At 34.5% G+C, this 245,032-nt stretch overlaps 2 protein-coding genes and 1 non-coding gene across 5 annotated transcripts; 1 reads left to right on the forward strand and 2 right to left on the reverse strand.

Annotated features, from left to right (window-relative positions):
* The first annotated feature begins 21,863 nt into the window (after positions 1-21,863).
* Positions 21,864-178,361, forward strand: LOC145297680 (uncharacterized). 3 transcript variants are annotated; one of them, XM_080143871.1, is made up of 15 exons: positions 21,864-23,840; positions 126,385-126,532; positions 134,184-134,308; positions 135,305-135,381; positions 151,591-151,713; positions 155,760-155,844; positions 159,763-159,857; positions 162,402-162,439; positions 163,123-163,266; positions 164,115-164,186; positions 164,595-164,714; positions 167,498-167,620; positions 168,541-168,658; positions 170,900-171,075; positions 174,135-178,361. In XM_080143871.1, exons 1-15 carry the CDS (start codon positions 23,744-23,746, stop codon positions 176,731-176,733), a joined length of 4,140 nt encoding a protein of 1,379 aa, XP_079999997.1. In that variant the 5' UTR covers positions 21,864-23,743; the 3' UTR covers positions 176,734-178,361. The 3 variants fall into 3 exon arrangements, with proteins under 3 accessions (XP_079999997.1, XP_079999998.1, XP_080000000.1); XM_080143872.1 differs by lacking the exon at positions 21,864-23,840 and adding an exon at positions 98,966-99,095; XM_080143874.1 differs by lacking the exon at positions 21,864-23,840 and adding an exon at positions 98,986-99,083.
* Positions 40,779-40,860, reverse strand: Trnas-gcu (transfer RNA serine (anticodon GCU)). Its single transcript has one exon. It is a non-coding gene; the product is annotated as a tRNA-Ser (tRNA).
* A 15,420-nt stretch (positions 178,362-193,781) lies between the features above and the next one.
* LOC145297681 (F-box/SPRY domain-containing protein 1-like) lies at positions 193,782-205,898 on the reverse strand. Its single transcript, XM_080143875.1, has 3 exons — positions 204,911-205,898; positions 196,478-196,553; positions 193,782-194,879 (listed from the first exon to the last, which is right to left on the reverse strand). The coding sequence occupies exons 1-3, from the start codon at positions 205,538-205,540 to the stop codon at positions 194,770-194,772; spliced, it is 816 nt and encodes a 271-aa protein (XP_080000001.1). The 5' UTR covers positions 205,541-205,898; the 3' UTR covers positions 193,782-194,769.
* Positions 205,899-245,032: the final 39,134 nt, after the last annotated feature.

Raw genomic sequence — 245,032 nt, forward strand, 5'->3', positions numbered from 1 at the left:
CTTTTGACGCTAATGCTTTGAGTAAATCCCTAAAATCAACCTCAACGTCTGAGCTGAAGGCATATGGCACATGTAACAAGAAACATAAGGCATATGGCACATGTAACAAGAAACATAAGGCATATGGCACATGTAACAAGAAACATAAGGCATATGGCACATGTAACAAGAAACATAAGGCATATGGCACATGTAACAAGAAACATAAGGCATATGGCACATGTAACAAGAAACATAAGGCATATGGCACATGTAACAAGAAACATAAACACTGCAACACACAGTAACAATATACTTACCAAACTCACTCATACACAAGTTTACACATATACTCTCACACTGGTTAAACAATGACAATCATACACACACTACCGATATAGTCTATGGAACTTACACATTGTCACATTCATATTTATACTGTCATAGATAAAAAATATCTGCACTACATAGACTAAACAAATTTATTCTTTTAATAACTCTTTAGTTTTGGTTGTTCTAACAAAATTTGATATTGTTTTCTGTGGATGACTTTGTTATATTATTGTGATAATTGTCTACAAACTGATTTCTAAAAATATTGGAACAACTCTAATCGAAAAAAAAAAACCTGGACTGGATTCTCAGCGACGCTCTCCGCTCTAACCAGGTTCCATCCGGTTCTCGAGAACTCAACGGCTCGACTCTCCCCAAACATCTTAACTCCCGGCCTTATATTATCTCATTTATGCAAATTAATGCGTAATCGAACCTGCTGATTCGTCGTCTTCTCGTTTCCCATCGCTCGGGTTTCGAGTTCGCACATGCAGCCCACCTCCGTGACTACATTCACACTACAATTTTCACTACAACAATTGTATCCATAATAATTGTACATACATGTATATGCAATGGTGGCGCCACATAATAACTTCATGAGGAGCAGATTTGTAATAGATTTGTGCACAGTGACGAATAGAACAGATGAAAACGCCAAAACAGAAATGTCATGTGACGCCTTTTAGTCTCGAAATGTTACAAACACACACATGGTGTACATTATCTCAAAAATCCCTCTTTATTATTATTTTTTTATTTTATTTATTGTCTTTTTTAAATTTTTATTTTTTTATTTTATTTATTGTCTTTTTTAAATTTTTATTTTTTTATTTTTTATTGTCTTTTTTAAATTTTTATTTTTTTATTTTATTTATTGTCTTTTTTAAATTTTTATTATTTTTTTTTTTATTGTCTTTTTTAAATTTTTATTTGTTTATTGATGATTGTTGACCCAAACGTGTTTGGAATTTGAATAAACTGTGAATTTTCAGTTACTACAACACATAAAGGGAAACCTGATACAATCTTGACTTGTGAGATTTTGAACCAACAACCTACGCATAGTATTTGAAATTTATTATGGGAAAAGAAAGGAAAACAGCCGATATCGCTTAAAACTATGGGAACCATCTTGAAGTTAACACTTCCAAGGCTAAATGCTATTTGATGAAAGTTTGTCTCCGTGCATTATTTCTGGTTTTGCCATCATTAAATTCCATTTAATATCTGTTTTATATGCTAGCATACGTTCAGCAGCTTTTAGAAATTCACTTCCAAACCTATCTCTGGCCAGGTTTTTATTTATCTCTCTTTCTTTCAAGGCCATCCTTATTACTTTATTTTATGTTTTCTTTGGTCTTGTCCTCTGAATTTACCCTGCTACCTCAACTTTTTTACATTGACTTTCATTCATTCTTTCAATGTGAAAATAACATTGAAGTCTTCTATTCTGCACACATCTCTCTATGTTGTCCAAAGTAATCATCCTATGAGATCTCACATTACACATTCAACGTCATATTGTGACGCAACCCAATCGCTGTTGTTTTTACACTTGTACACTTCTCTTACATTCCAGATTGTTGGATTTTGTGTCTGATTCTATTCTTGCTCTTTAGCTTTCTGTTGTTGTTGGTGTTGTAACTGTGATTAAAAGTAAAGAACCTTACCTCATACATCGTGCGGCTCATGTTAGGAAAGAAAAAAAAGAGAAAATAAAAATGGCCGCACCCTGGTATTTATGGACTGGAAATCACGTGATGTGACGAGAGGGGGGAGGGGGTATGCAAATGAGATGTGGTTGGGTCTCTCTATAAAAGAGCCGTCTTCTTTATTTTGGGCATCAGTGTGGAAAGTGTAGAGAGAAGAGAACAGTTGGATTTGAGTTTGAGACTTTTGATCTGAGGTTGAGTTCAAATTTAACGTCAAGCTATTTCGGCACAGTGACAAAAATGGGTGATCGAGTAAGATTGAGTAGCGATATCCTGAAGCCATTTACTGGAGAAGGTGACGTGGTTGCGTGGTTTAACAAGCTGAAGTTGGTGGCAAGGCTGCAGAAGATCGAGGATGTAGCCACGTTAATACCAATGTATTTGGAAGGAAGTGCTCTAGCGGTCTATCTAGAAATGGGAGAGACGGATCAGGCCATTGCTGAGAGCATCGAAAACCAGTTAAAGACCGCATTTTCCGAGAGCGCATTTGAGGCTTACAACAAGCTCAAAAGAGTCACCTGGACTGGGGAGTGTGGATGTGTATGTGGCAGAGATAAGGCGACTAGCAGGATTGGCTGGATATTGGGGACACAGCCTTGAGAAGACTGTAAAGCTGGCGCTTGTAATTGGTTTCCCTGATCGCATCTCCATGGAACTGCAATGACATTGATATTGAAACCATGGAGGTGGAGGAGATTCTAAGGCATGCTAGAGTTTTGGCGAAACAGCCCGGTGAGCTGGGGGCGGTCGCGGCTGCTGTGGCAAGCGGAAAGGAGTGACCAGTGATGAAGCAAGGCTGTGGATTTACCGGTAAATGCTTTCGATGTCAAGGACCACACCTGATGAGAGACTGTAGGGAGCCAAGGCCAGACATTATCTGTTTTCCGTGTGGCCAAGTAGGGCACATTAGCAGGAATTGCCCTTCGCTTCCGGGAAACGAGTAAAGGGGTGCTATTGCGCCAGTAGTCACCCCTTTTATACTAAACAGGCATATAAGAGTTTGTTGCCACAGTTAGTGATCACAATCAATGGAAAGAGGGCTAGAGCTCTTGTTGATACTGGATGTACAACGACACTTATTACTATGAGCGTCGCCAACTCTTGGAATGGAACCAGCAACGTTAGAGTGGTGGATAGCAGAGGTGAAATGCTGTGGAGAGGCCGATGCGGAGATTGTGGTAAGGAATATGCCATTGCGGTTAAGAGTGATTGTGCTGGATAGACTGGTTGCAGGAATTGATGTGGTGCTGGGCCTGGAAGCGATAGACCGACTGGAAGGAGCTACTATTGCTAAAGGCCAGGTGAAGTTTGGCAATCAGAGTGCACCGGGAATAACAAGAAGTGTAACCAGGGGTGATACCAACCAACCGTCGAAACCCCGACCATGTCTGATTGAGGATGCTGACTTTCGCCTGCTTCGATGGCGAAAAATGGATGGTAGAATGGCGATGGACCACGGAGTCACCTGTATTGACGATTCAGGTCAGCTGCTACAAAAGCACACTGAAAGGAGCTGCGGAGCCGCAGTTTGAAAAAGAAGTTGAGAGATGGATAGATGAAGGAATATTAATGCCATGGTCAGGGAAAGTTGAAGGAATTTTGCCACTCATGGCTGTGGTCCAACCTATTAAGAAGAAAGTTAGGCCAGTGTTGGATTTCTGTCGCTTGTCACACAAAGGACGGAATCGACGTGTGTGAAGAAGTCGCAAGGAAATGGAGGAGGATGAAGCAGGCAACTAAAATTGTGGACCTGAAGTCAGCCTACCTCCAACATCATGTGGATGAGAAATTGTGGAAATATCAATTGGTAGAGTACAAAGGTCAAGTTTATTGTCTGACCAGATTAGGATTTGGTCTGAACTCCGCACCAAAGATAATGACGGCAGTTCTTAAGACAGTGTTGGCCAAAGACGATGCAGTGAAGAGAGGCACCTGCTCTTACATCGATGATGTACTAGTGGACGAAACAGAGGTGACTGCGGAAAGGGTGAGAGAGCATATCAAAGCATATGGACTGATGACAAAACCGCTTGATTCACTGGAAAACGGAATGGCTTTGGGATTTCAATTACAGAACAATAAGGCAGGAAAATTGATGTTTGGGCAAGGAAATGAGATTCCTGAAGCCAAGGTTGACCTAGCCAAGAGAGAGCTTTTCTCTATATGTGGAAAGCTGGTTGGCCACTACCCAATAGCTGGATGGCTGCTAACTGCGTGCAGTTTTATTAAAAGGCAGACTGGGACAGACAGTTGGGAAGATGCAGTTGATCAAGAAGTGCTTCTCATGATACAAGAAGTCATTGCAGAAGTGAAAAAAATGGACCCTGTGAGAGGAGAATGGCATGTAAAGGAGGGCCATGAAGGGTTGATATGGACTGATGCTAGCAGTGTAGCATTAGGGGTATTATTGGAAATAAGAGAAGTGGCTGTTGAAGATGCTGCTTGGCTACGCAAAAAGGATGATAGCGCCCATATCAATGTTGCAGAACTCGATGCTGTGATGAAAGGCATCAATCTGGCTCTAAAATGGGGGCTACAGATAGTGAACATTAAAACAGACTCTGCAACAGTGGTGTCATGGATTAAATCGGAGTTGTCTGGTGATAAGCGGATCAAAACAAAAGGAGCAGCGGAGATGCTTATCAAGCGTAGACTTGGAGCGCTGGGAGACTTGGTTTGAGAATTTGAACTAAAGGTAACTATTACCTAAGTTCCATCACAAAAAAATAAAGCAGATGGGCTGGCTACACAAGGAAAGAGACAGGGCTCCAGCATGTTGTGCAGTAGAGAATTTAAAAGACCTGCATAACCTGCATCATTTTGGAAAGGAACGGACCCTTTACCTGGCAAGAAAAGTAAACCCGCACGTCACAATGCAAGACGTCTAAAAGGTGGTGGAACAATGTAGAAAATGCCAATCAATCGACCCTGCACCGGCTAGACATAAAAAAGGGGAACTACATGTTGAAGAGAATTGACAGAGATTGGCCATTGGCATCACACATTATCAACTTGAACCGCTTGTAACTATGATTGATTGTGGGCCTGGGAGAGTAGCGATATGGCGGAACATCAAGAATGAAGCAGCAGAAGGGGTAAAGAGAGTTGTCGAGGAGCTTTTTATAGAATGGGGGCCAGTAGAAGAGGTGTTGTTGGATAATTGTACGTCTTTCTGCTCGGAAGTTTTTAGAAACTTATGTGCAAAGTGGAATGTGGGGCTATATTTTAGAGCTGCATACCGTCCAAGTGGAAATGGAATCATAGAGAGGCACCATCGCACTATAAAAGCTGTGGCATCAAGAAGCCAGATTTCGCCCCAAGAAGCAGTTTTTTGGTACAATATGACGCCGAAGGCTGGTCAAGACGAAAATTCAGTGCTGCACCGGTCTATTTTCTCTTATGAATGGCGACATCCATTGGCTGTAACACAAAGAGAAGAACAGGCCTGCATGGACATCGCAGTTGGTGAAGAGGTGTGGGTGAAACCACCCAATTCTCGTTGCACGACTCACTGGGGAAAAGGTACAGTGACTGAAGTACTCTCCAAAAACAAGGTAGCGATTGACGGAATGCTTCGTCACATTTTAGATATACAGAGAGTCTCCTTGCCATCAGAGAAGGGGAGGTTGATGCTGATGTTGAAGTGTCTGAAGAAGAGCCTCTTCGACGATCGCACCGTGAATGAAGACGCCCAGCGTGGATGGCGGACTATGATACTAATTATTGATCTTAGAGATCAAGGGGGCATGTGGTTAAAAGTAAAGAACCTTACCTCATGCATCGTGCGGCTCGTGTTAAGAAAGAAAAAAAAGAGAAAATAAAAATGGCCGCCCCCTGGTATTTATGGACTGAAAATCACGTGATGTGACGAGAGGGGGGAGGGGGTATGCAAATGAGATGCGGTTGGGTCTCTCTATAAAAGAGCCGTCTTCTTTATTTTGGGCGTCAGTGTGGAAAGTGCAGAGAGAAGAGAACAGTTGGATTTGAGTTTGAGACTTTTGATCTGAGGTTGAGTTCTAATTTAACGTGAGTAACATCTGAAGAATAATTTCTTTGAAGTCGTCCATGTAGATTTTCTTTTCAAGTACGAAATTTACTTTCTCAAGAAGAAAAAGGCTGTAATATTACTAATTACAGTTCAATACTGTGCGTTCAACACAGTTTATTTTGTTTAATTAAAGAAAAACTTGCTTATCAATTTATTCTCTTTAGAAATATCTTCAAGTACAGTTTGGAGAACTTTTTTTTTCCTTTAGTAGCTAACAAAACGATTTTTCCCCTTTAGTTAAAATACTTCTGTAAGTATTTTCATAGTTCCAGTTGAAAGAGTATTTTGTTCATTGAGAATTCCACTAAACTGTTCGATAGATTTGGTGCGTAATTATTAGTATAAATTTATTCTTTGAATTTTTTCAAAATGGATTTTGTTGCTAGTGGTCCTTTTTGAAAAGAGTTCTTCTTCACCAAGTTGTTATGAGTTTCCCTTTTGTGAATTTGGGTTCTTCATTGCCAACTGGTTGTGGCCCAGCTGGGTCGCTAAGGAAGACATGGATATGGGTTATAAAAAAGGTACTCGTGTTGAGAACAAGATAGAATATACATAGCACATGATTCGTCGTGCTTAATACCAAAATGGCATATTATGAAGTATACACACTACACCACAAGAATTGGTACCTCTCAGTCTATTTATGAAGTTTGTGTACTGTATGCAGTCTATTTATACAGTATCTTGTGGATGGATGAGCCCTCACAACAGAACACAAACTGGTTTAACCAATAAAGGATCTGTAGTAATAACTTTAAAACAATCCTAGTCAATAATAAATAAATAACTTATGCATAGGTATCTCAACACGAAGATACATACAAGATTGAATAATCTTTATTTAGCTCTGAACGTGTGATGTCAGTAATCTGACTTTATCTTTCACCTTCTTTTCTAAAAACTCTCATAGAAATGTGATGCTTTTTTATATTTATTTTCAGATTACTAACAATTATGCACCAACTACTTAGACGCATATTTTATTGTTGTAGTAGTTATAATTTTGTTCTTGCCATTTTGTATCAAACATAAACTTAACAGCTAAACTATTGCAAAACATTGTAATGCTAAATAGTGTGACTATCTTTTGAGTGCCCCAATTATGACACAAGCCTTCTTTTTTACAGAAGAATTTTTTGTTCTGTTGTCGTTAGTATTAGTGAAAAGAATGCTTTTAGAGGGTTTGCTTGATTCAGATTGGTGCAATGGCAACAAAATAAGCATCAGTTTCTCCAGTCAACTATCTGAAAAGGTTATGAGAAAGTAAGAAAAGGGGATCATTTTTGCTTTGTGAGAAGATATGTTCACAGTTGTGAAAATTTTTTGTAAACTTTTTTCTTGTATTCTCATTCATTCTTTGTAAAGATTTTCCACAAAAAATGTAGTTGGTTTTGTTAAAAATTGTCTTAGCTATATTTATGATGCTCCAAAGATAATTTCGAATGTTGTGAATCTTTAATTTTATTTGATTACATTACTAATAGATTACATTATAAGTGATTAGTTTTCTAACTATGGGATCGTAATAGTGATACTGTCGCGGTTTGTCAGCTAACCACTCCTATGTTTGTAAATAAAAATACACTGTCGACTGAAGCTTGACACTCCTAGAAATATCATATATGCTAAAAAAAAAAAAAAGCAACGACTGTTTTCAAGCAACAAAGAGAAAACAAAAAAAAACTTCCTTGCACAAACTAAAAAAATACAAAGGTGTGGGGAAAGTAGAAACGGACATACACACGATCTACCTGTGAAGCGCCCATGTGTCTGCCTGTCATGCACGTTGGGCAGGAAAAAGAAAAAACAAGATGGCGTCTGTGATATTTAACAGAAACGATCTCGCGAGATTCACGTGGGTGAATGTAATATAAAGCAGGTCGCTTGGAGGTGTGGGAAGAGAGCTTTGGCTGTTCAGATGCTAAACAGGTGATGTTACAAGACAGATGGTTACTCAGTGCATTGGGACTAGTGAAGGAGGTTCCAATTCTATTATTTCAAATCTAAATTAAAATAATAAACATCGAAGACACTTTTAATTGTAAGTAATATAGTGTGAAATTAATTGTAGCCATTGTGGTTTGAGTTGTCCGCCTTTGCAAATTGGCTGTTTGGAGAAATGGAAAACTAGATGGCTCTGTGTGGTTTGAGTTGTCCCCCTTTGCAAATTGGCTGTTTGGAGAAATGGAAAACTAGATGGCTCTGTGTGGTTTGAGTTGTCCCCCTTTGCAAATTGGCTGTTTGGAGAAATGGAAAACTAGATGGCTCTGGTTGATAGTCAATTTGCATAAGTGGAGAAATGGGTAGCATATAAACAGTACTTTTTTTTAAGCAGGTGTGAAGAGCGCAGAGAGTGAAACGATGGTTGGAAGAAGTGACGGCGAATTCTTTTTGTGACGGTTAATTATTTTTGGACGTTGAAGATCTCGACCTGTTGGAAGGAAGAGCTGTGTCTCATATATATTTTTTTCTTTTTTTTTTTCTACTTCACTACAAGCTATTTCGGCGGGAACTATGGAAGCAAAGAGGATCAGCAGTGAAATGCTTAAGACGTTCTCTGGAGAGGGAGATGTTATAACCTGGCTGACCAAGGTTAAACTTGTCGCTAAGTTGCGGGACATCGCGGATGTAGCCAGCTTGATACCGCTGTATCTTGATCGTGATGCTCTGGCCCTATATCTGGAGATGCGGGAGGAGGATCGACTGTCTGTTGACGCCATTGAGGAAAAGTTGAAGGAAGCATTTACCGAAGGACCGTTTGTGGCATATGGCAAACTAAGCCATATGGTGTGGACCGGAGAGCTTGTCGATGTTTATGCCAACAATATCAGGAGGTTGACGGGACTAGCAGGATTCAATGGAGGAGGCCGTCGGCAGATGGTTAAGATGGCCTTTATCAATGGCTTCCCAGACCATATTTCTATAGCTCTGCAGCAACTGCCCGGTGTAAATACTATGGAGGTGGCGGAGTTGATTACACAGGCTAGGGTGCTGGCCAGGAAAAAAGAGAGTGAGCAAGGAATCGTAGCTGTCGCTCAACGAAGCAAACTGCAGCAGGAAATTGTGAAGGACAAAAAGCAGAGAGGACTGTGGCAGAGACCCAGGTTCTCTGGCAGATGCTACCGATGCCAAGGCCCCCATATGGCGAGGGAGTGCAGGGAGCCAAAGCCAGAAGTCACGTGTTACCGCTGTGGGGAAGTCGGCCACATCAGCAGATTCTGCCCCCCAGGGAAAGAATAGGGGGGAAGCCACTGCGCCGGTGGCTACTCCACTTATTCGATGAAGGCGCTTCAGGGTATGTCACCACAAGTAGAGGTGACCCTAAATGGACGAAGTGCAACAGCCCTTGTCGACACGGGCTGTATGTCAACAATTGTCACCAAAGACATGGTTGACACATGCAATGGAACCAGCAGCATTACGGCAGTTGACGGCAGAGAGGTGAAGTGCAATGGCACAAGTATCGTTCGGTTGATGGTACGTGGGATGTCACTAACAATCCAGGTGATTGTTATTAACAAAATTGTCACGGGTGTCGATGTGGTGCTAGGGATGGATGCAATTGCTCGACTAGGGGGCGTTACGGTATATAGGAACTCCATGAGATTTGGAGGACATCAAGGGGCTGCAGGTGTGCAATTCGGAAAAGGTGTCACAGGAACGGCCGGGTTAGACAAAAGTTGCACGATAGAGGACCAAGATTTCTCTGCTCACTTTGATGGTGAGAAATGGACAGTCAAGTGGGCATGGAAGGGAGAACCTCCCATACTGAACAACAGAGTGGAATGCTACGAGCATACATTGCGAGGAGGCACAAGAGTTGAATTTAAGAAGGAGGTGGACCGATGGATCTCAGAGGGGATTTTAAGACCATGGATGGAGAAGGTGGAAGGTGTGCTGCCGTTAATGGCGGTTGTTCAGCCCAAAAAACAAAAAGTTCGGCCAGTACTGGACTTCAGGGAGCTGAACGTACACGTTGCGTGTCACACGGGAGGCGATGTGATGGACGTGTGCGGGGAGACCATGCGAGAGTGGAGGCAGATTCAGAAGGCTGCGACGATTGTGGATTTAAAATCTGCATACCTACAGATCCATATTTCACAGGAATTCTGGAAATACCAGCTGGTCAGATACAAGAGCCGAACGTACTGCCTGACTAGGTTGGGTTTTGGCTTGAATTCTGCACCAAAAATCATGGCAGCGATCCTCAAAACGGTGCTAAGCAAGGAGGACACAGTCAGAAGAGCCACCAGTTCCTACATTGATGATATTTTGGTGGATGAGATGGTAATAACTGCGGAGGACGTAGTAAAACACCTCAACAGCTTTGGGCTAATTGCAAAACGCCCAGAATCGTTGGAGGGAGGAGCTGTGTTAGGGCTCCAACTAAGAAAGGACCAGATAGGACGGTTAGTGTTCCAGAGGGGAAATGAGATCCCGGAGGTGTCGGAAAAATTGAGCAGGCGAGAACTCTTCTCAATATGCGGAAGACTGGTGGGCCATTACCCTATTGCAGGATGGCTATGGACTGCATGTAGCTATATCAAAAGGCGAGCTAGTGGAGCGAAGTGGGAGAATGGAGTTGATAAAGAGACTGTGGACATTATGAGAGAGATTATTGAAGAGGTGAAGAGGGAGGATCCAGTGAGAGGTGTTTGGCATGTACCCAACAGTGCAGAAGGTATTGTGTGGTGTGATGCAAGCTGTATAGCAGTGGGGGTCACCTTGGAGATAGGTGGTGTTACTGCAGAAGATGCTGCTTGGTTGCGGAAGAAGGATGACGTGGCTCACATAAATGTGGCGGAACTGGATGCGGCTATGAAGGGCATCAACTTAGCCTTGAAATGGGGGCTACAGAATGTTGAGGTGAGGACCGACTCAGCCACTGTGTTCTCTTGAATCCAGTCCGAAGCTACAGGAGAAAGGAGGGTAAAGACGAAAAGCGCTGCCGAGATGCTAGTAAAGCGTCGATTGATGATGTTAAGGGAGCTGATTAGGGAATTTGATCTTCAACTTAGGGTCACTATCGTTCCTTCAGCGAAGAACAGAGCAGATGTGATGACGAGGGTGCGGAAGACCTGGCTAAAGCGCTGAATGAGGCGGCTGTTGCAATATGTTGTTTGAATGAAGACACTCTGAAGGATTTGCATGACATGCACCATTTTGGAGTGGATAGAACCTTGTTCTTGGCCAGGAAGGTGGACCCCAGAATCACAAAGGAGGCCGTTAGGACAGTGGTTGAGAGATGCAGCCGGTGTCAATCAATCGATCCTGTGCCGAGTAGACACGAAGCTGGTGAGGTTCAGGTGGCAGAGAACTGGAGCAGGTTGGCGATAGACGTAACGCACTATCGACAGAGGCCGTATCTGTCAATGGTCGACTGTGGACCAGGAAGGGTAGCCATTTGGAGGGAAATCAAGGCGGAAAATGCAGGTGAAATTGCAAAGGTCTTGGAAGAGGTGTTTTGTGAGAGGGGTCCAGTGACGGAAGTGCTAATGGACAATAGAACTGCCTTTCGCTCAGCTGCCATGTAGAATGTGTTGGATAAGTGGGGAGTACAGCGCTATTTCAGGGCTGCATATAGACCAGGCGGAAATGGAATTGTGGAGCGGCATTACAGGACCATTAAGGCTATAGCTGAAAGGGGCCAGATTTCGCAGCCAGAAGCTGTCTTCTGGTATAATATGGCTCCAAAGTCAGGGAAAAAAGTGGAGTCAGTGCCGCAGAGGGCAGTCTTCAAGTACGAGTGGTGGCATCCCCGAACTGCACAGGTACTCGCGGAGGAAGGCGAGAAGCGAGCGACTGTGCGAGTGGGAGAGGAAGTGTGGATCAAACCGCCTGATGCTCGCTGTACCACATGCTGAGGGAGGGGCATTGTGACAAGTGTCCAGTCCCCAAACAATGTATCTATCTACGGCATCCCTCGACACATCCTTGATGTGCGGCCGGTAGTAGTGTCATCAGAGGAAGACAGCGACGTCGAGCCAAGTAGTGACGTTCACGAAGAGGCTCCGCGGAGATCGCAGCAAGAGAGACGGCCGCCATGTTGGTCGAGCGACTACGTGATGGGTTGACATGTGATGATCGTGTAGATCAAGGGGGCATGTGGTTTGAGTTGCAAATTGGCTGTTTGGAGAAATGGAAAACTAGATGGCTCTGGTTGATAATCAATTTGCATAAGTGGAGAAATGGGCAGCATATAAACGGTACTTTTTTTAAGCAGCATGAAGAGCGCAGAGAGTGAAACGATGGTTGGAAGAAGTGACGGCGAATTCTTTTTGTGACGGTGAATTATTTTTGGACGTTGAAGATCTGGATCTGTTGGAAGGAACAGCTGTGTCTCATATATTTTTTTTTAATTTATTTTTTTTCTACTTCACTACAGTCATTCATTATTTAGCAACACCATCACTGGTCATGGAGCCCATAGCACGAATGATCTTGCATAAAGTCAACGGATTTCACAGCAAAGCCTCAGTTCAGCTCTGGAGCTTGGACCACTGCCATCTCAACTTGAAAAGAGTCAAGTTAGTGTTGTCACTGTGAAACTATGGCTGGCAGAATGCGATGCACACTCCACTCTCTACTGCTGCTTACCTTTTGGGTCTTCCCCTCACAGCCTGCCACTTCAGTTCCTGAATTCCTAAACCTGCTTGAACTCCAGTTCACTTTAGCAACTCTAGCTCACTTCTGCAGCTTCCAACGTCTCCAGCTCACTCCTGCAGCTTCCAACATCTCCAGCTCACTCCTGCAACTCCAGCACTTCCAGCCACCAGTTTCTGCAACCTACTGACGTCCAGCTACCTGATCTAGCGCCAAATGACGTCCGGCTACCTGTTTCAGTGCCCACTGACGTCAAACTACCCGTTGCAGTGCCCTCTGATATCCAACTACCTATTCCAGTGTCCACTGACATCCAGCCATCCACATCAGTACCCACTGACATCCAGCCACCTTTTCCAGTTCCCAATGAATTCTAGCTTCATGTTTCAGTGTCCACCAATGTCCAACTACCAATTCCTATGTCAATAATCTAAGAATCTCAATCCTACCAGACGTTTGTTCTCGTTCTGGCTGATCCTGAATCCATTGCCGTACATTTTACCATTTATTTCTTGGTAAAAATAAAACACGATACATATTGTCTTTAACCGATCCTCTGTGTTTGTTATACTTCTTTGCTATTGTCATTACCTATTTGTCTTGTTTTAGTTGTACAGTCAATTGGCACCTTCACACTGCTTTTCGCCTGCCTGCAACAATACCATAAGTTATCTTTTCAAACAAACCTTTTGCACAAGGGAAGTAAGCTGTCGTTTTTATCTGCTTGACTTGCAGTAATTTGGTGAACCTGTTGAAAAGTGTAGATTGAAAAGCAGTTATCCATTCTTACAAAATGCTTTTAAAAAATTGCTCGGTAGCAACCACAGGTCATCTTATAAATTTATTGATGATATTAAGTAGATAATGGTAGTCATTTGTAGTAATGGTTGTACTATATGTGAAACTACCTGGAGAAATTTTGTATGTCTGTTTATTTTTTTATAGTTTAAATACATTTGAATCTAGTTTTTGAATATCTTTGTTCAGCCAAACAAAATGATTACTAATCAACCTAGCATCCAGATTATAAGAGTTTGTGAAAAATCTTTAAATAATTTGTTTAATGCTGAAATTTACAGTTTTGAAGAAGTTGTATACATATCACAAAACAGTGTTTTCTCGGTTCCTCCATGTGTCCCTCTTTATGAAATCAAAGATGAAACTTTCAGAATATAAAGACTGTATTAGGGAGCCTGAAAATATTTCTGCTATGATATTGCCTTTTTTGTTTTTATTACATTTTCACCCAAAACAAGGCACATTGCCACTTTGATGTAGGGGGCTACTATCAGGAACCTAAGTTGCAAGGGTATTATGTAGCGAGTGTAGCAGCAAGATGTCTGTTCACATTACACTTGAACTTCTGCATGTCAGTACAGCTGGGGAAGCAAGAAACCAGAAGAGAATTCCAAAGTCTAGCAGTTCTGGGGAAGGAGCTATTGGAGTAGAAGGCTTTCTTACATCTAGGGATCTCGACTTGTTGGGTTTGTTGGAGGTATTTTCGTTTAGGGGGTACAAGAGCTTCTAGTTCGTCAGAATATCCACCATTAAAATACTTGTAAAACAGGCAGAGGGATGCAACATTTCGTCAATAGGACAGAGGCTGCAGCTTAGATGACAGTTCACGGTCTATCAGGTTGGCGACTCTTTCTGAACCCTGTCCAAGAGCAAGAAACTAGTAGCAGATGCACCAGCCCAAATATGACAACAATACTCCATACATGGGCGAATTGGTGGCGTTGTAGAGGTACAGGATACTTTTCGGCGTAACTTTCTAGCACAATAGAGAGAGCCCACCTTCTTTGCAGCAGCCTTGGCAATGATCTCGATGTATCTATTCCAACTCATGTTTCCTGTGAATGTTAAGCCAAGGAGCTTGAATGTATATATTATATATCGTATATCTGAAGTGAATAAAGATCTATAATTCAGTTATTGTATAAGCTCTTGGTATATATTTAACTGTATTTTCGTGCAAAGTGTGAGAGGTTTATGATGCATAAAGCCATAAAATTTCACCTCTCAAACAGAAGTTGTAAATACCTTGCATAAGGAATAGAAATATCAAAATAAAAAAGTCAATAAAAATATATCGATTTTCATTGACTTTTTTTTTATGCAATTTTATTGACAACTTGTATGAACAACCAAAAATAGTTTGTAGTGAACGAAAGTTCAGTGTATCTTAGTATGTTTCTAGTAAAGGAGAAATTGTTTAGCCTATGTAGTGTAGTGAGTTTAGGGAACATGCGTGAAATAATAAAATAAAATAGTTGAGGATTGGTTGAAATTCTAGATGATAAAAAAATGTGCTTGTGTGGGATTTATTAGCACAACCGGTGAATTCCAATCATTATTAGCTGAGTTAAAAACTTGATAAACAAAGAAAGGAATGTAAACGCAAACTAATTTAGAAATTGGGGAATATTTGCTAACTTTTAACAAATGAACATATGAGATTATTAGTGACGTTTAGGTTAGTTAAAACAGCCATTAGTTAACATTTAATATATGTATTGCTAATGGAGATTTTGTATTTGTCTTTTTTTTTTTCAAAGTAAGGAGTTGTGTAATAAAATATGTGTTCACATTACATTTGAATCTTTACAGGTGGTTACAGTTGGAGAAGCAAGGACAGGAAGGAAATTCCAAAGGTCCAAGGAAAAACACTATTAGAGTAGAAAGTCTTCCAATATCTTCTAGAGTGAAGGGATAGGATTTTACTCTGGTATATCTTAGATCGAACTATTACATTAATCAGGGTATATCTTAAATCGAACTATTACTAGCTTTCAATGCTTAATTCAGTTTACAATTTCCAACTAATGTACAATCATCAACGATGAATGTAGTGTAGTATCTGTTTTATTTTCATGGTACCATCCTCACAGATATTATTTTCACCTTGGACGTGTACTGTAGTATACGTTTAATCGTCATTATATCATTCTCCAAGGCATTATCTCCACCTTCATAGTTTAGTGCAGTATAGTCATCATATTCACTAGCAAAAGCATATGTAAGAAGAAGAAGCATGCCATTGCTAATATTTCCAATTCGAAATTGTTTAGATAAACATTGATGAGTTGCATTATTTGGATAACTCGGACTACTATTCTCATCTTGGTTATTATTTTCACAATGTTTACGTTGATATAAGTTGCAGGTTTCTGTGGCACACAAATAATCACATTAAGTATCAATCATTTCTAAGGGATAGGCTAAAAATAAAGTAAAAAGTTATTTAACACTTCCTCCTGATCCTGACTGATGTAACAAGAAAAATCTACTTCCTTGGATGAAATAAAAGTTCGCTTAGAAATTTCGTGTAAGTTCTCAATTTCTGCATAAAGATTCACAAGTTTGAATAGATGAATCTGAAGAAATGTTGTGAAAATAACAATCAAAATGAGGATAGTAGTCCGAATAATAATATGAATTGTTCATTTGCTAACAATTCTTGATTGCATCTGAATATGTTGGAATCGATGTGTATCAATATAAGACAACTGTTTTTATGGCAGTTTCTCTGGTCTAAAATGGAATTTTAAAAATTGGTTACATAGTGAAAGGAATAAAGTAATTTACACAAACAGGTGCGCCTCTCTTTTTCCTGTCGGATGGCAGAATGAGGAAGAGAAAGAGAAAGAAAAATTCTTCATTTGTAGAAGGCTCGGTAATATACATGTGGCATTGATTTGCATAAGAGGACAGAAACTGTTATGAAAAGGACAAGTTAGAAGCACAACAGCATTTTTTTTTTCGACAACAGAAAGAAAGAACCGACAGGGGAAAATTACAGTTGAATGGCCGTAGGAAAGCAGGAGTTTGAACAAATAGTTTTTCTTTATTTAATTTTCCTCCCCCCCCCCATTCATGTGGATACATTTTGTTGAATGTTGGTTTCTTTCTGGACATATTTATTTGGTAGAAGAAAACTTGCAGAGTGGCGACGTTTTACCTTACCAAATATTCAGAATATCAACGTATTTAACAACAGTTTCTTATTTTGTTTAAAGACTTTTAAGGGTTCATCATTATTTACATTGTCATCCTTCAATCTTCAATCTTCCAAAACATGTAAATAATATAACAATAGTTCATCTGAACAATATCACCAAAAAAAAATTTTCTTATATAACAGAAAATACAAATTTACACAACAATAATTTGATTGGGAAACGTGTAAACATGCAGTAGGTGGTTGCATATTTAGTAGTTTGCATGTTTGCGATGCATACCAATAGCAGACTTACTATATGTGAAAGATGTTCGTCCAGGAGAATCAAAAAATAACTTTGGACTGGCACAGCAAGTGTGACGATCATAAGCTGTGCAATGGACGTACTTATGCATATCCATAAAAGTATTTCGGATGAAATAACAATGTGTGTTCAATTAATTGTATACAATAGGTCGTTGAAATGAATATTATGTTTCGCTATTAAATAACTTAGAAAAAACAGACCAAACTAAATCAGATCAATTACCAGAGAATTAGTTCCAATCCTAATTACAACCTCTGTGTTTTGTCAAAGAAATCATAATATGTCATTGATCTTTATGTGATATGAGGACTAGAACAACGACAGCACATAGTAAAAACTGTTCATTCTGACGCCATTTTATAGCCAGTTTTAAGTTTATAAATTGAAATAAAATAAAAAGGCAGAATTTTGCTTATCGGTGCTCTTTGGATTAACAGTAATTAATATTTGGCATCTCCCTTAACCGAAATCTTGTTCCACATTTATCAAGTTCCCATGACTCCCGACCCAAGCAACAACTGACAACACGATGATCTCTTATCACTGAAGGTCAACTCTAAATTATCGACAGCAGGAATGAACTTTTCATATTGTTTACATAAAGCTGATGCGACATCCTTAAAATATTTCCTAATCCTCAAACTTACATGAGTTGTCACAATTTTTACCATGATATGGTTGGGAAGAGAAAGATAAAATAATTACCTCAAAGGTCAAAGGTTATGAGTTCAGTCTTAAGTGACCATCTTCTCTATATTGAACTAGGAACAAATTAATTGACTGTCGCTGAAGGAACTTTTCAATTTTTAAAGGAAAGCTATTTGATCATGAACAATAAAAATCTATGTGGTGGTTTGACTCAGATTTGCCCGGCAAACAGAAAAGATGTTTCTTGATGGAACACAAAAAATTATGTGCGGGAATTCTAAAAGATCCAATATTTTTATGGAGCAATTCTAGTTTCTGAATAGTTGCTAGTAGAACGTGGTTCCATTTGATTGGTCAGTTCCTATCGCTAGTGGCTATAAGTAGAACTTTCCAATTTTCTTTAGCATATCCTCTATTCATATAAAACAAATATTGCAACATGTTGATTCGTTCGCAATCGAAATTAGACAAAATTTATGGATTTACATTAAACTAAAAGATGTTGAATATGAGGAAGTTTGAATAAAAGAGAAACAAAATAACATATATTGAGATTTATATATTTTTCATTCTTATTATGGCGAAAAATAGGATACACATGTAAGCCACGAGTGACTGTTGTATTTTATGTGTAACAATAGAGGACAGGTGGATTGATAACCACTGTGGTTTAGGGAGGTCTTAGAAGAATATTTTGCATATATAGTTTTATAGGAAGAGTGTTATTTCTTGATTAAAGTTCATGTAAAAACGACTAATAAGGATCTGAAACGCCTCTAGTGTATGTTTTCATGTGTGTATGGAAAGGGGCGTTATTTTGAAATAGGTTAGAAGTTCTGAGTCTCAGTTTCATTATTAGTTGGCCTATAATATAAAATATAGAACGCCATGTCTGAGCTACTTTTATACTTAACTCAAGAAAGGTGGTTACCTTGAAAAAACAAAACAAAGGTAGAATGACACTTTAATAATAAGGAATGAATGGTATCTGTTCTCCATTGTAATTAAAATAGAAAATAATAAAAACGTCTGACTCCAAAGATAAATCAAAAGAAGACAGCAAAAAACATTGAAGTTTATATAGAAATATCTTTTATTTGGACGATGCTGAAAAGGAATTAAAATAACTTAAAAATGGGGGAGGGGCACTATGTAACTTGATAGATTTATCACGTCGTTGCAAGTTGAAGGAACCAACGAAATACGTCTTGTATAGATGATGTCTCTGCTCTAGCTGATGCAGGTGGGAGACCGAAATCGTGTGGGCATTGTGAGAAGTAGTCCAACGATTTTTGTGTTCTTACGTCAGAGCCTCTGATTGGCTGTAGGGACAATCACTCAATGGTGAACCCATCTATTTACAACAAAAGAAAATAGTACATAAAATAGGTGACTGCTACAAATATCTAATGACATTCAAATAATACGCCTTTTGAGACGTAAATAAAACATTTTTTCAAATTGTTTTTTTTTTTTTGTCTCAAAACAGTTCTTTTTCCATTAATAGAATCTCAAATCATTTATTTGTACTTTTTTATGTAGGTTAAGTGCAATAAACGTTCATTTACCATTGTTGTGGCGAATGCAATGTTGGATAATCATTGATTACCCCCAAGGGTGCCGCATTAACACAATAGATTGTCCAATAGCAGAATTCTAATTAATAAAGAACAAACACGTCTGTTTTACTAACAAAAAGAATTATTGCAATAATTAATATTGTTTAGATGACTTCTATTTTTTAATGAGCAACCAGTTATCAAGACTAAAGGCCATTTGAGGATAAAGTTTAATAAAATGAATAGATTGTCAGTTAAATGATCAAGAATATTATGAGAGGCTTATGGTTTCAGAATTGTTTTGTGTTGTTGCAATATTGTTCAGAAGATCTCATTTCAATTTCATATAGAAAAACACTTTTTAAGCTGATTGGTGGAAGTAGGTCACATGTCTGTTCTTTACATTGTCCCCTTAAATGAACTGACAATTCATTAGGTAGAGTTTTTGCCTAAGGTGGGCTAACTACTCTGGGGGCTGACCGGTAGCTATATAAACAGATGGAATGAGCAACTTACAATATCGGACAAGAGAACAACATGAAGTAAGTATTTGAGGACTACTTTAAAGATAAAAAAGAAGAAAATGGCTATTGGCCTTGTGTGTGTGTGTGTGTGTGTGTGTGTGTGTGTGTGTGTGTGTGTGTGTGTGTGTGTTTGAGATTTTCATTTTCTATTTTTCATTTTAAAAGTTTTTATTTAATGTATTTTTACAGAATATTAATCCTCATATTGATAATACCGCCTTGAATCAATGCCTGGTTTTAATTCAGCTTGTTACTTGCTGGACTAATAACAATAAATCAATAATTCATGCTAATAATTGACCATGTTCCAAATAATATGCATTCAGCTGCCGTTGAGTCATGTCAAGCCACAGCTGGCAAATTTGGAATGTATTGAGAGTCACATCAGACGACATGGATGAAAGATAAAACAAAAAGATAGGAAATTCTCTGCAGTCAAGGGAACAAAAGAGATGGAATTTGCCAACAGAAAGAGTCAAACACAATTGCCAACAAAAATGAACACACAGCAAATGCTTTGAGTATCAATTCATTGATATAAATTTGTGTATCATATACAGTTATAGTGATTATAAAAATTTGTGTATCATATACAGTTATAGTGATTATAAAAATTTGTGTATCATATACAGTTATAGTGATTATAAAAATTTGTGTATCATATACAGTTATAGTGATTATAAAAATTTGTGTATCATATACAGTTATAGTGATTATGAAAAGAACTTTGCCTTTAGTAGATCTTAAACAGTGCAGTTATGTCATTGTTAAGAAGGAATTCTGGCTGCTGCTGCTGATGATAGTCATGCTGATTCGCGTTTGGTGAAAATGTCTTTGTCGAGCTGTTACTGATTGATAAAGTATCTTGATGAGGTTGCTGCTGCTGCTGCTGCTGTTGTTGTTGTTGTTGTTGTTGCTGCTGCTGCTGCTGCTGCTGCTGCTGCTGCTGCTGCTGCTGCTGCTGCTGCTGCACAAATCAAATTTTTTCACAGAGCCTATGAAACACGTGCTTGAAGAGTGTCTGGTCTGCATGAAATTCTCCTGTTTGTTATATCTGCAAGATTTCAGATTTTCTCCAGACACCCAGAAAAGCAAGTCTTAGCACATGCATACAAAGTCAAGGAAGGTTTGACCAAGAACATGCTAAAGATAAGACTATATCAAAAGAAAGAATCACAAAACTTATCCATACAAAAATATATACATTTTATTTGACAATTTTAATATCCAAAATTAGAGAGTTGGGAAGGAATAAAAGATCAGAGTGTCCAGAAACGTTCCAAGTAATAAAGAAGTTGTTTAGTTTGTAAGAAAAAATCCAAGAAACGTTTATTTCCGTTGTCACCATATAAACGTTTATTTCGGTTGTCACCATATAAACGTTTATTTCCGTTGTCACCATATAAACGTTTATTTCGGTTGTCACCATATAAACGTTTATTTCGGTTGTCACCATATAAACGTTTATTTCCGTTATCACCATATAAACGTTTATTTCCGTTGTCACCATATAAACGTTTATTTCCGTTGTCACCATATAAACGTTTATTTCCGTTGTCACCATATAAACGTTTATTTCCGTTGTCACCATATAAGTTTGCATGTGATAGTTTGTATGTTTGATATATTTAACAGATAATGTGCTTTCCCTGTGTTTAGTCAGCGTGTGTGTGTGAACTTGTATGCAAGTGAGTAGTTTGTGAATGAGAAAAGTAGAATTTAACCTGTATGAGATTGTAAACTTGTCTTTGATTGAATTTGTGAATGTTTTTTTATTGTGTGTAGCACAGTTTGTGGTCCAGCAACCAAGTTTGTTTTTTCAATGGACGTTATCATGTGTGCCATGTCAGAAAAAAAAAATGAAAACGGAAAAGAATACACTGTATGTGCGTTTTTATATTATGTGTAAAAAATATGTGTTGAAACGACAATGATGTGGGGTAACATACATAACACGTCGTTGCTTCTTTGCTTGCTACGTGCAGAGGCAGAGAAGGCCAGAGTACGGTGGATCCTGGTGTTGGTTCCTTATGATTCCTTTAAGGAAAAAAGAAAAAGATAAAATCACGTTTCCAAAGTCAATCTGTACATTTTATGGATGGAAGAAGAGAAGAAATGTTATATTTAATGTTATACATTATATAAGTTTGTGAGATCCGGGTTGTTGAGTAAATAGAGTCACAACAAGGATGATTCTCTGAAAGGTCAAGACATGATTGCTGGGTTGAATAGATTGCTGAGTTGAGTCAGCACAACTGGGAGTGCCAGGTTAAACAAAGAGACAAACCTCTTAATTGCCTAATCCTACAGCTGGAGGCAAAACACAAGTGAACTTCCTACTTTAACAATGCCACATACTGAAAAAAACAGTCATCGCAACCATGCTTTTCTATACAGAGGGGCACAAGTATGTTTGAGTGGGGCTGAAATTCAGAAACTACTTGGATACCCAGGGGAGTACCTCATGTCACCCACCCATCAGATATGGGGCATAATGGGCAGTAGTTTACACATCAGATGTGTCTTGTTTCTATTGCAGAATAGCTTCTTGAAAAAATATAAAGAAATTGGCCCTGTATGGATGCCCAGGCAGAACGTCTGTCCCGAGGAAACCAGAAATAATCCTATTCAAGCCAACAGAAGCCAACAGATATGAACTGAAACAATGGCTAATGGAGCATTTTAAATGAAGTGCATTCAACACATATCCACATCAACCAACAATGGAGAAATGAAATTCATCCCAGGGGTAACACAGACAGCTATTCACACACTGATACCTGTTCCTCATGGCTAGAAGAAAAAGGTGAAGCAGGACATAGACAGAGACATCGCACTGGGGATAATAGAACAAGTACTAGTAGGCACACATACTATTTTATCTGTCTTCAAGGTGAATTTACATAAGTTGAATGATGCGACTATGAGACAAACACATCACATTTCATCCCTATTCAATCAGGTTTCGATAATATCAGCACACACAAGAAAAAGGGTACTGGGCACACGAAAATGATATCACCGTTGACCACTATTCTTAGTCACATATAATTCTACTACGTTCATTACAAAGTGGGGATGTTATAGGTACTGTCGAGTCTCTCAAATATTCCATGGATCAGGGGATGGATACACCCGTCAGTTTGATGATATTATCATGGATATGACTTGTTAAACCCAATTTATAGACGTAAGCCTCCTATGAGACAATTCAATAGAGTTTTTGTTCTGGCACATGATTAACTACTGTTATGTAACCACGTTATTGGATTACATAATATTTTATTTCACATTTTAATTTTAAAATTTATTTTTACATCTGAGCCAAACTCGTCTATCTTTAGTTTTATTTATTTTCTTTACTTGAAATTATCATCAGTGAAGATTTGTATGTGAAGAGAGAGAGAGAGAGAGAGAGAGAGAGAGAGAGAGAGAGAGAGAGAGGGAGAGAGATTTGTTTATTTTTTTTATTATCATCTGCATGAAAACAGAAATGAAGAGATGGAAAGGGAGAGACTCTATAAAAAGGGACAGAAAAAGCGAGCAGCCGTTTAAAAGAGAGAGAGAGAGAGAGAGAGAGAGAGAGAGAGAGAGAGAGAGAGAGAGAGAGAGAGAAGATGTGAAAAAAAGAAAGAAAGAAAGAAAGGCAAAACGTCGTTTAGATGAGAAAAAAAAAAGGGAGAAAAACAGAAAGCCTCGAGACCGCAAGGGAAACACAATCAATTTCCATTGTGTCTCTAAATGAGGCAAACGAGAAAATGTGAAGATAGAGGAGAGAAAGAGGAGAGATGGCAAGAGACAGTGAAATTCTACTGCACATTTAAAGAGTATGAAACACAAAATCCGAAATAAGAAGAAGAAGAAGAAGAAGAAGAAGAAGAAGAAGAAGAAAAGAGAACAATAAGAAATAAATGGAAACATATTTCTCAACTCGCGTCAATAATATAGAGAGACCAACAGTAAACGTTTACTACGTATCAACATCTTAGCAGACGATAAATGAACAAATGACGAAATCAAGGTCGCAATTCCGCTATATCTCCACGAATGAAAGAATAAGAAATAAATGAAAGATATTTTTCAACCCCAAAAATGTGAATTAATATTGTCCCAGATAAAGAAAAAAAATGGAAAAACAAACTACCATATAAAAGAAAAGAACTGTAAGTAATCTTTCTTTTCTTTCTCTCACTGACAAATTTAACTATTGATATCACGATTTTTCGCTCAGTGGATTTGATTTAAAAATAAGTCTCTTGCCTAATAACTTGATTATCTTCTCTTGTTTTATTTTTCTTCCTTTTAGTTAGGTCTATAATCAATTTTAATTAATAAAATTTATATTCATTGTTTAACGGTGTCATCTTTGATATTTTTTACATCTGTTCATTGTTCAACCTTTCTTTTACCTGTGTCTTGAGAATAGGATGCCCCATCCCTGTTTCAGTGTCATTTTTCCATGAATCCCGGGGAACTTTACATTATCTTTTTTTATCAATTTGTTTTGTAACAAATTTGGGGACTCATTATTTACTATTTTTATTAATTTCTTATGTTCATTTTTCCGCCATATTCAATGGAATCAATATGTATTGTAATACTACATCAATCACTACCCAAACAAAGGGATTTTATTTAATCTAGACAAGTTTCACTTTACCCAAATGAAGGTGGGGCTTGCAGGTTTTCTATTTACCACAAATGGTGTTAAATCCACAAAAAAAGACTGAAACCATCCTTTGCTTCCCTACCCCCAATGAGGTGGTGCCCTGATTTGGGCTTGTAAAGCAGGTGGCATATGTCTTTTCACAAGTAAAAGTTATAGCCTCATTTGAAGAACTATTAAGGACAAAGAACAAAAAGCTCTATTGGGATGAAACATTTGAGTGCCTACTCCAAGAATCAAAGAGAGTAACAGTGAAGAAGATTGGGATTGGGACTCAAACATTCAAAACAAACAGAGTGACAGGACTGGCGACAGATTACAGCAAAACAGGAATATGGTACTTCCTATTTCAGAAACACTGCAGATGTGAGGGTGAATTGAAGATTAGTTAGGGGGATGGTCACTGGAAGCTCATTCTGGCTGGATCCTATTTTACAAATGATGCAAAATCGTGATATGCATCAGTGGAAGGAGAAGCTTTAATCCTAGTCTATGGACTGGAATCTTGACAGATATTCATACTCGGATACGCGGATTTTCTGGTAACAGTGGATCACCTACCACTAATAAAAATATTTTCAAACCAAGACCTGGAAAATATTTAAAAAAAAAACACCTGCCTGTAAAATTTCTGATGTACAGATAAAACATCGTCCTAGAATAAAATTTAGTCACTGATTGTGCATCTGGATACGCAGCAAAAAAAAAAAAAAATGAATAAATGATAGACACTGCAGTCAAAACCGCCTTCACATCAATGTTCAAAATTGATCCTAACTTGAAGACTATTACATGGGAAAGGATCGTGACCATGGCAGTCATAGATGAAGAATACAGAATATTCTTAAGCGATCTAATTAAAAATGGCTTCTCCCAGTCATGTAACAACCCATAGCTCGAGTTTTCTGGCCTATGCCTGAAGAATTATATTGCCTGGAAGGAGTTATTATGAAAGGCAACAAACTCTTGATCCGTCAACAACTTTCACTTCCCACATCAAGGCTTAAATAATATGCTGGTGAATGGCCGGGTTTTGACACTAACATCAGGCAAACCCAGTGCTGTACACTTGCAACATGATTACCCATGGAGCGCTTGATGTCACCAGCAGACCTGGAACTTCCATTCCAAGTGGTAGTTGACTTTGTCATTATACAAGGTAGGAACTTTATGGATCTAATGACATCAGAAAGATCCAAAACTGTGTGCAAAACTGCACTTACAGTGTACCTGAGGAAATCTCTTCAGATGGAGGTTTACCGTTTGAGTTTCAGGAGTACAACCTTTCTTTTGAGAAACTGGGGTATACAGAAACGTACCTCATTAGCTATTATGCTCATAGAGTTAGCCATTAAGACTGCAAAACATATACTAGCCAACAACATGAACAGCTATGGACGCCTCTGGCCTATGTCATGATCAGGCAGCTCAAGCATTACTAATCGATTACAATACCCTCGTCAAAGACCTTGACATGTCTCTGGCTATAATGCTATATAGTTTGGTCATTAAAACCACCTTCTTGAATAAATAGTAAACATGGAAACAATGGAATGAAATAAGCAAAGGGAACTGGCAACAATTCTATAACCAAGATTGTCGTCCACTCTTTGAACTAAGAATTGGCAACTTTGTCCAGATTCAGAACCAGGATGATAACTACCACTTCGATAGACAAAGACAGAGAATCATGGAGATACATGGGAACCAACAATATCAAGTGTGAGAAGATGAGATCAATCACATAACCTTATGCAACAGTTGATTTCTCTGTAAAATATACCTAGTTGGGGATAGTCCACATTACGCCACACCAGGAACCTCAAATCCATTCACACGTAGCGTTGTAATTACTTTTTGAACTGTGGACCTAAACGTTGTATGTAGAGACATTTGCAAAGGAAATGAGAACTTTGACACAAACTCTCCAGAAAAAAAGTTATTTATTTTCTTTATTTGCCTCACTAGTTGCTCACACGTATTTAACACCAGTATGTTCTCTCTTTCTGACCGCCATGTCAACCGACTGTCATTACATAGCACCAGACAAACTTATGTCATAAATCTCTCTGGCATGATGATAATTTTCACAAAGTTCAACTTTCAAAAGGGTAGTAGAAGAAAGAAGATTTGCACACTCACTAAGCGTAACTTGCCAATCGCCACACATTTTTCCATTTTCTTCTCTTTCTTCTCCTCGCTTCCTTCTGATCTTAATTCCTATGTATGCATTTGAATCAATGACGTCACGCTCGTGCTATTCCCCAAAATGCTGACATTACATGCAAACCCTGAGCCCCCACAGGTTCAACCCTCTGAGGAAGTAATGGATGTCGAACAGACTTAGCCCATGTTTTGAGCATATATCGACTGACTCAACATGTTTTTGTACTTTTGTCTCTTTCAAGACCATACCTGATTGTTGGAAACTGCAATAAATTGATCCAAATTGCAATAGTGAAGTTTGTCCTTATAACCAAGCTAACATTAACTCACTAACAGGATGGATATCTATTAAAAAACACTTTTCTCTTATAAGACGCAACAATTTTTCTTCTCTACAGTCCTTCTGATCAAAATTAAAAAATAAAACCCTAATTCTTTACATATTCAATGTAATAAATTATTAAACAAAGATTTGATTCTTTTATAAGTATAAAAATTGAGTTATTTCCCTTAGTTTGTCAGCATTATATAACACTAGCAGGGAGACCCAGGATTGAATAAAGATTAACAACTGCCCCACCCTCCTATACTTTTATTCCCATTGAAATCGGTAAAATCAATCATTTTTTAATCAAATTGATTGATTACATGCTCTAGTTAAGGGCATCCTGCCCTCTGCAGTGTATCGGGAAGAAGTTTCACATGCCTTTCCACAGTGACTTAGCCCACAATACATTATAGAGAATCTACTGTTGACTTATAAAATTATCTGTAAATAATGGCTTCACTTAAAGTTTAAAATGCAAAAGTCAAGTATCATGGTTCAAGCGTTCTCTAAAAAGAAACATTTATTTTAAACATGCTCCTGTCTTATAAAAGAATCTACAGTTGATTTTATTGGCTGAGCCTTTCTGCTTGTGCAGTGATAAAACTTCTCATTGTTATGTTAGGTTGTATAAAAGTGTTAACTTTAGTCAAGGTCAGACTTGCTTCTTTGATCATATTTTTTCGATTATCGATGCTTATCAGATGCATTCTGATACAAAACTTATGTAAGAACATCCCCAAACACATCAAGTACCTTCATGTGAAAATGCATGGAAAATCACATAAATTTTCTGGTGCACACAAATCGACTAGTGGATATTGTGATTGTTTCTTCAAACTCTCCATGTGCATCTTCCCCATTCAATTATATACACAAGTCTTATATATAGTTTGTATACATTTATACAGTCGGGTATGTATACATACAGTCGAGCTCCTTTTAAGGACCCTTAAGTTGTGTATAGTTCTTAACTGTTCATGTGTGTGTGTGTGTGTGTGTGCGCGCGCGTGTGTGTGTGCATATATATGTGATAAAGTTTTTTTTTTTTTCTATTATCTTGGTCTTCTGGTATCGATTCTTCTACGTTACTGATTAATGAGCTGTAAAGAGCATCTAAGATGAAAACACAACGCCAATTTTCTGGCAAGGATTACTTTATTTTGTCTAAAGGTGAACCAGAGGACTCCTCGCATTGTTGACTCAAACTGTTTTGCGTTTCTTTATCTGATACATCTTTATACCAATCTTGATGCATCTGTTCCACCAAAAATCGGAAACTAGACTCTCTACCAAATTCTGACTCCAATTGATTGTCTCTCTTCTCTAACTCTGACTCTAACTAAAACATCCCCATGTGCGTTTCTATTTATATGGGTGAATATGGGGGGGGGGTAATTCCTGTTAACTGCTCGTACCCAAAATACACTCAATGACCTATCTCACAGCACAGGTGCACGCTCTATCAATGGAAGTTTCCGAATTTGATGTGTCACCCCTTGACCTTTCTACCCCTACCCGACACAAGTAAGATGGCATCAACTCAGCACTACTTTAATCATGCTACCCTAACCATGCTACTCATATCATGGACTCCATAACACCCCTCCCTCTATCATTTTATCAAAAATGTATCACACATTTTTTCTTACTACCTATCCAATAACATCTATGGAGAAGGTCCCCAAGTTTTCACACTCCACCAAGCAAAGAAAAGGTCAGAAAACAACCCATGTTATGTATATAGTTTCAGCTATAATCAGCATTTTTGCCCATAGATCCATGGATAAAACGAACCTAAAATCTCCAAAAGTTTCCCAAATTGATCACTCAGCCAATTTGTATCTTGGCCTTAAACGACATCTGCCTTATTCACTATGTAAGGTACTCAACTGCTCCCATGCCATTAACCGCGGCTTACCATTTTGGCTCATAGCTTCACAGAACACAGATTTCTAATGTGAGAAGCATCCCAAACCTTCCTGTCGACTTCATACGCAGCCAAAGAAATCTCAAAACATTCAACGCAACAACAACAACAAACAAAATTTTTTTTTCATATTTATGAAAAGATTGTAACATTCACCATATCATTCAACCCATGCTGACCTCTGCATCTCAATTAGCCATCCCGTAATTCCGTTTTTTTTTTTCTTAATAATTAATTATATTTTTCTTTGTATTTACTTAACTGATTTAGGGTGCGACGAACCTCCCAAGGCAAATTTTACAACAATATTGCAATCACATCAACATTTTTCAATAAACAACAAAATCGATTTTACACAAAGTTCAACAAATCCTTGTAATGTCCTCACATATAACAAAAATCAACAATAACTTGCATAACATCGCAATACAGTAAAAAATACAACAGTTCAATTCACAAACACGAAAACATTTTTTTCACATTTCTTTCCAGCCAAAAACAACAAATTTTTAGCGCACTCACATTAAAACAAAATTTAATTCCCAGATAATACCGGTTTATAACAATTCATTCTTTTTCTAAAAACGAAGCAACATTTCACTTAAAGTCAGGTTTAACTTAAAACTTTAAAAAATTATTACAATTTTATTTCGGAGCAAACTATTAAATGGCATCAAAAAGTGTCTAGAAAAAACGTTAAGATTTTCATTACAATAAAATTGTAACTGTTAAGATTATCAATAAATATATTATTTAAATTAATAAATGATGTTTTTTTTTCATCTATCCTGACTATATTAACATTAAAACTCAGTAAACTTATTTCATTCTAATGATAAATGTGTATTTTCAAATACTGTATATATAGTAATCTCCAAATTTCTTCAATTAAATCTCGATATTGCTCATTTGCGCATTCATTGCTTTTAAGCTTCTAATGACTTTGCATTACTAAATTTCCTTCTATTTATACAAGAGTCCCTATCTTGCGTGATGCTGAGCACATGAAGCACAACGATTTGAAAATTTTTATAGTAATATCGATCAATGACCGGCCTGCCCCCACGTCAAGCAAAAGACACTTTTCCCTGATGTCAAAGTCTCTGACAATCCGAAGATGAAACAAAGCTAGATCCATTTCTATGGGCAAAAGATATCTCTGGATGTGAGCCACCTAGTTTGACAACTTCCAACCGCTTGAATTCAAACTAACCAAGCATAGTCATAGATTTGAGTTAAGCTGTGTTGTACCTGATCCTAAATCTGTCGGCAAAAGAACATTGGCATTCTGCATGCTCAATCTTGCCATTTCTTTGTTATCTTGGTCGCTGGGTGCAATGCCGACAAAGAAGAAAAGTTAGTTTTAATGGGTGCATAAAAATTGGGAGCCTTCCCTTTCATTCTGGTAAAAACCATATCCAAGAAAGGGATTTTGTTTTTGCTAAGTTTTGTTCTGAATATGGCCCTCCCAGTTGTCCCCAGCCGGACAGAGTTCTTGCTGGAAGCATTATGAATATTTTCATAAGGGGGTATCCAGGAAATTAATGGGGTCTTCAACGCTTTTTTCTTCTATCTGATGGAATTCTGAGAGGAGTTTCAAATTCCTCCTCTGAGGAAAAGTCATGTTTGTGGTGACAGACAGGATGTCAATTCTACAAAAATCCTTTTTCAGTTAGATAAAAGAAATTGATTGGCTTTATTTCACCCCCCCCCCCAGCTCAACATGTTCTTGTTTAGTGGATTTGGAACAGGGTGTTAAATGAATGTCCGTTTTGGTAAATGCAGGGTGGAGGTAGGTGTTGTAGCCAGTATTGGTATGGGGGCCAGTGTTTTCAGAGTTGGGGCAGGTATTTTTTCCATTGTTGTTGTTCTGGGAGTGGGAGTTGTTTCTCTGGGTGTAGGTTTTAGTGGTTGGGGATGGTGTGTGCTCCATGAAAAAACCAACAATGAGGAGGATAGTCTTCTATCATTTTATGTACTAACCTTTTATATTTCAGCACTGTTGAAATTGCCTGGAACCCTTTTATGGTAATTATGTAGCCAGCCATGTAAAGTCCATTTCTGGACCTTCTCAGGTCCACTTGTTCCACATTCTCAAACTTGCTGAGGTATGCAGCCAAGCAAAATGCGCACAGCTCGGTTGGGTATTATAAATGTGTACGTGGGTTTTCCTCCTGTCCTAGTATTCGAGCTGTATCTTCACTCTCCTGTACTTCATCTCTGAAGAGTAGTAAGATATCCCACATGGCAAAGCCTCCCTCTGGTACTTGATAGTGGAACAAGAGGCATATTAGCTCTATGAAGTGGAGCCTCTCTTCTGAGGGTATTGGAAGTGGAGGAAATTACCGTATTGGGTGAGACTGTTTCTTTTTTCTTTTGCAGTTCTTGCATTTGGGCATCTCCAACTCCTGGTAGTAGAACTCAAATTGAAGGAGCGTTTAAAAAGGCAGAACTCTTCAATGATCATGACAATAGAGATGATGGGTACAATTAAACAAATTTAAACATAAATAAAAACAAATCCAACACAAAACACTGCAACTCAAGACTCCTTGCTCTACGTATCATATGTGTTGGATTTGTTTTTATTTATTTATGTTTTAAAGAGAAGTAAAACTCCTATTCCAAACCTGGGTAGCTTGAGCTCGTCAGCTCTGAAAGGCAGACTTATTTAAGGAAAACAACCCTAAAAGAAAATTTGTAGTGGATCCACATAGGTCGTTACTTTGACCAAATTCTGGCAAGTTCCTAGCAACTTCTGCACTTGCAACAATCTCCAGTCGTCCTGACTATGTCTTTACCATTGGATCCATTTTTTCTCTCTTCGCTTTCCCTTACCCTAAACAAATGACGCAATTGGCTAACGCGAACTAACATATGAACAATATTAGAGTTCAGAGAATACATTCACTTTCCCTTTCCTTTTATCATCGACTTTGCTATGCACATCGGAATTCAAATATGTCAAACAAAACAGACAAAATTAATTTAAATGGAATCATCAAACTCACAAGCTACTTTTGATTACATAAATTTCGTTCTGGAAGTAAATAAAGTCGTTTGTTTGTCTTATTGGGAGCGATGCTTCTAACATTACATTGGCTAAATGAATGTAGCCAGCCTCGACCCAACCAGGGGTTTCGGTCAGGCACCAGATCCACCCGGGGAGTAGAAGGAGGCTCCCAAAATGACGACTGACGTTGCCAGTCACATCAACTGAATCCACCAGCCCAAGGATTCCAGCAGCAGCAGCGACAGCACCTCCAGCTTCTTCCTACAGCTTTTCTTGCAACCTCGCCTGCAACCTCGCTTGCACCTCACACCTCTGATCTGCTACCTTACTCGTACCTTGTTCCTCTGGTCTGCAACCTTGCTTGCACCTGGATCCCTACCAACCGTCCGTTCCTTAACACTGATCCTCTGTTCTCAGTATCGTCCGTTCCTTAACACTGATCCTCCGTTCTCAGTGTTGTCCTTTCCTTAACACTGACGCCTATTTCTCAGTGTCATCCGTTCCTTAACACTGATCCCCGAGTTCTCAGTGTCCACTGTCCATTCTGGATCGCCCTGATGTCCAGCCGATCGTTCCAGACCCAGCGAGCAACCAGATCATACGATTTTTCGCTTCCTTTGCAAATAAAAGGTGAATCCTCGTCTTTAACCAAACAACCTGTGTCTGTCATTCTTCTTTGCCTTTTTTGCTGTTTATTTTTTGCCCGTGCCTACCTTGTTAGTTGTTAGGTCGATTGTCACTGGACAACCGGACCCACAACAAGTGGTGACCCCGATGTAATACTTGACACAGGCAAACAGCTGGCAGAGAAGATGGCTGAAAATACAGATGAACCCGAGATCAACTTATCAGCTCCTTTCATACAGCTTCCACTGTACAATGCAAGGAGTTGGTTCATCCATTTTGCAGCCAGGAAAGTCACACGTCAAGACACCAAATTTGCTTCAGTGGTACAAGCCCTTCCTGCGAAGTGGAAGCAGTGGAAGACATCCTCCCCAACACACCAGCCCAGCTCCCATACACCCAGCTTAAAGAAGCCATTCTCAAGCGTACAGGACCTTCGGATGAGGACCTTATTAGAGATCTATTCTCTAATGAGTCTCTGGGCAACAGAACACCATCCTATCTCCTACTTCTCATGAAAAGTCGCCTCAGAAACCACACCATGGCCGAACCCATCTTCCAAGGCCTATGAATGGATCGGTTACCATTGAACATTACTCAAGTTCTGGCTCTGGTGCCAGTAGACACACCTCTGGATATTGTGGCCGATTCTGCCGACAAAATTTATTCCCAGGGCCACCAGAGGGTCTACCAAGTCGAAACTCTCCCTCAAACCCCCATTTAATGCTTTAGCAAGGCGATAGCTCAGTTAAGAGCCGAGTTCCAAGACCTGAAATTCCCCCTACTCCAGAGGCGATGAAGTCTAGCACCACATACCCAGAATTGCAGCTGTACCTGCAGCTCAAGTTAGAGACGAAATAACAACTCAGACGAATGCTGGTACCATCAAAACTTTGGTAACCAAGCCCGCAAGTGCCGACCTCCCTCCATATACCAGAAAACCCAGGGAAATGAATGAACCAGCAGGCAGTGGCGATGACCCCTGTTGGTACAGAATCACATAGTCGTTTTTATGTGTGGAACCGAAACAATGGCCTAAAATTCCTAGTCGACACTGGTGCAGCCATCAGCGTAATACCACCCACCAACAAATCCACCTTGAAACCCACCCCATTTCAACTTCAGCCAGCAAATGGCTCTGTCATAGAAACCTACAGGAACAAGGAATTAACGCTCAATATCAACCTCAGGCATGACCTCAAGTGGTCATTCACCGTAGCTTGCTTGGTACTGATTTCTTAGCTTATTACAATTTGGCTGTTCACATGAAGATGAGGACCCTGTCCGACAACACAACATCTCTCAAGATTACAGGGACTCCATCACGTCTGAACTCAACTAGGATTAGCGTGGCAACACAGCATGACTCACACTATGCAGGAATTCTGAGTCGGTACAAGGACATTACCCAGCCTATTAAGCCTACCGACGCTGGCGAACATCAGACACAACACCATATCAAGACTGTTGGACAACCTGCATACTCACAGCTGTTGATATATGCTAAGAAGGTATTTGAGGAGATGTGGGTGGACAACATCATCCGTCCCTCAGACAATCCATGTGCCTCACCACTCCACCTGGTACCAAAATCCAATGGGGAATTCAGAGTCTGCGTGGACTATTGGAAACTCAACACATCCACTGTTCCTGACCAGTATCCCCTCCCACATATTCACGATTTTGCCTCGAGCTTGCAGAGGGCCCATATCTTCTCAAAAATAGACTTGACGAAGGCGTACTACCAAGTCCCAATCGCTCCAGAGGACATTCCAAAGACAGCAGTCACAACCCTTTTTGGACTGTTTGAATTTTTAAAAATGTCCTTCGGACTGTGTAATGCGGCCTAAACATTCCAGAGATTGATGGATGAAGTTCTCTGTGGTTTGCCATATGCCTTTGCATACATAGACATCTTAGTGCCCAGCAAAGATGCAGATGCCCACGAGAGACACCTAGAGGAAGTGTTTCACTGCCTGAAACATTATGGTCTTCAAATCAACCCCGACAAATGTGAATTTGGGGCCCCAACACATAGATTTTCTCGGACACCACACAGATACCCAGGGAATCACCCCACTTCTCGCTAAGATAGAAGCCATCCAGGATTTTCCAACACCTACATCCGTGAAGCAGCTGTGTCGTTTCTTGGGGATGGTAAATTTTTACCAACGATTCATCCCCGGATGCTCAGACCTCCTCACCTCCCTGATGAATCTCCTCCAGAGAAAAAACAAAGCCATCACCTTGGAGGGTAACCAAGTGAAGGCATTTCAAGCTGCAAAAGCTGCCCTAGCTAACTTTACCAAGTTGGTGCTTCTAAACGAGAACACACAGATGCAAATATACCTCACAAGATGCTTCAGATACTGGAGTGGAGCGGTGGTAGAACAAGAGTGTGGCAGCCAATGCAAACCCATCGCATTCTTTTCCACAAAGCTATCACTAGCTCAGTCAAGATACAGTACATTCTCAAAATAACTTCTGGCAATATATCTCGCCATCAGGCACTTTCAACACCTACTGGAAGGGCAGAACTTCACTGTCTTGACTGATCATAAACCACTGACAAGCTCTCTGTCAAACAACTCTGACAGGTATTCGGCTCATGAAATCAGACATCTGGACTACATCTCACAGTTCACCTCTGATATCCAATATGTCAAAGGAAATAACAACCCTGTTGCAGATGCTTTGTCCAGATCCAACATCAACACCTTAGAAGACAGCCCACTCAGCCAAGACCTAATAGCAGAGGCCCGGGGATACGATTCAACCCTCTCGGGAGTGTTAGCTAACACATCCCTGCAACAGAAAGAGTTTCCAGCCCCTTTCAACAGAACTGTATACTGCGATACAAAACTGGACCATCCCAGACCATACATACCTCCAGCACTTAGAAGGTAAATCTTTGACCACCTTCATGGATTGTCACATCCCAGCAAACGTGCTGCAGTCAAATTAATCGCTGATCATTTTGTGTAGCCCAACATGAATACTGACATTTGTGATTGGGTATCAACAGGCTTTGTGTGCCAGAAATGCAAGGTACACAGACACACGAAATCTCCACCAGGCACATTCAGCAACCCAGATGTATGCTTCAGCCACAGACTCTTCCTATGTGCCAGGATTATCAATACCTCCTTACCATGGTCAACCATTTTCCAGGTGGCCAGTAGCAGTGCCCATCAAAGATACCTCGGCTAAAACAGTAGCAAAAACTATCCTTCAAGAGTGAATTGCCATAATTGGTGTGCTCAGCATCATCACCACTGACCGAGGTGCACAGTTCCAATCTCTACTCTTCCAGGAATTCACTCAGCTACTCGGTGTAAAACACATCAAGACAACGGCTTATCATCCTTATGCCAATGGCCTCGTAGAAAGATTCCACCGGAAAATAAAGATCCCTGACCACGAAACACCCCACCGGCAACTGGGTAGATGAGCTTCCTCTGATACTTTTGTCAATCCGCAACTCACTTCAGGAAGACCTAGGTTATACTGCAGCGGAAATAGTCTTCAGCATGGCACTCTTACTATCCAGCCAATATTTTGAGGAAACTATTCCCGATCTCACATTCACGAATCTTTCACTCAGGAACTATGCCATAAAATGGCCCAAGTAAAGGACACACCACCCAGGCAACCGTCATCAACAGTCCACGTCCCACATCAGCTACAGGACTGTAAGTTCATCTTCATCCGAAATGATGCACTAAAGAGACCTCTGACACCAACATACCAGTCTTTAAGGTCTTGAAGAACTCAGAGAAGCATCTCACCATCGACTGAGGAAATCGAATAGACACCATTTCCATCGACAGAGCGAAGCCAGTCTTTCTGGAAAAAACACCACCATGGACAGAACTCGTCTCGACCCACCCAGACGTCACATCTGTCCTATCAACCATGCCGTCACAGTCAGCACATCAAGAAGTACATCCAACTCCAGAATCCCAAGCAAATACAAAACCTATCAATCAATTATCTAGGGAGAGGGTCTTGTCGCGGTTTCAAAATCACCGCCTCCAATTTTTCTCTTTCTCTCCACTCTCGCTGTTCTCTTCGCCTTCCCTTACCCTAAACAAAGGAAGTGATTGGCTAACACAAGCTAACATATGAACAATATGAGAGTTCAGAGAATACATTCACCTTCCCTTTCTTTTTATCATCGACTTTGCTATGCACATCGGAATTCAAATATGTCAAACTAAACAGGCAATTTACTTTTTACTTTTTAGACAAAATTAATTTAAATGGAATCATCAGACTCACAAGCTACTTTTGATAGCATAAATTTAATTCTGGAAGTAATTAAAGTCGTTTGTTTGTCTTATTGGGAGCGATGTCTCTAACATCACACTGGCCAAATGAACATAGCCAGCCTCGGCCCAACCAGGAGTTTCGGCCGGGCGCCAGACCCGACTGGGGAGTAGGCGGAGGCTCCCGAAATGATGACAGACACTGCCAGTCACGTCGACCGAATTCACCAGCCCAAGGATTCCAGCAGCAGCAGTGACAGCAGCCATCTCAGCAGCTGTTCAAACAGCCCTTATCAGGGCTAAACAACCAGCCCTTATCAGGGCTAATAAGTTTTTTCACTAATGCGATTCACTATTGCTTGCCTCCTGAGACCCACCAGCAGCAAACTTCACTCCCAGACTTCAACGCTTCAAGCTCACTCCAGCAGTTTCCTGCTCATTCCCGCATCCTTTCCAGCCCTTGGTGCCTCCAGCTCGCTCCAGCACCTCCAGCTTCCTCCTGCAGTTTTCCTGCAACCTCGCCTGCACCTCACTCCTCCAGCCTGCAACTTCGCTTGCACCTTGCTCCTCCAGACTGCAAACTCACACCTCTGGTCTGCTATCTCACTTGCACTGTGTTCCTCTGGTCTTCAACCTTGCTTGCACCTGGCTCCCTACCGACCTTAACACTGTTTCTCCGTTCTCAGTGTCGTCCATTCCTTAACACTGATACTGCATTCTCAGTGTCGTCCGTTCCTTAACACTGATACTGCATTCTCAGTGTCGTCCATTCCTTAACACTGATTCTCCGTTCTTAATGTTGTCCATTCCTTAACATTGACCCCTACGTTCTCAGTGTCGTCCATTCCTTAACACTGACCCACGTGTTGTCAGTGTCCACCGTCCGTTCCGGATCGCCCTGACGTCCAGCCGATCATTTCAGACCGAGTGAACAATCTTGAACCACGCTACATCTAGAGTACCTGTTCCAGACCTCCAGACCTTAGCCTCCAGTGACGTGCGACCTTCCAGATGACCAGCATCCAGATCATACGATCAGACAAACCCTCATCTTTAACCAAATAACCCGTGTCTGTCATTCTTCTTTGCCTTTTTTGCTGTTTTTTTTTGCCCATGTCTACCTTGTTAGTTGTTAGGTCGATTGTCACCGGACGACCGGCCCCACAACAACTGTGCAAGTTCTCTTCACTTTAAACTAATTCAATTCTTGATATTTTAGAAGTTGTAGGTCAACTACAGAACAAGTCCTGTGGTGGCGGGAGAGTGGCGCGTAGCAGGTCTGGATACACTGGCAGCCTCACTATGCAAACCTGTACACAGGCAGGCTATATGGTTGTCTTCCTTCTGATTGAAGCAGCAGAGGAACCCAGCAGACCCGTGAGTAACTTTAGGAATGCAATGCTCGCCGTCATAGCATGAGGAAGGGACTAGAAATGGTGTTCTGAAAATTGCCTGCATTATCACACCCGGGCAAGTTTATTGCAACTGACACGGATCCTGAATTCGAAAAACAAAATGACAAGCGATTACTTCACTTATCATAAGTACATGGAACACTGAAAACTGAATTCCCTACTTAATGGGACCAATGATTGTCTAATGACAATGCACTTACCGGTTTGGATGAGGAGTCACATCAGCATATATTCTCCCCTCATTCCAGAGCTGCTTGGACAGGCAGCGCCAGAGTATGAGAGGAAAGACGTACGTGACGCATGCCTCCACTCTCCCTTTTTAAGGAAAGTTTCCTTTGCTGCCAAGAGGCAACTGCGGCAATGACCTTTGACCGTACCTCCAACAAATTCTTTTCTAGCTGGAGACATAGTCCAAACCACACGCCAAGGATCTGCACTGGGCCATCCGTTCAGCTGAAAGGCGCTGGAAGGGTGGTGATCCTTCTCTATGCACCCAAAAGCAGACCGACTGATTTTCTGTGGTTGATTTTGGCCCCTTTAACCATTTTGTAGTGAGTGAATGCCTGTGTCACCTTTTCAATATCATGAAAGCATGAAACAAAAACGGTGACATCATCAGTGAATGTGGAGACTCTGGCTGGTGTTCCTCAAGGCAAAGCTATTCCATGGACTGAACTTGCCTTTCCACTACTATACTTGTGAATTAACGGCTCCAATGCAAAGACGTAGAGCAGGGAGGACAGCAGACAGCCCTGATGAACACACCATGATATTACAAAGGTTTCAAGCACTTTCCATTCACTTGTACCATGGATGTTGGCGAGCAGTACAGAACAGGGATCCATTTGCAGAAGTTCAGTTTAAAACCAGCGATCTCTCGAACCAATGCCAGAATGCGATGGTCGACTCTACTGAAAGCTTTTGACTGATCCAAATTGATCAGCATAGTCTCCTTGTCTTTTTCTATCCCTCCTTCTAGGATCATGTGGATCAGTTGCAGATTGCTCTGCATCGATCTTCCCATCACAGTGTAGTTCTGATCAGGTTCGACCAGATAGCCTGTAACAGTGTGCAGCCAATTGGCTAGGATCCTGGCCAAAATCTTAAACTCTGTGTTTAGCCTGTAGTCATTTCAGTCCATGTGGCTATTTTTGAGGGAAACAGTCCATAAATCATATTAGCAAATATGGGTGTGTTTGTATCATAAGAACGGTAGTTTAAAATAAGAATATTCAAAATGAGATTTGAGTCCTCGCCAGATGTGCTAAATTTCCCCACTAGGTATTGATGTTTATCTGCATCGCGCATAGAATCATGATGGGTTTTTTTACATCTTCCACAGATGGAGTTCCTTCCAACACGTGTTGAACTTGAGAAATTGAAGAGAAAAGTTCTGTGGCATTCTTGCCGATGCTGTTTTATGTCTAAATAAAATGTGCTTGTGTCTATATGTCCTGCAAGCTAAGAAGGAAAAACGAAAAGATACAAGATGGCGACTGTGGTCTTTTAATGCTCATGGTCTTGCACAGTTCTCAAAAAATCATGTCTCACATGTGATTTTTAGGTGCACCCAGTCACCATAAAAGTAAGTTGCCGGGGGGAGTAGGTGGAAGCATTCAGACCTGTGTACAGTGAACGTCATTGTGCGACTCATCAGATTTCTTGATACAACCTGTGCATAGTGAACTTTGTTGTGCGATTCATCAGACTTTTCCAATTTAAGCTATTTCAGCATTTTGTTACGTTATGGAGAGGTTCGACCTAAAACTGATTCCAGAGTGCGACGGCTCCTCCGCCAGTCTTTCTATAGTTGAGTGCTGGGAAAAGGCCGAGCATGGCTGCAGGCTATGCAAAATAAAGGGTCCAGCACTAGTCATCCCACTGAGGCTCACCAAAGGAGCACACGAGGGAGCATACATAGTTCCTTTTTTAAGTGTGCAGTGGTCGCATCACAATGTCATGTTCCTATGCGTTTTTCATATGCATGGGCGTTTCAAAATGGTGATCGCTGTGAAATGTTCCTGCCAATCGTTTAGTCTGGCTGGACATAGCGGGTTGCTACATCAAAATAAAAATGATATGCAAAAAATTGTTTTCTTTTTAGTTATCTTAATTATATTCATCTTAAAACGGTTAGAAAATTTGCGCTTACAAAAATGGCCACTACTTATAACATCAGGACTTACATTGCTTACTATCCAGAAAACTACCAGTTTGCGGTAAATTTAAATGCGATATTTGTTTTCAGCATACCTGGAAACTTGTTTATGTCATCATTTTAAAGGTGATTGTTAAGGTGGAAAGTAAGTAAAAATTTACGAAACGGTTTATTAATATTTAATTTTGTGTAGGATACTTTCATTAGTCATGATACATTCTTCGCAGGTATCAATTTTTCTTTTTTAATGGAGTGGGTGGGAAGGTCAGCACGGTATGTATTCGTTTTTCGCAATGTTATATCCTTTTGTTCTTCATCTTTCGTGTGTGTAACGGGACGGAGCACAGCAGCAGCAGCAGCGTACTATCCGTTCTGTTGTCATATAATGAATACTTGACAAGGGGGGGGTACGTTCGTCACGATATAATATTCTTGTTAATTGACTCCTTTTTTAGGAGCTAGTACTCGTCCATCAGACATGTAAAATTACATTAACGGGGAAACACATATTTTCTGGTAATTGGTAAAAATATAGTCGACGAGGATGAGATTCGAACTCACGCGGGGAGACCCCAATGGATTAGCAGTCCATCGCCTTAACCACTCGGCCACCTCGTCAATCGAGCTCTAGTTGTCATTCTCATACTAATATAATATACTTAGATTGCTGACGATTATATTAGAAATAATATTTATAATGATAATAATGTTATTATATTTGAAAATTTAAGAATAAGTATTATTTTGTTAACTCATATTTTTAATAAAGAAAATTCGATGATTTTTAAACTACGATATAAATTGAAAACAAAAAGCAGACTAGCAAGGGAGGTAATTCAACCTAAAAAGTTTGCATCGTAAATAATTAAAAAGTTTTAAAATACATTGTTGAGTTTAGAGTTTTCCAAATGGCACAGTTAAAAAATATAGGACCAGAAAGTGGCATCGTTAAAATGACACAAGTGAAAAGATGGGGAAAATGTCAGAAAGAAAAATCTTACAAGTTTATCAAAATCTTGCATGTAAAGGGAAAATATTAAGAATTTTCGTTAATAAACAAACGGTACCGTAAAACTTGGATTTAATTTGAAAACACCATAAAAAAATAGCACGACACCTTCTAGGCATGAGTACAGAGATTACATCGACATTAAAAAGTATCTCCCTAAAATAAATTCTAAAAAGAACACTATTTTGCGCGATAGAATTTTATGCTCGACACTGCCCGCCATCAATCACAATCAAGGATTCGTCTCACGTGAATAAAAGGCAACTATTTGAAATTTAAGAAAAAGTCTGCTTTTAATATTTTTAACATGTAAAAACACTTATTTTTGTTTATTTGAATATTTTGCCGATTTTATGTTTTTTAGTTTGTTTCAATTTTTTTTTTTTTTACACTTTTGAAAATTTGGGTTTGTCTGTACACATAGAATAGATTCAATAAAGTTGTCAAAAAACAAATATATAACAAATAAATATTGTCAAAGGCAAGATAAGTTACTTTTCTACCAAACTGGATATAATTTTCGTGTTTTTATTCAATTTAACATGTTTATTCAGCTTGAAAAACATACTGTGTTTACCGATGTATTGGAAAATTCAAAAATGGCGGCCGACTCTCTCTTTAACACGGTAAGTTTGGAAAAAGGTGTTATAAATAATAAACTAGACAAAATACTGTTAGATATTCGCTCAATATATGTTACCGTGACATAACTGGACATATATTCGGTGGTTTTTTAATAGCATTTTGTCTAGTTTATTATTTATAACACCTTTTCCCAAATTTACCGTGTTAAAGAGAGAGTCGGCCGCCATTTTGAATTTTCCAATACATCGGTAAACACTGCATGTTTTTCGAGCTGAATAAACATGTTACATTGAATAAAAAACACAAAAATATATCCAGTTTGGTAGAAAAGTAACTTATCTTGCCTTTGATAACATTTATTTGTTATATATTTGTTTTTGACAACTTTTTTGAATCTATGTGTACAGTAATACAAACCCCAAAATATATGTAGATTTCTGTGGCTAAAAACGAATCTGCAAACCGTTTCCGTCGCAAAAAAATAGTTTTCATGATATGAAGAAATTACTTTTTTGAAAAGTGGGTGATCACTTTTCCATATAAATTTAACTTAAAATGAGCACCCCCTTTCTGGCCACCTGAAAGAGAGAGGGGCAGTTTTTGCTAAAAAGATTTTTGTTTGATTTCTTTTGCATGGTGTTAACCCCTGAACTCTGAGACTATTTTCCATTTCACGCATGGCCATTTTGTATGCACAAGTGCGCGCATATGGTCGACCATATGCGCGCTTGCACATACAAAATGGCCACCTGTGATAACATATAGAATTACATGGTTTAATAGTTAGAAAACTACTTGTTTTTCGTCTAATTTTAATTTTTCGCCAATATTACACTGTGACAAGGCAGTTTGGTATGCGAGTGCAGATTTAACAGCCTTCGTTTATGCTCGCACGTAGCGTAAACAAAGGCTAGGCTGTGAAATGGAAAATAGTCCCAGAGTTAAGGGGTTAATACCATACAAACGGTAAATTTGAGACAGAAATGGTTACCATATTATTTTAAAGCACACGAAAACTATAAAAAACTATTTTTTTTTCTATACGAATGTGAGACGATAGCAGTGTCCGAAATCGCCATTAAAAATGTGTGATAAAAACTTGAATAATTAGACTTACTATCTTTCGAAGCTAAAACTAATTGAAAAATGTAATTTAAACCCTAATTTTTTTCAATAAAAGGAGCAAAGACCAAATTTAAAAATAATAACAGGTTTATTAGCAGAATATGTAATATTTGTTTTTTTTAATCGGTTTTCTTTAAAAAAGATTTCAAGAAAATCAACAATTTAATTTACTTTGAATATAATAAATATATATAAATTCCAAAAAATCACTTACCTATAAAAAATACTAATCAATGGGTACTTCCATTCTTCATTGTTAAAAATTTATCCATATTTATATTTTATATTCCATGTCCTTTTTAAATATAATACTTTTTTAAGCAAGGATTAAAAAAATACCACAATATCAGATGTTTACAACTGGAATAAAGGGGAGACAAACGTTTCCCTTTCTTCAAGTTGAAAACTTTGGTAGCCTGTAAGCGACAGAATTAATCTCCCTTTCTATTTCTGGCTGTAAACAAAAGTCAGTCAATATGGGCCATCGTAACTTGAAAAATGATCACATTTCACTTATCAGTTTTTGCTGTTTAAAAAAATTCCACTCGACCAATTTTACATTTTTTTTATTCTCTTAAAGAAATACATGATTTAATATATTTTAAATTCTTCTTTATGGGGTGACTTTTTTTTTTAAATCTAAAAAAAAAAACATTGAATGAAGCAGAAAAAATGTTGTAGGTATTCAATCTTTCAAGACAAAATTTTAAAAATGTGAGGTTTCACTTTAAAAAAAAATCAACATGGTTTTTGAACAAAAAAGGTTTTAAACTTTGATTTTACAGGTAAATTTGCACAAAACTATTCTTTTTTTTTTGTTTTAAATTAGATTATTTTATTTATTGATCTTTTATCTTCAATTTGTGATATATAAATCTGAGGTGAGAAAATTAATTATTTTCATTTTAATAGACATTTCAAAATGGGGCGAGGGTAAATTAAAAAAAAAACGTCTAGAATATTATATTCGGTTTATCGAAAAGAGCATAAAATTTCATGGTAAACCCGCAAATATTGTAAAAATTGGACCAATAGAAAAATTCGGATAGATTTTTAAATTGAAAAAAAATTAACTCGTAAAATTCAATTCATTTTATTATGTAGAAAAAATGGCTTCATGAGCACGCGCAGGCACTTTGTAAACACTGTTTTATTTAAAATAAAAAATAATATTTCTATTATTTTTCAAAAGACTTTAATAGTTTATTTTTGGAAGTATATTCCATAAAGAAATTAAACAAACCATTTTAAAAAGAGAAATTACGAGTTTTGTATATTTTATTTGCAGTTTTGTGTTAAGGGTGTCAAAAATTCTGACACACCTAGTGAGACGAGCCTTAAAGTAAAATAATACCGATTTTTTTTTGATTTTTTAATTTCGTCGTGTCTTTATTGAAAGATGAAAACAAAAAAAGAAATCGAAAAACCTTTTAGCTGATAAACACTAAAAAAAATGCCCCCTCTCCCAGGTGGCCAGAAAGTGGGTGCTCATCTTAAGTTAAATTTACATGGAAAAGTGATCACCCACTTTTCGAAAAAGTAATTTCTTCATATCATAAAAACTATACTTTTGTGATGGAAACGGTTTGCAGATTCGTTTTTAGACCACCGAAATCTACAAAAAAATATTTTGTTATATACAAACGTGAGACGGACCTTAATGTAAAATTTTACCCAGGTTTAACCCCCCCCTCCTCATATGTAACTGTAATTTAATTTAATATTATCATTATAACTTTTCTACCATTTAAAAGAAGAACCTTCAAATAAACTAGTTATATTTTTTTAATTTTTTTACGATGTATGAAAATAATGAAAATGCGAGACCAAAATTATGTGCACTTCTATACGATCAGAACGAATTTTTGTTGTTGATAAATGGAGTTTTCAGATAAAAACAATGGTTGCTATTGATATTTTTTTGTCAATTCTAATAAATTAAAATGTTAGCCTCCAAATTATGCAGTCGAAATTACTTGAATATTACTGAATTACAAGGCACTTCTGCATGACAGTGCCATGAGGCGACAGACAAGTTATCAACCCCTGTTCTTTAAATGAGAAATGACCGTTACCGGCCGTTTTGTGAACTTCAAATATTGTCTCCAAGAACGCAAAAGTATATAATAACGAAATAAATAACAGAAAAATATAGGAAAAGCGAAACATTTATTGCATAAAAAATATATAATTTTAATGTTTTAATATTATTTCTTTTAAATGAATGGTTTGTAAGTGAAAATAAAAACAAATGTTAAAAACATAGATTGTTTTTAGAATTATGTTTTTTTCTGTACGATTGAATAAAATGTAGCAACAATTATACTTTTTTGTTGTTTTTCACAATAAGATTGTATAAAAATATAGCAAAATATAATTTTAGCAAAATGTAGTAAAATATAATTTTAAAAACATGAAACATTTATAGAGAGAGGTTTAAGAATATATTTTTTTACACAAAGATTTGTTTGTTTGTTTTTTTTTTTCACAATAAGATTGTATAAACATATACCAAAATATACATTTTGGTTTGTCAATAGAGAAAAATATACTTTTAATATAGACGTTTTGGTATTATTTTAGAAAAAGCGTGAACTCGAAGTAATAGAAAAGAATATATTGTTTTTGTAGATTTCGGTGAAAAAGAATCTGAAAATCGTATCCGTCGCAAATTAATAGTTTCGGAGATTATTTTCTTTGTATAATCAGCTATAATGGCGTAAGTCAGTTGATTGCACGTGCGCACAGACGCCATTATGCTGCGCATTAGCTGTAGTCACGTGACATTTCACAAGCCGTATAAATACATGGCGGACATTTGGAATCATAAGAAATATTCTCATAAAATAAAAAAAAAGTTTTCACCTCATTTAATAGTAAAAATAATGCTATCAGTCACAACCGGTTTACAAAAAACATATTTTTACGGTTTTCGTTCTTTTTTTTGGGGGGGGGGGATATTCAATTATAGAAATTGTACAGCTTAACAGATGCTTCTGCAGTTTAATTACCCGTTTTTCCGTAAGTAACGTGCTGACATTCATCGAGCAGAGTACTGATTAATATTTCACAAACATTCTGTGTTTATATTGTCGGAATTTATCTTGCTTCCAGATAAATTTGACGCTAAAGTAACTAAGCTGAAAAAAAAATCATGAAACAAAATAGGGGGAGGGGGTAAAGAATAAAATATAAATGTCTTGCTTTGAAACGAAGAAGAAATTTTATTTACAATAAGTTGCAAATTTTTCCCTTTGCGGGCATTAAACTTAAGAAACGCCAAGGTAACATATTATGAAAAAAGTAACATGTAATGAAAAATTAACTACACTGGTTCTTATAAAGAAGTTGTGTGTATCCATGAACGAATACAACAATAATGTACAAAATAGTATCACACTCGCATATGAAATTAACAATTGAAAGCCAGTCAGGCACGTGCCTTTTTCTTTTTTTTGTTTAAAGTTCTTTTAGAATTTTCCTTCCCTCCATGTTGCATGCAAACCGTAGAGACACACATGCATTACAGGAGCAAGACCTCGTTGCTTGTCCGGATAGGAAATTCCATGATTCCTTGTCATGTAAAAAGGTATTTTCTTTAAATTCCACTCCTTGTAAAATAAATACGTGCAAAACCGCAGCCACGTAGTTAATTTTCAGAAGTCTGTCTTGTCACAGCTGGGTATTAATTTCTTGTCAGGTTTACTTCTTTGAAGGAGGCTCTTCTAAATTCATTTTTCAGCGCCGGGCAATGAACACGTTCACTCTCCACATCAGCAGAATTTCAAAAGAGGACGAAATACGTGCTGGGCTCGTGACGTCACCACAGAGCTAGCATTTCCCTTTTCTCCAAATTAAAGGGAGTTTCGTACAAACCGAAAATATACGAAACTAAAAATCGTAATGGATACAAAATACAAAAAATCATATATAAGAACCAGATAAACAATAATAGATGTAAACAGGGGGGATGCACCATTATTGGTACAAAAAAAAATTCCAACAATATCGACGGGGCAGAGGGGGGGGCCGGTGGGGGCAGTGCTTCAGCATGTTACTCACGGAAAAACGTGTAATTGTTTTTGTAAACCGCTCATGAAAACTTAATTTTTTAGATCAATTAAAAAGCATTAAAAACTACGCAAAAAATAAACCACATTTAAAAACTTTCTTATTTAAAAAAAATTACTAAAAATTTCTTCGCAATGTGAGAAGTCACTTTACGCTCGTGCACACACGAACACAAGAACCAAAATTCCGTAAACAAATACAATGATGCATTGTTGTATTTACTTTTTACTTACGGAAACTAATAAAATGATAATTTTAAAAATAAATGTGAGTTCTCTTTGGTTTGTGGGTATGCATAATCAGACGATTTACGCCATTATAGCTGATTATACAAAGAAAATAATCCCTTAGAAAAATATCAATATCTCCAAAACTATTAATTTGCGATGGATACGGTTTTCAGATTCTTTTTCAACACACCGAAATCTGCAAGAAAAATATTTTGTTTTCTACTAATTTCTAAAATTTTACCAAAGTTTTTATTTATTTATTTAGAAAAATTTATAGAAATTTATTAATAATATTGTTTTTTTTTTTTTTTTTCAATGAGTGATACAATTTATCGACCCCCTGTTCGACTGATGCACACCCTCTATCGGCTGTTCTAGAAACTAAAATACACACATTCGCCTGATGGCACTGTCATGCAGAAGTGCCAAAAACAACTTTAATCATTTTAGCAGGTGAAAAATTGCGGTCATCTTATTTTTATAAATAACTCAAAACGAAGAGTTACCTCCCTTTTGAACTCTCCTGTATTTTATCATGTTACATAATTTTATCATGTTACATAATTTTATCATGTTGTTTTTTTTTAATTCTATTACATTATCTTATCATGTTACATAATTATTATCTTACTGTTTTTATCTTATCATGTTACATAATTATTATCTTACTGTTTTTATCTTATCATGTTACATAATTATTATCTTACTGTTTTTATCTTATCATGTTACATAATTATTATCTTACTGTTTTTATCTTATCATGTTACATAATTTTATCATGTTACATGTTATATAATATATGGTTGTTTTTTTCAAATTCTATTACATAAGCAAATATGGTTGTTTTTTTTCAAATTTTATTACATAAGCAAATATGGTTGTTTTTTTCAAATTCTATTACATAAGCAAATATGGTTGTTTTTTTCAAATTCTATTACATAAGCAAATATGGTTGTTTTTTTCAAATTCTATTACATAAGCAAATATGGTTGTTTTTTTCAAATTCTATTTTCGTTAATAAATAATTTTCGGTTAATTTTTATGACATGCCTCAGCGTATTATAAACACGCCAACCACGCCATCTTAAGAACGACTTTTGAAATAAACACCCCTGTGACATTTACGTCACCCGCGTGTCGTCTAGTGGTGGAACGCTCCCCGATTGTTGGTCTCCGTGTCTCCTTGATGAGAATATCAGCGGCCAGTACCTGAAAGAGACTCGTCGAGCGCTTCTGCAATCATGCAAAACAAATTAAAAAGACAAGTCGATATTTGTTTTTTTTTCTTATGCAAAATTCCTTGTTATTCATAAAGGTTACAATCGTCATTTCGTAATTCACTATTAAGTTAGGGACTGGCCGTTTGTTAACTGCAAAGTTCTTTCTTTTTCGATAAAAACTAAATAGCTACGTGACAGGGTCAATCGATGAAGCAGTCGGCTTTTTCGCTCGTTCGAGGCCAGGGGAGCAGATCTCTCTCTCTGTCTGTATACTTGCGCTCAAAACTCGCTGCTTAGATTGTGGGGGCGGGAACTATATCTTCTTCCTGATCATCTTTTTTTTCTCTCATTCGGCCCTTTAGCCAATCAGGATGCCGGAACCGCTGTCACTCAAATCTTCACCAGGCGGCCTATGCCTAAAAAAGGGGCTGTTTTTCTTCTGTTGGCAATCGAGTAGAATAGGCGGACCCCCAATCTCGGCCGGCGTGTGCCTAATGGAATTTGACGGGCCATTAAAACCAGAATGGTCTCGTTCAGTTAACTTTGAGGGATCATAAAAATGAACCAAATCCAATTCCACAAAGGCCACGTGTCTTTTCAATAGAGGCCACTTACCCACCAGGGAGCAGCCAACAATGGTCGCTTTGTAAATTGTAATTTCATTGGTACCCTTCCGCCACTCACATATTTGGCGATCGGCGCCGGGCTGTCATGGTCAATTAGCGCCTACCGTTCTCTTGGCAAAAAGAAGTATCCTTTACAAATACCATTCTGGTCCTATCTACCTTTTTCCTTTTTATTTTTTTTTGTTTACAACTGGGTTTTTTTTTCTACGCCTGTTGTCCGCCCCACCATCACCTCTTTTCTCGGTGGCATGTTACCTCTGTCAGTGTCTATCCCGTTGGGCACATTTAGCTTGCAGTTTACTGCACCTTCGAGCCTGTCTCACCCCTCCAACCTCCCCATATATATAATATCCTATATATAATAATTTGATTGCAGAAATTCCCCTCTGGATTAAAATACCGTAGGTTTGCAACAACAGATGGCACATGCAAATTTATTAAGTCTACACTAATACTACTATCTTATGTAACTTTAGAACCACATTATATATACATTTAAGCATTATAATAAAATCTTACATTTCTTCTGAGGAGTGACACGATCACAATCTCACCATCTTTAGAGGAAGTAGTTCCTATTTTTTTATCTAACTATTTTGTACTCGCACCGCTCCCACTGGACATTTCTACATATTCCTACTCTGTTGGGTTTTACCTGCTCTTAACTGGCTATTCGACACATACACATACCATAACCTGTGCAAATCCTATTTACAGGTAATAATTTATCCCTTTCCGAAATCCAGCACAGCTGATTGTCTGCTCTGAAGACATTCTCATATTCTAATATTTTCATCTACCATTAAACGAACGGTTCAATATTTATAAACACGCCACCATTTCTTTACATATCCATTCGTTTCTTTTAAAACCTTTTGCTCTAGATTTATTATTTTTTATTAGCTACATTAAGTTTGTATTTATGGTCTTTTCTGATATTAAACTATTAAATATGCTATGATATTTATTCATCCATTTAACGACACTAAATATATACACAGCTACGTGAAACCCTCTCTCTCTCACTCTCTCCCAATTTGTTTATCGCTTGCCCTCTGCGACACTGTGTCTGCCAGCCCATTCGCCTAGCAGTTTGCTTGATTCACATTTCCCTTTCCTTTTGAATATGTTAATCTACTTACATATCGCTGCAGCTTGTAGTTTGTTTGTATCACATGACAGGAATAATGAGGATAATGGTCCGCAATTATATAAATTACTAAACTGTTTTCTTTGTTTATTCACTTATACCTAAGAGTTTTCCTGTGAATTTCCGCTATTTGCATTAACGAAACACAAAATTGGCCAATTCCTTCTTATGAAAAACATATATTTTTTCTTCTTTTTTGTTTTTGTTTTTTGTTTGGTGTTTGTTTTCCAGTTAAACATTACAAGCCACAGTAAATCAATATTTTGTTTAAAAAACTGTTACATTATTTTGGGGGTGAGGGGGGGACGCTTCTTTTTATAATATATGTTGATAGATCATTATTTTGTGAATTTCCTTGAGACAACAATTTTTTGCACTTTCACCGATTTACACTTTTCATAAGAATCATCTTCTCTTATATATAAAAAAAGTTCTGTTTACAATAGACAAACATTCATTTTTAAATAAACAGAAAAACACTGTACATTCAACTCAACATTTTGGGATAAATTATTTAAAAAAGTGTTTATGTACTTATGTTACAGCGCTATTTTGTAACATTGTCTTCTTAACTTAAATTCAATTTTACACTATCTTTTTCATTAATTTGTTAGGTGAAAGTACGGTATAATTACAAAACACAATGTTTTTATTGGCTTTCTAAATAATTACATTGTTATTTCATCACACTAACATAAGTGCATAAGTACCAAAAATTATTCATCTTTTATTGAAAAAAAAAAATTTTGCTTATTAAAAAACTGGGTATTTTTTTACAACAGTACCCACCGTACTATAGACACCCCCGACATCCACATGCTAAAAACCTCTTTTGGAATAAACACTCCCAACCTCCCTATGTTTTGGCTTTCAGGAGTGTTTACTTCGAAAACCCTGCATAACATGAGGAGGTTGGGGTGTTTATACTAAGCTGGGTACTAAAAAATTCATAAAAAATTCCCAATATTTTCTGACCGTACAAAGCGTTGTGTAAACACTCTTAACATCCTCATGTTTGAAACGGCTTGAAACCCATTATTAAGAATGGCTTTGAGGTTGAGGTGTTTTTTTTCAAAAACTCTTCTTAACATGGAATACTGTCATAAAAAATTCCAAAAACTTGCAAAAAGTTTACTTAAAAACAAGAAAATAAATAAACAACATTTATTTTAAAACTAGTGGTACCCGCTAACCAGAAGCGTGCCCCCTCCTCGAAAATAATTAAAGTATGGTTGTTGTTGCTGCTGTTGCCCAACCCCCAACTTCCTCATGTTACGAACAACTTCCAGAATAGGAACCCTCAACTCCTCATGGTAAGAATGACTATCGAACACAGTAGGCAGCCCAGATGCAGAGAGGTGTAAAAAAAAAAAGAAAAAACATCCATTTAGCCGTAGAAGCTGTGGTAATATTGACTGGTTACTTACCAGTCTCTGCAACTAAAAATAGTTTGTCTCTGAGTTTTATTAAGAAACTGAAATTTATATAATAATGAAAAGATAGAATCCTATTCTAAGGAAATGAAACGAAACTTCTTTCATGTATTTATCATTTATTATTTTTTTTATCAATTACTTCAGTACTTGGTTTCAATTATTTCACTTATCACCATAACAAAAAAAAAAATCAAACCAAAATAAAAAAAATATAAATAAACCCGAAAGACAAATTAAAGAAAACACACAAAAAATGAATGTAGGTTTATTGTTTCATTTCAATATTTAAAAAAAATCAAATAAAAAAAGCGAAAAAAACTCAATAAAACTGCTTGAATTTGATAATAAAAATAACTGAGAAAATGGAGAAAAAACACGAAATGTTATACATATTTATCGCAAGTGTTTAAATATTTAAACTTAAAAAAAAATCAATCTGTCACATGCGAAAAACGTGAAACCTGTAGGTTACAACACAGCTCCAATATCCACTACTCCACTATGGTATCAAAATAACGGTATGTTTTTTTCTATTTAAACCAAAATACGGGACATGGTAATAAAATGAGATGATAATGATTTAATCTCTCTCTCTCTCTCTCTCTCTCTCTCTCTCTTTGCTGTTATGATGATTTTATTGCTCGCTCTCTTTCTGTCTCTCTCTCACTGTCTCCCTCTGTCTCTTTCTCTCTCTGTTTCGTTTGTGTACAGTTTGAATGTAAACAAAACAGATATAACTCTCGCTCTGTCTCTGTCTATCTCTCTTTCACTCTCTCTGTCCCTCCAAATACATTTAGAGAGAGAGAGAGAAGGATAGAGAGATAGAGAGAGAGGGGGGTGAGAAGCAAATACCTCCATAGAGGGATATATAGAGAGAAAGTGAGAAGCAAATACCTCCATGCTGTTCAGTAATCACTTTATCTAATGTAAAACGTTGACCTCCTGTACTGATAGATGCCATGTTGGATAATGGCTTCTATGTTCGTTTTAGTTTACAGAATTGTTATCTGGAATAAGGGATTGGTCTAATCTAAGCCAATCAGAATAGCACGAATGTTGAAAGGGAGAATTTATCACTTTTTGAATTGACAGATGGGAATTTAACTTTTGGTTTATGAATCAGTTACAAAGGGTGTAACCACAATATCCATGCCATGTGTATAAATCCCTGCAGTGTTTATGACTTCAGCAATAGGTGGAAAAATCAGAACTACTTCCTCTGTAGGTTAACGCAATAGTGCTGGTGTAGCTCCTCCAAAGGAATCTAGGATTTTATTTGAACACCTGGACGTGTCAGAAAAGTCTTTATAAAGTTACATAAGATAGTGGTTAAGAGGCTAGGCATAAAAAATTTTATGTGGCATCTGTTGTTGTAAACCTATAGTATTTTGGTCAGAGGGGAAAAACTGGGACGATTTTATTATATATAGGGATATTGTCATAGTGACAGCTTAGTTCCTATTTAAGACTAGAGGTGAGAGAAAATTTCGAAAAATCGATTTAATTTGCTTGAAAACGTTAATAGTTCTTTAAAAGTGTTGATTGAATAATACTGGGGGGGGGGGTGATGGTTTAGTATTCTATTTAAAACTATAGCAGAAAATAATCTGCTCCCCCCCACTCAGAACTATCCTAATTTTCCATTACTGAATTGTGCCATTTTTTCTTATTTATTTTGTAGTGCCATTTTTATCAGTAATATTTTTACATGTGACATTTTTATGGAACACCAAAATTTCCATCTGATTATTTTAAAAGTTAAAAAAAGATGTTTTTATTTTATAAAATTAAGTCAAACTCTGTAACCATCCATGCATGTACAGTTTCCTTATTGTTTCTGAATAAAAACAGATGTTTTTTCTAAAAGTAGTATATATAGATGGGATTAACAAGTAGTACAAAACTTGTACAACATACCGTCCATTTCAGGAAAGGGATAAAGAAAAAAAATGGCCACTCTTGCTATTTGTGAACTGGTGGTCACGTGAGGTAATGAGAGTTTGGGGGAAATATGCAGATGAGATGCAGTCGGTTTTTCAAATAAAAAGCCTGTGTGTCTCTTTGGTAGAAGTAAATATAAATCCATGAAATTATTCTGTCCGTACCTCATCAAAAGAAATGCACCTACCAATTCATTAAAAGAAAATAATTGCATATGGGCATGATTACAAAATCCGAAAATTAGGAGAGAAGTTGCAATTATCTTTCATTTTTTTCTTTTATTACACCTACTATTTTCTTATTGATTTTCAATGCAAAACACTATGCTGTGTTAAGTGGTTTACAGGATAATCGGTCAGAAGGGAAAACGTTTGATGAGTTAGTTGAGCTGATGTAGAAACATGTTAAACCGGTTTATAATAAGGGTGACCCGAAAAAAACGGGCCCCAACTCTAATTAATAATGTGTACATGAGGCCAGTTTTTTTTTTTTGGTCACCCTGTATAATTCATGAAAGATATTTGTCCACCATGAGAGACAAAAGAGAGGAAGAATCTATAAGTGACTATGTGGTCGAATTAATAAAAATGTTTGAATACTGCAAATTTGAAGAGTTGGTGAATACATATGGGACCACTTAGTCTCTAGAATTAAGAACATGAAAATTCAGAAACATCTATTAAGTGAGAGGAATCTTACTTTGGAGTAAGCTATTAAAATGCTAATTGGATCAGCTCGAAATATGGCAGATAAATGTGCACTTATGAATGTTGCGGGCACAACCAAAAAAGTCAACAATATGGTAGATTGTCAAAAACTAAAACTAAAAGGAACGTGATAAACGTAGAGGATGAAGATCAAACAAATGAAAAGCAAAGTCTGGATGAAAGGGAAGTGAAGGAAAATGAATTTATACAATTTTTCCAACCTTTAAACACCATCTGTAATCATGAAATTGTTGGTAGACAAAAAAAGGTTGTCATGGATACAGAAGCATCATATTTGGTCATCAGTCTCAAAAATTCAAAAAGCTGAGTTGGAAACAGGATTTAGAGAAAATCTCAGTACACCTGACCACCTAAACTGGTAATGAAGCCTCAGAGGACAGTAGTTGTAGAGGTGTTACATGAAACCAAGGTAAACTCTACTATTATTGGTTGTGAAGAGAGAGGAACCAACACTACGAGGTAGAAATTAGGTGAAGAAGTTCTTTTTAATAATTCAGATTTCATTGAGACTAAAACATTTAACACCGAATACAGGGTGGAATGATAAAATTGTTGCCCTACAAAAAACCACAGTATTCCATTTCCGTTTCATCTACTAGTTGGCCAGTTGTGTACAAATCCCAAAAGTGATAGGAGCCTCTTTCACATCTGAAAGTGACGCAATGTTCAACGAGCAAGATTGGAGATGTGCTGATGTACAACTTATGCTCTCTACTGATTCAAGTTATGGCTATAGGACCATTGGCAGCACCCGCAAAATGCAAATTCAGATGGTCCAATACTTGAGGGCACAGCTCAATGAAGTTTCCAGCCCCGGTTATGATCTTTGGTGTGGTTTCAGGTGAGGATCACATCATGCCACCTCAAAATAAAATGTAACGTAACATGCGGCCACAGCCGAGATTGAACTCACTACACAAGTTTGTAGTGTTATTCAAATCTTGTTCATAGTTGAATGCGTGATGTTTCACCAGGGTTATCAAGGTATCAAGGGTATTTGTTATCGTGATGCCATCACTAGATGGGTTGCCTACCACAGCTTAAGAGAGGCTTATCTAGCCTCGAGAGAAGGATAGACCAAGTGGTATTTTCCCAACGTGGTATTTTACTTTGTGGTACATACAGCACCTCATCTTCCCAAATAGTCACCCATCTTGTACTGGCCAGGCTCAACATTGCTTAACTTTAGTGATCTGGCGAGAACTGGTGTGTCAACGTGATTATGCCACCACTCATCTTTGAAGTCAGCTTGAAAGTCAACATCAGCTGAAGAGTGTGGTGATCCCCTGGTGCAATCAGGTGGCTGCTGGCAGAAACTGGGTGTGGCAGCAGGACTTGGCACCAACCCACAAATCCAAAGAGACCCAGGTTTGGCTTCAGAAGGAGTGCTACGACTTTGTACGATTCTCTCACTGCCCCCCCTCCTCCTCTGACCTAAACACGCTGGATTACTTCGTTTGGTCATACATTGAGAACATCACCAACATGACCTCCCACAAGACCAAAACCAGCCTGATTGCTGCCATCTGCCAAGTATTTACTGAGCTCCCGCTGACACTTGTGAAAAAAGGCATATTCTCAGTTTTTAACCCATATCGAGGCAGTGATTGAGACTGAAGGCAGCTACATTGAATAGATATCAGCTCTATTACATAATCAAATTATATGAATTGATTTTTTCAATAAAAGTTTTAAAATAAAGCTGTTATATTGTTTTCTTTAGGGCGACAAATTTATAATTCCACCCTGCATGGTGACTTAAAATAAATTTATCATTCTACCCTGCATGATGACTTATTTAATGGATAACTTGGAAACCTGAAGGACTTTAAGGTTGATATACCCATTGATAAGGAAAACAAGCCCAAATTTTATCAAGCTAAGCCTAATTATTTAACTAATTTGAGAGAAGAAGTGAAGAAGAAGTTGAATCATCTGGAAAATCAAGGCATTTACAAAATAGTAAAATATGTCTGTTGTTAAAAGCAACAATGAGAGGACGATAAGCAAACAATCAATACATCAGGTATTCCTTGAACTGAAAATATATTTGTAACATTGATGGTGATACAAAAATTAAGCAAATTGGATTTAATCCGTACCTATCAGTACCTGAAATTAGATGAGGGTAACCAGGAATTATTGACTGTTTATATAAATATGAGTTTGTATCAACCCACAAGAGTTCAGCTTAGGTACATGTGCTACAGGTATTTTTAACATATGGATAAATGGTTGAAAGATGTTCTTTTCTGCAAGGTATGTATGGACTATAAAGAACTTCGAGAGAGTATTTCCTATGTTAACAAAGATAGTCTCAAATTGAAAAGAAGCAAGTGTGAATTTTTCCTTGAAGAAATAACTTATCTACAGTCTGATTCCTGTACAGCAGAAAAATGACATCAAATGAATAATAATAATAATAATAATAATAATAATAATAATAATAATAATAAAAAAAAATAAAAAAATGAAAAAAAATAAAGAATCACTGGAAGATAATCAAAAGTACAAGGAAATAATTGAAGCAGAAAAGTTGACTGAGTTGGTAAGGATGAAACTTCAGTCAGTTTGAGTGATATATTAAGGCACTAAAATGTCAGAACACATAGAATTTTCTGTCTAAAGAGGACTTGCAAATAGAGATAGAAAATCTTATATTTGCTGCTCAGAAACAGACACTAAATACTAATGCAATCAATAGAAACATCTTTGGTAAGGTTGTGTGGATTAACTCTTGAAACAGTGTCACACATTGTTAGTGTGTGATCTACACTTGCTAAAAGAAAATACAAACGTTGCCATGACAAAGTATGTGCAAATCTGCATTGGAGTTTCTGCCAAAAGTTTGGAATCCAAGTGACGGACAAATGGCACCAACATCAAATGAAAATGAAGATGTTAAGATTCTCTGAGATTTCAAGGTTCAATGTAACCAATTTAACTCACAAGAAACTGGATATTATGGTTGGAAACAAAAATACCAATAAATGTCAAATTATTGATATGGCTTGCTCAAACAACATTAACTTAGCAGGAAAAAAGAATAAGAAACTACAGAGCTATCAGAAACTGAGGGTGAAGATTGCTAGGTTGTAATAAGAAAATTTCCAACGTGCCAATCATCATAGGTGCACTTGGCTCAATTCCAGATGATCTTGAGAAACAGTTGAACTCTTTGGGAATCAAGTACAACATCACCATACTCCAGAAGTCATTTCTGCTTGACACAGCAAACATCCTATGCCAGCTGCTTTCCATCTAATTGACTTTTTGACTATGTTCACTAGTTTTGGTGTAAAAGCCTGCTCTTGAGTGAAAAAAAATAAAAACATCGCAGCACTGTGAAGTTCACGAAAATAATAATAATATTAATAATAATAAACGGATAAACCCATCCAAGCAAGAAGACTGGATGTCATAATAGTTAAAAAAAAAAAAAAAAGGAAAAGTCCTGCCAGATTGTGAAGATCAAGGAGACAGAGAAGCAAAACAAATACATGGAACTGGCAAGAGAGCTGAAAAGGGATATTGAAGATGAAGAAAGTCAAGATAACACCACTACAGTAGAAGCACTAGGAACAATACTAAAAAATATGAAAAAAGAATGGAAGAGATTGGACATGCAAAAAATATATATAGATCGCAGGGATAAGATCAGTCTCACACACCGTGGAGGTATCTACGATTTTTATGATATGATGGACATAAGAGGGGGTTGATTTTCAGATCTATGAATGTGGCTTCTGTCCACAAAGGGAAATTTGGGAGGGGTTAAGGCGGTTGGTGTCTTAGCTTGGCACATCTTGGGCAGTTTTCCACTGTCCTTTTGATTTGGTCAGACAGTCCTGGCCACCATATGAATTGGCGAGCTCTTTGTCTGCACATGGTAATTCCCTGATGACCAGAGTGGATTTTGGCAAGGATGGTCAGTCTCAGTATTGATGGAATTATGATCCGTGTGCCATACATCAGTAATCTATTCTCGCATGTGATGCTGCCGCGGTAGGCCCAATAGGGTTTAATTGATGCTGGGACATTATCCTTTGATGGGCAGCCGCTTCTTACATATTGTAATATGTAGTTGCTGATTTCATCAGTTTTAGTGGCTTCCTCCAACTTTTTCAGATGTTTTTCTGTGGCAGGTAAAGATTCCATCATGGTGTGGACGAACGCTGTTGCTAACTCTTCTAGGTCCTTATCTTGTTTGGTGGGTTCATTGTCGGATACGGTTCTTGACAGAGCATCAGCTGTATATAGTTTCTTACCAGGGACATAGCGAATTGGGTATGCATACCTCATTAAACGTATTCAAAACCTCTGTATCCTTGCTGGAAGTTCACTGAGGTCCTTGGTACCTAGTAGTGGCACCAGTGGTTTGTGATCTGTCTCAACTGTGAAGTGTAGACCAACAAGATAGTCTGAAAACGTTCAGAAGCCCATGTTATTGCTAGGACCTCCTTTTCTATTTGAGCATAACGAATTTCAGTTTCTGCCTTGGCTTGTGAAGCGTAGGTGATATCGTGTAATTTTGTGTCATTCTGTCGTTGTAATAATACTGCTCCCAGCCCGTTAGATGAAGCATCACTAGAAACCACAGTCTCATTTGATGGGTTGTACAGGCATAGCACAGGTGCTAAACACAATGCTCTCCTGTTGTGCATTGTCCCAAACAAACGCATATTTCTGACTCAATAAATCCCTTAATTATTGCAGACCAGGATATATAATAATCCTAACTCGCTACAAAAGAAAATAATGAAATGAATGGAAGAAAGAAAAAACTCAATTGCGGAATAAAATAAACATGTTGTTTATTTTCTGTTGAAAATAAATGGTTAAGGCCACGTGGAAGTGTCTTCAGGCAACAAGCTGTGGACGCGAACTTGTCTGGTTGATGAACCAAGGCAAAAGGGAAGAAAGAGGAAGTTGAACGTTGTTGTTGACTTTTATACCGGGGTCAGTGTTCTGAAAGCACATGTCTGGATTTCCCTTAAAAGGAAGTGACGTCAGCAATGTGTGCATGTTTGCGCGCACGAGCGTGCATGTGTGTGTACATGGATGTGTATATATGTGCATGTGTGTGCGTATGTGCGTGTGTACATGTGGGTGTGTGTATGTGAGGAAAAAACATGTTCGAACAAGACTCCTCCTCCTGAGGAGAAAAATATATATATATATACAAGAGAAACGTATTTCGTTTTTTTAATGTACATTTTATATATATATATATATATATATATATATATATATATATATATATTTTTTTTTTTTTTAAGTTATGCATTGTTTGAAATGTTTTGGCCAATGAACTTTTCGACCTATTTTTGTTGTTGTTTGTGGTGTGTTGCTTTTTATAATTTCTTTGTCAGTTTGTGAGTGTGTATGTTCTTGTATTGGACTAGGAGAAATGTGTAATTGTTAGTCTATGAATGCAGATTTAAGTCTGTCTATTACAATAGTTTCTTTTTTATCTCTTTTTAAAATGGTAAAGTACTTTTCACTTCTGTTGAGAACTAGATAAGGTCCGGAATAATTTGGACAGAGTGGTTTTTTGACTGCGTCGTTCCTAATAAAAACGTATTTACAGGTGTGAATATCGCTTGGAACGAAAATATTCATGTCTGGAATTTTGGTTGGAGTGAATTTTAATCGTGACATTTTATGTTTTAAATCTGTTACAAAAGTTGTTGTTGGGGAAATGTCTGTATTGTTTTCACAGAATTGTCCCGGCAAAATCAGTGCTGAACCGAAAACTAATTCTGCAGGTGTGCTCTTCAAATCTGCCTTCACAGTGTTGCAAATTACTAGGAGAATGAGTGGCAAATTGTCTGACCAGTCCGCTTTGTTTTCGTTCATAACCAAAGATGCTTTTAATTGTCTATGAAACCGTTCCACCATACCATTTGCATAAGGGTGATAGGCAGTAGTTTTAATGTGCTTTGTTCCCAACAAATGGTTGAATTCAGTGAAAAGAGTTGATTGAAACTGTGAGCCCCTGTCCGTTGTGATTACGGAGGACACTCCGAAAATCGCTATCCAATCTTGTAAAATCGTTCTGGCTATTGTTGTGACTGATATGTCTTTCACTGGTATTGCTGTCGGCCATCTGCTGAATCTATCGACTATAGTAAGGACGTGGGTGTGTCCTTTTGAAGTGGGCAAGGGTCCAACCAAGTCGATATGAACATGAGTAAACCTAGCATCTGGTACACTGAAAGTTCCTGAATGTGATTTTGCGTGCCTGTGAACTTTGTTTTTTGGTAAGGAATACAAGTTTTAGTCCAACTACGGATGTCTGTATTCATATTTGGCCAAACAAAACGTTCCCCTATTAATTTCACGATGGCGCATTTTCCTGGGTGGGACAAACTGCGGAAGTGCTGGAAAACTTGTCATCTGAGGCTGGGTGAAATATAAGGGCGAGAGTGTTTTTGTGAAAGGTCGCAATAGAAATTTGTTGTTCCGAATGGTATCGGCATTTCTTTCAGCTTCAGTGAAGTTTTATCCATTATAGCTGGGAGGGTGGTATCCGCTAATTGCTCTTGTGCTATTAATTTTATACTTAGTGGAGTGGAATTTAAAGAATTGCGCGAGATAAAGCGTCAGCTACAACGTTTTCTTACCCTTTTACGTACCGTATAACGGTAGAATACTGAGCTATATGGTCAAGATGTCAAATTTCTCGTGGACCGTATTTGTCGACATGTGTGTTTAGAGCAAATGTTAGGGGTTTATGATCCATATAAATGGAAAATTTTCTGCCTTCGAGGAGATGTTTAAAATGCTTAATTGCAAGGTAAATTGCAAGTAACTCTCTCGAGAAAGTGCTATATTTAGTCTGCGCTTTGTTTAACTTGGCAGAGAAGAATGAAATAGGGGCCATTTTGTTGTCAGAAATTTGGTGAATGACAGCTCCTACTGCTATTTCCGATGCATCCGTTGTAAGTGTAAGTTCTGTTGTATCGCTATCTTGGATATATGTAAGTTTGGTGAAGTTTGCCAGTTTTCGATTATTCAAAGGCCTTTAGTGCAGGTCCTTCCAAAATTAACTGTTGGTTTTTGGTTCATTTATTTTAACAAGTCTGTTACAGGTGCAAGTAATGTGGAACAGTTAGGCAAAAAGCGTTGGTAATAGTTAATTATGCCAACAAAATGGCGTACTTGTCTGACAGATATCGGTAGAGGGAAATTTGAAATGGCACTTACTTTTTCAGTAATCCTTGTCGATTAAATGTCCGAGAAATTGAACTTCCTGGTGGACAAAAACACATTCATCAGTGTTTAGTTTCAGACTGAAATGTGACAGTCTTTCGAAAGTTTGTTCCAGGTGTAGTCGGTGTTCTTCGAGGTTTCTGCTGGCGATTAAAATGTCGTCCACATATGTGAATATGAACGACAGACCTCTGAAAACTTTGTCAATCAAACGTTGGAAAGTTTGCCAGGCGTTTCTAAGCCCAAAAGGCATCCTTCGGAACTCATAAAGGCCAAATAGTGTGGTCAGTGCACTTTTATGAATGTCTTTTTCTGCGACTGGAATTTGAAAATATGCCTTTACGAGGTCCAGCTTGGAGAAAATTGTAGCGCCTTGGAGTCCATTGGCGAAGTCATGGATATGGGGGATAGGATATCTATCCGGAACTGTTTTCGCGTTTAAGCATCTAAAATCTCTGCACGGGCGCCATGTGGTCTTGTCAGCTTTCTGCACCATGTAGAGTGGTAATGACCAAGCGCTTTTCGAGGGCCGTATTATCCCCACGTGGAATAGGTTTTGAAACTTGGATTTTGCCAATTTGTATTTATCCGGTTTCAAGCGTCTGGGGGTTGAATAGACGGGCAGTCCTGTGGTCTTAATATAATGCTTAGCGCTATGCTTGATGGGGTCCATGTTTTAAATGGCTGAGAAAGTTGAGGAAATTTTTGGAGTAACCGGCGGACGTGTAAATCTTCAGGTAGGGCAACGCTGATTCTGGTGGTTAAAAATTTTGAGGTAGTTCTTCTCACCGAAATCTTTGTTTCGTTGTCTGTCAATGTGTAATAAGTCATGTCGACAGACAGGTTGAAATGGGCTAAAAAGTCTGCCCCCAAAATTGGAGTGGTCACGCTGGCTATGGTGAAATTCCATAAAAAATTCCTTCGCATTCCCAGGTTTAAGTTTAAAGTTTTCTTGCCAAAAGTGGGTATTTTTGTACTGTTGGCGGCTTGTAGGCTGAAAAATTGGGTCTCTGTTGGGTAGCCATGCGGTGTCAGTATGACGCTGATTTCTGCTCCAGTGTCTATTAAAAAGTTATATTCGTGAATTTTGTCATGGATATAAAACAGACAACCTTTTTTTTGTGCTCCAGCTACAGTCGTCGTTGTTACTGGCTGGAAGGTTTGTTTCCCTGAGCTGTTTTTTTGAACGCGCAAGGTGTAGTGCATTTTCTCGCATCGACGCCGAATCTCCTATGGTAGAAGCAAACATCTTGTCTATCTTGTGACGTGGACCGGTTCCTGCTTAAATTTCTTCGCCTGTAACTTCGCCGCGTGTCGTTGTAGTTTCTGGGATAATGTGAATGTGTTTGAAGTACGTCGGCTAGCTGCTTTGAAATCTTTTCAAACGTAGACTTTAATTCAGCAAATTCCTCGTCTCGGTTTTGGCCAGGTTGCCATTGGTGGGCGTATATTTGTTGGCTCCGGGAACTTTCATGAATTCTGTCGGCTATGTCAGCAAGCTTTTCTGTTGCCGTCTCCTCCGTCATTGGAGCGAGGATTTGCTTGGTAGTTGAGGGTAATTTACCCAACCAGAGACTCCCCAAATCCCAAAACCTCAACATGAAACATCTCCAGAAAAAAAACTCGAATAAACATAGAACCCCATCTTCTAACGTAGACCCCTACTACCATGTCTCCTTCTCCAACATCAGGGGTCTACATTCCAACCTTCCAGAGGTTGAAACCCAATTACAGGAGACAAAACCGGACATATTCTTTCTAAGCAAAACTGGAATAGGGCCGACCACTTCCCTAGATGAGTTCATAATTAACAGATACTCTAACTTAACATCTAAATCTGACCCCCAACATCGCCACGGGCATGGAATATGTGCCTACATTAAAGATGGCTTCCCATGTGGCAGGGATATCTCTAGAGAAGATCCTAATTTACCTTATATGTGCTTCCAGGTTCCACTGCATTTATATTTGCCCTCTATCGGCCCCATAACAGCGGAGTTACTATCTTTAAGAATATATCTGAAAAAATAGACCACATCCTGTCTGCACATCCCTCAGCTAACATGTGGTGACTTCAACGTCCATAACATGGAATGACTGACCCACTCAAATAAGACAGACGATGAGGGGAGGTTCTGTCATGATTTTGCCATTGCTTATGACCTCACTAAGATTGTTCGCAAGCCCATCCGTGTGCCTGATACTACAGGTCAATATGCAAGCCTCTTAGACCTTTTTCTTTCAACTTCCCTTGAGCTATGTTCATGTTCCGTTCTTTCTCCTCTAGGATCCTTCGACCACTCCGTCATATCAGTTAAGATAAAAATGAAATGTAATGTCCCAGACGTACCTCTCCACCGTACTGTATACCGATACTCCATGGCTGACTGGGATAGCTTCCGTACATTCATATCTGATCTACCTCTGCATTCCATGTTTAGAAAGGATGTGTCCTCTATAGTATCAGACCTGACCGAATGGTTGATTGCAAGCATAGACCAATTCATACCATCGAAAAAAAATTCCAACAAAAACTTACCAGCCAACCATGGTTCTCCCCAGAATGTGCTGCTGCCATCGCGCACAGAAATCATTTTTTCCATAGCTACCAACGTAATAGATGCACTGAGACTAAAGCTGCTTTCAGGAACGCCAGCAACCACTGTAAAAGAGTAATAAAAAATGCAAGAGAGCTATATGCCCAGTCTGTTAAATCCAAAGTATCTGATCAGCGGCTTGGTTCCCACCAGTTTTGGCAAATAACAAATAGGATCCTGAACAGAAGTGTGCGTTCTATCCCAACCATTATCAATGGACCAGAGGTCATCTTGTCAGCCTCAGACAAGGCCAAACTATTTGCCAAGAACTTTGCAGCTAATTCTACCCTATGCGACAAAGGCCATCAACTCCCCATATTTCCTCCTATAACACAGAACAAGCTAGGTAACATACAAATATCTGTGCATGAGGTGGCCAAGCTAATCAAGAACCTTGATTCCAGTAAAGCCCTAACGGCACCCAATTATAGTGTTAAAAAAGCTTCAACCAGAACTTGCTTCCATACTTACGAAACTGTTTAAGCTTTGCCTTAAGGAGAAGTGCTTTCCAACACCCTGGAAAACCTCATCAGTATGCTCTGTATTTAAGAACTCAGGTGATAAGTCATCTCCCTCTCAGTACAGACAAATAAGTCTCCTGTGTGTTATGAGTAAGTTGCTGGAATCCATATTATATAGAGAAATGGTCAACCACCTCAGCAGAAATAAGCTTCCTAGTGACACGCAACATGGTTTCCGTTCTGCAAAATCTACCGCAGATGTGCTAACGATTATATCTCATAGGATTAGTGAATCTCTTAACAAAGGCTTCCTTTCTAGGGCAATTGCTCTTGAAATATCAAAGGCCTTCGCCAAGGTATGGCATAAGGGTCTACTTCACAAGATTTCCAGCTACGATATAACTGGAAATGTTTTCTCAATCATTAAATCATTTCTCTCCGATAGGCTCATAAGAGTAGTGGTTGATGGACAAAAATCAGAGGCCTGTAGTATTAATGCTGGAGTCCCTCAAGCGTCCATCCTGGGCCCAACTCTCTTCCTGATCCACATCAATGATCTCCCTAAACACATACTTAAATCATTCATTGACATCCATGCTGATGACACGACCATCTACGGCAACACATCAAAGGCTGTAAATGACAAAGCTCTCTCTCTCTGATTCTCTCTCCTCTGATCTCGAGCACGTGGTTCAGTGGGGAAAGACGTGGCTGGTTACCTTTAATGCATCTAAAACCAAACTCCTATATTTACATCATCAACGCTCTGATCCCCATATGACATCAATTGAAATGGATGGCTCTTGTCTAGGAGAAGCCCCATGTTTTGACAAGCTTCTGGGCTTGACCTTTACTCCTGATCTGAAATGGAACACGTCTGTTGCCAAGGTCGCTGGAAAGATGGTGGGATCCTTCTACCACTCCAGAAGATATCTCACTACTGATGCAATTCTCTATCTATATAAAAGCAAGTACGTCTAAGGACGGAATACTGCTGCCATATCTGGGCAGGAGTTGCTAAAAATAGCCTATCCTGCCTTGACAGAGTATAAAATAGACTTTGTAGCTTAGTGGGGGATGCCCTTTTCTCTTCCCTGCAACCTCTCTCTCACAGAAGAGACGTTGCAAGCCTATCTTTGTTTTATCGTTATTTCCATGGCAGGTGCTCGTCTGAACTCCAATTTCTGGTCCCCCCTCGCCAATCTTTTACGAAAAACACCCGTCTAGCTGAATCCACTGTCAAAAACTTTCCCCACTCTTTATCTATGCCTAAATCAAAACGTAGATTCCATAAACAAAGCTTCTTTCTTAGAACTGCACGCCTGTGGAACTCTGTTCCGTCTGCCTGCTTCCCACCTGACTACAACCTGGATGTCTTCAAGTCCAACGTAAACAAATTCCTGATGAACCGCCCCCTTAAGTAGACATTTTATTAAATCTCCACACTAACGTACTGTACTTGCAATAACCCTTATCCCTGAGTGGCTAACGGGCCTTGATAAGTGGTGACCACCTTGTAAAAAAAAAAAAAATACTCCTGCATGGATGGATTCTTTTGTAGTGATTGGGTGATTTATGGAACATCAACCAATAATATTGAATCTTATTGGCCCAAATATCTGCCTGGTAGTGTTTTAGCTATGGTATCTCAGATGATATTTTGGCCTTGTAGCATGAAAAGTGTTAAGGCTTGTGTGCTTATTTACTCTCTTCTCTCCTCAACAAAAGAAAGAATTTTAAATCATGAATCCAAAGGATTTGAATTCATATCTCCAAACGGAAAAGATGATTTATTTTAATATCTGCTCTATAATGTTTTATTGTGATGTGAGAATTAATAATAGTGCAGATTATTCACACACACAACAGATTAACAGCAAAGCAATATTCATACTGTCATTATGTCATTACAGATATAATTTTTCTGTCAGTTTCATCATCATCAGCAGCAGCAGCAGAAGCAGCAGCATCCTCATCATCATCTGGTTTTAGTATTTAATATGGTGCAAGTATCTTGAACTCTGAGGTGAGCAACATAAGGCAACATCACGTGTTCTCAATGGAGTCTAATCTGAAAGGCTTGGCATCAGGTTGTGTGCAGTCATATCTTATGCGTTCAAATCCACTTAAGGTTACCATGCTCCCAAGTGCCTGAGATATCGAGAATCTTTATAAAATTAATGCAAGAGGTGCTATGTTGTACCTGGCTGAACCACCTGAGGCACCAAGCATGTTAAGCGTCTTTTAATCTTATCAACACCAAGTTTCTGATGAAGCAAAATTGAAGAGATCCTTTTTTCTAGTTTGCAGCTGCACACATCATCCAACTGATCAATGCATGATGATTATACGGCAATCATTAAATCAGATTAGAAGTGTTTGGATTAGTGATTAGAACTGCTAATATAATAGTAAAATATCTTGAAATGTAAGGATTGGCGCATTTCCTTCAAAATTTGGGGCAATGTTTCTTCATGTGTTAGCTCTGCCATACAAAATGTTTGCTACTTAACATACATAATAATTACATAATAAGAGTCATCTATATATATAAAAGGCAAATGCGCACACATTTTTTGTATGTCTCGAAAAGGTTTTTTTCGCCAACGATCCCGGGGGGGGGGGGGTTACTATCGCTTAGAAGTGTTTATATACCCCCTAGATAATAATATCTACGATTTGGGAACGTGGGTCGCATCTAGATTTATTTATGTCGATTTTTACAAAATTCTTGCTATTTCAGCCCATCTTGTGTTCATTCAGCTTTTTTGTATAATACCGAAACTAATTCAAAGCTAAGAATTGTTCCTGGCAATCGCACCGGGGGAACGTCCAGTAGCAATCTGCTTTGATCAATGTGGGGGCAAACTCCTTATATCAGACAATTGCTATTCAATCTGGATAATCCCCTTTTTATGGGGAGCTGGTTTCCCTCACCCCTCCCCAACATCTTGGGGAAACAACCAGCCAAAGTTGGGTAAACAAACCCAAAATACTTAAATAAATAAATTCAAATGTGTTTCAGTTGCTCTTTCTTGGCCGAGCGGGTAATGTGTCAGGTTTTTTGCACACTTTATTTTCCACCTTCGCCTCAAGGCTTCGGGTTCGATCCTAACTACTTACCAAAATTGTTTTTTTTTAAGCCCCCGCCCCCCCCACCTACACAAACACCCGGGCAATGATTTTTTAAAAGAAATTTTAACATTGTTTTTTTATATATATATACATATAATATTTAAACAGGGTTGTTACTTCGCTTATTCTTTTGTTTTGATACCCCCCCCCCCGCCCAACATGCACAACTCTAAACACCCGGGCAACGCCGAGTACCCCCGCTAGTCTATATATATAAAAGCAAAAGTGTGTGTATGTATGTTTGCTTTTTGTGTATGTCCAAGAAAGGCTTTTTTTCCGGTCGGCTCACAACTTCTTAAAACTGTTTATATCACATATAAATCATAATATCTATGAGTTAACAACGGAGGTCACCTGTCTATTTAATTTGCTCGACTTCGAAAAGATAAATATTCAACATTTTTCGCTCCCCATTAGGCTTTTTGTATAATAAATTCTGGCGGTATTTTTCCGGTCGCAATCGCCGGAAATGTCCGAAAGCAATCAGATTTGATCAATGTGGAAATATTTTCCTTATATCAGGCAACTGCTATTCAATTTGGACAATCCCCTTTTTATGGGGAGCTGGTTTCCCCCCCCCCCCCCAACATTTTGGGAAAATAAAAATAAAAACAGCGTTCCCGCAGTCAATGAAATACTACCCCGCAATCAAAGTTGACCTCATTATGTCCTTGAAACGTGTACCTGCCAATTCTAAATAGTTAAATAAATTAAAACATGTTTCTGTTAGCATTCCGCGGTGACCCAATGGTTAATGTCGCACATTTTTTTTTCACACTTTAATTTCCAACTTTGCCTCAAGGGCTCGGGCTCGATCCTCATACTTACCTACCAAAAGTTTTTTTTTATTTTAAACACCCCCCCTCCCCCGGAGTTTTGATTTACCCAAAACCACACACACCTCCAAACACCCGGGCAACGCCGGGTACCCCCCCCCCCCGCTAGTCATTTATAAAGGCCAAAAGCAACTAAAATATAAGAATTATTGATATTTTAAGTTCGATGATGAAGCAGTACTATGAAGAGTTGATAACTATGGTTGATTCACAGGACAAAATGACAGATATTTGTTGATATTGGACTTGAAAATTGTAGTCTGTAGGGACACATTCCTGCATAAAACATGTCCTATTGGTGTGATGTTCCTGGAAAAAAACTGAAGATTCCATTTAATTTAATTTTAGATACACAAAGGAAGAAAAGAGAATTCTTTGTAGTAGTTAGTTAGTGGAAAGACAAGGTTTTGGTTAGAAGTTCTTGCAGTGGGGGGGGGCAAAGTTGAAGCTTATGAAAATAATTAAATACTTTTGGTGAATTCTAATTGAACCAAAAATATCACACAACATTTTGGTAGTGTTTTCTCAAAGATGTTAAACTCATGACGCAAATGCAAATCTTCTACGGTGTTTGCTTTTGTTTCAGCAAAGTTTAATTGGTAGGTTTGTCACTGTGAGTAATTCATATTTATTATTGGTTTATTAATATTGTGTAGTCTAACTTAATTTGTGTGTTATTTTCCTTGTCATCGTGCACACTAGATGATGTCATCATTTGTAAGAAAAAAATGTCATGATTTTATGAGAGAAATTTGTTAGCTTGTTTGTTCATCCTTATGCATACTGGATGATGTCATAAAGCAATAATTTCATTCACTATTGGTATTGTTGTGAGGCGTTATCTATTAAATAGGGGTGGAAGACGTCTGGAAGATTTTTTATGACGTCATAATTGCTGAAGTAATAAAGGACGACATCATTCATTAAAACACACAGTATAGTCTTCAGCTATTGTGTTTGTATATATATATATATATATATATATATATATATATATATATATATATATATATATATAAACAAACATATATATATATATATATATATATATGTGTGTATGTGTGTGTGTCTGTGTCTGTGCATATATATATGTGTTTATTAGGGGTACAAAATTTATATATGACAGAGAAGAGAGTTCTTTTTAACCCAAGATGTCTTTTGCCATCGTTATTAGGGGCGAACGATGGCATTTTGATTTTTAAAAACGGAAGAAGTGAGGGGAAGAAATTAAAAATAAGATGAATATATATATATATATATATATATATATATATATATAAATTCCTATTCCTGCCTGTTTGTTTGTTTGTTTGATCACAATATGATTAATATATACAAAAGGTCAATTACTTTATTATGTCAATCATTCCTATATATTGTATGATTCTTGCAAAATATACGATTAAGAGGTGACGTCATTTGCATATTACATTAAGGAAAATCAATTTTATTAAATAGCGGTGTGTTAGTTATTGTTTATAGTGAGAGAATTGTTTTAAGTGTTCTATTTAGATTTATTAATTAATTTTGATTTATATTGATAACATATTTAATTTAATTTATTTTTATCAACATCGATTTTTTTTTATAAAACGGTTTGAGTTATTTCCCCTGGGCGCTAACTTTGTTCTTTTTGTTTTTGTTTTCTTTAATCAAACTAAAAATAATTCACACAAAATTTCAAGCATTATTTTTGGAATCAGTTCAAATAAAATAATTTCCGGGATTCCGCAAGTAACGTTGTGGTCCAGTCGATTTTTATTTTAAAATAAACAAACAATTCAATTCACATACGATTCTTTATTTAAAACAAAAACAAAACAAAAAACTTTCATTTACGTTTTTTTGCCAGTTTTTTTCTTCACATTTTTTTGACATTGTAACTGCTAATTTTTTTTTAATAACACAATATATCGCATATCCCTCCATATTTACATGAATAAACCAGAAACCAGCAGGGGCAGTGGCATCGACAATAATGGCGACGCTAAGACAAAGCTGTTCATTGATACAACACAAATAACACACTAAATACACACGACAACTTCAAATCCCATTTTTTTTATGTACACACATCAATAGAATAACTCACATCTCATCTCAACAAAGATAACCACCAGAGAAAGCCGTACATCAAAAGAAAAACCAAAATACAAAACACAAACATCACAGCAAACACAACTCCAGCACATATAAACACGAATAATCATTTCACAAAACACTGCAACAGTACAACACCGACTAGATTACATTCACAACTTTCTTAGCTTTAAATCGATATAACACATGTATACATACACCAAACAGACGATTCCCTACAATGCATTAAAACACAAAAACAAACACAAATAAAAAGCAAAACGCTTTTTCGACAAATAGGCAAATCAGCCCATGTGTGGCAAGCTGTGAACTTCACTCTGTTAGCAGCTAGTAGCAGTTAACCCTTTGCCAGCAACACCAGATGCTGAAATTACTACGCACAGCCAGCACCACCACACCGCCACCATCTCACCCATGATTCTGATACAAGCCCTGAAAATAACCCCTTTTCGGCCGCAGCCAGATCATCACCGCTCACCAACCACTCGCTAGTGACACCAGCTATTAAGGATTGCCGCATGCGCTAAACCACATTCCTGCCATCACCGCCCTTCACCCAGCCGGACCAAAACTTAGATCGCCACCAGGTTCATCTCAACATCCAACCAGCTTTCATACCGACACGCTACTACTGCCGCTGCCCCCAAAATTATCCTCACACATTAAACAGTTCGATTCGCGATCGTTTAAACCTTAAATAAACGTTTAAACTTAATCTTTTGTTTGCCTCTTTCTTGCTTTCTATACACTCAGTTTTGTAATATAACAGTCATAACTCATCATTTTTATAACATGAAAGTGTGTATTTTGGTTAACACAAATTCTACTTTGGTATTTTTGAAACTTACAGTTTGTTTTCGTTGCAACAAACTGTAATGAAAAATCTTTCTAGACTTAGGGAGCATAAAAAAATTCGCTTCAACTGGAATATAGTCATAAAAAGGTGCTGAATATCTTGAGAATAGTTTCTCTTCATATCCCTTATCTGATAGTATGAACAGTTACTTCCCCTTAGAGAACTCTCTAAGGAACAGAGTTTTAAATATAGAACCATTTCCATTTAGGCGGGTTTTTCAGAGGAATAAAAAATGGAGGTCATATCATGACTCCTTTAACTGCATCTCATGCGTTGTAATCCTTACTTCCATAAAACTGATAATATTTCACGGTGGCAGCGATGGTTATCTATGAGATGTCCAGCTGGACACATGAAGCTTCCATAGACCATATGAGACAGCTAGCTGAACTAGACGAATGGAAAAAGCAAGAAATAGATGCAGTGCAATGCCAGCATTGTAAACGATGCAGAGGCTTCCACACAAGTGGAAAATGTCCAGCATGGGGTATCATATGTTCAGATGTGGACGAAAAAATCATAGGGCCAAAGTCTGCATGAACAAAAATGAAAACGCAGCAAGGTATATGCCAACACGCACAACATGGACAGAAAAAAATAATAAACCAGGATGCACAGAAGTACAAAAGAACCAGTACAAGCACCAGAACCACAGCAACTGGATGCACTCGGTAAATGCCTCTCGGAGGGACAATTACACAGCACGGATCCATTAAAATAGCTTGTTCACACAAAGGAAAATGGAAGACCCTCAAGTTCTTTGTTGTGACAACAGAAGGGTCTACTATCATAGGGCTACCTTCGACCAGAGATCTTAAACTGGTAACTCTACACTGTGCGATCCAGGAAACTCCAGTCTCAATAAGATCAACACAGGATCTGGTAAATATATATTCAGACTGTTTTGACAATATCGGCAATTTTGAGGGTGAATATTATATTGTCCTGAAACCAGACAACCACCCCAGTATACATGCACAGAGGAAATGTCCCATACATATGAGGGAAGAAATCCAGATCGAGTTGGAGAATATGGTGAAACAAGGTGTTATACGAAAAGTAACCGAGCCTACAGAATGGGTCAGCAGCTTGGTCTATGTACGTAAAGGCAATGGAAAACTCCACCTGTGTTTAAATTCAAAAGATTTAAACACAGGCTATCATGAGATGCCATTACAAGACCCCTAAAATGGAAGAACTTGCACATAAATTCTCTGGTGCCAAATATTTTTCTGAATTGGATGCCAAAAATAGATATTGCTCCATCAAACTTGATGCAGTCTCACAACTGTTGACTACCTTCAACTCCCCTTTTGGAAGATTTTGTTTCCAACGGATGCCTTTTGGTCTGGTGATGTCTCAGGATGTGTTTATCCAGAAGATGGATATGATCCTGGAAAAGTGTCCTGGAACTCTATGGCTGATAGATGATGTCATTGTCTTTGGAGAAACCTAAGAGCATGAAAAAAACCTTATAACTTAATGAGAATTGCACAGAAGGAAGGAATTTGTTTCAACCATGGAAAGTGTGCCATCAATGAGAAACAAATTCGTTTTTTTAGTGCAATCTACGCCCAGAATGGTATGCACCCTGATCCCAGCAAGGTAACAGAAATAAAAATGTTTCCTAGGCCATTGAACACCACTGACCTGCAGAGGGTGCTGAGAATCATCACATATATGGCACCTTTCATTCCACACCTGTCTCACAACACCTTTAAGAGATCTTAAAAAAGAAGTGGTCAGAAAATAACCAGAGATCCCTCCAACATGTCAAGGATCTCATTTGCAAAGATATGCTGCTGTCATACTTTGACCCTTCAAAGCAAACTGTTATCTGGGTCGATGCATCAAGTAGAGGACTTGGTGCCACTTTCCTTCAAGAAGGTAAATCCATAGCATTTGCATCCAAATCTTTAACAGAGACTGAGCAACGCTATGCCAACATAGAGTGGGAGCTCCTTGCAGTTGCTTTTGGCTGCGAATGATTCTGCACTTATATCTATGGAAGTGCATTCCAGGTGGAAAGTGATCATAATCCTCTGGAAATGATCAACTTAAAAAATCCAGTGCATGCTGTTACGTTTGCAGGGATATGATATGTCAATCGTATTATCACCCTGGGAAAGATGTGGCACTGGTGGATGGATTCTCAAGGCTACCAAACAAAAAAGCTAAAGAAGTTATTGACTTGAACCAGAGGATAGATTTTGTTCAATTTTCAACCCAAAAACTGGCCCAGTTAAACCAAGCAACAAATGAGGATACCACACTATGTGAATTGAGGGAGATTATTTTAACAGGTTGGCCTGACACACTCAGAGAAGTGGACAAAAATATGAGACTTTATTGGCCCTATCGGAATTGACTGTCTATCGAAAATGGCATATTATTAAAATCAAACTGAATAATAATACCCAAATCAATGCAACAAGAGGTATTACAGAAAATACATTATGGACATCAGGGGATGGAGAAATGTAAACTCCGAGCAAAAAGTTGTGTTTTCTGGCACAGCATTAACAAAGACATGGACAACATGGTATAACAATGTATCATTTGTCAGCAGCACCAAAAAGTGCAAAGTGCTGAACCCCTGATGCCCCACAAGATTCCGGTGAGGCCATGGCAGATAGTGGCTACTGACTTATTTCACATTGACGGTCTTAACTTTATGCTCATTGTTGACTGTTATTCCAAGTTCCCATTTGTGAGATTGCTAAAGGAGATCTCCAGTCATGAAGTCATCAAACATACAAAACAAATATTTGGAGAACAAGGAATTCCAGAGAGAGTGATAAGTGACAATGGTCCACACTTCAGCTCTACTTATTACAAGCAATTTTCAAAAGAGTGGGGCTTTGAATATCAGAGTGCTGTGTCCAGGCAGTGAAATTTGTGTTCAAAAAAGCTGCTTCAGGTGGTCGTGACTTAGACATGGTGTTACTATGCCTGTGTTCGACTCCTCTAGATCATGCAATTCCATCACCAGGAGAATTCCTATACCAAAGGAAGCTAGCTGGGAACATCTCAGTCAAATGCACCAACCAGAACGCTAACAAGGAGAAGATAATGGCACGACTGTATCAGAGGCAAGAAAATCAGAAGATGTACCACGATCAACATGCAAAAGATTTGCCCAGACTGCACATCAGACAACCTATACGTGTGTTAGATAAGAAGCAGTTGTCACACAAATGAGCTGAGAACTGAGGTCGTACATAGTACAGACCCCTTCAGGAAAAACCCAACATCAAAATTGTCAGCACCTTAGAGTAGACCCCTCCGGAAGCACATCATGTCCAGAGGTACACTCCACTGAGGTTTCTCAGGCGTCTGCCAGAGACTGTTCGTCCAGTATAGAAATGAACAACACACAAAAGCAACAGTCACCTGCTAAACAAATACCTTATTGTGTAACAGACTCAGACAACCATACAACCACCAGATCTGGACGTATTATCAGACCTCCCAAAAGATTTAGAGATGAAACAATTACTGATTGACTTTTCTTATTTATCTTTGATTTTGTTTATAATGACTTTCCTTTTTCTATCTTTTTATCGAATTATTGAAAGAAGGGGGAGGTGATAGTATGAACAGTTACCTCCCCTTAGTGAACTCTCTAAGGAACAGATTTTTAAAAATAAAACGACTTCCGTTTAGACGGGTTTCTCAGAGGAATAAAAAATGGAGCTCATATCATGACTACTTTAACTGCATCTTATGCGTTGTCATCCTTCCTTTCATAAAAATGATAATATTTCACCTTCTGTCGAAATATCTGGTGGAGAGTTTGTCACGTACTTCTTTTTTTTGGTGTGTGTGTGGGGGGGGGATTACATTTTCATGTTTTTATTTGTTCTTTTATTTTTTAAATTTTTTGTTGGGGTAACGATGGAGTTGACATATGATAATGAAAAACTGCTCAATATTCTTAGTATAGCAGGTGTGGCCAAATTGAACTTCATGTCGACCCTGGCAACGCTGGGTATCCATGCTAGTATGTATATATATATATATATATATATATATATATATATATATATATATATATATATATATATAGTTAATGGATATTGTTATAAAAAATAAACTTGTAAAAGTGTACGAATAAGGAAAGATATATCCCGCATATAAATATATGGGGAAGAGAGAAAAAAAAGGGAGAGCATTTGTATATCTCACATAGAGAATATACACAAGAAAGAAGGAGTAAGAAATTTATACATATACATGCATAAATATACATATATACAACTATGGCATCTTCCTACAAGTCACCTAAAAAGTCCAATATATTTATGAACCTTTTCCGTGGCAGAAAGAGGGCCTGAATCGAGCAATGGAGACAGATTCAAGAGTTTTCAAATGATTACTCGATCGGCCTCGAAATAGAATTGAAAAAAAAATCGTCCTTATATGCCAGACCACATTCTGGAGTATCCAATAAACGTTGTCCAATCGTAGAATCTAAATTATTGTGGGTAGGGTTGAGGAGAGTTTTATTTTTATTTTTATTACGAAAACCTGAAGGTACATGTTGTCTGATTCTTGTTTCAAAGTGAAAGCTGGTTCACCCCACGTAGACAGCATCATACTGACATTGAAGTTTTGTGATTTTTTAATCGTCCACATCACTATCTTGGTCAACAGCGACTACATCTGACTTCTTTGTGCGCAAGAACCACGTTGATCACGCTGGTTAGTCTTCAATTCGCAGCCAGCTGTTCATCGGTACTTCTTACGTCAGGGCTGATATACCATCACATTGCTGGTCTGTTGTATGCTAAAGGAAAAAATTCACAATTCGTCCTCTGTCAGGAAGATAATTTCATGCACAAGAAAAAAACCCAGCTCAGTTCTTCTAGTCTACTGATTAATTTTCAGGAAAAATGATATACATATATATAAATATATACAATTGTTTTTATAGTACAATGTTCGATAATGTCCGACTTCACTAAGTCTATATTTAGATTTCACTTCTCTCTTTCGATATAGTGGTAAGGTTGGTGTGGAGAGAGAGGGGGGTGGCAATTCTCTACAGATTGCTCTCGCTTTTACTAACTCCAGCTTCTGCCTAGCTCTGTCTCAAACTCTGTCGTTTTTTTTTTTTACTGTGCGTTCTATTAAATATTCAGGGGTGGGGTGAAACCGGGGTTGTTCCCTGGACCAATCATACCCAACAACGCCCCCCCCTCTCACGAGTGTACCTGTGAATCTGCAAACGTTTCTCATGACCTAACGCAGTCACCCATGTGATCCCCAGGTTGGAGCACTGCACTTGAATTTAAAAAAAATGATTTCTCTAGAACTTTGAGTCATTACTTGTTTGGAGTACAAACTTCAAAAATGACATTGTTTGTCGATTTTCATGAAAATGAAAGTCACAAATTCTTATCTTTTCTCTCTGCAGGGTTTTTCGCTGTCAACCTGGCACACTGAGGATAAATAAAAGAATCATATCCGCCAGGCTTTCTCCAGTACTCCGGGAGTCTCAGCCTCCTCTGGTGGGGAGCCCAACCGCTCCCTGGGACAGTCACATCATAATTTATATATAATATTACTAAGTTTTGTGTGAGGCAAACTGTCCTTTTTAAAAAAAAAGAAGATGCAGGTTTCATATTAAAAATCACACAAGGTAGAACAGACGGAAAACAATTAGGGACACATTTTTATCCAACCTACAGCAACTTAAGATATATAGGACATTTAGAAGGGCCAAAGATTATATCTTTATTAAATTGGTTAATCTTTATTAAATTGGTTAATTAATAATAAATCGGGATAGCTGTTATCAACCAGGATTTCTTTCATTGTAGGACTTTTAGCATCTAGTCAACAAAGGGAACAAACAACCAAAGCCCTATATACTAATGTTTTAATCAACGTCAACTTGGTGGTTTGGGGTGTCAATGAACACCATTTAGTATATAAACCTGTAAAGGTTGTTTTTCTATATATAGAGATAAGAAAACCGCCTCTGGACCTTTCAACTAAAACGTTGAGATCCGGAAGAAAATTGTCCTTTTCCATCTCCATAGTGAAAGATAAATAAAAGAGATTATGATGTAAGAAATTGAGATGTTTGAAGAATTCAAAAGCAAGGTCCTGAGAAGGAAAAGCTGCAAACATATCATCCACATAACGAAAATATAAAGCAGGTGTGTTATGTGGTGATTTAAAAAGTTTTAATTCATAAAACCCAACGAAAATGTCAGCAAGGATATATATGTTCATGGGAAAAATATGCTTATTCAATTATATTTCACCCGTTATTTATATGAATCCTTTTATTTATAAAGCTCGATGTATGTTAAATATAATCACAGAGCATCTATATATATAAAAGCCAAACGTCTGTGTGTATGTATGTATGTTTGTTTGTAACGCTAAAACTTTTGAAAGACGGAACCAAACTTGACAAATTTGGTATCATATCGAAGCCCCATCACCCGGATGACAAATATCGAAATTTCACGTCAAACGGCTCACTAGAAGTTGGTCAACTGATCAGTTATCTTCGAGGGGGGGCCCAAAAAAAACCTGTCCTTATCTATATATATAAAAGACAAATGTTTGTTTGTAACGCTAAAACTTGAGATGAAAGATTCCTCTCCCCTAAGAATAAAACATATGTTCAATATCTGCTTTTGTTTTTTCATTGTTTATACGGTCCCGAGCAACGCCGGGTAGCCCTGCTAGTATACAAATAAATGACAAAACGTCTATCTTCCAAATTTGAAGATGTTGTTCATCTTACCATTTATTTCTTTTAGCATGTCAAATTTTTCAATTTCTCACAGCATCTGTTTTATAGCGCAGAAACAATTATATATTATGTCAATTTTTTAACATTTTCTGCCCTGACTCATCAGAAGAATAAGAACTCATTAACTTAAAAATAAAATAAAATAAAAAAATATGGGCATGATTACATAAATCTGAAAAAATCTGAAGAGTAGCTGCAATTGTATTTTATGATATTTACACCAGCTTTGATTTTATGCAGCCATTCGCGTTTTACCAACGTATTAATATAATGTGGTCATATTGTTATAATTAACACTAAAAATATCGCATGTAATACTTTTTTAATTTATTTATTTAGTGTATTTAGTGGGTTTTTTTTATACAAAACTAATTTTTAATTCGTAGAATTTGTTTACACTGTTTAACTTATTTTGTATAATCTAAATATATGTTCTGCCTTAATCTTATTATTACACTTAATAAATATTTTTATTATGTATACGTTTAAACAGATTTTTATTAATTGATACAATTTAGTTAGAATTAATTAGCCTTTTATTTTCATTAATATTTCTTCATTTTTCATCACGTTTGTTTTTCTTTTTCATGTAAGGGACACTATTCAACTTTAAAAGTATACTGTATTATCTCCCTTACATAGTATAATGATTTTATTGATAAATTATATTTTATGAATTTTAACTGTACTAATTAAATTACATTTATTACTCTAATTTAATTTTTTTTAACTTCACCCTCTTTTTATATTCACTTTTTATTTTTGTGTATTCATTTATTTAAACCAGGATATTTTAAATTAATTTCAATGTAAACTAATATATATTTATATACATGTTTTTATTAATTACAAGTATAATCTTAAAAATTTATTATATTCAACTCAGTAATCACCTGGTATATCTACTTAAATTAAGAAATTGCAATTAACTTCAAACAAATATATTTTGCCTAAAATAATCTATTGAACTCGTATATTCAAAAATTTATCCTTATGTGTATTTTTAAATACTCTACTCAATTTTTAATAAAGTTACTTATTTAAATTTGTTTTATGAATGTATGCCGTTATAACTAGAGAGTGAATATCAATTATGCTGCTATTATATTTGGATTATTTACTTGTATCCTACTAACATATATTTGAACTCACCCTACTGAATTTTCTATTTCTTAGTTTTTCTATTGATTTTATAAAAAGGAACGATTAAACCTCTTCACATGTGAGCTATTATATATTTATATTTGTGTTTTTGTTAATTATTTTAAGTATGACTTTAAAAACTATTATTTTCAACCTATAATTATCAGGTACAAATACTTAAATCAAAATTAATAATTAACTTCAAACAATTATAAATTGACTAATACAATTTACTCCACTTAAATAAATCAAGTCCATACTTGTATTTGTTTTTAAATACACTTCTTATTTACTATAAATTACTTTTTCTAATTCATCAAATACGGTTACATCTAACGATTCAATACCAACCATGTTATTATTATATTTAGGTTATTTATTTGGGTCATTCTAACTTAATTTTTCACCACTACCTACACCATTCCATTTTTGTAATATAAGTTATTATAAGTTATATTTATTACATTCAACCTATGAGTATCAGGTATAAATACTTCAATGAGAATCATAATTAGCTTCAAACAAATATATCTTGACTAATGTCATTCACTGAACCTAAGTATATCAAATTTCTACCTATATTTATTGTTAAATACATTACTCATTTACCATCCATTACTTTCCAATTTATTAAATAGATATATACCGTTACAATTAAAGATTTAATGTCAAGCATGCTATTATTACATTTGGGATATTTATTTGAGTTATTCTAATTTAATATTTCAACTTCCAGACCATTCCTTTTTTTCTTAAAATATACGAGAAGTCATTTTACACTTTTCAATCTAATCAGGTTTTAATCGAGACAGGATATACCTATATCTATGCAAACAATTTTGAACTATATCCTGTTATTTGTTTAGTAGACTTTCTTTAGATAGTATTATCTAATATGATTCTAGAGTGCCCAGACTTATCTGGTGAGTATTTACTAGCACTTCCTAGTATAAACCATTTCAATTTGTATTCAATGTTATTTTTTCTTAGTTCCCTTACTTATTTTGCTAATAATATGTTTTCTTATTACTTACAATAGGTATCTTAAATGATGCTATATGGTTACTGAATCTGTCCTTGAATTGGCATCTGCAGATCCTTTATATGTTCTGATTCTATTATTATCGATGACTTCACATTTATATACTATATTAAAAATGAGATATTTACCTTCCAAAGGACATTCGTTAATATTTCTACAGTTACAAAGTGATTTGTCTTCAGTATTTGGATTTGTTAAATAACCGCCCTCCTTAATTTCCTTATCTATTATTGTACTGTTAGAACTTATTATAGTTTTGATTAAGTTAGTAGTTGTAAAGAATGATAACTTTACAGTGTTTCGGTTTATAATTTTTTCCCAAGTTGGTCCCTTTAGGAAAGTTTTTATCAATAATTTAATAAAATTCTTTGTTAAATTAATTTGTATATATATATATATATATATATATATATATATATATATATATATATATATATATATATATATAATTATTTTTTATACCTACAGACGCTAGTGTTTCATGCTTTTGCAATCATCAGAGCAGGAAGTGACAATTCCTACCAGCTGGGAGATTCAAACCCAATCACAAAGCCACCTCTGACTTGATTTACCAAGCCGTTACCTCATGGCTATTAATAATTGCCATGAGAATTAAGGGAATTTAACAACCTATAAACTCCAAATTCGAATGCATGCAGTAAACAATCAAGAGTGTTCTAAACAAGCAAAGCCATGAACGTTGCATGAATACTAATTGATTGCTTTTTAGTTTATATTTCCCAGACAGTGCTCAACTTTAATACTGCTTTAAAGAGCTTTAATATAAATAATCATTATATTTTTATACTTACAGACTCTAGTGTTTCTTTTGCAAGCATCAGTACAGAAAGTGATAATTCCTACTTGTTGGGAGATTCAAACCCAGCCATGAAACCACCTCTAACTCCATCAAGTGTTACCTCTGGGCTACTAATAATTGCCATGAGAATTAAGGGAATTTATGTGTGTGTGTGTGTGTGTGTGTGTGTGTGTGTGTGTATGTGTGTGTGTGTGTGTGTGTGTGTGTGTGTGTGTGTGTGTGTGTGTGTGTGTGTTTATACAGCATTATTTCATTTAAGTAAACATTGTAAAAAGTAACAGATTTTTTCAATTTAATAATACCTTTTTTATTTTTTCAATTTTTCTATTGATATTTTTGTGTTAAAAAAAAAAATTAATGTAAGTATCACAAATGTTTTCGATTCTTCATCTTAACATGAAAAAAACAAATAAACAAGAAAGCTGAAGAAAAGAAGAGAATTTCCAAAAATAGCAGAGAAACAGGCACATGAAGTCAGACACCAAAAGAATGGTCATGCATTGTTCCAGAAAAGATGCTGATAATTTAAATTCCATGATGCCAGAATTAGTGTCACAAGATAAAATGGTATTATATTAATCATTTTAAAATATTGGTACTGGTTTCAATTCCTACCTTCCAACCTTGTGTCTCATCTTCTCAGCATGAGAATACAAAACTTGGAGTGTCTTGTATACTTAAAACACTCAGTAGATCCTGTTATCTTGTTTGTTACATTGTTTGCAACTTTATGATTAGAATAAGGGTTAATGAGATGGCTAGATTGTTGTTAGTTGAGTGATGATTAAAAATACTGAATGCAATGAATAAAATTTGATAAATTCAAAGAAAGTAGAAACAAATTGGTTAGCTCATTAATTTTAGCTCATTAATTTATAAGAAACTGGAAAACTTAACTCAGCTCTTTTTACCAGTTGATTTTGACACTTCCTTTATCTTCTTCCGAATTCTCATCTGAAAAAGGCATATTCTCCTTCACTGTAAAACATCCACTACCTTGTCAAAGTTGAAAAGTTCTTCTCTGAATTGGGGATTTTTGTGTAATCTGTCATTTATTGTATGCATAATCATTAGTAGAAATGGCAAAACTGTTTCTACTAATTGTTTACTGAATTCGTATAATGGATGTGTTGAAGTTTGTTCCAACAGTTTACCATTTTAAGGTTAAAAACTAGCCAACGATAAGTGTCAGAAAATGTCAATTCTTCCTTCATTGTTAGAAGCATGGAATGTGAACATTAAAGAACCAAGACAAGGGAAGCGAAAGTAAGCAACAACAAAACCAGCATTAGAAAAACAATCTCTGTAAAATCTTCGATTTTTCTTGGTTGAAATATTTAATACTGATTGGTCAATCTTGGTTTATTACCAAAACCGAATTTTAACTAATCAAAAAAGTCATTCTAGGAGTGCATTACCTGCTAATATTAGCTCCATAATTGAGAACTTTTGGGAGTTCCAATTTTAGAGAGTTACCAACTTTGGAGGATTGCTTTAAGGATTCAAATTTGGGCAATGTATTTTTTGGATAAGCCGATTTTATAGAAATATTTTCAGTGAAAAAGATTTTTAGGTTTATAATTAAATGTGAGAAACCGAGAGACATATGATATGATAAAGCAAACAAAATAATCAATTCAGAAGCACACATTCACAAAAGAGATTTTTTTATATGTTTAAAATGGAAAATTACAACAATAGGAAAAACATAGAATGTTTGTGAATATTTCGTGAGTCATTGCCAAACAAGAGGAATTCATTAGCTGAGATCAGACATCAGACTCGATAATTAAGGGCCGTGTTTACACAGATCTGAAAATTGTAATCAAAACTTCTCCACTCAATTATACAAACTATATTTCATTAAAAGTTGTTAATAAGAGTAAATGTTCATTTGTTTTCATATTAGAAAGAAAGTTCAATGAGAAAGGTTAAAAATATTTCAATGAGTAAGTTTATACACATTAGTAATCGATAATGAAAGGGTTAAATGTTGTGTGTCTGGCTTCATTAACGACAAGGGGGCGCCGAGTGGATACCAGTTCATGGGCTTTGGCTCAACAAGTTTATTGAAGAAAAATCTGGCTTTTTATATGATTGGGGTGGCTCCAGAAAAGCCAGTTTGAATAAATTCAGAAAATCTTCATATTGGTTCAAAATATAATTATTTAGTTTTATTAATTCAGGTGGATGCCTGCTCAAATCTGTGCAGAAATTAGTTTAATCATTTTCATTTTGAATGTTGAGGTGTAAACATCAGTCGTGTATGAACACATTTAGCACTTATAGACTCACCTTTCCACACAAACTCTTGTCAGTTACAACACAATTGCACAGACTCCTTGCAAGTAAACTAAATCTGGTTTTGGCTACTAACTCATAGATTCTTGGATAGCAACAAAAGACATAGTTATGAACTAAACATAGAAACAGTTTATATATACATTCTTATGACCAAGTCCTGCACACAAGACTCACACACTTACAGACAAAACAACACTTTCTTTGTCTAGAAAATTTGACCTTTTATTAACTCTTTACTTTTGATTGTTCTAGTCATAAATAAAATCAATATATTTATGTATGGAGAGACGTTTGTGGTACAGGCTCTACAACCGGTGATGATATTGCTAAACAATGAATGACTATAATTAATTTCAGACCGTATTACTTACAGTTAAAAGTATCTTTGGTACTTATTAACTGTATTTATTTTAATCTAGGTTCAAAATAATAGTCCTTTGTTTTTGTTTAGTTTGTGCAAGATGAAGTTTTTTGTTTTCTTTTTGTTGTTTGAAAACGCTTGTTGCTATTTTTAACACACATGCTTGTGACGTATTTTCGGAAGTGTCATATTTCAGCTGAAAGCATGCTTTTGTTTATGAACATGGGAGTGGTTAGCTGGCAAACCATGATAGATCTCTTTCTTTACAGTCAAGTTAAGCAAGAAGTTAAATAAATGTTCAACATTGAATTTCGATGTCTCCTTTAGCAGGAAGTTTTTCAGATTATGATTATGAGAAAACAATTTCTAGAATCTATTGTACATGACTCTAAATATAACATATAGTTGCCTTAGGATGATGATAAACTAGCCCAGGTTGTATCAAACTTACAATGTCGAACCATGTGGTTAAAAACTTAGAGAAGCAAGCAATCTATCAAGTTTATTTGAGGGCATTTCTTCAACAGGAACAAGATGACATTATCAAAGAGATCTTTATGGCTTCCTGTAAGTTAGATGAGATTTTCTTGTATACTGATGTTATAAAGTGAGGATCACCCAATCAGATAAAGGAAATAATCTGGTGTTCACTTCATAGATAACTAGCCATCTTTCTATTTTCTTCTTGGAAATGAAAGATGCAATTGTCTTTTTATAAGTTTACAAACTTATGTATTTTTTTATAGGAATAATAATAAAGCTCATAATATGATATACTTTTTACACTGGTTATCATATTTTTTCTAGTTAATTGTGCAATTTAGATGACATCTTTAGGTTAATTTTTGGAGCTGATTTATTGAATTGTAATTTGTGAGTGCTTATTGCTGAGTATCTTTTTATCATAATGTGACAACAACATTAGCAAAGACTGCCACAATTAACACTTCCTGCTATATCTTCCTTTTTAAAATCACATTTGGATTTCTTATCAGCCTGTCCTGAAGAGAGCTGCAACCAAGATGCGACCTGTGTACAACTGCAGTTTGAACCCTTGTGATTCTATCTCAACATGGCTGCCTGTCTGAGAGGAAATATAACTCATGCTTGCTAAACTTATTGTTCACTTTCTGAACAGACAACTATGGTTTGTTGGTAGATATTAAGTAAGACTTTCTGATAGTTCACCATTATACTGGAACCCAACAAGAATCAATTCTGTTTCTTTCTTAAAAATGAGAGGCTGGCTGAGCTGTTTTCAATATTCCACTATTAGTTTTGGGTTTACTTTTAGCCCTTTCATGTGCAGTTGCATATTTAAGTATGATTTTGTCAAGTTTCTTTTTGAACAGTGTCAGGGTCAGTTCATGATAGTAAATTATTTTTTTTTATAGATAACTTAGTAATGATTAAGGTGGATTCAGTAAAGCTTCGATTATATTCTCTTTCTAGGGAGTGAAAGAGGCCTGTCTTTTCTTCCTTTAACCCTACTTTTCACAACTTGAATCATTACCTGACACAGCCTAAGTGCGTTTGGTTCATACTAATCAAGGATACATCTTCCACAATCAGTTCAACAGAGTCTGGGTCATTTTTTAGTTGATGATCACCTTGCATCTCTCAGGCTGTGGTATAATTTTGTGCAGTTCTAGGAAGTCTGCCTTTCCAGGCTTTACTCTTTAAGAAGCAGTTAATTTATTGCTAATCGCCTGAAGCACTTCTACCCAGAAATATTGACCAGATTCTCTGGCATATTTTAACAGCTAGAATGCACCCCCCTCGCACACACACACACTTCTTGGGCACTTTCTCTTTAATCATCTTCCAACATGGGATGTAAGTTCTTTTTGGTGTTCTCCATTATAAACTGATGTTAGACAGAAGTTGAATTACATAGTTTAAATGTAATGTGAACAAACATCTTGCTGCCTAACTATTCACACTCCTCTGTGTTATATTGCAAATAAGCATATGACAGTGAAAAAGAAACATAGAAACACAGGATGAACTTTTAATTGATTATTGTTCAATCATTTTATATAGCTCAAAATTAAAAGAAAGTTAACATCAATTTAATGATGAAAAGATTATAAGAGAAAGGCCCTTTTGTGATAATATTAAGCATAATTTAACCACAATGCTCAGGGAAATATTTCTGTTTGGCAGGAGATCTTTGTGATAATATTGTGCGGTCTGTAATAGGGAGATTCATCTCTCCTCAGGTGAGAAAATAAAATATTGGTTTGTTGGGGTTATCAATTGTGATGAAGCTAACACCTTGTGCAAATCCAAATGTTTTTAAGTTAGTTGCTCATTGCTGCTCATTGAAGCCCCGGAAATATTTTGGTCAGAGTTATCCATTCATTTGTCCATGAAGATAACACTTTTTTAGTTTCAAATGTTAATAGTGAATCTCACTGAGTTTCTGGATGAAAAATATTTTCCTGAAATATTGTGTTAAATCAGAGATGTTGGCCCAATGGGCAGCATTAATTTGGGTTGTATCTGAGTTGTGATTTTGACTAACAAGGATTTGTTTGGCAAATGTTGCTGCTTCTTCGAGCCTCCCACTGGGTAAGTTTGGGCTCTGCCTTATATTTAAAAATTTGACAGGTGCCCGGCTCCACGGTGACTGTTTTCTGATTGGTTAAAGTTGGATCTTGATAACCAATCAAGCTTTGAGTATTTAACCAATTGGCTTCTCTTGCTGATTACGTTTCTGATACTGCTGCTACTTTTTGATGCTGCTACTGCTGCTAATTTGTATTCTTGTCACTGCTGCTTTGAAAAGATCTCTATCAATTATGTGTTGTAGATATGTGCAAGGCAGGGTTCCCCAATTGTGGAGACAGTTGCAGTCAGGTTTACCAACTTACACCCTCACATAAAAAGATAAAAGAAATAAATTCCAGAAAAGGTGGCACTCCACAAATAACACGAAATTGCTTTATTAATATGAAATAAACAACATTTATTTACATGTTAGGAATATTAATTTATATTGTTCCAACATAAGTGTTTACTTGTGTTGAATGTTCATAATGAAGTGAGGATTTCTTAAGTATGGCATGAGGCATGAAATTACTGATTTTTTTTTATGATAAGAGTGCCGTATGAGAGCTTAAAGTCCATGTGACTATTTTTGAGAGAAACAGTCCATAAATCATATTAGCAAATACGGGTGTGTTTGTGTAACGTCTACCCCGGAACTAATTTTGACAGTGACATTGAACATTCACTGTTTCCGGAGAGCTCCAAAAAAAGACAAAAAAGCAGTGGCGCTAAATTCGAGGAGTCTCTCGCTCTCTTTTTGCTCATGAACACCAGAGGAGTAAGACGCATTACTGCCACGCTCTGTCGCTCGTGCATGACACACCCTGTGCCGGTTCCAATAGTGAAACCACACACAAAAAAAGAAAAACATTCTTCTTATCAATTCACTCCGCTCCTTACCCGAATGGCTTTTCTAAAGAAAATTAATTTATCGTTTCTTTCCAACTTAACGCCAAAAACATTTGACCAGTCGGGAAGGATTTCTTCTTCTTTTTTTTCGGACTCAAAATAAACACGAGTGTGATACACCAGGGCAAATAAATTTACACCTCTTATAACAAGCCAAGTCTGATTATTTGTTTTTAATTAATTTTTCTAAATATTTGTTTTCTTATTAATGTTTTTGAAAAATTAATTTTAAGTGAGCTGTTTGTTGTTTTGCCCAGCGAGCACCTTGCTTCACTGGTGACCCCTTTTTTTTTTTTTTTCGTCAGACTTTGGCAGAACACGCAAGGAATTGTGGATATTATCAATAAGGAAGAATTACCTGTAATCACACAAGGGAAATTTCTCAGCGACCACGCGCACGCCGAATGACATACATGTTGACCTTAGCGGCACATCGGTTTTTCTAGGCGTAAAGGATCTCACGGAGATTTTCTGCGATCATCGTTCTCTTCAACGCGTTCCCCACGATGGACAGTGAGGCGCTTCCTTCAACGACGGCTACTCAGGCTATTTTGAGGATTCCTCCTTTTTGGACGCATGATCCAACATTATGGTTCGCACACGTAGAGGCCCAGTTCTACACGCAAAGGATCCTGAGCGATGTGACGAAATTCAACCACGTGGTGGCCGCATTAACGCATGAAGTAATGACGGAGGTTCGCGACCTGATCATGTCACCCACTGGATCGATCAGCTACGATTATTTCAAATCGGAATTGATTCGTAGGACAACCGATTCACAGCAGAAACGCCTTCGTCAACTTCTCGTAGAAGAAGAACTCGGAGATCAGAAACCGTCTCAGTTACTCAGACGTATGAAGCTGTTGATGGGTGAGAACTCACTACCGCCGGACATACTTAAACAACTTTTCGTCAATAGACTGCCATCGAGTATTCAAATGATACTCGCCTCTTCGAAGGACTCCACAACCATTGAGGAGCTAGTGGACCTAGCCGACAAAATTATGGACGTGACCATTTCCATAGCCCCAGTTTACATGCACTGCTCTAACGATGCCCTGCCTAACATCGCAAACCCCTCCACGGATATACGCGAGGAACTAGAGCGACAGGCTCAAATGATTCACGACCTGAGTGAACAGTTACGTGGCCTCGAGCTCAAACCAAAAATGCATAAGCACCCCACTGAGCGAGTCCGTCCCCGGCGATTTAGCAGCACTCAGAACAGCGGTGGGCTCTGCAAGTACCACGCGCGTTTTGGTGAAAGAGCTTACCGATGCCACCAGCCATGTTCATATACGAAGAAACATCTCTCAGGAAATGCCAAGGCCAGCGGCAGACACTCCTGGCAAGAACAACATTCGTCGCACCCTGTACGTGACTGATAGAACCACTGGTATACGATTTCTCGTTGATACCGGTGCGGAAGTCAGTATCATCCCTAAGAAGTTCGTGAAAGAGAATCGTCCTCAATCAAACTTATTTCTACACACAGTGAATCACTCCTCCATTCCTACTTACGGAGAGACATCGATAACATTAAATCTTGGATTACAGCGCGCACTATGTTGGGTCTTCATCGTCGCAAAGCTACCCGTTCCGATTTTAGGGGCGGATTTTCTGCACCATTTCGGCATCCTTGTAGATGTCAAACGCGGAAAACTCATTGATAATAACACTGGACGTTCCGTGCAAGGCATAATCAGTGGGTCGACCAAGATCAGCCCAGTTATACGTAAAGACACCACGGATCCGTATACAGATTTGCTGCGAGGTTTCCCGGAATTAACTCGTCCTACGTTTAACGGTGACAAAGTTAAACACGATGTCACTCATCATATCCAAACAAGGGGACCGCCTGTGAGCACGCGCCCATGCAGACTTAAACCCGATCGTTTAAGGGCGGCTAAACAAGAATTTCAGCACATGTTGGATTTAGGCATTATTCGACCCTCTAATAGCAACTGGTCATCGCCACTCCACATGGTGCCAAAAAAATCAGCCGGCGAATGGCACCCTTGTGGGGATTACCGCGCACTTAACAGTCGCACTACTCCGGACAATTACCCTATTCCGCATCTGCAAGACTTTTCTAACTCGCTTCACGGAAAAACAGTGTTCTCCAAAATCGACCTTGTTCGCGCGTACAACCAGATTCCCGTACACCCAGAGGATGTTTCTAAGACTGCGATCACAACTCCTTTTGGCCTTTTCGAATTCTTACGCATGCCCTTTGGATTACGTAATGCAGGGCAATCTTTTCAACGCTTTATCGACGCAGTTGTGCAAGGACTACCGTTCGTCTATGCATATATCGACGATCTCCTCATGGCAAGTGCATCAGAACGTGAACACTTACAGCATCTGCAGCAGTTATTTCACAGATTGACAGATTATGGCGTTATTATAAACCCCCAAAAATGCGAGTTTGGAGTTTTTTCACTTTCGTTTCTCGGCCATTTAATCGACAAAGAAGGTATCTGTCCCCTTCCAGAGAAAGTCCAATCTATAGTCGATTACCAAGCTCCCACTTCACTTCGTAAACTTCGAGAGTTCCTCGGTTTAATTAATTTCTATCGACATTTCGTGCCCCATTGTGCTGAAATCGCGCAGCCATTAACCGACGTACTCAGAAATAAAAACAAAAAAATGAGACGATTACATTAAGCGAAACGGAATTACGTTCCTTCGATAAGGTCAAGCAAGCATTAACAGAAGCGACAATGTTGGTTTTTCCCCGTCCAGATGCACCCCTAGCTTTATCCGTCGATACATCTGACGTTGGCATTGGAGGTGTACTGCAACAATTAGTGGATAATACTTGGCAACCACTAGCTTTTTTCTCAAGGCGTCTTCAGCACGCTGAAACCAAATACAGCACTTTCAGCAGGGAACTTTTGGCTGCATACTGCACAGTTAAACACTTTCATTACATGTTGGAAGGATCCACTTTCACGCTTTTTACGGATCACAAGCCGTTATCGCATGCTTTGCTTGCCAAGCCCAGAAAACACTCACCCAGGGAAGCTCGCCATTTGGATTTCATATCACAATTTACTGTGGATATCAAGTATATCAGATGGAAGGATGTTATATTCCTAAATACTTAGGAAATAAAGACAAACGTGAGTTACACCGAGTGGTATGTGTAATGGGGTTTATTTATAATACAGAAACGTAAGGCTGCTCGCCTAAGGTAAATAGAAGTACATAGTAACAAGTATGGGGAAGAAAGTCTGATAATCAACACGTAAGACTATCCGTCTTACTGCGACTGCTTGTCTGCCGCTGTCTGCCAAACAGTCCAATATATATATACAGTTTGTAACCGGTGTATAGCCAGTTATGTTCCTTCACAACACCTCCCCCTGAAGCTGAAATCTTCCTGATTTTAGCTTAAATACCTCTTCCTTTTAGGGTCAGGGCTTAATCTCCTGGTAACTTTTCTCTTTCTTGCGCTTTTCCTTCTGGTCAGCGTTACCCGGGGTAAAGGTTTCTGTCCAGCCCGTATGGTCGGTTCAGGCGAAATATTCATTGTTTGCGGTACACACGCTGGTTTTGGTATATCAAAAATATCGCACAATGTTTCCATTGGTGTCTCTTCCACATTTGGAGACAGTCTGGGACGTATTTGATTTCTGTGTCTTTTGCAGACAAAACTTAATCCTTGGATGGTATAGACCATGCTCCCAATCCTTTTTTTGATAATACCTTCAACCCACTGATTTCGTCCATTTTGAAAATTTTTGAAATATACATTTTCACCTGGGGAGAAGCACTTGGTATTAAGGTTTTCTTTTTTGAAAACTTTCTTTTTCTCTGGTAGCAGCCTATCGAAGACAGATCTTATCTTTCTTGCAAACATTAGCTCAGCCGGGGAAGAATTGACATTATTATTAGGATTTGGTGTCACCCTGTAAATTGCTAAAAATGTTTGAATACATTGTTCGTCTGTGTCCGTAGTAAGATTTTTCTTAAGTGCCCTTTTAAACGTATCTACAAATTTTTCGGCCAACCCATTCGATCGTGGATGGTACACAGGTGTTGTCATATGTAGAATATTTAGTGAGTCACAGAATTCTTTGAATTCATGAGCAGTAAATGCTGTTCCATTATCGCTCACTAAGGTTTTTGGCACTCCAAAACGGCTAAAAATTTCATTAAGCGCACTCACAGTGTTTTTTGCTGTTGGATGTCTAAACTTAAATATTTCTGGCCATTTTGAAAAAGAATCTACAATAATCAAGTAAAAATAACCATTTATAGGTCCCGCATAATCAATATGCAGACGTGACCAGGGTAGGTCCGTCTTTGGCCATGGCGTCGTTTTTACTGGAGGATCTCGAGCTGCTAATTGATATCCTCTGCATGTCTTGACACATTTTTCAACTTCCTTGTCCATACCAGGCCAGTACACATATCCTCTCATAAGGGATTTCATTCTCGAAATGCCCGGATGACCTGTATGAAATTCCTTCAGAATTTTCCTCTGTAACGTTAGTGGAATTACGATCCTCTCACCATACATGAGCACATCTTCACAGATGGAAAAAGGCGTTGTTTGATCTACCTTTTTATTTTTTTTTATCCATCCCAATTGATTTTTCATTTTCTTAATGAAAATGTCATTTACTGCCTCTTTTTTTATTTTTTCGAAAGTTACCGGAAGTTCACGTATCATATTACACATTGAACTTGTACATTCACTTTCGTCTTTAAGCGCAGCAATTACCGTTTCTTCGAAACTTTCGCTTCTTTTAGGGATCAACCGTGATAATGCATCTGCGTGTCCTAACTTTTTTGAGGATACATGTTCCATCTTAAACTGATAGTTTAAGAGGGTTACAGCCCATCGCTGTAATCGATTCGCAGTATGTGTGGGAATGCCTTTCTTTGATCCAAATATGGTAAGTAGGGGTTTATGGTCGGTTTGCAAAATAAAAGATCGTCCATGGAGAAATCGATTGTACTTTGTAATTCCAAATATTATCGACAGCGCCTCTTTTTCAATTTGGCTGTAATTTTTCTCCGCTGCAACCAACGTTCTTGAAGCATGGGCGATAGCTTTTGTCCTACCATCCTCATACTTGTGAAGTAATACAGCGCCAACACCGTAATCACTGGCGTCCGTTGCTAGTATTAGTTCCTTTTCTGGATTGAAATGTGCCAATGCTAAGTCTGACAGTAGACATCTTTTGATATTTTGGAAAGCAGATTCACATTCCTTATTCCAGTTCCATTTAACACCCTTTTTCAGTAACTCGTTAAGAGGAGCTCTTAAATTATGTATGTTAGGGATGTAAATTGCATAGTATTGAACTAATCCCAAAAACGATTTTAATTTTGTCACTGAATCTGGAGCAGGCATCTTTTCAATTGCTTCAGTCCTTTGTGGATCCGGTCTTCGACCCTCTTTGTCGATTATTTGACCTAGATATTTAATTTTTTTCATAAAAAAATCGCATTTTTCTGGGCTCAATTTAAAACCAAATTCCTGTATTCTTTTGAATACTTCTTTTACATGCTTCTTATGATCTTGCAAATTTTCACTTTTAATTAGGATATCGTCAAGGTAGGCCATTGAAAATTCCAACCCTGCCAGCATCGTGTCCATAATTTGCTGGAAAATAGCAGGAGCAACCTTTAATCCAAAAGGAAGCCTCTTTAGCTTAAAAATGCCCTTATGAGTATTTATGCCTAAGTATTTGGAGCATTCATCGCTGATCTTAATTTGCAAGTAAGCATCTGAGAGGTCTATCTTAGAAAAAATTTTTCCTCCGTTAAGCTTAGAGAACAGATCTTCTGCTGATGGAAGGGGATAATTATGGTCCAATAGACAGTCATTTAAACCCGTTGAAAAATCTCCACAGACCCTTATTCTGTTATTTTTTTTCTTTACATACACGGTTGGACTTGCCCAATCTGTGTGGTTAACTTTTTCAATGACTTCCAGTTGTTGAAGTCTATCCAACTCTTTTTCGATTGCGTCCATCGCTGAAAAAGGCACATTCCTTTTAGGTTTGAATACTGGAGTGGCATTTTTCTTTAATTCAAATTTTGCCTCTGTCTTAATACAGAGTCCTAGTCCTTCGGCAAAAACATTGGGAAATTCAGTTTTCAAATCCTTCAGGAAGTCTTCCCTTTGGTTTGCTTTTTCTGCAGTTAAAACGTTACAAAACGAATTTATGGGTTTCTCCCATAAATTAAACAGGACAATCCAATCTACCCCAAACAGGCATGTATTCTTTCCTGGTACGACGTACACTTTGGATTTATGAGTCTGGTTAGCGAATGTCACTTTGCATTTTAATTCTCCCTTGAACTCTAATCTTTTGCCGCACACACTTCTCGCCGTCTTTCTGGTTTTCGTTAATTCAGGTCGACCTATCCTTTTCCATATATCTTCATTTATAATACTAATATCTGCACCGCTATCCAGAAGCAATGTAACCAGATGTCCATTTATCCGAACATCAACATATTTCCGTCTTTCGCAGCTTTTTTCTTTATTCATGCGAAGCGTATTTACATTATCGGTCCCTTGTCTTTTCTTCTGGGCACAGTATGTTCCCTTGTGACCTCTGAGACCACATTCATAACATATTTTGTTCCTAAACCAGCAGGTCTTATTGTTGTGTCTTAAACTACCACAACATTTACACTTTAGCTTTGGGTCTTTGTATCCTTTAAGGATCCTGTGTTCTTGGAACCTGGACTTTCTTGTGGTCCCTTGCCTTTTTACTTGCTGCACCTTAAAAATATTTTTCTCTTCAATGCGAGTGTTGTCTTTCTTTATGTTAATCAGACGTTGACACTCTTCAGTGACTTTTTGCAATGTTATGTTAGGATCCGCCTCCATAATTGTTAGGATCCGTGAACGTATATCTTTGTCCCTTGGTGCTGTGAGACCTTGTACAAAGATTAAACATTTAAATTGGTCTGCGGAAATTTCATTCAATTTAAATGATTCGCATAAACAGTTCACAGTGCAAGCATATTCTAGATAGTCTTCAGCTTCTGCCTTCTGAATGTTCAAACATTTGTATCTAGAGTGAAATAGGCTATCCCTTTTATCAAATATTTTCGACAAGGTACTAATTGTTTCCTCGAACGAAACCTCCTCCGGTTTTTTTGGTAGAATTAGATTTGCATACTTGGTGTTTTCATCAGTACCCAGTTTTTGTAGTAGCAGGGTAACTTTTTCCTCATCGGTCCAGTCTAAACATCTTTTCGTAAAAATTGTTTCGTATCTTCTGTAGTATGCAGGGAAAGTAACACCAGTATCCGGGGAGTAACGAAATTCCGTTAGTGAATTTGAAATACCCTCGGCAGAAAAATTAGTCTTCTTCCCGGTCGACGTTAGAATTAGCTTTTCTAAATTCTTTTGCTGTGTCGACATTTGTCGTTGTAGTATGTTTGTTTGTTCTTGTTGTGCCTCTAAAGTTTTTTGTGTTCTTTCTTGTTGTTGTTGCAGCTGTTGCTGTAGCTGTTGTTGTTGAATTTGTTGTTGTTGTTGTTGTTGCGCTAAAAATTGTTGAGTCATTTTTGTCTGTTCCTGGATGCTAAGGGCTAGAGCCTTAGTTAACTCTGCTAATTGTTCCATGTTAGCTTCTAGTACAAAAATGTCTTTTCGAATTCTACACAATAATTCCAAAGAAAAATCGTAAATTTACGTATATCGTAAATTAGTAGCAATATGCAGACACAACACGTTTCAACAAAGTTCATCCATAGTAATTCAACAGGCTTTGTAAAATAATTCTTTTTTTTTTTTTTTTTTTTTTCAACAACGTAAGTTCATACACAAAATATTTCTTACTTCCCACGACAAATAGTTCCAATTATTTATATAAAGGCAATAACAAACAATTAATTTTCCAAAAAAAAAAAAAATATATGGCTGCCGTTCCCACGTGGCATAAAATGGTACAATAGTCGTTGTATTTATATTTTTTCTTTCGAAACTCGTAATCCTTTAGTGTAGTTTCGAATTCAACTTGCGACCATTTTTTTTTTTTTTTTTTTTTTTTTTTACTTGTCAAAATAAATATAAATTCCACTTTACCTTGAACATGTTTCTATAATTTCTTGTGAGTTCTTTACGAAGAAAAATCCGTACTTTTCGCTACTTTAGGTAGGAAAAATTTTTAAATTCATTGACGCACGTGGTCAAAAATCCTTGTGTAGTTTTTTTTTTTTCGTAAAACCAAAAAATCCTTGCATTGTACACAGTCCTTGGTACGGTAATTTATCTCTGTTAAGAGAAAGAACATCCTTTCGTCGCCATTGTTATATTCCTAAATACTTAGGAAATAAAGACAAACGTGAGTTACACCGAGTGGTATGTGTAATGGGGTTTATTTATAATACAGAAACGTAAGGCTGCTCGCCTAAGGTAAATAGAAGTACATAGTAACAAGTATGGGGAAGAAAGTCTGATAATCAACACGTAAGACTATCCGTCTTACTGCGACTGCTTGTCTGCCGCTGTCTGCCAAACAGTCCAATATATATATACAGTTTGTAACCGGTGTATAGCCAGTTATGTTCCTTCACAACAAAGGAGAACGTAGTTGCAGATGCATAGTCGAGAATGCACATTGATGCCATTCAAGCGATTGACGAGATCGACCTCCACCAGATCGCCATCGACCAACGGGATGATGAAGAACTAAATCGCTTACGTCACTCCGAAAATCTAACTTTCAAGCAAGTCCCAGTACCTTGTTCCAACGAGACGATATGGTGCGATGTTTCGAACGGTCATGAACGCCCCTATGTACCCCTTAAGCATAGGCGAGCTGTCTTCTTTCAATTACACAGCTTGTCACATCCTGGCATTCGTTCCACGCAGAAGCTGGTGACTTTTTGTTTCATCTGGACAGCCATTAACCGAGACGTTCGCGAATGGACCAAGAGTTGCGTCCCTTGCCAGAAATCGAAAGTACAGAGGCATATTAAAAGTCCCCTTGCTACCTTCGCAACCCCTGAGGCACAATTTCAACATGTTCACATAGATTTAGTGGGTCCACTCCCACATTCGAGAAACTGTACATACTTATTGACTTGCATCGACAGATTCTCTAGATGGCCTGAAGCCATCCCCATAGCAGATATTTCTGCAGAAACTGTTGCCCGAGCCCTGGTTACACATTGGATATCGCGTTATGGTGTGCCTCACACCATCACAACCGATAGGGGCAGACAATTTGATTCCTATCTTTTTTCTGAGTTGTCTCGCCTACTGGGAAGCAAACACATAAGGACTACCTCGTACCACCCGGCGGCAAACAGCATGATCGAGTGTCTGCACCATCAGTTGAAAGCAGCTATTAGAGCACATTCCGACCCTAACAGGTGGACAGAGTACCTCCTCTTCATTCTATTAGGCATCAGATCCACCATAAAAGCAGATATTGGCTTTACGCCTGCCGAAATGATTTATGGAACAACACTGACTCTCCCTGGACAAATGGTCGCACCGACCACTCCTACACGCATGCCTGACCCAACAAGTTATACCTCTCACGTGAGAGAATACTTGGCGAAACCTTTTAACGTTGCCCCGAGAACACAGAACACACGCACTCACGTCCCCAAAGACATACAATCGTGGACTCATGTGTTTGTTCGGAACGATGGAGGCACAGCTCGACTGCAAACACCGTATTACGGTCCCTTTAAGGTATTGAAACGCTACTCAAAGTTCTTCGTTATCAACATTGATGGAAGACGAGATTCAGTCAGTGTTGATCGCCTGAAGAAAGCTATTCTGGATGACGATGTGCTAGCACGCAAACGGACACAAAACACTGCAGTTCAGAACGGAAACTTTGATTCATCAGTAATTACAACTTCTACGGCAGATCAGGCAGATCAGTGCAACGTCCTCACCAATTTGCTGTGTATACCCAGTGACTTTTCCACTTTCTTTTGTTCGACATACTGTCTAGTAGGGGGGTATGTAGCGTCTACCCCGGAACTAATTTTGACAGTGACATTGAACATTCACCGTTTCCGGAGAGCTCCAAAAAAAGACAAAAAAAGCCGTGGCGCTAAATTCGAGGAGTCTCTCGCTCTCTTTTTGCTCATGAACACCAGAGGAGTAAGACGCACTACTGCCACGCTCTGTCGTTCGTGCGTAACACACCCTGTACTGGTTCCAATGGTGAAACCACACACAAAAAAAGAAAAACATTCTTCTTATCAATTCACTCCGCTCCTTACCCGAACGGCTTTTCTAAAGAAAATTAATTTATCGTTTCTTTCCAACTTAACGCCAAAAACATTTGACCAGTCGGGAAGGATTTCTTCTTCTTTTTTTTCGGACTCAAAATAAACACGAGTGTGATACACCAGGGCAAATAAATTTACACCTCTTATAACAAGCCAAGTCTGATTATTTGTCTTTAATTAATTTTTCTAAATATTTGTTTTCTTATTAATGTTTTTGAAAAATTAATTTTAAGTGAGCTGTTTGTTGTTTTGCCTAGCGAGCACCTCGCTTCATTTGTATCATAAGAACGGTAGTTTAAAATAAGAATATTCAAAATGAGTTTTGAGTCCTCGCTAGATGTGGTAAATTTCCACAGTAGTTATTGATCTTTATCTGCGTCACGCATAGAATCATAAAGGGTTTTTTTACGTTTCTTCGAGACGGAGTTCCTTTCAACACGTGTTCACACTTGAGAAATTGAATAGAAAACTGATTGTTTTGTTGCATTCTTGGCGATGCTCTTTTATGTCTAAATAGACAGAGTCTGGCATATATGATAACCACGGGCAGCGGTGACGGTTATTTATGGAACTGCTTCTTGGACTGGACTGTTTAAATTTTAGCAGATTAATATTTATATGCAGGCTTTCTCGAACGTTCCAGTTTACTGTATTCATACTTTTCTTTCATGTGTACAGTGGTCACATCACAACGTCATGTTCCTATGTGTTTTTCATACGTGTGGGCGTTTCAAAGCGGTGATCGCTATGAAATGTTCCTGCCAGTCGTTTATTCCGGCCGGGTATAGCGGGTTGCTACAGTGTTATTATAACACAATAATTGCTATAACACTGTTATAGCAATTTAAAATAAAACTTAATAAATCCGAATATTTGTAACCTCTGTTAGTCACAATCTCAAATAGTAGCCCTTACGTTCGAAGTGGCAATATGCCTTGTTTGGGGTGAAAAAAAATTTTTTTTTTTTTTTTAATTAGTATGTTTTATTTGCGTTCCCAAAGCAAAGGAAAACCTGTATTTACGCACACGACGACACGCCCCCGTGCCCCCCGTCGTATCAAAGAACCAAATATTTATATAAAATTTAGATGATCATGTATACACCATTGCCGTTTATAAGTAAAAATAATTGTAAATGTGCGAATAGAACTTTTTTAATCTCGAGTGACGTAATATTAATGTTTAAATTGCAATATTACTATATTATTAACAATAATGATTTCTTTCCATTTTTTTTTTTTGATTAACCAAATGAGAGTTATCGCCCTTTTGTGTCTACCTCTCATTCTAGAAAAATGTCTAATCTATTGACATCTGTCATGCGATCTATCCAGCGGTCATTAGTCTCTTTTACATGAAGCTGAAAGAACGCAAAAGGTATTTAGTCTAGTAAGTCAATATATTAATTCTACTTTTATTGAAAGTATATAAAGCAAGTTTCACGACGTTGGGTCAGTTGTAAATCTCGTTTGCAAATCTAACGAAATACCAATAAACGTATCTTGCTAGAGTTTAAAAAAATTGAAAAAGAAAGACATTAACCTTTTTTTAATACCGGTGTAATAAATAAAACCTAAATATTTTATTTGTCCAAATCGTCCTAAATAACAGAAATATTCCCAATTTATATTTTTTTGAAGAGGGGAAAAATATATGAAGTGTTGAAATGTTTTATCTAAAAAGTCAAATTGATTAAAATGTCAACGATAATTGAAGTTGAAATATAACCTAAAAAATTAAATTTAAATTTGTATTTTAACGCATTATTTATTAAAAAACTATAATATTGTTTATATTTAATGATAACTGTACAAGAAAAATTGGTGCTTATGCAGGGAAGTTATCGTGATATATATATATGGTTTTTATTAAATTGTTGGGTGGAAGTACAGAATAGTTATAAAATACCGTTCCTCCACATGTTAAGAATGGTTTTCTAAATAATAATGTTATTTCAGCACGGTAACTTCTCTGCATAAGTACCAAAAGATGAAATAGAATATTTCATCGAAAGAAACGTAATATTTCAATACCGTTTTGAAAACTCAGTTTTTGTTTAGTTTCACTATTAAAAAAAAAAAAAAAAAAAAAAGATTTTTAATGATAAATGTTATTAAAGTCCACATTTCATGATTGAAAGGCGAAAAAAAAAAAAAGATTTATTTGTGCATAAAAAGTCTATTGTGTCATTTCGTACGTAGTGCAAATTTTGTTTTCATTTCTCATCGGACGCTTTTTTTTTTTAAATTTTTCTTTGCAAAATTGCAATGAACAAAAAAAAAATCTTTTTCGATTCGTAATCAAAATTGATTTTAAGAAACCAAACTTGTGCCTTGCCTAGGTCACATTAACTTTCTCACTTTGGTAATTATTATTAATATATTTACATATGGAATAAAACGATACGTTTTTAATTGATAAACAGTGTACAAAAATATGATTACTTAAGAAGGTGTCTGAACTTCCGATCCATGTTTTACTGTTGGACAAGGTTCTCGAAAGTAAAATACGCCAAAACATTTTGAGGGAGAGGGGATAAGTCGTCAAATTCCCGACTTTCGCGACAATTACATCGGTTTTAGAAGAAATATACATATATATATTGCATACTAACATTATTTTTAGTAGTTTACACTATCCCCTCGCTAAAAAGAAAAGAAAAAATGCGAATATATACAGATTGACATTTAACTTGTACTATATATTATTGTGGCCGTTTTTGTTAACGTTTTTAATAATGCGATAAAGTGTTTACTCCCTGCCAGAATAACACAGGTTAGAGAATAACGTTGTTCGTATAATAATAGTTTTAAAGTATAAACAAAAAAGCGGGGGTGGGGGGTAGTTACCAACCGCCGTCTGATTGTATTTGTAAATATATAAAAATAAATAAATCAACTTAATACGATTTGATTTAAATCACAATTTTGTGTGTGTTTGAGTGGGTGGAGTTCTTACTATTTTAATGTGACCTACCTGGCTATTTTTAGTGTAATTTTTAGTTAGCGGCAAGGCTATTTTACAGTAGGAATTAAGTCCCCCTCTCCCAAAAAGGGGGTAACTCCCGACAAGAACAAAATTTTTTTTAATTGGCCCCCGTCATTATTTCCCAGTGAGGGCACCTTGGCAGACCTGAACGAGAATCACCCCCCCCCAAAAAAAATTTCAACCGGTATTCTGCAGTTGGTAAACATCCCCAATCTCTCCATGTTAAGAGCGGCTTTTGGAATGAACATCCCCAACCTCAAAAACTATACTACATACTAAAACATACTGTAAGAATTATAGGGGGAGGGGGATTCTTGTTCAGGTCCGCCGGCACCTCAACCAATCAGCATTAAACCACCACTCCTCACAAAAGAAGGGTAATGCCGGTGATGACAACCTGGTATAAATCAGAACATACTACACTTTAATCTCCACAAAAATGTTAATAAGCGATACAGGTATGATCCAAGATGGATAGCAGATACAAATATTTTAAAACCAAACAGAAATGACAGTTTTTAGTTATTAAAAAAAAAAAAAAAAAAAAAAAGAGAGAGAGAATATTGCTTGACGTAAACGTGGGTAAATAAAAATATACATGCAATGAATTTTTCAGGTACGCAGAGATGTTGAAAATGTCCAGGGTGGTTGCTACTAGTTGATGAAAAGTAGCATTGGGCAAATAATTTTATTGGCATCTATAATATAAATCTCACCTGTCTGTTTAAATGTATGTATGTTTGTATGTCTTGCAAAAACTTGACAGTTTGAAGCACGGTATTTCGGACGACAAATATCGAAAAAGTGGCCAAAAACATTAATTCCTTCACCCTAAACACGGCCGTTTTGTACAAGGAGGGTTCGATTTTTTCCACTGACATTTTAGCAAGTCATTGTCACTGTTGGATTGACGTAAGTTAATTTCAACGCTTTTGACTTCTGGTCGTGTCATGGAGACATACGTCAGATTTTCTTTCACTTTCTTTTCTGCTTTCGCGACACAGGTCTGAGCCTGCCTACTACAACTTTTTTTTTTTTTTTGCTCAACACCCCTCTCCCCCCCCCCCAACACCCAGGCAATGCCGGGCACCCAGGCTAGTCTATATATATATAAAAGCGAAAATGTGCGTTAGTGTATGTGTGTCACTCCTTCTTAAAACTTTTTATATACCCCCTAGATAATAATATCTATCAGTTATGACCGGGGTCCATCTTTAATTTGCCCGACTTTGACACGCTATTTTCCAGATTTTTTTCGATTGCCGCATCTTTGTTATACTTTTCAGTATAAAAAAAGCAAAAACTGGCTTGCAGCCGCGTCATGTTTCAAGGTCAAATATCACACAATTTAACTTTCTCGCACCTGTCAATTTCAATTTATAAACGTTAAATTAGGACACTTTTCACTTCCTCTCCCCTCGTGGCCGAGATGGTTAGGTCTCGGATTTTTTCCCTTTCTTTTTCACCTTCGCGTCAAGGCTTCGGAGTTCGAGCCTACCTTCCTACTAAAACTTTTTTTTTCTTTTACACCTCCAAACACCCGGCCAAGGTTTTTTTTTTTTTAAAACAGGATTGTTTTGATCTACCCCCACCCCCCAATATACACACCTTCAAACACCCGGGCTACGCTGGGTACCCTCCGCTAGTCTATACATATATATATTTATATATATATATATATATATATAAAAGCGAAAATGTGCGCGTGTTAATGTGCGTGCACTTTTTCTGTATGTCCGCCATCCAAAGGCTTTTTTCGGCGGCCTTCTCGGTCGGGTCACTCCTTCTTAAAACTTTTTATATCTAGATAATATCTACCAGTTATAACCGGGGGTCGTGTCCATCTTTAATTTGCCCGACTTTTACGCGCTATTTTCGAGATTTTTTTCAATCGCTGCGTCTTCGTTATACTTTTCAGTATAAAAAAAGCAAAAACTGGCTTGCAGCCGCATCATATTCCAAGGTCTAACATCACGCGACTTAACTTTCTCGCACCTGTCAATTTCACTTTAAAAAGGTTAAGTTAAGACAGTTTTCACTTCCTCTCCCCTTGTGGCCAAGACGGTTAGGTGTCAGAGTTTTTTTCCCTTTCTTTTCCACCTTCACGTCAGGGCTTCGGGTTCAAACCTACCTTCCTCTTTTACACCTTGAAACATCCAGCTAACGTTTTTTTTTTAAACAGGGTTGTTTTGATCTAACCCCCCCCCCCAACACACACACCTCCAAACACCCGGGCAACGCCCGGTAACCTCTGCTAGTCTAATAGAAAAGGGAAAGTGTGATGCATTAGAAAGGGATAACTACCGTGAACTAAAACGGTTTGATCAAGTTATGAAGTGAGTCGAAAGAGTGATGGGAAGTACATTTTAGAGAATATTGCAATCGAAGACGTCCAGTTTTAATTTATGCTCTTTTTATTGTCACACAGTTACAGCAAAAATATCTCAGCAAAAACAAGTTATTCTTTGCTTTTGTTGACCTGGAAAATGTAGTTAACAGTATTTCCCAAGCTGTGCTTTGGTGTGTAATAAAGGTACTGCTGACAAGTGGATTGTATATCTTGCCCGATCTATGTACAGCAATCCTAGGAGCTGTCTTAATGACTCCTTTAGTGATCAGTTTGAGGTAAAGGTTGTTGTCCATCAGGATCTGATATTGAGTTCTTTGCTATTCATCATTGTGTTGAATGCTGATGAATTGCTAATTACTGCTGAATCACAACAAGAACTGCATGCAAATTTTCAACATGTGGAAAACCAAAATGGAGTTGAAGGGCATTCAGTTGCCCTAACCTGCATACTCTGAAAATTTCTGCTAACTTTATTTGTGGTTTTTGAAGATTTAGTTTTGGTTGCAACTCTGTATTCTGCACTGTCATTGGGTTCACGCGAGGTGCAATGGGTTATATGAATTAAGTGTGTTCTCGCATGTATGAACTGCACAGGGTAAATTTTATGAGTTTTCTCTCATCTTAATCTGTTGTTCACTTTAATTTGCCTTGCAGACTGATAACAATCAAGACAAACACAGTGGTATAGTTAACAAAAAATGTATTAGCAAAAGTATATTACAGAAGTACACGTCATGATTCTGGGGCTATAATTGCCATAAATCACTGTCCAATCTGTTAGATGTAACTATATAGTTTATGGATAAGTTTACTATTCTTAAATAGGTATATCAGCTTACTCCATAATTTTACAACAGTGTAAATGTTCGTAATACAATGTTATATGTAAGTGAATGCTAGTTCCCACTAATTCAATCTTTCTGAATGTTTAGAGGAATGATAGCACTATGGTTTGGTAGATTTGTTGTGTGTATCTTGAAGACAATTCTGACTAAATGTTATTGAGGCTAAATAATCTCAGACTGAAGTTAACTGCATTGCAACTGCTTTCAATGATACTGGCATGTTCAACAAACACATGTACACACATCTCAATTGAGGTCAAAGATTCATATTTGGATTCTCCATTTTTTTTTCTTGAGCGTTATCTTCACATCATTTCAGTCGATAGAACTTCTGACCTTCTTCAGGTGTATCTTGTTGAACTGGAATTTGCACAGATCTGTGGTGTAGTAGATGAAGCATTTGATAAAATTCAATTGTAAGTTACACTCTTTTGGAGGTTGAAGGTTCACTCTTCAGTGTGACTGACATTCAAAATACAATTGCAAATTACTTAGGACTTTTATCCAGTCATGGCGGACAGAACGTGAGCTTGTGGATTAAATAAAGGGTTCCATTTGAAATTCCGAGTTTGACAGAATTCAAAAGAATGTCAGAAGATACATCGACCAAGATGTTGTAAAAATAACACTCAAGATAAGAACAGAAGCCAAAGAATCCTCATCTCAAAAATTCAGAAACATGATATCCATCAAATATGATCCAAGACAATGGCCCATCAAAACTAATGTAAATGATAGCACTTCATGAAAGCAGTAACTTTGTGTCATCATGATGAATGTGCAACCCAAATCTGATGTGGAAAAGAAACATTAAATGAAAAAGAACTTTTGTAAGAATTATTCTCACACAACATAGAGCTCTTAGACAGATATTCACAACAAATTGAAAAATGCACTTACCTTGAGTCCTTGTAGAATCGGTCCATTACACAACAGCAAAATCGTTGTGGAATTTTGCTGCCTTCCCCAGGGAGAAGGGCCTGGTAGTTAAAATCTACAAAGATTGATAGTCATAGCTTTATATAAAAAAAAATAGTTCATGTAATGCAACATATTCAATTACAGAAGATATAATTTATTAGTCATACCATGGTTAACCAAGTGATGATGGCAAAACGTCAAGGAGAAAATTAAATTGAGTCCCATCAGTACAATATTCTTTTAGAGATTGAATAAAAATGTTGAAAAATCCGTCAACTGGAATGGGTGGTTGCAAACCAAAATCAACCACTAAGAATGGTTGTTTCAAAATAGATATGGTTGATCTTATCAACCCAAAGCAGTAACACGATTCAACTTGTGTTATTTCTGACACTTTCAAATCTAGTGTGACAAGGAGCATACAAATACAATCAATCATTGATAATAATAATAATAATAATAATAATAATGAGGGAAGTGGTGGGAGGAAGTGATCATTTATTCATTTAACGTCATTTTTCCGTATGTTTAGGGACGAGATATTTTCTAACATTACGCTCTTGTCCAACCACTTGCTTCAAAATTTTCCTTGGCCAGTTAACTTTCCTGCGATTCAGGACATTCCTGTTTCTGCAATGGTTTATCCAGAAGGATGAATGTTTCACGTGGCCATACGAGTGTAATGGATGAATCCATACTGGGCAAGTGTAGTGCTTTTAGCAAATCCTCTGATTTGTTGCGTTGGGTTTGGTCAAATTTCACATTGCAGATCTATCTAGTCATGGATCCGTCATTGTGCTGTGGATGGACAAGAGAGAACTATGTAAATGCCTAGCATTCACTGCCATATATCCTGACATAGTTGTTATACAATTTAGCATGGATATAGAGGGACAGTTCAAGATGTTATTGAAGACAACTCACAAAATTTAGCCCAAGCTGCTTTCACGTTGCTGTACTGAGTTCACATCTACAGCCTATACTTGGTATATCTTCTAGATAGCAAAAAGCGTCTAATACCTCCAAGCTATTGTCATCTCGTACCATCTCTTTGTAGAGACAAAGATGTGCCTATCCCATGCATATCCTACACTTGAAGTTGGGGATTGAAGCTAACTTTTTTGTGGACCCACAGTAGGCACAGGTTACACTGTATCGCATTGCTTCTAAAATCCTTCCAAACAGAAAGCAAACAGAACAATAATACTGACCAGAGTCCCTTAGAACTTGTAGACCAGAGCTATATACCATCACCTTGGTTTTAGGCAAGTTCACTCTAAAACCTTTGACCTCCAGAACATTTTTCTATATTCCAGTTTATTCTTTAACTGTTCCAAGAACTTTGCAATAATAACTAAGTCATCTTGACAGTGTCTTCAAGACTATGATAAAAAGTAAAGGAGTAAGGACAGATCTCTTATGAACTCCAACCATAACATTGAAGCCATGTGTCATTCACCCACATTTTACTACTAGTGTTCAAACATTGTATGAGATGGACCAGCCATGCCTATGCTCACTTTACGGATAGCACCTCTCTGGATATTCTTTCAAAGGCTTTCTCCAGGTTCACAAATGTCATGTAGAGTCTCTTGTATGCATAGACATATCTCTCCCGTAGTGGACAAATGAATGTAACATCAATTATGCCCCTGCGAAGTACAAAGCCAAACGGCATCTATGTCGATTTGTTGACCGATGTCTGCTACATGTTCAATCACTCTCATTCCTGTTTCTAGAAGCTTCTGGCCTTTATAATTATCTTGTAATTATAGGTCTCCTTTATCTTTGTGACAATGAAACTCTTACTCCATTTTGACACACACTCTTCTCTTATAATAGCATTTGCTATGTCTGTTAGGATTAGAATACCGATCCTATTAGACACTTTCAGTATTTCAAGGGCAATTCCAGAAGGCCCTGCAGCTTTGCTATTAGATGATCTGGAATGCAACATTAGGCAACGTTTCATAATACTATTGCCAAGCTCTATGGTTGGCATCGTCATTTAGGTACAACTATCCATTATCATTTTTTATACATTCCACACTTATAACATCCTGGTTATACCTATGCACCTGCTTTGCCATTTTGTATATGAAGTTACTTCGTATATAATGTCACTAAACTTGACCAAGACAGCAACATGTTTGGCGGCATACACAACCATTTTCTTCAAGCCTTCTTGCAACAGTGTACTTTTCTCTACTACTTTCTTTCTTCCAAGCCTTGTAACAGCACCACTTCATTGCAGCATTAACTTTATCATTCCACCTTCAAATTACTTTCCTCCATAAGCACACTACTCAAGAGATTTTCTTTTGCTTGTTGCCAAAGAATGATGTAAATAATTAAAGAGAGAGAGGGAAAAAAAGAGGCTGGTCAGACAAAATAAAACAAATTATATACATTGTAAATACATTTAATTAGGCACATGGCCATTAAATCAGGGGGAATTCAGATCTGTTGGTTTTTCACAATCTTATTAACTGATGCATACTAACAATACAACATACCGATAATGTTCTATTATCTATCACATTCTTATACCAGCTTTCACTGCAATATCTTCCCAGCTTTTTAGATGGCATTGTCCATTAAAATAGATTAATGATAACTGTGATAATGCCACAAAATTGTGAAATGATCAATCAGACCAGAGAGAGGGGGATCCTTTATGACATTCTATAAAGATGAACCATCACCTGAATGGTGTAGTTTGTTAAAACTCTGTAGATCTTGTTGCATGTTTTCTTGTCACACTTCATATCTTTTTATCAAAAGAGAAATAGATTTACTTGAAAGCTGATGACATCATAAAGAATGAATGGTAATTGCCAAAAATTGTGGATGTGAATGTTTAAAACTGTTGGCTGTTGCTGCTACTTTATCAATGTCACAGTTAAGAAATCATGAATGTCATCTTTATAAAGTAATTTTGATTCCTTCTATCCTGCTCCTACAGTTCCAATAGAAAAATAAACGAACATTCTCTAAACAAATTTTTCACAATCAGCACATACAACATTTCTTACACAGTGCTTTGCAAAACTATTGGTATACTTCTTTCCTGTGTACAAATTATTACGTTTATTCCCATCCAAATGCCTCTCTCAAATATGTATTCCTACAAAGGCAGTAGCAAAGTTTCACTCTCTATCCATCAAGTCCTCTCATTCTATCATTTTTAACCAATATCCTTATTTTCATAGCATCACTTTTTTTCTTTGAAGTACATCAGACTTGAATTGCTATAAATAGACTTAACAACACCTTCACATTATCTTACAATATTACAACAGTATTATATATGCATACATTCTTTTAAACAGTCTATTCTTAATTATTATATTCATTCTTTATTAAAAAAAAAAAAGCATTCTAAATGATACACAGAATTATTATTGCACTTACGATATTCCATAACATTATGATTTTTCAAGTTTAATCTAAGATCTACAGAGGACCAGAACTGCAATTAACAAACTTATCAGACTCTTTAAATTTGATTCAACTGTTACATTTCCATCATTAAATATACATTTATTGCATTAAATAGACGTTTGGAGTTTCAAATATTTGAGAACCTTTTGATATTCTCAAACATCAAACAAGAAAGAAAACATCCAGCTTCAACTCTCTCTGTTTAGGTAGCCTGGTAAGGTCACAGGGAGACAATCGAAGCAGCAAAACTGAAGCTGCCTGCCAGGACACTATACAAATGTAGGCAAATTTGGACATATTTTATTGGTTTGAAAATATAGGTTCTTTTTTACTAATTGTCATAAAATTTTAACCATAGAACAGTATTATAATCTACAAAAAGACTGAAAATGTTTGTAGTTTCATCTCATAGAACCAAAGATATGAGCATTTCAATATTCAGTTTGGCTACGATGAGTATGTATATATATATATATATTTATTTATTTGTTTTCACATAAGCAGTAATGTATTGCTACACAGTCATGAGCATGTTTTGGTCAGCTAGTTTGTAGTAACTAGAGATCTCATGAGGTAGTCGAGCTTATATGAAAGCAAACTTTGCAATGAAGATCTTGAGTCAACTTCCGGTAAAGGCCATTTTTAAATAGAAACAAGGGAAGGAATTAATACGTATGTAAAACAAGATTGAAAAGGAGTGTGGGAGTAAAGTAGACAGGGTGGTGGTTTAAGAAGTTAAGGTGGAGACATTGAAAGATAGAGATGTTATCTGCATGTGTGTGTGTTAACTCGTCTAAGGCCTTAAGTATACTTGTACAGTTTAAATTTAAACAGAATATGCACCATTGTATAACATAAACTTTGAGACTAACTCCAGGATGTGTTTATTTGCATCTTCTATGAGTATATATATATATATATATATATATATATATATATATATATATATATATTTGCGTAGGCATATATGAATAGGTAGGTGCCTCAAGATCTGTACGTCTCACTATTTATACATGAATAATCAATATAATCTTCAATAAAAAGAATGATCAATTATTGTCAATACCTTAGTTACTAACCCAACACATCTCCCAAATTACCCTCTATCTTTAATAATTATTACCACTGTTATAACAAATGATTATATCTTAGCATGAAAGTTTCAGTAATCATATACATTTTAGTTTTCCATTTTTATTTTAACAAAATGTTAAAACTTGTGGTCAGAAGCTAAGAAAAATAGAATTCTTACCGTGGGTGCTCAGTGAGTGAGTTCAGGCCAAGAAAAGGAAAAACAAAGATGGCGGCCAGCATTTTATTACGTGCGTTCTCGCATAATCTCGTGTGCGCGTGAAGTTGGAAACTACAAAACGAGCTTCATTTCTCGGTGCTGAGCGATTCCAGATCCAGATTGGGCAGGCGAGTAGGCGCAACGGGAGTGGAGTTACTTTCTGAAATTATAATCCTTTTTTGTGTGTTTAGGGTGACCCCCCCCCCCCGCCGTCATTACAGAGGTTCAAAACTATAATAAGCAAATTAATAGGTAAAAAAAAATAGATAAATATAAGGTTTACAAATATAATGGTAGATATAATTGTGGAAGTAGGAGATGGATGGGAAGTCAGGATGGGTAAAAACTAGCAAGAAATATTTAACTACCACCAATAAGCGAACTATGGGCTTCTTCCCCTTCTTCTTGCTTTCCCTTCTACTTCATCTCCCCCTTCTTTCTTTCCTCATTCTCTTTTCTTCTATTTTTCTCTCCTCTTCTCCCTTACGTCTCTTCCCTTTTTTTCCCCTCTCCCTTGACTGATCTAAATTAATACAACAAGGGTATAGCGAGAATGGGTAGTAAGGATGGGTGAGGGGCATACTCTCCGACCACAGTAGGATTGGGTCATGTTACTAGCACCCAATAACCAAATGACCTATCTTCAAACCTAAAACTAATTTTGCATAAATATTCTGAAATGATGATAAAATTCACACCCACCCCTAAATTAAACCTGATATACAAAAGTATACTTAAGGCCTTAGACGAGTAACCACACACACATGCAAATGACATCTCTTTCTGTCTTTCAATGTCCACACCTTAACTTCTTAAACCACCACCCTGTCTACTTTACTCCCACACTCCTTTTCAGTCTTGTTTTACACTCAAACTGATTAAAAAGCTTGCCCTATCTCTGAATACCCTTTGTGTAAAATTTCAAATTTTTAAACCAGAAATTGGCTGAGTAATTTGGTAAAGACCACGGAGGTCAAAATTTGTTAAATTTGACTCGAATTTTGACCCTTTAACATTTATTTGTTTTGGACTCAAATCAAATTAAAAAGTTTGATCTATATCCAAGTAACCTACATTTAAAATTTCAAGTGTGTAGACCCAAAGTTGGCGGAGGAGTTTGGTAGAATTTTCAAAGGTCAAATCGTTGAACTTTAACTCCTTGAAAGCCAAATTTCTGGCCGAAAACTGGTTAAAAATTTTTTCCCATGTCTCAATACCCTTTATGTCAAATCTCGAGTCTCCACACACAGACAGACAATTTCACTTTTCTAGGTAGGTATATATATATATATATATATATATATATATATATATATATAATATACACACACCACTTTTTTGGCAATGTTATAAGTTCCAAATCTCAGCGACTATTGACCAGAATTTAACAAATGAAGGCATGTTGGAAAGGTAATGACCTGAATTGTGTAGTGGACTATGTAGCATTAGCCCTTAAGGTCGCACATTAAGCCTATTTTTGTCACTTTTTTACAGCCATACAATGTTTCAATCATAGTCATTTTTTTTCCCTAGTTTTGCATATGAATTACAAAATATCTGATATTTTCCCAAAACCTCTGGCCTTGATGCAGTGGAAACTAAAACTTGCTGCTATTGTTTCAAATGATCTGAAAAAACAGCGAGGGGGGATTTGATTCCAAGTATTTCTCTAATGTTATATCTCACCTCTTTGGTTTTCATACATAAAGTAAATTTCACAGTGTATAAGGATTATTTGATACTGGAGATATTCATAATTGTATCTTATTTCCAAAAGAATGGAGATATAACATATGAGAAATATTTGGAATCAAGTCTCCCTTTGCTGTTATTTCAGATCATTTGAAACCATAGCAGCAAGTTTTAGTCTCCTCCCATCAAGGCCAGAGTATTTGGAGAAATATATAAAATAGAAATACATATGAAATATGTTTATAAGCCAAATTACAATGCAATGTTATGTAAAATAAACAAATATTTGTTTATTTAATTGGAATTCATTATTCAGATGAGTATTATTTATTAATTTATTATTTATTAATTTATTATTTATTGTGGACTATTATCCTCATCTTTCTTAGATGTTGTTTCACAAACGTTTCGGCTAACTATTCGTCAGGTGGTAACCGCAACGTGATAGGAACTCCGAATCTCCTAACTGCATTCTCAGCAATTACTGCCATCCATAGTTGTTGTCGTCTCACCAAGTAAGCCTCTGGCCGGCTTTGGGTAGGATTGAAACCGCTATCTTCAGACAAGTTAATGGGAAAGAACCTCAGCAGACTACTTCATTATTAAGAAAATTCCAAAATAAGAGTGTAATATTGATTTATATATATATTACAGAAAATTAGAACAACATTGGTATCGTCGGTTTCAAATCCAAATAATTGGTTTCTTTTACTAGACACTCTTCAGCCTCTGTTTATGCTTGCCTCCCCAAAAACTGGTGGCGTGTGAATCCTTTACTTTTACTAATTTAGTATTTCCACCTGCCAATATTTGCATCATGGGAAAATGACAAAGGTGTTTTATTCTTGAGCTATGAATTTTGGTTGAGGTCATGATGACCTCCATTCTCTTTCTGTTTATCTTTGGCATTGGAGAATCAAAAACTAGAATGTAAAAGTTTTTTTTTTGTTTGTTTTTTTTTGAATAAAAAAAGCAGTACTTAAAAAAAAAGAAAGTAAATCTAGCATTGGGAATTAATAATAAATCACGGAAAATTGGCACTCATCATTTCACAATACTCATGCCTTTCAAGTAGTCTATTAAATAAAAAACATGAATTGTATTTTAAGAGAATCCTTTTTTGTATGTTTGTGTACAAATGAATAATAATCCAAAAAATGAGTTAATTTGATATTCATCAGTGTATTTATGTTTGTATATATTTTTTAAATACTAATTTGCTAAAATATGTTATTTGTACTGATGAAAATTTAAGAGTGTAAGATTTCTAAATAAAAAATATTTTATTAAGTCAACCTATGTACACATTTTTAAGTAACATTTAAGATTGAAGTGACATAACACAGTGAAAACTGATTATTGGTTGTAATTATTTTATATAAAAATTTGTAATAAAAATGAAAGTTAATGTTACATCTGGCATTTTTATATAACTTATTATTTCCCTACTAAATTGCAATTAATTTTCAAATGACAGGATTTAAATTGCGCCCCCCCCCCATATCTCTTGTGAGAATTTTCTTTCCGAAAAAGAATATTTTAATTATATATATTTTTGGTCCCCCAACAAAAGGAGGATGGACCTGTAGATTCACTGTAAATTCACGTTTGTCTGACGCACTTTTCTCAATAACTACGCCTAGGAATTTTTTGAAATTTTGCACAAACATTAAACATGATATGAGTAAAAGGTAACAGTTTTCTGGGAAAACTCCGGTTGCCCCCCTAGGGGTGCCTTTTGGGTTAAAATGGCTAAAATCGACACTTTTGTATTTATTTTAAAAAAAGTTGATGCGTTGGATTTTTATAAAACTTTCTGAAAAGTTGTAACCGATTTCTATATAATTTTGTTTCACTATTACATTATGAAAACTCTTAGGTGTGCCTCAGGGGCTCTTTTAGAGCTAATAAAAACACTCCATTTTTGGGACTATTATACCATATTTGTCCAAAATTTTCTGTGTATGTCTATTTAGCAGTTTTGCATGGTGCTGAACTCAAATTTAATTATGTTAAAGCCTTGGGGACTTTAGGGGCTAACTAAATGGGGGGGATGATGGGCAGTCATTTCTTTTTTTGCATAGTGCAGAACTCAAATTTACATGTTAAGGCCTAAAACTGCACCGTTTGTTCATTGTCATCAGGATTTGACGTGTTCCTGGCGACCTTTGGGGCTAAATGGAGATCGAGGGGAGGGTAATGCTGAACTTAGTCATTTTTTTTTATGCCTCGTTCACTGTGCACTCACGGGGGACCATGCATGCTTCACTTGTTTTATTGAAAGCTGTTTTTATTTCAGTCCATCAGAAATGGCTAATAGCCAAAGTAAATTATTATTTACTAAATCCAATACATGTGTACGTACAAAAAGTAAACATTTTTGTTAAAAGTTGATATTTAAATGTGATGAGGCATTTTATGTAAGCCTCTCGCTTTTTGTTTATTTTTATGTAAATTGAAACTAATAAGAATCAAGTTGCTTTAATAAATAATGAAAATGTCTAAAATTATTTTTAAAAAATTTTATTAAGTATTATTTTTTTTTACTAAGGCCTTAAGTAGTTTAAATGAGTAATTTTTTTTTATTTAATGCCTTAAGCAGTTTAGTAATGAAAATGTTGCCATTTTATTCATAAATCGATACTTAGGCCAATGGTCCCCCCTCGCCAAACTTTCACAAGAAACACTAGACTAGCTGAAAACATTATCAATAATTTTCCCCACTCTTTATCTGTGCCTAAGCCTAACCATAGATTCCATGATCAAAGCTTCTTTGTTAGAACTGCACGCCTGTGGAATTGTCTTCCGTTTTCCTGCTTTCCAGCTGTCTATAATATGGTTGTCTTCAAGTCCAACGTGAACAAGTTTCTGATGAGCCGTTCCACTTAAGTTAACAAATTTACCGAACTTTCATTACTATCGATTACTATATTGTCCTTTTGACTACTCTACACTCTTTAACCCTTATCCTTGAGTGGCCTATCGGCCTTGATAAGTGGTGACGCTTATGTAAAAAAAAAAAATTATATCCAGGTGAATAACACAGTAGAAGGATAAAGAAAACAGTATGCAAAGATAAAGTATAAATTATGTGATGAACTGCTATTTGGGTCTGATTTTTAAAATTCGCCAAAATAAGCTTATATGTTTGATTATTATTATTAGAAGTAATTATTATTGGAAACAATTTTATTTTTCAAAGTTTCATTTTATTTTTACATCATGATTGGCTTGATTCAATTTTGTTATAGTTGATTATTATTGAAAATCGTTCATTTAATTTTTAGATCATTATTGGAAATGATTTATTTAATTTTTTGATCATTATTGGAAATGATTTATTTAATTTTTAGATCATTATTGAAAATGATTTATTTAATTTTTTTTATCATTATTATAAAAATGATTTATTTAATTTTTAGATCATTATTGAAAATGATTTATTTAATTTTTAGATCATTATTGGAAATGATTTATTTAATTTTTAGATTATTATTGAAAATGATTTATTTAATTTTAAGATCATTATTGGAAATGATTTATTTAATTTTTTGATCATTATTGGAAATGATTTATTTAATTTTTAGATCATTATTGGAAATGATTTATTTAATTTTTTTTATCATTATTATAAAAATGATTTATTTAATTTTTAGATCATTATTGAAAATGATTTATTTAATTTTTAGATCATTATTGGAAATGATTTATTTAATTTTTAGATTATTATTGAAAATGATTTATTTAATTTTAAGATCATTATTGGAAATGATTTATTTAATTTTTAGATTATTATTGAAAATGATTTATTTAATTTTTAGATTATTATTGGAAATGATTGATTTAATTTTTAGATCATTATTGGAAATGATTTATTTAATTTTTAGATCGTTATTGGAAATGATTAATTTAATTTTTAGATCATTATTGAAAATGATTAATTTTTAGATCATTATTGAAAATGACTTATTTAATTTTTAGATCATTATTGAAAATGATTTATTTAAATTTTTTATCATTATTGAAAGTGATTAATTTAATTTTTAGATCATTATTGAAAATGATTTATTTAATTTTTAGATCATTATTGAAAATGATTAATTTAATTTTAAGATCATTATTGAAAATGATTTATTTAATTTTTTTATCATTATTGAAAGTGATTAATTTAATTTTTAGATCATTATTGAAAATGATTAATTTAATTTTAAGATCATTATTGAAAATGATTTATTTAATTTTTTTATCATTATTATAAAAATGATTTATTTAATGTTTAGATCATTATTGAAAATAATTTATTTAATTTTTAGATCATTATTGAAAATGATTAATTTAATTTTTAGATCATTATTGGAAATGATTTATTTAATTTTTAGATCATTATTGAAAATGATTTATTTAATTTTTTTATCATTATTATAAAAATGATTTATTTAATTTTTAGATCATTATTGAAAATGATTTATTTAATTTTTTATCATTATTATAAAAATGATTTATTTAATTTTTAGATCATTATTGAAAATGATTTATTTAATTTTTTATCATTATTATAAAAATGATTTATTTAATTTTTAGATCATTATTGGAAATTATTTATTTAATATTTAGATCATTATTGTAAATGATTTATTTAATTTTTTTTATCATTATTATAAAAATGATTTATTTAATTTTTAGATCATTATTGAAAATGATTAATTTAATTATTAGATCATTATTGAAAATGATTAATTTAATTTTTAGATCATTATTGAAAATGATTTATTTAATTTTTAGATCATTATTGAAAATGATTAATTTAATTTTTTTATCATTATTATAAAAATGATTTATTTAATTTTTAGATCATCATTGAAAATAATTTATTTAATTTTGAGATCATTATTGAAAATGATTTATTTAATTTTTAGATCATTATTGGAAATGATTTATTTAATTTTTAGATCATTATTGAAAATGATTTATTTAATTTTTTATCATTATTATAAAAATGATTTATTTAATTTTTAGATCATTATTGGAAATGATTTATTTAATATTTAGATCATTATTGAAAATGATTTATTTAATTTTTAGATCATTATTGGAAATGATTTATTTAATTTTTTTATCATTATTATAAAAATGATTTATTTAATTTTTAGATCATTATTGAAAATGATTAATTTAATTTTTAGATCATTATTGAAAATGATTTATTTAATTTTTAGATCATTATTGAAAATGATTTATTTAATTTTTAGATCATTATTGGAAATGATTAATTTTTTGATCATTATTATTGAAAATGATTAATTTAATTTTTAGATCATTATTAAAAATGATTTATTTAATTTTTAGATCATTATTGAAAATGATTTATTTAATTTTTAGATCATTATTGAAAATGATTAATTTAATTTTTAGATCATTATTGGAAATGATTAATTTTTAGATCATTATTATAAAAATGATTTATTTAATTTTTAGATTATTATTGGAAATGATTAATTTAATTTTTAGATCATTATTGAAAATGACTTATTTAATATTTAGATCATTATTGAAAATTATTAATGCAATGTTTTGATCATTATTGAAAATGATTAATTTAATTTTTAGATCATTATTATAAAAATGATTTATGTAATTTTTAGATCATTATTGGAAATGATTTATTTAATTTTTAGATCATTATTGTAAATTATTAATGCAATGTTTTGATCATTATTGAAAATGATTTATTTAATTTTTAGATCATTATTGAAAATGATTTATTTAATTTTTTATCATTATTATAAAAATGATTAATTTAATTTTTAGATCATTATTGGAAATGATTTATTTTAATTATCTAACAATTAAATCAGTCTAATATTAATGTTAAAATGATCATCTCTAATAATCTTCTAAAGTAATTAAAAATAAAAGATAATTATGATTGTCATGTTGACTGTATAGTTTATATTAGTCAGAATGTATGATTTTAATTATATATATTTTTGGTCCCCCAACAAAAGGAGGGTGGACCTGCAAATTCACGTTCGTCCGTACTTTTCTCAATAACTACGCCTAGGAATTTTTTTGAAATTTTGCACAAATATTAAATAAGATATGAGTAAAAAGTAACAGTTTTCTGGGAAAACTCCGCCCCTCCCCAGGGGTGCCTTTTGGGTTAAAATTGCTAAAATTAACACTTTTGTGCTTGTCAAAAAAATTGATGAGTTGGATTTTTATAAAAATATTTCATTGACCTGTGGTGAAATGAATAAAGACTGTGAATATGTTAGTTCTAAGTGAATCTACTGGAGGTTGAAGGTTCATTTCTCACTACAAGTGATGCTAAGAATAAAGAAGTTAAGTCATGTTCATGGCTGATGGAACGAGAACAATCTACTCAAGTTAATTGAATAAAAGGTTCATATCGAAATTCTGTAACATTCCCAAAATGTAAAAATAACATGATGAGAACATTAATCCAAATAATGAATCGTTTACAATAGTTGTGTAAATTGAATGCGTTGAATATGTGTCCAGTAAAAACCTATAATAGTTTTCTTGAATGAATTGTCTACAAAATTTACATGTAATCATATACAAAGAGCATTGTTGCATGCTAAATACTGATATTTACAAAAAGATCCACTTTAAATAATTACCATAAAGCAAACTAGAGAAAAAATTCTGATTAAAAAACATTTTTTTTTTTTTACAAAGGAGTCACCACTTATCAAGGCTTGGAAGCCTCTCAAGGATAAGGATTAATAAATATACGGTAGTTAATGGGAAAATTTTGTAGTAATCCAAACAGATTTTGTTTATATTATGTTGTCATATGAAATTACTACGATTTAACCCTAACACTCGCTTCATACCTATTATTGCCATAAGCAAAACATTGTTTTGACTTAAAAATGAAAGGTTGTACTCAGTCACCTTCCATAAAGTGAAGCAAATACAAAGATGCTACCAATTAAGAACAGGTACAAAAAGACAAGCGTTTATTCATGCAATTCTATCTTTTTATTTAGTTATGGAAAGCCTATGATCTTGTACATATCTTACATATAACACATCGTATATCTATCTCTCAACGAAAGTTAGCTATTCTAATAGTTTCTGCCAGAGATAAGGAGTCATCATTTTTCGTCAGATTAGATTAGGTTTCTTTTTTTAATTGATTGCAGAGTAGTTTTTTTTTTTTTTTTTTTTTTTTTTCAATTTACTTTTACCACTGTTGTAGAAAGTCAAAAGTGTTTTTTTTATTTTCTTTCAACTGACTCAACACCTCTGACTTTTGCTGTTTAACATACCAAAACAGAAGGGAATAATGATACTCAGATCCTTTCTAGGAAAAATATTGTGACAAGGCAGCCTGATCATGACAGGCACTTCTGGTGTAGCACCTGCACCTGTAAGGGATGATATTCTATCTCCAAGCAGCAGGTGACAATATTAGACATGCCTTTTCATACAAATTAAAATAATTACAAGAAATTACTGCTATAAAGTTTCAATTTCTCTTTCATCAGAGAATGGGTGTCACATTTAAGCTTGAAATATGATTTTCATTATTCAATTTACAGGTTGAATAAATGCATCCTATCTGAAAAATGTATTTCTTGTTTTCTAAAAAAAATGATCAACTCGACTTTATTGAGAAATCAGAATTGGCTTATTTAGTGGGAATACTAACACTAACTTATCAGACAGACTTGTGTATTCTATAATAGATTAGCTGTTTACAATAAATATATAGCATCTCTTTCTGTTGGGAAGTTGACAAGTTTTTTTTTTTATTGTACAAGTTAAAAGTAGTAGCAACTATCTAAATATGTATGTATTAATTTGCATATTAATTCTTGATTTTGTGTTCAGTCATCTTTCTTTTTATAAGGCTAAGTGTTTTGTATATATTAGAAAAATACCCATTCCAGGGCGAGTAAAATCCATTCCCTGAACAGGAAAGGTTTGCATCAACTTCATTTCTCTTTATGAAGGTTATAATCAAGATATAATAATACTAAACATTATGTATAGAACTCTTATTTGTAATTTTGATCAAAGTTCATTACATTTTAGATAATGTCTAAAATTTAAGCTTAAGAGATCTTAAAAAGAAATTGAAATTCAGTGAAGCTGGGGAAATTCCAGGATTACTTTTTTCATGGAATTTAATTTTGTTGAAAGTATATACAATGAAATATAAGAATTTTACATGATAGTTTCATTTCATAGTAAAACTAACAAAATATTCCTTTTTAGTTTTATTTTGTTTTTTACTCAAAGATGGCATATTGCCACTTGGTTGTAAAGGATTACTATTTGGGATCATGTCTACATGTGATGAGCAAAATGTCTTTTCACATTGCTAGTATTGGGACGATTCCTAAATTTTTTCCGATTCTATGAAAATGTTAATTAACGATTCCAATTCCCGTGGAATTTTTGTTTTGAAATATACCATTATATAATTGAAAGTTTTTGTGTAGCGAAAAAAATTGGTACAGCAAAAAAGTGAAAATACAATTAAGGGAATTTCGAAAACAATTTGATTTTTTTCGTAAAATTTCTTTCATTGAAGATAGAAGTCAAAACAAATATTTTAACCACGAATTAAACATGCACCATGAAATTAATAACAATTAATATCAGGAGTTATTTTATATATTGTCCATGTGTTAAAAAGAAAACTCCCCGCCACCAAAAAAAAAAAATAAATAAAAATAAATCAAAACCACTTTTGTTTCAATAAAAATAGCAGTGAGTACCCGAATGAACCCCGCCCGCCCCCCCCCCCCCCAAAAAAAAAATTAGCCAACCGTATGTGTAATATGCGTTTTTTAATTTTTGTTTTTTGTAAAAGGCACTTTTTTCACTGGCTTTTTCTTTTTTGTAAATAAAGGAAATTTTCGATTTGCTTTTTTTATGGGGGGGGGGGCTGTTTTGATTTGCTTTTTTTTTTTTTTTTTGGAGGAGGGGGCTTTTTCGGTTTGTATTTTTGAGGGGGAGGGCTTTTTTGTTTTTTAAGTGTGGCTGAAGTTTGAATTTGAAGCGGTCAAAGTTTCTGTATAGCCATTTCAAGAATATTAAAAACAAACAAATGGAATTTTTTCAGTTTATTCGTTTTTTTTTTTTTTTGTTTGTTTGAATATTTAAAAAAAACAAAATATTTTTCTATCTACACGGAATTATTTTTTCAAGCTAGAAACTTATTGAGATTACCAAATTATTTTGGTGAAGAGTTTGTTCCGAGTTTTTAGGGGGAGATAACTCGACATCTGTAAAAATTCAATGTTGGAAATAATTCCAATTAAATTAAATATATTATCAATTAAATTGTTATATAAAGTTTATTAAATAACAATTTTAAATAGAACACTTAAAAACAATTCTCTTGCAAGAAACATTAACTAACATACCGCTATTTAGTAAAATCAATTTTCCTTAATGCAATATGCAAATGACGTGGCCTCTTAATTGTATATTTTGCAAGAATCATACTATATATAGAAATAAATGAAAGAGTAAAATAGTGGACCTTTTGTATATATATTAATCAAATTGTGAACAAACAAACAAATGAACGGACAGGAATATAAATTTTTATATATATATATAGTATCAATAAAGGTGAAACTGCATAGCTTATTTCACCATTATATCTTAATTTGTTTCAGTTTGTGCCTATCTGTTACACCTATGCATTGTATTGCCTCCTATAAACTTAAAGTTCCTTTATAAACATTTATTTTGCCGTGGATCTGTATTATGAATGAATAATGACTATGCCTCACAGTCACCCCATCAGATAATAATAGAAATAATAAATACTAGCAGTTCAACCTGGCTTTGCTCAGGTCCTATGTACTGTTCATAACTTTATGTGCAAATGTATATATATAATATATATATATATATATATATATATATATAATCTATATATTAAAAAGTTTAGACTCATGTCCAGGTAACCTACATTTAAAATTTCAAGTGTTTAGACCCAAAATTGACGGAGGAGTTTGGTAGAGTCTGCAAAAGTCAACTCCTTCAACTTTGACCTCTTCGCAGCCAAATTTTCGCCCCAAAACTGATTAAAAAGCTTGCAGCATGTCTGAATACCCTTTATGTAAAATTTCAAAAATTTAGACCCAAAATTGGCTGGATAGTTTGCTAAGGTCAAATCTTTCAAACTTTGACCACTTGGCAACCAAATTTTCAGCCAAAAACAGATTAAAAAGCTTGCCCTATGTGTGAATATACTTTATGTAAAATTTCAAATATTTAGGCCAAAAATTGGCTGAGTAATTTGGTAGAGACCGCAGAGGTCAATTTTTAAAAAACTTTGACTCCAATTTTGACCCCTTAACCTTTATTGTTTTGGGCTCAAATCAAATTAAAAAGTTTGATCCATGTCCAAATAACCTACATCTATAATTTCAAGTGTTTAGACCAAAAATTAGTGGAGGAGTTTGATAAAAATTTTCAAAGGTCAAATCGTTGAACTTTGACACCTTGACAGCCAAATTTCTGGCCAAAAACTGATTTAAAAAGATTTTCCCAAATCTCAATACCCCTTATGTCAAATCTCAAGTCTGTAGATTGAAAATTGACAGAGTAGTTTGGTAGAGAAATGTACACACACAGACACACAATTTCACTTTTATAGATATATAGATTGTATTATGAAAAATTTGTAATTTTAATAATAGTAATGATAATGTAACAACAATAATTAAAAATAAAATAATTATGTACTCTTTTAGGATGAAATTAACTTTTAATGCCCCATAAACTATACAGATACTTATAACTGCCTTGTTAAACATAAGTCAGTTCGTTTGTTTTTTGATTCATATTTTATTCATTTTTTTTTATTGCCACCCAAATTTACCTTTTTATTTTTATGAACTAATAGAGTGAATAATGGCTATGTCTTGCCCCATCATTCATTTTCCAGCATAAAAATCATAAAAGAAGGCTTGTTCATTAGTAAAACAAAATAAAAATAACAATTAAATATTAGTAATTGTAGCAGTAGTAATAATAATAATATTACTAATAGCAAAAAGCAGAAAGAAAAACTACTTTAACTACTGCTTTGCTATGGCAACATTTTGTGAACTGTTGTAGTATTAACAGGAGATCCAGCAATCCAAGCATGTTAGCAGGTGCTGACTGGGAAAAAATGTTATGCAAAACATATAAGATATAATACAGTAAAAAAAATTTGTTTAAATTGTATAGTATTTTTCAGTATAATTGAATGGAATATCAATTAGTGATTGTGTTAATGTTTCAGAGAGCAACATGCTAGTAATTTTGTGATTCACTTGAAGTGTTAATCTGATATTCCATAGAATAGTTTGTTTCAGTCCTGTCTGCCTATTAAAATTGATACATAAACAAAACAACATTAAGTATTTCAATGTACTTGATGTGACTAGGAAATCCCGTTTTTTTTTTTTTTACATAAATCATAAGAATTGGAAAATGTTAAAAGAAATTAAATAAGAAAAGATAAAGATTGGTTGTATTGACGTCAAAGACCGCTCTTTGAAGGTCAGTTTGTTATTTGTTTATTTTGGAAATCGAGAATCTGAAATAAAATATTTGGAAGAGCCAATTAAAACATTCTTATCAATCAATAAAAGATAGTATAGTTGAAAGGAGCATTCCATATTTAGGTTTAAAATGTAGAGTAGATTACAGACAATAGCAAGATCGGAAAATATGAAATAATAATGGTGCTATGACAAAATAGTAATCCTATGAATAGGTATCACAAACTAGACATGAATTTAGCAGATGAGCATATATATAAATATAGTGAAATTCTCTTCAATTTCAATTTGTGATAACTCATTTAATTTTTAGGTTATTTTCATAAAATGTGGATATTATGGAAATAAAATGTAATCTTTTCTCTTTATAAATATGCAAATTTTTTTCTTGTCATTAGTGTCTTTTCCTGATTCAAGTTATTTTCAGCAACAAGCGATTTATTTATAATGTCACTTTTTCAACTTATTCTGCATGATATTGTTTGTCTGCATATAAAAACAACTCCATCTTAAAGAAAAAGGGCCACTCATCAATATTTTAGGCTTAATATATTGTCCTTCACAAAATAATCCAAGTTGAAAATTAAATTTTTACTTTATTATCTATGTTTTCTTTTGTTTTTATAGGGTTAGAATTTGAGGAGTTTTGTTATTAATTAAAAAAATGAGTGTAGTTTCTACTGTGCTATATCATATTAAGAAAGTTCAATTCAATTGGGGTTTCTCAATGCCTTATTAGTGAGTAATTGTTACAGCTTTACCTTATAATCTAGGAAAAAAAAATTCTTTATTTCTTTTTTCTCCCCTACTTTCCCTCTCTGCTCTGCTCTAACCAAAATTGTCAACCTATTCCATAAATCCCACAACTTCATCATGAAAAGTCTCCAGAAAAAATACAAAATTAAACCCAAAACTCTGACATTCAATTTAGACCCCCACCACCATGTTTCCTTCTCCAACATCAGGGGTCTACATTCCAACCTTCCAGAGGTTGAAACCCAATTACAGGTAACCAAACCAGACCTATTTTTCTGAGTCGAAATTGGCATTGGACTGACTATTTCCCTGGATGAGTTTGTAATTAAAGGATACTCCAACTTGATATCCAAATCTGATCCTCAAGATCACCATGAACATATGTGCCTACATTAGAGATAGTTTTCCATGTGGTAGAGACATCTTAAGACAAAACCCTAAATTACCCTGTGTGTGCTTCCAGGTTCCACTTGCTCACACCACTGCATTCATATTTGCCCTCTATCACCTCCACAACAGCGGCATTATTATGTTTAAAAGCATATCTGATAAAATTGACCACATCTTGTCTTCTCATTCTTCGGCTAACATTCACATCTGTGGAGACTTCAATGTTCACAATATGAAATGGTTAGCCCACTCAAACAAGACAGATGATGAGGGGAGGTTCTGACACAATTTCTCCATTGCTTATGACTTAGATTGTTCACGAACCTATCCGTGTGCCCGACACTGATGGTCAGTAAGCAAGTCTCCTAGACCTTTTCCTCACAACTATATTCATCCTCTGTTCTGTCTCCACTGGGATCTTCCAACCACTCAGTTGTTTCAGTTAAGATAAAAATGAAATGTAGAATGTCCTCAGACGTATCTGTCCATCATACAGTATATTGATACTCTATGGCTGACTGGGATAGCTTCCATAGATTTATCTCAGATCTACCTCTGCATTCCATGTTTAAAAAGAATGTTTCCCATGTCAATATTATCGGCAAAAACAGAATTGTTTGAAAAATATATCTGTTTCGTCTTCAGCCAGTGAAAAAAAGGATCCTTCTAAACTGAGGCAATTAAAAATTTTTATCTCAATTCAGAGTGCCCATTTTTTATACTGCTAGATGTTCTCACGTTAACAACTGACCCTGTGTCTATGCCCTCGTAGTGAGGCAAGTAAATACGGACACACAATGAGTATTTTATTTACCTCTTTTACAGGTTAGGGTTGGACACAAGATCAGGTGTGATTTTGAAAAGTCAATGCACTAGGATTAACACGCTCTAATCAATTTTTTTGATTTCAATTGCTACTCAAGACTATAAATTTTAGGCATTCACTGGACAAAGCGGGGGAGGGCAGAGCGGTAGCTCTAGATATATCTAAGGCTTTTGACAGGGTATGGCATGAGGGTCTCCTCAGGAAAATTAGATCATACGGTATCACTGGTAGAATACTTAACATAATTAAATCCTTCTTAGATAAGAGAAAAATCCAGGTTGTCCTTGACGGTCGTACATCTAAACAATATGATATAAATTGCGGGGGTTCCCCAGGGTTCTATCCTTGGACCTCTATTGTTCCTGATATTCATAAATGACCTCCCCGACAAAATTGCCTCTGAGATGGGTATATATGCTAATGACACTACACTCTATGGCAGGCACGACAGGAAGATGAATGAGCACATTTCTAAAGAAATGGCAGAAACACTAGAGGAAGACCTCCAATCTGTGGTGGAATGGGGACAAAAGTGGTTGGTCGCATTCAATGCTGCCAAGACTAAACTAGTTTCATTCAATAATTACAAGAAACCCTTTCTACCACCTATAGCAATGGCCAACGACTCTTTATCTGAGAGTACATCTTTCAAACTCCTTGGCCTAACGTTCACAGGAAACATGAGTTGGAACAATTACATTGAAGGCATTGCCAGGGCCGCTGCAAGAAAGGTGGGCTCTCTCTACCGTGCTAGACAACTACTAACACCCGAAAGTATCCTGTACCTCTATAAGGCCACCATTCGCCCATGTATGGAGTATTGCTGTCACATCTGCTACTAGTCTCTCGCTCCTTGACAAGGTTCAAAAGAGAGTCGCAAACCTGATAGGCCCTGAACTGGCATCTAAGCTTCAGCCTCTGTCCCATCGACGAAATGTTGCATCCCTCTGCCTTTTCTACAAGTATTTTAGTGGTGAATGCTCTGACGAACTGCAATCACTTGTGCCCCCACGACGTGAGCACCCTCGACAAACCCAACAGGCTGCTAAATCCCACCCCCACACTGTAGAGATCCCTAGATGTAAAAGATCTTTTTACTCCAATAGTTTCTTCCCCAGAACCGCTAGACTCTGGAATTCCATTCCAGGTCCCTGCTTCCCCAACAGTACTGACGCGCAGAAGTTCAAGTGTAACGTGAACCGACATCTTGCTGCCCAAATCCCTAAATAGTACCCCAGTAGTTGTTGCCCCTGATAGTAGCCCCCTGCACCAAAGTGGCAATTTGCCTTGTTTGGGGTGAAAATGTAATAAAAAAATTTAAAAAAAAAAAAGAAAAAAAAAAAAAGGCATTTTCTAGAATGAAAATCTTGTAATGAATTTTGATTCAAATTAGAATAAGGATTCAAGACATAGGTTTAGTATCATTATATTTTGATTTTAATATTTGTAAGGAGACATAGAAGTATGGAAAAACTGTTTTGTTTGAGGGAATTCATTTTATTTGTTCTATTGAGTATTTTCATTTAAATTTTATTCATTTCTTGTAATTTTGTATATTTATTTCAGTATTTGATATGTTCATCTAGTAAACCTTAATAATTCTTTTCATTTTTAAAATATTTTTAGTAACAATGAATCGTCACCAGTTAACCCGGTCTGTTATTTACCATGGCAATGCATTGGTTGACCATTTGATTTATGAACGACAGAATTTTGAAAGGAGTCTTATTTGCTCACCTGACAGAGACCAGATACGAAGTAGGGCTGAAATAAGGTAAATTTCTTTCTCATTCATTGCTTCATTAATGATTTTTTTTATACCTTTTTCTACTCTAATGAATATTTTGGGTAAAGTTGTTGAATGGCTAATTTAATATGTAATTGGACAAAAAGAAGGTAAAGAACACCTTCTTGCATTTGTTGAAGTGAAATTTATCTTTTACCATGTTTCAATTTTATTGAAGTATAAAGTAATGAAAAAATTACTTGACATTTATCTTATTGGATTTTCAAACTCAAAACTAGTCTAAACTAATAGCATTTAAAGCTGACAAATGAAACTATTTCTTACTAGTCAGTTTTCATGTGTCATTGTTGTACTGGAATATATGTCTTTCCTATTTTATTCTCCCATATCAGCTTGGAAATTTAAAAATAATATGATGACCCCCTCATTTTCTCTTTCATCTTTTTCTCTGTCTTCTATTTCTTTCCTTCTCCCATGTCATCTTATATAAATGATTTTGCCTGTCTATCAGTTATAATTTTTTAAATTACTGAATTTGTCTCATTTCTAAATATTAGAAATCTTAAATACTTTTTATAATTGAAAATATTGTACGAATAGTAAATAATAAATTCCCAACAAATAAAGTGGATGCCACAACCAGAAATTGAAACTGGAACCTTGATACCTTTAGTCTGATGTTCTATCAATTAATCTATTTCAACTTTCTTATAAATAGAGCTTAAAACATTATCATGACAAAATAATTATAGCTTTGATGTGATGACATAGATGTATGGTTTATGTCATGTTTCAAAACATGAATTCCAACGTAAGTAACAATAAAAGTCAATAAATAAATGGTTAAACATTATCAATAGCATTGGAAATTATTTTAATTGTTTAGAACAATTTATTTTTGTTTAATAACTATCTATTGGTATTCAAAACAATTTATTTTTTGTTTTATAACTATCTATTGATGTTTAAAACAATTTATATCATAATTTGGGACTGTATGACCTATGGTTGTATTTTTAAAACTAAAATTAGAAAATATATTTGTCACTGATTTCTGACAAAGTGAAATTAATAAATGTGAATGTTCAACAGCTAATACTTATTAAATTCTATTATATGACATAATATTTTGAAATACTGTATATATATATATATATATATATATATATATATTAATCTCCAAACACCCATAGGTATTCCTCATTTGTATATTAATATAATAAAGAGCTTCTAATATATTAATATTCTGTCGAATTTGTATTGCCAAAATGGTTCTTTTATATATGTAACAATACTATTATAATTATTGATAAAATTAAAGCGATTTAATAAAAAAAAAAAAAACATTTAAGAGATAATTTACACGAAAAGTTCAAATTTAAATTTCCAGCATTTGTAAAATCTCTGATGTCACTGGATGCTAAGACCAGATACTACATTTTGAATTATTTATGAAGAAAATATAAACATTTACATTCAAAACAAATCAGGCACACAGCCATCAAAAGTATTGCTGATCATCTTTAGTCAGAAGTTATAAAAATATCTATTCTACTTCTAACTAGAATTTTCTCAGTCACCACAATACCATATTTACTCTAAAAGTCTATCCTACTTAAGATGTCTTCAAAGATGTTGGAAATTTTATTTTTGTAAATATATTTATGTACATAGATTTCATTGGAATAAGCGGGAACTCAACTAGCTAAGAGATTAAACTTACTCGAAAGGCTGGAGTCCAACCAGACCAGAAAGTGCATGCACCATACTCAGGCAGGAAACACATACTCATACTTGACTCATTTTTGTACACACAAGCTACTTGTATTCATGTTTTTTCAAAATACCAAGGAATGTAATCTTTTCCTACTACATCTAATTGTTACCTTCGGTGCTTGAAGACAATATTAATGTCTTAGGTTTCTATCAGACGCAATGTTAACACCATCATTTGCACTACGACCAAGATTGCGAGAAGCATTCATCTCTCCCTGTCGTACACCGGTCTGATGTTATCAATTATATTTAGTAGCAAGGATGCTTAGGGTTGATACAAGTCATCACTTTGTTGACATACATCTGGAACTGTCAGAGTTTGAACCATTGAAAAAAAGCACGGCATTTCTTTTTTGCAGCAGGGATGCTTACGCAAGTCCTCTGTGTTGTGTGCCATTAAGAGATAACATGTTCTGGTTGCCAGGTTACAGAATTATTACGATGACTCTTATCTGGTATCCAACTTCATTCAAAGTAAATCTCTTCCTCTGATCATCCAAACTGCTCGACAAATGGATCCTCAGCTGGCCACCGAAACTCTTTGAAATTCCTTTCTAGAAGGCCGAGAAGTTCACTGCACCTAGCAAGCTTTTTGAGCATGGCTGAACATTTTGAATAACTGAGATTTTTCCCTCAGCCTACGATGGCCCTCAACTAAGGGGTCGAGCATAAAATTGGGAAAGGTGCTCTTAATCATGGGATTCTATGCAAATTTCTCTGTCAAGGTTCAACTTGGGAAAGCTCTCTTGGTGTGTTGATGACATGTCAAGCATTCTAAAACCTTCCTCACACGGATGTTAATGCAGATCTGTCTGCAAGTTTAGTGCTTCCAATTATCCCAGACAAGCAAAGACAGAAGGTGCCAAAAGGTCTTCTGGCAGTTTGCAGACAGAAGTAGTATGGCCAGTTGGTGAAGGAGAGTTTACTTCAAAGCCAAGTTTTAACCAGCAGTTAAACCTTTGACTGTACCATCAACCAGTTTCTCTCTAGCTGGAAATTCATTCTAAATCACTCAGCGAGGATTCAAATTGGGTCATCCAACCAGCAGAAAGGAAACGGAAATGTAGGCTGATCTACTTGCTGTGGTTAATTTTGGCCCCTATTATTCTGATGAAATGTATGAGCATCTGTCACCATATCGATGTCTTGGAAACTCAATACAAAGACACACCAAGTGAAACTCTTCCAATTAATGATAGTACTACATTGGTAAAAAAAAAAAAAAAATTTTTCACCCAGGGGTAAGACAGCCACAATTCGCCCAAAAAATTAACTGTGAAAGAAAAACACTGTAAACCTACAAGGACAACCACATCAACCTGGAATGATCCCCATACACTTCCACAGAAGAAAAAAAGAATACCCAGAAAGCCAAGGTATGTGACAATATCCTCTGCTCTTTTTTAACCCTGTTAAAATTGTTGGTTAAATAATTGCTAAAAATTATTGGTAGATAGAGCTTTTCCTTAAACTGTCTGCTACTTATGTATATATATAAAACAAAATGAATAACATCAGTCAGCTCCATTAAATAGAGTACTCTCAGGTAGATTCAAGATCTTAACTTCTACTTCGGTAACCATCCAATTTAAGACTATGGCCACCTCTGAAAAATAAAGCTAACAGATCTAAAGCTAGTAAGCCTGGCATAAGATTTTTCAGACAGTCTAAGTTCAGAAAATATCTCAACGACTATTCAAATATCACGAGTAAAAAAATACTCAATTAATGGCACAGCATGACAAGTTACAAATTCCATTGATATTGCTAAAGCTTTAATTAAATTAAAGCAGGATGAAAGTGAAGTACTTGAAAACTTAGCAATGAGGATCAAATGACTTGCTAAATAAGCATTTGGGAGACAAAAAAAAAAGCTATCCTAGATGATAGCTTATTAATTGGCATACACTGGCAGCAGATCCAGGAAGAGGAGGAGGAATATTAGATTAAGGCTATTCAAAACTGGATCCTGCAGTGGGAAATGGTTGGAGAAGAGCTACGGTTGCTTCAGCTGTAGCAAATTTATCGAAGCTGTAAAGAGTAAGTTTTGTGGGTACATTTCGGCAAGATCAAAGAGACCGCAGTGAACACATTTTACCCACAATAGACTAAAACGAGACTGCCTATGGATGAATAAGCAAATGGCATCACGCCAGGAAAAGGAAAGATTAAAGTACCCTTGAAAATCCACTCATTATCACTGGCTTAATCAGAAGCATGGTACAGTCAAGTCCTCAAAGAAGAAGGGAAATATGAATTCCATGGATGTCAGGAAAATGGTAGAAGTGATCTGAAACGGGCTTATTGAAAAAAAATTATATAAACCAAAGAAAACTTGAAGTAGGAGGTATAAACATCTCAACTAGGGCTCCAAAAAGGGGTACATAATGAAAATCAGCGGTAGACAGAGGTACTAATCGACATTGGATCAGAGATTTTGCTTTTAAAACCATCAGTTTTTAATGGGTTGAAAATGAAAAAAGGGGAATTGACAGATTCTAACCTAGCAGTGACCCTAGCAAATCCTTAGAGTGAGGAAAATAAAAATTTTGTTAAGACTGTATATCACTTCAGAGTTAGATCAGGAATTGATATTCGGCTGGTTAAAAAAGAACCAAGCCCAAATAATGTTTTACCCTAACCAATTAAAGTTAAGAGAGTGAATATACCACTTGGTTGTAAAATCAGTTGTTAAATCGACAAATCGTCAACTGCACATATACTGTTAAATCATTTTCTAACAAACAACTAAAAAAAACATCCACTTTCTTGATATCAGATTCCACTCCAAAAAGGCATTTAATGATAGAGGCAATAAATGTGCCTACCTATACCTGTCGCAGATGCCTATGAGCTGTAAGAACCTGAGAGACATTATCACTACTCCACAAGACTTTTAGGCTAAAGATGGACTTAAAAGGACCAATCACTCTCAAACACAGATAGAAAATCTAGGAAAATTCCAATTAAAATGATTCCCAAAATTACTCCCCTTCTCACATACACAATATAAAATAACTAATAGTAAAAAAAAACTTTTTTAAATGGCCAACCAATACATGTAAAATTTCCCCCGGGGAAGGGGAGATCACCAGCCAGACACTCACCAAGACTGAAAAAAAATTAAAATGAAATAATAAAATCGAAAAGTAAACGACTATTACTTGTGACACAAGAAAAGGAAAACTGCAGCAATTATATCTTTGTGAAAAGGTGAAAAGATAAGAAATGCCAACATTTGCTAATTAAGGCAAAAGTCAAAAGGGGGTGGGGGACGAGTGTGGTACAATGTTGCAACTAAATTTCCTCACATTAAAGATTAATCTTGTGCCTTACTTGCTCTCATGAGGAGACAAGTAAATTGAAACAATTGTGTTATCACTATTTTCAAGTGTGTTCTCAATCAACTTTGCCACTGACTGAATTTGGCAAGTTGTTGATAATTTGTTCTGTTGTAATGAGATTATATTCTTTTTTTTTCTGTTGTGTTTGTGTGGGGAACGAGGGGGGTCAGTGTAGTATCTGTTCTGTTGTCATAATGCATTACTTTCTCCTTTTATGTTGGATATTCCCAAGAAGTATTACCACCTCTTTTTTGGAGTTGTTAGTATCAGTCCTGTTATGATTATATCGTACCAGGCATTACCCCCTCCATGATGGGGGGGGGGGTCAATGGAGAATATATTTGTTCATACTTTCATCAAGATATCATACCTCTAGCCATTACCACCTCCTTTTATATGGATGAATTCCCCCAGAGCTTTACCTTCTCCTGTAGATATAGTGTAGTATATTTTCATTTGTAATGATAGATACCTCCCAGGCCTTATCTTCACTTGTGCAGGTGGGGGCAGTATACTATATGTTCATTCCTCATGGTAAAATTTTTCCAGGGTTACCTTCTTTGTGTGTGTGGAGGGAGTAATGTATCTATTCTATTGACACAATGTCATCCTCCCAGACATTAATTCTTCTTTTTGCGAGGGAGCGAGTAGTGTAGTATATGTTTGTTCATCGGGATACCATGCTCTTAGGTATTACCTCCTCTTTTGAGGGTCAGTGTAATATATGTTCGTTCACCATGTTACCATCCTCCCAGTAGAAATGTGATTAGAGGGAGGATATATTTGATAGTTTGATACTAAAGATAAAATATTAAAATTTTCACCGTATGCGTTATTTGCTTGTCTTGTTTTAGTATATCCAATTTTTACATTTAAGACATCGTCTATCTATGAAATCAACTGAATTGGATTTTTCATATTAGACGTAGGTATCGCTACATCTAACAACCAATGTTTATTATTCTGCCTTGCATTATGTTCTTTTGCAACTTTTATCTGATTTTTTTGCAGAAGATGGCCATTACAATCACTCTAACAGGTTATACTGCTTATGTCATTAATAAAACAGTATCCATCTAACTTCCACAGCTTGAATATTAAACTCTGTTCATTTGTTATTTCTATTATCATAACAGATGATACAATAATTGTTTTCAACAAAACTTCTTTGCAATGTTGTTTTTTTGCATACAAAACTGTTCAAATCAGAAATAATTTTCCCATTACATAATGCAATACAAAACATAGTTTTTGATGAATAATTCTTTTCAATTATGTAAGGGAAAACTAAATATGCTCTCACAAATACAAAGTTATTCATGTACACATATTTTAAATAAAATATTTCAAAACACAATTTCTTGTGAGCAAAGATCATTATTTATGCTTAAAAAATTTAACAATGGAACAAATTGTTGTTAATTCTGCTTTCTTACAACTCAGTTTTTCTTGGCCAATGAATATCAAAATATTAAATAACTTGTTTCCTGTCATAGCAATTAGGACCTTTGGATAAGTAGCGAAGGGAAACCCTGGATGGAGGGGGTTGAATGAAACTACATGATTTTCACCAGATTGGGTCTATGTCACCGATCCTGTGGAACTGGCAGCATACACTATAGTTAATTGTAGTGAAGAGGACAATGTGTCTGTGTTTACCTGTTGCTCACTCTCTTTTACTTTTGTGTTTAACGTTTTCTGTTCTGCTTAAATAAGATCTTTAAAACTAAGCAACAAGAAATTGCATGGTTTTTATTGACAGCCTCACTTACAACGATGATGACAACAATCTCAGCGATGACTACAGTGCTGCGGGTGGAAGGATCAGTTCATACACATTTGTCAACAATTTAGATTACAACCAAAAGGACATGAGTATATCGCAATTTATATATTTAATAATAAGACATAATGTTACACTTGGGTGATGACAGGTCACCCTGCTAAGATATATATATGGTCAATAAATATATTATTGAAAAAGAGACTCACGGTGAGATCCCAGTGAAACATGGTCTCCAAACACTTTTGCTTTGCAATAGGTTCAACATAATAACTGTGACACGATCAGCTTTGCATCAGCAAACTAAAGAAAAGAATCCCTTCAGCTGTACTTTATCAGAAGTTTCGCATCGGTGGGATTTTGGATGCTCTTCATTTCAGATGGTTTGACCATGTCCAGTGTGCCACCTCCTGTATCAGCTCCGTAACATGCATAGAATACTCCAAGCATGAGTGCGTGGAATATCAAGGAAAACCTGAGTGCATACAAAGTGCCTTGATTGCATGCAACATGACTGGCATCAACCTCATAAATAGGATCACGTAAAGAGCAGGTGTGATACGTTATCTATCTCTGAGTTTTGGATACTGGCAGCACCTTACATACCAAAACTGGATGGTGAGGATGACTTTCTCCTTTCAGTCATTTTTTGTTTTTCTAAATAATTTTTTGTTTTCATTTAATATGTTTTTAATTGCAGTATTTTTAATATTGAATGTTTGAACAAACATTTGTGTCATTGATATTTTATATTGATTTAATTTTTTTGTTCCAGGGACCGTGTATTTACAAACAGTATTCAACGCTTCATTGCTAGAAAAGCCGATCTACTCTTTAGTAATGAAGAAGAAGAACAACAAAATTCGTTACAGGCTCCTCAGATTTACGATCCTGGAGACGGTGAGATTTTTTTTTAAATTCAAAACAAATTGTTACATAATCTATTTTATACATGCGACTTGGATATATATTTTATACATGCTGCTTGTGAATTTCATTCTCCCATGGAACTTCCTTCTTTGGAAGAAGTAGGTTAAAACAGCATAGGGTCAGTGCTGTTTCCAATCTATTCTATACTTCAAATACGTCAGATACATTCATACAATCATACATGAAGTATTTATAGAACTTGTAAAATATTACTGCTGATAGAGACAATTAGATGGTGTGTACTGCATGAGACAATTACTTTGTAAAATATGTTAACATATCAATGACTCTTATCAACATGCAAGACCCAGAATTTATAATATGTGAGATAATTAGATGATCTGTGTATGAGTTTTTGTGCTGAGACAATTATATGATTTATTTCAGAACTTATCTATAATAGACATTCATATGATGTATAAAATGTGAACCTTTCATATCACCTACAACAGTAACATGTGAAACGTATGAGCCATATTAGCACAAGACCTAGATATCTTTTTCATATGCGAGACATTCATATGATGTATAATCTCTGTGGAAAGTCTTGTATACAAAAGAAAATAAGATCTATATTCGTTTTGAAAAGATCATTTAATTAAATCTTTTTTTTTTTTCATTTTATTCAGTGTAAAGTTTCAACAATCAAAGGGGCCTCTTCTTGGGACTAACATTTAATCTCTATATGAGATACATCTGTGTTCCTTCAAAGTTCTTCTCAAACAAGAATCCATCTAGTTTGTTGGAATATTCAGTTTGGTATTGTTACTAGAGGCAACATCAACTGGAGAAGGTGGGCCATTCCTCGTATAAGCCAATTTGGCCTTCAAATACTATGTTAGTAGACAAGGTGCATTTTTCATTGTTGATTGTTATGGGCTTGTGATATTATTGTTACATAAATTTTTTTTTAAATTCAATATCATTTTCGCAAATATTGAAATACATTTTTTTATTCTTTGTCAGGTTATTATTCCATCTTGCCTCCATTAGAGACATTCATGGGAATATCTCCAGATGATTGTAAAAACCATTTTTATGATGTAAGTTCTTTTTTGATTTGTAAAATATTTGTTTCTATAGTTGTTTTTCAGTAAGGATATTAGAATTGATTCTGAAATGCTCGCTGAAAATAAGTTTTATATTATTTTTGTTTTCCCAGTATGTTTGATATGCTTTTGTTTATCTCTATTATATATGAGAGTTAGTTTGTTTCACATATAGATAAAATACAACCTATAAACTCAATATTTTATTCTGATTCTTCAGTTTCATTTGTGGAAATTCTGCATATGTTCTTTACAACAACAAAATTGTATTTTTATTCAATCTCTATTAAATAAAATTGTGTCCTACTTGGAATTATTTTACAATAGTGTGTCATCTTTCAGTAATGATCAATCAGTAAAAGGTCATGCAGATACTCTCCTCAAGGCCATCCTACAAAGAGGATGCTGCATTATAAACTAAAGAAAATTGTAAAGTGTCTTCCCAAACAATACTAAATTTTCTTTTGGAAGGCATTCTATCCAGATAGGATGTAGTGGAGTTGATCATTCACTAGATTCGCATTTGTATGCTTCCAGCAATCTTGTAGGGTGGTGGAGAAATTTCAAATTTCAGTATCAACATTTTTTTATTTATAAATGGTATCCATCTACTTAAATAAATGACAGACTTGCAGCATTGAATCTTTGCCCAACTTGACTGAAACATATGTCCCATTATAGAGTCCGTTGGCTGAAAACCCTAAAGGAACCCAACCAGCCAGAGAGGCACACTGGCTAGAACTGCCTGGGTAACTCTCACCAAACCTAATTCCTCTGTAGCTCTCTCAAAAATCAACCGCTTCTCAGATGTTAAAGTCCTAGTTTTCCTCTCCTCTTCTTCCAGGAGAGCTGGGGCTATGACCACCTTTCTTATTTTCTTGGGATCTCTTCACCCTTGGCTGGTTCTGGCCCTTTGTTAGTGGTCATTGTTTGCCCTAGGGTTAGCTGCATATGTTTACACTGTCATTTGTCATCAATTCAATCACTATAAAGCAAAAAAAAATTGGATGATGTCAACTTCAATTCAGTTCAACACATGGAAATTTGAGATACCAGATAAATTCAAGAAAACCATGAGGAAACATCTAATACAAGTAATGATCATTAAACTTTCTTTAACGTAACTAATGGACTATCAATTGATATAGTATTACAAGTGTATACTGTATTTTCGTGGACATCGGCAATATTACATACCTAATGTGCTTCAATAAGTCATATCTTTTTTATTTGTGGGTTAATTTTTAAAAGAATTATATTGATGGAAAGAGAATAGAATAAGGATTCCAATGATGTTAATTTATTTTTCTTTTATGCGGTCAATGTTTTTATTTTCCAAGTTAAAAATGAAAAAACGGTAAAAAATGACGACAGCAAAAATTACACATGTACTAAAATCATTAAAAAAAACAACAAAATGTACTAAGTACATGTGTTTCTGTTATTGTATCGGTATTTATAACTTCTTACTTGTGTCTTTTAGTGGTAAAAAAACAAATATATAACAAATAAAAGGCACTTGTGCTACCATGCTGAAATAATAACATCTATATATCTATAAAAGTGAAAGTGTCTGTCTGTGTGTGTGTCTATGTGTGTACATTTCCCTATGCAATAACTCTGTCAATTTTCAGTCTACACACTCGAAATTTGATATACAGGGTACTGAGATTTGGGAAAATCGATGTGATCGGTTTTCGGCCAGAAATTTGGCGATTAAGGGGTCAAAGTTCAACGATTTTACCTTTGAGAACTCTACCAAACTCCGACAATTTTGGGTCTAAGCACTTGAAATTTTAAATATAGGTTCCTTGGACATGGATCTAACTTAATAACTTGATTTGAGCCAAAAACAATAAATTTTAAGGGGTCAAAGTTTTAAAAAATTGATCGCTTTTTTCTTTTTTTTTTTCTTTTTTTTTTCTTTTTTTTTTTTTTTTTGCTCAACATACACCTCCAAATACCCGCGCAACGCCAGGCACCCATGTATATCTATAAAAGTGAATGTGTGTGTGTGTGTGTACGTACATTTCCCTATGCAATAACTCTGTCAATTTAAAGTCTACAGACTCGAAATTTGATATACAGGGTATTGAGATTTGGGAAAATCTTCGTGATCGGTTTTTGGCCAGAAATTTGTCTGCTAAGGAGTCAAAGTTCAACGATTTGACCTTTGAGAACTCTACCAAACTTCTCCGACAATTTTGGGCCTAAACACTTGAAATTTTAGATATAGATTCCTTTGACATGGATCTACCTTAATAACTTGATTTGAGTCCGAAACAATAAATGTTAAGGGGTCATAATAGGGGTCAAAATTAAAAAAATTAACCGCTTTTTTTTTTTTGCTCAACATGCACATTTAAACACCCGAGCAACGCCGGGCTGAAATGCTAGTCTATGATCCTATAAATTCGTTTTTTTGTGTGTGTATTGATATTCATATTAAAACCCGTCTTTTCTATTTATTTAAAAAGAAAATACAATTTCCTTATATATGGGTTGTGGAAATGCATTCACTAGCAAAAGATCTAATTTGCATATTCTTTTAAACATTCATTTTTAATTAATTCCCTATTAATTTTTTCGGTTTTCTCATGGGATGATCATCTTTAGTTAATTATTCTGTGTAATTATATTCATGCAGATATTCTACATGATTTATACTTGCATAATATTTGCGTAAAATTTTTGCAGTAAACAAAAAATTGTTTCCATATATATTTATGTATACGTATATATTTTTGTTTAATCTATTAGTCTATCTATTATATCTATAAAAGTGAACGTGTCTGTGTGTGTGTATATTTCTCTACACAATAAGTCTGTCAATTTTAAGTCTACAGACTCAACATTTGATATACAGGGTACTGAGATTTGAAAACATTTTTGGGATACGTTTTTGACCGTGAATTTGGCTGTTATGGGGTCAAAGTTCAACGATTTTACTTTTGAGAACTTTACCAAACTCCTCCAAAAATTTTAGGTACTGAAATTTTAGATATAGATTCCTTGGACATAATAACTTGATTTGAGCCCCAAACAATAAATATTAAGGAGTTATAATAGGGGTCAAAGTTAAAAAAATTGACTTATTTTTTTTTTTTTTTTTTGCTCAGCCTACACCTCCAAACACCCGGGCAACGCCGGGCACCCATGCTAGTATATATATAAAAGTGAATGTGTCTGTGTGTCTTCATTTTCCTACGCAATAACTTTGTCAATTTAAAGTCTACAGACTCGAAATTTGATATACAGGGTACTGAGGTTTGGGAAAATTTTTGTGATCAGTTTTCGGCCAGAAATTTGGCTGTTAAGGGGTCAATGTTCAACGATTTGACCTTTGAGAACTCTACCAAACTTCTCCGACAATTTTGGGTCTAAACACCTGAAATTTTAGATATAGGTTCCTTTGACATGGATCTAACTTAATAACTTGATTTGAGCCCAAAACAACAAATGTTAAGGAGTCATAATAGGGTCAAATTTAAAAAAAATGACCGCTTTTACCGGGCTGAAATGCTAGTATTATTTATAAACCCATTCTTAACATGTGAAAGGAAGGGTGTTTTGTTAACTAATATGTACTTTCACCTAACAATTAAATAAAATATATCTTGAAACTTGAATTTATTTTTAACTCATTGTCAAGATCATTTTTTTGAATTTGTGAGTCAAACCCGTTTTTTTTAAACTGAGGATATCTGAATAATAATAATAATAATAATAATTAGGCTGTTCGGTAAAGAATTTCATTGTGATGCATTTTGTAAATTCATACCTTGTTTCCACCTTAAAATTTTTCTTTAAAATGACTAACCTAAGGTTTTCGAGTATGCTGAAAACGAATATCGCATTGAAATTTTCCGCAAATAAGTAGTTTTCCGGATATTAAGTGATGTCATATCTTATGTTATTGCTGGTAGCCATCTTAGTATGTGCATTTGCAATAGTTTCTCGGGGTTACGTTTGCGCACTCACACGTACCAAGATGGCCACCAGCAATAACATAAGAAATGACATCGCTTAATATCCGGAAAACTACTTATTTGCAGAAAATTTAAATGTGATATTCGTTTTCAACATACCTTAAAACCCATATAAGTAATCATCTTAAATGTTAAGGTGGAAACAAGGTAAAAAAAAATTACCGTTTTATTTTTTTGTTTACATAATTGAATTTTCAGTAAAACAACAGAATAGAAATGATAAAAATTATCATCAACTGGTGAATATATAGTTGTTGCTTATCAGGATTCCTGGTATCCTTGTACTGTGAAAGTTACATCGAGGATTCATGTAGAGCATGATTTATGGTTGCATCTCAAAAAATAGAGGTATATTTTGGGCCAGATAGAGAGGATTTACAAAATTGAAAATTGGACTGGTCCCAAAATGCATAAGTTCTGGTCGACTATGGGAATTTCCATCTTTTACAGAAATCTAAAATCTATATGAAAAATTTTCTTTGATTTATTTCTGAGATTAATTCATATTTACTCAATTTTTTTTTTATTTGAGGGGAGTAGTAAATACCGACCATGAATGTTCTTTAGGCATTCAATGGCTACACCCAAGATTAAGCTCTCCTTTGGTGATGAAGCAGGAAAATGTCTATTCTCAATAAAGCTATATTTAAATACTACTATAATACTTAGTTTTGTTCATAAATAGACACCCACTTTTTGATACCATGCGCCAGTTTAAAAAAAAATTGAAATTTGTACATCTGAATTTATAATTCATGGCTTATGGTAAAGAAATACATCAGATTTAACTGCATAATCAGAAAGAGCACACAATTTTACATAAGAGTGCCCTGGTGCTACCAGATCAGGCTGTCTATTGGCTTCCTGAGACAAAATGCACCTACATCGATTTTCTGTTTTTGTTTTCTATTCTCTTTTGTAAAACTTAATTATGTTCTACAAAAACAAAAACAATAACCCCCTTCCCCTCTCCTTTCCTTTTCCTTCCCTACTTACCAACCCCATCGCCCCCCCCCCCACTTTTTTTTTTGCCCTGTTGGTAGGGCACTAGAATAAGCCGACTGCTCCCCTACAGAGGGTAAAAATCCCTCAATGAGGCAACCAGTTAGCCGTGGGTTGCTACCCGTAATGCCTTAGGACGTGATCCTGGTGATTGAGCTAACCTAGACCTGGGTGCATAAAAGTCTAGGCACTGCAACACATTACTTCGGCCCTTACTTCGGCTAGACGGGCAGTCGGAGAGGCCCGATCCAACCAATGGGCCAGTCACACCAAGCTCTAGCACTTACACCCAAAGTACCAACTGCCACAACAAAGAACGAAACTTAAAGATACTCCCATCTTTTTTTTTTTTATTATTTTTCTTCCCCCACTATAAGAAATAGGCAAACCAAGTAAGTGCTAGAAGGCGGTGGCAAGGGTCAATCAATTGGAAAGACCAGAACTCAACACTCCATCTGAGCAAATGTATTTTTGAGGACATATTGAACAGAAAATATAGTGCTTGAGAACTCCTTACCAAAAGAGTATATCCTCCACGTAGCCCCGACATGGTCAAGGCAAATGGGCTTCCCCCTTACTATGCCCCAATTTTGGACTCCGAGGTGGGTAGGGAGCGTGGTTGATGAAAAATAAATCCCAAAATCCATGGCTGATAAAAACAAAAGCATCCCCCTCAAAACCCTTAAAAGAAACCATTCCTCTGACTCTGACCTCTCAAGCTCAGATGAAGAACAAAAATTAAAAACTAGAAAAACCGTTCCAACTATAGACGAAGGAAACTTCCCATTATTCTTGGTTATTGAATAATCAAAAATTAAAAAATTGGAAATTTATCACCTTTCCTAATAGAAAAGACATTATCCACAAAAAGTAAACCAAAAATGATCAAAAAAACAAAAGATGTAAATCTACTAGTTGAGATAACCAATCTTAGAGATGCTCAATCTATACTCAAAATGAAGAACTTCCATGAGTACAAGTGCAAAGTCTTTCCCCATAAAACACTAAACACTTCGAAAGGAGTAATTCGAAGTTATGAACTATCGCTAACAACTGAAGAAGAAATAAAAACCGAATTAGAAAAACAAGGAGTAATCAACCACATCTGCATAAACATAAAAAGAAACAATAAAATAATAACCACCAACACATACATACTAACATTTAACAAATCAACAATACCTAAGGAAATAAAAATTGGCTACTTAAATGTTAAAGTAGACCAATATATCCCAGCCCCAGTAAGATGTTTCCATTGCCAAAAATATGGACGTCATAAAGAAGCCTGTAAAGGAATAAAAATATGTGGAAAATGCGGCAACAAAAAGCCTGACCACACCGAAGAAAAATGCATAAATGAGGTGAAATGTGCTAACTGCAAAGATCATCACCCGGTCTTCTCTAAAATATGCAAAACATATAAAAAAGAAAGAGAAATTCTAGAAGTAAAGTACAAAAAAAACACAACCTTTCCAGAAGAAAAATACTCAAATCTGGGAAACAAAATAGAAATAACAAATCCAAACAAAGAAAATAATATTCCATCTACAACAGAACCATTAAAAAAATTATCACAGAAACCAACAAAACAACCACCAGAAATTAATAAAAACATAAACAATGATAAAACCGCAAATAAAGAACGTTCCATAAAAGAAGAAACCCAAACAATAGACACTCAAAATAGATTCTAAATTCTAGAAAAAATGGGAACCGAAAACACCCTAGATAAAAAAGAAACCAAACACAAGTAATCAAGAGGGAAAAAATGAACAAGAAGCCAAAACAGCAACATCTCAAGCAAGGTCCAGATCCAAACAAAAAAAAGAAAAAACCCAGCAAAACACTTCACCAAAGACACAAACTCCGACAAAAGATAAACCCTCTACTTCTGAAGAGATGGAAATAGAGAAAAACTAAACAGCCTCATGGATAGAAATAAAACACAACAAATTATCCAATGGAATTGTCGTGGAATAAGATCTAACTATAATGAACTTCTTATACTTATCTCACTCTTCAACCCAGCCATTGTTTGCTTACAAGAAACCTTCCTACAAAGCAATAACCATTTCAAAACAATAAACAATACAACTATTTCCATAAAACAGGCCTCCGTGCTAATATGGGCACCTCAATTCTTGTAAAGAATAACATACCTCAAAGCAATTTCTCTGTCAAAACAAATCTCCAAGCAATTACAACTCAAGTCACATTACACAAAACAATCACAATCTGCTCAATATACTTCCCTCCTCATGAACTAATAAATGAAAATGAACTAGAAAATTTAATAAAACAACTACCTCCACCATTCATTCTTCTAGGAGACTTTAACTGCCACAGTACGTTATGGGGATGCAAAGTCACAAACTCAAAAGGAAATAAAATTGAACAATTAATTAACAAAAATAATTCTTTGGCCTCTCAATCAAAAAAATCCCACATACTTAAATCCAACGAACGGATCAACTAGTGCCATTGATCTTACCATGTGTGATCCATCAAGCTTCTTGGATTATACATGGAGCACTTACGAAGAACCCTGTGGAAGTGATCACTTCCCTATTATAATCAATTACAGTAACTCCATCCAAAACCACATACCCAGGTGGAACACAAACAAAGCCAACTGGGCCGAATTTAAAGAACTTTGTTCACTAAAACTAACAGAACATCAAATCCAAACAATAGAAGAATTCACGGAAGTACTCATAGCAATAGCCAAAAAATGCATATCCAAAAATTCTCCTTCTGGAAAAAAAGACAAACCATGGTTCAATCCAGAATGTAAAACGGCCATTAGACAGAGAAAGGCAGCCTTAAGAAAATTTTAAAAAACAACTCACAACGAACAACTTAATAGAATACAAACACCAAAGAGCTAAAACTCGAAAAACAATTAAAGAATCCAAAAGATCCTGCTGGCAACAATTTGTCAACAAAATCAACATCACCACTAAACCTAAAACCGTCTGGAAAATGATTAGGAAAATAACTGGAAAATATAATCCGAATCCAATCAAACACCTTCTCACAAATAAACAGAAAATAACTGATAAAAAAGATATTGCTAACACACTAGCTAAAACCTTTGCCGAAAATTCATCATCAAAACACCACAATAGACAATTCCAAATACTTAAGAAACATGAAGAAAAGTACAAAATAAACTTTAACTCCAAAAACCAAGAGCCTTACAATGAAATCTTCTTCCTCAATGAACTAGAAACCGCCATAGAAAAATCCCATAACTCAGCTGTAGGACCAGATGAAGTGCACTACAGCTTCCTTAAAGAAATTCCACCAGAATCATTAAAACTCCTTCTCAAAATTTATAATAAAATATGGTAAACAAAAGATTTCCCAACTTCATGGAAAAATGCAACAATAATACCAATACCCAAACTGGGAAAAGATACATCAAACCCAGAAAACTACAGACCAATAGCTCTCACTAGCTGCCTATGCAAAACGTTCGAAAGAATGATTAACTACTGTCTTATATGGTATCTAGATGACAACAAAATAATTTCTGAAATCCAGTGTGGATACCAAAAAAATCGAGGATGTATAGACCACATCACTAACCTCGAAAATTATATCGGAGAAGCTTTTATCAATAAGTAACACGTAACATCTGTTTTTTTCGATCTTGAGAAAGCATATGAAACTACCTCAAAACACGGTATCATAAAAGATCTCCACAATATTGGACTAAGAGGCAGATTAGCTGAATTCATAAAAAACTTCCTAACAGACAGATCTTTCCAAGTTTGCATAGACTCAATTTTATCAGACCCACAAAATCAAGGAGTGCCCCAAGTTTATTAACAACTATCTTTAACATAAAAAACAATAACATTATAAAAGAACTCTCTCCTGATATACATAGCTCCTTATATGTAGATGACTGCTCAATCAGCTACAGATCTAAATACACTCACACTATTGAAAAAAAACTACAACATAAATAAAATTAATAAATGGGCAACTAAAAATGGTTTCAAATTCTCCAAAACTAAAACAAAATGCATCTATTTCTGTAACCAACGCAAACTTCACCCTGACGGAACCTTACAGATCGTAAATGAACACAAGCACCTGGGAATCATTTTTGACAAAAAACTAAATTTCATTCCACACATCAATCACATCAAAACCAAATGTAATAAAGCATTACAACTCCTACGAGTCATTGCCCATACAGATTGGGGAGCTGACAAGAACACACTACTCAAACTATATAGAGCATTAATTAGATCAAAAATAGATTATGGTAGCTTCATATATCAATCCACCAGAAAGTCATATCTAAAAACCTTCAACACAATATGCTACTCCGGACTAAGACTAGCACTAGGAGCATTTCCAACCTCCCCTGTAGAAAGCCTGTATGCAGAAGCACATGAAACTCCTCCAATGCTCAGAAATTGAAACCTTGGTCTAAAATACCCCACAAACCCAGCACACAATAGCACTTTAAATCCAAACCGTAAACACCTTTTCGACCAAAAAGAAAATACAATCAAAACCTTTGGACTTAGAATAAAATCGATTTCCAAAGAAGCAAGTCTACCCATAACTAAAATTCACGAAACTGTCCTACTCAAAACCCCTCCCTGGAAAATCGTATCCCCTAACATCGACCTAAGTTTAGGTAAATATGAAAAGAAACATACTCATCCAATAACTTATCATGATGATCTCAATAAAATCAAAGAAAAGTATCCAGACCACACACACATCTATACAGATGGGTCTAAACAAAATAACGCAACAGCCAGTGTAGCAATACTCAATAAATCAATCAAAAAACAATCAAACCTCCCAAAAGAAATCTCAATCTTCAGTGCTGAAATACATGCTCTAATCCTAGCTCTCAAACTCGCCTCCAATAACAAAAAAAAACAAATTTATAATCCTTTCAGACTCCCAATCTACTCTAAAAGCGATTAAAAATAAAAAGATGGACAATCCCCTAATCGCAAAATTACTCCAAAAATTAACTGAACTAAACAGTATAAAAGAAATTATTTTCTGTTGGATACCAAGCCATTCTGGTATTAAAGGTAATGAATTAGCAGATTCTGCAGCAAAAAACGCCTTAAATCTCTCAATCGATTCAAATTTTAAAATTCCATACATAGATCTAAAAAGACGTATCAACGCATATAAAACAGAGAAATGGCAAACCTACTGGAATGAACACCCTAACAACAAACTTCACGAAATCATGCCAAAAAACAAGAACAAAATACGAAACTAAACAGAAAAGAAGTCAAACTAACAAGAATAAAAATAGGCCATACTCACTTAACCCACTCATATCTCCTAAAAAAGAAAGCTAACCCATCTGTATACCTTGTCAAACACCACTCACAATCAAACACATATTAATTGAATGTACTGATTTTGTAACAGTAAGAAATCGATTCTACAAAGAAAACAATATTAAAGAGTTATTTGATAAAAACAATCTCCACACCATACTCTCATATCTTAAAAAAATTGGCCTTTATAAAAAAATTTAAAAAGAACCTTTTATGCAACGGTCCTGGATATGACCTAAAACTATATCCGATGGTGAGACCCCACCTTGGGGGCCTTGGGGAGTGTGGAGCCACCCTTTAATTGCCATTGCTCCCAGGTCCACTCTGACCCGGAGTGATAATACCTGTTAGGGTCCGAACTATGGGTTAAATAGAATCCGACTTAAAAAACAAATATACTCCATTAAAAATCGTTCCTCAAAATAACTAGATTCGGCATTAAATAACCTGAAAAAGGTTGATATGCCGTAATATCGTAAAACAAAAACAACCGACCAACCAACATAAACTGCCAAGTTTCATGAAAAAAGCTTGAAATTAAATGAATGGTGGCAAAATTACCAAATTTCTTGAAATGTTGAGGTCCGTAATTTAGCCCACTTTTTCTAAAGAAAAATGTCCACAGAAAAGCCTAAATTTTAGCACTTAAAATTCTCATAACTTTTGAACTACTGATAGTATTTGTATAATTCAAACGGTTTTAAGAATCTTTTACATGGCTCTTTTCATGCGAAGTGATAAAATAACAATTATCTAAAAAAAAAAAAAAATCAACTTGTAATGCTAATTGATGAAGCCTTCATCTTTCTTAATTAGTTTCAAAGGAATCAAACTGTAAAACTTGTAGCAAAAAGACTGAATTGGGCAAGTAGGAATTAAAAACAAGTCCATAATACTAACAAAGATACATTCAATTTAAAAGTTAACTGAAAAATAAAATTTAAAAACAAAGTTAACAGTTGCTTTTATCAGCCATATTAGCCATCTATGGGTTATTTAATGTTAGAATTTTGATAACAAAAGTGCGGGAGCATTACTCTCAGAAAATTTTACTCCCAGGAAGAAATTTTGCAGTGAGAGTAAGTGGTAATCTCTTTTGTTCCAACATGATTGTCCCTTAGCCACCATATTCCAATATCAATTTATGAGGAAAATAAAAAGGAAAAGTAAGGTTTTGATTTTTAAAAGACCCAGATTGAATAAAATGGTTGTGGATCAATTTATAGATGCGAGGGCATGATTTCACCAACTGTATTATCGAGTCATATTTCTCGGACTTCCCATTTTGCCAGAATAAGGGGAATCATGGGTAGCCACTACTGGCAGTCCTGTTATTTTGGGGGGAAGGAGGGTTACCCACTACAAGGAGTTACAGTCCGTGAATTTATGGTCTTACCGACCGGACGAACAAAAATAAAATGAAATTTGAAATCAATTTGTAATGGTAATAGTTATATTCATTGTAAAAATTAAGTTTCATTCAATAAATCAATAAAACAGTGTTTGTCTGTCGACTTTAATTTTTTTTTACCAAAATATTGCTTGTACAAAGATTGTTTAAAGTTTCTAATTTTTGTTTTTTGTGTGATGAAAACATTCTTTATTATTGCTTTGTTTCAAAGATTGATGAAAACAAACTCTCCTTTCACAAACTAAAAGAAAGCAAATTGTACTCATCTGTAGTGTAAGAAAAAGAGAAAAACAGCAAAGATAGCAGCTTCTCAATGTTCATGGTCATGGTTAAAGACAAAGGTTGTTGGCACAAATGGATGCATTTAAATTGTTATAACAATGTGATATTTTTAAAATATTGTGAAAAATTCTATTTTAAAATGAATGTGAGATACAGAACTATCTGCTTTCTCTGAAATTTGTTGAAGGAATTAGTCCTATGAAAAAAAAAAAACATTTAGCAAAATATTTCTAAATTATTAATAATGTGTTCCCTAAAATAATTCTATAAATAGTATCAATAAGTATAATGACAAGGTGCACGTGTGTATTTGTAGCTTTCCATCTGTCAGATTACTGCTGAAGTTGACATTAAAGGACAAATGCAACATGAATGGGAATGAGTGTATTAAACACAAAAGTTTCATAGTCTGAACGGTATAAGTCCAATCTTTATAAAGAGTGGCAATACATTTTCATTTTCTCTTCAGCATACCCAAAAATAAATTTCATGAAATAATATTTGCGATGAAAATAATTTTCATTATTTAAAGGTTTTTATGATAAAAAATGTTAATACTTGATTAATTTGTTCCGAAAATGTAATCTTATCTTCAACATTGATGGAACAATTACTCTAATGGTTTGAATAATGAAAACCTTTATTATTGTTATATATTAGGTACTCTACGTCAGTAACAATTAACTTGTGTGAATTTTGACACCTGTAGAATAATCTGAGGCAAATGTTACCAATGTCTGTTCATTTGTGTCACTCATTTTTTAAGTTTGCAAGTTAGGTTCAAATAAGAACTATTTAAGAAAACATTAGTCTCTCTTACATTAGTACATTCTCTCTAAATGAAACATAATCCTACCAGACTGAGTTACCAAATATTAGGTAATTGATTTAATTCCTATATACCAAGTTACCGAATTCTAGGTATTTGGGACAACACATGAAGTAGTAAAAATAGCCTTTCATGTTAAATTTCACATTCGGGGTGAGATTAGTCATTACAAATGGCACCTTCATTGAAGAAAGCTGTGTATTTTGTGATTACAATGGATATTTTGTGAAAATTCATCATGAAAAGATCGGCAAATGATCTGAGCACTCCCACAGAAAAAAGAGCAAGGCCTACACGCTTCACAATGCAACAGATACTCAAAGTTTTGGCAAATTCACATGGCGATGAAGCAGATTTTCTTCATCAGTATTATTATTCTAGTTGTAGTAATGTTGACCTAGATGTTGAGTTTGATAGTGATAGGTTAAGTGATAATGATAATAGATCCAAAGCTAGACCAATTGTTAGGGAAAAGGGTCATGCTCCTCAAACAGATGATGGTGATAATGTTCCAGATGATGACTGGACTGCAACCTTTGTGCCTCCAACAATAGATTTGAACTTCAGTGAAAATGGAAAGGGCCAATGAATATTTCTGAATCAGTAACTAAAAAAAGTTCATGTTTTGATTTTTTTTGTTTATTTGTGAAGGATGATTATTCGCAGAATTTAACAAAAAAGACATCTTTGCGCAGCATGCTGTAAAAACTCATTCTTATCATGCCAAGAATTTCTAAAATACTTTTGTTGAAGAAATGAAAGCTTTTATTGGAATCAGAATATACATGGAGTATATTTGTATTACCAGGATTATTAGGCTAATGAGGGAACTCTCTTGGTTATTACCCCTGGGTTTGAAAATGTCATGTGGAAATTTCTACATATTGATGGAGAAGACACTGAAATTAACAAATCAGACAGAATCTATAAGATCAGACCCTTTATTGACTATCTCTTTTCAAATTTTTGCTATCACTATCTGCCAAAACAGTACTTGAGCTTTGATAAGGGCATGATACCCACAAAAATAGACTTGCTATAAAAAAGCAATACATCAAAAGCAAACCTACAAAATGAGGAATGAAATTGTTTCATCTTTGTGAAAGTCTGACAGACTACATAGTTAATGCTGAGATCTACACAAAGGCATCACCAATAGTTATAACAGATCTGAGTGCTGTAGTTTGTCTTTTGATATGTGGGAAGAAATAGAAAGTACAGATTATCTCCATAGATCAGTACTACAACTTGGTGACATCAGCAAAGTACATGCTGACTGAGTTGCAAACAGTATAGAAATTTTTTCCCAGTGCTCTTGAAGGTAGGTCAGCTTACGAGAGGTGAAAGTCACTATCGATGTCAGGACAGCATAACCTGTATGGTATGGCAGGATGAGAGAACAATTTCATTTATCTCAAACTTTCACGACTCATCAAAAATTAAAGTAACAAATAGAAGAAACAAAGATGGACACTTGATGAAGTTTCAATGCTCGTCAAGGACTACAATTGTCACGTGGACGGTTGCAACAAAAATGATCAAATGACGCGCATTCATCAATCATATCATGCCTTTATTAACAGTTTCATCTTTTCATAAAATTTTTCATATGGGCCTGCTACAATTCATTTGTCATCTGTCTAAACAAGAAACAGCTGACAAAAGGTCTGTTTTTCACTAGATATATCCAGAAACTGATTGGCAACTACCGTTCAACAGCCATCTGCTGAAGATAATTGGAATCATGCCCCAATGCCTCACACCAGGTAATCACTTCCAACCATGTCCGCATAGTCTGCATGGAAAAACACTTTCAATACAAGAGAGCACACCCTGGAGTAGCATATAAGGACAACCCACACTCTCCTTCCCTCTTTGTTCGCTTTCCTTTTTTGTTTTCTCTTTCTTATCCTACACCCTTCTTAACAGCAACAAAATGTAATGTTTTAACCTATGCCGAATGAATTGAAGAAGGTCAAGACCAACATCAAGTGATCTATATGCAAAAAATATCTCAGTGTGAAGCAAGGCTCAACCTGCTGGGCAGACTATCATTCCAAGATGTAATACTGGCGTTAGATGGAAAGTAGGTGCCTTTAATAAGTTTCCAGACATCTTTATTACAGGCATTTAAAATTATTGTAGACTCTTGAAAATTTGTATATCTATAAGTTTGTTAACGAGCATCTCTCCCCCCTCTCTGGCTTTCTTACTCTTTCTATTTTCTCTCTCTGTGTCTCTATAAGAGAATAGAGAGGGAGAGAGAGAGAGAGAGGTGAGTAAACGTGGAGGTAGACACGTTTACCAGAACCAAAGGTCAGCTGACCAAATTACGTATGTGTGACGTGGTTGGCTAGATCTGGGAGATTTGATTTGAGCTTTGAAGAAGACGGACGTTTTCCGTGGTCTCCTCCTCTTAACTGGGGAGGGGGGAGACGAACGCTGACGTGTGTGAAGAAGAACCACACAAGCAGATTTCACTTTACGCCTGCTGCAGGACCTCTGGGGAAAGTGAAATAAAAAACTATAAAACCATTTCATCGTCTTGGAGTGATAAATCTTCGTCAAACAGGTATCAAGTCTCCCTCCAGGATGAGAAATTCCCAGATGATCCAACAGCGAGAACAGAGGTAGGTTCAGAAATTACATGTCACACACACAATTCCCTTTATGATAATCAAACACACAACCATTTATATTAGAGACAATCACACGGAATCTTTCTTATGTTATATAGAAAACGTAAAATGTGCCCCTAAATGAAGAACTCTATATAACATATTCAAATGTAACGAAAGCTCAATTTGGTACCCTCAAGGATAACTTCGATGATTGAATATATAATAAGTTGAGCTCATTCTGACCACTGGATCCAGGGTTATAAATTGCTGGATTGCATGATACTAGCAATTTTCTAACCCTTATATATTTTCTGCATTTTTCACTGGGGAGGCTAGGTGTGGAGGCGAGTTAGCATGGGAGGCTCGGGTTTGGTAAGATTAAAGAAAACTCAGCAATCTCCCTTGTATCTTTCCTGCATGAGAAGAGTTTTATTCATCTTGAAACATTTCGAAGAGAAACGGTGACAATGAAGAGAATAAAAGACTAGTACGTATAAATACCCTGCGTATGCGTACATGTGTAAAGATTTTTATTTGACTTATTGATTGCTCATTAATGAAAACATTATTTTTCAAACAATCTGAGAATAGCAAGACATTATGAAAAAGAGTATACAAATTATTTATACACTAAAGAATATTTGACTGAAACATCATTTTTCAAACCAATTTTTTTGTTAATTATTATTTTCATAAAATTGTCAATGTTTCATGAAATTACTACTTTGTTTTTCAGAGTCTTGAAAAGAAAGATGTTGTTATTGGATCTGTGACTTCAATATTAGATGGAGGAATGGTCATCACATTGATCTGCATGGACAATGCCAAAGCTCGAGATATCGACCATCTTAAGATCACTGTAAGTTATATTTAAACCTCCTGAATGACATCCAAATCATTCTAAATTATTTAAAGGGAGAAAATGTGAAGTTGGTGCTCCGTTTCTGCATTTGAAAAAAACATTACATACCTTAAAAAACATTTTTTTAATTATCATATTCAATTTAATGTTTGTTTTACATAAATAAAACCTCAAAAAAAAAAAAGCATTATCATTTGCCTGCTGCAGCAATTCATAAAATAGATCAAGGAAGTCTTTTTTTATAGATAAATAAAACAGATATGTATCTGTGTGAAAATAATTCACTGATAAACTCTTAAACTACCAGTCATATAACACTGAAATTTATAGGAAATACTAATCATAAATCAAGGACGGTTTATAACGAGTAAAATCTGTTTGGATAAATAACGCGTACAAAAATATGTCAGCATGTTGAAATGCAAAATGTTCATTTCAACTTGCTGACAGATTTCTATTACTTTTGCACATGTGAAAATTTATTCCTAGCTTGTAGTGATTTAATTTTAAATCTTTTTTATCTATAACCGTAGGGAACATGGTTGGAGAGCTGAATATTTTGGTTCTGATTCTAGCTGATAGCATTCATGTCATTTTTTTTCTAAGCTTTTGAAATCAGTACTATATATTAGGTACAATATAATTGACAGAGTATTGGCTCTGTAATAATAAATATGAAATCTGCATGAATTAAAATATATTTTACGGCCAGACAAGGCTAGACACACAAATAAATTCCTTGTGTTTGTTTTACTCTTGTTTGTATTGGCTATTCAACTGATTGATTTTATAAACATTGCTGAAGTGATTTTCTCTCTTTTTGGCTTTCATTTTTGTTTTATGATACTGAATTTTTGAGATGGGGATTTAGAATTTATAATATTTGGACTACTGTTTTCATCTTGAGTATTATTTACACAATGTTTCGGATGATATAACCACCAACCTCCTTCAGGTGTATCTTGTCGAACTTGGAAATCTGCACAAAATTTCAAACGAAACCTTTTATTTAATTCATTGATTCCCTGTCTCAATATAACATTATAATCATATGTATCACTACAAGGTTTGTCATAAGAAACTATATAATTTTATTTTAGCATAATAACATAAAAGAAATATAGAATTGCAATGTGGAAACTAACAAAGGATACATTTAATATTTTTTGCAACATAAAACAATGTTTAAGCTTTTCATAGAGCTTAATTAATTTTGCTATTTTTCAAGTACTGAGTGGTATACTTTGGCATACATCTCCAACTACTTGAGCAATGGTAGCTCAGATTTTGTCCTTTAGTTTGAAGATGTTATGGAGCTTTGTCTTTGAGAATGACACACAGTAAAAAAAAAGTGGGAAGGATCAAATTCTGATGAATGAGACAATCACTCAAGCAGTTCACACCTGCCAATCCATTGAACAGTTTGTCATCCATCCAGTATCTCACAAGTGTTGCATAATAGGCTGATTCCCTGTCCTTCTGAAAGTACAAACCCTCTGCATTATTCTTCTGGTGTAGCATATATATATATGATGATGATTGCAACGTCTTGTCAGACGAGTGCCACTCCCTCAGACAAAGTCCATGAGCCCAAAAATGACTTCCATCACCACAAGACCATTTTTATAGACAAATCCCTGAGGGAGTATCTATACACAGATGATGTTACGGAGTCTTAGCTTTGTACGACAGCCAAGTCTTTCTCTCGGTTCAAAATATTGAGCTCCAGCAACAAGCAAGAGCAAGATAGCCAGCAACAAGTTAAACTGCAGACCAGCTTAATGTGGGTACTGATCTCCCGCTTTATGGTTTTTTAAATAAGAGATTTGCTTCTCCTAGAAAGGTTGCCTTCACCACAGCTTACAGGAGCCCTCTCCACTCCAACACACACATACATACACAGAAACGTGTGTGTGTGTATATATAAGGATTGTTCCAAAAGTAAGGCCTCCTATATTTTTACTCAAAAACTAAAGCATTGAAAAACTTTGAAGACGGGAGTGGTACCATTTAACAATCTTTTGTGCTCCAGTATTTATTTTTCTACATAGTCATCACGACTAGTGTGCACTTTTGCCAGCCTCTTTTGATGCGTTGATCATAAAAGTCTGGAGTACACTTTGTTACTTATATTTGTCGACACTCTGAAATCTACAAACCCAATCCAACGTATTTATTTCTTTTTTCATAACATTTGAAGAGAATTAGTTAAGAACTTTTTACATTAACATCAATAGAAATGATGGTGAATGCCAGTAATATCTGATCTTTTGTGTGGCGTCCTATAGGATATTCAGAACAAAATGTCTGTGTACATTCAAACTGACTTACAACAATAAAGTTCTTTATTTTTATTTTTTTACAAACTGTTACTGTTAAATGGCATAAAAAAAATCAACTAGTGGATTTGTTTTTAAAATTTTATAACTGATTTTGTTAAATGCTTTTTGGTAAAAATATTTTGTATGTTAAAAGTATTTTTTTTTTGTCATGAATTTTTTTATTTTAGATATCTATTAGCGCGTTCTGGAAATATTAAAAAAATATTTAATTATAACATTTCAAATATTCTTTTAATGTCAGCATTAGTATTTTTAATATAATTTTGTCTATTTTTCTATGAAGCCTTCAGATGTTTTATGATTTTTCAGCATACTTTCTAGTATATATATATATATATATATATATATATATATATATATATATATATATATGCAGTTAAAATCTTTTCGTGTTTTCTTTTATAATCATTCTTATTTGTGCTAGTTGTGAAAATATACCAAATTCCTTTTTTAAAATGTATTTACATTATTGGACTACTTGGGAGGAGGTGCAAATGATGAATCCTCCTACTTTATAATAAACGTTTTCAAGTAATATGATAAAGAATAAAAATCAAATGTCTTATGTTATTTTGATGCAGGTGAAATCTTGTATTCTGATAATTTTCAAATTTCAAATATTAATATTTGCACCGTGAACATGGATATGGAAACCAGAAAATTATCAACTCAAAGTTGAATTATAATGTATTTTGTGTACAAGAAACTAAAATCTAATATTAGGACTGTTTAAAAATGAATATATTGCGAGATTTCTTTAGTATTTTTTGTAGCTTAACATCTTTTGCTAAATTGCTCCTGTCTGCCCCAAAATATGTGATACTCCCTTTTTTGGCCAATTACATATGAAAACACTGAAAAACTTGGTAGAAATTAATGTAAAATAATATTAGATTTTAGGGTCATTGTAACATTTCTGGCGGTTAACCAATTTTTTCTACAGAAAATAAATTGTGTGCATTTTTGTTAGATGATTATTTTTGGTTTAAAGACGGTTTGTATAATGAAAAGCTTGCTACTCAGACAGGGTTAGTGGAAAATACTTACAATACTGCAATTTTTAATTGCAATCTGTACAAAATTTTCTTTATTTGATATGCTAAAAAACATTTTTTTTAATAATTTCTATAGAACGTGTTGTGGATGCTAGCTTGGATTTCTCAGTGGTCATCTTGGATTTTTCATTATGGGACAACTGGTAATGTCCATCAGAATAATACTTCACATCATGATAACGCCTCACCTACCATTTTTTTAGTCGGTTTTATGATGTTTCTACTTAAGGGCATTAAAATGAAACTCAAATATGCTCATTAGTCTGTGACTTACCAACTGAGATGGTTGTAAATACAGCCATCTGAACCTTCATAGTGTTGCGATAATATGTTCAAAATTTCATCCTAATATCTTAAAAAGAACTGAAGATACAGTTTTTTAAAGATGGGTTAGTTCTGTAAATTGTAAAAGTTTCCTACCATTTTCAATAACACGTTTATTTTCCAATACTTTGAATGGTTTTAACTCAAGTTCTAATGGACCGATTTTTAAAAACTAGGAACAATATTTTTTTGTTTTTTATGTTCTTTTTAATAATGCTTGATTTGATTTTCTTGAATGTAAAAAAAATGATCTTGTATTGCTAATTCTATTTGAGATCCATTACTAAATCTGCTCATTATTTCCATTGCATATTTTTTTTAGTCATTCTGTCCATGTAAAGAACTACCAAGACATTATAATTATGCAAATCCAATTGAAGCATTCCACGTGAATGATAAAGTTAGAGGTAAGTCTTTTTACTTATGGAAACATTTCTATATAACTTACAGACCTAAAATCTGCAAAAATTTACAATTTCATGTAGAAAATAACATGTTTCAGTCAAGAAAAAAGGCTTAAACAGTTTGTAAATTATTGATGGAAGAAATTGTTTACAAATAATTTAAACTAATTCTTTTGATACTTAGGTAAATATGTCATTAGAAATGATGGCAATAAAATTGAGCCAAGCTAATGTCTACAACAGGCTAACTATGATTCACAATTTTTGTATGATTATCATATTCACTCTTTTTGCTAAAGATTTGTATATTATTTATTTAATTTGTATATTATTCATTTAATGCAATCATTTTCAAATATTGTACTTAGTAGCAATGTTATAGATGGCGGAATGTGTGAATTATGTAGGGAAATTTCTGACTTTGAAATTATGGTTAGAAATTAAGCAAATATGGTAATGTTAGAAAAGAAAAAGTAAAGATAGGATACAAATAAAAACGAAATATATTAAATCCAAAATGAATATGTACTATTATTAATATCTACGTCCTGTACATGAAGAGACATGCTCATATTATTCAGACTGATACACATTGCTGAGCTGATGGGAAAAGATAATATATTATAACTGCTAATAACATGTCAGCAACACTTTTGTGATAAATGCACACGCACTATATTTATTTAAGTTTTGAATAATCATGTTTGCTAGGCTACATATACCTTAATGATGTTTTGTTATATCTTTACATTTTTTCATGTTGACCACTTTTAGGATTGATATTATAAATCTGTCTTCATTTTGTTTCAAACAATTCTTTCGTATTGTTTGTGCTGTTGATTATTCATTTTATGACATAGCAGTCCTTTGCTGAATTCATACAATTTTGTAAAACGTTAAACTTGATTGTATTATACATCTATATTTTTAATATTAGTAAAAAACATAAATTGACTCCTGTCTTTAGTATTTAAAAATGTTTCTAATTCATTTTGAATAAAGTAATTTTTCTGCAGATTTAATTTACATGATAATGGAAGTTTTGTTTTTCTTTATACACTAATACTTATTTAAATAATAATTCATGTAGTCATAAAGTGTTGCCAAATAATAAGTATTGTTCGAAATTACCTAATTAATGGATGTTGCAGTTATGCATTATTCCCTATTTCACATTGAAGGAATAGAGAAGGTTATCCTTGGTAGACATTTGTAAAAGTTGAATAAAAGACATGTGAAATGTGAATTTAGAGACCAAGTGATAGAGTGTTTGGCTACCAGATTCACTACAGAAAGTGTGGAATAATAGTCAAAGAAACTAAAGGATACATTGTTGGGGGTAACAGACCAGACTTGTGGGCAAACAAAAGAGTCCCCCAAAGCATAGGATGACATGGTGGTGGAATGAGGAAGTTGAGAAGTGTATCAAAGGAACACAGAAATGAAAGAATCAATGGATAAAAGCTTTAGTGAATAAGGATGCAAGAAGAACAGCTCCAGATATACTGTGAAGGGACAATCAAAAGAATGAAGTATTTAGGATAGCTAAACAGATGGCAAAGACAAATATTGTTGGAAAGAAGTGTATTTGAAACAACAATAGGATGTTAGCAACAAATGAACAGGACAAAAGCAATGATTGGAAATGCCATTATGAGAAATTGTTGAATACTGGGTTTTCATGAGACTGATAAAATCTAGAAGTTGCAGAAGCAGTATCTAGTTTAGCCATAAGAATTAAGAAAGAAATGGTAAAGAGAAGTTAGTAGGATCCTCAAGCATCATTGCAAAAATGCTGAATATTACAGTTGTAACAGGCATTACTTTATTAGATTATCACAGACTTGACACATCAGATTATAAAAGAAGAGCTTATTCTGAAAGACTGGGAACTTGGTACAATTACGTATCGTTACAAAAGGGAAGCACTAAGAAAAGGTAATTACAGAAGTTTAAAGTTGATATATATAGATATATATCAGGTGCTTAAAATGATTAAGGGAATAAAGCAAATAAAAAATCAGGTAAGCATAGATGCAATTTGGTTTTATGCCACTGGCACTTTAAACCTTTTTTTTTTTTTTTTTTTTTTTTGCATTTTCATCCAAAACAAGACACAGTGACACTTTGGTGTAGGGGTTACTATCTGGGACAGGGGTACTATGTAGGGAGTTGAGCAGCAAGATGTCTATTTACATTATGCTTAAACTTCTGCATGTCAGTACAGTCAGAGAAGCAGAAACCCGGAAGGGAATTCCAAAGTCTAGCAGTCCTAGGAAAGAAACTATTAAAATAGAAGACTTACATCTGGATATTTCTACTGTGCAGGGATTTTGTTGCTTGTCGGGTTTGTCAGGGGTATTTACATTGAGTGGGTACAAGGGCTTGTAGTTTGTTGGAGCACCTACCATTAAAATACTTGTAAAGTAGGTAGAGGTATGCAACATTTCATCGATGGTACAGTGGTTGAAGCCTAGATGACTGTTCCGAACCTATTAGGTTGGCGACTCTCTTTTGAACCCTGTCTAAGAGGGAGAGACGAGTAGCAGATGCACCAGCCCACATGTGGCAGCAATATATGGGTGAATGGTGGGCTTGTACTCTCAGACGTAAATAACTTTCTAGCATGGTAGAGAGAGCTCACCTTCTTTGCAGCAGCTTTGGCAAAGCCCTCAGTATATGTTCCATGTTTAGATGCAAAAGAAGTACCTTGGTGAAAAAAAAAGGAGTCTGTATTTATCTGGAGAAAGTGTTTGACAGAATGCCAAGAGATATTTGTCTGGTAGGCTTTGCATAAACTTTGCAAATGAGTGGTTGCTGAAAGTTGCTCATGCAATGTACAGAAATAATCAGTCATGTTATAATTAACAGCATTTTTAGTGACCACTTTAATGTTAAAGTAGGAATATATCGGGGTTTTTTATTGAATCTGCTGCTTTTCATGTGTGTCTTAGAAATATGGTCCAGCAAATTTCATGCAAGTTGTCTGGAAAAGATGCTGTATACTGATAATTTAGTACTTCCCCATTGAAGAATGGAATATCTATTTGGAGGAATGTTATGGAAAGTAAAGGTTTAAGAATGAATGTTACTAAACCCAAAGTAACGATTAGTAGTTTTGGAAAATCTACTGATCGAGCAAAATTTCTATACTCAGTTTGTAGAAAGTGAGTCAAAGTGCATTGGAATTACTGGTAGGTTGAGATGATGACCAGACAATGGAGATGGATGAGAATTTAGACGGACAAAAGTATGTTTGGATTGTGAAGCTATTGAGATTGAGAAATTTTGTTGCCTTTATGGTACCATTGGAGCACAGTGTGGAGTAGATGTTAATATGATTTCAGGAGTTAGAAGTTTAACTGCCATTACTAATCAGCAGAGCCTTACCACTGTCAACCAAATGAAAAGTCTATTAAGCACGTCTATGCATAAGGTGAGATTTGTTCACCCAAACCTGCATTTTTCTTACATACATTATGCTTTCTATGTTTGTGTTATTAATGTCTCTGGACTTGCAAAGTCTAACGCCTTATTACTTTGATTATGAAGTCATAGAAGTCTGTGATTTCAAATTGTGTGTACCTTTTATCATCAGGTATGCCATTAAACCATTTAATGTTTTACTGTGTTTGGACCAATGCATTTATTGTTTAAAAGAAATGAACAATTTAAAATAGTTAGGATTTTTCCAGGAATTTAACTATTTTTCTAAATTATTGAGATAAAGAATAATGAAAATATCTAAAATTCATAGTAAATGTGGAAATTATAGATGAATTCATAAAAATGTGTCCTTTGTAAGATGGAGTGCTGTTTTTATGAATTTTCCTAACATTAATCTTTTAGTAATTTTTAAAAATATTTTTAGTTGAAAAATAAATAAGGTTTTTCTCAAAATAATATTTTTCTATCTTTCAGGAATTGTTCTTAATATTAATCGTGAAAATAAAAAGATCCTGATTTCATTACTTGACAAACATACAGAAGGGGAAAATTCTTCTTATCTAAAACTGGTAAGTAATTTTATTTTGCTTGAATGCATAAAGCTATACTTAACTTTTAATGTGATTCATTAACATTTTGTTTGGCATTTATACAAGTAGTAGATTCATGATTGTGAGGATTAAATTTTATAAATAAAGCATTTTTTTCTGCCATATCTTTGTCATCAATAAATTTTTCAATACAATATAAATAATTAAATCGGTTTCATGAGTCATATAAAACAAATAATTAAAAATTTTATTTCTGATCAATTGTAATATTTAATCCTGATCAATATCGTATTTTTGATTAGTTATAAATAGAAGGAAGAAAGAGTTTTACTCCCACGCTCAGAAGTTCTTCCACAGTTACTCATCACACCAGGAACAAATTTAATAACAATTTTTCAATATTTACCGTTAGTACAAATGGATTCCTTAAGAAAACATTTTTCAATAATGACTTATTTTTACTATATATAAAATATCATATCTGACAAAATCATTGAGAATAAGAATAAAATATGATTCCAATAACTATAGTTGAAAACAATAATAGACAGGGTGTTTGGAAAATTGTTGGTATAACTTCAACATGTGTAAAGGGGCCCTCTGTTTGGGAATTGCTTTTGTAATAGCATTCCATTATTAGTTTAATTTCCTTTGTAGTCCATTTCTTCTTCTGCATGGTCATTGGGTGGATCATATTTATTTGTATTTGGTCTGTTCTATTCTGTTATCTGAAACGTGCCAACATTTATGATTGAGTCACACAGATAGTGTTTATCTGATAACAGTACACTATCACATGGTATATGTTAAATGTTTATAATAAAGAATGTTGATTAGTATTTATTTCAATGCCCTATAATTTTAAAATTAAGCATTATCGGGTCAATGTTTATGCAATTTAAAAAAAAAATTTTTTTTATTTATATATATATATATATATATATATATATATATATATATATATATATATAGAACATAATCCAGTTATTTTTCAAAACCCCTGTATTATAAAATCTCAATGTGAAATTGATTTCTCATCATTAGCCAATATTGTTTAGTCTAATATTCATTTTGGTTTATATAGTAGTGTTTCCATTTCTTAATTGTCCTGGTGGCTTAATTGATTTGCGTGCCATACTTATAGAGCATGTGTTTTAATCTCATTCAGGGCATAATTATTTTTACTCTGATTTTGCCATAAAATCAACGTAAACATCTCAAATTACAATATTAACAAGATTATTTTTAAAAAATTTTATTTTCTGATTTACATTATTTACGAACCTTGGCGATGCCCTTGCTAGTTACTACTACACCACTATTCAGCTCATTTTTAATGTGTGATTTGTTGGTAATATCCTTTAATTGATTAATAACTAAACTTGTTATTAGGAAACACCCTATGACTACAAGAATTAAGTTATTTACGTATGTGCAAATATACAAAAAACAAATGTAACATAAAAATTAAATCCTAAAAAAAACTGTATTCAAAATTAATGAGGGACATTTTTAAATATTGCAGAAATTTATATTTTTCTATATGATTAGAAATATAGAAAATATACTTGCATATTACGATGAGAAAACAAGTTTAAAATTTACAAAAATATGCAAATAATTTAAGGAAAACATAATCTATTTTAGAAAAAAACAAAATAATTTGGTTAATCTTTGAAAACTTTTGTAGTCTTTCTTTGTCATAGGTATGGTTGTTTGGCTTAGTTTTATGTATGCCAAGCTTGTTATAGCTCCTTATTTGCTTTAATAATTACAACTCCTGATTCCATCTATATATCAAATAGAATCTATCCTGAGTATGACACGAAACTGAATCCAATACATAAATTTATGTAATGAATCAGTATTTGAAGATATTAAGAATGAAGTGATAAAGGTTTTCTATGGAAATGACTCAATTTGGCAAAGGGTTGACATGTTATAAAACAACCAAATATGATGTTTAAATTACTTGAATTGTTGATTGTGATATTTTATGCTTTAGAACAAAACTTTCTCCAACGTTTTTCATTTTGATTCCTTTTAATGGAAAGAAATTGGTTTCAAATATGCAACGTGCATAAAGTTTGGAAAATAATTGCAGCAAATAATCATCCTAAAACTAAAATATAATTTTTTAAATTTCTTAATTGCACTTGCAACTTTCCAGTTGCCGATGGAGGCAGAGTTACAAATACAATTAAGAAATCTTACAGTAGACCTTTCTCTTTTGATTCTTCTAAACTAATATTGGACAAACACCCAAGTAGCCCTCTGTAGGCCTAAACAAGCTTGTAAAAAAAAAAAAAATCGGTCACATGAACAACATGTTTTTATTATTAACAATATAATCTTTTAGTTACATTTATCTTTTTAATAATATTTCTTTGTTTACCTACTCTGTAAGCAGTCAATATTTTAAATTTGAAGTTTTAAGCTTTTTAAATTATTTTTATTTTAGCATTATTTTCAGAGTTTTATTTTTAATAATCTATAAAGTTGTGTATTTTCTATTCAATTATGTGTGTGATCTTTTGTTTATCTTTTATTTTATTTTTCCAGGGTTTGATTACAGATGAAGATATGCCAGTGCATTACAGGTGTGTGTTATCTCAACTCAAGATAATTTCTAATGTTAAATGCAAGAGTTTATATGTTTGATTTAGAAGCAGTGTGCAGAGCAACAACATTCACTCCAAGTTAAACTGGTTTCCTCCAAAGGTGAAAATATCTGCAGATTATCAAATTTACAAGAATTCCCAGTCACATATATATATATTGATCAGGAATGTCGTACAGCGCTTAGTATTCCCAAATAGTTACTCATTTAGTACTGACCAGGCTCAGCATTTCTTAACTTGGATGATCTAATGAGAATCATTGTGTCAATGTGATTATATATATATATATATATGTGTCATATATATATATATGTGTCAATGTGATTATATATATATATATATATATATATATATATATATATATATATATATATATATATATATGTTTGATTTGCAACAGCATTAGATATTGACCAAATTTCTCACGGAAGTCTACATGCATCCCAGAATTAATGAAAAAAGAAACTCAACCAGGGAACGTACAATTCATAAACATAAATTCATTGAAATTGTTTCAAAATTCATAATTTCACCCAACATTCGAGCCATTGTAGTTTAATACACAAAGAAAACTTGAATTTTTTTTTGTTTTTGTTTATAAAATTTTAATTAGTACATTCTGAATTATTTTTAAATTTAAAGTATATATTTTTCCATTTCAGACGTAAAATTTATTACCGAGGATTAACTTATGAAGAACTTCTCCACACTGTGATTGGCTTCAACAATTCTGGCAGCATTCCATACCTTCTTCATTCACTTAAACATCCTCTGGATACAGGTTCAATGATGAGAAGTTTGCACAAGTAAGTACAGAATGTTACAAATGTCTTGTGTGTGAAAAGTTAGGGTTAGTATATATTTAGAGATGTGAGTTTTTGTAATAATCCTTTTTGTTTAAACACTAAAAGCTTGTTTCTGCAAATATCACCATATTTGGTTGAAATCTGTCATTCTCTCTCTTTCACACATCAATCTTAAACATTGACAGTAATATAGATGACAGTTGTTTTCTTTGAAAATGAAAAATTCAATTTAATGATACTTCAAAGAATATCAATGCTTTCTTAGAAAAGAATATAGACAGGATATGGATAAGGGTTTGATGGTTTTAGTTCGTTTCATCAAAGTAAACTTTTCTGTCCACCTTCTACACTCATAATATTTATTCTAATTTTTATTTGCAAACAAACCAAAGAAAAAAATTTGGGGAGTTGTATGGAATTACTCCTTAGTTGTTATTACTTCAAAATTCATTCTTACCTGAAATAGACAACCTGTCAGGGTTGTATCTAGAAGTTAGATAAGATTTGTCATTTACAGATTGTTTACAAAATCTATGTCTTGAAAATACAAATTAATCTATACACCATTCATGTACAGAAACCTAAATATCATTCTGGAATAAAGTAACCACCTAACAAAGATCATAACAAGAATTTTCATAGGTTGGTTATGTGTGCAGTGCATTATTATTTGATTTGCCTTTTATACATGTGATACTGTTTTTTTTTTTTAAACATTTCCATTGATCATGATGCAGATCTCAAACCTTAGTCACTTCCTTCCTCCATTTTGTGTTTTTCATTAGAAATATACTTAACCTTAAACTTATTCTTTTCCTCTCACTTTATTATTTCCTGTGTTATTTCAGATTTTCTCTCCCGGAAACTGAATATGCTGAGGCCCTTCGTTTAGCTCAGTCACGGCGAATCGCTAATAAAAAGTAAGTATTAATGTATTTTTTCTTTTCCTTTTAATAAATAATCTTCTGATAGAAATGTTCAGTTTACATATTGTCCATAAGCATCAAAGAATCTATCCAAGTTTGCTACAAATTAGCTCATCATTCATAAATATAATCCAATAAAAAAACACATTTTTTTAATAAAAGTTTTGTTAGTAGTTTGTTGTTTTTGAAGGTAACAAGTTAAACAATGAAATATTTTATAATAAAATTATTTCGGAAAAGAATTTAAATTGATTCATTTTTAAATAGAATAATAATATTGAAAAATTGTGATGAATGTTTTTGTTTTTTTTGGTCAATTTTAATCAATGTGTTTTTAAATATGTTTCATTTCAGTGATTTTGAAATCTGAAATAAAGTTTGTTTTTCTTTTGTGTCTTCTAGTGTGGCTGAGGGTATTTCTTTATTTAAAAGAAACCAACAACATGAAGCAATGCAGATGTTTAACAAAGCTCTTCAGATTGATCCGGGAAATGTTGAGGCTTTTGTAGCACGGGGCGCTCTGTAAGTGGTTTTATTTTAACTGAATTGGATCAAGTGTCTTCAATTCTTTTTTGTAAACTTTTACAATGAACTTTATTTCATGGCCACATCTAAAATATTATACAGCTTGATTATTTGGTTCCTATTAAACTTGCTACTCTAAATCCAAAATCTGCCAAACTCTGAAAAATCAGGCTATTTATTCAAAACTGGAAGCATCTCATTTGCATATGAGGTGACAAGATCACCCACATATAAAGAGAAGCATCAGCTATTTCTTTTTTTTTCTTTTCTTTTCACCGGGCACTACTATGATTCAGATTCAATACAAATCTGAAATATTTGAATTTTCAGCTGTGAAGTTGTGCTCAAATTTTGCTTCCTAAAATTCATCTAAAATATTTCAAAGAAACTGAAATTTAAGAAATATTTAATGTCAAAAATTTATTGTTAAAATGTTGATTATTTCCAAATATTTTAAAGTTAGCATTTTTCACAACAGTTTTTTGTTTTGTTTTTTTTTACGATCAATGAATTTTCACAAATTAATTAAAAATTAAGGGTTTGTTTTACAATATACATAGATTCGAAAAAGTTGTCAAAAAACAAATATATAAAAAATGTTATCAAAAGCAAGATAAGTTACTTTTCTACCAAACTGGATAATTTTTTAGTGTTTTTATTTAATGTAAAGTGTTTATTCGGCTCAGAAAACATACAGTGTTTACCAATGTATTTGAAAAATGCAAATGGCGGCATGCTTGCTGTTGCACATGGTAAGTTTGGGAAAACGAGTTTAAACAAAATAATTATACAAAATACTGTCAGAAATTCGCTCAATATATGTTACCGTGACATAGGGAGACATGTATTTGGTGGGTTTCTAACAGAATTTTGTATAATTTGTTTGTTTGAACTCATTTTCCCAAACTTACCGAGTTCAATAGCTAGCATGCCAACATTTTTCTTTTGTAAGATAAACATTGTATGATTTTCAAAGCGATTACATGTTTTAAAGTGAGTAAAACCACTAAAAACCTTCCCAGATAGGTAGAAGAGTAACTTATCTTGACTTTGATAACATTTATTTGGTATATATTTGATTTTTGGACACTTTTTCGAATCTATGTGTATAGTAATACAAACCCAAAATTCATTAACTAATCAGTGTTAATTAGTTTTGATATGAACTAAAAATAAAGAGTACATTAAATAAAAATAAATATTTTATTGGTTTATCTTATAAATAGATGTTGTTTGTAAAATGCTGAAATATTTCAAAAGCTATTTTTAACGAGGGGGGGGGCTTTCTAATTATTCTGCACTTTCACCTAACAATTTAATGAAAAAAAGGGGGGTTGTTTTACTATACATTTAGATTCGAAAAGTTGTCAAAAAACAAATATATGTTATCAAAGGCAAGATAAATTACTTTTCTATCTAACTGGATAAGATTTTAGTGTTTTTATTTAATGTAAAATGTTTGTTCGGTTCGAACATCATAGTGTTTATCAATATGTTTTAAAAAGACAAATGGCGACGAGCTCGCTGTTGAATACGTTAAGTTTGGAAAAATAAATTCAAACTAAAAAACTATACAAAATACTGTTAAAAACTCACTCAATATATGTTACCATGACATAGGCTGACATATATTGAGTGTTTCTAATATTATTTTGTAATACAAATCCTTAAATTTTTATGGTATCTTTTTTTCTTTTTTTTGGGGGGGGGGGTTACAAAATAAACGTTACATTAAATAAAAACATATCCAGTTAGGAAGGAAAGTAACATAGAAGAACAGAAAACCAAAACTTTAAATATAATTTCTGTATTTAAAGTAATAGTTATTTAAAGATTTCAACATATAATCTTGTGGGGAAAATCTAGCTTTCAAATAAGGGGCACTCTGGATAGGAACAAAAATAATCTCAGTCATGAAAGATTTCTCCTCCACCGACTGAGGACAGAAAAGGTGAAGTGTAGCATCAAAACAGTTACTATACTGTGATCTTGTTCCGAAGGCCAAAAAATATTTGTGTTTAATGTTTCTTTAATTGTTTGTTCCCTAAATTCATAATTCAGTTTTATCAGTATTAAATTGTATATTGCTTTAAAATGACTTAATTTTACATAGATAATATTTATATTTTATAAAGTTCAATTTCAGTATTAATCGAACTGAGTTCTTTTTTCTTTTTAAAAATGTTTTATTGCTCTTTTTCAAATGGCCCTCATATAGTACTGACGGTCTGACAAATCTTACCTACATTGCCTGCAGGCATTTTTCAGTTAACAGGCGTTCTTCTTACTCTCGGTGGCCATGTTTAAAGGGATTACAGCAAATTCATTTAATACATTGTTTAAAGTTTTACCTTTTCATGCTAAAATGTAGAGAGATTTTCAGATTAATTGAGAAAATTATAACTCTTACTTTTTATTACTCCTAAAATTAAGGCTCAGTGTTTACATTGAAAATAGTTAGTGCCATGATGGAGTACATTTTAGGATTTTATGGAAAATGAAAAGTGGAGAAAATTTTCATTTATATATATAAAGAGATGATTTAGGTCAGCTGTATCTATAGTCTAATTTTTATAAATTTTTATAACGTGCATTTCAATGAAGAGAAATAATTGAATTATAACATTTTTAAAATCATTTTTATTTTATAGGGATTTTTTGAAATATGAACATATGATTTAAATATTTAAACTTCAAATTCATTTAGACAAATTTCTTTTTTATCTGTTCTTTTTCTTTGAAATTTTAATAGAACAATGTTTGAATGTTTGTCTTTTTAGTTATGCTAACAATGAAAGTTATAAAAAGGCAATCGAAGATTTTGAAGATGCTTTTGCAGCAAATCCTCGTCATCAAAATGCTCGGAAGTATCTTTGTCAAACACTTGTTGCACAGGGAAAAATGTGAGTTGAAATAAATTTGAGTTCTTTTTATCACATGAGTGCGCGAGACATTTATTGATTTTCATAGCACAAAACAACCGTAACTTTTTCTTTAAACTTTAATTCCCACTAGAAATGACTTTCTATTTGACATTTTCAAAACCTTCAAAGTTCCATTCCACTAATAAAGAAAGTACATATTTGTCGTCTTTTAATCTATTAATAATGAATTCAAATGTTTACTGTCATGCCTCTGATAAAAATGAATCAGGATTTTTATATTCAGGGTGTCTAAAACCTTTATTCATGAACATAGAGTGAAATGAAATAGCTTCGAATACAGAAGACAAATGTAATTGAACGATCATATTTAAATGTTCAAATTGATTGGCATTAATAGCCAGATAATGCTGATAATAATTAAAGCATGAGATAATGTGTTTTTATTTTTCATATTTACCTTATTTTTATTGTGAGTTTGATAAATAACAACTTTATGGCATTGTTTTTTGTTTGTGTTTTTAGATTTACCTTATTTTTATTGTGAGTTTGATAAATAACAACTTTATGGCATTGTTTTTTGTTTGTTTGTTTTTTTAGATTTACTGAGGATAAAAAATGATAGGATAGCAAAACATTTTTGCACACATGCAAACATGCATAGGTTTTGTTCATCTAAGTTAAAAGGTTTGGTTCAAAATTCAGTATAACTGTGCAAGTTTTACACAAAGATTCTGAAGTTCAAAATGATGCATGTGAAGAAGGTCAGAGGTTACATTGGTCAAAGCATTGTAAAAATGACCACCAAGATGAAAATAGTAATCCAAATAATCATTATCTCAAAAATTTGAAACTTAATTTCAATCTCTAAATTAAGTTTTTCACATTAATTCAATCAAGCAATTTCCTTATTACAACTGATTTTTGTTTTTATTTTTAAGACTTGAAGAAGAGCAAAGATTGTCCGAGGCTGAAGGCTATTACAAACGAGCTCTACATATCGATCCACATTATGAAGAGGCTGGCCGTTATCTTCAGTTCATCGAATACAGCAACAAGGTAAGTGTAGCATCTTTATTCTATGACAAACAAATAAATCTGGTGTTACCTGGGAGCAATGAATTCACACTTGAAAATTTGAGATACATTATTTGTGACTAAAATTTATTTTTTATTTTTTTTTATTTTTATCTAATTTTAAAATCCTTTTTTTTTAACTTTGGTTGTATTCTACTTTACATAGCCTATGACACCATGTGTAATTTGTAATTATATCGGTTCAAATGTTTCCGATTTATGCGACAAACCCAAAATGGCTGAAAACAAAAAACATGTAAAGTAGGCAGAAAGACATATAACTGCAAAATCGAAAACCAACCTTGTGGCAAAATTGCAGCCAATACAAACAAAAATGCATCCTTATGGTTAGCCTTTCAAAAAAATAAATATGGTTAAAAAAAAACTTCCTCAATTAAAAAGAAAAGAAAAAAAAATTGATTTACTTGAAGATTTAAAGAAAATTATTTAACAAGCATAATTGACTTCATCTTAAATTATGAAAAATTTGTTTAGTGTTGATACTAATTGACTGTTTTGATAATGTTTCGTCCATTTTTGGTCTGTTTTGTATAAATCACAATCTGATATGGGTTCCCTTTTATAGAAGTACCCCAAAATTTTATTTCTTTTTAAAAATAATAGTTTTTTTTTTTTTTATTACTTACAGGTTGTAACTGGCACAAAATATTCTCAACTAGAACATGATAAACTTATCGTTTTGTTTATATTGGACATTCAAACATGGCGACTTTTCTTTTTTGTGTTTCACACGTACAATTAAACTTCTATAAGTTTTACTGTTTTTAATGTTTATTTTATTATTTTACTAAAAAAAATGATTTAAATAACAATAGGTTTGTCGTTTAGAAATATTGCTGAAACTTATTTCATTGTAAATAATGTGTGTGATTACAGTTGGATTCTGCTCTCATGTGAAACTTACAGGTGCGTTTTTGCATGTCCAAATTTAAAGGAGGATAAAAATAATACTTTGTAAATGAGGAATACTGCAAGACTTCCCATTTACAGCTACTACATAAATACAAGGGATTTTAAAGTATTTACATTAAAACATTTGTCCTGAGTTTACTCAGCCAACTAAACCTCTCCATACAGGTTAAACATCATTTGTAAAAAATATTTTTTATTGCAATTTTTGAGTGCTTAATTAATTGTAAATTGAAACCATTTCTTTTTTACTATGAACTTCTAGCTCAACAATTACTGATTGTAAGAAGGTGAGACTGATATCATTTCAAAACTTGTCATGGTTTTGTGTTTTAAATTTAGCAACTACCAATCCAGGTTAGCCTACCTTTGTCTTTGGTCACTTAGTAACATTCAGCTATATATAAAGGTTCGAATTTTATATATACATTAGTATCCTCCTTCTTTACAGCCACTACAACAGGAGCACAGACTACAGATCTTCAATCACAAGTGTTTGCATTGGCTGACCTGCATTAGACAACTAGACAGAATCTCCAATATCTTCCAACTTCATTGCCATACATATTTTCTCTCCCAGTTGCTTGCAACTAGATACCTTTGTTGACTGGGTTGCACTTTCTGATGCAAAGAAAATGCAGAGCTGTCGCTCAGAAACCCTTACCTGAGTGGTGGAAGCATGTGTCTGGCCATCATATCTATACTCTCTGATCCTGTACAAGAATTGTCTCAAAATTATCATCTATGATTCTGCAGACAAGACAATGAAGCAAAGCAATTTGTCATATCTGGATTATTCAAACTATTATTCTCATCTTCAATGCTATTCTTATAACATTTCAGATGATTTAATCTCAGACTTTCTTAATGAATATTTTGTTGAACTTATCCTCAAAAAATTCTTTGTGTAATAGATAAAATGCTCAGTACAATCAGTTCTAAATGACCGTCTTTTGGAGATTTAAGGTATAATCCTCAGTGAGGAGTGAATAGAATACAATTATGTATTAAGACTTCTATATAATCATGGCTAATGGAATGATGGCAAGTTTTCCCCATAGATCTATTAAAAGATTCTGTTCAATTTCTGAACTGATTGCAGAGTTTAACAATGTAAACCTGAAGAAAGAGGATACATTGTCTTAAATATTGCAAGATGAAAACAATAATACAAATTATCAATCCACATCTCAAAAATTCCAAAACCTGTGTCTTCATACTAAAACATAATATTTTGAGAATTTTGTTTGAATTTTAACATTTTTTTGTAATAATTCTTTTTCTTTTCCTTAGTCCAATTCTGGTAGTAAATGTCGAAGTGTGATAGACTGTCCACCAGCAAATGTTGTTAACTCCCCATATTTGTTAGATGGTCACGAAAGGGTCCCAACACAGCAAAGGAAAAAAGGCCACAAGCCAAGACATTCGTCCAAAGGAATTCCATCTTCAGAAAGAACACAATCGTATAGGTGAGGCATTAAAAATTTTATTTGCTTGTCATCGACTTTTTTCAGATGAGAGGATTTGTCTATTCATCTGCCATGCTTCAGTTTGATCTTTATTCGAGACTCTGTCGGCTGTCACACTTTTTGAATAAAATTTTGTTTGGTCTGTCATATTTAATTTTCATTACTAAATGAACACATTAAATGCAGAGCATCTAGTTTTAGATGCATACAACAAACATCAAGAATCAGAGGCTCCGTCTGTCATACCTTTTTGAAATTGCTCTTTTAGATATTTGATATTTACACACAGGCTAGTCTATCATGTTTGGAATAGCATTTCCATTGCTAAATGAGGAAATCAACATAAGAGCATTCTTGTTATAAATGGTATTGTGCATGTATGGGGGATGGTGGTTTATTTAAGCACTCATACCCCTCCCAATATTAAGGAAACTCTTCCCAGTAAATTCATTAATTTCTTTAATAACAAAAAAAAAAAAAAAAAAAACAATTATTCATCAGTTATTCATTAAATCATATATTTGCAAAAGTTTTCAAATTAAGCTTCAAAAGAAGACTCAAATTTTGATAGGATTAACGTTTCATCGGCATTAACACATAGTAACTTAAAAAGAATATTGCTCTTAAAAACAAGTCTGTGTACTTTTTCATGCAATATTCAAAGTTAGGCAATAAAAACTCAAATTAAGGAGGCCTCCAGAACATTGTTTAAATATCTCTTACAACCCACCAACCTCACTCAGTAAAGGGGAGTTTGGATGTAGTATTACTATACTATTTGCGATTATTTTGAAACATAAATAGTAAAATGGTAGACAAGACTCTCAAGCTTTGGTTGGCATGGCAACTTATGTGAAGGATAGACAAAATAAAAACGGTTTTCTTTGTTTACTCTAGCTTTGCTTCTGGTTGTCTTAGATTTCTCCTTTCTATCAGATTTAAGCAATGCTGAAACGAGAAGTGCGGTTGGAATTATGCAACTTGTGTTTCACTTTAAATGCGTAATTCTGTTAGGAATACTTTTAGAGTGTCTGTGTTGTCCCTTGCAACCATATATCTATATCTCTCTTTTTTATATGCATATATCTTTTCATTCCATTCCTTGTAGTACTTCATGTCTGAAGATAAAGAGGGGCTTGGTGCATTGTGAATGCTGAAGCTCTTCTCTTCTAGTGTGGGACATTTTCTGCAGGTAGCACATGCAAAGCAGCAGGGATTGTGCTTTTGGAATTGTCGACCTCTTTCCTATTCCTGATCACTACCTTCCCTTTGTGTAGACTGCTGCGCCATTTCCTTATTCACTTGTGCCTCCCAGTTTGGATAGCAATGCTCATTTCCTTTATACATATATCTGCTATAAAGTGAAGTTGCTTTACCCTCTCCAATCAGACATCATAAGACTATAAATAGATGTGCCACACATCATTTCAATATGGTCACCTATCCTGCCAGTACCTGATGCATATTTCCAAAAATTATCAGTCAGTTTCATTCTACTTTTTAATTGCCTACATTAATTCTGACCCAACTGACTCTTTCAAAAAAGTCTTACTCTAACTCTGTCAAAAAAAATTACTACCACTCTCCCATCAGTTACGAAGAAATCTGCTTTATTCGAGCCATTTTTCAGAAAAGTCCTTCATTACTTCATCTTTTTGCTATTAATTTTCACCTATTACGCCTACTCTGGGTAAATAAGCATCACTCTTTTATGCTTCCAATCTTTTTTCCGGTCGATTTGATTGGCTGATCACTGACCTTTAATGGAATATGAGAATATAATTGTTGAATGCTTATAAAGATCTGAAAAAAAACCCAAAAAAACATGACATCAGCTGATACTTTGTTCAATAAAATCCACTGCATAAAATAATATCACACATTCCATTAACTAATACTGGTTCATATTTATATGTAATTATACATAATTAGTATGAATAGAGATAAATCACATTTAAAATCAACTTTGTAAAAAGCATTGCACAGACTGTACGTACCAATATTCTGAATCGGTAATCAGGTTACACGAATATCTAGAAAATAAGAATTATTACTATCTTCATATTTAGTTTAATTTTTTATTTTACATATATATTTTACATATATTTTACATGCTGTTATGCATTGGATGTCTTAAAGAAATTGACATCCAAACTCACCTATTTCTAGTTAGGTCTTTATTTATCCCTTTTTCTCTCAAATCCATTTTCATCTCTTCCTCCCATGTTTTCCTTTGAGATCATAAGACTTTCTTTGACTCACATTACTTCATGTCCTCAGTACTCACTGGCCAGGTTTCACTTCCATACATCATCACACTGCATATACATGCGTGATTGATGCTTCCTTTGGTCAGATTTTGCCTGTCTGATTTGTTACCAAAACATAGAATATTATTTCAAAATGAATGTGGTGTTAACATATTTAATCTACTGGTGTTTTTTTTTTTTTACACCAATTTTTATTTAAAATAACATTCAATCGTTATGATAATGGAGAGTTTGTTTGCAATTAAAACTTGCAATATTTTTTCAATTATTGAAGAACTCCAACTATATATATAAACCTTATATAAATGTTATTAACCACTATGTTCCTTTCAAATAATATAATGAGAACCTCATTAATATATTTGGTTTAATGTTTGTTTTATATGCTTGCATGTGTTGGAAGGCCTGTAGAAATTTACTTTCAACCTGATAATTTTTGTTATAAAATATGTTTTAATGGTATCCTATAACTAACAAATCAGTGAATCAATAACATGTTTGATACTGTAAAACATATTAAAGCAACCAATGAATCTTTTAAAATATTTTGGCATTAAATAATTTAAAGAAACTTGATACACTATAAAACAAAGCTAACAAAGCATTTGAATTTATGATCAATTCTATAAAAGAGAGTCAGATTAAGTAAAAAGTTATGCTAAAATTTTAGAATTGCTGTAAACTTGAATGAAAATGGATGGCAATTTTCTTTGGAAAAATTCAAATAAAAAACTTGAAACTAATTATGATTTGGGTTGTGTGGTTTTAATTTTCTTTTATTTCTTTCAGGAAAGATGGTTCGGCATCAGATGCATCTTCTTCAACCTCATCGCGACCCCGCAAATCTTGGTCTCGAAGTTCAGTAGATCGTGATTCCAACGTATCTCAAAAAAGTTCTAAACTGAAACAACCTCATTACATGGAAAACTGTGATTCTCTGCAAGCGAGCGCGCATGCAGCAGAACTTGGAGCAAATTTCCGCCATGCTCATCAGTACGATTCCCCAAGAGATTACAAGCGCGAATCTACGTCTGACAAATCTGCTGTCGGAAGTTCATACTGGAATACTTCTACGAGCGATAGGAAACGTTTGTGTTCAAAGTCACCAGAAATTGTTAACTGGAAACAGCAATCGCCTTTTCCTGAACCTTCATCTTCGATGCATTCATACGACCAGACTTCATCTGCATACAAGGTGAAGGTACCACGGGGAACAGATTTGAACAAGGCTGGGGCTAAATCACAGATGCGCGAATGTAAGGATATTTATACTAATAAAGAAAGCTGTGAAAGGTCTAGTCCATTTGAGAGTGGTGGTGGTAGTGGTGGTGATGTAAAATCAAGAAGAATGGACCTTCCAGAATTGAATAAATGTCCTAAAATGTCTTCAGCACAAAGCAACCAACAGCATCTTGATTATAAATATGGTCGAAAAAATTCAAAAAGCTTGTCAGATGATTCTCATGAGAAAAGGAATGAAGGATATCATATGTCAAAGATGCGATCTGTGAACCACATGGATTCGGCAAAGTCTGCAAAGCTTTTACCTCCATTGTTGAATCATTCTGAAAGGAAAAAAATGCACACAGGGAAAGATCCACATAATAAAAGGCACATAACCACGAATGAGGCCTTTTCAAAGGATTACAATCGTGAGTTTAATTTAAAATCACAATCACACAACAAACTCGATCGCAAACATGGTAGCCATCGTGAGACTAGAGATAAATGTGAACCTTCCCGAAAACGTTCAAGAAAGCATTCGCCACTTGCAAACTTTTCGACAGAAATGAGCGAAGAACGGCTTAAATACCAGAAATCTAAGCTTCCTGATATTATCGAAAGTACGAGGAGTATAGGTGGAAAAGAAAGCCAAACAAAATCAGAAACAATGAGAAAACATACAGAGACTAAACTCACTCCATCTGGCTCGTCGGAATTGCATGAGAATGCGAAAAGTTCAAAATTGGTTGATAAGGATGCAATGCTGAAAAGTAATGTGAAAAAGAAACATTGGAAACACCGGAGAAACTCCACAGACTCCTCATCTTCATCATCATCTTCCTCTTCTTCATCTTCCTCAACTAGATCATCATCTTCAAGTTCGTCATCGTCAAGTACATCTTCGTCGTCATCATCATCTTCCAGTCTAGGTTACCGTCACTCCAAAAGACGGACTAATCGTGAATCGAAAGCAAAAAGACAGCGAGAAAGGCGTTCTTCATATAAGTTGGGAATGAGAAAGGACACAGATTGTTTAATGAGTGAACGTCCCAGCAGTAAAGACATTAGAACCAATTTATTTAGTTGTCTACCAGATTCTAAATCTAAGAATGAGGAAACCAAATCGAATACCGGTAGTCCGAACTCTCTGCAATCTGATCTCTATAAAGAATCTAAACCAAACCAACAAACAGAAGAAGATATGACAAATAAGGAAATATCAATGGAAAAATACAAGCAACGGGAAGAAAATTGTTCTTTGCTGAAAGCTACTGAAATTGAAGATCAACCTGAAAAAGCTGCAGATCAATGGAATCAAAATAAAAATGATGAACAATCCAACGTGGATTCTATGGAACATCTGAAGGGACATTTTCACACATCAGAAGAAAACGTCTCACCTCGTGAGGTAGTGAAACCAACTATCAGTGAGTTAGATCAGACAGAAGACTTTGTAGTTGAAATGCAAGAGAGTCCAAAAACTTTATTGATGAGTGAACTAACCGAAAAAGAAACAGAAACTATTTCACACGAGGGTGAAAAATTATCAGAATTGCAGTCTGATATTCTACCAGCAAGTCCAGCTGAAGATGCTCTCCCACAAAAACTTTTGCCTGAACTTGAACAGCAGGCATCATCTTCGAGCCCTCATTATAGTCCAGACATTAAAGATGAATTGGACGTCTCTTCTGTTGTAAACGCTGACCCGATGGTCGCAGAGAGTGATGAGCCGTCCCAACCTCCTCCCCCACTCCCTCATCTTACTCCACCTCCCATACCATCACCTCCGCCACCACCTCCTCCACCACCACCTGAAGAAAATGAGGATCATGAAAATGACGGTGATAATTCAGAAGTAGTCGCGAATGATGATCAAGAAAGTGCCATTGCAATTTGTGATGAACAAGAAACCTCGACAGATGTAAAGGAAAAGGAAGAGATGACTGAAGAAGTGGTTGATTGTGATGAGAAGAAAGATGATGATGCATTGTCAGAAAGCTGCAAAGACAAAGAGGAAGTTGGTCATCAGTCGATGGAGATGAAAGTCGGACCTCAGTCAACGGAAACTTTAGACGAGTTGGAAAGTTTTTTGAGCCAATTGAAAGAGAACAAAAAACAGCAGATGATTGCAGAAGGGAAAAGTTCAAAATGGAAAAAATTATAGAAAAATAAGATTTTTAATGAAATTAAAACGACAATAGTAAGAAAATGGGCTTCATTTCTACTAACAATTTAAATAGTCTGTTATATAGAATTTTAGGTTAAATTTATTTATCTGATATAAAGTTTAAAACAAAATTGAATGGCTACACAAATACAATCATGTTTTGATCCCAGATCATATAAAGTATTTAGAAAAATGAGAGGAAATATCTGATAGTATAATTATTGGAAAAATGTGTTGTGTGAAATAGGCTTTATTTTTGTTAAAAGTTGTTCAGATAAACAAATGCCTAGAACTTGGTGTCAATTTGAAGGAAATTATAATAGAAATTTGCATCAGCTTATTGTAAAGCGTTCACTTTCATGTCATTGCATGTCTGAAGAAGGGATGATTTTAGATAACACTTAATTCTCCTCAAAAAGTTTTTCTACTCATTATATTATGCTGTCAAAGGGTTTTCCTTTTTCTGCACACATGTGGCTATATAAAGACTATATTTATTTTTAATCATTTTGAATTAAAACATAAAAAGCTAGCTAACTGGTTTTGAACCTCAATCAACAAAGATAAATCAGGTTAGAGTTATAATTAAGAGAAAAAAATATATGATGGACTGCAGATCATAGCGAGGGGAAAGGTGGGGGTAGAAAAATGAAATAGAAACCACAAGAAGAGAAGGTTAAATGGCTTTTATAATCTTCAAATGATAGGGCGAGTGCGACTTACTAAAAATAAGTCAACACTGAAATTAGCGGCACATGAACGGTTATTTGTAGTCAGTGATGGAGAAACATCTGATGGCAAATAATTTGCATGGCGAATTTTTGTTCAAACATGTTGTTTCACTCGGATGTTCAATCTTTACAATGTCCTCAACATAGTACTGACTGCAGTTATATTTAAATAAATAACAGAATTATTATGGTGGTGGGAGAACATCTTTTCGGATCAACATCAAAATGAGCATGGTTGAAAAAACAACTTGTGTATTTGATGCAAAATAACGTACAGATAAAGAGATTGTTTGAAAAAGCATTTATGTTAACGAGTCCAAATAGGCAAAGGTGAATAGGACAAATGTCAACAGATCTCTTTTTAATTTTATAAAAGTTAGAAATTTTGTTTTTAATAGTACATTCAACAATGTCTACTGGATAGCCATTGTTGCAGTAATAAATTTAATTTCATCCAACTTGATCTTTGAACAAATCCTTAAGGCCCTATCGGTAAAGGTTTTAATTAAATTGAACTTTTGTTTTGTGGGATAAAATGAATCCCAATGTGTGTAAAGAGTGGTAAAAGTTGGTTTCCAATACACTGAAGTGAGACAACCAGAAGAAACTTATCCAGACTTATCCATCAAGAAATAGAAAAGAAGAATTAACTTCCTTAGCTTCCGTGTGAATTTAATGTTGTTTCTATTTCATTCCTGCTTGTTTTCCCTATTACTTTTGCTAGAATCTCTATTCCATCATATATTTTTATCTTAAATGTAATTCTAATCTCAATTTAACTTGGTTGAGCGAGGTTTCAAATGAGTTAGCTCACCCTTTTATTTTTTTAATTCATTATATTTAAAAATAAATATATTCTGTATGTAGCCATAATCAAGTTTTTTACCACAAAAAGAAATACATATTAAAGATATCTATGAAATAAAAACTAAATAAATCTTAAATATTGATAGGTAGCAAAATAAAACAGATTGTTATCTCCTACGTGTTAAAATAAGGTCATCTGTTAATTTGACCTACTTGAAAATGGAGAGCACCAAAACTTCTCTCCAACAAACCATTGTAAGCAATGGTCTCTTAAAGCTTGTTTGAGAGCCAATGAAAGTAATAATCTGAGGGGATTAATAAGACTAATCCGATAGGTTAGTTAGCTAGAGTAAACACTAATTAGACCTAAAAACAATAAAAAATAATACACCTGTGCATTTAGTCTGATGATTTGTTGCAGAAATAAAAATGTGAATATTCTCTGTAGATTACTTGCCATAGACATATTTTTGTACTACTATTGAGCTCTATTCACATACTGAAAATGTACATACATAATATATTATGTTACTTTATAATATTATATGTGTATATACATAGAATAGTGTAATGATCATTCAATATGATACTATTCTGTGTCTGTAAAATTTGTTAATTTTTCCAAAATTCTAACAAACTTTCGCAAATCAAAGTAAAAAAGTCCAAATCCATGTTATTGTCTGTAAATTTTTTATTTATTTTAAAACTTTCAACTAAATAAAAGATGCTTCATACAATAACATGGATTCAGATTTTTTTTTTTTTACACTTTGACACTTAGAAAATTTCTAAAAATTTTGGGAAAAAAATTAAAATATCTTACAGATATAATGCTTCATATTCAAGAAAATATATTTAGAAAATTGAATACTGCTTATTATGTTATATAATATATTTCTATTTATGCAAACATTTTAACTACACACACACACACACATATATATATATTTTAACTACATATATATATATTTTAACTACATATATAACTACATATATATATATATATATATATATATATATATATATATTAACTACGCACACACACACACACACATAATATATATATATATATATATATATATATATATATATATATAACTACACACACACACACACACACATATATATATATATATATATATATATATTTAACCTCCAACTGTGCAAAATTCTTAGAAGAATTTGGCCTTAGGAAGTTCAGCTGATTTCCAACTAGAGCCAAAACATATTTATGAATGTGTAGTTAAAAATGTTTGTATGGATAAATTTATACTAAATAAATGTGTAGTTCTACTTTTCATTGAAAAATTTTAGATAAACACAATTAACTTCTGTGAATAAAACTTCACCAGAATTATATATATATATATATATATAGGTCAGAGTTATTTGGATTTTAATATTTATGCAGAAAACTCAAAATCTTAAGAACTTTAATGAATCTAAATCTGTATGGCCCTTAACGACTTATTCTGATTTGATTACATGATATAAATATACAAACATTTAATGGGTTCAAATCTGACAAATAAAAATAAAGTTGGTATAATTATTTGAATAGAGAGCACCATTGCTATTGAATCGCTATGAATCGGATCTGCCTTTAGATACAAAACTAAATTTTTTCTTTCTTTTTAGATGTTCAATGATTCAGGCATGAAATGACAGTATTTCACCTTTTAAAACTAACAATGAGACTGTCTATTCCAATAATAATATCCTCTTAGTCAAGTTTTATTGGATTTTGAATGATTATATGAACAAATGATTGTTATAAACAACTTATCTAATACATTTTGCTAAGAGAAATAGCTTCTTCGTAATTGTAATGAATTATTTATAACTTTTGATTATTTACATCAGTTATCCGATACAAGTTCATGTGCACATAGACACAAAAGAACATTTATATATGTATACATGTATATATTTCTGTGCATATTATTTATATGTGTGCCTGTGTCTATTATTATATATATGTCTATATACATATACTTTTATTTTTTTAACAGTGACAGTATTCTCTCAAATAATCCAGTTCTAACTTTTCTGAAAGATTTGTTTTTAAAGACAAAGAAATCTTTCATTTAGAAATGTTAAAACACACACACACATCAGTAGAAATTGTTCATAAAAAGCTTAAGACAAAAAAAGGTAGATTGACAGCAAAGAAAACATTTGTTTCATTTTTTCCCTTTAAATGTTTTTCGTTATGATGACTTGAACCAGCTTCTGTTTTTACACCCATTCTTCCCTTTACTTTCAAATTTTTATTTTATATATCATATTTTCTCGCAGTCTGGATCGGTGTCAGCAACTTACATATCCGGTGGATTGCATCTGATTAAAATATCTTTTCCTATGGATTCTGGATTTTGTTTTTGTTTCCTTCCCCCCCCCCCCCAACACACCCACCCTTTCAACTGATTCCTAACCCACAAGAGCAACGTGTTCCAAGTTCGTTATGCAAGACTGTTTTATTCCATTTTTACTATTTAATAAAACTATTATGATTTTAATCCAGCAATATATCTTTGGGTTTTTTTTCATTATGCATGTCCTTTACGTACTGACTGTTTCATTAAAGATTTAATGGGCATTTCACTCAAATTAACTAACATAACTGAGTTGATAAAAATTGATTCATATTATGGTGGAACCTCCATGTTTAAATTGAATTTGGGCACGTGGTTGGTGAAATATATAACACAGACTACATGACCGGCAAAGCTGCATTCATATTGGATCTGCTGTGTTTAATTACAAACTAATTGGGAAAGGTACGAACCAACACTTTATCTCCATTGTCACTTAAAAAAAATAGTTTGTGTTCAATTAATCATATACAATGAATAGTTTATGATAAGTACTGTGTTTCATCATCAGAGTAAAGAAAGACTAGTAACATGTTTTGTGAGAAATCTGCTGTAGAAACAGATCATTTCCCACTAGATTGTGAAGTTGACTTTGAACTCAAGATAAGAAAGAGTGATCTGGGCAGCGCCTCCCGCAGATGTGGCAGCAGTACGCCAACTTCATATGTATCAGATAATGTATTGTTTAGTAGAATGTTCCAATCATTTTTTCCAACAACTTTAGCAACTGATTGAAAGTCTTCCATTTTAGATTTGGAGTGAAAGTCAGTCCTAGAAGATGATCAAAACAAGGGCCTTCCTCAAGGGCAGAGCCATTTGCTTCAAGTCAAGCAAAGCAACAATCTGAACATTGGTGGTGAAAAGTGAAATTTTGTTTTAAAGCTGTTAAAAGTATCAAAAAACAAAATCAAGCTGTGAATTGGACTTCGAATAAATTGTTGAGCAGACAATATTACAATGTTACAATGTTACAATATTACAATGTGTGTTTCAGATTTCTACTCATCGACTACTTTTATTGACTTATTAGAAAGAAACGATTTCAGGATTAAAAAGACATTGTCAAATATTCTATAATTAACAAGTTTGTAAAGCAACTCTTTTGTGTTAGGCTATTTATTATGTTGAGAGCTATTGCCCTAAAAACAAAGCGATTTATTTATCCTATGTGATATGTCAACCAACACAGTTGATCTTGCAGAATAAAATCCTTGTTGCTTGCCAGTAAATAGATAGCTTTTGTTGAGTGATTGACAACTGCTTGATTTATTATGATAAATTCAAACAACTTGTATATCTTGTATTCATTGGTGTAGAATATAACATACATTTACCATAAGTGATGTTTAGACAGATCGCCATACAAAGTAAAATAAAAGACTAAAAGTGAACATTAAGAAACTATTATACATTAGGGATGCCCAAATTTTTATGTCAAATCACCAACATCCTTCAGTCCAGCACCTCTTGGTAGACAATGTGTGTTTTTTGTGTCCTGTTTCTTTCCAATGTCCTTTCTTTATGTAACATTTTGTAGACTTCTTTCAGTGAAGAACTACTGTACATCAAAAGTATGAGTTCTTTTCTCACACTATTACAACAATGATCATACATATTATAATAATGTTAAAATTGAGGCTACATCAAAGGAAGGTCACTCATGTTTTTGTCCAGGTTTGTCAGATTGGCCTTTTTAAAGCCAAATTTTACAAATTTGGCTTTAAAAAATTGTCTTTGGCCTTTTTCAAGAACTAAGAAAGGGACAAGCAGAATCTATATATCTATAAAAGTGAACCTGTCTGTCTGTGTACATTTCCCTACGCAATAACTCTGTCAATTTTAAGTCTATAGACTCGAAATTTGAAATACCGGGTACTGAGATTTGGGAAAATCGATGTGACGGGTGTCAGCCAGAAATTTGGCTGTTAAGGGGTCAAATTTCAACGATTTGACCTTTAAGAACTCTACCAAACTCCTCCGACAATTTTGGGTCTAGACACTTGAAATTTTAGATATAGGTTCCTTGAACCTGGATCTAACTTAATAAAGTGATTTGAGTCCGAAACTATAAATTTTAAGGGGTCATAATAGGGGTAAAATTAAAAAAAAATTTACTCTTTTTTTTTTTTTTGTTCAGCATACACCTCCAAACACCCGGGCAACGCCGGGCTGAAATGCTAGTATTATATAAAAAATAGAGATGCTGATTCCTTCACTTATTGCCCAGTCATAAAATACGCTTAAATATGATACTTTAATTCATGCAGATTTTGTTTTTCATTATAGAGCCAATTCTCTATTGATTATTATATTGTACCCAAAATATAGAAATGATTTCAAAAGTATAAAAAAAAATATACTTTTGTTGCCATCAGCTAGAATCAAAACCAAAACATGTAGCTTGCCAATTACCACCTGGTGGATAGATGGATATCAAAATTTTAAAAATTAAACAATATTAGCGTATAAATGTATATTTGGGCATGCGGAGAGAAGCACTCTTAAGTCAACATTCCTGCCAAGTTTTAATTTTAATGCCGCCCCAACCCCACTGAGACACGCAAATTTTTTATGACTGCTCTGGTCAAGCATTTCACTAAAATGATACTTGTCTTTTTCAGGAACCAATTTCATACTTTTCACTTCTGCTTACCTGCTGCGGTAATCCTTTTGACCGTTGATCTATCAATCATTCCATGCACACAAACAGAGATTTTGTTATATAAGATCATGTTCAATGTAATTTTCACAAGACTGAGTTTGCATATGTAAATTTTGGCTTCTTTTCTGAAGAAGCCCGTTATGGGTGTGTATGATTGTTCTTCTCCAACCTTGTTGACTGATTACAATATGTACAGTACAGGATTCTTTGAAAGCGACAATCGAAATTACCAACAGTTGTAGAAGATACGGATGACTGAAGAGTTCCAGTGAGAGATGACCAGAAAAAAAGCAAAGAAATGTGCAATGGAAGTGTATAAATACACAAATATAGACTTTTGATTGGAAAATTTTACTCTACTTAATTTTAACCATATTTTTACACACTTGCATCAAGATATTATTACATTAGCAAGTACGCCTAACATTGCTGGAGATATTAATACTTTGAATTCTGTGTAAACTTTTACGCAAGAAAAGTTGTTTAATCATAGGGCTTTGTTTTCAATTGCTACTCCAGACAGACAGAAACACCACAAATATTGGATAAATTTGAAGATTATATATTTATTTTTCACATTGATTTAAAAAAATTAAAATATACAAATTATTTACAACAGATAAAAAGCAAGAAATGTAAAATGTCAATACAAATAATCGGTTCATTTTATAACAGGGATGCATCAAAAACATTTGCCTTTGCTTTAAGAGCAAAATAAATAAAACAAAAAGAAAAAATAATTGACTTCAAGATTTCGACAGCAAAAGTCAAAGAGCTTTTTTTATGCTTGTAAAACAAATAAACCCAAGATGTAAATCACTTGGAAAATAGACAAATTTTTTTTTTTTTCAACATGATATTTTTGTGATTTCATATTTTTTTGCTGGGAATTTGTTGACTTTATTACTCAAAGATATTTATAGATTAAAATATTTTTTAGTGAATTACTCTTCTTGGAAAACAATAATTTTGGGATGCACTCCTGTGGTAAAAAAAGAACTCAAATATTTAACTATGGAGAGAAAAAAAAAAAGGAGAGGAAAATAGAATGATAAATACCATCTTTAATAGCAAATAAGGCTCTATCTTTTCCTCGTATTTCAATAAGGAAAAAAAATAAGTTTTAGAGGATTTACCGGTATGGATTTAATATTAAAATATACAATCACAATACGGATGAAAAAAGAAAATTAATAAAGGAGAAAGTGTATATATTGATTATATCTGCACTGAATGGTGGTTATTTTTATTTTGATTTTGTGCAGTGCCGTTTGAGTTAGAATAATTTAAATAATAAGGTTGGGAGTATCAAAATGTATTAGAGATCATAGAAGTTAAGGAGTTGAATTGTATAAATTGAAAACAGAAGGGGATCAACATGGGAAAGTAAAGTAAGCCCTTCATAGGATTGGTGTTTATTTCTAGGTTTTGTCATGCTAAGCAGGACAAATGATCAATTATTTGGATAGCATGCTAATTTGTTGCTGGTTTTATCCCCAGCTCATCTAGTACTAATTTATACTGATCTGATTCTAGGGTTTTCCTGTTATGACTTCTATTGTCGAATGCTCATCTATCGAGGTATTAACCAGACTCAGGTTGTGCTGATCCAACAAGAACCTGTGCATTAAAGTAGGCTGCAATTTTATTTTAGTAATTCTATAAAATCACTTCCATCTCCAATCGGTGCTACTTATTTACAATACAATTTTTGAATACTAAAATCGTTTAGAATACTCTAAACATCCATGCTGAAAATATGATGGGAAAAAAACACCTAGCTTGGAGATGGAAGTGATTCTATAAAAATACTTTTCTTTTATTATGAAAATGTGTTCACTTAACATCCAGATTTTATTTCCTTTCACACATATTAATGAGAACACTTATTCAAGTCTTACAGGATTGCCTTGGTTTCTCTCTCTACAGATGCCACCACTGTTCTCTGGACCCAACACATCCATGTCACACACTCATGTAGATATATCTCCATCACTTCCTTCTACCTCCCATTTTTCATATAATGCAACAAACAAAATAGTAGGTATTTTCTCACCACTTTAATATCTTTGGATGAAATTGCTTTATGAGAAAAGATCAGATATTTCATTTAAATATGTTACATTGCCAATCAAGCCAGAAGATGTTGCTTCTGTGGTGATCACGGCAAATTTGCGATCAAAAGCTCATTATCATCCCCGCCGATCCATTTTAAAATAAAATACAAAAAAAATGTAGAAGCTGCATTTCTCTATACAATCGAGATGCAGGGAGATAATAAGCACAAACTACGGACATGAATCTCTTTCTGATTGGTCATTACAAATGTCTCAAACCTTTGGAAATTTTACAATTAGCTCAAATGTGCTTATCTAAGCCAACTCACTCAGTGACCTTAGAACAGAGATTGTCAATAGCTGAATTACAGTAAGCAAAAGGAACCTACTTTTCTTTTAAATATTCTTTTAAACATTCAAAATATTTTCTGAGCTTAAAGGGCCATATTGTTTGTAATCATATGGTTTGTAATCATATGGTTTGTAATTATATTGTTTGTAATCATATTGTTTGTAATTATATTAGCCAAAAAGTTGCTTCCTTAGTCTAGCTCCTGCAGATGTCTTATTTAATCATAATTATTTTTATTTTTATTTTATTATATTTGGTATTCTAAATGACAAATTTGGTCATACTCTTTTATAATTATTTTTATTACTAATAGTAGTAGTATTAGTAGTACATTATTTTGACCTCCTATAACACACTATCTTCCCAAAGGTTCTTCATACCGATTTTTCAGCAATTATGCTGAATAGTTTTGGAGTTTATAAATATTCAACATTTTAGTAATAATAGTAATAACACACGGCATCATGAAGATGCTTCATATCGAAATTGTGTAATTGTCTAGTAGTTTTGGAACCTATACATGACCAGACATGTAGCTGATAATGTTGAATTATAATATAGATGAAAACATAGCATTTATTATTAACTAAAGAATAAATTAATGCCTTTATATCTCCTTACAAAGATTAAAATTAAGATATAATTTAAAGCTTGTGTCTTGAATCATTATTCTGATCTGACTGGGATTCTAGAATATGTCTAAAATTTAAGAGGTCGACTATGGATGAAATTCAATGCTATTCTGAAATATTTTATTATTTTTAATCATATTATACCCTCCAAAACCCCTTAAAAATACCATAAAGAAACTGATTTTTGGAATATTTATAAATTGATGTTTAGTACTTATAAATATTTAAAAAAAATGAGAATGATCTGAATTTTCACAAAGAGCATTCACTGTCTTTGCAGCAGATTGAATTAAACAAAATATAACTCACATTAACCACCTAATTGTGTTCCAAAATTAATATTGAACAGTAAATGAATTCGGAATGTAGCAGATAATTTAATTAGTATTATCTGGTAATTTAAAAAAAATAAAAAAATAAAAGGTCAACATTCAGATGAGTAAAGAACTCTTAAGTGATATTTCAAGATAATAGTTACCTCTCGGCTGGCATTGATGGATACTTCAGCCTTAATGATCGCTCATATTACAACAACTGATTTCAATTCCATGATGGAAGTTGCCAAGATAGTGTTCTAAAATCAATTCATCGGAGATACAATCCCAGATTCTAATCAATCGAAGTTAGGATTACCCAAGAGGAAGAGTGTGATACTGATACAAAATACATAACTCTAAGAATATTATTGATCTGACACTGGACATACAAAACTATTGAATATTGTTCTCTAAACAAAATACCCATTCAACATCTTTCAAATCAGCATTTATCTCCAAAATGTCCCCCGATTGTAAACGTGTTATAATCACATGGAAAGATGACACAGTTATTCTTGTTTGACAATTTTTTTTGCTATGAAATATTGTTGCTATTAATTATGATCATTCATTGCCCCCCCCTCCTCTCTAAATATCTCACATCAGTTCATTTGTTACAAGTTCTTTAAACACCAAAGACTGAATTTATAACCTCTCAGTAGAATTCATTCTGGAAAATGTGAATGCTATCCATGTGACACTTCTTGCCAAGTCTGTCCAGATCCTTTAAGAACTAGTTGTACAACATGTATAGATGGTTACCATGCATGGCAGATTATTCAGCGGCAAGAGACATCCCTAACACACCATAAAATTTCTACTGAAAAGTCGTTTTACCTTTGTATCAGTTCACATATAAACTACTGATTTTCATGACCTTGTTTACCTTGATGATAAAATTCTCATTAAATTTTAGAATTCATCCAGGTCTGCTATATTTCTGAGACAAGAATTTCAAACTGAATCATTTTAATCCACTCATGGTAAATTTCTCTGGTTCTTGTTCAGAATTCCCTCTATATTAAAAAACAAAAATAAAAAAAAAATTTGTATGATGCATTCAGCCATGATGAAACGAAAATATTATATAAAAAAATTCAAAAAAATATTAAAACAAAAAAAAATTATATAAATTGATCAAGTTTATTTTTAAAAAATAAAATCAAATTTTATGATTAACCAAAGAACGTCCATCTTGTCCCTATCTAGAATGCCTCCCCACGGGACAGAGTTAGACGCCAGGGTCGGTTTTTAATGTGGAGAAAAAGAACAAAAAATAAAAATTGTCTCAGTCGTGAAGGATTTCCTCTCCACTAACCGAGAACAAGAAATTGAAGTGTAGCATCTGAAGAACAGATACTACACTTTGATCTTGACCCAAAGGCCGCTTGTCTGCCATTTTGAAAACAATTTAAAAAAACAAAAGGGAGATAATTCAATGATCCAAACTTGCAAGATTTATATTATAATGCCTAAGAATTCCCATTAATCGCTTAAAACCAATTTCCTTTATAAAAAACTACTTGATCAATTTTTTTTTGGAATATGATATTTTTATTTCATTATACTTCATCATATATTTATTTTTGTTTTGTTTAGTATGGAAGAATTCGGGACAAGAATCATTTTTCTCCTTCCTTTTTTCATATCCTTTTTCGGATATCTTGCATCAGTTCTTTTGCCAGATAATGAAAGCAAAATCCTTAGGTAGATTTCACTTTAGAAAATCTACTGGATAACATCAATGGTTAGTGCGTATGAGACAAAAAAAAATGGCTGATTACAAAAACTGAACATGTAAGCATAAAAACTAAGATCAAGACGACAGCAACCTGAGACAAAGTTTATTTTTGTTCTTTACACTTTGAAATTCAACTTAAAGTAGGTCATCGTTTTGCATGTCCTTTTTACCCACAGGCTTGTTGTTATGCCGATAAGTACAAATGAGGCCCTTTTTTTAAGGAAAGAAACAATTATTGAAAATATTTTATTAGAAAGTTAATGCTACTTCATTGTGGCTAATAGAAAAAGAAAAATAAGAAAAAAAGCGTTAAAATATGCAATGGTTTTGGGCCAAAAATCAACAACGTAATAAAGATTTATATCAATTATTAAATACTTCTAGTATTACTAATTTCATGTTCAGAATATCACAGATTCTACAAGAAAATCTCCATTCAAATACCCTATAATATATATATATATATATAAACCCCCCACTCAGGCGAGCTACCTGATAACTAGTCAACCCCAACTCAACCTCTCCTATACCCACAAATAAGGTACCTAACCATTAACATGTCCATGTGAGTGAAAGTTGACTAGATAAGGAAACCCCAATCTATCTCTTTCTTCCTCTAGAAGTAAAAAGAGGAAAAACTTAGTCACCTAGCAACAAGCAAAGTCAAATACCGCAACGAAGAAGGCAAAAGCCACTAAATGGTTAATTTAAAAGAAGCAGAAATAAAACAGTTTTAGCGAGAAAAACAAAATATCACGTGTAGCGAAAAGCTTCTCAAAAATAAATTCTATGCATAGCTGATGATTTGAACTGACAACTGAAGCAGCATGTTTTATTAGCTAGGCTATAGTGCGAATCCGCAGCATATCAACCCACATGCCATGCACCCAAATCAATTCATGTAGAGACGACTGAAAAAGGACCACAATAATTCCAGAGTTTTCCTGTGCTGTGTAAGAACCAAAATGGATATTTTGAAACATGTTTTGTTTCAGTCTCGGACATGGCGAAGGATTACAAAATTGCCTAAATACAGTTTGATGTATTTGTTCAAATTACAGGAACCAAAACAGACTTTGCGAAACTTGCTTTGTTTCAATTCAAGATATGGTGAAGGATTACAAAATTGTTATAACACTTGATGCATCATAAAGATAAGATAAAAAAAAACTTTGCATTTATGCTAAGCAACTGAAGGATTCGCAGAAGGGTTAAAGTGACTCGTTAACATGCTGCTTAAAAACTAAGATGAACAGTTAAGTGAGAGAGAAAATAATAATATAAAAATGAAAGGAAAAGAAGAGGAGAGAGAGGGAAATAAAAGGGAGAAAAGATTGAATACATGGCCCCTAACATCATCTTCCGATCACTTGGAAATTTTCAGGGCTGAATGCATTTGTTTTTGTTTGATATTTTATTTTCTGATCATTGATTGCTTTACATTTTCTTTTACCCAACCCCAATATCCACCCTCCACTGTCAGTTCATACATAACTTTTTTTTTTCTTTTTAGTTGCTCGTTCACTATTGTAATTATGTTATTTATGGTCACCCCAGCCTCGGTCCATTAAGTTGTTTCATAAAAATTCCATGAAGATTGAATCCCTTGCCATAATAAAACTATCTTATATGAATAAATTTGTGTTTAACCATGAGTTTTGTTGTTCTTGCTGTCTGTATACATCACTTGGGAGTATAATGAAGAAAGCTTATTTCAAATCAATGTGTCACAAAGATTATGAATCTCATTGCGGACTTTAGATTGCTTTTTCTTTATTCATGTTTTGTGAGCAACGTATGAAGAATTGTCAATGTGAAGAGTCAAAGATTTTGCACCAGGGATTACGCCTGGTTCTGGTCTCTCCCGGTCTGTAACAATATCTTACAACTTAATATAAAATATTTTCACATGCAAAAATTCAAAATATTTCACAATATTTCTAAATCGATATACTTCATTTTGTAGGACAAATTATTTCTAAATGTAAGCAAAACAAAATCTTACAACATATCAAGTATTTTGTTTTCCAAAATGCCTCATGATTATAGGTTTATAAATCAATTCTCCATATTTAAAAAAAAAAAAAAAAGCATCACGTATGTAGATCTTTTATATTTAATATTTGTATAAAACTGCATATTTTTCTATATAGTTTTGGATATTAAAAAAAAAAGAAAAAAAAAGAACAGTAGAGTAACATATTTTAAATAACTACACATAAAATTGCATTTAAAAATAACATCTCTTTCAATAATCTAAGAATATTTCCATATTCAAAACAACACACATTGTAGGATTGCAGTATTTATAAAATGAATTCCGTTTTCTTCTATAAAAGAAAGTGATAAAAAATCCTTTTAGTATCAGAAAAAAGATTTTATAATTTAAGTTTGATTATGCAAGAGTTCTACAATGTCGGGAATGCACAAGAGAACTATGATACAGGTGGCAAGGAAGCCAAGTTGGCAACATTGAGTGAAATGATAAAATGAAATTTTTTATCAGTCTGCTCTAAGGAGCAACAGGTCTTTTTTTGTGGTGGTTGTTTTTTGTTGTACAAGTTTTAAAAAGGCAATAAACTGGGATGAATATGAAGTTTTTAGCTGAGTGGAACAAAAGTAAATACATCTTGGGTAAATAGGTTTTTTAAGGAAAAGAAAAATCTAGATTTTGTTGCTTAGCAACCAAAAAATTTTTGTTTGATTTGATTTTATGGTTTTCAAACTGATATGAAGGAAAGGTTTCCAGGTTTATGACATCAATACAATGCAACCGTCAGAATATAACACCAAGTAAATCAGCAGGCATGGGATTTAAGGATTGTTTGAATTTTTTCTTTAAATGAAAACATTAATTTCAATGAAATTAAAAGTTAAGTACTTATGCAGTATAAGGACTGTGTTGTCATCGGAATCATCCGGGCAGTTTATGGAAAACACCAGGTGTCAAACAGAGGTTTCATGATTTTTTTTTTCATACAAACGCTTCATTTTCATTAAAGTTAATTCAATGAAAAATTAATTGAAAAATGAAAACAATATTCTTAAATTATTGAACAATTTTTATAAAACTTTTAGAAAATTAAAATTAAAATCAAGAATAAAAAAACATTCATTGTAAAGTAAGCTAAAGATCTTGCTCTGCTCTGTTAGCTGATGACAATGTTAATGCACAAAAGTTGCTACACATCTTGGAAGAATCAACTGTCATGATTGAACTGCATACAAATGCAACTAAAACAGAATTTATGTCCTTCCATCAAACCGGCCCAATTGAAAGACTAGAGAGAACACCACTCAAACAAGTAGATGACTTCAAATATCTTGGCAGCTAGATCACATCCAGCGAAAAAGATGTCCACTTAAATCAACTAAAAGATATATGGAAATCTGCCCTTTTGGAACAGATAAAAAAAAAAAAGCTTTAGAGCCGTCGTGGAGACAATGCTGCTTTATCGTTCACCAGTATGAATTCTTAAAAAACTTGAAAGTAAATTAGAACTTAGACTAAAATGGTCCAGGCAGTGTTAAACTTAAACTGGAAAACAAATCCAACCATTAGCCATCTGTATGGTTGGTTACCCAGGATCTCTTGAGTAATAAGAACACGATATGCCAGACATTGCTACAGAAGAAAAGATGAGGTTGGCAGTGGTGTGGTACTGTGGGATCATAAACATGGAGCCGCTGTCAAGACATACACAAAATTATTGACAGATACATGCGAAAAGTTGGCCAACACCATGGTGGGGGCCTCCGGGATGGTGGTGAACCCCAACTTGGTGGAGGAGTTTATGAAGAGCCGCCACCAAATATGACCTTAACCTTTGACCTCGAAAAATGGTGTGCACCATCACTAGGTCGGAGACCATCATCATGTCAATTTTAGTCATGATTAGTCCAGTGGTATGTGTTGTAGGAGAGTATATATATATATATATATATATATATATACATACATACATATACACACATAGTCTATGACCTTGATCTTTACCTTGGAAAATGATGTGCATCATCCCTAGATGAGGGACCACCATCATGCCAGGTTTGGTAATGATCGGTCCAGTGGTGTGGGCTGTAGGTGAGTTGTACACACAGACACACACATGCTACTACTTTATATATATAGAAGACACTGGCTTATAACTTGAAGTCCTTCCTAAGGCCATGGAAGATAGAGATCTGTGGAAGGAAAGAGTCAATTTGGTTCAGCCCGCCCGATATGATGAAAAGGTAAGTTTCATGAATACATATTTACTCTTGAATAATTAACTGATAAAGAAAAATGTTTTTGATTTTTTTTAATATCATTTTTGTTCAAATCAAGATAAATATTTACATTTTTTTTTATAATAAACCAATGATAGTAAAAATTTCCTATGATATTTTGTATTAGGGTTAAGGTGTTGTATGTTTCGGCAGATTCTAGAATTTTCCATAAACTGCCTAGATGATTCTGGCAATAGCATGGTTCTTATACTGCATAAGTAATAAATTTTCTCCCCAAATTTGTATTTGCCTGATTGTCCTCATTGCATGACACATTTTTTGCCGATTACATGTCTCAATTGAAACATTAGTTGCTTCTAACAAACTGGGATTCATTATCTTTGTTGTGGCATCGTTCAAGTATACCATGCAACCTTATTCTTCTTTCCAACAAATGCCTTTGTTTTATTTATTATACATTTTGATGACATAACTCTTGAAACAAATGAAGTTCTTTCAATCTGTAATGATGACATTTAACAGGTTTTACAATATTAATTGTGATAAGGAAAAGTTATAGAATTATTTGCATGTTTGGATTGTTTTCCTCCCATCTTTAGTATTACCATTTTCACAATGTTTCAGACGTTGGACTCTTCCCATTCTTTACAAATGTCTTTGTAGTAAGTAACTGAACCATATATTTAATCAACTGGGGAATAAGTGTTCAGTTCATAAATTCAGTCATCAAAAAAATAATTTGGAAGAACAACGGTCAAAACAACCCAGAATATGTAAATAATGACACCTCACCTTGTAAATATTGTTGGATATTAATCGAAGAACTTTTCCAAAGGAAGGAATTCCTTAATGTAAAGCAGTGATTTGTAATATGAAATCCTGAAAGATCAATTTCATGTCCTTATTTACTCGCCTCCTTATGGGGCCAGAGTTAGACAGAAGGTCGGCTTTTTAATGCAAGAAAAATCAGCTCTTAAAAAAAAAAAAAAAAAAAAAAAAAAACGGGGGGGGGGCGTACTCTGGATTGGAACAAAATTCAAAATTGCTTCGGTCTAGAAGGATTTCTCCTTCACTGACTTGGGACAGAAAAAAATGAAGTGAGAACAACTACTACACTTGCTAAAAGAACAAGAACGTATTTCTTGATCAGTTAATCAAATTAGGTCGACATGGCATACACTTTATTATATGGGTAAATCAGACAGGTTAATATGAGGTGTCTTTATAACCGAGAAGGGGGGAGGAGTGGGCTACATTTCCCACCTGGTCCAAGATTCCTTCAAGCGCTACACAGACATGTCTTTGCATTCATCTATAAATAAAAAATTGAAGATTACAAATATGTGATCTTCCATTTTTCCTAACCATGAAATCCAATTTCTCTTCAAATTTCACATGAAAATTGTCACAAATACAAAGCAATCAATTCAATATTTTTCTTCAGTTAAGAGTCTTAAAATAGACTTGGATCAGTCGTAACATTTAGTTTCTTGCTCAGTCACATTTTCATAATCAAATGTTTCCAATTTCTTTTTCATTTCTTTTGTCCAATAAACATATTTTTCCATACTTATTTCATCACTGCAAGAAATATAGAAACAAAAAAAATTTTTTTTTTTTAGTGTTTTTTCATGGATATAGATTTTTTTTTTTGTTTAGCCATATTTTAAAGTTTTGTTCTAAATCCATGAATTTAAATTAAAAATTGCTGCCAACAACATTAAATGTAAATAAATAATTTGTATTTCATCTTCAACATTTTCAACATCAAATGTTTTGAACTAAAGATGGCATATAATTTACCAAATACAACACAAGCACACACGCAAACACTTATGCATGCGGGGCATGTGCAAACACACATAGATAAGTCAATGGCAGTATGGTTACCACCCGCTCAACTGAACATGAAAACCAGGACTGGCCATCATCATATTTCCCAAGACTTTAAAAAGGAAATTTGTCGGGCAATTAGTAGACCATGTTTGATTGTACTTTTCATCGGCAGTCAAAATGTAGTGGCCATTTTGTTCTAGCCGGTAAGACATATTTGGAAGGATATAATCAGCTAATAACATGCTGAATGACTCAATGCCCCCAATTAGGACTGAGGTTTTCACAGAAGGTCATCCATCCAAAGGAGGCCCCAAATAAACCATAGAGACTTCTGTTTTACCATATACTGCAGAAACAGCCGGATATAAAAGAGTATTTGGCAAACCACGGAATGCAACACCTGGAAATTAAAATATGAGAAATTTAAACCATGGAGAGAAAAAAAAAAAAAAAAAAAAAAAGATTCATTTTAAAAGATGCATTTATAGAATCTCTATGTTTAGTAATAAAAATGCTATTTCAAACAAAATGTGATTTTCATTTTTTTAACTTCAAATTTCTTTAATCAATCCAATCTATGTTTTAGACACACATCTAAGGATTTTGTCACAATCAACACCAATTTTCATAAAGTTTGAACACACATTTTTTTCATATTAAGACTTATTGAAACAAATTTAAGCATGACAGAGAAAAACTTATTAAATTTGACGTCAACAATGTGCCACAAGATTGTTTCACTTTAGATGAGAGGAAATAGACTGAAGCTTATAATTATTAGTAGTAGTAGTGCTGTGATGATTAATCAGAATTATGGATTGAAAAATTGGGCTTAATTCAAAAACTTCTTTTAATTTTTTTAAAATCATAATTGCTGGTACTCATGATAAATATTTGTTTTTAAGCTAAAACTAAAATCTATAGATTGTGATAACATCAAAATACAATATAAATGTATTTTACTTGAGTAAAAAAAATTTGTTAAACTTTGCATAAATTTGCTTAGTAACATTTTAATGAATGCAATTGAAGTACAAAGCTCAAAAGAAAAAAGAAAAAGTTTAAAAATTAAATAAAACATTTTTGTCAAGAAAAATGCTGACAAACATCATTGATATTTAAATTAAAAGTAAAAAGAGAAAGATGTTGTAGTTTGCTTGCATCATTGTGCATAGTGTGAAACGAGTTGTTTTTGAAGGCTATATCAATGTGGTTCATAGGAAACACAGTCGACACAAGTAAGCATATAAAATAATGACAAAATTATTGAAACTTTTCAATAATTTTCAATTACATAACATTTATTTACCAACAATGTATCGTATAAGATGGTAGGTGTTGATATCCCTAATTTTCGAGAGTAGCATCTCTTCTTCAGGTGGGGAAATTAAAAAGAAACGTGTATAACTGTTCAGGAAGGCTTCCTTTTGTCTATTTTAAAAATAAAATGTTTTTCATTTTTATCATGCATAGCAAGCATAACCTAAGCTACAAGGAAGTTTAGTTTAAAGTCAGTGGGGAAGGTGACGAAATTGCCTTCTAGACTATAGAATAATAGGATCCGAAGAGTATTTTTAAGTTAAAAAAACAAAAGAAAAATAGGAAGTGGGATGAGGTCACTGTTATTTAATTCTGTGAAAACATTTTTAATGGTGGAGAAAACAAAAAATCAAAGAATTGAAAACACTTGTCATTATTAATGACATGTAAATTTTGCCTTGAGAAAAACAGAAAAAAAATTAAGAGCTGACACATTGAAGAGAGAAAAGAGTCTAAGGTTTTATAAGCAAGTATCTACTCAATTAACACTTCATTGCCAATGAATTTTCTTTAAAAAAAACTTCAGAGTTTTGATCACAAAAATCAAAATTGTCTCAATTTTTGATCAGGTTTGCATAGAAATGAGTTTCATTTTTTTTTTTTTTTTTTTGCTATTTATCACTTTTCTTTAATAAAAATAAAATTATAAAAAAGAAATCATAAAAAGAAATCACTTACCGAGAAATTCATAATTTTTTTCAAAGGCTAATGTATTATCTTCACAGTCTAATATAACCCGTATTCTCTCACCAACCTGGAAGAGAAACAAAACACAAAATGTAGATTTCGTATGTATTATAGAGCCAATTTGCACTACTATTTTACCCAAACTAAAGTGATTTCAAAAGTTCAAAATTAAAACGACTTTAGTGCTATCAGCTAGAATCGAAACATTTAACTTTTTTGCGTTATCTGAGCTAACAAAACATGCACACCAAATTTGACAAATTTATGCAGTTAAACATATAAATGTATATTTGCGCATGTGTAGAGTAGTTTGACTCCTTTCTGGCTATAAACCAAATCGATATTGTTCAACAGATATGAATATACTAAGCTTCAAACCTGTAGACCAAAATTTTATTGAGTAGTTTAGTAGACTGTTCTGCACACAGATAAGGTCACTTTTATAATATATATATATTCTGAAACTACATTAAAGTACTCTGCTAAGTATGTAGGTTTCATTTTGATCAAATGGGTACAATAATACTGGGGGGGGGGGGGGTCGCCGTTCATGTCGGATATGCATATTTGATTTCTGATGGGAAACTTTTAGAAATTAAAAATCAAGAAATAGTAATATGAGTTTAGGGCTTGAAGCAAGAATATATGGGGATTTTGGTACTTGTAAGGAATGCATACTCAGAGAATTTCAGTACTTAGCCAATCAATAGAGTATCGACAAAGAATCCAAAATCAGTTCCTGAAATGGTCAAAACAGTTTATGATTTAAAAGCTACCTTTTCTATTAAAGGAGTTTTCAACTTTTTTTGGTAATCAAACTGTAATGGTAATTTTATCAGCAAGGCAATATGCAGTAGCTCAAAAATTGTATTTTTTAAAAAGATTACAATATGCTGAATGTATTATCGATCAAATCAGTTTAGTATTATATATGAAATAAGGGTGAAAAAAAAAAAACCACTTTAAATTAGTAAATAAGATTAGCACGCATATAGGTTGAAAGCTATTAGGGTCAATAAAATAAAGGAACAATTCACTTTACTTGACATACAAGAACTACTAAAATTAATTCAATCAAAATATTAATAAAGTTTAAATGTTTTTCAATATTTCATATGACATACTGGTATATTTCCATATTGTCTGTGATACTAGTTGATATAAAAATTGGAACAGAACGTAGAATATGTAGAAATATTAAAATGTTCAACTACTTTTATATATTTATCTTTAAAGAATTGCAAAAACAAATATTATCGGTAAATATATTGTTTCCCCAATACATGAAATTTTATTAGCAAAGCAGTGGTTCAATTTTTTTTATTATTCCAGATTATGAATTGCAATTTACATATGAAATAAGGAAACACATTTTAAACGAGTAATTTACCTAACACACTAGCATATTTCTAAGATGGACACCTATCAATATAGAACTTGGAACAGAGAAATGGTCATAAGTAAATCCTTTAGTGAGTTATATAAAAATAATAGCAATGTCACTAAATAGGGTTTGTGGGTGATATGAAAAAAAAAAAATAAGACATTCAAAATGTTTCTTATCTTAAACTTTATTGCATGAGCAATCATTTTGAGTAAAAATTTATTTACTCATTTAAACAAGAGAAACACACATTTAAATGTGTAAACAATTTAATCGTGTAAGAATCCAAGATAGCTGTTTTCAACAAAGTCGTAAGCAAAAAGCGACCATGACCTTGTTTTTACAATCATATAATGATACTGCAGGGAAAATTGTAGTGTGACTGCAGTCACGGAGAAGGACTCAAAACCCGACCGATGGCACATGAAAAGGTGACAAATCATCAGGTTCAATCGCGTCTTAATTTGCATATGAATGAGAGAATATAAGGCCAGCAGTGAAAATGTCAGGGGTTGGGTTGAGTCGAGTCCTCGAAAACTGGACTGAATGTGTTAGAGCGGAAAATGTTCGAATGCTGCCAAGAATCCAGTCCAGGTTTTTTTTTTCCTATTAGAAGCTATTTCAGCTTTAAATATGGGGCTGATGCGGCTGAGATGAAATGGAAAATTTTAAATGATGCGGCTAAGATGAAATGGAAAATTAAAAGTCGTGTTGAAATTTGAAAAGCGTTGTCAAAGGGAGAATTGAAGGAGTCGTGTCAAACAGCGAAGGTTGAAAATATGATGGGAGTCGGACTTTTTTTGTCTTTTTGTTTGTTTGTTACTCCCAGTGGGATTCGTTGGATTTTCTTTAACTGTCGTCGTCAAATGAAAGTGTTGGAATGTGATTCTGTCTACTTGTATGTATTAAAAAGTCCTCGTTTTTAAACGAGGAATTTGGACTGAAATTTGGTTATATTTGCTGAAAAGAAAAAAGTTGTCGCTGTTAACAGAACTTAAAATGCGATTTGGACGACTTGTGTACATTTTTCTTGTATCTGACGCCTAAGTGGCCTTATCTTGAGTTTTAAACAGAAAAAGGACTAACATTTTAGTGGGAAACCATGATGATTTCAATCTAGAATTCAAAATTCTTTCAGTCCAAATATGTTCCTTTGTCCGAAAATCCTGCAGATATTTTAACTAGAGCCTTACTACCTTTAAGTTTGAACAATAATCAATTTTTGGGTACACTGCCTCGATTGGTTAAATCGACATACCATTGACTGGCCTGTGTCTCCTTTGCCTAGTCTTAATGACGTAACCAAAAAAAATCATATTGTGTATGTTCTTCGATGGTCCCTAAATATCTTACCCATAAATATCGCTGAATGTTCTTTTGACCAGAACAATTGATGTCCTCAAGAAGGTGTTAAGGATCTATGATAAGTTGAAGCACGGAAACACAGCTACCAATCATAGAGCTAAATTATTGCTCTTTTCTTATGTGCAGAGGAAAGAATTTCCTTATGAATTGGAATACTTGAGTAAACCCACTAATAAAGCTGTTCCTCCAAAGGTATCTGCTCTTGGCTTGTTTATCGATAAGGATAGTCTGGTGCAAACAAAGGGTCGTATTCAGAATTCTAACATTCACTCGTTTGATATTAAATTCTCTATACTTCTAGGGAAACACCATCATTTGACCGAATTAGTAATCAAAGAGGTACACTTAAATTGTTGCCATCTCGGAACCAATTTAACTCTTTCAAAGTTGAGGTTATCTGGATTTTGGATTCCCCAAGGGAGGCAATTGGTAAAAAAATTCTACTTAATTGCATTATTTGTAGAAAAATTAATTCGATGCCATATAAGGCCCCCTCGGGTTCTCAACTACCCACTCGTCGGGCAAATTTTGTTTATCCATTTCAACAAGTGGGTGTTAACTTTACCGGTCATTTTTTGCTAAAGCACAATGACGAAGACGTGAAGATGTACATCTTATTATTCACCTGCATGAGTTTGCTTGCCATGCATCTGGAGCTTTTACCAGATCTTTTATATTAGCATTTGTTGTCGTCTTCCATTAGTCGTCTCATCATTCCTTTTGATTCGGCTTGGCAAGGAGGTGCATGGGAGAGACAATTAATGTCTGAAGAAATTAATAGGTAGAAAGAAAATCTGCTATTTCGACTTCTTAACTATCCTTTCCGGTGTGGAAAAGGCAATCAATGATCGACTGTTTACCTATATTACTGCTTCTGAAAGGGGGGGGGTCTCAATATTTTAACTCCTAATCATTTTCTTCAAACTGGTTATAATCCTTGTTTTTTTATAAATAATTACGAATTCGACGATTCGTGTTCTGATCCTCCCAATTATGCTAAACTTTTGCAGTCTCTGAGACACTGGCACAACAATTACTTATTGTCCTTGAGAGAGGTCGATGCTAATATAATATGCGATCGCCTTAAGGTGTCAGTGAGAGAAATCGTTCTAATTAAATCTCCAAATAAAACTTAACCTTTTTGGAGGCAAAGTACTTATTAATGGGAACAATGGTAAAGTTCACTCGGCCTATGTATTAAGGGACGGTTGCGAACTGGTTCATTCTTTAAAACATTTATTTCCCCTAGATTTAAAGGCCGCTTCTGTGGAAGCTTGTCAAAACATGGAGCCTTATTAATATATTGGTAATCTAAATAAATTTATAACCAATAAATCTAGTTTATATGACTTTGTTTGCTCATGATATAGTTATTTTAAAATAAAAAAAAACAATAAAACCTAGGATGGTTAGTTAAGTCCTTGTGACCAATAAAATTATTTACTTGTCGATTAATTAACATAGTTACCTTGTATTTAATATCTAGAAAAAAGTAATGGATACCCATTACTTTTTCTTTCCTCCTTTGGCAGTGTGTTAGAAATTGCATGACTTGAAATGCAAACTTTCATTGGTTTATTAGAATTTGATGTCATGCTTTGTTTTTGATTGGTTGATTTAAATTTGAACCATGCACAGGATGTTCAAACTGAAAAACTTCAGTTTACGTATATTTTTCTTAGAGGATGGACGGGGTTTTTGTTTCTCCTTTCATGCACAGGCTCATTAATTTAAGGGCAATTGGAGCCCTTTCTTCTTTCCTCTGAGAGACTATTCTACGTAACTAATTAGGTTTCATTCCTTGACATAATATTGTCTCCTAATAATGTTGATATCGTAATTTAGTATTCAGCAGAACCAACCAACCGACTCTATTGGAATCATAATTAAATGGATCCTTTACCAAGAACTTTCAAACTTTACTCAGTAGAGATTTGACTAACACTTCTTACGAAGCATCACCCACCAGACTCAGCTGAGATGCAAAATGACGCAATGATTTTGCAACCAAGAAGAGAGATGACTAGTTTTATCATACCAGATAAGTTTGCCTTTCATTTGTCGTGTCAGTTTCTTGCTAGTTATGTGAAATTAAATTTAGAACATGCAACAAAAAAAAGAAAATTAAATAAATGTCTGGAATCACCTGGTAAATCAAAATTGCAAAATATGAAACGTCGGGTATATGAAACAAAATACGTAAATCTACCAGAGTGAAGCATTTAACATTAAATTTGACACTTCTGCATAACACTGCCATGAGGCGAATGTATATTTTAGTTTCAAAAACGGCTGATAGAGGGCGTCTATCAGTCGTACAAGGGTCAATAAATCATAAAAAAAAGACATTATAAATTTTTATAAATAAAAACTTCTATATTAAAATTATATTTTGCTACATTGACAAACAAAAATTATATTTCGATATATGTTTATACAATCTTACTGCGAAAAAGAAAACAATCTTTGTGTAAAAAAATATATATATTCTTAAACCTCTATAAATGTTTCATTTTTTTTTAAATTATATTTTGCTAAAATTATATTTTGCTATATTTTTATACAATCTTATTGCGAAAAAAAAAAAAAAAAGTATAATTGTTGCTACATTTTATACAACCGTACAGAAAAAAAAAAAAACAAATAATTCTAAAAACAATCTATAAATGTTTCATGTTTTTAACATTTATTTTTTTTATTTTCATTTATAAATCATTCATTTAAAAGAAATAATATTAAAACTTTAAAATTATATTTTTTATGCAATAAGTGTATCTTGTTTCGCTTTCCCTATATTTTTGTGTTATTTATATTTGAGGTTCACAGAGGGCATTTCTCATTCAAAGAATAGGGGTCGATAACTCGTCTCAGTCGCCTCATGACACTGTCATGCAGAAGTGCCTTAAATTTTTGTTTTTTACCTAGCGGCAATGTTTGTTTGTTCGTTTTTTTTTAAAATCTAACTTTTCGTTAAATGCAAAATATTTCGGTAAAAAAAAAAAATAGGTAGAAGAGTAACTTATATGGTTTTTGATAACATTTATTGGTATTTTTTTTTTTTTTACAACTTGCCCCAGCGTAGTACAAAAAGCTCCAACCACCTCATTTTCGAGGTTTGGGGTGTTTATTCCGAAAGCTTTTCTTAACAGGGGGGGGGGTAATATTACGTTAGACCGGGTCGTAAAAAAAAAAAAAAAAAACTTCGTACATAAATAAATAGTCGGAAAAGAGAAGACAGAAAAAAAAAAGATTTCAACACCCCCAAAACAAACAAAAGAACAACAGTCGATTTTATTTATTTATTATTTTTTATTCGAATTCCAGTTCAATGAACGATTCTTTCAGTAGCTGTAACGCGCGTTTCGTTTCATATGCCCGACGTTTCATATTTCGTAATTTTGATTTACCAGGTGATTTCGATCATTATTTTTTTTGTTTTGTTTTGTTTTTTCGCACGCTATTTGTCAAAATAGCCCCCCCACACACACACACACACCTCAACAAAAAGAAACAAACATAAAAACAAAAAAGAACAACAAACAAACAAATAAAGCCATTTCGTTTCGATAATAATTAATTGAAAAAAATGGGGGGGGGAATGATACGAAATGTTTCGTTTCGTTTCATATTTTCATTTCCGGTTCGGTGTTTTGATGTCTTAATTCAAATTCGAAACTATTTCGTTGCGCCGCGAATCACTCCCATCTCTCGGTCAACATTACCATAAGAATTATTGAGCTGCTGCATATCGCCTTTCCGATAATATACATGTGTAGGGACAATATTTTAATATGCCGACATATTCTACATTCTGTTTCTATTTTTATATCGACAAACAAAACAGGCAACCATATTGGAAATATGCCAGTATGTCGGTTTACTAATTTAAAAAACTGTTATTCCTTTAACTCAAATAATATATTTATTTTAACGCCAATACGTCGAGCATGTCAGAATTTAAAATAAAAATAAATTTGAGCCATTACATATCACTTTTCTGGGAAACATGATTACCCCTCACCTTTATTTTATTTATTTTTTGAGCGGTTAAAATTTTTTGATTGAAACCTAACCTTTCTCATATTTAGTGTTTTTAAAATTTCGGGTTTGTATTACTGTACACATGGATTCGAAAAAGTTGTGAAAAAACAAATATATAACAAATAAATGTTATCAAAGACAAGACAAGTTACTTTTCTAGCTAACTGGATATATTTTTCGTGTTTTTATTCTAAGTAACATGCTTATTCAGCTCGAAAACCATACAGTGTTTACTGTTTACCGATGTATTGGAAAATTCAAAATGGCGCCCGACACTCTCTTTAACACGGTAAGTTCAGGAAAAGATGTTATAAATAATAAACTAGACAAAATACTGTTAGAAATTCGCTCATTATATGTTACCGTGACATAAGTTGACATATATTCGGTGTTTTTTTAATAGTATTTTGTCTAGTTTATTATTTATAACACTTTTTCCCAAACTTACCATGTTAAAGAGAGTGTCGGGCGCCATTTTGAATTTTCCAATACATCGGTAAACACTGCATGTTTTTCGAGCTGAATAAACATGTTACATTGAATAAAAACAAAAAAATGTATCCAATTTGGTAGAAAAGTAACTTATCTTAATATTTATTTGTTATATATTTGTTTTTTGACAACTTTTTCGAATCTATGTGTACAGTAATACAAACCCAAAATTTCTCATGCATTCAAACGTTAAAACTACTTCTATTTTCATAATCTACTCGGGATTTCTCGTCGATACTCTGGACTGACTCGACTCAGTACCGAGATTTTCATCGATTATTGGAAAATGCTCCAATTTAGTGAAAATTATTACAATATGTGAATTGCTATTCGTACAGGTCAAACCTTGAGTACTATCAAAAATGTAAAAAATAAACAATGGAATATACGGGCAGAGCATAGAATTCCTCATCTGAGAAATGCCCGGTTTTCATTTTCTGCTCGTGAAGAATAACTTCATTAATCGAACACATGCGAGGTTGTTGGTGGGGGCGGATAGGAAAAAAAAAGTTAGTTATCTCCCTTACTTTAAAGGTTTAGTCATTTTTAGACCAGATGGAAAGAAAATCAATTTTTGTTAGAAATTATTGCCCCCCCCCCATACACGAATATGTTGAGAATCGATTTTTGAAGTAAGCAATTTATATTTTATAATTAAAAAATATTATCAGCAATTAAAATAATAGAATTGCAAAAAAAAAAAAAAAAAAAAATGTGGATTGTCTGCAACAACTCCTTATTTAAAGGTTTTATAAAAGGAATCTTTGTTGATTGTATTTTAAATCTTATTTTGTTTTATATGCATTTTAAATCAGGACTAGAAACAATACAATCGGCTGTAAATTAGTCATTAAAATAAATTAAGAAAAAAAAAGCATCAATATGTAAGATCGTGTAGGAAAAACATCGATGGGTCCGGTTTTCTCGGTCGTCATATTAAAACAAGATCGTAAAAATATTAAAGAAAATTGTAGAAGTGACAATCAATTAAAACAATATAAATAAACAGCAATCACTTTTGATTTTTTTTTTTTTTTAAGGTAAACACATTTTTGTTCACTGCATTTTTTCTCGCTCGCACATTGCCGTAAATACTATACGCCACGCGGAAAATGTTTGCTTGTGGTAGATAGCGCACTTACCTGATATTTGGGTGCGTTATTTAATAAAGGATAATTTCCCTGATTGTCGCCGTTATGTAACAAGAGATTATCAACAAGATTCCAACCCCAACTGTGGGTATCGCTGCCTAAAAGAGAAACGTAACCATGGCATTGCATAGCAGCTTCCTTCGTCGCTAATCCGATGACAGCAACCGTGCCCAACGGACCTTCCCACCAAACTTCCCAACAATGGCGACCAGTCCGAAAACCTAGCTTGCTACGGGCCCCGTCCGTGCTCTGGGCAATCGGGTTCCTGTGTAGAGTGAAACCATTGTGTTTGACGTAAATATTCCGGGAGCAATCGTTCGGGTTCCACGCGTGGTAGAAGGCACGCAGCTTCGCTTTATAAGTTGGCACGTTGGAAAGTACATCCGACTTGAGAGCCTCCTCCGCCAATTTCCGTACACAGTGAAATCTCCAGACGTCGTTGTCCTCGTCGTTGAGGAATTTATACCAACTTTTGCAGACTAGTGAACAATGGCGCAAGTCTGCTATGTCCAAATACGAGAAGACAACTTCGAGAACGGATGAAGGTAACCTGGCTGCGACGGCCGCCATCTTACGTGAGGAGACACGACGATCGGGTTCCTCGAAAGTCTGAATTGGCATTGAAGAAAAGCAACACAAACCGAGCCGGACCAAGACTCGCCGCAACGACAACCATCACCAGCCGATTCGCTTTTAACCACTCCAAAAATATTCAGCCACATATGGTGCTATATTATAATTTTTTACTATGCATTAAAAAATAATGAATCAGAAAAGGCCATCTTTTAATGTATCCAGTGAAACGGATGAATGCAAATAAGAATTGAGAGTAGTGAAAGTAAACGAAAACAAACCAAACACGCACGAGCGTAATCTCTCTCTCTCTCTCTCTCTCTCTCTCTCTCTCTCTCTCTCTCTTTCGCTCTCTCTCCCTCTCTGTCTATCTATCTATTTCTATCTCTCTGTTCTATCTGTGTGTGTGTGTAATCTCACTACTTTTTCGTTTCATATATAATGAAAAAGTAGTGAGATCACACACACACATATATATATGTATTGTAATCTCACTACTTTTCGTTATATATATATATATATATATATATATATATATATATATATATAAATGTTTATATTTTTTCTCTATTTCTTATTTGATGATATGATAATAATAATAATAATAATAATAATAATAATAATAATAATAATAATAATAATAATTTTAAAAAAAAATCCTGAAGGAGGTAAAAAGAAGGAGAAAGAATTTAGGCGTGGCCTGGATCCACTACAAAAAGGCATACGATAGGATCCCCAAAGCATGGATAATAGAATGCTTAAAAATGTATAAAATAGAAAGCAGGATCATCAACGTGATTGAAAATGCAATGAAAACATGGAGATTGGAACTGACAGCTGATGGACAACACATAACAGAAATTAATATACAAAGAGGCATCTTCCAAGGAGATTCACTATCATCACTACTGTTCATCATAGCCATGATGCCCCTGAACAATATACTAAGAAAGTGCCAAGTCTGATATAAGTCCTCTAATACAGGGGAAAATTTGAACCACCTAATGTATATGAACGATCTGAAACTTTTTGCAAGGACTGAAAAGGAACTAGAGACACTAATAAACACTACCAGGATCTTCAGCCAGGATATCCAAAAGTAACTAATGCTACTTGGCCTTTTGGCCAAGATCATAGCGTATTCTCGGTGTCCGGTCTGGACCGGGACTTCAGCTGGAAAAGAATTGGTCGGAAGTATATGGCAAGGTCAAATCGTCGGTGAAGACTTGGATTGGAAGGAAATTGTCCTTGAAGGGTCGGGCGGAGGTGTGTGCTACATAGTCTTTCCGCTCATCCTTTACCGATTGTCTGTACTTCCTCCCCCTGCAGAACGACTAACCCGCTTGCAAGGGCGCCTCGATTCACTATTGTGGAATGATGGTAAGCATTATGTCTGCAGAGAGGTCTGTGTCCAGAGTCCGAGCGAGGGAGGCCTGGGTCAGCCCAGTCTCTTGTGTCATAGAAATGCTGAGAGATTGGCTTTCCTGGGTCGTTCGCTTGAAGAAGACGCTCCTTGGGTCCCTGTGGTTGAGAACTCGTTTCCCAATCTCAAACCCAACCCCTTGGTAGAAGGTCGTCGTAGACCGAGGGGGGAGTCTAAGTTCTTCTCCGAATGCCGGACCGCTCTTAGAGCTTTGCCGGGGACCAGTGTCCTCGATCAGCCAAGAAAGAAACTATATCGGGAGCTAGTGGAGGGGACCACGAAGGATCCACTTTGTAGGCGGATGGGATGGTCGATGGAGGTTGTCCGTTCTCATTGGAGTTGGGCGCCGGGAAGAGAGATTCTGAACAACTCGGAATTTTCCCTTACCTGGCGACTGGTCCGTAACGCGCTGCCCCTTCTCGACGAACTCTGCCGGTATAAAGAACATACGAGGGGCTTCTGTCTGCGCTGTGACGAACGCGAGCCCGGAACGATCGGGCACGCGTTTTTTAGTTGCAGCCGGATCCAGCCCTTATTGGAGTACGTCGAGGGGGTAACGGCTCGCATCAATGCCGAATGTCCGCTCGATCTCGACGAAGGTTATTTTGTGTACAACATGGAGCTGCCGTTCCCCAGGGAGGAAAGAATGGTTGTCCTGGCGATCCTGGCAGTAGCGCGCATGGTGATTTGGATCACGCGCCTCAAGTTGGTCCGCGAAGGGACATCTGTTCCGGATTGGGATCTGATCGTTTACTTTAAACATTTGCTTAAAGTAAAGATCAGATGCGATTGGAGGAGGCTGCCTAGAGTGGAATTTGACAAGAGGTGGGTGCACAGCACTAGTTTGTGCATCCGTCGAGGAGCCAAGTTTCAATACGTGTTCCCTCCTTAAGCATGGCACGGGCGGTGCTGGGTCCTTCGGAACCCATTCCGCTTAGGTTCTAGCTAAGTCATTTTAAGAAGACTCTTGACTGGGGGTACAAATGAGATCCTGTTCCTGATTTTATTTTTTGGTACTAGAGAACCTCTGAGTCTACCCATCCCCTTTGTGCCACATCCTTGCTTTTTCAACATCCCCGATCACTCCCCTACGCAGAGGTCACCTTCCAACCCCCCTCCACCCGTTGCTTTGTTTTCTCCCACTTCCATTAAGATATTCTCCCCAATCCCCATTAGGGATCGCCCTGCTTGTTTTCGGTTCCCCGGAAAACAGTGGGGGGTCTAGTCACCTAGATTTGTACAGGGGGGTCTCACTAACAACCCAGTAGGATTTATTTTTTGTTTTTGATATGAACACTTTTAATTAGTTTTCCCCTCTCCACGAGCAATCTTTCTCCTAATTCAAAAACTTTATTTTTCTAATGAAATTGAACTTTATTTTTTCACACATGCACACACAAAATTTAAAAAAAAAAAAAGAAAAAGAAAAAAAAGATGCATACACAAACACACAGACAACTGTTTATAAATTGTAAATATGGTTTTGATTCTTAAACGCTGGGGATTTATTAGTTAGATTAAGATCCATAGAGTGAATGAGGTATTTTGGTAAATGTTGCCAGTCAAGAGTAAGACTCCAAAGTCTACATTTATTACTTTTAATCACTTTAGTTACAAAGACCCTGAACCCTTCCCCTTTTTTTTTTTACTTAATTGTATTTACAAAATTTTAAAAGCAATAAAATATATAAACAAGATCATAGTGTAGTATCTGTTCTGATGCTACACTTCACCTTTTCTGTCCTCGGTCGGTGGAAGAGAAATTTTTCATGACTGAGACAATTTTTATTTTTGCTCTTATCCAGAGTGCCCTTATTGGGAAGCTGGATTTTTCCCCACAAGATTATCTGTTGAAATATTCAAATACAGAAATTATATTTAAAGTTTTGCTTTTCTGTTCTTCTATGTCCATTTTTTCTCATGTTTTTCATCAAAATGTGTATCGTATTTTCATCAGTTACATGTTTACTCCGCTATAGTCTTCATTTTCATATCAGTGCAGAATACATGAATATGAAAATGAAGTTCACATAACTACTAGAAGATAATCACCATAATGTGAACAATGGTTAAAAACTAAGAAAATATAGTAAACATCTACGATATTAAATCAGGGTGATGGTGAATTTGGGAAGAGACATTATTATTATTGGTTTACAAGGAGCTTTCACATAGGTCATCAAAGATCTTGCCTTGCAAAAAGCCTGTGGTGTTCCCTAGAAGCTGAGTGACAACAAGTCTCCCTGGGTTTCCAGTACTCTCCACCTCTTTCAATAACATTTGCAAATAAATTTGCATTATCGCAACAGCTGCTTGCCATTGATTTCTCATTGACAGCGGCTATTGGTCTCCACTGGAATTTGAGTGGCAATAAGTCTCCTCAAAGTCCCAGTTCTCTTTGCACTTATCCAGCAGAGGTCTGGTCAGTTCCTCGGTTTTTCCTTGCTCCTTGACTTTACTTGGTTATTTGGTCTCGCTCATTTTTTGGGGGTGGGGGCAGTGCTGTGGTAATGGGAGGATGGGGGTGGGGTTAGAGAATTTATAGATATGCAGCTTCAGTGTTCTTGGTTCCATGTAGTCTTCCATCTTTTGCCTTTGCAGCAGTTTATCTGGTCCGCGCTTGTTGCTCCAGTGTGTTAGTTTCCACATTCAATGGTTTTTCTTAATATTTTAACTGTTTTTATTATTGTTGTTCGTTGTATTATTATTATTATTATTATTATTATTATTATTATTATTATTATTATTACTACTACTACTACTACTACTACTATTATTATTATTATTATTACTACTACTATTATTATTATTATTATTATTATTATTATCACTAGGAGTTGGTTCACAGGCCATCATCAGTGATTGCTCACTGACGGTAACCTGTGGTGTTCTCTGAAAACCGAGTGACAACAAGTCTCCCCAGATTTCCAGTGTTCTCTACCTCTTGACCACTCGTGCAGATGATTGCATGTTATCACAACAGCCGTTTGCCATTGATTTCTCGTTTGCATCAGCCATTGGTGTTTCCTGGGTTTTTTTTTTTTTTTTTAATTTTTTTTACACAGTGATCACCACTTATCAAGGCCCGGAAGCCACTCAGGGATAAGGGTTATTGCAAGTACATTACGTTAGTGAGGAGATTTGCTGAAATGTTTACCTAAGGGGGCGGTTCATTAGGAATTTGTAAACATTGGACTTGAAGACATCCAAGTTGTAGTCCGGAGGGAAGCAGGCAGACGGAACAGAGTTCCACAGGCGTGCAGTTCTAAGAAAGAAGCTTTGTTCATGGAATCTGCGTTTTGATTTAGGCACAGATATAGAGTGGGGGAAATTTTTCACAGTGGATTCAGCTAGACGGGTGTTTTTCGTGAAAGATTGGCGAGGGGGGACCAGAGATTGGAGTTCAGACGAGCATCTGCCATGGAAATAACGATAAAACAAGGACAGGCTCGCAACGTCTCTTCTGTGGGAGAGAGGTTGCAGGGTAGAGAAAAGGGCATCCCCCACTAAGCCACGAAGTCTATTTTGTACTCTGTCAAGGCAGGATAGGCTGTTTTTTAGCAGCTCCTGCCCAGATATGGCAACAGTATTCCATCCTTGGACGTACTTGGCTTTTATATAGACAGAGAATTGCATCCGTACTGAGATATCTTCTGGAGCGGTAGAAGGATCCCACCATCTTTCCAGCGACCTTGGCAACAGACTTGATGTACGTGTTCCATTTCAGATCAGGTCAAACCCAGAAGCTTGTCAAAACACGGGGCCTCACCCAGACGAGAGCCATCCATCACAATTGATGCCAGCTGGGGATCAGAGCGTTGATGATGTAAGGATAGCAGTTTGGTTTTGGATGCATTAAAGGTAACCAGCCACATCTTCCCCCACTGAACCACGCGCTCGAGATCAGAGGAGAGAGAATCAGAGAGAACTTTGTCATTTACAGCCTTTGATGTGTTGTCGTAGATGGTCGTGTCATCAGCATAGATGTCAACGAATGATTTTGGGTGACAAAATGCCTCTCTGAGGTACCACATTTGAACTGCACACTTCCAGTAGAGATCTGGTTAGTACTTTCCTACCTTGGTCTTTCCACCCTCCCTGACCCTTCACATCTAGTTGGCGTGGTGCCAGTTGATGTTATCTACACTAGTTTTTTCATTATTATTGTTATGAGAATAATAATGATGATGATAATAATAATAATAATAATAATAATAATAATAATTGAAAGAGAGAATTGGAAATGAATACTTCAGGAAAACAAGAAAACTCCTGGAAACGAAATTATATAGCAGAAACCTAATAAAAGGTATAAATACATGGGTAATATCACTAGTAAGATACTCTGGATCGTTTATAGGATGGACAAAAGAAGAACTGAGACAGCTCGATCAGAAGACCAGGAAACTCATGACCATACATATGCACTACACCCAAAGGACGATATTGGCAGACTTTACGTGAAAAGGAAAGATGGCGGGAGAGGACTGGTCTGCATAGAAGACTGTGTGAATGACACAAAAAAAAAGAACTAGAAAAATACATAATGCAAAAGACTGAAAGGATAATTATGGCAGCGAGAGACACTGTAAAAATGTTAAAAAGCAGAAAACAGAGAGACAAATGACAAAGCAAGAAAAGAAAAATGGGAAGAGAAACAACTACATGGAAGATTCATAAGAATGACAGAAGATAAGAATAACGAAAACACTTGGACATGGATGTTAAAAGGACATGTAAACTGAGAAACTGAATCCCTAACAACTGCAGCACAAGATAATTCGATAAGAACCAACCGTATCAAAGTAAAGATTGATAAAACACAAGAAAACAGCAAATGCAGGCTCTGTGGACAAAGAGACGAAACAATAAACCATAGAGTAAGTGAATGCAGCAAACTGGCCCAAAAGGAATACAAAAGCAGGCACGATTAAGTGGGGAGGGCAGTATACTGGGAATTATGCAAACAACTGCATTTTGAACGTACAGACAAATGGTACAATTATAAGCCCGCAACAGTACTTGAAATTGAGAACCACAAAATCCTATGAGACATGGACATACAGACGGACAAACCCATCCAAGCAAGAGGACCAGATGTTGTAATAATTAACAAGAAAGAAAAATCCTGTTAAATCATAGATTTTGCTGTCCCAGCTGACCACAGGGTGACTATGAAAGAAAAGAAGAAACGAAGCAAATACACAGAACTAGCCAGAGAGTTAAAAGGGATTTGGATGATGAAGAAAATCAAAATAATACCGATAATAGTAGGAACACTAGGAACAATTCCGAAAAACTTTGAAAAAAGAATGGGAGAAATTGGAATCAGAGGAATGGCTGCAAAGATACAATGACTAACGATAATGAAAACTGTTGAAATATTAAGGAAAACCCTTGAATGCAGAGACTAATACACATGAATCACATGCATGAGCCAGACAAACTGCTGCAGAGGCAAAACATGAAGAAGCGTTACAGGTAATGAAGAACACATGAAGCTGCATATCAAAAAGTTCTACATCCGCATCACGCATCCTCTCCCATTGTCCAATAACCGCTCTCCCAAAAAAAGTGTGATACCAAATAGCCAAGAAGGGTCAAGGAGGATGAAAAGACCGAAGAGAGAGTGCTGACCAGACTTCTGCTGGACAAGCGTGAAGAGAACTGGGACCTTGGGGAGGCTTAGTGCCACTCAAATTCCAGTATAAACCAATGGCCGTTGCCAGCGAGAACTCAATGGTGAGAGGCTGTTGCGATAACGCAAATTTATTTGCAAATGCTATCGAAGGAGGTGGAGAGTGCTGGACGTCTGGAGAAACTTGTTGTCACTCAGCTTCCAGGGAACACCACAGGTTTTTCAATCAGATCTTCGATGACTTGTGTGAAAGCTCCATGTGAGCCAATAATGATAATAATAATAAGAAGAAGAAGATGAAGAAGAAGAAGAATAGTGCTTGTGCAGTGTATGCACATGTATTTTAAATAGAATTTCCAAGTTAAATTAAATTTTTATGGTATCTTATTTTTTTTCATTAAATTGTTAGGTGAAAGAGTAGAATAGTTAGAAAGACCCTCACCCCCGTTAAGAATGGCTTTCTAAATAATATTATTTCAGCACGGTGCGTACACGGCACAAATACCAAACAACATTTATTTATAAGATAAAAGACAAGAAAATACGTTAACCAAATTTAATGTACTCTTTATTTTTAGTTCATATCAAAACTTTAATTAAAACTGATTAGTTAATAAATTTTTAAGATAAATTTGTGTTCGTATGTCTCAGGAGAGAATAGAGAATTCCCTATTTCATTTCCCATTTCAGTCATGCAAATTATTTACAGTTAAAATGTTATAAAACAAACAAACATACAAAAACCTAACAGTTTTAAATATATTTCAAAGAAATAAATTACACTCGGTGCTAAAATATTGAATTCATTGATCGTTTTAGCTAAAACAACAACAAAAACAAAAAAACTGCTGTGAAAAATGCTTCTAACTTAAAAATATTTGGAAATACTCAATGAATAGTTTTATTTATTATTAAAAGAACGGACTGAAAAATATTCTTATATAAAAATTGTTTGTTGTGCAGTTTAAAAAAATAAATAAAATGAAATATTCGATTTTCTCTGATAGACATAAGAAAAGTGCAAAAACAAGTTCACATATTTTGTTAGATTAAAATTATCCCAATGTGCAATTAAATGTTATTTTGTTTTCTGAACTGTCATCAGTTGATGGTCAGTTATAAATGTTATAAATTGACTTGCTTGTTACTTGCATTGATGATTATTGTTATTGTTGAAATTACTGTATTAATTTGTATTGCTATAACAAGATCCTATTTGCTATGAAACAGCATTTTGTAAATATAGACGTCGTTTGAGATTGTTAACATGGACACATAATTTTTTAACTATCTGCTATTTACCATTCTTTTAAAATGCAAAGAAAAAAATCATATGTTATAACAGTTAGTTATTGATTGGAGCAGTGAATAGAGAGGAATGACCAGTGAAGAGCGTCAGATTAAATGGATGAGCAGAATAAGGTTATGGGAGGCATGATATGATGACTAGAGACACAAATGTCTCCAGGCTCACTGAGGCTAGTGTTCCTGCAAAAAGAGTGAAATAGACACCAGTTGGGGTGTTATAGTTCAGCCTATTAATTTCTCTTTATTTTTAGTTTTGATTAAGGTCATAAGCAAATAAAAATATATGTTGGCCTTTGTGATATTTTCAACTGGTTTTAATGTTTGTAAAGTGTATTGTAAATGTCACGGTGAGTTATGGTGGAACCAAAATATAAACGCATCCATTCATAAAAAAATAGGCTTGTTTTGGTTTGTAAATGTCAATTCATCAGACAAAGTAGATGAATAAAACAAAAGACATGTACACACGGGGACAAAATGACACAACACATACACCAGCTGCAGAAATATTAATAAAGCATCACAACATTCATCTGAATAGTGTTATTTCCACATTTATAAGCATGTTTTTGCTTTTGCATAAATTTTATACAAGATTAAAAAACAAAAATAACCACTCCCTTTGTTAAGACTAGGGTTATCTCTTTTTTGGAAATTGTTTTCTAAGCTAAAATTTATACCTCCTGGTAAAAACAAGCTTAAACTACCTCGGTGAAAAGCTCTACTAACAGAAACAATGTTGATAAAATGTAATTCTTCACCATTTGACATAAATTTTTAGTTGATATGAATAATATATTTCTGTACGTGATTTTATGTCTTATTTGTGTTGATTACTGTCTGCATAATTCGTATCTTATTGAGACGTCTATAAAGGATGATGGCTGCTAAGTTATTAACAATATGAACTGAGAACCTGGGTGTGCCAAGTACGAATTGAGTTCATTCCATAGAAAAACTTTTATTTTAACAAAACTTGACTTTGTGCCTAACCTTCAAGACAGACAATTATCTCATCTCCTTGTTAATCCACTGTGAATTAACTATTGTTGTTAATGAGTGCTATTGTTGATATATCATCCCATAGGGGGCGATGGTCCCCTCTCTCCATGTCTGGATGGAGAGGGGGGACCATCGCCCCCTATGGGATGAAGTAAAAATAATAAACAGAGAGACCCACTCGAAAGTGAGAAAACTTAAAGAAACAGCTCACATGCTCGGACATAACAACCTACTGAGCAAACCAAGCATAGAGCTGAATGCAATTTGGACACCTCTGATAGAGAGAGAAAACCTTGAATAACAACATAGGTTTAACATTAACAAAAACCAACTAAGAATTGTCCTAGTGACATATGGCCGAGTGGTCCTATACGTTGTATCAAAGTTTACAGTTACCCAAAAGGTGCTGAGTTCAATCCTGAACGAAGGCAGTGAAAAAGTAACATTAAAAACAGAGAATTAGCAACTATGTCCCAAAGCCTAGCTGGAGTCCAAACACGGTACCCCCGTAATAATAATAAAGGGTTGGGTTCGAGACTCCTAACAAACGGTTCCCCAGTTCGATACAAAACACCTGACGAAGGCCGGAGGGCAAAACGGCCGAAACGTTGTGACAATAACAACCAAGATGAGGAAGTCAGTCCGACAATCTCAATCAATGAAAACACCTCATCTCAAAAATACAGACAATTAATATCATGTATTGTTGAAATATAACATATTGTTGACATATCACTCATTGTTGTCATATAAAACATTTTGACATATCACATATTTTAGAAATATGACATATTGTTGACATCAAACATTATAGAAATATAACATATTGTTGACATAACACATATTGTTGATATATCACACATTTTAGAAATATCGCATATTGTTGACATATCTCACATTGTAGTAATATCACATATTGTTGACATATCACGCATTGTTTACATATCACATATGGTTGACATATAACACATTGTAGAAATATGACATATTGTTGATATATCACATATTCTTGACATATCATATATTGTTGACCTATCACTCATTGTTGAAATACAACATATTTTTGTCATATCACATAATATAGAAATAGGACATATTGTTGACATATCACACGTTGTAGAAATATAACATATTGTTGACATATCGCATATTGTTGATATATCCAATATTGTTGATATATCACACATTTTAGAAATATCGCGTATTGTTGACACATCACACATTGTAGAAATATCACATATTGTTGACATATCACATGTTTATAACATATAACACATTGTTCAAATATAACATATTGTTGACATATCATGTATTGTTGAAATATCACACATTGTTGAAATATCACACATTGTAGAAATATCACATATCATTGACACATCAAAAATTATTAACATATCACGCATTAATGACATATCCCATACTGTTGAAATATCATATATTGGTTACATATTACATATTGTTGAAATATAAAATATTGTTGACACACCACACATTGTAGAAATATCACACAAAATATTGTTGATATATCACGTATTATTGAAATATACATATTGTTGACATATCACATATTGTTGAAATATCATATAATGTTGAAATATCACATATTTTTTATATATCACATATTGTTTACATATTACATATTGTTGACATATCACATATTGTAGAAATATCACATATTGTTTTAATATCACACATTGATATATCACACATTGTTGACGTATCATATATTGTAGAAATATCACAAATTGTTGACATATCACACACTGTTGACATATCACATATTTTTGAAATATCATATATTGGTTACATATCACATATTGTTTAAATATCACATATTATTGACATATCACACATTGTTAAAAAATCTCATATTGTTGACCTATCACCTACTGTTGACATATAAAATATTGTTGACATATCACATATTGTTGAAATATCACACATTGGTACCATATCACATATTATTGACATCACATATTCTATAAATATCACATATTGTTGACATATTACATAGTGTAGAAATATCATATATTTTTTAAATATCACATATTGTTTACATATCACACATTGTAGAAATATCACATATTGTTGGGATATCACATAGTGTTAACACATCACATATTGTTAACATATCATGTATCGTTTACATATCTCATATTGTTGTTATATCACATCCTGTTACGATATCACATATTGTTGACATATCACATATTGTTCACATACTACATATTGACATATCACACATTGTTTAAATATAATATATTGTTGAAATATCATATATTGTTGACATATCACACATTATAGAAATATCATATATTGTTGAAATATCACATATTGTTGACATATTACACATCGTAGAAATATCAGATATTGTTGACATCCCATAATGTGGAAATATCTCATATTGATGACATATCGCTATTTTTTAAATTGTAGTTCCACGGTTAATTAAAGTTTTAAGATGTTTTTTTTATTCAATTGTAAGGTTAAAGTACAGAATATGTACAAAACACCCACCCTTCCCCATATTAAGAATGGCTTTTTAAATAATAAAGTTATTATTTCAGCACGGATCACTCTCTGCATGAGTATCATAAAAATTAATACAAATAATACTTATCTCAATAAGTGAAAGGCTCATTTCTACCGGAAATGAAATGGGGACAATCTCGCAGTTACGAAAAATATTTTCATTTATAATTTAATATTTTTATAATTCGCAATGTTAAATTATTTTAATAACATGCAAACATTCTTTGACTTTAAAAATAGATTTTCTGAAAATTTCAAGTAAATTGGTAATGTACAAATATGGTTCCATAGAATTTGAACGTACCAAAAATTACATTTTTATATATATAGATTATGAAAAAAAATGTTATAAAAATAATGTTATGAAAAATAATGTTACAAAAAATAATGTTTCAAAAAATAATGTTATAAAAAAAATGTTATGAAAAAACATGTTATGAAAAATAATGTTATTAAAAAATAATGTTATAAAAAAATGTTATGAAAAACAATGTTACAAAAAATAATGTTTTAAAAAAATGTTATGAAAAAACATGTTATGAGAAATAATTTTATGAAAAAATACTGTTATAAAAAATAATGTTATGAAAAACAATGTTATGAAAAACAATGTTGTGAAAAAATAATGTAATAAAAAATAATATTATGAAACATAATATTACAAAAAATAATGTTATAAAAAACTATTATGAAAAAACAATGTTATAAAAATAATTTTATGAAAAATAATGTTATGAAAAATAATGTTATAAAAATAATGTTATAAAAATAATGTTATAAAAATAATTTTATGAAAAACAATGTTATGAAAAATAATGTTATAAAAATAATGTTATAAAGATAATTTTATGAAAAACAATGTTATGAAAAATAATGTTATAAAAATAATGTTATAAAAATATTATGAAAAAACAACGTTATGAAAAATAATGTTATAGAAAATGTTATGAAAAAACAATGTAATGAAAAAACAACGTTATAAAAAATAATGTTATGAAAAAATAATTTTATAAAAAAATGTTATGAAGACAATGTTATAAAAAAATAAAGTTAAAAACAATAATTTTATGAAAATATACTGTTATAAAAATAATGTTCTAAAAAATAAGTTTATGTAAAACAATGTTATAAAAAACAATATTATGAAAAAAATGTTACAAAAAATAGTGTCATAAAAAATACTATGAAAAGACAATGTTATGAAAAATAATGTCATAAAAATATAATGTTACAAAAAATAATGTTATAATAAAATATTATGAAAAAACAATGTTATGAAAAATAATATTATAAAAAAATAATGTTATAAAAAAAAAATGTTATGAAAAAATAATGTTATGAAAAAATGTTATAAAAAAATGATGTAATAAAAATGTTATAAAAAATACTGTTATAAAAATAATGTTATGAAAAATAATATTATAAAAAAATAATGTTATCAAAAAAAATGTTATGAAAAAATAATGTTATGAAAAAATGTTATAAAAAAATGATGTAATAAAAATGTTATAAAAAATACTGTTATAAAAAATAATGTTATGAAAAATAATGTTATAAAAAAACAATGTTTTTAAAAACAATGTTGTGAAAAAATGTTATAAAAAATAATATTATGAAAAATAATCTTACAAAAAATAATGTTATAATAAATATTATGAAAAAACATGTTATGAAAAAACAATGTTATAAAAATAATTTTATGAAGAATAATGTTATGAAAAATAATATAATGAAAAATAATGTTATAAAAAATGTTCTGAAAAAACAATGTAATGAAAAAACAATGTTATAAAAAATAATTTTATGAAAAATAATGTTATAAAAATGATGTTATAAAAATGTTGTGAAAAAATAATGTTACAAAAAATAATGTTATAAAAAATATTATGAAAAAGCAACGTTATGAAAAATAATGGTATGAAAAATAATGTCATGAAAAATAATGTTATTAAAAATAATGTTATGAAAAATAATGTTATTAAAAAATAATGTTATGAAAAATAATGTTATTAAAAAACAATGTTATGAAAAATAATGTTATGAAAAAACAATGTTATGAAAAAATAATGTCATAAAAATATTATAAAAACACAATGTTACAAAAATTAATGTTATAAAAAATAATGTTATAAAAAATAATGTTATGAAAAACAATGTTATAAAAAGACAATGTTATGAAAAAAATGTTATAAAAATTAATGTTATAAAAAATAATGTTATAAAAATTAATGTTATAAAAAATAATGTTATAAAAAACAATGTTATAAAAAATAATTTTATAAAAAAATCTGTTATAAAAAATAATTTTATGAAAAAATAATGTTCTGAAAAAACAATGTTATAAAAAATGTTATGAAAAAATAATTTTATTAAAAATGTTATGAAAAATAATTTTTAAAAAATGTTATGAAAAAATAATGTTCTGAAAAATCAATGTTATAAAAAAATAATTTTCTGAAAAAACAATGTTCTGAAAAATCAATGTTATAAAAAATAATTTTCTGAAAAAACAATGCTATGAAAAAATAATGTTATGAAAAAACAATGTTATAAAAAATATTATTAAAAAACAATGTTATGAAAAAACAATATTATGAAAAAACAATGTTATGCAAAAACAACGTTATGAAAAAATGTCATAAAAAAACAATGTTAGAAAAGAATAATGTTCTGAAAAAACCATGTTATAAAAAACAATGTTATGAAAAAATAATGTTATGAAAAAACAATGTTATAAAAATGTTATTTTTTATTTTTTTTTTTTACAAAGAGGTCTCCACTTATCAAGGCCCGGAAGCCACTCAGGGATAAGGGTTATTGCATGTACAGTGTGTTGTACGTTAGTGTTGAGATTTCATAAAGTGTCTACTTAAAGGGGCGGTTCATCAGGAATTTTTTTACTTTGGATTTGAGGACATTCAAGTTGTAGTCAGGTGGGAAACAGGCAGATGGAACAGAGTTCCACTGGCGTGCTGTTCTAAGAAAGAAGCTGTGTTCATGGAATCTACGTTTTGATTTAGGCACAGATAGAGAGTGGGGAAAATTTTTGACAGTGGCTTCAGCTAGACGGGTGTTTTCGTAAAAGATTGGCGAGGGGGAACCAGAGATTGGAGCTCAGACGAGCACTTGCCATGGAAATAACGGTAAAATAAAGACAGGCTCGTAACGTCTCTTCTGTGGGAGAGAGGTTGCAGGGAAGGGAAAAGGGCACCCCCCACTAAGCCACGAAGTCTATTTTGTACTCTGTCAAGGCAGGATAGGCTGTTTTTAGCAGCTCCTGCCCAGATATGGCAGCATTATTCCATCCTTGGACGTACTTGACTTTTATATAGATAGAGAATTGCATCAGTAGTGAGATATCTTCTGGAGTGGTAGAAGGAACCCACCATCTTTCCAGCGACCTTGGCAACAGACTTTATGTACGTGTTCCATTTCACATCAGGAGTAAAGGTCAAGCCCAGAAGCTTGTCAAAACATTGAGCTTCTCCTAGGCGAGAGCCATCCATTACAATTGACACCAGATGGGGATCAGAGCATTGATGGTGTAAAGATAGGAGCTTGGTAATGCATTAAAGGTAACCAGCCACGTCTTCCCCCACTGAACTACACGCTCGAGATCAGAGGAGAGAGAATCAGAGAGAACTTTGTCATTTACAGCCTTTGATGTGTTGCCATAGATGGTTGTGTCATCAGCATAGATGTCAACGAATGATGTATGTGTTTAGGGAGATCATTGATGTAGATCAGGAAGAGAGTTGGGCCTAGGATGGACCCCTGAGGGACTCCAGCATTAATACTGCAGGCCTCTGATTTTTGTCCATCGACCACTACTCTTATGAGCCTATTAGAGAGAAATGATTTAATGATTGAGAAAACATTTCCAGTTATACCGTAGCTGGAAATCTTGTGAAGTAGGCCTTTATGCCATACCTTGTCGAAGGCCTTTGATATGTCAAGAGTAATTGCCCTAGAAAGGTAGCCTTTGTCAAGAGATTCGCTAATCCTATGAGATATAACCATTAGCACATCTGCGGTAGATCTTGCATGTCACTAAGGAGGTTATTTCTGCTGAGGTGGTTGACTATTTCTCTATTTAGTATGGATTCCAGCAACTTACTCATGACACACAGGAGACTTATTGGTCTGTACTGAGAGGGAGAGGATTTATCACCTGAATTCTTAAATACAGGGCATACTGATGAGGTTTTCCAGGGTGTTGGAAAGCACTTCTCCTTAAGGCAACGATTAAACAGTTTTGTAAGTATGGGAGCAAGTTCAGGTTGAAGCTTTTTTAACACTATAATTGGGATGCCGTCAGGGCCAGTTGCTTTACTGGAATCAAGGATATATGGATACGTGTATATTATAGTGTTTTGTGTATTATCATGTTTTGTGTTATAGGAGGAAATATGGGGAGTTGATGGCCTTCATCGCATAGGGTAGAATTCCCTGCAAAGTTCTTTGCAAATTGTTTGGCCTTGTCTGATGCTGACGAGATGACCTCTGGTCCATTGATAATGGTTGGGATAGAACGCACACTTCTGTTCAGGATCCTATTTGTTATTTGCCAAAACTGGTGGGAACCAAGCCGCTAATCAACTACTTTGAATTTAACAGACTGGGCATATAGCATTTTTTATTACTCTTTTACAGTGGTTGCTGGCAGTCCTGAAAGCAGCTTTAGTCTCAGTGCATCTATTACGTTGGCAGTTATGGAAAAAGTGATTTCTGTGCACAATGGCAGCAGCACATTCTGGGGAAAACCATGGCTGGCTGTTAGGTTTTTTTGGAATTTTTTAGATTGTATGAATCGGTCTATGCCTACAATTAACCATTCGGTTTGGTCTGATACTATAGAGGACACATCCTTTTTAAACATGGAATGCAGCGGTAGATCAGATATGAATGTATGGAAGCTATCCCAGTCAGCCATGGATTATCGGTATACAGTACGGTGGAGGGGTACGTCTGGGGACTTATTACATTTCATTTTTATCTTAACTGATACAACAGAGTGGTCGGAGGATCCTAGAGGAGAAAAAACAGTGCATAAACATAGCTCAGGGGAGGTTGAAAGAAAAAGGTCTAGAAGGCTTGCAAACTGACCGGTAGTATCTGGCACTCGGGTGGGCTCGTGAACAATCTGAGTGAGGTCATAGGCAATGGCAAAGTTATGACAGAACCTCCCCTCGTCATCTGTCTTATTTGAGTGGGTCAGCCATTCCACGTTATGGACATTGAAGTCACTACAAATGTGAATGTTAGCCGAGGGATGTGCAGACAGGATGTGATCTATTTTCTCAGATATACTGTTAAAGATAGTAACTCCACTGTTGTGGGGGTGATAGAGGGCAAATACAAATGCAGTGGTGTAAGCTAGTGCAACCTGGAAGCACATAAGCACATATAAGGTAAATTAGGGTCTTCTCTGGAGATATCCCTGCCACACGGGAAGCCATCTTTAATGTAGGCACATATTCCATGCCCATGGCGATCTTGGGGGTCAGATTTCGATGTTAAGTTAGAGTATCCGTTAATTATGAATTCATCTAGGGAAGTGGTCGGCCCTATTCCAGTTTCGCTTAGAAAGAATATGTCCGGTTTCATCTCCTGTAATTGGGTTTCAACATTTGGAAGGTTAGAACGTAGACCCCTATAGGGGTCTACGTTCCAACCTTCCAAATGTTGAAACCCAATTACAGTTGTTGGAGAAGGAGACAAGGTAGTAGGGGTCTACGTTGGAAGATGGGGTGTAAGGTTTATTCGCGTTTTTGTTTTCGAGATGTTTCATGTTGAGGTTTTGGGGTTTGTGGAACAGGTCAGCATACTTGGTTTGAGCAAGAATGAGAGGGAACGACAGAGAGAAAAGGATAGGAATTTTTTTTTTTTTTTTTTTTGTAGCACATGAAAAGGTAAAGCCGTAACAATTACCCACTAGTATGGCATCGAGAGGCCCCAACAGAGACTACTGCAAGGTCCAGAATCCATTCACCAAATGGCAATACAGCAGCCCCAGTACTTTGCACCTGCTGATAGGACAGCTTCCTTAGTGGTTAATCCAAGGTTCGGGTCCCTGACTATCAGGCGGATAATGTCAGCCCAGACAAACGTTTACCTCCAGCACCCTTACTAGTGACATGGCCACAAGGATAGAGACAGAAAAATTTCCAACATCTCATACTACTGTTCACAAAGTGCTACTGACCTGGAAGCAGCTTTTTCTTCCCCCTTTGTCAGAAAAATCACTCATTTGAATGAGGACTGAGGGAACAATATTATGAAAAAACAATGTTATGAAAAAACAATGTTATGAAAAAATAATGTCATGAAAAAATAATGTTCTGAAAAAATAATGTTATGAAAAATAATGTCATGAAAAAATAATGTTATGAAAAACAATGTTATAAGAAATGTTATGAAAAAATGATGTTATGAAAAAATAATGTTATAAGAAATGTTATGAAAAAATGATGTTATGAAAAAATAATGTTATAAGAAATGTTATGAAAAAATAATGTTATGAAAAACAATGTTATAAGAAATGTTATGAAAAAATGATGTTATGAAAAAATAATGTTATAAGAAATGTTATGAAAAAATGATGTTATGAAAAAATAATGTTATAAGAAATGTTATGAAAAAATGATGTTATGAAAAAATAATGTTATAAGAAATGTTATGAAAAAATGATGTTATGAAAAACAATGTTATAAGAAATGTTATGAAAAAATGATGTTATGAAAAAATAATGTTATAAGAAATGTTATGAAAAAATGATGTTATGAAAAAATAATGTTATAAGAAATGTTATGAAAAAATGATGTTATGAAAAAATAATGTTATAAGAAATGTTATGAAAAAATGATGTTATGAAAAATAATGTTATGAAAAATAATGTTATAAAAAATAATGTTATGAAAAATAATGTTATGAAAAATAATGTTATAAGAAATGTTATGAAAAAATGATGTTATGAAAAATAATGTTATAAGAAATGTTATGAAAAAATGATGTTATGAAAAATAATGTTATAAGAAATGTTATGAAAAAATGATGTTATGAAAAATAATGTTATAAGAAATGTTATGAAAAAATGATGTTATGAAAAAATAATGTTATGAAAAATAATGTTATAAGAAATGTTATGAAAAAATGATGTTATGAAAAATAATGTTATAAGAAATGTTATGAAAAAATAATGTTATGAAAAATAATGTTATAAGAAATGTTATGAAAAAATGATGTTATGAAAAAATAATGTTCTGAAAAAATAATGTTATAAAAAAACAATGTTATGAAAAACCATGTTATAAAAAATAATTTTATGAAAAAATAATGTTATGAAAAATAAAAAAAAAATTATGTTATAAAAATGTTATGAAAAAACATGTTATAAAAAGTGATGTTATGAAAAAAAACTGTTATGAAAAATAATGTTATAAAAAATAATGTTATGGACAAATGTTATGCGAAAGAATGTTACGCAAAAAATATTGTACAAAAAAAATAATACAAGAAATTTTATGCAAAAAAATTTCATGCAAAAACTTGTTATACAAAAAAAATGTTGTGCAAAAAAATTATGCAAAAATATGTTATGCAAAAAAATGTTATGCAAAAATGTTATGCAAAGAATTGAGATATGTCAATTATAATTAATAAAAATAAATAAATTTAATGGTTAAAATTCCGAGATGCGAAGGAATTAAAACAACCAAGTATGCAAAAAAAAATATTATGCAAAAAAATGTTATGCAAAAAAATGTTATACAAAAAATGTTATGCTGCTCCTCTGATTCTGGAATTTCAATGTCACACAACTTCTTTTGTCAATATCTTCATTAAATCCACCATTATATCGTTAATGTATCAAACATATATCGGAAAGAACAGTTGGAAATAAGTTGTACACCATCCACTATGACTATGCATACCTTGAAAATAGACGTATTAAACCTGGCATAATGATATGAAATAAGGAGAAAGAAGCAACCTTAGTAGAAGTTTGTGTCTCCAATGACACTGGATTAAACAAAGCTGAAAAGAAAAAGATAACGAAATACCAGAGTCTAATGTAAGACATGAAAAGAAACTGGAATCATTCAAGTAATTATAGGAGCAACTAGACTCATGAACAAGAATGTCAAAAACTACCTGGCAAATATACCCGATGAACCAAATGCAAGAGAGATTTAAACAACTGCACTTAAAAGGACAGTCCGAAGCTTAAAAAGATCTCTTAATTGGAATATATAGGATAGCGGGTGAATGATTGGCATCTAGTAGGATGACCCATCCCCAGTTTAAACAAATTAAAAAGAAAATTTTTTTTTTTAATTATTTACAGTTAAATGATGAAGTTGGCATTTTCTCCCCAAATCCGAATTTACATATCTTACTGAAACAATTTCAGTCTGAAATTGGAACACTCTCTAAGAATCAATATTTCTAGGCAATACCACATTAGGGATCGATGTATTTCCTACTTATAATTTGCATGCATTTCTTATAAAAAATAAGAAGTTTCATCGTTTAAATTTTGTTTTCAAAAGACTGTCTATTTTAATTCAAGCATTCAGTAATATTTTAGTATGATAGAAGTCAGTTTACCATGAAACAAAGTATAAACAAAGCAGAACTTCGCAGCTTGTATTTTCTTTTTTTTTTTTGCATAACAAATTCTCATTATTTTTTTTATTAACTTCTTCTTTCTTTCCTATACAATTGTAATTATTTTCGTTTTGATGATAAAATATGCCTGACGTCTATCATAAGCAATACCGAATTTTATTAAAACAGACTTTATCACTAGAGATGAATCTAACATGAAGTCATAAAATAAAAATTGAAGCATAAGAAGAATATTGCGAAGAGTAAATAAGCCGAGTAATTGTGTCAGATCTTGAAGATAACATTTGCATCAGAAATAAAACCTTGATGTCCGAATATATATATGCATACATACATATATATATATACATACATATATATATATATATATATATATATATATATATATATATCTGCAATTTCCGTTTTAGTCTTTAAATATTCCTATCTATCTAATATATCAATCTACCTACACATTCATATCCTGTATATATATTTACTTATATTCTACTATATGTATTTACTTACATACTTGCTTTATCCGGAACTTGCAGATACCGGTCATCCTCTCTCCTTAAAATTTTTTTTAATTTTTTATTTATTAATTTATTTTTTTATTTTTCCCATTTAGTGTCTTTTAATAACTCTTGCTGACATTTTCTTAAGTAATAACCTATACATTTCAGTTGACCACTTTTTTGCCCTGTATATTTTGCGCCTTTTAACGTCATTTTGTCTGGGTCATTTTGACATTTGCTTTTCTATTTTATATTTAATTCTATCACCATTTAATCTTTTTTCTCTTCGTCTTCACTGATTTTTCTTAATTACACTTTGTCTCGGCAGCCGTGTTAAATGCATATCTTATTTTTCTTCTATTAATATTACTGGAATTTTTTCCCCTTTGCCTTGTACATATTTATGAATTATTCCATGGATTTCGTCCTTTTGGATTATTTTGGACCATCTTCCAATTACGCGATTTCCTTGGATTTTACTTGTGTGAATGGAAATTTAATTAACTTTCTTGGATTTATATTTTTGGATTTTACCGTCATTCGATACTTTACCTTTCACCAGACTATCCATTCACGTGAAATCATCTTTTTCTTCACCATATTCCCTCTGCTGCACTTTTTGTTATCAAGTAAGATCTTTGACATACTTGCAGTTTCATCAAATACTTTTGTATGCAAAATCCGATCCCGCATTTTGCTAATTCCTACCCTCTGATGAGAAAGAAAGTATTTCTTTGAAACTCTGTGGATTAAGAACTATCCACTTATTAAGTGTCTCCTTTTCAGATTAAATATGTTTTCAACTCTTTTTCAAATTGTTTTTAAAATGTTTTATTACCTATTTGCTCTCATATATATATATATATATATATATATATATATATATATATATATATATATATATATATGAAATTTATTTATACAAACATTGATGGCTACATATGTGCATACATGTTTCTGTAATCACCCGCATTGGGGGATTACGTCTTCAGGCCAAGAATTATCCTTGAGAACTGATATTTCAAACAAAAACATTTTCTTATTTCGTTTACAAAGTTAGAATGTAACATGGGTAGGGGTTATAAACGGGGGGAGGACAAGTGAGGTCTTTGAAGATAGTAAACATCTTTTTTATATTCCCTTTTTTTTAAGTTCATCTATCCCATCTTTTGGTTTTTATGGCACAAGGTACTTGAGAATGTAGCATTTTTGTCTTGTGGTCTGTAAATTAAAGACATTTACATGGACATTAAGTACTGACCGGTGCCATTCAATCCACACACACACACACACACACACACTAGAACCAAACATATGCTTATATCTATACTCAAGAGTGTTGTATTTTACTCACACACACTCACACACACGCACTGGAAACAAGCCATAACTATATCGACACAGGAATAAAATTAAAATTCAATAATTAAAATAAATTAAATAAATAAATAAAACAAAACAAAAACAAAAATAAAACAAAATAAAAAAGAAACAAACAAACAAATATATATATATATATATACGGCATAATGGCATAATCGTGTATATATATATATATATATATATATATATATATATATATATATTTATATATATGGCATAATCGGTTCTCGTCAGATCACTGAAGTTAAGCAACATTGAGCCTGGTTAATATCAGATGGGTGACCATTTGGGAATTCTAGGCGCTGTATGTGCTTTCCGCTTATCTTGGCATTTGTTTCCAGTCGTCCTGTACTTTACTTGCCATTGATATTTAACAATGTCGTCTCAGGAGAGGTGTGGTTGGAGATTGCGCAGCTCCTGCCACAAAAATTTAACATGCAAGCAACCCTTTGTGGGTATCCATAGTCTGTCCAAGACTGACGGAGCCTGTTTGCTTTGGAAGATATTAATGTTTTTAGCCAATTTTTCGATATTTGTCGTATGAAAGGTTGAACTTTAAAACGATACTGATCTTGGTAAAATCCGTCGCCTTTGTCAGAAGTTTAGGCACACATGCAAACATACATACATTTATATATTGATAGCTCAAATTTTCACCCAAATCGATGAAAAAGCTTGCTCTATCTCTAAATACCCTTTATGTAAAATTTCAAATGTTTAGACCAGAAATTGTCTGAGTAATTTAGTATAGACTGCAGAGGTCAAATTTTTTTTAACTTTGACCCCTATTATGACAACTTAAAATTTATTGATTTGGGCTCAAATCAAGTTATTAAGTTAGATCCATGTCTAAGGAACCTATATCTAAAATTTCAAGTGTTTAGACCAAAAAATTGGCGGAGGAGTTTGGTAGAGTTCTCAAAAGTCAAATCCTTGAACTTTGACCCCTTAACAGCCAAATTTTTGGCCGAAAACGGATCACAAAGATTTTCCCAAATCTCAGAACCCTGTATATCAAATTTTGAGTCTGTAGACTTAAAATTGACAAAGGTATTGCGTAGGGAAATATACACACATACACACACACACACACACACACACACACACACACACACACACGTGCACGCACACACACACACATGCACACACACACATACACACAGATTTTTATAGATATACTAGCAATCGCCAAATTTCTGGCCGAAAACCGATCACAAAGATTTACCCAAATCTCAGTAGCCTGTATATAAAATTTCGAGTCTGTAGACTTAAAATTGACAGAGTTATTGCGTAGGGAAATGTACACAGACAGACAGACACACAGACACGTTCACTTTTATAGATATATAGATAGATAGACTAATAGATTAAAGAAAAATATATACATATACATAAATATATATGGAAACAATTTTTTGTTTACTGCAAAAATTTTACACAAATATTATGCAAGTATAAATCATGTAGAATATCTGCATGAATGTAATTACACGTAATAGTTAACTAAAGATGATCATCCCATGAGAAAATCGAAAAAACTAATAGGGAATTAATTAAAATGAATATGCAAATTAGCTAGATCTTTTGCTAGTGAATGCATTTCCACAACCCATATATAAGAAAATTGTAATTTCTTTTTAAATAAATAGGAAGAGGGCCTTTAATATGAATATCAATACACACAAAAGAAAAACGAATTTATAGGAGTATATATATATATATATATATATATATATATATATATATATATATTACAGAAAAGTCACTTTGTGCGTGTGTGCGGGTTCCTTCCTCACAGGTTCCAAAACAGCTATATATATATATTAGCTGAACGCCCAGCATTGCTCAGTCATACAATACGTTTAACCATGATGTTTTCATTTATGCAGATTGCATATGTATTATTATAGAATCAATTCTCTATTGATTATTATATATTAGGAGGAATAATTTGCCCGGCAGACTAATTAGTAAAAAAAAATAAAATAAATTATAGTGATAACGTCGTTTATCAAATTCCGTCTGTGTTTGTTTACAATGTCACGTCAGCTGATATTTGGGCTTGACGATGAATGCCCTGGAAAATTCACTTTTGATTAATGTTTAGTTTTAAAATATGCAAACGAAAAAATGATTTGCGTCAATTTTAAATGGTACCTCTTTTTTATCGTAAATTGAACTCATTAATAAGAAAAAAATAAAATAAAATAGTGAGGTTTACCCAGGATTAAACGGGAGATCATTCAATCCATAATCGAATGCTCTACAACCGAGCCAAATCTCCAGATGGCGAAAGTCTGGGGATTTTTTAGAAGAAATGATTTATTGTTTTATATATTTTGTTAGCCTTTATTCTTTCCTTCTATCACTTCTCTCTTTATCCTTTTCATATTACCTTGCTATAAAAAATGTTTTTCCAATTCTAATCTCAAAATTTTTTCCATTTCTAATCTGAATGTTTTCAAAGTTTTCATTGTCTTTTTACATTTAAATTTGGTTAATTCTGGCTTTTTCTCTTTTTCTGACAAAGAAGCATTTAGCTTCGAAATGATATGGCCTAAAGAGGTTTCTCCCTTATTCTTTTTTCTGTAACCCTTATTGACTTAATAATCTAATAAAGTTCCTGTGTAACTTTACTTTATTATCTTCTTAACTTATTCCATTGCTTGCTCCTCTTAACCGTTTAGAGTTTTGTTTTATTTAGATAGGTTTGCTTACAATTGAAAATTTACTTTTCAACTTAATTTTATTACTATATACATACATATAAGCACTGATTTTACTTTCACGATGAAATGAAAAAAATAGACCTTCTAATAGTAAATTTCTTGCAAAATTTTCGGGGCACCAGCTAAAATAAAGCGCTTTATAAAGTCACATTTTTCAGTAATTTTTAGTGAAAAATGTTTTATTTTACCGTACGTATTAATATTCATGTACAAAGTAATATATATGTGAATATAACAAAAAACGGATCAAGACAGGAATAAGGGTCTCAATCAACCCAGAAAAGCAAAAGAACAGATTTTGATCGACACTGGTTTGACCTTGATCTTCATATGGCCTCTATTCACATTAAAATAACAGATGTCTGTGGGGGTCGCCTGGCCTTTTTTTGGGAACTGACTTCCTCCACAAATAATAAAAATGAAAATAAGAAATCTTATGTGCAACACAAACGGAGGTTTATTTCCGGAATAGAAATAACAAACAATAACAAGCAAAACATAGTTCTCAATATTTCAGAGTTCTTTTTTTTTTTTTTGAGTTCATATGAAAGATGGAGAGTCTCTTTTTTTGTGTTCTTTGAATGTTCAAATATGTAACAGAGACAATATTAATGTTCGTCTGTTAAAAGAGAGTATTAATGCACGGAGCAGTGGAAATGAAATAATTGATGTTTGCACGCGTGGCAAGTCCTAATGAGAAAGCGTTGAATGAGTCGGAAGAGTTTAAAGAGACGAAGGAATGCTCAAAAGGCTAAGAGACTAAAGAGATAGATTTTGTGTTTGTGCATGTTTATATATGATTTGATCGGCTCCAAACGAGCTCTAGAAAATCAGTTTTAAAATATGTCCTAGGAGGAATTCCATTGGACGGAAGACATCACATGGGGTGCTTTCGACTAGGTCCGCACCTTTGGTATATAAAGGTCACGCCGGAATTTGCGTGGGTGTCATTTTTCATTTTTTTAACGCGCCGAAACAATCAATTGCACTGCGCGCCTAAATTGTATTTAACGATTTTAAATTTGAATATTAAACTGAGCCAACTGGCACAAATACTCCCCCCAGATTGGAAAAAAAAAAAAGAAGTTTTTTTTTCAATATGTAATGTATTCCTTGAAATGTTTCGGCCAGTGGACTTTCCTACCCGTTTTTGTCGTGGGTTTGGTGTCCTCGTCATTTTCTGCTGGACTCCCATATTCTAAGGGAATTTGTTCTGGTGGGGAAATTGTCTGAGGGTATTCTTCAATGTATGCTGGTTTAATTCGGTCGATCGCGATGTTGTCTTTCCTGTCTTTCCGTTGGACAGTAGAATATTTTTCACTTCTGTCCAAAACTTGGTATGGTTCAGTGTAATTTGGACAAAATGGCTTTTTGACCGCATCATTCCTGATAAACACAAATTTGCATGTGTGAAGGTCGTTCGGTATATATGCTTGTTTGTCAGCCCTCCTGGTGGGGGTAAATTTGAGAGAAGATATTTTGTTCTTTAATTCCGTCACAAATGTAGCCGTGGGTGAAATATCTGTGTATGCATTAAAATACTGTCCAGGTAGTGTGACTACGGATCCAAACACTAGCTCCGCTGGTGTGCTTTGTAAGTCTTCTTTTATTGTGTTTCGGATCATTAATAGGATTAATGGTAAATTATCTGACCAGTCCACGTTGTTAAGACTCGTAGCCAAAGAAGTTTTTAGCTGTCTGTGAAAGCGTTCGACGAGGCCGTTTGAGCAAGGGTGATAAGCAGTAGTCTTTATGTGGGTTGTTCCCAACAATTGGTTGAACTCTGCGAAGAGTTTCGATTGAAATTGCGAACCTCTGTCCGTTGTGAGTATTTACGGTACTCCAAAAATTGCTATCCAGTCTTTTAGTATTGTTCCAGCTACTGTCGCCGCCGATGTGTCTTTCACGGGTATGGCTGTTGGCCATCTGCTGAACCTATCGACTATGGTGAGAATGTGGGTGTGTCCTTTTGAGGGCGGTAATGGCCCCACCAAATCAACATGGATATTGGTGAACCTGGCATCAGGCGCACTGAAAGTGCCCAGCGGTGACTTCGTGTGCCTGTGTATTTTATTTTTCTGACAGGATACACACGTTTTGGTCCAATTTCGAATATCTGCATTCATATTCGGCCAAACAAAGCGGTCTGTTATTATTTTTACGGTGGCTTGTTTGCCTGGATGCGACATATTGTGAAAATGTAGAAAAACATGTCGTCCGATGCTTGGCGGTATGTATGGACGCGGTTGTTTTTTTGCTGTATCACAATAAAGTGTTATTACACTAAAAGGTACGGGCATTTCCTTCAGTTGCAAAGACGTTTTCTGTTGTACGTCAGTGAGTGTCTTGTCCGTCTTTTGTTCTTGTGCAATTAATTCCATAGTTAACGAACTGGAATTTAGTGAAGTTATTGCAGCTCGTGATAATGCGTCCGCCACGATGTTTTCTTGCCCCTTGACGTATCTGATGTCTGTGGAATATTGGGCAATATAATCAAGGTGTCTGATTTCTCTTGGACCATATTTATCTACATGCGTATGCAGTGCATATGTTAACGGTTTATGGTCAGTGTAAATACAGAAGTTTCTTCCTTCTAACAGATGTCTAAAATGTTTAATTGACAAATAAATTGCTAATAGTTCCCTTGAAAAGGTACTGTACTTTGTCTGTGTCTTGCTCAGTTTGGCTGAGAAAAACGATATAGGGGTCATTGTATCCCCTGTCAGTTGATGTATAACTGCTCCTACAGCTATGTCTGACGCGTCTGTTGTAAGTGTAAGCTTCGATTCTTTGCTGTCCTTAATATAATTCAATTTTGTGAAATTGACTAAGGCAGTTTTAGCTTGATGGAAAGCTTTTAAAGCTGATCCTTCCAGTTTTAATTGTTGGTTTTTCGTTTTGTTCTTCAATAATGACGTTAACGGTGCAAGGATTGTGGAACAGTTGGGTAAAAATCGTCTGTAATAATTAATTATACCTATGAAGCGACGAACTTGTCTAACAGACGTAGGTTGTGGAAAATCCGTAATGGCGCTTACTTTTTCGGATAATGGTGATATACCATCCTTATCAATTGAATGTCCAAGGAAGTTTACTTCTTGCTGACTGAAAATACATTTATCCAAGTTTATTTTTAAACCGTAATGGGACAGTTTTTGAAAAACTTGTTCCAAGTGTTGTTTATGTTCGTCGAGGTTTCTACTAGCAATTAGGACATCGTCCACGTAAGCGAATACGAATGGAAGGTCCCTAAAAACCTCGTCTATTAACCTTTGGAAGGTTTGACAAGCGTTCCTAAGTCCGAATGGCATTCTGACGAATTCGTAAAGTCCAAATGGTGTGGTCAGTGCTGTTTTGTGGATATCTTCATCCGCCACCGGTATTTGGTAATACGCTTTTACTAAATCCAGTTTGGAAAATACCGTGGCATTTTGCAGTCCGATTGCAAAATCGTGAATGTGTGGGATAGGGTATCTATCCGGTACAGTTTGTGCATTTAATCTCCTGAAATCGCCGCATGGACGCCATGTTGTCGCATCTGCTTTCTGTACCATGTGTAGAGGAGATGACCACGCACTTTTGGAAGGTCGGATAATTCCTTGTTGCAACATGCGTTGAAATTCGTCTTTTGCGATCTTGTACTTATCCGGCTTCAGACGTCTGGGGGTGGCATAGACGGGTTGTCTATTCGTTTTAATATAATGCTTTGCATTATGTTTAATATTATCCGTGACTTTGAATGGCTGAGTAAGTTGTGGGTATTTTTGAAACAGCCGACGAATGTACGTCTCTTCAGGTAAGGCAGAACTAATCCCAGTAGACTGGTATCTTGTGGTGATACCTTTAATTACGATTTTTGTTTGGTTATCAGTCAGTGTGCGACTAGTCATGTCTACCGATAGATTAAACCGTGCTAGGAAATCTGCTCCTAATATTGGTGTCGTCACGTTGGCTATGGTAAAAATCCACGGAAATGTGCGGTGCAGGCCGAGATTGACATCTAAATATTTTTCACCGTATGTCGGTATTTGTGTGCCATTAGCTTCTTGGAGGTGGTAAGGCTGTGGAATAGCTTTTTGTTTACGTAGAGGTGGTATCACGCTGATTTCAGCTCCAGTGTCTATTAAGAAGTTATATCCGTGATTATTATCACGAATATAAAATAGACGACATTTAGTGGAAAATCCAGCGACAGTCGTCGTCTCTACTGGCCGGAATAATCGTTTCCCTGATTCTTGTTTTTAAAAGAACAAGGATAAGTGCAACGCCGAGCTTGTGTGCCGAATTTTTTGTGGTAAAAACAGATTTCGTTCGCTCGTTCCCGTGTGTTGCTTCGACCTCTACTAAGACTTCGTTTTCGGTAGTTCAATCGTTTATTAAATGAGTAACGATGGTTTATTTCCATTAATTCCCGCACTTGTCGAGTGAGATTTTCGACCGTCATTTTTAGTCCCGATATATCGTCGTCGCACGTCTGCTTCTGCTGTGCTTGTGCTGAGTTTACTTTGCGGTGCCTCAGATTTTCATGGATTCGATCTGCCATATCGGCGAGTTTTTCAATATTTGTCGCTTCCGTTGTGGGTGCTAGAATTTGTACTGTTGTGTCTGGAAGTTTATCCAGCCACAGACTTCTCATTATATTTTCGGACATTTTGTTGTCCCCTAGCAATGTACGCATGTATCGCAAAAGTTGTGACGGAGTGCGATCTCCCAATTCTACTTGGGTGAAAAGATTGCGTAACCTTGTTTCGTTTGAAAAGCCTGTCCGTCGTAAGATGACCTCCTTAAGTTCGTCATATGGGTTGTCTTCCGGCACATTCTCCAATAAATCCGCCACCTCTTCGACGACGTCTGCCGGGAGATTTTCCACCAAGTAACAGTACTTGGTTCGTTGAGACGTTATCCGCTTTGCGTCGAAAAGGGCCTGGATTTGGATAAACCAGGTCTTTATGTTGGTAGGATTAAATGCTGGTATATTTACCGTTAACGTTGCCAGAGGTTTTTCAACACAGGAAGGTTCCATGTTTGTTTTCTTCGCTCGAAAGTGATTTCAAAGCCTTTAAACTGTCAACTGACTTTTTCCGAGGACGCGGAGCTTGAAACTGTGGTCGAAAAAAAATTGTCGCTTTTGCCGCTGAGTCATGATTGTTTAATAGCTTATAAGATTCCGTTGTGCATATGATTTCTGCGTCGGGTCACCAACTTGTGGGGGTCGCCTGGCCTTTTTTTGGGAACTGACTTCCTCCACAAATAATAAAAATGAAAATAAGAAATCTTATGTGCAACACAAACGGAGGTTTATTTCCGGAATAGAAATAACAAACAATAACAAGCAAAACATAGTTCTCAATATTTCAGAGTTCTTTTTTTTTTTTTTGAGTTCATATGAAAGATGGAGAGTCTCTTTTTTTGTGTTCTTTGAATGTTCAAATATGTAACAGAGACAATATTAATGTTCGTCTGTTAAAAGAGAGTATTAATGCGCGGAGCAGTGGAAATGAAATAATTGATGTTTGCACGCGTGGCAAGTCCTAATGAGAAAGCGTTGAATGAGTCGGAAGAGTTTAAAGAGACGAAGGAATGCTCGAAAGGCTAAGAGACTAAAGAGATAGATTTTGTGTTTGTGCATGTTTATATATGATTTGATCGGCTCCAAACGAGCTCTAGAAAATCAGTTTTAAAATATGTCCTAGGAGGAATTCCATTGGACGGAAGACATCACATGGGGTGCTTTCGACTAGGTCCGCACCTTTGGTATATAAAGGTCACGCCGGAATTTGCGTGGGTGTCATTTTTCATTTTTTTAACGCGCCGAAACAATCAATTTCACTGCGCGCCTAAATTGTATTTAACAATTTTAAATTTGAATATTAAACTGTGCCAACTGGCACATGTCTTAAGACTTTTGCGACCAAGCTTTATTTTTTTATGTAGAGTGTGTGTGTGTGTGTGTATATATATATATATATATATATATATATATATATATATATATATATATATACACGCAAAACGTTTTAACAAAACTATTTAAACTAAAGAGTGCATTCTTTTTATATTTACAAAACTTTTTAATAAAACTATTATAATAGGTAAGTTTTAATGTAAGTTTTTAATGTAAGGAACAGAACACATTTAAGCAAAATACTGTGCAAGTAAAAGAAGTAGGTCTAGCAGATGAGCCTCGTGCTGCAATTTGGAAAATTTAGGTCAAAAACCGGTGAAGCTACCGAAAAGTAACCCTTTGAATGAAGATGGGTATAAACAATATTATTAAAATTAATTTCTTAATTTTACTTGTAGCGACTGCTACATACGGCCGGAACAAATCTTTGACAGAAACATTTTCATAGCAATCACCGTTTCAACGGCCACATATAATATCAGAACGGGCACACAATGTTGCAATTTGCCCATCCGCACACATTCAATAAAGTAGCTATGTTGTGTACCACACGCAGTGATGCAGCAAACAGGCTGAAATATTCCAGAAGTCTCTGTATAAGGATTCGCCTGTGAAAATCAAATCAGTTTCACTGCAGCCTAAGAGACTCGGTCCTTGTGAGACATTAAATCACCCAACATGACTTTCACACGTCATGCGCCTTAATTCAAACAGTCCAGGATGCAGCTCTACAAGTAACCATGTCCGTTGTCCATGATTATTACATATGCCGGACTCCATCTACTTTAAGACGTAAAACAGCTTCGCTGAGATTGCTGGGAAATATGTATCTGAATTCTCAACATGGAAAATTACCATATCGAATGAGAATTAATTCTTTTTAAATGTTATTTAAAACTACTGTTTTCTTATGCAATAAATGCACACACACACACACACACATACACACACACACACACACACACACACACACACACACACACACACACACACACACCTGCATTACGCTTAGATGGTTTAATAACTGTTTTTCCTCTCAGAAAATAACCACAGTCAAACGACGTGTGACACTCAGTCTATAAAAATCAGTAATCTTAAGCTCCATGCCATTTTCACGAGATACTCATTTAGCTAAGCCTGCCCAACGAATACTCATTGCAAGAAAAAACTAACGTTGATATGATTTGAATGAATATTTCTCTAACACGTAAATAAATGTTATTTTATATCAATAACGCGATCTCGGGTTCTTTATCAAGTGTCGTTATTTTCTGGAGTTATTCATATTTTTATTTTATGCATGTGAGGATGTGATTTGGTGAAAACCCTCTGTTAATCGGAGATCTGGTTAAATTTACCTTTAACGGTCCCACGGATACTCTACTACTTTCAGCTTCTAGAGATTTCTACACCTGCAACCTCGGTCTTAATTGATAGATTCCTCTTACAAATTGGTGACCTCCTGACCTGTCTCTCCTGTTACATTGGCGACCCCAACTACAAAAGCAACACACAATCTCTACACACTCCTACAATTGGTGACCCTCTTGTGAGTTCGGAATCTGATGGACACTCTGACAAAATACAATCACACATTTCCAACCTCCGTGCGTATTCTCCATGAGATCCTTCATTACACCTAATATTTCATTACTTACATCCAACAACAAGAACACTCTTAGTGACTACATACTTAAAAACAAAATGTAAACATATATAAACAATATATTTTTAGAAAATAATTTTTAATTAAAAATAAATTGAAAACATATAGAAAATTGTTTGAAAATAATTATTGAAAAATATTCCAAAGTGTGGTTACATACCTGGTTTTTAAAGTTTGAAACACAAGTAGTGCCTCGTTATTAACTTAGAACAATAAGGGCGCATGGAAATTGTTCAGAGTTTTAATGTATTGTAATGCTTTTATTGGTGTAGCACCGATGTCAGATGTCACGTGACCTAACTTTTCAGAGTTTTTTAGAGTGAGGTTCGTCTGCTAGACTTACTTCCTTTACTTACACCCAAAATACATTTAAATAAATTATTTTCTTTTAAAATAAAAGTATCAATTCAGAGTGCCTCATTTTTAAGAGCTTGTTCCTCCCAAAATGAGACACCGTAGATTGGAATAGCACGTCTTTCCTTATTTAAAAAATAAAATGCCAGCCATTAAAAACTTTGGTATAAATAGTTTTATTAAAAAAGTTTTGGGTCAAAATGCGATATGGTACCAACTAAAGACTTACATTTTAAAAGTTGATTTTTAGAAGTATTTGGCCCTGTTTTGAACGAATATCACATTTAAAATTTGTCTCCGACAAGTAGTGTTTGTGATATTAAGACCTTCATACTCCTTGGGCGTTGAGTTCCATGGCGTCCAGCAGAAAAATTTAATGGGTAAATGTTTACTTTAACTACAGCAGAACACCGACCAATAAAATTTGTTTATTTTTGGAGGGGGGGGGTTCGGGGGTCGCTGACAACAAATCTGATATTCAAACCCGTCGCAAATTGACCGTTTGCATGGTATTAACCACTGAAACCTGTTGAAAAAAATCAGGTAACTGAGAGTAGCTAACCTGAAGTGAGGTTGCGAAAAAAATACAATCTTCTTCACGACCTTCTTCTCAAGTTTTGTAACCACAGTAACATAAAAATAAAGGAATGAAGTAACTCTTCATAAAGGAGGAAGGTTTTTATAACAATTACCTTACTCTATTAGTATAAATAGCCACAAGGCTATTGTTCTTCTTGACTGTTGGAAGAGCATCCTCATTTCTGGCAGCTACACCCAGGTAAGCTATGTATTATTCACTACACTCTCCCAACAAAAGAAAAAAAAAAGAAGTGCATTTTATATATATATATATCTTCATAGAAAAAAAACTTTAAGTTGGCGTGACCCTGCAGAGGGACTAACAGGCGCTAGGCCTCAGTTGAGGGCCACCTGGAGGTAACAGTGGTTCAGGATACCCTCATTCTGTCCCTTAGCCTAGGCTCCGCTGTTGGTCGTAATTTATAGTCCTACCCAAGACTACTTCTATTGAGCAGGTAACAGACTAGGTCTACCCCTTCGTCTCTTTCGAGGTGCACAATCACTGCAGTACAATTTCTGTCTAGTGGGTGGAGCCAAGTCAATTCCAACACACTCAAAATGATACCACTCATCACAGGAATTGCAGTATATCATATCTTGGTTCCCTGGAGGTCTATTGCAGGCAGGACACAACCAAATGGTGCCATCTCCTTCTGAAAATGAACCAGAGGATTCCTGGTTTTGACTGTTACCTGCAGAAACAGGCGACAATGCACCCGCCTGACTCAGTTCACTTTCCTTAAGATCATCATCAGATTGTGAAATTTCTTATGGATATAAATTCTTTAGCGAATGGACGTTCACCAAACCATCGCCCTGTCTGACACGAGCTGTCTTCAACACTCCATCTTGTCCTGGGAGAACCTCAAGTATAGTACCCAACATCCAAAAGGGTTGTGGTTTTAAAGGGCTCTTGACCAAGACTACATCATTTCTTTTAATGCGATTCTGGAATGGTATCTGAGATCTTCCTGGCATCCTTCCTCTAAGATCAAGGAGGTACTCCTTGTACCACAGTTCTCTAAATCTTGACAACCATTCATCTCATAATCCAATCATCTTGATCAACTTTCTCTCGCTGGGAGGAACCATGGTGGAGAGATCATCTCTTCCCAATGGTACCAATAGACCAGGGCTTTTATTGGGTCTAATAAACATATTGGGTGTGATAATCATTGGTTGCCTGTCAGTGGACTCTTGATAAGTAAGAGGGCTGTTGTTTACAGCCCGCTGAATATCAGAGACAATAATAAGGAAGGTATAATAATCTACTTTACCCCTACCTTGTATAGGCAAGATTTTAAAGTCTTGATGCTACGCTCTCATACTCCTCCAACCCAAGGGGAAAATAGAGGAATTGTCTCCCACTTAATGTTACATGACTCAAATTTGGCCTGGTAGTCCTGGAGAAGACAAAGGCGCTTAAACAGTCTTCCACTACCCAGAAATGTTTTTGCGTTGTCGCTGAGAATCGACTCTGGAACACCATGTGCATTAGTAAATCTGACTAGTGCCTGAAAAAAGGCCAATATACTCATGTCTGGCACCACCTCTATATGCACTGCTCTTACACTCAAACAACAACAGATACATTTTTTTCTCACTGTTACCCTCCTTCACCCAAAAATGTCCTGTGAAGTCCACTTCAGTGTTCCTATAAGGAACCTCAAATTCGACACGAGAAGTTGGTAGATTGGCCATGTTCTCAGGCAGCACCGGCCTAGAATTGTATCTTTTACACTTTGTGCAGGAATTCAGGGCATTTTTGACTGCCTGTCTCCCTTGAGGTACCCAATAGCCATGACATCTCAATTCCGTTAAGGTTGACCCTATACCCAGATGGGAACATTTAAGATGACAGTCTAATATCACAAGTCAGGTCAGGTGATGATTCTTGCCCAGCAACAAGGGATTCTTAACTTCATAAGAAAACTGAGAAGACCTGTCCAGCCATCCATGTGAGCGGATCAACCCTTCCTCATCCAGAAAAAGATCAAGTGCCTGAACCCGATTAGGTGCAGGCTTTACCATAGGATTCCACAGGTAATTCACTTCAGCAGTAAATTCCTGCTGTTGCGAACATTTTATTAAGCAAATTGCGGTTTTCTTGTTGTAGTTGTCTTCTCTTTTCCTCATCAAGCCGATGAATTGGAAGACCAAAAAAGTTACTCTCAACAAACGGGTAAACATAGAGAACCGCTGCATGGAGATCACCAAAGCACACTCCTCATCCACAATCGCAGCAAAATTTGTTGACGAATGAACAATCTGCTGGCACCTATCATCAAGAGAGGGTAACTCTTGCTCCGGCCAAGTCAAGACCCCACCGTGCAACCAAGAAGGGCCATGGTACCAAAAGTCAAAGTTGTCCCGGAACTTCCTTATCATTAATCCATGAGTGATTAAGTCAGCTGGGTTTTCGGTGATAGAAACATACCTGAAGATCGACCTGATGCTGTAGTTTCTTTCCAAATCCAGGCTCATTAGCAAAACATCCTTTAGCCTGTTTCTAGCAAAGATGCTTTTACTAGTCATCGTTTCTGATAAAATCCATGACAGTACTACTTGTGCATCTGTTACCACACACAACCTAGAAGGGCGAACACCCTTGCATCCTACCAAGATAGTGGGCAAACACTTCAGAGCAAGAAATACCGCCATTAGTTCTAAAGTTGGTAATGTCTTATCCTTCACTGAAGCTACTCATGCCTTAGCGAAGATCAATGCAGAATTGTTGTTCTGAACATGGTAGGTTGCAAATCCATATACTTCTTTAGAAGCGTCACAAAACAGGTATAACTCTCCAGTTCGATTCCCGTCATGGGCCTGTCTGCAGAAATGCATGTCACTCAATTTAGATAAGTCTTCTGCCAAGTTCCTCCAAGAAAACTGAAACTCTGGAGAGACTTCCTCATCCCATTGCACACCTCGCTTCCATAATTCTCCCACCAAAATCCTACTCCTTATAGTTACGGGCAAGCAAAGAGATAAGAGATCAAATACCTTTGCCGATTCCAAAAGGATTTGCCTCTTAGTAGATGCACTCGGATCACACTTAACAGGGGCAGTGCGGAGCTTTTCTGAAATTGGATCATACTGGTACCCAAGCACCATCTCCCATCCGACCTCATGAGTACTCAATGTACCATCTTTCCTCATCTCATCCCTAAGGCTGTCGCAGTTTGAGTTACATGACTGTACCACAAATCCACCTTCCTGCAACCGCTTCCTAACCTGGGAATACAGCCTTACAAGCTTTGCTGAGTCAGACTCAGTCACCACCAGATTGTTGACATAGAATTGGTTCTCCATCGCAACTCGACATTCATCAAAAGGATACTGAGCTGCATGAAACTTCAGGATACTCCCCAATATAAAGGGACTCGAGGCGAATTCGAAAATCAGTGTGGCATAGCGGAAACATCGAAGGTGATCACCATCCTTCACAAAAAAACAGAACCTGTTCTTGTCTGCTTCCAGTGCAAGGTGAACCATCAAGAAAGCTTTCCTGATGTCTGCAATCAAGACAAACTTATTCGATCTAACAGACATCAACAAGTCCAACATATCTCCTGTCATATTCACACCAGAGTATGCAGCCTCGTTAAGAGAAGCAGAGCCACCGACCTTCAAGCTACAGTTAAATACAAGCCTGATTTTAGTAGTAGCTGCTGGATCCATCTTGAAAACGGGCCGATGAGGTACCCATACATAATCCACAAAATTTTGAGGATCCACCTGTATTTCCTCAATGATGCCCTCTCGTAGCTGCTGAAGGAATACATTTACATACTCTTAGTACAGGCCCTTTTTCTCCAGGCCCTTGACCACACGATCCAAAACGTGCAAAGCAATAGCATGATTAGAAGGAACCAGAGCCAGCTTATCTGCATGCCAGGGTAATTGCACATGATATTTCCCATCCCTGAAGGTTATAGATTCCTGAAACTGCTGAATCATACCCTGATCATATCCTGAAATCTCTTCTCCATCCTGAATGCCCAACGACCCAATGCTGAACATTTTCTCCAATCCTCTTTCCACATTACTAGAGGGAAAAACATCCACCCAGGGGTCTGCATAGGTAGGATCGGCTTCCAGGATGAAGCAAACATGCGACGATTCCACTTGGGGAGTATTCTCCATTACTGAACTGAACAAAGTAGAATCTCTTAAAATAGGGGCAGGATTTGTAGGAAAAAAAGTGTCTTCCTCACTAAAAGGAATCAAACCAGCAGGAACAGAGAAAGCCATACCCCCCAAACAAGGCACCAACTGTAAGGGACCCAAATGTTGCACCAGATCCAGACCCATAATTCCACTTCAAATCAGTGCCCGACTCAAATTGCCCAGCCAGAGAACATCCAGTTTGTTTGAACTCTTCCAACAGCAAATCCCAATTTTTTAAATATAAAATAGGTCCAAAGAGTTGACAACCAGCATCGGAAAGTGCCCCACATGACCAGACCCAATTTCACCTCTTTGTATATTTGCTCACATTCTCCAAGAAGAGTAGTCAGCCTCAAATGACAATCCAAACTGTCAGAACTCAAGGAACCCAAGGAGTGCAAGACATCACCAGACAAATACGTTCTGCCACTGGCAGTATTCAATAGGCAGTTTAAGGAGATAGTTCTTCCTCCTCGACCGAAGGTAACACAAATCAGAGAAGATAGTTTACTCGAGTAACCAGAAGGAGACTGACAATCTGAATCTATGCGGAAAGAAACATCTCGGATTGTAGTGGCTCTAAATTTTGAAACAGTTATCCGAGAATTGTTTCAATGGATATCCGAAGAACCAGGCAACCCGCCGCCTTTAATTAGCAAGCGTTTAATAGCCTCACTGGTGTCTCGCATCAAAACTGACATAGAAGGAATTTTAGAGCCGCATAACTGAATAAGCTCTCTCTTCAATGCTCTTGGAAATTTAAAAAAAAGTATTTTGGCCATTAATCGGGCCCGCGCAGAACCATCCTCAGAGAAATCACAATCGAGAGAGCTGGCCAGTTCTTCCAGAATGGAAGCTGTTCTGCAGATGAAACTACCAAGATTCTCATAAGAACTCTCCCCCTTGGGGGAGAAATCGATAATATCTTGGAATATCTTATCAATGATGTCACTAACATCTAAATATTCTCGTTTTAATACTGCAAGTGTTTGCTGATAATTAAGTGATTAATCAGCAGCAGCTGTCTCCCAGACAGAGAAGTTTTTTAAAAAGTTTAATTTTTCTGCATCATTTGCCATGCCTGCTGCACAATTTTCAAATCTTGATAAGAAATTGTAAAAACTCATTCTATCATTTTCCATTTCACAATCACTGAATGTTGGTCCAGTGATTTGAAACTTAAGGAAGTCTAACAGTGAATGATGAATGAGCTCTATCCATAGAAGGTCCAGGCGTATAAGGAAGGGAAGGTCGCTCCGAATACCCACTAGCCTCTGAAGGATGTAACAGGAGAGAGAGATCCTCTAATTCCTTTTGTATATTCAGCAGATAACTTAGCCAATCGGACTCCATAAACTCTCTTTCCTCTTCAGAGACACAGGAAAGTTGCAACTTGCAGATGGAGATTTCAATTTCGTTGATATATTTCAAAATTTCTCTGTGGAATACAGAAAATATAGCAGGAGTAATCTCTGTGCCACGGGACAAATGAAGCCTACCCTTGATTTTCATCTTCCGAATGGAAATCTGGTTACGGTGTCGCTCCCTGGAATCTGCCACAGCTGAAGTATCAGAGGTTTCCATATCCTTGTACGGGTAATTGAACAATTTCCAGAATTGTCACTAATTGCTGTTACTAATGACGTTCAAAGTTCTGTTAGAAATTGTGTTGAACTGTTGTATTTTTTTCGCAAATTGTTGAAAAAAAATCATATAACTGAGA

The sequence above is a fragment of the Euprymna scolopes genome, chromosome 18 (genome assembly GCF_053919585.1).
Source record: "Euprymna scolopes isolate OS-2025 chromosome 18, ASM5391958v1, whole genome shotgun sequence".
NCBI lineage: Eukaryota > Metazoa > Mollusca > Cephalopoda > Sepiida > Sepiolidae > Euprymna > Euprymna scolopes.

Bases quoted from the DNA above. Each gene is read 5' to 3' on its own strand.
- LOC145297680 (XM_080143871.1), top strand. From the start codon at position 23,744: ATGAAAGATATTTTTCAACCCCAAAAATGTGAATTAATATTGTCCCAG. The intron at 163,267-164,114 runs GTAAGTACAGAA...GTGTTATTTCAG, and splicing joins ATGATGAGAAGTTTGCACAA to ATTTTCTCTCCCGGAAACTG. The intron at 164,187-164,594 runs GTAAGTATTAAT...TGTGTCTTCTAG, and splicing joins CGGCGAATCGCTAATAAAAA to TGTGGCTGAGGGTATTTCTT.
- LOC145297681 (XM_080143875.1), bottom strand. From the start codon at position 205,540: ATGCCAATTCAGACTTTCGAGGAACCCGATCGTCGTGTCTCCTCACGT. The intron at 196,554-204,910 runs GTAAGTGCGCTA...TTTCTCTTCCAG, and splicing joins ATAACGCACCCAAATATCAG to GTTGGTGAGAGAATACGGGT. The intron at 194,880-196,477 runs GTAAGTGATTTC...TTTAATTTCCAG, and splicing joins AAAAAATTATGAATTTCTCG to GTGTTGCATTCCGTGGTTTG.